Consider the following 288,358-nt stretch of genomic DNA (forward strand, 5'->3'; position numbering starts at 1 on the left):
TCAGGATATGAAGGGTTACTTCCCATGTAAGAAATGTAATGTTTGTCTCTATAATACTAACGGGAGATCTAAGACTTTGGAATTTGGATCCCGCAGTACAGGTCGGCAATGTACGATTAAATCTTTTTGTACATGTGCCACCACGCACATTGTATATCTTATCACCTGCCCCTGCGGAAAGCAATACGTTTGCCGCACTATACGTGCGTTTTCTGTACGGGTAGGTGAGCATGTTAGTAAAATCATTGGAGGTTGTACTAAACATACAGTCCCGAGACACTATAGAGAATGTCATCATCGGAATCCTAAGGGTACACAGTTTTTAATCATTGATAAATTTGTACCACCCTGGAGAGGTGGAGCTAAGACGAGGGGGGTTTCCAGATTGGAAGCATACTGGATTTATGAGTTACGCACATATGTCCCACATGGCCTCAATGTCGAGTGGGACATTAATGCGTTCATTAACCAGTCATAATGTCATTCTTCCTTCCTACCTGGTTGTGGCTCCGTCATGTCCCTCCCTGTTTAATATAAAGTGTATTTTATTTTTCTCTCCTTTTTTTGTCTCTCGGCATTGAGTTTTCTTATAGCTATTTTTATAGCTATTTTTATAGTAATTTTTAGTTTTATGTATAATTTCCCATTTTTTACAACAGGCACTGATTCTACATTGTCCCGTTTTAATTTGGGTTATTTTTTTAACATAGTTGGATTTTTGGGGAATTGACGCTCAATACTCTGAAGTCAATTGACATGTGGATTAACATATATTTATCACCATTATTGTATTCTCCATGCCTTGCCCCTTGTTGTTTTCTTCCAACAAGTAAGGTGTGTTTTTTTGTTGTGAGACGGGCTGGACCTTATTGCTAATGTCCGTTAATGCGTGTTCCTTTTTTGCAGTCCTACCCCTCCTTCTATGGGAGGTTCGCAACACAATTGGCTGCGTCGATTTGTGTGGCGTCCTCTGTATGGCTTTCAGTTATGCGTTGCGCTCCAGCTCTCCTGTTGTGGGAGACGTGGAGCGCACGCCAACGTCACTTTCGGATTTGGACCTATCAGTGTCTGTTATGGTTGGTTCGCAACGCAGTTTGCTGCGTCGATTCGTGGGGCCTCCTCTGTATGGCTCTCAGTTGTGCGTTGCGCTCCAGCTCTCCTGTTGTCGCACGCCGACGTCACTTCCGGATTCGGACCTATCAGTGTTCGCCGAGCCGTGCGTTCCGGCTCTTTCTGTTGGAGCGCACAACAACGTAATTTCCGGTCGGATACATTTCTCTTTGGTCCGGATAGCCTATTGGTCGGTTTTAGGTCGACATTGCGTTTCCTTTAGCCTGGACGTGAGGCTTGGAACGCACGCCGCCGCGGCCATTTTTTTACCAACCAGGATATTGGAAATTACCTTGATCCCACCTGGAGCCACAATTAAGGTAGGGGGGCCATGTCTCTATATATTTGGGTATTTTGGAACAGTGGGTCAGTACCCCAGATGACGATCGTTGGATCGAAACGCATCGGGACCCGCTGACCCCACTGTTCACGTTTTTATATGCTTGTATCGTCTGATGACATGTGAGTGTGACTTTTTACTTCTTCATCTCCATCTCCAGTAAAAAAAATTATACAGTATCACACTATGTCCATTTCCTTTTTTCCTTTCTGGGATATTATGCATTGAACCTCTGGATATTCTATTTTGTGAGCCTATCAGCTCATTTCTGCTGATCAATTGTCCAGCACTGGCCTGTGCTCCTATGGTTTGATCTCACACTGCATCAACTGTAAATCATCCTCCTGTTTTGCTGAAGTCACCCTGAAGCTAGGACATCGCTACCTTTAAGCCTTTGTGACCTATTAGGTATAAGCCTATTTAGGTTCACATCATCTGGTAAGCCTCCGATTCATTTTGGTGGTGGTCCTCCTGTTTATTATCTACTACACCTTCTTCTCAGTACTCAGTCACTTTTTATTGGGACATTACTATTGTATTTAATATTGGACTTTAATCATTTCAATATTATGTTTTATTGTTATCAAGTTTAAGCACCTTGTTTTCTCTGTGGACTTTTATCACCTGTCCTTCATACATGAGGGTCTTATTTGTTCATAATGTTGCACGTATTAGTAGCGCTACACTTTTTTTCTTGTTTTGCTGTTTTTTTTCAGAATTTGATCTAATTCTGTAGTGTTGGCTGCCACTTCTATACTTTTATTGGTAGCGCGGTGATTGATATACTTTTAGTATATTGTATTTTTCCAAAGAAAAATATCTGCCAGCCCCTCTGTTTTATTAATCTATCCTACATTGTGTAAATGTTTTTATAACATGATGCCTGTAGATACCCTCTCATATCTTTTATGGCCGGTCACGTGACCTCCGGCCGCTCTCCTCCTTCAATCTAAGGGCTACAGCAGAAGGGGCAGAGATCCCCCTCTGACGTCAGCCGAGGAGGTCACGTGACCACTGTTCTGGCCTCTCAGCCTCTCGTGCTGTAGCCCTTAGATGAGGGAGGAGAGCCTCGACAAGTTTCGCATACCAATGCTTCATCAGTAGCTTCAGTATGTGAAACTTGTCGAGGCATAGTGACGCGACTGGTTTGCAACTTCCTTCCCATTGATATCTGAACAGCTGAGACTGCACAGAAACACATGCAGAGTGTACAAAAGTTTGCTGGATGTACTTAGTGCCAGTCAGAGGGCACTTTTAAATGTGAGTGGGCATTCTTTTTATGTATTCATACATTTTAACCACTTAAAGACCCGGCCTATTTTTTAGACTCAGGCCCGGATTCAGAAAGATCTGCCTATCTTTAGGCGGGCGTAGCGTATCTCAGATACACTACGCCGCCGTAACTTAGAGCGGCAGGTCCAGTATTCAGAAACAACTTGCGCTCTAAGTTACGGTGGCATAGTGTATCTGACACGGCGTAAGCCTGCCTAATTCAAACTAGACTGGTAGGGGGCGTGTTGTATGTAAATGTTTTGTGACCCCACGTAAATGACGCTCTTATCGAACGGCGCATGCGCGCGCATGCTCAGTATCACGTTGAATTTCCAAAGTAAATTAGGCCGCTCAATGCTTAGTCGGCGTGAACGTAACCTACGCCCAGCCCCATTCACGGACAACTTACGCAAACGACGTAAAATACGACGCTGTTCGTACGTTTCGGACGTCTATACCTAACATGACTTACCCCTGCTTTATGAGGGGTAACTTTACGTCGGTCCGACGCCTTACGTAAACAACGTATCTTGATACGCCGGGCGCACGTACGTTTGTGAATCGGCGTATCTAGCTAATTTGCATATTCTACGGCCAGCGTAAATATGCACCTTAAGATACGACGGCGTAGGAGACTTACGCCGCTCGTATCTAGGCAACTGTGAGGCGTATCTGATTCTATGAATCAGGCGCGGAGATGCGACGCCTCACACTCAGAGTTACGACGGCGTATCTGGAGGTACGCCGTCGTAACTCCTTTGTGAATCCGGGCCAGTGTGTTTACAAATTAAAATCTTTTTTTGCTATAAAATTACTTATAATCCCCAAACATTATTATTATTTTTGTTTTAGAACCCTAGAGAATAAAATGGCGGTCGTTGCAATACTTTCTGTCACACCGTATTTGCGCAGCAGTCCTACAAGCGCACTTTTTTGGGAAAAAATACACGTTTTTAATTACAAAATAAGACAACAGTAAAGTTAGCCCAATTTTTTTTATATTGTGAAAGATAATGTTACGCCGAGTAAATTGATACCCAACATGTCACGCTTCAAAATTGCACCCACCCGTGGAATGGAGACAAACTTTTACCCTTAAAAATCCCCATAGATGACTTTAAAAATGTCTACAGGTTACCAGTTTTGAGTTGCAAAGAAGGTCTAGGGCTAGAATTATTGCTCTCGCTCTAACGATTGCGACAATACCTCACATATGTGGTTTGAACACCGTTTTCAAAAACTTGACATTTTGGCATTAGGTTCACTTTAACATCTGACCCATAAAGTGGACCTCAGACTGACTATCTCAACTAAACTAACCCCTATTCTGCTACATATGCATCATCATGTTACATATGATGGAAACCTCTGCATTATACTGAAATGCCAACACCAGAAAGATCCCAACACCAGAATAACCTGATCTAGTAAAAAAAATAAAAAAGCCAGTTAAATCGTCATTACACTTTTTGCTTGAAAATAACATAACAATAATTAAGATTAAGATGCTGTATTAAAAGGTTATTGTATTTTAAACATTTTTGTTGAAATTTAATCCAACCAAGCTTTTTTTTTTTTTTTAGCTTTGGAGAATTGTTCCAACCACGTCATGTTTTACTGACACTCTAGGCTCTGCTGGAAGCATAAATACTTTTGGGAACCTTTTATTGGAATTCGTGACTCCGTTAAATCATTTTTACTTCCTCTCCCAGTAACAGTAGCAAAAGACATAGAGGGAAAGATTTTAACTAAAGAAAGAAGACACAGACAGTAAAGATGATCGGACAGAGGTTTTAAAGTGATTCTAAAGACTAAACATTTTTTTTTACCTTAATGCATTCCCTGCATTAGGGTAAAAAATGTTTTGGTAGTAATATTTCCCCCTCAACCCCCCATATTTAACCGAGTCCTCACTCGATCCAACACTGTGCCTCTCTGTAGCGGCTCTCTCCTCTTCTCTCCACTCTCACAGGCTTTGTTGAGGAAGCAGAAGCCATTGGCTCCCCATGCTGTCAGTCAAATCCTGTGACAGGAGTGTGTCTATGGACGCAGGCAGTGTGGCTCAGGATCCAGCCCGCAGGTGTGCCCCCCCAAAGTAAGAAGCACTGGCAGGGGACACAAAAAGGCGTGGATTGGGGCCGCTGTGTGCATTTACATTGCAGACAAATCAAGTTAACTCTTCCCAATTTTATTAAAAAAGTATTTTGCTGCAGCACGTGTCCCTACTGAAGTGATGTACTAGCACTTGCTGTTCCTACAGGTGGGCCATTCAGGCTCCAGAAGGGTGGGCCGTTCAGGCTCTAGAAGGGTGGGCCGTTCAGGCTCCAGAAGGGTGGGCCGTTCAAGCTCCAGAAGGGTGGGCTGTTCAAGCTCCAGAAGGGTGGGCTGTTCAAGCTCCAGAAGGGTGAGCAGTTAAGGCTCCAGAAGGGTGGGCCGTTCAGGCTCCAGAAGGGTGGGTCGTTCAGGCTCCAGAAGGGTGGGTCGTTCAGGCTCCAGAAGGGTGGGCCGTTCAGGCTCCAGAAGGGTGGGCCGTTCAGGCCCCAGAAGGAGTCCCACAGTGTTTTTTGCAGGCGTGTGTTGGACCAGCTATGAGGGGAGGTTGGAGGATTATACTTTTTAGGCGTGTGTTGGACTGGCTATAAGGGGAGGTTGGAGGCCAGTTTTTTTTAATCATCTGGTAATGTCGAACCAGCAATAAAACAGTGGCTGGAATAATATGACATTTTTTCACAATAAGTGGAAATGATCTATTCGAGTGCTAGAGATTTTCTAAACCCAACACCAGTATCACTACAAGCAGAAGGTGGGCCATTGAGGCTCCAGAAGAGTGTGCCATTCAGGCTCCAGAAGGGTAAGCCGTTCAGGCCCCAAAAGGGTGGGCCGTTCAGGCCTCAGAAGGGTGGGCCGTTCAGGCCTCAGAAGGGTGGGCCGTTCAGGCCCCAGAAGGGTGGGCCTTTCAAGCTCCAGCAGGGTGGGCCATTCAGGCTCCAGAAGGGTGGGCCGTTCAGGCTCCAGAAGGGTGGGCCTTTCAGGCTCCAGCAGAATGGGCCATTAAGGTTCCAGAAGGGTGGGCCGTTCGGGCTCCAGAAGGGTGGGCCGTTAATGCCCCAGAAGAGTGTGCCGTTCAGGCTTCTGAAGTTGGGCTCCAGAAAGTGGGCCGTTCAGGCCCCAGAAGAGTGGGCCGTTCAGCCTCCAGAAGGGTGGGTGGTTCAGGCTCCAGAAGGGTGGGCGGTTCAGCCTCCAGAAGGGTGGGCCGTTCAGGCCCCAGGAGTGCCACAGTGTTTTTTTGCAGGCGTTTGTTGGATCTGCTATGAGGGGAGGTTGGAGGCTGATACTTTTTAGTTGTGTGTTGGACTGGCTATAAGGGGAGGTTGGCGGCCAGTTTTTTTTTATCATCTGGTACTGTAGAATCAACAATAAAACAGTGGCTGGAATAATATGATTTTTTTCACAATAAGTGGAAATAATGTTTTCGAGTGCTAGAGACTTTCTAAACCTAACACCAGTATCCCTATGAGCACTCGAGACTTAGAGGGTTAAAAGGCATGTACCCTGGAAACATTACATTAGAGGGACACAGAAATCCCAATCATACGAGGTCTCACTGTGACCAGGCACAAGCCATAAGGAAGATCCAATGGGATCCCTGGGAGCTCTATGTAGCTTCACTTATGAATGCAAATATATGCAACAAAAATCTCTGTTTTAACATTTTTGAACCAGTTTAGACACTCAATTTATTTCTTGCTATATATTCCTCAATTTGTAAATTACATTAGAGTTAGGGACTGCACTTTGCAGAGGGGCCTTGACGTGGCAGTGCGGCTTCACATATATTTGCATCCAATGTAAATTGTGGAAACAGTTTAGACTTTTTTCTTTATATTATGCTGGCTAGCTGGTAAGTATGCTGGGAATTTTGTGTTTTGGATTGTTCTGTGAATTGCCATGCTTAGCGCCAAATCACACCTTTGTGTTGTGGTAAATGTGCATTACTACAACATATGTTAATACACGTTACAAGCATCAGTGTGTGTTGCAGTGCCATCCATCGTCAATGGTACCCCAACACATTGACCGAACGCACTTCCAACACACATGCGTTACAACACAACACAGCGCAGATCAACGCACTACCATGCATTGTGGTTCATCATGGCAGAAGAAATTATGTATATACTTTATTGTTATATTGTACAAAACATTTAATACAAATAAATAGTGTGTGTAAGTTTTTTATTTTTTATTTGTTCTAAACACAATGCACCGGAACGCAGGTCTGATTCCAACCTTGTAGTATCTAGTCGGAGCAGGTGCAACACCTATGACTGTTAAGCCAGCCATAGATGGTTAGATTTTCAACTTGTGGTTGCAGGAAAGAAAATAGGTGCATTCCCCCATCAACACTGATGTTGATGGGGGAATCCATCCAGTGGAGCTATCGTGTTCTCCTCATGGGGAGAGCCACAGTGATTATTGCTAGAGGCTATAATCGCTGACAATGATCTCATGAAAAATCCAACAGGCTAGTTGTACCCAAGTTGATCGATCGATCAGCTTGGGTGCAATCAGCCTGCCCATACATGGTTGGAATCTCGGACAGTTCAGCAGGAACCGCTTCACCTTAAACTGAAGACTGAGTCCTCTCCCTTTTTTTTTTAAGGGCCTGATCGGACCCAGAGGTAGGCAGGTGTAAATGGACATAAGTCTGTGTACAGCTGCTTGTCCATAGGGATGAATGGACCTTCTGATCAAGTCTAACGGAAAAACTGATTGGAACGCCCATCTGAAAGGGGGCATATCTTATAAAGATGTTGTATAATGGACTGTTTCCCATCGTCCTTTCATGTGTGTACCACTGCCATATCCTGTGTGCCACCTGATCTATAGGCCGGTGACACGCGGTGCTAGATGTCATCCAAGGCCCGAAAATACAGAGTGTGGGATGCCACCTGTGCACAGGGGCCTGTTGTGCCTGGAATAACAGCACATGGTATCTACAGAATCAAACTAAAACCAGTCATACATGGATTCAAGTTCAGCGGGGATCAGGATCAGGGCAGCTACAACAATGGTCTTCGTATTATTCTTTTTCTGTGAGCGATTCCCTATTTGGAAAAAATGGTCCAAGTGGCTCCACAGCCTCTCGATCACTTTAACAGGTGGTAGAAGGGGGATCTCGAAACCGGAATAATTGCTCTAATCGAAATCATTGTGAAAGAGTTCCTTCCCCTCTTCTGTGACATTACTTTTGGTTTGATTAGAAGCCATTACTGGCTTGTACAGCATCAGCGTCTAATAAGTTAGACACAGGTGGACTCCATTTACTAATTCGGTGACTACTGACGGCAATTGGTTCCATTCGTTTTTAACTAGGGGTATCCGAGAAAAGGGGGCTGAATACAAATGTACCCCACACTTTTCAGATATTTATTTGTAAAATATTTGGAAAACCATTTATCATTTTTCTTTCACTTCACAATTGTGTGCCACTTTGTGTTGGTCTATCACATGGGTCTTCAAACTATGGCCCCCCACTTGTTCAGGAACTACAATTCCCATCATGCCTAGTCATGTCTGTGAATTTCAGAGTTTTACAATGGCTCATGGGATGTGTAGTTCCGCAACAGCTGGAGGGCCGTAGTTTGAAGGTCCCTGGTCTTCCACATTAAAAACCATGAAAATACATTTACGTTTTTGGTTGTAACATGACAAAATTTGGAAAATTTCAAGGTGTATGAATACTTTTATAAGGCACTATATATCTGGCAGTTGCCTTGTGAGCGTCTAAGGATAACATTGAATGTGTTCAGGGGCAGTTGAAAAAGCTGTCCAACTGCCTCTGAACACACGTTTACCAGCATTTACCAGTGTCTCGTGTGCATGGGGCCTAACCTGAGCAATGTAGCTGTTATGGAAATGTAGCCCCATGCATAAGGGCTGATATACAATTAGGTCCATATATACAGGGCCGATCCTAGGGCCACACGCTCCTGGGTGCAGAAATATTTCAGGAGATTGTCAGAGACTGCAGACATAATACAGGCGATGGTCAGAGACTACAAACACAGTACAGGAGATGATCAGAGACTGCAGACATAGTACAGGAGATGGTCAGAGACTGCAAACATAGTACAGGAGATGGTCAGAGACTGCAGACATGGTACAGGAGATGGTCAGAGACTGCAAACATAGTACAGGAGATGGTCAGAGACTGCAGACATAATAAAGGAGATGGTCAGAGACTGCAGACACAGTACAGGAGATGATAAGAGACTGCAGACATAGTAAAGGAGATGGTCAGAGACTACAGACATAGTACAGGAGATGGTCAGAGACACATCAGTTCTGGACGGACATACACCTATGCTCAGAACCCTAGTTCTGGACGGACACAAACAACAAGAGAATCGGCCCTGGGCTGTTTCCTATAGTAAATTAACTTTACTCACTGCATCAAACAGAATTCTCTTGGATGAGTTCTCTCTTGAAGCTCTACCAGCCACCTTATGGTAGAGTCAGTGACCAGACATCCCCGGTTTCCGGGGACAGTCCCCGGATTGAGGACACTGTCCTCTGACCAAGTCTGTCCCCAGTTTTGGCTCCGGATTGGATTTGAAAAGGAGCTGGGGCAATTTCAAAGACAATTCTACACACCCCCACTCTGCCGCTCCTACTAGCTTAGGGGGGTGTATTTTTTCCACCATCTGTGCCTTTTTCTAATGATCATATGCTGATCAGAGTGGAGGAACCATTTCTTCAGTTTCGGGGGCATGCCTATTAAGTACCACTCGCATGTTCTTCTGCCTTGGCTCAAGTCCCAGCCAGCCGTCTGCCTGCTTATCTCCTTGCCTTCCCTGGTGGAGTGATCTTCCTCCGCTCCCCACCCAGTAGTAGCCGGGATCCTGGAGAGCGAGACTTGAGAGGCTATGTAAACAAGGCAGATCATCATTCTGTCAGTAAGGAAGACATTAAGCCTGTGTTCCTGCAAAGCAGGTACAGGGATCTATGCCTTCCCTAAGTAAAAGCACCTCCCCCACAGTAAGAAAACACCTGTTAGGCACACATTTAACCATTTGATTGCCCTAGATGTTATCCCCTTCCCAGCCAGTGTCATTAGTACAGTGACAGCGCATATTTTTAGCACTGATCACTGTATTAGTGTCAATGGTTCCCACAAAGTGTCACTTAGTGTGCGATTTGTCCACCGCAATATCGCAGTCCAGCTATGAGTCTCTGATTGCTGCCATTACTAGTAAAAATTCGAAATGTCCCCGGATTTTATTTGAAAAACCTGGTCACCTTACCTTATGGATCCCGGTCCATGAAGAGTCACCTTTGGTGCTTCTCTAGACCTCCATCCCTCTCAGAATTGTTTGTGGATATTCAGGAGACTTTTTTAGCAGAATCTTGAACACTCGGATAGACCTTGCATCCAGGAGACCACCTGGATAGGCTTCAGGCCTAGTAGCCAGGAGCTGTTTCACACACATCCCACCCAGACCGTAGCCTGGGCGTTGAAGACCTCAGTCACCTGACTCCTTCCAAATAAATACCTTCTCCCAGCATTCATAGCAGCGAATGTGATTGGCTGAGAAAAGTATGTTTATTCATAACCTGAACTCACTGAGCTCATCATATTAACCACTTAGGCCCCTTTCACACGGACGGCTGTTCTGCCGCAGTTAAAAGCATGTTTAAGTTCTCCTGAAATTCAAGACTCCAGGCACAGCGGCCAGCTGCATTTGTACAATGTGATTAGCTGCGGTTGCGTTTAGCCGCGACACGATATTAAATGGGGATCTGACTTGGATCCCTGCCAATACCAAGCACTGTGTCTGGTATGAATCTTGAGGGGGAACTCCACGCCAAATTTCAAATAAAAAACCGGCATGGGTTCCCCCCCTCCTTTAATAAGGGGGCCCCCAGATTCACGCCCCCCCCCCTAGGTGAATGAGTATGGCGTACATCGGTGCACAAGTCTGCTTACCACACCACCAGACCAGTCCAGATTAAAAGGTGATCAAATGGAACCGGAGCAGATCAGGTGACAGGTGGGGCACTGAGGCTGGGGACAGTACATTGATAAATGAGGCTGACAAAGTGGGGCTCAGCCCTGGGGGGAGGGGCAATAAAAAATGTAGCTGACAAGTGGGGGCAATAAAATGAGGCTGACAAGTGGAGGCAATATTTTTTTTTTTACTGTCCCCCATTTGATGGGGCACAGTAGTGGCAATTGATCAGCACACTGGCCAGTAAATGCCAGTAAAAGTAAAAGGTTGCCAGTAAAAAATATGGCAGTGACGACGGGACCATCCGAATGCTCGCTATTGTGATCGGGCAGTTCTGTCGAAGGTGGTGCCTAAGCATGTTGTGTGATGTCATTGTGCAATGGAGCCAAGAAGAGCGGCCAGAGCCTTGCCTGCGATATAGGAGCAAGGCAGGCTGGGACCAGGACCGTCAGTGCTGTTTAGACTGGAGTGGACTGGAGGGACCACGTGGCTTGGCGAGAGACTGTCACTGTGACTCAGGAGGGGATGTGTTGTGTCAGTGAGGACTCATCATCTATGCTGCTGCACACTGCTGTCAGTGTCACTGTGAGAGACAATTTTATGTGTGTGTGTGTCGCCCATTCTAATTTCTTGCCCTCCTGATGCCCTCCTGATGCCGGTCTTACTTATGTAGCACTACCCCCGTAGGAGCTGCTGGTTTAGATTTTGGGTTTGCACGTTACCTGTGTAGCTTTTTTATCAGGGTGGGAAAGTCCATAATAAATGCAATGTCCAGATCGATGTAAAACAGTTAGGTTTTATTTCTTTTTACTGCAAGGTAACTTGAAATAGAGAAAGCAGGGGGGAGGAGAAGAGCAGGGGAAGGTTCAGGCACACACTACAGAATAAATCAGTCTCCACTCTCAGCTATTGATTGGGAATTGCTCACCCGGATAGTCCCCTCTCACTTGGCCTAGCAGCCGGGATGACGCACAAACTAATGTCCAGGCGGTCTCTGCCACAGACCTCTTGGAATTGAGTTGGGTCTCTGCCACAGACATTTGAATAAATTTGGATGCGTCCAGGAATCCTCTGCCACAGGATTTCAAAGTCCCAAACCTCCAGCCGAGCAATAGGAGAGCCTTTAAGCCAGTGATCTGCCGTGCTGGTTCCAGGTATCATGGAAGTTCCAGCGCATTCGCGAACTGATGCGCTGAGATGGTTCCAGCTATCGGGAAAGTTCCTTCAAGCACTGCGCAGGTGCAAACTTGCTGACGGAAATCCCCGAACGGCGGCCGGCATCCAGGGCGACGTGGATGCGCTCGGACGGCTCGCTTCGCTCGCTCGGCCTCCCGGCTCTTTTTTTAACATCCTCCAATCTACGGGGATGTTAAAGAATGAGCCTGGATGCCGGGCGAAGTTCGGAGATTTCCGTCGGGAAGTTTGCACCTGCGCAGTCAGTGAAGGAACTTCCCCCATAGGGGAACATTGAGGACAAGTCACTGGAACCGGCAGACTGCAGGACTTTCAATGTAGTAGATCCCTCCTTGATTGGGTCACCAGGCCTCACCCAAGACACTAGCACTTTGCCGGTCTCCTCCAGGGCAGGTCCTCCCCTGGTTTCCTTCATCAAGATAGCCTCCTCCCTTATGGACTGACAGCTTGGGATCCCCCTTTAGGATTGTAGGCCCCAGCCAGCATAGCCGGGCCCACTTCACGATAGTATCACTCCGGGCCCACATGCGCACCCCTCGCGCCAGGAGGGACGCGAGGCGAGGAAGAACCCTGATCAATTGGGTCTGTCCCTTACGTACCCCTTCCCAGCATGCACAGCGGGGTCACCACTCCCACTGCACCGTTGCCGAGAAGGGACACCCAACACACCATGGTACACCTGCATTCCAACATAAGGCCAGGGTGGCAACACCACCTACTGGCAACAAGGGAAACTACCAAGTAGTACCACAGCGAGAACAGAGGCAAATTTGGGTTAATAAAACAGGTCTGGGCCCAAGTACTGACCCAGACTTCCCCTAAATTTAAAATAGCGTCCCCCAGAATTGGGGTGGGCGCTACACTTACTATATCGAAAATAAAATAAATTAGTTTTTTGCCTTATTATCTACCTTAAATCATATCGCTAATTGCATATTGTATTTGTTTGTAGCCTAAATACTCTAATTTGCACTTAAAACTGTAATTTTGTAATTTTTGAAAATGTCAGTAAAAACTTGGCTGTGCCAGTAAGTTTTGGGTGTTGTGGCAGTAAATTTCAATCTGGTAGGTTGGCAACACTGGATGGGGCACAGTAGCGGCAGTTGATCGGCACACTGGCAGCATTTGATGGGGCACAGTAGTGACAATTGATGGACATACTGGCAGCATCTGATGGGGCACCGTAGCCACAATTGATGGACACACTGGCAGTGACTTAGTTAAAAAAAAAAGTATCAAAAATCATCTTTTTTTTGCGGTGGGTGGGGGTGTGTCCCTGAATGGCAGTTTGAAAATGTGGTCATCCTAGGCTAAAGCCTGCTGTCGGCTGACGTCACAGAGCCCGTCCAGGCTCAGGAAAGATCGAAATGGGCGGATCCACTCACATGCCTGGACTGGTGCCGCCCCCCTCCACAGTCCAGCGCTTCAGTGTGCAAAGGGAGCAGAGAGCCAGTACCTGACAGTCACCAGCTCTCTGCTCAGGGAACTCTGAGAACTGAACGAGCTGTAGTGTTTGATGGGACTGATGCTGCATCCACCTAGATAAGTATGATTCTGCAAAAAAATAAAAAGTTCCCGTATTTCTCCTTTAACATGAATAAATAAAAGCTGACCATTGTAGTAGACCTATCAGTGTTAAATGGTTTGCCTCATCACTGTAAACCTATGCATTTGCAGGACAGCTTATTTTGAAAGACAACAGACTTGCTGGCCAGATCACCAGATGAAAAAGAAGAAAGAAAGCCTAATGCCGCATACACAGGATCGGAAATATCGACAAGAAAACCGTGGATTTTTTTCAGACGGAATGTTGGCTCAAATTTGTGTTGCATACATACGGTCACACAAAATTCCGACTAGGGGTGCAACGGATCAAAAAACTCACGGTTCGGATCGTTCCTCGGATCAGGAGTCACGGATCGGATCATTTTTCTGATCGGCAAATAATTTAAAAAAAATTCTCCCCCACTGTAATAAACACATCTCCCCCCCCACTGTAATATTCACATCTCCCCCCCCCACTGTAATATACACATCTCCCCCCCCCCCACTGTAATATACACATCTCCCCCCCACTGTAATATACACATCTCCCCCCACTGTTCACCTCCCCCCACCAACTATAGTACCCCCTCGGTGCAAACACCCCCCCCTCTCAGTACAAGAGACCCCCCTCCTCTCGGGGCAAGAGACCCCACCCCCTCCTCTCGGGGCAAGAGACCCCCCCCTCCTCTAGGGGCAAGAGACCCCCCCTCCTCTAGGGGCAAGAGACCCCCCTCCTCTAGGGGCAAGAGACCCCCCCCCCGTCCTCTCGGGGGAAGAGACCCCCCTCGGGCAGTACAGACTCTCCCAGCGTGTACTTCTTCCCCACGAGTGCGGGCTCCTCCTCTGTGGGTGTAAACAGAGGAGGGCCGTCGCCGGGTGTACCAAGATGGCTTCGGCCTAGCTCCGGAGCCGCGGCAATCCGCGGATCACAGTGTGTTCCAATCCAAAGGGGGTGACCCGTTCGCATCACGGATCAACTGTGTCAAATTGATTCCGAGCATACTTATTTTTTTGTGCATGTCGGAAATTGCATACAGACGATCGAAACCAGCTCTCAAATTTTTGCTGGCGGAAATTCCAAAAGAAAAAGTCATATGGAGCCTACAACTAGGAATGAGCTCCAACGTGTTCGCACAGTCCACGTGCAGAGCCAGGAAGTCTGCACGGTGCTGCGCTAACCACAGGCAGGGAGACATTTCCCGATCTCTGCAACCAAGCATTGTGAATAAGTCTTTCTACCTGTGATTAGCGCAGCGCCGGGCAGACTTCCTGGCGGCTCTGCAGGTGGACTGTGCAAACATGCCGGAGCTCATCCCTACCTACAACCGACCAAAAGCTCACTTCGGACTTTTCTTGTCGGAATTTCCGATTGTGTGTAAAAAAGAAAATGAATGAAGCCATCGCATCTTAGAATTGGTAAGCTGCAATATAATAAATGTTTTTAATTTGTGTTAAATACTGCTTTAATCTCTAAAAGCTGAATTTATACAATGAAGTGTCTCCATAAATGAGAAGCTTGAGTTAGCTCACATAGGGGATACTCTGCACAGCTCCTCCATGGATTACATTAGCTCATATTCAAAGCAGATCTACAAGCCACAAGGTCATAAGACCAGGAAAATATCCCACTTCTCCTGACAAGGACTTGTGTAACACACTGACAAGCTCTCTGTGCTCGGTGCTTTGCACTGTCACAGAACAGAAAGCTTGTGCTGGAACTATTTTTAGCTTCCTTGTTGCACAGGGGACAGAGAAGAGTGAAGGACTGAGGCTGGGAGATTGTAAACAGGGAAGCAGTATGCAGACTGCTCACAGCATCAATATGGAAGACGTGCTGGGGAGGATGTAAACACTCACAGATCCTCAACCAGGACACAATAAGACATTCCTACAGGGATGGTGAAGGTCCTATTTAATCATGCATGTACAGGTATGTCTGGGGGAAGCTTGCCATGTCATTATTCTAACCTGATCTAATGCATGCTTCTATTGTGTATGTTCTACTTACAAATGCATTGCAATGACATTGAAACATTGTATAATTATTAATAATTTTGCTGTATTGTTTGTTATTGATATGTCAAAAGACTGCATTTTCCCACTATACTATGATATATATATATCTATCTATATCTAGATAGATATATATCATATGTGTGATCATTACCTGTGCAGGTGTAGGTCTATAAATATGGGGGGGGAGGGGATTACAGAGCACATAACATATTTCCTTTGTCTTGTCACTGCAGCGTGTCGTGCAGTCAAGGCCACTTAGGAGTTAACAATCTTTAGATGATCTCATCTCTGGCAAAAAGTGCAGATTCATATGAAAAGGCCTGATGTGAATGGGTGGTTTTTGCTTCCTTTCGTCATATGCCTTGTTACATGGAGACAGCCTTGAATTTTCTGTCTGGTGCGCTGTCTGGCGTCATGTTCGGTTTAATTTACAGGCTGCCAAGTAAGGTATTAAATTGACAGCCTAAATCAAAACTGATACCTTTTTTTTTTTTTTTCTTACATTCATAAGTATTTTTATCGTATTTTTAATTGTATTACTGGTATTTATAAAGAACCGTCAAGTTCCGCAGCGCTTGACATACTGTACATTAGGGATGAGCTCCGGCGTGTTCACACAGTCCACGTGCAGAGCCCGCCAGGAAGTCTGCACGGCGCTGCGCTAACCACAGGCAGGGAGACATTTCCCAATTAAGGATGAGCTCTGGCGTGTTCGCATAGAACACGTGCAGAGCCCGCCAGGAAGTGTGCATGGCGCTGTGCTAATCACAGCCAGGGAGACATTGTCCCGATGCTCGGCTGCAGGGATCGTGAAATGTCTCCCTGGCTGTTATTAGCGCAGCGACGCGCACACTTCCTGGCGGGCTCTGCACGTGTGAACACATGTGAACACGCCAGAGCTCATCCTTATTCCCAATCTCTGCAGCTGAGCTGCGGCTGTGCAGACTTCCTGTCCAGATGCCTGTGATTAGCGCAGCGCCGTGCAGACTTCCTGGCGGGCTCTGCACGTGGACTGTGCGAACACGCCGGAGATCATCCCTAATGTACAGTATGTCAAGCGCTGCGGAACTTGACGGTTCTTTATAAATACCAGTGATAAAAAATACAATAAAAATACTTATGAATGTAAGAAAATAAAAAGTTATCAGTTTTGATTTAGGCTGTCGATTTAATACCTTACTTGGCAGCCTGTAAATTAAACCGTAGACTGTGCGAACACGCCGGAGCTTATCCCTACTTTACATTTACATAAGTCCCTGCCCTCAAGGAGAATACAATCTACAGTCCTCATTAAAAATAAGCTTGGGTGCCCTCTGAACTGGCGCTTTTTGTACTCCAATGACCATAGCTCAGATGAGTTGCAGGGTGGGTAATGACCCATTCCACAGTTTATTGGAGTACAAAAAAGTAGGAGTTCAGGTTGAGGATGAGTTTGAAGGATGGCCAAGGTCCTCTCTAGTCTTTTTGGAAACAGAAAACAAACACTCCTGCGCACGAGTGGATTATTAGACAGTCTACTGTATATTTCATGATGGTATATGTCACTGGCCTTGCTGCCCTTTAAGGATAGGGGTATCCTGGCCATAAACGAGAAAAAGAAAAAAAGGGGGCGCACCAGCCTAGTGCATTATCCTTTGGATAAATATTTATTAAAAAAGATAAATAAAACTACTCACAAGTGTAGCTAAAAGGTTCACAATGTAACAATTTCCCACAAGTGGCGACAATAGATTGAGCCCAAACGCACTCCAGATAATAATATGGGATGTGATGAGGGCCACTGCCAGCTTACGCGTTTCGAAGGACGACCTTCTTCATAAGAGCTCGGCCAATCTAACATGCATGGGGCTCAATTTGGACAAATGCCAATTAACCTACCAGTATGTCATTTTGAGTGTGGGAAGTAACCAGAGTATGTGGAAGACACCCTTGCCAGCAAAGAGAGAACATGCAGATTCCATGATGGTTGTGTTCCGACTGGGATTTGACTTTAGCAAACTAAATACCACTCCGTTTTAGTTCCAAAGTACGATGTAATGAAAAAATTTACTTTTTTTTTGTTTTTTATAAAATACCTTGTTCCTGATGATGACATCAATGGGCTAGGCCTGCTTAATGTACTGTATGTCAGTATGGTCAATTGTAGTCTCAATCTAAGTCACCAGAACAGAGGGTTGTCACTTCATAATTGAAAGTGCTTCCACAAGGAGCTTAAAGCAGACTTTCACCCTCCCCACCCACTTAACATCATTGCTCTCCCCCTTCCCGCACAAACAATTGATTATTTTGTCCTTAAAGCGGAGTCCCACCCAAAAGTGGAAGCTCTGCTTATCTGTCTCCTCCCTACCCTCCGGTGCCACATTTGGTACCTGTCCCCATTTCTGCCAGACCTTGCCGCGGCAAGGTCCATGAGAAATTCCCCCTCTTCCTTACCCACCGCTGGGCCGTTCAGAAAGCACAGCGTGCTTTGCGAATGCGCAGTGGGGAATCAGCTTCACTGCTGGTTTCCCTTACAGGCTATGGCAGCACCTAAGAGCCAATGAAAACATCGGCTGGGGTTCCGACATCAGTGGATTCCAGGACAGGTTAAGTGTCCTAATATTAAAAGTCAGCAGCTAAAGTGTGTGTGTGACTGCTGACTTTAAATGTTTCCGTTGGGGAGGAGGCTGGAGCGCCACTATCTTTTTTTCCCTAAATACCTCCTGGCACTTCTGGGATTTTCACCTAGGTGAGAATGACATCCCATTCACCTGCAGCCTCTTGTGTCATGCATCCCAGGAGGCTTTGGGGTACTCTACAGTGACTGCACAGCTGCACGTCATCAGGGGACCGGCTGGTTCTTGCAGCTGGGTCATAATATTGCACCGCAGCATAAGAGCGTCCTCAGGGAGTCAGGTTCAGGAACCCAGAAGGAACAGCAGCCCCCTGATGTTGTAAAGAATATGGTGATGTGGGACCTGGGTTGCAGCTGTGCATCAATGAACTACAGCAGGACTATGCTGGATTCACTGGACATGTGTGTATGTGCTTTGAGGATAACCCAGGGAATCAAGTAAGGGATTAAATAAATAAATAGGGATATAAAGTTGCTCTATGACGGCAGGATCATCAGGTATTATTTGAACAAATGCAGAAAATTCAAAATAATAAAACTTTTATAAAAACTTCAAAGTGTAGGTAAATCCCAAATCTTTTTGGTTTTTAGGGGAGGTCTCCTTTCACCCTCTGTGGCAAAGATGAAATCTCTTAAAAAGAAAAGTGGCATCCCTCTTACACAAGTGTCACCAGAACATATTCCTCATGTGGAATAGCTCCCCTTGCCGCTTGTTCCAATGATAAGGCAACATTGTGGATTTTACTTTCTGTACTGTTCTGAGACTGATTACCAGAACAAACAGTAAAGACTCGTACACACGTACGGGTTTCCCGGGGGACTTTTTACCGTTGGGAAAGCCCAAAACCTGCTCGGTCAGTCTTTCCCCTACACACGGACAGTTTTCCCATCAGGAAAACTGCCATGAGAGCTTTGGTCGGGAATCCCGTCGTGTGTATGCTCCTCCGCAGGCTTTCCCCATAGGAAAACTGCCAGGTTAAAAACCGCCAGGAAAAAAGGAAACATGTTCTAATTTTTCCTGCCGCGATTCCTGGCAATTTTCCTGTCAGGAAAGCTGCCATGGAGCATACGGCCAGTTTTCCCAGCCAGAAGCTGTCATGGCAGTTTTCCCGACGGGAAAACTGGTCGTGTGTACGAGGCTTAAAGGGGTTGTAAAGGTTCGTTTTTTTTTTTTTCTAAATAGGTTCCTTTAACCTCTTGCCATCCAGCAGCCGACTATTTACGGCCGCAAGGTGGCTCTTATCTGCCGGGAGGCCGTAAATATATGGGCTCTGGCTCTGGCCGCGCGCCTCTGGGGGCCGCGCGCACGCCGCATCACACAGGTGCCGATGCGCGTGCCTGGCGGCCGCAATGTCCGCCAGGCACCCGCGATCGGCAGTCACAGAGACAGGAACGTGGGATCCACGTCCTGTTAGGGAGAGGAGACCAATGGTGTGTTCCTTGTACACAGGGACAACCATCGGTCACCTCCCCCAGTCAGTCCCCTCCCCCACAGTAAGAATCACCTAGCAGGGAACATATTTAACCCCTTGATCGCCCCCTAGTGTTAACCCCTTCCCTGCCAGTCACATTTATACAGTAATCGGTGCATTTTTATAGCACTGTTCGCTGTATAAATGTGAATGGTCCCAAAAATGTGTCAAAAGTGTCCGATGTGTCCGCCATAATATCGCAATCGTGACAAAAATCGCAGATCGCCGCCATTACTAGTAAAAAAATAATAATAATAATAATAAAAGTAATAATTCTATCCCCTATTTTGTAGGCGTTATAACGTTTGCGCAAACTAATCACATACTTTTTTTTTTTTTTTTACCAAAAATGTAGAAGAAATACATATCGGACAAAACTGAAAAAACATTTTTTTTTTAAATGGGATATTTATTATAGCAAAAAGTAAAAAATATTGTGTTTTTCTAAAAATTGTCGCTCTATTTTTGTTTAAAGCGCAAAAAATAAAAACCGCAGAGGTGATCAAATACCACCAAAAGAAACCTCTATTTGTGGGAAAAAAAGTATGTAAATTTTGTTTGGGAGCCACGTCGCACGACTGCGCAATTGTCATTCAAATCGTGACAGTGCCGAAAGCTGAAATTTCGCCTGGGCAGAAGGGGGGTATATGTGCCCAGTTAGCAAGTGGTTAAGCTAGTGCATTGTTGGTTCACTTACCTTTTCCTTCAATTTCCCTTCTAAATGTTTATTTTCTTTGTTTTCTTTATCTGAATTTCTCACTACCTGTTCCTCCTCCAATAAGATATTCAGTAAGCTGTTCTGGCTGACTAACCACCGCTCGGATGATGGTGTGAAGTTTACTGAGGAGAAACAGGGAGTGAGAAATTCAGACAAAGAAAATAAAAATTTAGAATGGAAATCGAAGGAAAGGGTAAGTAACAACGCACTAGCTTAAAAGAACCTATTTAGAAAATAAAAAAATAACCTTTACAGCAGGGCTCGACAAATCCCGGGCGCCAGGTCGCCATGGCGACTAGAAATGGGGCCCTGGCGACTTGGCTTGGAAGGGGGGGCAAAAAAAAAAAAAAAAAAATTTTTTTTTTTTTTTTTTTTTTTTGAGCTGGGGCCATCTGGTGGTGAGCCGTTGGTATTACAAGTTATTACCACCAGATGTGAGCTGGCGCCATCTGGTGGTGGCCGTTGGTATTACAAGTTAAGCATTACAAGTTAAACAGCAATTCTAATGTCATTTTTCACTATTTTCACTGCCATCTTCTTCCCTCTAATTAGAACCCCCAAACATTATATATATTTTTTATCCTAACACCCTACAGAATAAAATGGCAAACGTTGCAATACTTTCTGGCATGCCGTATTTGCGCAGCGGTCTTACAAGCGCACTTTTTTGGTGAAAAAATTACACTTTTTTTAATAAAAAAATAAGACAATAGTAAAGTTATCCCCATTTTTTTTTTTTTATATTATGAAAGATAATGTTACGCCGAGTAAATTCATACCCAACATGTCACGCTTCAAAATTGCGTCCGCTCGTGGAATGCAGACAAACTTTTACCCTTTAAAATCTTCATAGGCGACGTTTAAAAAAAATCTACAGGTTGCATGTTTTGAGTTACAGAGGAGGTCTAGGGCTAGAATTATTGCTCTCGCTCTACCAATCGCGGCGATACCTCACGTGTGTGGTTTGAACACCGTTTACATATGGGGGCGCTGGTCACGTATGTGTTCGCTTTCTGCGCGCAAGCTCGTCGGGACGGGGCGCGTTTTCTGGCTCCTAACTTTTTTACCTGGCTCCTAGATTCCAAGCAAATTTGTCAACCCCTGCTTTACAGCCCCTTTAAAGTGGAGTTCCACCCATAAATATAACATTACATAAGTAGTTTTAAAAAAATGTCATTAGTGCTTTAAGAAATTTTTTTATTTTTTTAGATGCCTTCAAAGTGTTGTTGCTAGGCAGAATAGTTAATCTTCCCTCTTCCTGCACCTAGGTGCTTAAGCTTCCTAACCTACACCGCACAGACTCCTGGGAATGTAGTGGGTGTAACTTTCCAGGAGTCTGTGCACTCCCCAGTCTCGAAGAATCATGTGACTTGGACAGTACAGGTGCTGAAACCTGATCTGAAACCTATTACACTGCTTGTGCAGCACTGAGCATGTGCGGGATCTGCAAGGCTGAAATCCAGGAAGTCATACAGTCTGGCTTCATGATGCCCACACTTAAGATGGCCCCAGTCAATTTCTATTTTATAAAGTGTCTAAATGCTGTAACAACCTAACAAAACGGACCTTAGTTTACAGACTAACTTTACTAGAATACATTAAGCTTGTGTATTTCAGGGGTATTTATATTTAAAAAGTGAAATTGTGGCCGGAACTCCGCTTTAAGGTTGAAAAAGTTTTGGCTATACCAGGAGTCTCCAAACTTTCTAAACAAAGGGGCAGTTTTTTTACCTTCAGACTTTAGGGGGGCCGGACTATGGCCAGTGGTTGTGGAAATTTTCTTGGCATCAGTGGGAGTAAACATCGCCATAATTGGTATTGGGGGAGAAGCAGTACCCTATCATTGGCAGGAATAGTGCCCCATCATTGGTTTAATTGGAAGGAACAGTGCCAATTTATTGGTATCATTGGGAGGGGAGGAATAATACCCCATCATCAGTATCATTTGAAAGCAATAATGCCCCATCATTAGTATCAGTGGGAGGAATAGTGTCCCATTATTGGTATCAGTGGGAGATATTGTGCTTTGTTGCTGGTATCGGTTGGCAGAACCGTGTCTTGTATCTTTGGAAGTAGTGACCCAAGGGCCGGATAAAGGCAGGCAAAGGGCCGCATCTGGCCCCAGGGCCGCAGTTTGGAGACCACTGGGCTATACTGTACACTTTAATATCAATAACAAAATAAGTACTGCAGCACTACCCTCACTAAACTCAGTTCACAGAAAAAAACTTTCAATTATTTTAGTGATCTAAAAATAATAGTGAAAAAAAAATGTAAATATTACTAACAAAACAACACTGTGAAAACAAGGCAAAATCATAATACATTTAGTGTGTTGTGTAAAATACATCTCAAAGTCCACATATGAACTGTTGGATAACTAAAATACTGTGAACAATCCACATATATATGTGTGTGTACAGAAAAAGAATAAAGCCCAATCCAGGTGAGTCCACTAGGTGTGTGTACTCCTTTAACTAGTTGCCGACCAGCCGCCTCAGTTGTACTGCAGCAGGTTGGCACGACTGCGCAAATCGGTGTCGTACGTCAACCTCTTTAAGAAGCTATAGAAGGTGTGCACGCCAGAGCGGACACGCATGATCGCTTCTCAGAGAGCCAGAATGGGGATCTGTCAATGTAAACAGACAGATCCTCCATTCTGACAAGGGACTAGGGAGAGATCTGCTATTCCTAGTGATCAGGAACAGCGATCTCTCTCCTCCCCTAGTCAGTACACTGCCCCCACAGTTAAAAATACCTCCCTAGGGAACACATTTAACCCCTTGATCGCCTCCTAGTGTTAACCCCTTCTCTGCCAGTGACATTTATACAGTAATCGGTAGTTATTTTTAGCTGTGATCGCTGTATAAATGTGAGTGGTCCCAAAAAAGTGTCCGATCTGTCTGCCACAATGTCGCAGTCCCGCTTTAATATCACAGATCGCCGCCATTACTAGTCTATATATATAAAACTCAACGTGTGTATGTATGTTCCAGCATCACGTCCAAACGGCTAAAGATATTAACATGAAACTTGGCACACATGTTACTTATATGTCAGCAACACACATAGGATAGGTGGTTTAACCCTTACCCACCCCCATTTGCCATGGTCGGGGTTTTCCTTTAAAGTCCCATTCAACTCTATGGGAAATACATGTTACTTCATAACTTCCAAACGGCTGTACATATTTCGATAACACTTGGTCACATGTTACTTATATGTCCACTTAAACTATAGGATAGTTAATTTATCCCTTAACTACCCCCATTTGTGAGGGTCGGGGTTTTTGTTTAAAGTCCCATGCAAATCAATGGGAAATGTATGTTCCCACATAACTTCTGTACGCCTGGAGATATTTCAATAATACCTGGTACACATATTACTTATATGCCAAATAAAAATATATGACAGTTAAATTAACCCTTACCTACACCCTTATATAAAAGATGGGTATATTTATATTACTATGATTTTCCTCCCCAAAAGGTTAAGATAGGAAGACCGGACAACGCCGGGTATTCAGCTAGTAAACAATAAAAATGCCATAAATCTATTCCCTATTTTGTAGACTCTATAACTAATCAATATACGCTTATTGCAATTTTTTTATTTTATTTTTTACCAAAAATATGTAGAAGATTTTTATTTTAAATTTGTATATTTATTATAGCAAAAAGTAAAAATTTATTTTTTTTTCAAAATTGTCGCTCTTTTTTTTTGTTGATAGGGCAAAAAATAAAACGCAGAGGTGATCAAATAACACCAAAAGAAAGCTCCATTTGTGGGAAAAAAACAACATAAATTTTGTTACAACGTCGCACGACCGCGCAATTTTCAGCTAAAGCAATGCAGTGCCGTATCGCAAAAAAAATGGCCTGGTCATTAAGGGGGGAAATCCTTCCGGCCCTTAAGTAGTTAAAGGTAAATCCACTTTTCTGCTTGTGTGACTGGCCTACTGATTTTCCCAGAAGTCTGTACTAAGATACAAATCAGAATTTGAGCATCCCCTGCAACCAAAAATGTATTTTTGGTGACATACGCTCAATGTGAAATCATATATAAAGGGATGCAGACCTTGCAGCTTGTATCAGAGCCCTGCAGGTGCAGCAGCTGATTGATAATTATAAAACCACACTTATACAGATTCACTGTACACATGGACACGGACAAACAAACAAACAGCTACTTCAGAAAAACAAAAGGTAGGAATCTGCAACAAAGTTTGTTACAATCCTTGCAATGTACATAGGTTACCAGAGTGTTTTTTTTTCACTACAAAAGTGAAGTTACTCTTTAAATTACACAAAATGAAGTGCAGTCCGATCACCAGTGTCACTCAAACCTGCTCACCTTCATAATATGACCTTTACCAGGGAATTAGGTCTAACGTGTTTGTATTCTCACTGGGATGAAGTATTACTCATCTAGATCACAAGTTGTTTTTAGGTCTTCCAGAACAAATATTTCTCTGCATAATACTCATCTGCACATGTGCATCCGTATGAAAGAGAAAAAACTCTTGTAGTGCTCTCTGAATGTTTTATTCCTCAATAATAAACAGTCACAAGCAGAGCAGTCAATTTCACTTGTTAAACCAATCCATCCAGTATTTTGGTTACCGAACAACAAACAATGTGAACTTTGACATCTGTTTTACACATTAACATGCTTGTAATTTTTTTTTTTTTTTTTATGATTTTTAATTTTTGCTTTGGTTTTCACACAGTGCAATTTTGTTAGTTCTATTCAGGTTTTTTCACTATTCTTCTTTTTATATGACTTGATTAACCACTTGCTTACTAAGCACATATACCCCCTTCTTGCCCAGGCGAAATTTCAGCTTTCGCACTGTCACGCTTTGAATGAAAATTGCGCGGTCGTGCGACGTGGCTCCCAAACAAAATTTGATGTCCTTTTTTTCCCCACAAATAGAGCTTTCTTTCGGTGGTATTTGATCACCTCTGCGTTTTTTATTTTTTGCGCTATTAACAAAAAACAATGTTTGAAAAAAACACTCTGGGGCAGATCCACATACATCTGCCGGGCGCAGCGTATCTAAGATACGCTACGCCGCCGTAACTTATCTTTTTTATTTTGAATCCACAAAGAATCCGCGCTGTAAGTTACGGCGGCGTAGTGTATCTCTCGCAGCGTAAGGGCGCGGAATTCAAATGGCTGTGATGGGGGCGTGTTTTATGTCAATACGTCGTGATCTGACGTAAACAAAGTTTTTTTTTTTTAACTGCGCATGCGCCGTTCCTGAGGGTATCCCAGTGCGCATGCTCGAAATTAAACCGGAACCAGCCAATGCTTACGACGGTGACGTCATTCTACACAAACGACGCAAAAAATGTAAAATTGTACACGGGAAGGACGGCCATACTTAACATTGAGTACGCCTCATAATAGTAGCTTTAACTATACGCCGGAAAAAGCCGAACGGAAACGACGTAAAAAAATGCGCTGACCAGACGTACGTTCGTGGATCGCCGTAAATAGCTAATTTGCATACTCGCCGCGGATTTCGACGGAAACGCCACCTAGCGGCCGCCGAAAAATTGCATCTAAGATCCGACGGCGTACGAAGACGTACGCCTGTCGGATCTAGCCGAGATGCCGTCGTATCTTGTTTTGAGGATTCAAAACAAAGATACGACGCGGGAATTTTGAAATTACGCCGGCGTATCAATAGATACGCCGGCGTAATTTCTTTGTGGATCTGCCCCAATATTTTTAACTTTTTGCTATAATAAATATCCCATTTTTTTATTTATTAAACTTTTTTTTCTCAGTTTAGGCCGATATGTATTCTTCTACATATTTTTGGTAAAAAAATCGCAATAAGCGTATAGTGATCGGTTTGCGCAAAAGTTATTGCGGCTACAAAATAGGGAATAGAATTCTGACATATTTTTTTTACTAGTAATTGCGGTTATCTGCTTTTGACACATTTTTGGGACCATTCACATTTATACAGCGAACAGTGCTATAAATATGCACTGATTACTGTATAAATGTGACTGGCAGGGAAGAGGTTAACACTAGGGGGCGAGGAAGGGGTTAAATGTGTTTCCTGGGAGTGATTCTTACTGTGGGGAGAGGGGACTGACTGGGGGAGGGGACCGATTGGTGTCTCCCTGACAGGACGTGGATCTCTGTGTTTACACACAGAGATCCACGTCCTTGGCTGTGTAACGGGCGATTGCGGGTACCTGGCGGACATTGCGGCCGACAGGCACGCGCATCGGCATCTCAGTGACACGCTGGGCACGCACGCCACAGTCGGCACTCGAGCGCCCCCCAGTGGCCGGAGGAGCCGAGGCCGTAAAAAGATGGCCTCCCAGGCCTGTAGAGCCACCTTGTGGCCGCCGTCTTTTTACAATGGCCCGGGTCTCAAGAAGTTAATGTAAGCTTTTTTTCTGTGAATTGTGGGTAGCGCCACACTACATATTGTGTTACTGGTACACATTGAGGTGGAGAGTTGTCACTTCCAAGTGCTAGCTTGCTCCCTGGTGTGATTGCAATAATTCTTCAGGTTGTTATTTGTTATTTTATTATACGCTTTATATTAAAGATTTATGAGATTTTAGCGATTAAGTTTTCATTTGCTTTACAAATCAATTACAGCTGACCATACTCTGTTTGGAAGAGCTGATTCTGCTTGTTTTAGTGCCACAGCAATATTCAATACATCTGTACAGTAAGGGCTGATATTCCTGCTCTGAAATAGTCTAATGTTACCATTTGTCCCTGTGTCCTCATTTTGAAGGCTCTATCCAACGATTCATTCCCAGGAGCTGGGTAATATAGTTTTTTGCAGTGTACAGGCTCCAACTTGGCTCATACCGTGCAAGCATCAGTTCAAAGTTATGTAGTTAGAGTTGTCACGCAGGCCACTCCACGCCATTTTGGAGTGTGCATTAGTTAATCCTAGCCCCATGCACTATGTATGTTACTTAATCCTGACCACTGAACTTGGTGAGTGTCACATCGGGTATTTTCGGTAGGCGTGACGCGCTTTAGCAGCCTGTCAATCAAATCCGCTTGGTTTAGGAACGCCTATTCCCCGCAGAAATCCCCGCTCGGAGCCGGATAACAAGGGCTAATAAAACGATAAGTACAAAAAAAAAAAAACAGCATACTGCAGATGTCAGCAGTATGCTGGATCTAATGGCAGAAAGTTGATTTTTGGGTGAACCTCCGCTTTAAGTAACGCACAGAGTTCAGTGGCCAGGATTAAGTAACGCACAGAGTTCAGTGGTCAGGAGACCCGGACCAATATACAGGTTAAGGACCTTGCCCCTTTTTGCGATTTGGCACTGCGTCGCTTTAACTGACAATTGCGTGGTCATGCGACGTGGCTCCCAAACAAAATTGGCATCCTTTTTTTTTTTTTTTTCACAAATAAAGCTTTCTTTTGGTGGTATTTGATCACCTCTGCGGTTTTTATTTTTTTGCGCTATAAACAAAAATAGAGCGACAATTTAAAAAAAAAAAATCAATATTTTTTACTATAATATCCCCCAAAAATATCTAAAAAATTATTTTTTTTCCTCAGTTTAGGCCGATACGTATTCTTCTACATATTTTTGGTAAAAAAAATCGCAATAACCTTTTATCGGTTGGTTTGCGCAAAATTTATAGCGTTTACAAAATAGGGGATAGTTTTATTGCATTTTTTTATTAATTATTTTTTTTTTACTACTAATGGCGGCGGTCAGCGATTTTGTTTTTTTTTCCCGTGACTGCGGACACTTCGCACAATTTTGTCACATTTTTGGGACCATTGTAATTTTCACAGCAAAAAATGCATTTAAAATTCATTCTTTATTGTGGAAATGACAGTTGCAGTTTGGGAGTTAACCACAAGGGGGCGCTGAAGGGGTTATGTTTCACCTAGTGTGTGTTTACAACTGTAGGGGGTGTGGCTGTAGGAGTGACGTCATCGATTGTGTCTCCCTATAAAGGGGATGACACGATCGATGCAGCCGCCACAGTGAAGCACGGGGAAGCCGGGGAGCGATCGCGGGACCCCAGCGACGATCGGGCCCGCGGGTCTCGCGGTCCCGGAGCTTCGGACCAGGTCGCGGGCGCGCACCCGTGAGCCACGGCTGGGTAGATGTACAGGACGTGCCGGTACGTCCATCTGCCCAGCCGTGCCATTCTATGGATTTATATCTACAGGCGGCGGTCCTTAAGTGGTTAACTGACAATTGCGCGGTCATGCGACGTGGCTCCTAAACAAAATTGGCATCCTTTTTTTTTCCCCAAATAGAGCTTTCTTTTGGTGGTATTTGATCACCTCTGAGGTTTTTATTTTGTGCGCTATAAACAAAAATAGAACGTCAGTTTTGAAAAAAAAATTAAATGTTTTACTTTTTGCTATAACAAATATCCCCCAAAAAGTTATAAAAAAAAATATTTTTTCCTCAGTTTAGACAGATACGTATTCTTCTACCTATTTTTGGTAAAAAAAAAATGCAATAAGCGTTTATCGATTGGTTTGCGCAAAATTTATAGCGTTTACAAAATAGGGGATAGTTTTATGGCATTTAACTTAATATTTTTTTTTTTTTTTACTACTGATGGAATCGATCAGCGATTTTTTTTTTTTTTTTTTTGTGACTGCGACATTATGGCGGACACATCAGACAATTTTGACACATTTTTGGGACCATTGTCATTTTCACAGCGAAAGTGTTATAAAATGCACTGATTACTGTGAAAATTACAATTGCAGTGAATGGGTTAACCACTAGGGGGTGCTGTAGGGGTTAAGTGTGACCTCATGTGTGTTTCTAACTGTAGGGGGGCGTGGCTGGACGTGTGAAGTCAGTGATCGTCGTTCCCTATATTAGGGAACAGACGATCACTGACATTGCCACAGAGAAGGTTTGTTTACACTCACCTCTCCCCGTTCTTCAGCTCCTGTGTCCCGATCGCGGGACAGCCGCGGCGATCGGGTCCCGCGGACGCTGTCGCGGAGCTTTGGACCGTGGCTGGGCTCTTAAAGGGGACGTATATATACTTCCATGTGCCCAGCCGTGCCATTCTGCCGACGTACTGAACTGTGCGTTACTTAATCCTGGCCACTGAACTCTGTGCGTTACTTACTCCTGGCCACTGAACTTTGTGCGTTACTTAATCCTGACCACTGAACTTTGTGCGTTACTTAATCCTGACCACTGAACTTTGTGCGTTACTTATTCCTGGCCACTGAACTCTGTGCGTTACTTAATCCTGGCCACTGAACTCTGTGCGTTACTTAATCCTGACCACTGAACTCTGTGCGTTACTTAATCCTGGCCACTGAACTCTGTGCGTTACTTAATCCTGGCCACTGAACTCTGTGCGTTACTTAATCCTTACCACTGAACTCTGTGCGTTACTTAATCCTTACCACTGAACTCTGTGCGTTACTTAATCCTTACCACTGAACTCTGTGCCTTACTTAATCCTGACCACTGAACTCTGTGCCTTACTTAATCCTGACCACTGAACTCTGTGCGTTACTTATTCCTGACCACTGAATTTTGTGCCTTACTTAATCCTGGCCACTGAACTCTGTGCGTTATTTAATCATGTGCCCCTGTGAACTCCTGACCTTTTGAAATCTGTGTGCTATCTAAAGAGAAACTTCCCCTTATCAAAAAAATTACAACAAAGGCTTCGTACAGATAATTGCAGGCGATCTTCATTTTTTGCATACCTTATTTTTTATTTCCTCCCCTTGTGGCAAGTCGAGGCCATGCCACTGTTTAACCGCTTTAATACCGGGCACTTTCGCCCCTTCCTGCCCAGGACAATTTTCAGCTTTCAGTGCTGTTGCACTTTGAATGACAATTGCGCGGTCGTGCAACACTGCACCCAAACTAAATTTTTATCATTTTCTTCCCACAAATAGAGTTTTCTTTTGGTGGTATTTTATCACCACTGGGTTTTTTTTTTTTTGCTAAACAAACTAAAAAAGATCAACCATTTTGAAAAACAAAACTTTTTTTTTTTTTTTGTTTTTGGTTATAACATTTTGTTTTCTCCTTCAATGATGGGCACTGATTGGCACTTTTTTTGGCACTGACAGCTGCAGCTGATGGGCACTGATTGGAAGCTGATGGGCACATCTGATGGGGGCTGTGCTGATCATTAATGTGCTAATTATCAGCACAGACCCCCCCCCCTCTGACAGGGAGAGCCGCCGATTGGCTCTCCCTGTCAGCGCGAACCTCGGAATGCCGTTTACCGTTACTTCCTGGTTTACATGATGATCGACTATGATTGGCTGATGTGGTAAGGAGCCTCCGTCAGAGGCTCCATACCATGATTAGAGATGCAGTGTGTGTGATACACAGCACCTCCGATCTGCGTACCCCCCGCTGGTGCACACTGGCATGTTATCCTGCTGGACGTCAGAACCAATGCCCGCCCGTCATTCTGCTATAGGCCGTGCAGGAAGTGGTTAAAATAGCGGTCTGGGACAGATTTTCTTTGAAGCAAGCATACTAATGATGCAACCTTCATGTTAACGCATGTTAGAGTTCAGTGGCCCCACCCTCCCGAGGGAGGTCAGTGTGTGTGAAGGATACCGTGACAGGTGTACGTTGCACCATACTGTCCAGGTCAGCACAGACAATGGCTCTGCTCACAGAACAGACTCCAACCTGCTTGCCTTAATAATATGACCTCTACAAGGAAATTAGGTCTAACATGCTTGTATCCCCACTGGGATGAAGTATTGCTCAGTCATCTAGATCACAAGTTGTTTTTAGATTTTCCAGAACAAATATTCCTGTGAGGATGTAGCAGCTGAGAGCTGCAGGAGAAAGTCAAGCTGACAAAGGTACATCATGTTGTGCACGAGCACTGGGACTGAGGACCAAGGCATGAGGCCTGAGTAGTGAGGCTACAAAAAGAGCCATGCAGCTGAATTTTATGTTTTGTTGCATTGATGGTGAGAACCCCCTGCGTGGGAAACTATTCAAGTGTGAACCCTTTTCTAAAAAAAAAAAAAAAAAAAAAAAAAAGTGGGCAGAAAAAGCCCTGAAACGTACTTCTGGGGTGGCGGAAATGTACTGTCTGGCACTACAAATTCCCCAACATGTTACATCCTTTATTCTCACAGTGACCATTTTTACTAAGGGCAGAGGAATTTATCTCCCTTTACTTCCTGGATCTCTGCCTAGAACTCTAGGCCTGCCTCCTGGAACACGTGACAGGAAGTTCCCAGGATGCAGCTGTGAGGTCAAGGTTACGTCACCAGTGCCTCAAAAAAAGTTGAAAAAACATTGGGCCAGATTCACGTAGAAGTGCGGCGGCGTAAATTATCATAGATACATTACACCGCCGCAAGTTTTCATCGCAAGTGCCTGATTCACAGAGCACTTGAAATGAAAACCTACGCTGGCAGCCTCCGGCGTAAGGCGGGGTAATTTAAATGGGCGTGTGCCATTTAAATTAGGCTCGCTCCCGCGCCGGACCTACTGCGCATGCTCCGTTTCGAAATTCCCGCCGTGCTTTGTGCGCCGTGACGTCATTTTTTCGAACGGCGACGCGCGTAACGTAATTCCGTATTCCTGGACGGCTTACGCAAACGACGTTCATTTTTAAATTTCGACGCGGGAACGACAGCCATACTTTAGACAGCAATACGTTTGCTGACTAAAGTTAGGGCACCAAAAACGATCCGTCAGGAATCGCCGTAACTGCTAATTTGCATACCCGACGCTGGTTTACGACGCAAACTCCCCCCAGCGGCGGCCGCGGTACTGCATCCTAAGATCCGACAGTGTAAAACAATTACACCTGTCGGATCTTATTGATATCTATGCGTAACTGATTCTATGAATCAGTCGCATAGATAGAAACAGAGATACGACGGTGTATCAGCAGATACGCCGTCGTATCTCTTTGGTGAATCTGGCACCATTAATTGTAAGTAGAAGCAAAACATGTTTAATGTAAGTTGATTTAATATAAGCATGCAGAGCTGTATGCTGCTGTAATGTTTAGTGGAAGGGGGCAAAGAACTGCATTAAAGTGGTTGTAAACCCTTTTTTACAACCTTATGCTACAGGTAAGTCTATATTAAGGCTTGTATATGCGCTACGGAATTTAAATACTGGCAGAGACTATGTATAAATAGGGAAACAATATTAAATAAATAAAAAAATGTATAAAACTGCAGCCTCTACTTGTTACTGCCACCATATGTGAAGTAAAATAAATGGAGATAAAGAAATAGTAGGTGTGGCACTGTTCTATGTGCTAACCCTAAATAAATACTTGATAAATGTATAAAAAGCTGAACACAGTGATTAATATGTATAAAATTAAATGTAAATATTCCAAAAGTGCATACGTGCTGGTACAACTAATACAAATGTGCAATATATCAAGGTGTACAATGAATGTTATTGAGTGCACCCGTGCTATATAAACTGTGCCATCAATAAATTAAATTAAATCCTGTGCAATCAATAATAAACAGCTACAGTAGTGCAATCATATTAAAGTGCATATGGAATCCTGCAAATCAAATACCAAACAGCTGTGAAAGAGTCTATTATTGGCAGGTGAAACAACACAAATCCTGGGAACATTTCCCACGTGCTGGATGCTGTTAGATGCGTGCTTGGTGCTTAGTGAATGTGACACTTTGCTTTCGGTGGGTGGTCATTCCAACCCGTGCCCCTGCAAAGCCTGCACTCACCGGATATACACCCTCTCTTGGGGTATGAAACCTTCACAGTGTATACCACTGTGTCGCTCTCTGGCAATCAAACCGACCCTTTTTCTGCTCTGGTTTTGTTCCAACTCACTGTAGCTCATGTACAGGAGAAAAAGCCCAACAGTTTTTTATCGTTTTTAAAATAATTTATTGATAAAACTTTAAAATTGGGTACTCACAATTTAACAGAGTAAAAATCGCATGTAATCCTAGTTAGAAAGTGTTGTGGCGTTCTGCTTCTCGACCTGTTTCGTCTGCTGACGTCATCTGGAGCGCTCCGCACAGATGATCAAATTCCACCAAAAGAAAGCTCTATTTTTTGGGGGGAAAAAGGACGTCAATGTGTTTGGGTACAGCGTCGCACAACCACGCAATTGTCAGTTAAAGGGACGCAGTGCTGTATCGCAAAAATGGCCTGGTCATTGAGCAGACAAATCTTCTGGGGCTGAAGTGCTTAAAATATATCTGAGACAACCTTCTATAATTAAAAATGTCTTTTTTTTTTTTTTTTTTTCTTTTTTTTTTTACAGCAGATGTGAGCATCAGGCATCCTCCAATGCCTCTGATTGTGCTGTTTGTCATAAGACAGATGTTCTAAAAAAAGAACTGGCACCTCTATGCAGCTCTAAGCAGCACACCAAAACACATGCTTTTTTCACCACCCAGCCGTACAAAGGTGTGAACCCTGCTTTATAAAAAGCTGTGGGTGCATTAAAATGTTGTTTGCAATGTACTGCCTCTATGCAAAGCACATAATTCTACAAGATACACTCGCCACTCTTTCATTGCATTAGGTGAAAAAGGTGGGAGTACATCTGAGCAACTTAGAATTCCAGTGCTGGGACTGTATGTACATAGAACAGATGCAGCCAATCAATGGCTCTACCTGTATATTGATTGGCAGAGCTGAGCTGACAGATTTGTGCCAAATTTTGCAGTAAGTGCAACAATACATCTATGTCCAACCCTCTAAAGCTTTTTCTTCCCCCTTCTTCCTCTCTTTCTCTTTCTCTCTCGCGCACTCTCTCTTTCGTGCACACTCTCTCTCTCGTGCGCTCTCTCTTGCGCTCTCTCTCGCGCGCTCTCTCTGTCTTTCTTTCTCTTTCTCACTCTCTCATTTTGTATATTTTATACTGTGTGTGTGTGTGTGTATGTGATTAGGGTGCCCACATGTCCCGGATTGCCCGGGACTGTTCCCGCAATTGACATGTCTGTCCTGCGTCCCGGGCACCTTCATTCTGGGACAATACAATGTCCCCAAATGAAATAGAGGACACAGCCACCCCCTACTAACTAATAACTAAATTTCCGGAACTGGTTGCTAGGGCCAGCACTGCCTGGCATCTTGCAACCAGTGAAAATTTACTCTCAGACAGTGAGACTGGGAGCGAGGCCTGCGCCTAGTGCAGCACTGCTGTCCCCACCCACCTCGACACCTCGCCCTTATCCGGCACCAAGCGGCAAGCAGCAGCGACTGGTGTGATCTTCACTCTCCAGATAGTGACGCCACTCCTTTCCTTCCACGCACGTGACTCATGCAGAGGGAGTGACAGCAGCACTGGATCTGGTGGCAGGCTATGGGTGGCAAGCGGCACTGCATCTGGTGTCTAGTGGCACATTCACCTGACAAATAACCCACCGCCAAATTCCCCATCAACCCCGAGACTACGTTTCCCCCCCGCCCACCCCTCATCTTTTTTTGGGGAAGGTGAGAGAGGGGGGTGTGTCCCTGAATGGCAGTTTGGAAATGTGGTCACCCTATATGTGATATATATTATGGTATATTTTATTTTAATCACACATGTGTTTGAGACACAAATCCTCAGAATAGAATTCTCTGGCAGAGCTGCCTGTGGTCCTTCTAGGTGTAATGTGTATTGTAATGTGTATGGTCTTGTTATTACCTGTCCCACATCTATTAATTACAGTATAACCTTGCCCACTGTCTGCAATTCTTCATGCATCAACAAGCAGCAATGAAGGGTGTCTAAACCCCGCTGGGATGCTGAAGGAAGCCAAACAAAGCATGGCTTCCTGGCAGGTGCTGTCAGACGTAATTGAGCAGAAAGAAGCTAAGATCTATGACTGGAAACATATCATTTCTGGCTGACATTTGTTTTCCAGTTATGATTGTTCGGAAAGCTTTTTATTTATTTCCCATATTGCTAATACACTATTCATGACTCTAAAAAGTCCACTAAACCGTTCACATTGGTCACGTCTCTATAATACAGTTTCGGTCTCATGTGATCAAACGTCATACACTTGTACTGTAAACCACCTGAGGTCAATATAGTCAGAAGCCACTCTAAGCTGAGCCCCAGGCACAAAAATGTTCATTTACAGTGCTTGAAAAAGTATGCATACCCCTTGACATTTTCCACATTTTGTCATGTTACAACCAAAAATGTAAATGTATTTTATTGGGATTTTATGTGATAGACCAGAGGTCTCCAAACTGCGGCCCGAGGGCCCGATGTGGCCCTTTGCAAGCCTTCATCTGGCCCTTGGGGCAGTATTGCTCCCAACGATATGAGGCACTATTCCTCCCAATGACACCAACAATGGGGCACTATTTATTCCACTAATAGCAATGATGGAGCACTATTCCTCCACCTACTGCTCACCAGCACTGGGGCCATGTTTATTCTCAATGATGCTCGGCCCTGGGTAATTTTCTACCCCCAATGGTCAGATTCCGGCCCCCCTTAGGTCTGAAAGACAGTAAACTGGCCCTTAGCTTGAAAAGTATGGAGACCCCTGTGATAGACCAACACAAAGTGGCACACAATGAAGTGGAAGGAAAATGATAAATGTTTTTCAAAATTGTTTACAAATAAATATGTGAAAAGTATAGCGTGCATTTGTATTCAGCCCCCTTTATGCCCGGTACACACGATCCGATTATCGGATGAATGATCGTCCGTTTTTTTTTTTTTTTTTGCTAATCTCATGTTGAATCTGAATTTACTAAAGTCACAAAAATTCTCGTACGACAGAATAAAAATTCGGAAGTGATGTCATGTGTTGTAATAAATTTGTAATTTATTTTCGAACGACCGCTGTACTGCTTAAACAAAAATCGTACAATCTAGCATCGTATGAAAAAAAATTCTGTGCATGTCCGATAGAATAATACCGGTGAACTGTACTGATAGGCTCTCGAAAGCTCTGTACTAACGATTTGATTATCGTACGATCGATTCGAAAGCGGCATTTTCGGATCGTGTGTACGGGGCTTAACTCTGATACCCCTAACTGAAATCTAGTGGAACCAATTGCCTTCAGAAGTCACCTAATTAGTAAATAGAGTCCACCTGTGTGTAATTTAATCTCAGTATAACAGCTGTTATGTGAAGCCCTCAGAGGTTTGTTAGAGAACCATAGTGAACAAACCGCATCATGAAGGCCAAGGAACACAGACAGGTCAGAGATAAAGTTGTGGTTAAGTTTAAAACAGGGTTAGGGTATAAAACAATATCCCAAGTTTTGAACATCTCACAGAGCACTGTTCAATCCACCATCCTAAAATGGAAAGAGTGTGACACCACTGCAAACTTACCAAGACCTGGCCATCCACCTAAACTGACAAGCCAGGCAAGGAGAGCATTAATCAGAGAAGCAGCCAAGAGGCCCATGGTAACTCTGGAGAAGATGCAGAGATCCACAGCTCAGGTAGGAGAATCCGTCCACAGGACAACTATTAGTCGTGCACTCCACAAAGACAAGAAGAAGGCCATTGTTAACAGAAAGCCATAAGAAGTCCCATTTGCAGTTTTCGAGAAGCCATGTGGTGAACACAACAAAAAAACAGAAATAATAGTTGCGCTAAGTGATACCAAAAATAGTGACAAAGAACATTAATATCACATGAGTGAAAAAAATTTGTGTAAATAACAATTAACAGCAGATGGCCTGTACTGCAAAGCGTCTGCTAGTGAAGATGTTACCACTAATCATGTCATGAGACATCTAAGTGCAAGCACACAAAAGATATGGTAATAAAAAGAAAAATATTAGGTATTGTGTAGCATAAAGTGTCCCAAGGTGAACAATAGCAGATGGCATACATGTACAAGGAATGATCAAGAATGCAAATCAATGATTAGTCCAATCAAGGGAGGAAAGATGAAGGCTCCAGGTGAACACTGATAGACGTGTCTGCAGATGTAGAGTGAAAACTGTCATCCACCACCACAGCGATACAATCTTCTCCCGTGCAACACAGAGTAGTAAAGGGGGGACCCTTACCAGAATGTTGGACCTCAGATGTAAGGTCTAAACTTACGTTTGCAGATATAAACCTCTGCAGGGGTTATAACAGATCCTCCAGCCTCCGGACTCCTTGGTATCTCCGCACAGAATCCTCCTCTGAGACAACCCGTGGGGTGGTAGTGATTAGTCCCCAGACCGCCAGTCCATGGATCATAGGGGATCATAGGAAATGGTCAGGGCCACATATACAGTGCAGGATGTGATGGTTTCCCTCCCAGGGTCCTCCACAGATCAGATCTCCCACTAGAAGAATGCAGCAGCAGATCCTCTACTCTGACTTCCAGCTCTCACTGCTGGAAGCTCCAGCAGTGAGAGCTGGAAGTCAGAGTAGAGGATCTGCTGCTGCCTCCGTGCGCCCCCAACTCCCGCACCACGCGATCACGGCGGGCCTGCCGCGGCCTCAATTACCGGCGGGTGCCAGGGCACAATTTCTTGTCGCAATTCCGACCTGGCGCCCGGATATTGTCGACCCCTACGCATGAGCATACAAGGGAGTGACATCAACGCAGCCCAGCCAAGGCATGTGACCGAAGGCACAGAACCCAGAAAGAAGACCGGGTGAAGATGGAATTGCCCGGGACCAGCCAGATTGATCACAGCGCAGCACTGGAGGGCTCAGTCTGACAATTTAAGTGTACCCTAATGTGCTAATATGCTGTGCATATTTGTACACAATAGCATAACCTACCTCAGGGCCTCTAAAAAGTAGTAATGTTAGCAAAGTTTACTACCGCTTTATTATCAAAGGATCCTCTCATGGGTCCCCCTACTGATCCGGTGGCCCTTGGTGCCCTAAGTGCATAGTTGCCAACATTTCAAAAATATTTTCAGGGACACTTTTTTTTTTACAAGTGCTATATTTAGAGTAGCTGAGATTCCCTATGTTCCTCTATACAACACAGTAATAATCAAAAAATTAAATGAGTACTAGTAATGGGGCAGAACAAATATGAGGACTGAGATTTCCTTAAGTTGAACTAACAAAGGTGTGCCCATTCTAGAGCTGGTAACATTGATATTCAGTATAATTTTAAAGAACTGTTTTTGTGGGTAAGAGGCATAGGGGAGGAGTATGGACGTTATAAAACTGGGAAGTATGTGCAGGTTATGGAGAGAAATGTGGAGGGTCTAACAGCAGGCACTATGTACAGGAGAGTGTAGAGGGTATGGCAGAATGCACTATGTACAGGAGAGGCGTTTGAAGGGTATGACAGTGGGCAGTATGCACAGCAGAGGAGTGTGGAGGGTATGACAGAGGGTAGTATGTACCGGAGATGAGTGTGGAGGGTATGAAAGTGGGCAGTATGTACAGGAGAGGAGTTTGGAGGGTATGATGGGGTGGTATGTACAGGAGAGGAATGTGGAGAGAAAGATAGTTGGCAGTATGTACAGGAGAGGAGTGTGAAGGTTGGGTTACAGTATGTACAGGAAAGGAGTGTGGAGGGTAAGGTTGGGTTACAGTATGTACAGGAAAGAAATGTGGAGAGTATGAGAGCGAGCAGTATGTACAGGAGAGGAGTGTGGAGAGGAGTGTGGAGGGTATGACAGCCGCCACTATGTACAATAGAGGAGATTATGAAAGTGGGCAGTATGTACAGGAGAGGAGTGTGGACGGTATGATACTGAGCAGTATATTCATGAGATGAGTGGGGAGGATATGACAATGGGCAGTATGTACAGGAGAGATGTGTTTAGAGGTATGACAGTGGGCACTATGTATAAGAGAGAAGTGTGAAGGGTATGACAGTGAGCAGTATGCACAGGAGAGGAGTGTGGAGAGTATGACGGTGGGCACTATGTATAGGAGAGAAGTGTGGAGGGCATGACAGTGGACACTGGTGAGGAGGATGAAGGAATCTGGGAAGATCTATGTATGAGCTAGCTGGTTTTACACTAGTCAATCTATTATCTGACTGGAGTACAACCATCATGTCAGGTTTTTCCCAAAACCATCAGTGCTGCCAGCTATAGTTAGCAACACTAATCATTGTATTCACTGGCAGAACACAATAACACTGCAGGAGAGATTCCCCCATCCACAAGTTAGCAGGTGAGAGGGTGTATGGGGACAGGCTGGGGAGAGATACTAGTCAGTGGCTGGGTAGACCCTGGCAAGTATCAGAGGCAGATACACACAGGTTACATACGCCACAATCGTTAGAGCGAGAACAATAATTCTAGCACTAGACCTCCTTTGTAACCTGTAAAAAAAATTAAAGCATCTCTTAGTATACAAAAAAAAATTGTGCTAGCTTTAGTGTTTTTGTTTTTATTTATTTATTTATTCATTTTTTTCAATTTGTTTTTATTACGTTTTTTTAAAAAACAGATTTAATTTACATTACATTATCAGTAAGCTTACAAAAAGATTCCACCATTAAAATAAACACTACATAACATACACATAAATCACAATAATCCACAATTACACATAACACAACATTATGGGTCAATCCTGCCTCCTTCTGATCCTTTATTTTACCCTTTCCTCCCATCTCCCCCATCCCTGGGAGAAGGCCGAAAAAAAAAAAAAAACATGTTTGAAAAATTGCTACGCAAATACCGTGTAACATAAAAGTTGCAAAGACCACCATTTTATTCAATAGGGTGTCTGCTAAAACAATATATATAATGTCTGAGGGTTCTGAGTAATTTTCTAGCAAAAAAAAATGATGATTTTTACATGTAGGAGAGAAGTGTCAGAATTGGCCTGGGTGGCAAGGGGTTAATTATCATAAGTAATATACAAATAATTATTATAAGCACTGTGATCTCATCCTCTCAGTCTGCTGCAGAGTGTGTCAGCTTGTATTTAAACTGGCCATTCTGTATGTAGCTTCTGACAGGTTGCGCAAGCAGCCCCATATCTCCGGAACCATAAATGATAGCAGCCCCATATTTTTTATTTTTTTTGCAAAATCTGTATTTATTTGAAAGACAAATACAAAACAAAGAAAACTAAAATACAATTGTACTGTTTGCAACTTTACAGTATAACATGGTAAGAATATTAGTGCCCCTTTAGACCCAAAACAACCAATCTTGACATTACAATCCCTCCAAGATGTCGCCCGCCGGCACCGACGCAAGCGAAGGGGGGCCAAACTAGCCTCCATCAAACCTCCACCGGCGCCCCATCCAGCACGCGACACTTCACGATGCATATTCTGCACTGGGAGTGGGTAAGGATGACCACACGTCTACGCTGGCCCTCCTCACATTCGCTAAATAGTATAATAGGTCCAGTTAGAGCAAATAAAGAATAACAGCATCCTAAACCATGTCGCCACAAGGTTACACACATATGAAGAGAACTCGTAGAGAGAAAAAGATAGGGGGAAGGGATAATAAGAGAGTAGTGATAGATGAAGGAGGGGGAAAAGGGGGGAGATATAGGAGGATACCTGTTAATTAGGTAGAGTCCTGTAGATCTGCACCGAGCGGGCCTGGTCCAGGGTCAAGCCATCCTCGCCTCAGGGCATCAGGGCATCCCCTCCACCCGGGATCTAAGGGTCGGTTCAGCTAATTCTAATATAGCCAGGTCTAGGCTTGAGGATACCTCCCCAGGGTTAGTCATATGTGCCACCCAGGGTGCCCACACCACGTTGAAGCAGTCCAAGGTATCCTTACAGGTCGCTATCCAATGTTCAGCCTCTCTAATATCATTTACCTTGGCCACCCATTCCTCCCTTGTTGGAATCTGCGGGCGTTTCCAGTAGATGGGGATTATGCGTTAAGAAGATGTGGTAATGCACTTTTCTTGTATCTTGAGGGACATGAAGGAAGAGGTGCGCTGGGGTTAGAGGGATGTCGAAGTCCAGAATCTATTTTATTTGGAGTTTAATGTCTTCCCAAAAGGGCTTAATTCGAGGGCAGTCCCACCATATGTGCGGAAGCGTGTCTCTATGACCGCATGCTCGCCAGCACTGGTCCGACATGGAGGGATAAATATGTGCTAAGTCAGCCGGCACCCAATACCAGCGTGCTAAAATTTAATAATTTGTTTTGAGTGAGCCGGTACAGGTGTGTCGCTGAGTTTCGGAAAATTGAAGATGTAAGTCTCTCTCCCAAACCCGTATGTATGTGGGCTTGGGGTCTAGAGTGGCTGAGCCTAACAGGCGGTACATTTCGGAGATCAGGTGAGGAAGCGGGTCATCTTCTACAAAAAGGCGCTCAAATGGTGTAAGGGAGGTGATATCTCTAATAGAGTGTCCATGGATTTCAAAAAAATTGTGAAGTTGTCTATATCTCCAAAAAAGCATGTGCGAGCCAGCATGTCTGGCCTGTAAAGACTCGTAGCTAAGAAGTTTGCCGTTACTCATGAGCTTCCCGCAACTGGCGTTACTATCCTCCACCCAAGGGCCAAAAAATGCCATTTGCTCACCCGGGGGGAACCAGAGAAATCCGCCCAACGGAGCCAATGGGGACACCGGGGGGGAAAGGTTTAGGGTTGTGTTGACCCGGTCCCAGACTGAAAGGGTGTGTACCGTCTGTGGAGAGGTGGTGTCAGACAACCCCCTATACTCCCTGGACAGCCACGGTGCGTACGTTAAGTTTCTCCCAGCTAAACATTTTTCCAGGGAAACCCACAGTTTGGATTGTGCATGGAAATGCCAGTTTAGGACCCTCTGTAGGGCGACCGCTCTATAGTACCTAATAATGTCTGGGACTCCCAGACCTCCAGCTTGCTTGGAGCGCTTCAATATCCATACTGCTATGCGAGGCTTACGCGCACTCCACACAAACCCAGAGAGCATACTAGAAATTCGGGTAAAGAAAACCCTTGGCAAGGGAATCGGCAACATTTGGAGAAAAAAAGAGTATGCGTGGCAGAATAGTCATTTTAATAATATTTATGCGGCCTAGCCAAGTGAAGGTGGCCTTGGTCCACTGGGCCAGATCCCTCTTAATCGCAGCAAGGAGGGGGGGATAGTTGGCTGAATGCAGGGTGTCAAAGCGGTCTGTTAATTGAATGCCTAAATATTTGAAAGATGTGACCCATGTGAAAGCAAAGGCTGTTTGTAGGTTGTCCGTCAGGGATGGGGACAGTTTAACGGGGAGAATCACAGACTTTGAGAAATTAATTTTGAAGTTGGAAAGTGCCCCAAACTGCTGAAGTTCTCCCATCATGTTCAGCAACGAGATCAGAGGCTCTGAGAGGTGAAAGAGCACATCATCAGCATAGGCTGAAAGCTTGTGTTCAGTATTCCCAACCTTCAATCCTTTTATATTTGCATTCGCTCTGACGGTACGTAGCAATGGCTCTAGTACCAAGGCGAAGAGGCGACTAGAAATAGCGTCCTGGCGACTTGGCTTGGAAGGTGGGCAAAAAATAGGACCGGCGCTCCGCCGACTAGGCCGAAGCCGCGGCCTCATCTATAACATCCTGCCCGCAGCTCGCCGCGATCCTGGGGAAAAGGTCGCGAGCGGCATCGCTGCGGGCAGGATCGCTGCAGGCAGGATGTTTTAGGTGAGGCCGCGGCTTTGGCCTAGTCCGCGGAGCGCCTTTTCCCCAGGATCGTGGCGGACTAGGCCCCCACCTCCCCCGCCGCTCGATTGCGGAGGGCCCGTGATGTCCGGTAATTGAGGCCGCGGCTTTGCCGCCTTGTGAAGTCCCCAGCTCTTCGTTGTGTGAGCTGGCGCCATCTGGTGGTGGCCGTTGGTATTACAAGTTAAACAGCAATTCTAATGTCATTTTTCACTATTTTCACTTCCCTCTAATTAGAACCCCCCAAACATTATGGGCTAGATTCAGGTAGGGGCGCGCATAGTTACGGCGGCGCAGCGTATCGTATTTGCGCTACGCCGCCCCAACTTACAGGAGCAAGTGCAGTATTCAAAAAGCACTTGCTCCGTAAGTTGCGGCGGCGTAGCGTAAATGGGGCTGGCGTAAGCACGCGTAATTCAAATGTGGAAGGGGGGCATGTTTTATGTTAATCTATGATGACCTGACGGTATTGATGTTTTGTACGAACGTCGCATGCGCCGTCCGTGTACATATCCCAGTGTGCATTGCTCCCAAGTACGCCGCAACGACGTATTGGTTTCGACGTGAACGTAAATTACGTCCAGCCCTATTCGCGAACGACTTGCGCAAACAACGTAAAAAATTCAAATTTAGAAGCGGGAACGACGTCCATACTTAACATTGGCTGCGCCTCCTGATAGCAGGAGTAACCTTTGGGGAAAAAATTACACTTTTTTTAAATTAAAAAATAAGACAACAGTAAAGTTATCCCCATTTTTTTTTTTTTTTTATATTATGAAAGATAATGTTACGCCGAGTAAATTCATACCCAACATGTCACGCTTCAAAATTGCGTCCGCTCGTGGAATGCCGACAAACTTTTACCCTTTAAAATCTTCATAGGCGACGTTTAAAAAAAATCTACAGGTTGCATGTTTTGAGTTACAGAGGAGGTCTAGGGCTAGAATTATTGCTCTCGCTCTACCAATCGTGGCGATGCCTCACATGTGTGGTTTGAACACCGTTTACATATGCGGGCGCTGCTCATGTATGTGTTCGCTTCTGCGCGCAAGCTCGTCGGGACGGGGTGCGTTTTCTGGCTCCTAACTTTTTTAGCTGGCTCCTAGATTCTAAGCAAATTTGTCAAACCCTGCCCTATGGTCAATACCGACAGACCTTACAGTACAGTAAGGGCTCTTTCACACGTCCGTTCAGTTTTTCAGATCAGTTTTTTGTTCATCAGTTGATCCGTTTTTCCATCAGTTTTTCGTCAGTTTTTCGTCAGTTTTTGCATCAGTTTTTGCATCAGTTTTTGCATCAGTTTTTCCATCCGTTTTTTCATCCGTTTTTTTTTTTTTCTTTTGGGGCTTTTTACATAGAAAAACGGATGTTAGCGGAACGGATGATACACTGATCGTCCGTTAACGTCCGTTTTTCGTCCGTTCCGTTTTTTAGACGGAAGAAAAATAGGGTTTTCTTCCGTCCAAAAAAACGGAACTGAACGCAGACGGATGCTAACGGACGTTAGCGGATGCTCATCCGCTAACGGACGCTAGCCCATAGGGAAGCATTGCGGTCCGTTAACGGACGTCCAAAAAACGGACGAACGGAACGGACGTGTGAAAGAGCCCTAAATGTCTATGGGGAACTGTATCAAATGCCTTTGCAAAATCCACCAATAGGAATGAGTAGAAGACAGAATGGGACAGGCATGCTTCACTACTATCAGGAGGCTCAGGAGCTTTGCCCAGCAAAAGCTATTGCAGGTATGTGCTGGCATCTCTAACTTTATACAGAGTGGTTGCAAAGGTAAAATGTTTTCACATTAATGCATTCTCTGCATTGACCCCAGTGATTAACACTTTTGCTGGCAGCAGTTTTTTTGTATTTTTAAGGCATTGAGTGTGTAACAACAGATCACAGTTGATGGTGGCTTCACATGTGGATTCTCTGACCAGAAGTGCATTCTTTGAACAAAAGTGCCTGAGTTAAAAACCAGGAGTTTAAAACAGGAGTTAAGACAGGAGTCTTCATTATTTTTTTCAATCACTGACCCAGAACAAGCTTGCAGCTAGTAAAGTTGGAACTCTTGATATATAGATTCAGCGGTGCAGCAGACGCTCTCACCTTAGTCTGCTCACCCCAGGGACAGTGAGAGCAGGACGCTCTCAAACGAGTCGGCTCTCCCCAGGGTTAGTGCAGCCAGGCAGGGTCCTCCCAGCTCTCGGCTGCTGCAGACACAGCACAAACAACCAGGACTCCCATAGTTTAACACAGGGGTACATATCCCCCCCCACACCCCCCCCTAGGCAATTGATCCAGGGTTGCACCGATCGCCCGTTGAGGGGTCAGGAAGGAAAAAAATTTCCCCGGTCGCTGCAGATTGGCACAGCACGCCTGGGGTTTTTCGCCTTCCTCTGGACCAATCGGGGAGAGAAGACTCAGCGAGTAACGGCTCACTTGGAAAATCTTCCGCCCATCACCATATAAGACCTCCCCAATCAACATTACTTCCCTGCGTTTTTTTCTGCGACCATGGTTTACCTAAAATACTCTGCAGAAACCATCCGGGAACTAAAACCATTTGCCTCTATACTCCCAGTTGTCACCAAAAAAGCTCTAAGGAATGAGCGACTGTTGAGAATCAATCGACGATCAACAGTCAAAAACTACACGCAGGTACCCCAGCCCAAGCGCATAATATGCGCTTTGGTCAACACAAGATCGGCAGTAAAACACAGACAAGAAATCTATGATTTCATCCTTCAACACGATCTAGACTGCCTCCATCACAGAAAGCTGGCTCACAGCCGACTGCAACACCATTCTAACAGAATTGGTGCCAGCAAATTATCGCATTCAAATGCAAAACAGAGTGGGACAAAGAGGGGGGGGCCTGGCGGTGATCCACAAGACTCACCTCTCGATCACCAAACCAGTCCTTCAAAACTCGCTTCCATTCATGGAAACCCTCACTCTGCAGCTGCAATTAAATCTCCAAGATACGGTCCATATGCTACTTTGCTATAGACCACCAGGCCCAAAAACGCACATTCTCAAGTCGTTGACGGAATTCATCTCCACATATACCCTAAACATCAAACACCTTTTGGTGCTTGGGGATTTCAACCTCTGGGCCAACTCCTCGCTGGACCCCGTAGCCGACGCCTGCATCGACCATCTGGAAGGATTAGGTCTGCAGCAACTAATAAAAGGCCCCACTCATGCCTTAGGCCATACGCTCGATCTCATTTTCAAACAGGATTTGGAAATTGACGTCCTGGGAAATGAGCCGCAACCATGGACCGATCACCATGCCATCAAATTCACAATCGCCAAAAACGCCAGCCCAAAAAAAACGACAAAACCGGTGACAACTCACTGGACTAGATCTCAGAAGAAGCTCCACTCGGAACTCTTCAAAACAACACTAGGGAACAAAATAAAAAACAACCCAACAAAAACAGCCACAGAAACACTTGACGCCATCAACAAGGCGCAACTACGGTCAGCTGACTTGGTAGCACCAAAACGCAAAACTTGCATCCGGAAAAACAACTCCAGCTGGTTTAATGACCAGCTGACATTGCTAAAGCAAGAGCGTAGAAGAGCAGAAGCTGCGTGGAAAAGGTGCCCTTCAGATAAAAACCACACCATTTACAAGATAATAACAAAGAAATATCACAAAGAAATCATCACGGCCAAAAAAAATAATTTCTCCAACATCGTCGCAAATGCCCTTAACCGCCCCCAAGAACTCTTCAAGCTGGTCACTCAGACTATGAATCCTGCTTGTTTAGAGGCCCCCAATTCTGATTCACAAGAATTTTGCAACGAATTATCGGATTATTTCATTAATAAAATTGAAAAAATCCATGAAAGTATTCAGCAAAATGGAACCGTCACCAACTCCCCCCCAAATCACAAACCTAATACCCACATAAATCCGCCGCAATCACCAAACTTCACTCTAAAACCCATTTCCATCGATGCCACTAAAAATATCACCAGGACTCTGCATAATAGCACAGCACCCAATGATATTATCCCCACTAAACCGCTAAAAGAAAGTGCCGATATACTGGCACCAGCTATCACGCAGCTCATAAACCAATCATTCAAGGAGGGCATGGTGCCCACCTTGCTGAAACAAGGTACAATAAAACCAATTCTAAAAAAACTACCCTCGACCCCCAAAGACCCAAACAACCGGAGGCCCATAACAGCTCTAAATGTATTCTCCAAGGTAATGGAGAAAGTAGTTGTACAACAGCTGCAACTGCATTTAGACACCCATACATTACTCGATCCGTTTCAATCAGGCTTCCGTCCGGGTCACGGAACAGAAACGGCGCTGCTCAAAATATGGGATGACGCTCTAGAGGCCGCAGACGAAGGAGAATCTTGTCTCCTGATACTGCTGGACCTAAGCGTGGCTTTTGACACTGTAGACCACGGACTACTACTGGCTAGGCTAGCTGAAGTAGCCGGAGTCGCTGAAGGTGTTTTACCCTGGTTCTCCTCCTTCTTGGAAAACCAATCACAAATAGTGAAACTGGGGTCTTTCACTTCTGAAAAACGTACGGTGTCATGCGGAGTCCCTCAGGGATCTCCCTTATCGCCCGTATTGTTTATTATCTATCTTTGCCCTCTCTTTGAAATCATCAGTAACCAGAAGTTACTTTACCACTCCTATGCAGACGACACACAACTGCATTTCCGCATCTGCAACAAAAAGGATCATTCTCTTGGACTAGAGAAATGCCTCACTCTAATAGATAACTGGATGACAAACAGTTATCTTAAACTCAATGGTTCGAAAACAGAACTTCTCCTGTTTCACGCTAACCGGAAAAATCACCCCGCGTCAACATGGACTCCCCCACCCATTCTGGGTAAAACTATCACCCCTAGCACCAAAGGCAAAAGTCTCGGAGTCATTTTCGATACCTACATGACAATGGATGCACAAATAGGGTCAGTAGTCAGCGGATCCCACCATCTGCTGCGCCTACTACGCAGACTCACGCCCTTTATCCCGAATGAGGACATTGCAGTCGTGGTGGGAACAATCATCAATTCCAGACTCGACTACGAAAATGCCCTCTATCTAGGACTCCCCAAATACCAAATCACTCGTCTGCAATTCGTTCAAAATACGGCCGCTCGACTAGTGACTGGGAAAAAACCATGGGAATCAATCTCGCCTTCACTGAAAGACAGAATCACTTTCAAGGCACTCTGCCTAATACATAAGTGTATTCAAGGCAACGCCCCCCAATATCTATGTGAAAAAATAAAAGCCCATAACCCCAATCGCATTCTGCGATCCACCAATCAAAACCTCCTCCAGATACCCAAAGCCAGATACAAGTCCAAAGGAGATCGAAGATTTGCAGTCCAAGGACCCCGCCTGTGGAACGCTCTACCAACCACCATCCGACTGGAGTCGGACCACTTGGCCTTCAGGAGAAAGATTAAAACCCATCTCTTCTGAGGTCAAGGGGTTCCTTACCCATGAAATGGATACAGCGCCCAGAGGCCCAGTTCGCATGTGTTGCACTTTACAAGTCTCTCACTCACTCACATCTTTTGGGTAAAGTTGCTATCAGAAGTTTGCAAATTTGCTGTAGAACACAAACGTGGCTTAAAGCAGAACAGTGCATCTGAGCACCACAAACCAAAAACTATGTTTAATTAATATTTATTATTCAAAACAAACTCGCCCATCTATGTCTCCATGCCTCCTGAAGACTCCTGCGATGGATGACCTCATTCATTTGCCTAGGCATGGAACCCAGGTAGTAACTCAAGAAATGTAAATAAAAAAGTTTAAGGCTCCATGCACACGAGACGCTGTTAAACGCATGTTCAGTGGCAGTTGGATACTTTTTTTTCAACTGCCCCTGAGCGCATTCAATGTTATCCTATGTGTCCATGCACACAGTCTCGTTTTTTGGTGTTTTTAGGCAGTTGCGTTTAACCTAGTTTTTCCAGAAGCAAAAAAAATGGGTTCAGATTTAAAAGTACCGGCGTTTTGCCGCGTTTTCGTTTATAAGCGTTTTTAAACGCCTTCTAGCTACGGACCACATGCTTGGAGAGATTATAGCAACTATACGATCTGAGGTTACACTGTTGGGGCTCCTGTCATCCAGTGGTTCTACTTGTGGACAGAGACTGCACTGTTCATTGCTGTTTAAACCAGCCATGTGGTGGCGGTCCCTCACAGATGTTTTGAAGCTCACTGCGGTGTTTGTCTTGATTACGGACACCAATGCAATTTAATCAGCACAATTTTGGACACTATTTATTTAGTTAGTTATTTATTTATGTGTTTGATATCCACATTCATTTTTTATTTATATATAGCCTTTGGTTGCTAGTATATATATTTTTTTTTTGGCACAGTTTTTTCTTTATCTATAGTGTGTACTTCTCTATTTAAAGCACTAAGGGCCTGATCCACAAAAGGGATACGCCGGCGTATCTATTGATACGCCGTCGTATCCCTGTTTCTATCTATGGAACTGATCCACAGAATCAGTTTCTCATAGATAGGCAGAAGATCCGACATGTGTAAGGGACTTACACTGTCAGATCTTAGGATGCAGTACCGCAGCCGCCGCTGGGGGCATTTCTCATCGAAATCCAGCGTCGGGTATGCAAATTAGCACTTATGGAGATCCACAAAGCTTTTAGGCTTAGTTTTTTCTCCGTAAGTATTAGTTTGCCGTCGCAAAATTAGGGCTGCTTTTACAAAGTGTAAAGTTAGTACACCATGTAAAAGTAGACCCTTCTTTCCCGCGACGCTGTCAAATTTAAAAAAAAAAAAAAAAATTCCCGCTGCATCTCTTTTTTTTTTTTTCCCAACGCAACTTTTTTTACCCGGCGCGATTCACAAAACTCGGCGTAACGTAATTTCGCGCAATGCACGTGGGGAAAATCGCGTCGGGAGCATGCGCAGTTCGTCCGGCGCGGTAGCTCGCCTAATTTAAATGGGACCCGCCCCATTAGATTAGGAACGCCTTGCGCCGGACGGATTTAAGTTACACCGCTCAAAATTTCTAGGCAAGTGCTTTGTGGATCGGGCACTTGGGTAGAGATTTTGCGGCGGTGTAACTTAAATACCAAAAGTTAAGTTACGGCCGGTTTTTGTGGCCCTTTTCTCTGCTACTTTGTTCTTCTGCTATCAGCATTAATCACTTGTGATTTCTGAAGTTTTCCTGACACCAAGAGAAAAAAGGTGACCGGGTAGGGAGCTCCTGTGTGCTTTGTGGAGGGGGGGGGTGTCCCCTCCCTCCCTCCCTTCCCCTCCAATCAGCTCTCAGAGCTCTCCTCAATGAACTCTGAGTATAATTTTAGCTCTCCACCCCCTTTTTTCTGAACTCTCAGATAAGCTTTAAGATTCAACACTTTGAACAGATACAGAGAAGAGAAGACTGCAGATAGACAGATACAACTTATTTAGGAGAATTTGTTTTTTCTCTGTCTATGACCTTTAGACTAGTCACATCACTGGGTATATGTAATGCCCTGTACACACGATCACTTTTTGTGATGAAATAAAATGACATTTTTAAAAATGTCATTTAAAATGATCGTGTGTGGGCAAAATGTCATTTTATGTCTTCTGAAAAATGACAAAAAAAAAAATCGAACATGCTTCAATTTTTTATGTCATTTTTTAAAATGTCATTTTTTGTGTCATAAAAAATGATCGTGTGTGGGCAAAAATGACGTTTTAAACCCGCACATGCCCAGAAGCAAGTTTTGAGACGGGAGGTAAAACTACCATTCATAATGGAGTAAGCACATTCATCACTCTGTAACAGACAAAAAAGCACGAATCGCCTTTTACTAACAAGTAACCAGCTAAAAGCAGCCTCAAGGCGAATAGAACTTCCCCTTTAGAGTGCCGTCACTTTGTTCATCATTTTTCAAAAACGATGGTGTGTGGGCAACATCATTTTTAATGATGAAGTTGGAAAAATGTTGTCTTATTTTTTAATTAAAAAAAGTGTATTTTTTCCAAAAAAAGCATGCTTGTAAAACCACTGCGCAAATACGGTGTGACACAAAGTATTGCAACGACCGCCATTTTATTCTCTATGGTGTTAGAATTTTTTTTTATAATGTTTGGGGGTGCTAGGTAATTTTCGAGCAAAAAAAATTGTTTTAACTTGTAAACAACAAATCTCAAAAAGAGGCTCGGTCCTTAAAGCGGTGGTTCACCCATAAAAACGACTTCCCCCTATTACACTGCCCCCCCGCATTACAATACGAATATGCCATTCATTTTTTTTTGGCTGCTGTACATACCTGGGTACAGCTATTCACCCGTGTCCTCCGGGTTGCGAGTCCCGCGGGAGTGGGCGTTCCTACCATGGCGGTGATTGACGTTTTGACTAAAAAACGAGCTCCCCCCGTTGCGTAAGCAGCGTCACGATTGGCGGAAGGAGCCGAACGGCGAGTCGGCGCTATACTGCGCCTGCGCATCGCAGTTCGGCTCCTTTCGCCAGTCGTGACGCTGCTTACGCGACGGGGGGGGAGCTCATTTTTTTGTCAAAACGTCAATCACCGCCATGGTAGGAACGCCCACTCCCGCGGGACTCGCAACCCGGAGGACACGGGTGAATAGCTGTACCCAGGTATGTACAGCAGCCAAAAAAAAATGAATGGCATATTCGTATTGTAATGCGGGGGGGGGCAGTGTAATAGGGGGAAGTCGTTTTTATGGGTGAACCACCGCTTTAAGTGGTTAAAATAACAAACATAAATGACAAACAAAAGATAGAAGCTACTTCTGTGAACCTTGCAAATTAAAACATAACATCAAAAATCATCCTTTAAACAAGTCCCATCAATGTGATGAATAATCTTCAAAGAAAAACTAATTTCACTGTGTTTCATAACTCTCTTCATATAATGCTCCACCAAAACGTTTGAAAGAAATGCACACTCACCAACTATCAATCTGAAACGCGCCTGATAATCATAATCCAGCCTTTGTTGTATCCAGCAATTTTCCATGGATATCAATCAGAAATCACCCAGTTCAACTATCCAAGGATCTCTCTCCCATACACTCTGAAAATGGGAACCTAAAAGAAATATACCAGATCATAGTGCAGTATCTTTTTATAATAAGTAAATGGCAGTAAAAAAAGCTATGGCAAGCATGCGGCCTCAATGCATTTTGCAGAAAATCGCGTCATCAAGAAGCTCCTGAAGTTGGTGGTTTTGCACAGAGCAGCCCCGATCCTCTTCTTCTTGGGTCCCCCGCTGACACTCCAGGCTCCTCCTCTTCATCGGGTGCCCCCACAGAAAGCTGCTTTCAATTGGGGCACCCGTGTGGGCTTGCTCCCGGGCCCCACTGCTGCATCCATTGACACAAACAGCGGAACTTGGCCCCACTCTCGTGTCACAGGATTTGATTGACAGCAGTGGAAGCCAATGGCTCCTGCTGCTATCAATCTGTTAAATGGGGAGAGAGACAGTGGCTGAAGCCGCTGCGCTTATGCGCATCGCTGGATCGAATCAGGTAAGAAAAAGGGGGGGGGGCGGGGGGTTCACGGATGTTTTTTCAACTTAAAAGAATTGTAAAGGTACAATTTTTTTTCCTAAATAGCTTCCTTTACCCTAGTGCAGTCCTCATTCACTTACCTCATTCTTCAATTTTTCTTTTAAATGTCCTTATTTCTTTTGAGAAATCCTCACTTTCTGTTCTTCTGTCTGTAACTCCACACAGTAATGCAAAGCTTTCTCCCTGGTGTGGAGTGTCGTGCTCGCCCCCTCCCTTGGACTTCAGGAGAGTCAGGACGCTCTCTACGTTGCAGATAGAGAAAGGAGCTGTGTGTTAGGCTGCATTCACACCTGAGCGTTTTGTCGCCTGAAGTGCGACGCTCAAAAACGCTAGAGGGGAAAAAATACATTCTTCCCTATGGAGATGGTTCACATCTCCACTCCAAAACGCCTGTTGCCGAACGCCTGAAGCTCAAACAAGTTCCTGACCCTTTTTTGTCGCGCGAATGGGGCGGTTTGGGCGTTTTTGAGCGTTTCTATTTCCCATAGAAAGTAATGGAAACGCTCCATTCAAGCGACTAGCGCGACAACGAGCGTTTGCTACGGGCGTTTTGTCGCTTTAATCAATCGAACATTTCACCCAGGCAGAAGATAAGAAAAATCTACCAACATAGCAACAAGTGATGAAAAGATGATAATTTTTCCTATTGGCTAAAATAAAAAACGTCGAAGTACAAAAACGTCAGACGACGCTGTATGCAAACGCGCAAATAAGCATGAATATGCGCGACAAAACGCAAGAAAAAAACGCTGGAAAAAACGACCGAACGACCTACGCTCAGGTGTGAATGCAGCCTTAGTGGGCGTCCTGACTCTCCTGTAGTCCAAGGGAGGGGGCGAGCACGACACTCCACACCAGGGAGAAAGCCTTGCATTACTGTGTGGAGTTACAGACAGAAGAACAGGAAGTGAGGATTTCTCAGAAGAAATAAGGACATTTAAAAGAAAAATTGAAGGATGAGGTAAGGAGGACTGCACTAAGATAAAGGAAGCTATTTAGTAAAAAAAAAGACCCTTACAACCCCTAATGCATAGAATTCACTTTAAACCACTTTAAATTGATATTTATGGGAAAATGTTAGCAATGCAATAGAGAGCAGTAATGTTCCCAAACCTTTCCTACTCCCTCTTACTACTTTTTGGAGCGAGCAGTGCAGGTTAGTTGCGGTCATGTGCACTGCTCACGCACACACTACAAATGCCATATTTTCGGGAGTGAGCAAGAAAGGGTAGCTACAGTCCTGCATACAGTGGGGCCATAGAGAATTACATAGCCACCCTCTAACAGGAAGTCAGATCACAGCAGCAACATACAAATTGGAGATTCGGAGGAGGCTGAGAGCAATAGGAGGTACTTTTTAGCATTACAGTGTCACTAAACACACATCATAAAGAGCTATCAATAAATGGTGAATTACATATTGTTCATACTCAGTCACTATGAGATTCATTTTCTGTATTCTGCAAAAAAAAAAAAAAATGGTTGATCCTGCAGAGCAGTGTTGGCAACTATGCACATGCTCAGTTTTCAGTGAGTTTCTATGCTAAGCATTTCCTCCCTATCACATCTAAGCAGCCCATGTGACACATGTGGAAGTATACACAGTGGTAAATGACAGCCCACTCCCTCCCTTCTCCTTCATGCCCACTAACCAGGTAAACACAATGGGGGCGGGATATTACATCTTTGATGGAGGCTTTACCTCTTTCTTATTCTAAGACACAGGCTGGAGGGGCGTGACACACAGAAATATGTCCACCCCATGTTATTGCCAAAAAATAATAAAGATTTGATTTCAAATACATATGTGTATGACAATTTAAAACAGTTTATTGGTATTCCATTTATTTTTACTCTGTATTCCAAAGACATATTAATTATTTATTTATTTCTTTACTACATCCCGCCTGGCCTATAGCAGAATGACAGTGGAGTGTGAGATCAGTTATCCTGACTGGTCGTATGACCTGCAGCAGGATAAGCCGCAGAGCAGCAATCAGTGATGTGGTGTGTCGCTCTGACGCACCGCATCTCCAATCTTGGTGTAGCGCCTGTGTACTTTCAGTACAGGTGCTATGTCAAATTTAGAGGGGAATGTGAGAGTTATTTTGCTCTCATTCATGATGATTCGTTAAATTAGGTTTCTGTCCGGCTGGACTGTCCTGTGGTTTCATTTTGTGTTCCAAAGATACCGTTCCATCTTTGGATGGCAGGTGGCGCCAGAGGGGTCCAGGGAAAGGCGCCTTCTATCAGCAGCCAATCAGAGGAGTTTCTCCCTCGCGGGGCATGCTGGGAAAGGGTACTTGTAGGGCAGACGCCGTGTTTTAGGGAGTTCTGTTCCTGGTTCCGGCGAGATGGCTTACCAGGCCGGGGCGCACGTGCTACGCGGAGTTCCCAGTTCTGGGCCCTCATGGCCTGGAGCACTTGAAGCTGCAAAGGGGCCCCAGTGACTTACTTGGTCCCTACACTTCATGAGGAAGATCCCAAGCAAGTTGTGCTGTTCGATGGGGAGTCAGTCTGAGGTGAGCCCGAAGGCAGGCAATCCAACAGGGCCTAGACAATCCATCGGGGGTCACGGTGACCGGACACTGACAGTTTGCTCGATGGCAACCTGTTAGTCGGTGACCATATGGAAAGCTACCTGAGGGAGATTCAGGCAACTTGTATTCACTGAGAGGATTCGCTCTATTATCTTCATTCCTGAGCAAAGGGCCTGTGGCAGAGGTTCCACTCCTAATTGCAAATTTCACTAGAGCCAAGTCAGTGGCAGAGACTTGTTCCTTCTCAGAAGTTCTAAGTGATACTCTGGCTGCCAGGTCGGTGTGAGAGGCCTGTCCAGGTACACTTTACCCACTCCGGCTGGAGTGGCGACATGAGTTAAAGTCCCATTGGAGGCAGGACTGCTTCCGTTTATCCATAGGCCTGAATCTGCAAATTCTCCTTCCACCAACCTATCTCTATCTACCTCAAGTTAACTGTTTGCCATGTTGGGCAAGTAAATAAAGCACAGAAAATGACACCCTGCTGTTTGGACATTCCGTTACTCCATCATCATCCCTAGACTCACAGAGGTAACATAATCATGCTGTCCCAATTTAACCAGCGGCTCCTGAGGGGGTAGCGCTACATTGGTAAAGAGCCTGTGACCAATCACAGCTGACCACAGCGGTAACTAGGAAGTGCCGGTAATCGGCTTTTCTCAGTTTGCGCTGACAAGGCGCGGGCGGAGAGAGGATCAGTGACTCTCCTAACAGGGGGGACCAGTGTTTATAATCAGTGCATTGATTATCAGCGCAGCCCCCATCAGTAATGCCTGTAAGTACCCATCACAGATGCCAATCAGTGCCCATCAGTAATGCCTGTCATGCCTCCTCATCAGTGCCATCTGTTAGTGCTGCATATTAGTGCCTCCTCATCAGTGCCGCCTCATTGGTGCCCGTCAGTGAATAAGAAAAAAATACTTATTTACCAAAAATATTAACAGAAACAAAAGGAAAACTATTTTTTTTTTTTCAAAAATATATATATTTTTTTAACTGCTTGCCGACTAGCGCACGACAGCATGGCACGAACAGGCAGAAGGACGCGTGTGTGTGTGTGTGTGTGTGTGTATGTATGTATGTGTATATATATATATATATATATATATATATATATATATATATATATATATATATATATATATACACACACACTTTAAGAGGCTGGCATTGTGGACACACGCGCCCTCCGTGATTCCGACCGCATACCCGCGATCGTGTCACGGTGAGGAAGAAGGGGGAAATGCTTATGTAAACAAGCATTTCTCCAGTCTTCCTAGTGACAGGACAGTGTACACAGCTTCCTGTAATCGGAAGCTGTGATCACTGTCGTGTCACACATAGCCCATCCCCCCCTACAGTTAGAACACATCCCTAGGCACACTTAACCACCACCTAGTGGTTAACCCCTTCACTGCAAGTGTCATTTTCACAGTAATCAGTACATTTTTATAGCACCAATTGCTGTAAAAATGACAATGGTCCCAAAAATTTGTCAAAAGTGTTCGATGTGTCCGCCATAAAGTCGCAGTCACGATAAAAATCGCAGATCACCGCCATTACTAGTAAAAAATAATAATAATAATAAAAATGGCATAATTCTATCCCCTATTTTGTAGATGCTATAACTTTTGCGCAAACCAATCAATATACTCTTATTCAGATTTTTTTTTTTTTTACCAAAAATATGTAGAAAAATACGTATCAGCCTAAACTGAGGAAAAACATTTTTTTTATATATATTTTTGGGGGATATTCATTATAGCAAAAAGTAAAAAATATAGAATTTTATTCAAAATTGTTGCTCTATTTTTGTTTATAGCGCAAAAAATAAAAACCGCAGAGGTGATCAAATACCACCAAAAGAAAGCTCTATTTGTGGGAGAAAAGGACGTCAATTTTGTTTGGGAGCCACGTCGCACGACCACGCAATTGTCAGTTAAAACGACGCAATGCCGAATCGCAAAAAGTGGCCTGGTCTTTAAACAGCAAAATGGTTCGGGCTTAAGTGGTAAATTTTTATAGCAAAAAATAAAAACCCCAGTGGTGATCAAATAACACCAAAATAAAGCTATATTTGTGTGAAAAAATAAAAATTTGGGTGCAGTATAGCATGACCACGCAATTGTCATTCAAATTGAGACAGCGCTGAAAGCTGAACATTTGGTCTGGGCAAGAAGGGGGTAAAAGTGCTCAGTATTGAAGTAGTTAAACATGTGACCAGCGGCAGAGGATGGGAAGCTCCTGCAGACATGCTGGGAAAGAGCTGGGCCATGTGGCAGCTGTGTATCGATTTGGAAAAAGGTACTTTTATTAAAATAATTACAGTGCCATCATTCACATACAGAAAGAGAAGGGATAATGTAAATTAAATAGTGTGGATCAGATTCACATACATTTGCGGCGGAGTAACGTATGTCATTTACGTTACACCGCCGCAAGTTTTCAGCGCAAGTGCTTGATTCACAAAGCACTTGCCTGTAAACTTGCGGCGGCGTAGCGTAAAGCCGTCCGGCGCAAGCCCGCCTAATTCAAATGGGGCGTGTATCATTTAAATTAGACGCGTTCCCGCGCCGAACGTACTTCGCATGCTACGTTTTGAAATTTCCCGCCGTGCTTTGCGCGAAATGACGTCGCACCGACGTAATTTTTTGAACGGCGACATGCGTTACGTCCTTTCCTATTCCCGGACGTCTTACGCAAAAAAAAAAATTTAATTTGACGCGGGAACGACGGCCATACTTTAACATGGCCTGTCTATTTTTACACCACCTAAATAGCAGTCGCAACTTTACGACGGGAAAAGCCAACTAGCGACGAGGTAAGAGAATGCGACGACCGTGCGTACCTTCGTGGATCACCGCAAACAGCTAATTAGCATACCCGACGCGGAAAACTACGCGTACTCCACCCAGCGGGCGCCGAAGTATTGCATCCTAAGATCCGAAGGCGTACGAAGCCGTACGCCTGTCGGATCGAAGCCAGAAGCCGTCGTATCTTGGTTTGAGAATTCAAAATAAAGATACGACGCAGCAAATTTGAAAGTACGCCGGAGTATCAGCAGATACTCCGGCGTACTTTTTCTGTGAATCTGGCCCTGTGTGTTTAGTACCACTTTAGGAATACTGTATATATGTTATTAGATACATTTTTTATCTTTTTCTAAACTCTAGTTTAGTGTCACTAACTTTCTTGGCACGAGCACACGCAAATAAGCGGCCTCTTGGTGGCGGCCGCATATTTGCGTCCGATTGACCTGTGCCCTGCGCACTCCCGACACAGTTACCATCGGCTAACTGAAAGCTTTCCTTCTCATATTGCGATTGGGTGCTTTCTGATCATGTGACGGCCAATCACGACGGTCACATGACAATAAGCCCCACCCCTCCTCCTGCCATTCTAAACCCTTAAAGGGTCGGCTCTAAGGGGTTAAAAGAACGTTCATAAAGATTTACAATATAGTATAGTTAACAATCACAGGTGAATATCACGTAACGCAAACAAGTTTGGTCATCTTCGCTTCGAGGATAAAAATAGGTACAACCGAGCAGTGATTCGATTCCCACCTAAATGTTTGCAACAGGTTTTTTCAGACTCCTATTGTGTGTCCTTCTTTGTTTTGTGTAGTCTGTGTACACATTTGGTGCATACATGTGCAGTATATGTATAAGCAACAAGAACAAAAACTGTGCTTTAGTGACTGGAATGCTATATAACTTCTGCTTCCTTCCTATGAGGTATGGCTGCTTAAACAAACTCTTCATGCATGTGCTCCTTAAACAATGAGCTACTCACGCTAGACTGTCTAGTTCATTCTAGTGTGAGGTGCTTTCATTGTGGCCGCATACACTAATATTGGCTTGACAGTACGTATCTTATAGCATAACGTTTTTTTGTTTTGTTTTAATACTACCTTTTACATGCTCTCACTTGGACCTGGAAGGGCACATTTTTCATTTACATAGAGCCATGAAATTGTCCCTTTGCATGCAATGTTGACATACATACTCCTTTTTGCTGTCCTTATTTTTGTAATATACAAATAGTCCGGGAAACCATTCCTTCCTTTGGAATACATGAGTTGGTAGCATATCCCCTTTGTTCCTAAACAGCTGTGGCTAGATTTGGCCCCATGACCTTCTGATAGTCCTTTTTGTTTTGTGGCAACTCATTAGCAGAGCTGTCCTTTTTTTTTTTTTCTTTGCATTGTATGTGACAATTTCTGTAAACCGTGCGTTTATACATACACATACTAGCTATGAAAGAAAAATACAGAATGAGAAAAAACTGAGAATATTAGCTCCATTTAATTAAATGGATGTATAGTAGCATGCAAAGAGGAAGTAAACCCTCTCTTAACCACTTAAGACCCGGACCTTTAGGCAGGTAAAGGACCCCGCCAGTTTTTTCTTTTCTGCACTGCGTCATTTTAACTGACAATTGCGCGGTCGTGCGAAGTGGCTCCCAAACAAAATTGGCGTCCTTTTTTTCCCACAAATAGAGCTTTCTTTTGGTGGTATTTTATCACCTCTGCGGTTTTTATTTTTTGCGCTATAAACAAAAATAGAGCGACAATTTTGAAATAAATGCAATATTTTTTCCTTTTTGCTATAATAAATATCCCCCAAAAATATATAAAAAAAACTTTTTTTTCCCTCAGTTTAGGCCGATACATATTCTTCTACCTATTTATGGTAAAAAAAAATCGCAATAAGCGTTTATCGATTGGTTTGTGCAAAATGTATAGTGTTTACAAAATAGGGGATAGTTTTATTGCATTTTTATTAATATTTTTTTTTTTTTACTACTAATGGCGGCGATCAGCGATCAGTTTTTTCATGACCGCGACATTATGGCGGACACATCGGACAATTTTGACACATTTTTGGGACAATTGTAATTTTCACAGCAAAAAATGCTATAAAAATGTATTGTTTACTGTGAAAATGACAATTGCAGTTTGGGAGTTAACCACTAGGGAGTGCTGAAGGGGTTAAGTGTGACCTCATATGTGTTTCTAACTGTAGGGGGGCGGGGCTGGACGTGTGACATCATTGATCATGTTTCCCTATAACAGGGAACACACGACAGCAATGACAGCACCACAGTAAAGAACGGGGAAGCTGTGTTTACACACAGCTCTCCTCGTTCTTCAGCTTCGGGGACCGATTGCGGGACTCCAGCAGCGATCGGGTCCGTGGTCCCGCGGCCGTGGTCAAGGAGCTTCGGACCGGGTCGTGTGCACGTGCCGGCGACCCCACGGCTGGCCTTAAAGAGCCACGTCCAGGTACGTGGATGTGCCCAGCCGTGCCATTCTGCCGACTTATATCGGCGTGAAGGGGTCCTTAAGTGGTTAAAAAACAAAAACAAAAAAAAAACTGCAAGACAAAGGCATAATGAACATAGCACACTAGCTCATTATGAATTACTTACCTGTGAACGAAGCCCGAGCAGCAGTCCTCGGACACCTCCTCCGTTGCTGCCATGATACCCAGAGTGACTTCCGGGTATCGCTGCTCCAGCTCTGTGACTGGCCGGAGCAGCGATGACGGCATGATGCCGTTGGTAGCGGCACGCTCAGCAGCACGCTCAGTGCGCCGTAGACATCGGTGCCGCCTTTCTTGAAAATATCTCCTTAAACGTGTAGGTTAAGGAGATATTTCTTGCACCTACATGTAAGGCTTAATCTAGGCTTACCTGTAGGTCTACAACCACTTTAAAAAAATTATTATTTGTTATTTGTTTAAAAGGATAGGCGGGAGTCTATGCCCAGAAGTGGGTGAAAATACCTGTATTATACAGGTATCTGCACCCCCTCCCCCCTTAAAAGGTGCCAAATGTGACACCGGAGGGGGGAGGGTTACGAAAAGTGGAGGTTCACTTTTTGTGTGGACCTCCGCTTTAAGACCCCTTTCACACTGGGGCGTTTTTCAGGTGCTTTGGCGTTTAACCAGTTCCCGACCTCCTCATGTACATTTACGTCGGCAGAATGGCACGGACAGGCACATCCACGTACCTGTACGTCCACTGCTAGACGTGGGTGGGGGGTCCGACCGGGACCCCCCCCGGTACATGCGGAGGTCGGGTCCGCTCGGGGAGCGATCCGGGACGACAAATAGCCGCTCCGTCGCGATCGCTCACCGTAGGTGAAGAACGGGGAGAGCCGTGTGTAAACACGGCTTCCCCGTGCTTCACTGTGGCGGCGCATCGATCGAGTGATCCCTTTTATAGGGAGACTCGATCGATGGTGTCAGTCCTACAGCCACACCCCCCTACACTAGTAAACACACACTAGGTGATCCCTAAATGTTACAGCGCCCCCTGTGTTTAACTCCCAAACTGCAACTGTCATTTTCACAATAAAGAATGCAATTTAAATGCATTTTTTGCTGTGAAAATGACAATGGTCCCAAAAATGTGTCAAAAGTGTCCGCCATAATGTCGCAGTCACGAAAAAAATCGCTGATCGCCGCCATTACTAGTAAAAAAAATAAAAAAAATAAAAATGCAAAAAAACTATCCCCTATTTTGTAAACGCTAAAAATTTTGCGCAAACCAACCGATAAACGATTATTGCGATTTTTTTTTCTTTACCAAAAATAGGTAGAAGAATACGTATCGGCCTAAACTGAGGAAAATTTTTTTTTTATATATATGTTTTTGGGGGATATTTATTACAGCAAAAAGTAAAAAATATTGCATTTTTTTTAAAATTGTCGCTCTATTTTTGTTTATAGCGCAAAAAATAAAAACCGCAGAGGTGATCAAATACCACCAAAAGAAAGCTCTATTTGTGGGGAAAAAAGGACGCCAATTTTGTTTGGGAGCCACGTCGCACGACCGCGCAATTGTCTGTTAAAGCGACGCAGTCCCGAACTGTAAAAACCCCTTGGGTCTTTAGCCAGCATATTGGTCCGGGGCTTAAGTGGTTAAAAAAACAAACACCTGTAAAGCGCCTGACATTGGGACCTCAGGCTTTCACATTGGGATTGCAGATGCAGCTTCTTTCAGGCTCTTTTTTTAATGTGAAAGAGGTCTAAGGCCCCATGTACACTGCTGCTAAACGGACGTTTTAGAGGCAGTTTGACACTTTTTTCAACTGCCCCTGATAATTAATGTTATCCTATGTGACCATGTACACACTCTCGTTTATTGAAGTTTTTAGGCAGTTGCGTTTTTAACCGAGTTTCTTTGAAAGCAAAAAATAAGTTCAGACGCCAAAGATTTCCTCGTTTCAGACACCAACGCGGCTAAATGTGGTAACCCGCGTTTAGCAGCGTTTCGTTTATAGGCGTTTTTCGTTTTTGGCCATTTAAAAAAATATATATATATTTTTTTTTAAACGATTTTAAATGCAAACGCGACTAAACGCGGTATGTAAACGCATGTAAACGTGGGTTACTATATGTCAAGGTAAATGTCCCGTGTACATGAAGCCTAATATGTATGCAGGGAAACTGATAAATCATAATTACGAAAAATGCATTTAACATGCACACTGATCTTCATTTCTTTTCTTTGCTGGTTGTACCTTATGGCCGTAGTATAAAATATTTCAGACCATAGACAATTACCATTGTATATAACTGTAACAAAGTTATTTTTATAATTTTTTTTCAGCAAATGTAAAAACAATTAAAGTGATTATATGACAATTTTTTTTGTTTTGTTTTTAGAGTGTTCGTGTTGACTCTTCACTTTGATCAGCTGATATGCATTCTTCCTAACTGACTGATAATGCATCATTAATGATAAAGTAGGCAAGCAATGGAAGCACTGGAAGTGGATGATATCAGTCCAGCACTAGAGGTCACAGAGGATTTTTTCAACTCTTTTGAAAAACTAGAGCATGGTAACCATCAGTCTGAAGTCTTTGGAATTCATGAAGCTCCAGAACTGTTAGGAAATGACATATCCAGTAAAATCAAGCAGGAGGTTGATGGGCAAAATGCAAACACCTCAAAACGTAGCATTATTTGGGAGAGATGTAAAAGCAGTCTCTTTGATGCCAAAGCAAAGAATGGGATCCATGCCAAAGAACATTTTTCATCAACTAGGAGAACATTTCCTGACATACCTTTGTTGGCAGGACAGGAAAAAGACTCCTCCGCTTATAACTTATTCAGTGCATGTCACCGTAGACGTGACAGACCTCAGTCAGTTAACGACACAGTGGGCATTGCTGAAGATACTTCAAAATTTAGACCAGGTCACAACAGGTCACGGTCTGATGTCAGTCATATAGACTGGACAAATATACGCAAGTCCGCACCTTTGCAACGCTCATCAAGCCAAGGGGTACACTTCGCCAGAGACATTGAAGGAAATACAGGTATGGAGCTCTCTTTCTCGTAATAAATATATACAACTGTAAAAAAAATCTGGTGAATTAAGAATGCTATTTTTAAAAAAGAACAGAAGAAAACAGAAATTCAAATCAATATTTAGTGTGACCACCCTTTGCCTTCAAAACAGCATCAATTTTTCTAGGCTTACTTCCACACAGTTTTTGAAGGAACTCAGCAGGTAGGTTGTTCCAAACATAAGGGATAACTAACCACAGATCTTCTGTGGATGTAGGCTGCCTCAAATCCTTCTGTCTCTTCATGTAATCCCAGACAGACTCCACGATGTTGAGATCAGGGTTCTGTGAGGGCCAAATCATCACTTCCAGTCCTTGTTCTTCTGTATGCTGAAGATAGTTTTTTTTTTAATGACATTTGTTGTATCTTTGGGGTCGTTGTCCTGCAGCAGAACACATTTGGGGCCAATCACATGCCTCCCTGATGGTATGGCATGATGTATAAGTATCTGCCTGTATTTCCCAGCATTAAGGACACCTCTGATCCTGACCAAATCTCCCATTCCATTTGCAGAAATGCATCCCCAAACTTGCAAGGAATCTCCACCATGCTTCACTGTTGCCTGCAGACACTCATCTCCTGCTACAGCCAAATTTAAATTTAAAGTTATTATATTTCTGTACATTGTTGAGTCGCTTAGCCTTTTTCCACATTGGAAGTATGGCTTTTTGGCCACAATTCTTTAATTACAGTGGCGTTAAGGCTCTCCCGCCGAGAGGCTTCATATATGCGTACTGTCATTGTCAACAGGTTAAGAATCATGCAAGGAAAGAAGCTGAATAATATTTTCTGACCACGCCATTTTTTTTTGGAAGTTAAATGGTTACTTTACCTACTCCAGAAAACAAACTCTGCTGCCCCATATGGCTATATCAGCATAATGTACTAAATCTACAATCCAGACAGGAATTCTTTTCAGTTTAAAGAATGTTCCTTTGGGCCCCATATGTGAGCTTATCGGCTGCGGCAGGAGTTGGCACACACTGCTCATGTGTGGTCCAAAAGTACAAGATGGTGCTCCCTCATGAAGCACTAGGGGAGGGTGTCCCAGATATATATCTTGGACAGCAGGTTGCTATACAGTACCAGAATCATGGGTACTCTCACCTTAGCACAAGACCACTGTGTTACCAGATGGTCACATAAGCATGAATGAACCAGGGAACAGGTAATGATTCTAATCATGTAAACAGCCACTGCATATGGTCAGGAACATATAGGGAAAGGAATGACAATCTAAGGCCGGGTACACACGGACAAACATGTATGGTGAAAGCGGTCCGTCGGACCGTTTTCACCATACATGTCTGCCAGAGGGCTTCTGTACGATGGTTGTACACACCATCGTACAGAAGTCCGCGCGTAAACAATACGCGGGGCGTGTCCGCGGTGTCGCCGCGTCGATGACGCGGTGTCGCCGCGACAATGACGCGGCGACGTGGGCGGCCCGCCTTTAAAATGCTTCCACGCATGCGTCGAAGTCATTCGACGCATGCGAGGGACGGCGGGCGCCTGGACATGTACGGTAGGTCTGTACTGACGACCGTACATGTCCGAGCGGGCTGAATTCCAGCGGGCTGTTTTAAAACAAGTCCAGGAATATTTGTCTGCTGGGAAAAGGCCCGGCGGGCAAATGTTTGCTGGAATTCGGCCCGCTCGCGCCCACACACGACCAAACATGTCTGCTGAAACTGGCCTGCGGGCCAGTTTCAGCAGACATGTTTGGTCGTGAGTATGGGGCCTTAGAGCCTCCTCTGGATTAAATTTCTTTAATTCAGTTAAAAAATGTACAGGCTACTCACATTTTAGCCGATTCAAACGAGCATGTAAACAATACTGGACATCTCAGAGTTCTTGGGAAACAACACCGAGCGACGTGTATTGAGCTCCTGACCCCCGGACGCGTTGCGTGAAACCACTTCCTCAGCAGGGCGGAGCTGTACACGTCACAACCTAGGTGTACCTAGGTTGTGACGTGTACAGCTCCGCCCTGCTGAGGAAGTGGTTTCACGCAACGCGTCCGGGGGTCAGGAGCTCAATACACGTCGCTCGGTGTTGTTTCCCAAGAACTCTGAGATGTCCAGTATTGTTTACATGCTCATTTGAATCGGCTAAAATGTGAGTAGCCTGTACATTTTTTAACTGAATTAAAGAAATTGAATCCAGCGGAGGCTCTTAGATTGTCATTCCTTTCCCTATATGTTCCTGACCATATGCTGTGGCTGTTTACATGAGGATTCGAATCATCACCTGTTCCCTGGTTCATTCATGCTTATGTGACTATCTGGTAACACTGTGGTCTTGTGCTAAGGTGAGAGTACCCATCTGCACTGGTGGAGGGACACGTTTTTAAGTTTGGTGTCTAATTTCTCACGTGGTGAAGACTCTTAAAGGACTTGATCGTTGGATCTTTTCTCTATTGTTGACTCGTTTTATGTGTTCACTTTCACATTTATACTGATGGTTTGCGCTGCACTGTTTTCTATTTTCTATACTGTTTTGGATTTTGTGAATGTCCTTTTTGGTGTACAGCTAGCATTCCAGTGAAACTTCAACTGTAAAGTTTTTCACTTCGTATTATTTTATAATTGTTTGATATCTAGATTTTTCTATATATCTCTTATTATTTTTATTACCTTCATTTGGGGTTTTTTGCACTATACTATTTTGATCATATTTACACATTTTTGCGCTGATTGCACTCTTTGTCTAGTACCAGAATCATGACTGCAGTTGGTATAATTTTTTGGGGTCAGTGCTTGGCTGTCATGAAAAAGTTATCAAGCGGTTCTACAAGCCGGCCAAGTACTTTTACAGCGCTGAGGAACCCCACCACCATTCCCGGGCTATCCCGTTCCACGGGTTGGCTGCACAGAGAGGAGATGAAGGAATGTCCGTTCCCTGATCTGATCTGTGATGAATGAAGCCGGAAGTAAAGGGGATTCAAGATTTCATTACTTCCAGTTTCAAAACTGTCTTTCCCTGGCCGTTACAGCCACAGATGTGATCAAACAGATCTGTGTTTGAGTAGATGCTTTGAAGGGAACGGTAGATATCAGGGGTTTAATAGACCTCAGGTGTCTCCATAAAGAGTACCCATCGCTGCCCAATGCTATCGCAAGGGGTCTTGTTGAACCCTTATGATCGCCATATTTAGTCGGCCATGGCTATGCTTCAGACCAATCAGTCCTTATCAATCAGGAGACAGATGTTGGCCTTGGGTTTACTGACCGTATCCATTCCAGTGATTCAGTTGGCATGACTATACTTCCGCCTTCTTCAGAAATGTCATCTAGTATGGAATGGAGTAGTGGCTTCAGAGACCTTGGTGAAAGTACCCACCAAAGTAAAAAGATCACTATGGTTGTTTGGTCCCCCCCAGTGGAAAAAGTTCTAACTAGGAATGCCTGGGACTGTGGAGCCCTCCTGGAAAACAGTATAGCACAAGGCCACTGCTCAAAAGGCCAAGCAACAAATAATCTTTTTTTACAGACCATATAATCATTTTTTTTACAGACCATGTTACTTTGTATTACTTTGTCCTTTTGGGCCAAGGGACTAGTGTCCTTCACATTTTTGTTAATATGTGCATTGTAACAAACTAAAGTGCACATGCATTGAGGTTCGCTGGCAAGGTGTGTTGTGAGGCGATGAATGGTCCTGCAAAGCACCAAACATAGTTTAGTGGGATACAATGTGTGACCACATCATATCTGTGAAATCAGCCTCATGTTTTACAGTGTAAAGCTGGCCATAGATGAATGGATAGATAGATAGATGGATAGATCATATTTCGACCATCTCATATTTCAAACACATTAGAATCTATGGGGAAATAAGTCTTTAAAGAGCCAGGTTTATTAGGAATACATTGAAAACAAACTTACACTTCTTGGACAATAGTCTATTTATTTATTTTATAGGTATCCCTATGATTAAAGTAACCCTGTCATTACAGGTACAGTACAGACCAAAATTTTGGACACACCTTCTCATTCAAAGAGTTTTCTTTATTTTCATGACTATGAAAATTGTAGATTCACACTGAAGGCTTCAAAACTATGAAGTAACACATGTGGAATTATACATAACAAAAAAGTGTGAAACAGCTGAAAATATATTTCATATTCTAGATTCTTCAAAGTAGCCACCTTTTGCTTTGATTACTGCTTGGCACACTCTTGGCATTCTTTTGATGAGCTTCAAGAGGTAGTCACCTGGCGCAGCACCCCATTACTCTCCTCCTTGGTCAAATAGCCTGGAGGTGTGTTTGGGGTCATTGTCCTGTTGAAAAATAAATGATGGTCCAACTAAACGCAAACCGGATGGAATAGCATGCCGCTGCAAGATGCTGTGGTAGCCATGCTGGTTCAGTATGCCTTCAATTTTGAATAAATCCCCAACAGTGTCACCAGCAAAGCACCCCACACCATCACACCTCCTCCTCCATGCTTCACGGTGGGAACCAGGCATGTAGAGTCCATCCGTTCACCTTTTCTGCGTCGCACAAAGACACGGGGGTTGGAACCAAAGATCTCAAGTTTGGACTCATCAGACCAAAGCACAGATTTCCACTGGTCTAATGTCCATCCCTTGTGTTCTTTAGCCCAAACAAGTCTCTTCTGCTTGTTGCCTTTCTTTAGCAGTGGTTTCCTAACAGATATTCTACCATGAAGGCCTGACTCACACAGTCTCCTCTTAACAGTTCTAGAGATGTGTCTGCTGCAAAAGGTGGCTACTTTGAAGAACCAAGGAGGAGAGTAATGGGGTTTTGATGCCTTCAGTGTGAATCTACAATTTTCATAGTCATGAAAATAAAGAAAACTCTTTGAATGAGAAGGTGTGTCCAAACTTTTGGTCTGTACTGTACATAATTGTAAATGACAAAACTTGTAGACATTTGCAGTGTCTTGTGTCTTGAAAAAATGGCAGAATACTGCTCCCTGGTCTCCGCAAATATTCAGCACTTTTGGGTGCATGATGGCGTACTGCTCTCATTGCACACAGGGGTTCCTCTCGCTGGCTTATTCCACTTAGTATGATGGAGGAAACAATTAAGGTGAGCTCCGGCATGTTCGCAAAGTCCACGTGCAGACCCCGCCAGGAAGTTGGCACTGCGCTACGTTAATCACAGACAGTGAGACATTTCCCAATCTCTGCATCCGTGCATCGGGACAATGTCTTACTGCTTATGATTAGCACAGTGCAGTGCCGACTTTCTGACGGGCTCTGCACGTCGGGTGAATGAACACGCCAGGAGCTCATCCTTAGAAACAAGCATTCAACTCATTCAGCCAGTTAAATACCTCCTGATGCCAGGGGGTAGCATCACAGAGGCTTTTTAAGCTATGGCCACCAGAAAGGTATATATTGATTGCCTCCTCATTAAACTTTGCATAAAGCCTAAACTTGTTTTACTGTTTTTCAAAGACTAGGATAGGGAAAAGCCCCTGTCTTTTATGAATCTTCTAAACAGAAACACAGGTTTAATAATTTTACAGAGTCACTAGCCATTATCCACTTCATTCAGGCTTAGTTCACGTATGAGCCGCATGCAGCTCACAGCAGGAGTCCGGTGCGTGCTGGTTCACCTATTTCAGATCCGATTTCGGCTTGAATTTTGGGCTGAATTCAGACCTGAAACGGACCAATATTGCACAGCGTTTTTGTGCAAAATGCACCGGACTGATGCGATGCGGGAACCAGCACAATTACATCGCTGGTTCCTGCAGTGCATCTCTCCCGCAGACAGTTCACTCTGCCTTCTGCGAACCCCTGTGGGTGTCATTACATTGTTAATTGTACACTTTTTTCGCACACATTTTTCTGTGCAAATCTACAACTGTATAGCTGAACTCACACTTCACATACATCACATGTGATCGGGACGGCAGGTGCGGGTGTGAACCACATGCAATGTCTGTGATCGCATTGGTGTGAACCTGGGCTTAGGAAGTTTATTTTACATACACGAATGGACAGTATGGGGGGCTTATGTTCTGTAAAATTGCTTAGCAGTAGAAAGTTGTTCCCTTGTCTGCAGAGAAAAGCAGGATAAACATTTCTGCTCATGTGCTGTATCCATCCAATGGCTATCGTGGAAAGGAGATTTTGACATGTATCTGCAGCTCTCCAGGGCAGATGTCTCACTCCTTTTTTTTCCTTTGAGACATGGTCCCATCTAAAACCTTCCTGTTATCTCAGGATTTCCATTGTCCTGATTCACCCACCAAACTTCCCTCTTCTGCGTGACTCCACGCCAATTACAAAGCTGAATGATTGTGTCATTTTTCCCCCCAATGAATTCTCCATAATGTAAGATAAACAAGTCACTAGAAAGCAGAACTTTTTGTGACAGCTTTCCTATAGCTTTGTAGAGCATGTTGAGACACAAATTGTGGGGAAATCTAAGCAGTGGAAGCGAATTGAGACACAAGAGGCTGATGCCACGTACACACGACTGTTTTTCATGAGAACAATGCCATTTTTTAACTTGGTCATTAATAGCGATCGTGTGTAGGCTCCAGAGTAGGGATGAGCTTCGAGTTCGAGTCGAACTCATGTTCGACTCGAACATTGCCTGTTCGCCTATTCGGCGAACAACGAACAATTAGGGGTGTTCGCGGCAAATTCGAAAAGCCGCGGAACACCCTGTTAAAGTCTAAGGGAGAAATCTAAAGTGTTAATTTTAAAGGCTAATATGCAATTTATTGTCCTAAAAAGTGTTTGGGGACCTGGGTCCTGTCCCAGGAAACAAGTATCAATGCAAAAAAAAGTTTTAAAAACGGACGTTTTTTCAGGAGCAGTGAATTTAATAATGCTAAAAGTGAAACAATAAAAGTGTAATATTACTTTAAATTTCGTACCTGGGGGGGTGTAAAGTCAGCATGTGAAAAAGCGCATGTTTCCCGTACATAGAACTGTCCCTGCACAAAGTGTCATTTCTGAAAGAAAAAAGGCATTTAAAACCGGCTTTGCGGCTCTAATGAATTGTCGGCTCTGGCAATTCAGAGATGAATCATTCATAAAAAATAAAAATAAAAAAGCTGGGGGTCCCCCCAAATTCCATTCCTTTTGTGGATCTGGCCCTTAGAACCTGCTCTATTTTTTCTCGTCGTTTTTCACGTCGTCATTTTTCTCGTCGTGAAAAGCGGTCGTGTGTAGGCTTTAACTACAGGGAAAAAAACACGCATGCTCAGAAGCAAGTTATGAGAAGGAAAATTTGCATAATCAGCCCAAAGGGTGGCGCCATTCGATTGGAACTTCCCCTTTTATAGTGCCGTTGCACATCACCGTGCTTTGCTCGAGCATTTTTTATCACGATCGTGTGTATGCAAGGCAGGCTTGAGAGGAATCGCGTCACGAAAAACATCATTTTTTTTCCATGGCATGAAAAACGGTCGTGTGTACGTGGCATAACACAATATGTAAACCACGCGATACTTGCTTAAAACTTATATATCAATTATAGATGTAGTCGGTGGTAATATATATTCAACATTTTTAAAATGTATATTATATATATTTTTGTCCATGCACAATAAAAAAAAATAGGATATCCGAATTTCTTCCGTTTTTTGGTAACCGCGTCAGCCACACAAAAAGGTTCAGCAAACTAGCTTCATTAGATCTGGAGAAAAGCTGAATCTGTGCAGAAAATCTAATACTTTATAACTGCAGGCAGATAAAAACGAAGTAGACTAAGTGCAGTGTGGCTCCTGTCTTTGGAAAGACAGCTTCTTATTTAGAATGACCTTAAAATACCAATTACATTGGCCTTTTATTCCATTAATGGTGGATAAAATACGACTTCTGTAAATCTTTCACTGCATGATAAAATCAGTGTAATCCCATTATAACGAATGCTAATAACATATAATTTGTTTCTGCAAAGTGCTTTCAAATATCCTCATAAAAGCATTACGTGACTTATTATTATAATTGCAAATCTGTTCATTTTAAATTATCTTTACATGATATAGGGCTGTGTGATATCTTGCTTTTTTTTGCTTTAAAAAAAATAAAAATACAGCAACGTGCAGTAGCCCTTCTTATGTTAAATTTAATTACTGTACTGCTTTGCTGGGGTGAAAGTTAAATAAAATATGAATGCAATAATATGAAGCCTCATGAATTTAACTAGCTTCTAGTTTTGTGGAGACGGTAAGAAAATGAGTTCTAACACCAAAAGCATTTTGGCTGCTTTCTATGTAGTTTGTATTTTTCTGGTCTATAAATTGTGGCACTTTATTTCTGATATTGGAAATGGTAACCATGGACAATAATTACTGTCGAATGACAGTCTGGATGTCTATGGGGGAGCAAATCAGCCAGCTTTAGTTGCCAGCATGCCATTTTAAAGCAACCTTGTAGCTAATAAAAATGTTTCAAAACATAAGACATACGCATGTAGAACTGTGTAAATATTAGAAATGAGCATCTTCACTGGTCTCACGATTCAATTTGATTTATGATTATCCTGTCAACAATTCGATACAATTAGATTCCGCGATGCATTCGTGATTACTGCCCCTTGTTTTCATCAACAAATTCAAGCAGTCAGAATCTTTCAAGGCTGCATCCCCCTCTCTGTTGAAGCGGAGTTCCGCCCAAAAAATGGAACTTGCGCTTATCTGGTTCCTCCCCCCCTCCGGTGTCACATTTGGCACCTTTCAATGGGGGGGGGGGAGCAGATAACTGTCTAATACAGGTATTTGCTTTCACTTCTGGCAATAGATCGCTGCAGAATCCGCGGCAATCTATGCCATGTCCGGCCCTTCCTCTGCCCCCGATGTCTTCTGGGAGACACACAGGTCCTTGAAGATAGCAGAGACCAGTCAAGACGTGCAGAGCGACTCACGCTTGTGCAGTAGGGAACCAGGCTATGAAGCTGAAAATGCCGACGCCTCCACCCGGGAGCTGAGGGACAGATGGGCTGCACTGGGGGGGGACACAGGCTGCACTGGGGGGGGGGCGTAGGCTGCACTGGGGGGGGGGCGTAGGCTGCACTGGGGGGGGGACGTAGGCTGCACTGGGGGGAGACACAGGCTGCACTGGGGGGGAAACACAGGCTGCACTGGAGGGGGGACACAGGCTGCACTGGAGGGGGGACACAGGCTGCACTGGAGGGGGGACACAGCCTGCACTGTTGGGGGGACACAGGCTGCACTGGAGGGGGGACACAGGCTGCACTGGTGGACACGGATAAAGTTGTTGTTAATATTTATTTTTATAACTTAATTCTGCATAAAACATTTACCGTATTTATCAGGGTATTGCGCGCACCCGCGTATAGCGCGCACCCCTAATGTGGCCTTGAAATTCCTGATTTTTTTTTTTTTTTTTTATTACTTACCGTTTTGGTGTCTTGCCCGGCGTCCATCGGCTGCCTTGTCTGGTCCGGCGTTCATCTGCGGCCTTCGTGGTGTCCTCCCCGCTTCTCCCGCGCTGGTCTCTGAGCCGATCGCCGCTGTTCAAACTCAGCGCGGGTATCGGCGTATATCGCGCAACCCACGATTTTGCCCTGGTTTTAAGGGCAAAAAAGTGCCTCACATTCGGGCTTACGACGGCGTACCTGGAGATACGCCGTCGTAAATCCTTTGTGAATCCGGGCCTTTACATCTTTACATCTTTACATCTTTACATCTGTACATCTGTACATTTGAGGAACATTATTCTAAAATTGTTTGACATTTTTTTAGACCTAACTTTTCAGATTGGTGAACCTCTGCCCATCTTTACTTCTTTACTTCTGAGACACTGACTCTCTAAGATGCTCTTTTTATACCCAATTATGTTACTGACCTTTTAACAATTAACCTAATTAGTTGCAAAATGTTCTTCTAGTTCTTTCTTGTTATTATCACGTTGCCAGCTTTTTTTCCCCCCTTTTTTTTAGAAAAAAATCAGGAGAAAAGATATATGGACAGCCGCACACCACTGAGGTCTAGTGCTTAGTCACAACTATGACTAAGGCCCCGTACACACGACCGAACATGTCTGCTGAAACTGGTCCGCAGACCAGTTTCAGCGGACATGTTCGGTCGTCTGTACATCCGACCGGACAATTGTCCGGCGGATCGGACAGGTTTCCAGCGGACAAATGTTTCTTAGCATGCTAAGAAACATGTCCGCTGGAAGCCTGTCCGTCGGACATGTTCGGTCGTCTGTACAGACTCACCGTACATGTCCGCTCGGCCGAAAGCCCTCGCATGCGTCGAAGTGATTCGACGCATGCGTGGAACCATTGACCTTCCAGGGCCGCGCACGTCGCCGTGACGGCGCGGCCACATCGCCGCGTATCGTGTCCGCTCGGATTTCTGTCTGATGGTGTGTACAACCATCAGACAGAAATCTCAGAGCAGACATGTCCGCTGAAAACGGTCAGACGAGGCCTAAGACTATGACTAAGCACTAGACCTCTGTGCGAAATGCGTCAGCTATATATATCCCACTGCTTGCTGTGTTTTGTAGCGCTTTTATCCTTTTGCACCAATAAAGGCTACCTTTTTAGGTTATTTTTGGTGTGCGGCTGTCCATATATCTTTTCTCCAGATTTTTGCCTTGTGCATTGCCAGCACCCACTTCTTCTGAGGAGGACATTGATTGCTTATTGCACTCACCTGGAGCGGCGGTCTTTTTCTCCCAACGTTTTTGAGACATGTAACTGCAATCAATTTCAAAATTGCCTTATTTTTTTCAAATAGTAAATTTTCTAAGTTTAAAGGATAAGTTCACCTTTTGGAACATGTTACACCCATATTCCTGGTATAACATGTCACTGTAGCACTGGCTGTTGAGTGCTCTGGTAGTTCATTGATTCTTCCTGACAGTGGGACACTGCCTGCCCGTACGACCTGCCCACGTCTGTGGGAGTCCTGCATGGCACCCTCGTTCTGCTGATCACATGGCCTTCCAGGCTTTCTTTTTTCTTTTTATTCTTTTTTTTTATGATCTTGTCCTTTTGATATACTGTGAATAAAGTATATGTTTATGACAGTTGGAAATCATTGCATTCAGTTTCTATATATATTTTACACAGCGTCCTAAACCTCCAATTTGATTTGTTATTTATTTACAATGTGTACATTTACTTAAGTAACACTTTACTTTGTTTTAATAAGGGAGCCTATAAAGAGGCCTTAAATGCTATAGTTATAAAATTGCACATTACATGTTTGTTGTCCCATCTGTATTTTTTTACACTGTAAAAGCTCTGCCCAGATGTTAGGTGATTTTCTGTGATTACATTTCTTTTGTTCCCCCCTCTAATTCAATTTCTCTATTTGTGGAACTAAATTAAATGAAAAGGTATTGCCTCTTTCATTAAATCTGGAAGGGACATCGGGCCATGGCTTTTGATTGATCTATTCCATGCCAGCTTACATCCTGACCTTTTAAAAGATTTTAGAATTTTAAAAGAACTGCCCACTTCACAGAAGATTGAGAAGCTTGTTGTCGAAATAGAAACATGAGTGCTTCTTATATTTGTATTGAGAATATCTAATCAAACCCGTCCGTAGGTCAGAAATGCAAGTGGGAATGAGGGTACATTTGGGGATGGAAAAGACATCTACAAGGCTGAAAATGTCATCTGTGCAGAGAACAGAGAACCAAATTGCAGTACAGATTTGCTAACCCTTTTACTGGATTACGAAAAAAAAAAAAAAAATGGTCAAAGATGCATAACCATTATGTGTACTTTAAAGGGATTAGTGTGATTTCAAAGACATGTAATAGCTTTTCTGTTCTTCCTCTTTTTTTTTTTTCTTCTTATCCAGTATACATAATGAATGCTAGAACAAAACCATGAGCCATTAAATGTCTAGATTTACGAAGTGTAGGATTTGTTTCTCTTTCGTCCATGGACGAACCTAGCTCCTTTAGTCTTGACAGGTGGGTTATGTTCCCTCCATTAGGAGAGGACTAGGCAAACATGTTAGATATACAAAATCATGTAATTATACCAAAGCTGAACAGCCCCGCCCAGGGGTCAGCCACGACATACCCCGTTTTCTCCAGGGGTGGCCGGTGAGCTATATGCCAACATATGAACGGACTACTGCTGTCCAGTCACAGTGGGCCGTGGCCGACAGCCACTCCGTACTGCTCGGTGATGGGTCTGCCAGGAATGTGTCCAGCAGGGACGGGTAAGTAAGGTTCCCCCTGTCTTGGCAGGATGGAACAGCTGGGCATTCCTGGGGTGGTCAATTAGGGGGTCTCTAGTCCTCCCTTTCTTCTCTCCCCATCCATCCATCCCTCCTCCCTATGCTTTGCTGGGCCTGCCGTGTACCTGCTGTGTACCTCACCGGGGGGGTCCCTCAGGGGGTCCCCCCGAGTCCTGACTGTGAGCTGCGCGGTGTGTCCAGGTCAGCTCTAGTGTGGATTGCCTGCCTTGTGGGGGGCCTCCGTTTGGAGGCCCAGTGTTTTTGCGGCCTTTTATTTTTAATTTTACCTCAGAAAGACGCGCTGTTCCTAATGCTAATGCAGCTGGCGGCCTTTTTCTTGTAGCCGCACTGTTTCCATAGCTAATACAGCGGTCGGCCATTTTCTTGTAGCCCGCACGCTTTTTCTGAGGTAACCGGCGGCCATCTTTGTGGGGATTTTTACATTGTCTGGACCTCTAGCGCTGGATCCTGACTGAATGCCCCTGTAGCCTCTGTGACCATGTGGAGAGGCACTGCCTGATAGCCCGAAGTTCCAGTACATTGATCGGCAGGCAGGATTCTTCCTGTGACCTTGAGTCGACTGGACCCCCCAACTGGTCAGGCTGGCCCCCGTCGTGATCACAGTCCAGTGAAAGGGAAGAAACGAATTTCCGGACTGAAGGGCCGGAGATGTCAGCCACCAGACCAGCGAAGTGCTGACAACGACACGGCGGTGGCGTATGTCAACCATCAAGGAGGAACAAGGAGCTCGGCTGCAGCATCGGAGGTCACTCAAATCCAGCGTGCCATCTCTATCGGCCGTATACATTCCCGGGCTGAAAAAAATTGGCAGGTGGACTACTAAGTCGCCAGATGCTGGACCAAGGAGAATGGTCACTACAACCAGTCGTGTTTCAACTCCTTTGCCTAAAATGAGGCATGCCAGATGTGGATCTCCTGGCTTCTTGACTCAATCGGAAGGTATTGAGGTTTGTGGTCAGGTCAAAAGGTCCCTGGGCGGATGCAACTGACATGTTGGTGGCCCTGTGGGGGCAGTATCGGCTGATCTATGCTTTTCCCCCTCTGAAATTTTTTCCTTGAGTGGAGACCAAGGGGATTCCAGTAATCCTAATTGCCCCAGATTGGCCTCTGTGTCCCTGGTACGCCAACCTGGTGATGGATGCCCCTTGGCGACTGCCGATGCGGGAGGACCTTCTGTCGCAAGGTCCCATACTTAATCCTGCTTTACAGTCGCTGGCTTTACAGGTATGGTTATTGAAAGCCAAGTACTAAGGGACTGAGGCCTGTCGGATTCAGTAATTCGCTGAGGGCACGGAAGATCTACCATCGCACGTGGAAGGCCTACATCTCTATGTGTGAGGAGATGGAGTGGCGTCCACCGGCATGTTTGGTTTCCAGGATCCTGCTGTTTCTACAGCGTGGAGTGGATCAGAAACTTGCCTTAAGCACCATTAAGGGGCAGATTTCAGCCCTGTTCTTCTTTCAACGACCCCTGGCGGCTCATTCACTGGTGAGTACGTTTGTGCAAGGGGTCCGACAGGTGGCTCCTTCGGTTCGACCACCACTACCTCCATGGGATTTGAATCTGGTGCTCTCGGTACTTCAGAAACCTCCCTTTTGAGAACATCAGAGAGATTCCTCTTTTGACACTCTTTTAGAAAGTATCGTTTCTGGTGGCCATTACATCTGTCAGGAGGGTCTCTGAGTTGGCGGCCTTGTCTTGCAAGTCCCCCTACTTGATCCTCCGCAAGGATAAAGCGGTGCTTCGCCCGCAGCCTTTGTTTCTTCCGAAGGTGGTTTCGGCTTTTCATCTGGATGAGGACATTGTACTTCCATTCTTGTGTCCTCTGCCGTCGCATCCCAAAGAGGTTGTGTTACATTCCTTAGACGTGGTACATGCTCTGCGGGTGTATCTGTCTGCTACGGCTTTGTTTTCGGAGGTCAGACTCGCTGTTTGTGTCAGTGACTGGTCCAAAGAAAGACCTGCCGGTCTCGTCAGCCGCCATTTCTCGGTAGATCAGAAAGATTGTGATTCAGGCTTGTGCCCTAAAAAGGTGGGCCCAGGGCGATTGGTTCCTCCTTTTGCTTTTCGACATCAAGCGTCTGTCCCACAGGTGTGTAAGGCGGCGACCTGGTCATCCGTTCACACCTTCACTAAATTTTACACGGTTGACGTGCATGGATCTGCAGATGCTTGTTTTGGCCGCAAGGTTTTGCAGGCGGCTGTTTAAGGTTGCAACTTCTCCATTGAGGAGCTCTGTTTGTTTGGGGTGAAGTTTGTTTGCTTGCTGTTCCCACCCCTCGTTTTTTTGACACTGCCTGGGGACGTCCCACTTGTCAAGACTAAAGGAGCTGTGTTCGTCCATGGACGAAAGAGAAAATAGGATTTTTATACTCACCGTAAAATCCTTTTCTCTGAAGTCCATGGACGGACACAGCACCCACCCCTCATGTTTGAGTTTGTACTGCTTTTTGACGAACTGAGCTGCTGAGTGCAGGGTGAGGGGTTATGACCAGGGCAGGGCTGTTCAGCTTTGGTATTATTACATGTTTTTGTATATACAACATGCTCTTATCCCCCCAAATCACTGCAAGTATTATTTTTTGCCAACTTGCCCCCTGTCTCTGGGTCTCCTTCTCTTGCAAGTGCCAAGTATGTGTATGTATGTACTGTGTATGTACTGACCTCAGATCAGCATGTCCCGTCCTCCTGAGTGCTGTGTCCATTCTCCTCCCCCTCCTTCCCTCCTGACATCCGAGCCAAGGAGAGGGGGGGGGGGACTTCAGTCCGAGTGTTAGTGTGAGGTGGGCAGGAAGGGGGAGGAAGTGAGAGGGAGAGATGCCTCGCAGGGTGTCAGAAACACCCAAAAGGAAGCAGCAAGCCAGTCAGCGGAGGTGAGAGAACCAGCAGCATGACTCCCCAGCAGCACTAGCGCAGAGGAGGAGGAGGAAGAAGTGAAATCCTCCTCTGCTTTCAATGTAGGCAGTGACGTCACTGGTTGCCAGACGCCAAGCGGCTATAGCAACCAGTGATCAGTAGTAGGTGGAAGAGGTGGAGGCAGAGCCAGAGCTATGGCAGCTCGGTCCACCCCTGTTCCCAGACTGTCACTTTCATTGCGGGACACTGTGTTGTCCTGCAATGAAGGTGTCCTACTGCAGCCTCACTCAAAGCGGCGCCAAGGCAGTCCAGCCCTGCCGCCTGACAGTTTCCTGGCTGTCAGCCTGGTTCACTCCCGATCCTCACTCGCCCTGGAAAAAATTATACTCGCAAAATGCGAGTAAAAGAGTGAATTTTTGAGGGCTGTATATGTGTGTGTGTGTGTGTATGTATGTGTGTGTGATATATATATATATATATATATAATAGCCAAAAAACGGAAAACGCTTGAAATGCCTCTAAACTCAGCGTCTGGACTCATTTTTTTTGTGTACATGTATACATAATACAACATTGAGTTTAGGCGCAATTGAAAAAAGTGTCCAACTGTCTCTGAATGTCCGTTTAGCAGCAGCTAAAGTGGACAATGTGAGCCATATATATTGACATACATCGATGTTTTCATTGTAGAAACATTATAGAGAATTAATTTTAACAGAACATACGCAGGATAAGCTGACAATTGCTGGTCTGTGAACTATCTGACCTCTCAAATTCACAGAGCTTAGTGAACATTCACAGAGCTTAGTGAATGAAGCTGTGCTCAGTAAACTAATCAGTCAAGATTTTTTTTTTTTCTTGTTTGTCTTTTCAATGTTAACACAGGTTCACCTTTATACGAATGTTCATTATGCTGAGTGAACTTGCACTTTGCTAAGTGAACAGCCTCTACTCCTTTAGTACATCAATAGAAGCTCAAGAAATCTTGGTCCGGTTGGTTTAAAGTTTATAAATCAAGACAACACTTATATTTTATATACAATTTAGACTGAGCGTACGTGAAATGTACAATATTTAAGGCAGACTTGTGATACAGTGTGTTCTTATTCCTGTTTATTACCGTTTCTCTGTTAGGACCATATATTTGTCCACCTACAAATCTTATGCCACGTACACACCATCACTTTATGTGATGAAAAAAAACAACGTCACTTTAAATGACCGTGTGTGGGGGAAAACGTTGTTTTATGTCTTGTGAAAAACGACAAAAAAAAAATTGAAGCATGCTTCAATTTTATGTGTCGTTTTTCAAAACGTCGTTTTTTACTTCACAGAAATTGACCGTGTGTAGCAAAAAACGACTTTAAAACGACGTTTTTACACCCGCGCATGCCCAGAAGCTAGTTATGAAGCGAGCTTCAATGGAAAAAAGTGGTGAACGTAACATTGTGAAAAAACGATGGTGTGTAGGCAACTTCGTCTTTGAAAATTGAAGTTTCAAAAGCGTCGTTTTTTACTTCACAGAAAATGTCGTTTTTTTTCATCACATAAAGTGATGGTGTGTATGCGGCATTGGATAGTTTTATGTCATTAAACTTGACTGTTAAGAATACTCTTGTACTCCTATTACTATTGTGCAATTATTGCATAAATACTTCTCTTTTCTTCTGTTTATTGTGTAATATATTTTTGCATTTTACACTGGTTTGTAACACTATGTTACAAATTTTCTGTTATGGTGTTTTTTCTTTGGTTTATTTTGTGATAAAACCAAATAAAAATGTATTGATTAAAAAAAAGGAAAAGGAAGCTCATAGAAAAGCAATTGTGAGACATCGAGTGTCTTCTGATCTTTCTAAAATATTTCAGGATCCTGTCAATTTGCAATCATATAGTGTCATACAGTATAACCTTTCTAATCTCTCTGATATTTCCTAATGCTTTTTTTGTTTTTTTTTGTTCCTAGAACACATGTTGCCAAATATTCTCAAAAAGGGATTCCTGGAGACTCGAAAAACTCAAGAAAGCTTTTGGAAGAATTGTTATGCTGAGATATCTCAGTACAAACTGCACATCTATGGTACTGATAGCAGTGGTAATCACAATGCCATCACTTCTTATCCTCTTGCTAATATAGAAAGCATCACCATTACTGGAAGCCATGAAACCAAACTAGTTGAAGTATTAATGTCAGATAACAGTCAATTGCAACTGAAAGCAGATTCTGCTTGGGAGGCCTTGGACTGGGGGCAGAAGTTATGGGAGGGAGTACGTGCCTTGACTTTAGTTTCAGATTATATGAGCAATCAACATGATGTCATAACAAGGTCTAAAAATGTGGCTGACAACAATTGTGACTATTTAGAAAATCAAAGCTTGTCAAACAAGCTTACAGAGCTTTCAAGAGCCATGAACTTGACCAATGGTCACCACAAAAACACACTGAAAACAGGGACCCTTTATCGATTAACAATCCATAACAACTGGAAGGCCTTCATTTTTGTTCTATCCACTTCACACCTAACGGCGTATCAGTCTAGTTGCCTGGATGAGGATCCATTACTTAGTTATAACGTTAATCTTTGTGCATCTGTCCAGATGGACACTCTTGATGGGTACGATTCTTGTTTTCAAGTAATTTTTCCTCAAGATGTTCTTCGGCTTCGAACTGAAACCCGCCAGAAAGCTCAAGAATGGATGGATGCCATTATATCTGCTGCTAATGCTGCTCAACAACAAGATCAGCATCTGCTTGTGCCTCTTAGGAACACACCCAAAGAACATCCATCACTTAGGGAGCTGCAGAGGAACAAGCGCCAGTCTGTAACCTCAAGTTTCCTTGGTATCTTGACAACATTAGCTTTGGAGAGAGGTCTCACTGCTCAAAGCTTCAAGTGTGCAGGTAAAAAAATATTTAAAGTCTAAGATCACTCAAAGTGAACACACCTTGATACAGGTTCAACAGCTAAGCCAAGCACATGATCTGATAAATAATTGATTTGGATGCTTTCAGTTTTTTTTTCATAGACATCTTTAAGCCATGTCAATCTTCTATTTTTCTACAAGGCAAGTTTTAAGCATAATAAAACATAACTAGACAATACTGATGATAATGTGAGATAACAATGGTTACAAAGGGTTTAGAAGTTTAAATTTGTTAAAGCATATCTAAACCCGAAAAGAAAAACATAGGGCTAGATTCAGGTAGGGGTGCGCAATATAACGGCGGTGCAGCGTATCGTATTTACGCTACGCCGCCGCAACTTACAGGAGCAAGTGCAGTATTCACAAAGCACTTGCTCCGTAAGTTGCGGCGGCGTAGCGTAAATGGGGCCGGCGTAAGCGCGCGTAATTCAAATGTGTAAGGGGGGGCGTGTTTTATGTTAATGTGTGTTGACCTGACGTGATTGCCGTTTTGTACGAATGGCGCATTCGCCGTCCGTGTACATATCCCAGTGTGCATTGCTCTAAATGACGTCGCAAGGACGTCATTGGTTTAGACTTGAACGTAAATTACGTCCAGCCCTATTCGCGAACGACTTACGCAAACGACGTAAAAAATTCAAAAATCGAAGCGGGAACGACGTCCATACTTAACATTGAGTGCGCCGCATAGAAGCAGGCACAACGTTACGCCGAAAAAGCCTTACGCAAACAACGTAAAAAACTAACGCCGGGCGCAAGTACGTTTGTGACTTGGCGTATCGAGGTAATTTGCATACTCTCCGCCGAAAACGACGGGAGCGCCACCTAGCGGCCAGCGTGAGAATTCACCCTAAGATACGACGGCGTAAGAGACTTATGCCAGTCGTATCTTAGGCTAATGTCGGCGTATCTAGCTTTCTGAATACAGAAAGTAGATACGCCGGCGCAGCTTTGAATTTACGCGGCGTATCTATGGATACGCCGGCGTAATTCTTTGCTGAATCTATCCCATAGTATATTACAGCTTACCAGTCCGTAAAAGGTTAGTTTCCCTTTACAGAAAAATTGTGAACCAACACTGGACACCCTCCCCCACCCTTTCGGTTCCTGCTGTACTTACCTTTGGGGGTTGCTGATCTGTCAGCAGCCCTGCAATTGCCCCAGTCGTCCAGATATTTGAAATCTCCACTCTTTTCTATTTCGTCTCTACATTTTTTATAAGTGTAAACTAACACTTTAAAGTGGTTTTAAACCCTTTAGAACCACTTTAACCTACAGGTAAGCCTAGATTAAGGCTTACCTGTAGGTGCTTGAAATATCTCCTAGACCTACACGGTTTAGGAGATCTTTACAAAAATCACAGGGGCCGATGTCTACGGCGCATGCGCCGTAGACAACGGCAAAGGCGCACTTTAGCAAAGACGATCGTGCCGTTCCTAATGGAGGCCGTGCCGTGACTGCCAGCTCCCGCATCATCGCGGCTCCAGCCAATCACAGCGCCGGAGCCGTGATACCCGGAAGTAACACCCGAGAGAGATGGCAGCCGCCCGAGCAGTGAACAAGGGCGGCTGTGGGGGCTTATTACATATTATTAGAACATATTACTGTATAACTAAATACTTTTTAACATATTTAACAGACCAAAGAGACAAAGCAAATAAGAGATGTTCATTCTAAAGGTTTACATACATTTTCATTTAGGATGATTTATGCCCTGAAAACTACATTCGGTCAATAGAGTTACCAGAGATGCCACTTGCAACTTTCAAAAAAATATTTTAAATTTTGAAAGCTAAAGACAATGTCAATAGTGCACACATCAGGGAACAAGAGCTCCATGAAGTTATAGTCTAATCCAGGGTTTGACAAATTTGCTTGGAATCTAGGAGCTAGCTAAAAAAGTTAGGAGCCAGAAAACGCGCCCCGTCCCGACGAGCTCGCACGCAGAAGCGAACGCATATGTAAGTAGCGCCCGCATATGTAAACGGTATTCAAACCACACATGAGGTATCGCCGCGATCGTTAGAGCGAGAGCAATAATTCTAGCTCTAGACCTCCTCTGCAACTCAAAACATGCAACCTGTAGATTTTTTTAAACGTCGCCTATGGAGATTTTAAAGGGTAAAAGTTTGTCGCCATTCCACGAGCGGACGCAATTTTGAAGCGTGACATGTTGGGTATCAATTTACTCGGCGTAACATTATCTTTCACAATAAAAAAAAATTGGGATAACTTTACTGTTGTCTTATTTTTTAATTAAAAAAAAGTATATTTTTCCCCAAAAAAAGTGCGTTTGTAAGAACGCTGCGCAAATACGGCGTGACAGAAAGTATTGCAACGATCACCATTTTATTCTCTAGGCTGTTAGAACAAAAAATATATATAATGTTTCTACTTAGAGGGAAGGAGTTGGCAGTGAAAATAGTGAAAGATTACACATTAGAAAGCGGTTTAACTTGTAATGCCAACGGCCACCACCAGATGGCGCCAGCTCACAGAAGGTCACAGCTCACAGAAGGAAGAGCTTGGGACTTCGCAAAGCCGCGGCCTCAATTACCATCCGTCGTGGGCCCGCCGCGATCGCGCGGCGGGGGCGCACGGAGACACAGGATCCTGTGACTCCGTGCGCACCCACCTCCCCCGCTGCGCCCGGTAATTGAGGCCGCCGATTTGCGGCCTTGTAGGCCGCGGCCTCAATTACCGGCCGCCGCGGGTGCCAGATCACAATTTCTTGTCGCAATTGCGACCTGGCGCCCGGATTTTGTCGACCCCCTGGTCTAATCTTTGTACATGTATCCTGAACACTTTTATATGCGTTTGGTGTCATCCTACCAAACCGACCTTGACTTTTAGGTTGGCAGAACTTTGCATACAAACACGAACGCCCATACAGTATAACTCACTTATCTACAGTAAGTATTCATGCACTTTTAGTCTGCTCTTAAGTCTATGTCTTAAGAATAGCCATATACTGTATGGCTTAATAGTAGTGTGCAGTGTGACCCTTTTGGAGTATTTCTATAGCCGCTAGCTATAATCACTGCAGGAAAGAAATGTGCACAGTCTATGGGCTGCCTACTCTAAAAGCTAGTTACAAATTATTGTTTTGCCATTTTTGTTTAGCATACAATAGCCGACTGGGGAGATTTGTCCATTACAGTGGTTGTAAAGTTAGTGATGACAATTACTTGCAGCCCCTCTGTAATAACTAGCTATACTGTGCAGTGTCTTTGTTTTTTTATTTAAATCATTCAACTAAATGCCCTATTTCACATCACTGTTTTGTGGTCATGTGACATTCTGCTGCTCTCCTTCCCCGATCTGAGGATTACAGCAGGAGGGGCTGAGATTCCCATCTGACGTCAGCTGGGAGGTCACATAACCACACATCGGCGATGTGAAAGAAGATATTTAGCTGTATAATTAAAAAAAAGCACAGATACTACACAGTATAGCTTGTTATTACAGAAGGGCTTCCAGTAATTGTCATCGCTAACTTTGCAAACACATAGAAAAGCAGTGGGAGGGGAAGGGCGGGGAAGAGATGGCTCACAGACTAGGAACTGACAGGCAAGGAGGGAGGGGGAGAGACCCTGAGCACAGCAGGATGATGGAGGCACGTAAACTTGACCACAATATTGTGGATCAGCAGCGATGATTACCATGGTCCGTTCCCATAGGGGGACACAGGAACAGGCAGGATCAACCAGGTATTTCCAGCATAGAAAGGGACAAATAACACTGCATGGCTTCGCCCAGGAAACCAACCAGAGGGCGCATGAGCGCCCCCTGCACAGTGGGTAACCCGATGCGGGTGGCCGGCGAATGCGATCGCTGCCTGCCACGCGCAATCGCGTTTCACCAGTGGGAGCTTGTGGTTTGTGTGTGTAAATGCACAAATCTCTGTGCTGTCTGAGGCGAGGAGGACAGATCGTGTCTTTCTACAAAGTAGAAAACACGATCTGTCATTTCCTGTAGTGAGTTTCCTTCCCCACATAGTTAGAACACACCATAGGGAACACAATTAACCCCTTGATCGCCCCCTAGTGTTAACCCCTTTCCTGCCAGTGACATTTACATAGTAACAGTGCATATTTATAGCACTGATTGCTCTGTAAATGTTAATGGTTCCAAAAATGTGTCAAAAGTATCTGACCTGTCCGCCACAATGTCGCAATACCGAAAAACAATCGCCATTACTAGTAAAAAATTAAAAACGCCATATAAATGCCATAAATCTTTCCCATAGTTTGTAGACACTATGGCCCGGATTCAGAAAGGAGTTACGACGGCATATCTCCAGATACGCCGTCGTAACTCTGAGTGTGAGGCGTTGCATCTCCGCGCCTGATTCATAGAATCGGATACGCCTCACTGTTGCCTAGATACGAGCAGCGTAAGTCTCCTACGCATATTTACGCTGGCCGCTAGGTGGCGCTTCCGTTGATTTCTGCGTAGAATATGTAAATGAGCTAGATTCAGAAACGTACGTGGGCCCGGCGCATTGATTTACGTTGTTTACGTAAGGCTTTTTTCGGCGTAAAGTTACCCCTGCTATATGAGGCGTAGCCAATGTTAAGTATGGACGTCGGGACAGCGTTGAATTACGCGTCGTTTACGTTCACGTCTAAAGCATTGACTATTTGCGGCGTGATTTAGAGCATGCGCACTGGGATACTTTCACGGACGGCGCATGCGCCGTTCGTAAGGAGCGTCAATTATGTGGGGTCACGATTAATTACCATACAACACGCCCCCTACCAGCCTATTTTGAATTTGGCGGGCTTACGCCGGCCCATATACGCTACGCCGCCGTAACTTCGGGCGCAAGTTCTTTCTGAATACGGAACTTGCCTCTCAAAATTACGGCGGCGTAGCGTATATGAGATACGCTACGCCCGCCTAAAGATAGCCATTTCTTTCTGAATCCGGGCCTATAACTTTTGTGCTAACCAACATGTATTGCCGTTTTTTTTTTGTTTGTTTTTTTTAACTGGCCTAGGAAAACTGAGAAAAACCATATATATGAGGAAAACTATTTATTTATTTATTTATTTATTTATTTATTTTTATATATATATAGCCGAAATAGGACTTGGCTCTTCATGGCGCCTCCTAGTCTGTGCGCAGGCGCCGTATAGCGCCGTGAAGAGCCGAGTCCTACTCCTGCTATTTTCGGGAAGCGTGACGCGCCATAGCCGGCCGTCAATCATGTTCCCTCTGCATAGGAACGCCCATTCCCCGCGGGGAGTCTGAAACTTAACTACGTGATTAAACTGTGAGTACAGCCCAAAAAAATAAAATAAAGGCATACTGTAGCTTGCGCTAGTATGCTGAATTTCATGGTAGAAACTTGTTTTTTAGGGTGAACCACCGCTTTAAACTGCTATTAAAGTGTATGTAAACCCTAATTCTAAAAATTAGCGACTACTTTCCTTTGTCGCTCACAACTAATGTTTATGTGCCTCCTATTTAATTTAGAAGGGAAAGGCTTAGTAAATAGTGGCGATCCTGCCAGTCCGCTTCAGAGGGATCCTCTTCCTGTTTGTTCTTGATAATGCCAAGCACAAAATCAGATCCATGCTAGTGCCTAAACATTTTTGTTCGTGATTAGTGACTGGAGTTCAAATCTTTATTTATTTTTTATTGAATTGACATTTAACCCAAAGTATATACACTGTCAGTTCTAAGTCGTAGGAACCCAAGACTTCCATTCTCACCACTCTGTTTAGAAGAAGAAAACTGTTGTTGGGAGAGAAGGGCTTTGCTGCAAATTCTTCAGTTATTTAGTGCAAATTCCAGTAATTGTAGTCATTGTGTCGTAGTTGAATGGTACATAATGCAGACGAAGCCAGTTCTAATTGAGACCTTACAGGAGGTACAAATCCTTTCTTTGTTTAGCTTGACAAATTAGTGCCAGAAAGTGGCAAGGTCCGAGTGGTAATCAAAGACAAGAAACACAAAGATGGAACTTAAAGCTACAGTAATAACCCGCTCTTGTCCTGCCAAAGGGGGCGAACAAGTAAAGACCAATGCTTGTTGAAGTTTCCTTTTTGTTCAGAATTCCCTTGACATGTGAGCGACTCAGGGCTGCCTTATTTATTTAGTTAAAGTGATTAAATTGTAATAGCCTGGGACAGGCCATTGTCTTTCCACCTAATCCCAGCTCCACAGACTCCAGCTGTCTCCATTAATTGATTGACAATGGCCTACTGATAAGGAAACATGTTGGTAGGACCAAATTTTTTCCTCGTGCACTTTAAGTTGAATTAGGCTGTACTTTTTCTATTTGTTCAACCCTGCACTATGACAAAGGCTGAGAAATGCAAACAAATCAGATGAGAATTGAGATTTGTGTGAATAGGCGTAGAGAAGCTGAGTCTTGTAGAAGGTTTTAAAAATGATTTGAAGTGTGTCTGGATCTCTGTATGACAGATTTGTTTGCTTAGTGCTTTCCCTTTCACTCTACATATTGGAGGTTTTATATGAAAATCTTTAAGCGACCACCCATCGATTCTTATTATTTAATGTCAACTGTACATACATTCTACAACCATCCTATTGGCCAGAGAGTCTAAACTTTTTTCATTTTTTCAAGCGATGGCTCAGTAGAAGTTTTGTTGATGTACTAAAGATTGCCTTCTTTTCATATATCTTCTTAAAGCAAAACTTTGGGAAAGATGAAATCTCTACTTCAGGGCTCAACATTTCAAGTCCTGAGCTACTAGCCAGGCCTCAGGAGTTACTCGCCACCAGTTGCCCCACCCAACCCCTACCCTGCCCCTGATTCTGCCCCTAATCACGCCACTGTAAATTATCTCATGAAATTTTAACAACTTCTTTAACAATATTAACAAAAAGCATTGTGATAAATTTAAAAAGGATAAAATATGATTGGCACTATAGGCACTGTTCACATTATTACCGCCTTGTTAAGTAAATATGCTCTACCTATAGAGTGCAGGGTTGTGAGGTGCACTATGTACAGAGTGCAAGGTTGTGAGGAGGGGTCAAGTCCCGGGGAAAAAAGTGTGGGAACTCCCACCCAACATCCATTCCCCTGCCAAAAAAAAATAAAAAATTATACGCTCGTATGCATAATTACTAAACTGCGTGTTTTTTGTTTTTTTTTCGATCCACTGTACCTTAGTAATCCTTCATGTTACTGGCCGCTTCCTGTATATGGATTCATCGGGAAGTGTGCGGGTATTCCGTCAAGAAGCTCTTTCTAAATCCCGCAATAACTAGTGGCAGACCTCCGCAATGTCTCCTGGGAACAATGACAAAAGCTCCCAGGAGACATTGCGGCATCGAGGAAGTGACGGAATACCCGCACACTACATGATGAATCCATATACAGGAAGCGGCCAGTAACATAAAGGATTACTAAGGTTCGCCTGCCCCTGACAGTGACTCGAGCTGGGCATCGCCGCTTGGTGAAGGATTGGCTCGGGCGGCTCGGCTGCTCTAGTCCTGCAAAGGGAACTGAGTTCCTGCTGTGAAAAAGTGCAGAAACTCTGTTCCCACGCGTTCCCGCAGGACTTGAGCCCTGGTTGTGAGGTGCACTATGTACAGAGTGCAGGGTTGCGAGGTGCGTAACGTACAGAGTGCAGGGTTGCGAGGTGCGCTACCTGCCGAATGCAGGGTTGAGGGGTGCACTTTGTACCGAGTGCAGGGTTGAGGGGTGCACTTCGTACTGAGTGCAGGGTTGAGGGATGCGCTACATACAGTGTGCAGGGCTGAGGGATGTGCTGTGTACTCCCAAGTTCTCCCCCAGTACAGAGCAGTACAGAGCTCACCCCTCTTTCCCTCATTTCAGTACAGAGCTCTCTTCCCCACACATCCTCTGAAAGAGAGGGACTGCCGCTGCAAAAGCGGGGGGGGGATCGCCACACTAATATAGCTAAGTATGGTGACCAATCCATTTTTTTTCTTTCAGCCTGCTGGGTTGTGCAGGAATTTTGAGTATAGCCTCATGTAAGTAAGTTAACGATCATTAACGGTGTAGCATCATCCAGGTTAGTATGGGGAAACAAAAAGAATGGGGAAAAGGGGGCAAGGGGCAGTGGCTGATGCCGACACTATAGCATTCCCTCCCCCTAAAATTGATGGACTATCTTGGTACGATAAAATTGACATACATATTATGTTAAAGGAAAATTTATTACATAAAAAAATTATACAAATTGTACATTCCCCCAGGCAATATCTGTAGTGAAAAACATATGGAATGGTCTGGGTTTCGACTAGTTTCGTGGTTTAACCACTTCCTCAGGAGGACTACTCTAAAAAACAAACAATACAGTAAACCAAACAAAATTAAAACGACAAAAGAATTACAGCATAAGAAAAAGGTAATACGAATAATATAGTAACTGGCTTACCCAGTGTTGGGTGGTCACGTGCGGCACCAAACCGCCCAAGCAAATTGCCCCACGCGGTGGACAAGGGGGATGTACGGAGATCTCTAAATAGGGCATAATGTAGGTAAGAATTCTAGTAATGGGTACTGGTGGAGTGAGGGGGGGAAAAATTGTGGAACACCCATAAGGGAGAAAGGGGTGAAATAAGGGTGGGAGCGGGAAGGGGGGGAAGGGGGAAGAGGGTATTGAAGGAAAGGGGAGGGTGCAGGGGGGGGTGGGGGAAACAAGGTGGGGGACAGGGTAAGGAGAGGTGGGGAGGAAGGGAGTAGGGGAGGGGAAAGGGGGAAAATTGGGAGTGTTGGAATGAAGGAGGGGGGGGGGGGAGGAAGGAAAGGAAGTACCCAGAACCTAGGATGAATTAAAAAAATTAGCGATGCAACCAAAGCCTGCTGGGTTGAGTGAAAAACAAGTTTACTTGTGTACCGAGCCTTAGTCTACACTGAAGATATTTAAAGTTCCGCAACTCAACCGTTCTTGCAGAGAACACATGATAAACGATAAACAATTTATTTGCACCCCAAACACATTTGGCATAAAATATTTAGTAAACATGTTTTTGACCATCTGCTGAGTACTGTGACACCTGTTGTGATAGATGACAGTTGTTTTTTGTAGGTGGCAAACATTCTGTGCAATAGAACTCATTCGGAGGCATTACACTGTGGAAAATTGTAAATCATTTAGGGCACTTTCACACTGGGGCGGTGAGAGCGTCGGCGGTAAAGCACTGCTAGTTTTAACAGCGCTTTACTGTTTTAGTGCCACTAGCAGGGCGCTTTTAACCTTCGCTAGCGGCCACAGAAGGGGATAATAGTGCCCGCAAAGCACCCCTGCCAAGGTGGAATAAACAAGTGGGTGACTAAAGCGCTAGCCAACAGTGAAAATTAAAAGTGACCAGTGAAAAACAAAATGCTGCTCAAATCTAAAATGTGCTAACAACAAATAAAGATCTGAATAAAGAATGATGAGCGCAAACTGAAAATCTAAAAGTGAATATAAAGACAGTCCATAGGGGACTGATAACAATCAATAAAGATATGCAGTGAATTCAAAATTAGTGAAATAACCCAAAACTGATAATAAATCCAAAAAAAAAGTCCAAATATATAAATCAAAGTTTGGATAAATCAATCTGGTGTGCCAGTGATAAACAAAACTTCTGCACTTCGGGCATCAATGTGGACAATCTTGAAAGCTCTTTGCTTAGCCTGGGCTCACAGAGCGCTTACCTCCAGACACTAGGTCATGCGTGTCAACGAAATCCTCCCAAAACTGGAACAGAATCCAAACAGTGGGTAACTCGTGTTGCACGGAATCTTCCCAGTGCTGAGATAGAGTCGAGGGGCGTTCTCTGTATCCAATACCAGTATAGGTCCAGGCGCAGCGAAGTCGACTCCACAGGATAGCCACAAGGTGTATCAGGAGCAAATGTAGAAATAAAAAGCTCTCATGGTGAAGTATGCAAGCACTTTAAAATTTAATAAAGGTAAAAATGTGCTTACATTGAAAAAACGAATAAAACGCCAAACAGCGGCATTTCCGGTGGACGGTCAGGGTGTCGCGTCACTTCCGATCACGTCTAACCTTATGCATTACGTCACGACACGTGACTTCATCAGAGGTTACTGAGTGACTAATGGATACTGCCTTATATTGATACAAACAGGAAATGGTCCAGCAGCCAGTGAGTTGGAAATCTTGTGCCGCAAGTAGTGGGAGATTCTACATTGACCATCAATGTAAGGGTGAACCCTACACTGATCACCAATGTAGTGGAGGACCCTACACTGACCACTATTGTAAGGGATATTTACAATGACCACTAATGTAAGGGGAAGTTTACACTGGCTATTAATGTAAGGGGAAATGTATACAGAAAGCAAATTTAATAGGGAAATTACACTGATCACTAATGTAAGGGGGGATTTCTGCACTGACCACCAATTTAAGGGTCATTTCTACACTGTACACCAATGTAAGGGGGCATTTACACTGATCAGTATAATGGATAATGTATACCGACCACCAGTGTCAGGGGGGATTTCTACACTGACCACTAATATGAAGGAGGATATCTACACTGACCACCAATATAAGGGGGGATTTCTACACTGACCACCAATATATGGGTGGGTTTCTACCCTGACCACCAATGTAAGGGAGTATTTACTCTGATCACCAGTATAATGGATAATATACACTGACCACCAGTGTAAGGAGGGGGGGGGTCTACAATGACCACCAATGTAAGAAGACATTTCTACATTGACCACCAATGTAATGGGAAAGTAAACTAACCACCAATTTATGGGAGAATTTCTACACTGACCACCAATGTAAGGGTGGGTTTCTACCCTGACCACCAATGTAAGGGGGGGATTTACTCTAAACCAGTATAATGGATACTGACCACCAGTGTAAGGGGGGATTTCTACACTGATCACCCATGTTATGAGAAATGTACACTGACCAGCAGTGTATGGGGGATTTCTACACTGACCACTAAAGGGGAATGTACACTGACCACTAGTGTTTAGTGGATTTCTGCACTGACCACCAATGTAGGAGGGATTAACACTGACCACCGATGTAATTTGGAATTAACACTGACTGGTTCTTCACAGACCACCAATGTAAGTTTTTTTTTTTTTATAAAGGCCACAAAGGTAGGAGGGGACCACTAATGTAAGGTGGGGTTTACTTTGATCCGCAACTTGCTCCCCCCCCCCCCCCCCGTTTACCTCTGCACTCCCCAACTGATCCTCTGCACCACTCTTCACGTGCAATATCTAGTGGCAGGCTCAACTGGGCAGTAGCAAACAAGACTGCTCCCAATTGTTTACATCCTTCGCTTGGACGCCATTCAGAGGCGGGGGGCGTGATTTGCATATGAATGCCAACCGATTTACATACAAAATCTGATGCGATTTATGTATCAATGTTGGTGCAATGTTGGTTTATATATCAACGCTTTCCACTTGAATGTCATTTCTACGTGAACTGTCTGTACACACTGCACACGGTAGAAGGGCAAAGCTGGGCAGTGGCAGTGACAGACTGTGTTTTAAGCTGTGATCTCCAGACAAAACGGGGACATGGCACACAGCTATGTAAATATAAAATGTGACTGTTCCGGCAAATCCAGGGCAGTTGGCAAGTATAGACCTATCTTTGTCTGAATTTCTCACTTCCTGTTCCTCCTCAGTAAGCTTTCCACCATCATCCGAGACGTTCTGGCTGGAGGTTAGTCAGCGTTCTCACCCCCTCCCTTGGGACGACATCCCTGCAGGGAGACACTGTGCCCCCTTCCTGTCACACTGCACCTCCTTCCTGGCACACTGCACCCCCTCCTCTCACGCTGCCCCTCCTGTCACACTGCACCCCCTCCTGTCACTGTGCACCCCTCCTGTCACACTATGCCCCCCCATCATAATATGCCCCACTCTACTGTCACACCGGGATGCTGATGTAAAGAAGACTATTAATGTAAAGGGAGATATGAAAGAAGACTACTAATGTAAAGGGAGATATGAAAGAGGGACTACTAATGTAAAGGGAGTTACTGATATAAAGGGCCCCTACTGATGTAAGGGAGGACTCTGATATGAAAGGGGGGGGCTCTTGATGTAATGGGAGATTCTGATCTAAGGGGACTATTGATGCGCAGTACAAAGCTCCTAATTTAAAGCGGATCTCCACTCTAAAGTGGAGTCCCGCTGATCGGCACCCTCCCCCCCTCCGGTGTCACATTTGACACCTTTCAGGGGGGAGGGGGGTGCAGATACCTGTCTACAGACAGGTATCTGCACCCACTTCCGGCCCTACGATACAGGCAAAAGACGGGTTTTTTCTCTGCTTCCCGTCCGTCCCCCGTTGTATGCTGGGAACACTCGGCTCCCAGCACACAGCGGGAGCCAATCGGCGGGCGCAGCGCGACTCGCGCATGCGCCGTAGGGAACCGGGCAGTGAAGCCGGAGCGCTTCACTTCCTGGTTCCCTCACCGTGGATGGAGGGGGGAGCAGCAGGGTGACGAGCGATCGCTCGTCATCTGCTGCGATCGGCGCTGGACTCCAGGACAGGTAAGTGTCCTAATATTAAAAGTCAGCAGCTGCAGTATTTGTAGCTGCTGGCTTTTAATATATTTTTTTAGTGGCACATCCGCTTTAAAGGGTAACAGGAGTGCAAAACAATCTTCACTGATGTGATCAACAGGAGAAGTACCTCTAAATAGGCTTTGGCTGTATTTCTCCTTTATTAAATCTATTCACGTGACCTGTCTCTCTGCTCCTGTTTGGCACTACTTGCGACAATCGATAAATGTCCCCATTTATGTTGTAAACTCTCCAGGGCCCAGGCAGGCTCTTCCTTATCCCAGGCTTTAAATCCAGGCTCTTTCTCCCTGAAGCTAGAAGGTCCTTCAGGCACACTCTTTTCTACTCCACAGGGCCTCCACAATCCCTCTCTCATAGTTCAGGGCCTTCAGACACCTGCTTCCCTAGTCCAGGACCTCCAGACACCCCCTCTCCTAATCTGGGACCTCCAGGCACCGCTTCACCTAGTCCAGTATCTCCCTTGTACCCTCCTTATCCAGGAACCTTTTCCACACCAACCACCATTTCCTAGTCAATGGCCTTCTCTGTACCCACCCCCCTAGTCCAGAGCCTTCTCTGCACTCCTCTCCCAGTCCAAGGCCTCCTGCTCTTCGAATCCAGGTCCTTTATCAACCCCACTTTTTAAGTCCTCTACACCTCCCCAGTCAAGTGCCTCTTGTGTACCCCCCCTAGTCCAGGGCCTCCTCTTCACCCCCCCAGTCAAGTGCCTCCTCTGCACCCCCCCCCCCCCAGTCCAGGGCCTCCTCTGCAACCCCCCAGTCCAGGGCCTCCTCTGCACCCCCCCAGTGCAGTACCTCCTCTGCATCCCCCCCAATTTCAGGGTCTCCTCTGTGCCCCCGCAGGTTATGTCCTCCTCTGCACCCCCCCAGCCCAGTATCTTGGGATGTCAGTCATCTCTATAGCTCTGCCTGCAGCACTATGATGCTTCCACATCCCCAACAAACGAAGAAGCTTCTAGATTAGAATATGTGACATTGACAGAAGCCAATGAGTGTCATTTTAAGTCCCCACCCCTATTCTTTTGCACTTATGTGAATGAGGGGAACCTGGCGCAATCAAAACAGAGAAAAAGGAAAATAGAGCATTTTTAGTAATTTTATCAACGATCTTTGTTGCAATGTTGATTTGAAGCTATTTATGAAAGAAGACTTTAAAGATACTTTGAAGCTGAACTCCGAGATCAGCAAATAATGTCTAAATGCAAAAGGAATGTGAACGCTTACATTAATCTTGGTGTGGTTGGTGGTATTCTTCAAAATCTGTGCAATATTCCAGTGTGAAACTTTGCCTCTGTGCAGGAGCTTTCTGGTTCAAGATAAGTCGCTGCTGCTCTCTCTTTCTGTGCAGGGTGACAGGTCTTGCATCAGCCCCCCCTGTAGCTTTCTCCAAGGTTTTCTATGCCCTTCCCACAGCTCTGCTGTCTGGACTGGCTGCATGCAACACAGTGAAGACACCACTGCCTTTTTCAAGGTAATATCTGCAAAGGTATTTGGTGCACACAAAGGGAGGATTTAATAAAACTGATGCAGTCAGAATTAGTGAACTAATCAGGTTCTAACTTTAGCTTCAATAATAAAACCTAGAAGCTGATTGGTTACTATGCACAGCTACACCAGATTCTGTGTGCACCATTTTTAGTAAATCCCCACCCAAAGCGTGTTCATTTATTTTCTTTGATATTTAGGAATATATTTAAATTAAAGTTTATGTGGCCCAGGGTAAAGTGGTTATAAAGGCTGAAGGTTTTTTACCTTCATGCATTCTTATGCCGCCGTCCCCCCCCCCCCCCCCCCAATACTGAGCTTCTTCCAATCCAGTGATGTTCACGATGGTCTCGTCTGTTCCGGAACTCGTTGGTTAAGACAGCAGCGGTAGCCCATTGGCTCCCACTGCTCTCAAGCACAGCCAGTGAGTTAATGAGGAGAGAGCGGGGGTAGCGGGACCGAGCCGCGGCTCTTTGTGTCTTATGGACGCATAGAGCAGTAGCTCAGGAGCCAGCACGCAGTGGTGCCCCTGGGAAAAATGGCTTTTTCCGGGGGCACTGCTTGAGGGAGATAAGCCAGGATCAGAGCTGTGAAAAACCACTGCAAAGAACAGGCAAGTATAAAAAAACAAACAAAAAAAAAACAGAAGCTTTAATACAACTTTAAGCTTTAATTAACAGAACACCAACATATATGGCAGTAGTTCACATAGAACATTAAACCATTTACATTGGTACGGATCCCCTTCACTATGTTTCTATATGAGGAAGATGCTTTGTAGTCTTGGTTGGAACTGAACCCTGAATGCTTTACACAACCTCCATCACTGTGATCTGATTTTATAAAAAAAACTGCAGACATATAAAGTGCTGTCACAATCTTCTTGCTGATGCAGATATAATTCACGATGGACATTAGTAGAACCAATTACTCGAAACTTGGAATAGCCAAGAAGCTCTGTTCATTATTATAATGTTTCCGAAAGTATTCCCTCAGTGTTTCTCATATACAGTAGACAATATAGTTCAAAGGATTTACCGCCAGCTTTTAGACATATTATCCTAGGGGGAGTTGTTTTCTATATTTACAATGAAACAATGAAAATGCACCTGCACATCAAAGGCTTCATATCAGTGGGTGGCAAACTTTACTTGAAAGCCAGGGATGCACTGACATTAGACACAAGTCACTTTTGGCCACTAACCTTTTCCATGTCCTGCATATATTTTAGTCTAGAAAGAAGAAAGAACTCTTTGCATTTAACCAGACCTCTGTGTAGTGTCTCCTGAGGGCCAGAGAAAATGGAGGCACTCGAAAGCAAAACAGCAATAAATAACACTTTATGAATATCCTGCCAGGTTTGTAAAACCTGATAGAATATAGGCAAAGAATTGTGTTGCTTTGGACAAATCTGTTTTAATTTTCTCTTAGTTTTTGTAAATATGATCAATAGCATGGGTGTCCAATCTTTTGACCTTCCTAGGACACAGTAGAAGAGGATTTGTCTTGGGCCACACATAAATTACACTAAAAATGAGAGCCGGTTCACACTGGGGCGACTTGGGATCCGACTTGAAGTCGCCTCAAGTCATCCCAAGTCGCGCTGTCGAGAAAAAAAAATGCAAGTGAATGGGAGCGGTGTTAATGCACAAAACTCGAGTCGCTTCGACTTCAAAAGAAGTTCCTGTACTACTTCAATCCGACTTGTAGGCGATTTGTACCCATTGATTTCAATGGAAGTCGCCTCCAAGTCTGATCCAAGTCGGATCACTGTCTTAACTGAAGCGACTTTCCAGGAAGATAACATACATTTCTCAGGCAAACCTCTCCCTCCCCTCCCTCCCCTAGAGCTGACTGTTGTTTGATTGGCCACTGGAAAGTCTCCTGTCCTGGAGACGACTTCAAGTCATGTTGTAAATCGCCCCAGATCGCCCTGTGGTTCATGCTCACGTCGTGTCGGAGTCGCCTCTGAAAGTCGCGCTGGAAGTCGTGTCGCCCTAGTGTGAACCGACTCTAAGGATAGCTGATGAACAGAAAAAGTCAGCAGATCACTTGTTAAAGCGGAGTTCCACCCTAAAAACAAACTTTTTATGAACAACTTGCCTTTAAAGGGGTTGTAAAGATAAAAAATGTTTTCCCTAAATAGCTTCCTTTACCTTAGTGCAGTCCTCCTTCACTTACCTCATCCTTCCATTTTGCTTTTAAATGTCCTTATTTCCTCTGAGAAATCCTCACTTCCTGTTCTTCTGTCTGTAACTCCACACAGTAATGCAAGGCTTTCTCCCTGGTGTGGAGAAAGCCTCTTGAGGGGGCGAGCAGGAGTGTCAGGATGCCCACTAAGGCCTCGTACACACGATAGGTTAACCAGAGGACAACGGTCTGACAGACTGTTTTCATCGGTCAAAACCGATCGTGTGTGGGCCCCATAGGTTATTTAACCTTCGGTTAAAAAAAAAGCAAACTTGCTTTAAAATGTAACCAATGGATTGCTAACCGATAGGTCAAAACCGATCATTAGTATGCAAAACCATCGTTAAAAACCTGCGCATGCTCAGATCAAGTCGACACATGCTTGGAAGCATTTTTTTAGCACGTCGTTGTGTTTTACGTCACCGCATTCTGACACGATCAGTTATTAAACCTATGGTGTGTAGGCGTGACGGACCATCAGTCAGCTTCATCGGTTAACCTATGACAACGGTCCTTCAGACCGTTGTCCTCTGGTTAACCTATTAGGTGTACGAGGCCTAACACACAGCTCCTTTCTCTATCTGCAAAGTAGAGAGCGTCCTGACCCTCCTGCTCTCCCCCTCCCCCTCAAGAGGCTTCCTCCACACCAGGGAGAAAGCCTTGCATTACTGTGTGTAGTTACAGACAGAAGAACAGGAAGTGAGGATTTCTCAGAAGAAATAAGGACATTTAAAAGCAAAATCGAAGGATGAGGTAAGTGAAGGAGGACTGCACTAAGGTAAAGGAAGCTATTTAGGGAAAAGTTTTTTACCTTTACAACCCCTTTAATGTAAAAATAAATCTTAAAAACGATTTTTTTACTCACTTCTATATGGCTGTTACTAGGCAGATTTCGTAATCTGCCTAGTTCCTAGTCCGCGGTGGTAGAACTTCCTGTCCTAAGATCCCATTGCCTCCTGGGAAATGATGACACTCATTTCCCAGGAGTCTCTGGGTATTACTGTGCCTAAAAATCCCAGCATGTACCTCTCTCGGAAAATCCAGGAAGAAACATGAACTGGGCTTAATAATGCCCACAGCTATGATGGAAACGGCCACAAGATCCCTGAGATGATATCATGTAAGTTTTTGCAACTGTTTATGTACCGATCGTGCTTTATTAATATGTTTTAATGAATATTCATATAATAATGTAATTGAGATTGAAAAATAAAATTAAAAATGTTATGCCCGGAACCCCGCTTTAACGATCACTGATATTGATATTGTACCTAGCTGGGTAATAAAACGTTGTTTTTAAACAAAAATAAAAATTAATATAAAAGTAAAAGCCTGAAACATTAAACTAAAGTGATATTTGACACTGTTTTTGATAAACTTAAGCCGCGTACACACGATCGGTTTGTCCGCTGAAAACAGACCGATGGACTGTTTTCATCAGACAAACCGATTGTGTGTGGGCCCCATCGGTTTTATTTCCATCGGTGTAAAAAAATAGAACAAGTTTTAATTTTTTTCCTATGGATAAAAACCCCATAGAAAAATCCGATCGTCTGTATAGAACTCCATCAGTCAAAATCCATGCATGCTCAGAATCAAGTCGACACATGCTCGGAAGCATTGAACTTCATTTTTTTTCGGCTCGTCATAGTGTTGTACGTCACTGCGTTTTGGCACGATCAGATTTTTGACTGATGAAAGTCGGATATCTGACGAAAAAATCCATCGGATTAGATTCCATCAGATATCCGATCGTGTGTACAGGGCTTAACTCAAGAATGTCTGGTTCAATGGATGTAGTAACAATTCTCAATAAATTCTCAAAGTGTTCATAAGATACTTTGTTTCTTATTTTTCCCTTTTGTGCTGCTCAAAATATAGGTGCTGCCGAAAACAGATGACATAAGGCGTGATTGTGAAGAGGGGAATATTTTCTTGGGCAAGTGTGGCACTGAGTGCGGTACCCCCAGGCATGTTAACTAGTTGCCGACCAGCCGCCCTCATTCTACGGCAGCAGGTCGGCTCTCCTGGGCGAGAGCCCGTAGCTCTACGTCGGCTCTTTTAGTGGCCACCGGGCACCCGCGATGGCTCGTTACAGAGCGGGAACGGGAGCTGTATGTGTAAATGCACAGCTCCCGGTCCTGTCAGGGGGGGGAAAGGCTGATCCTCTGTTCATACAATGTATGAACAGAAGATCAGTGTTTCCCCTAGTGAGGCCACCCTCCCACAGTAAGAACACACCCAGGGAAGACCCCTTCCCCGCCCCCTAGTGTTAACCCCTTCACTGCCAGTGGCATTTTTATAGTAATCCAATGCATTTTTATAGCACTGATCGCTATAAAAATGCCAATGGTCCCAAAAATGTGTCAAAAGTGTCCGCCATAATGTCACAGTACCGAAAAAAAATCGCTGATCTCCACCATTACTAGTAAAAAAAATATATGAATAAAAATGACATAAAAATACCCCCTATTTTGTAAACGCTATAACTTTTGCGCAAACCAATTAATAAACGCTTATTGCAATTTTTTTTTTTACGAAAAATATGTAGAAGAATACGTATTGTCCTAAACTGAGGAAAAACAATGTTTTTTTTATATATTTTTGGGGGATATTTATTACAGCAAAAAGTTAAAAATATTGTTTTTTTTCAAAATTGTCGCTCTATTTTTGTTTATAGCGCAAAAAATAAAAAACGCAGAGGTGATCAAATGCCACCAAAAGAAAGCTCTATTTGTGGGAAAAAAAGGACGCCAATTTTGTTTGGGAGCCACGTCGCACGACGGCGCAATTGTCAGTTAAAGCGGCGCAGTCCCGAATCGCAAAATGTGCTCTGGTCTTTGGACAGCAATATGGTCCGGGGGTTAAGTGGTTAAGAGGCTCCAGGGGGTTTGCTTAATGCAAAGGAAACTGGCTTTTCAGTTTCCTCTCTGTTTCATAAAGTCTGTTTTGGAGCCTAGAGCCTGGAGATTTCTTGGAGATCTAGGTAGGATGAAATGTCCAATCCTGGGTCCAGGTTTTGTGAACAGCCAGCACACTAATAATTGTGAAGGGCTTTTTGTAGAGACCTCATCATGGTTCTGGGCTCGGCAGACAGAGAGTCAGGAAGGCTCCACTTAGTAGAGGGTTGGGAGCCAGAGCAGCAAGGGGCTGCTAAGTGTGTGGTCCAAATATTTGTGAAAGGATGGTCTGTAGGAGACAGACAAGTGCCTGAAGTGTAAGGCCAAAACTGCAGTGCTGAAGGTGTAAGCCAAAAGAGCTGAATGGCATTTGTTTTTTGATAGAAAAGGAATGCTGAATACTTCTTTGAGGAAAACTCAAGTTTTTTTGTGTTTTTCTGGAACTTTCTTTTAATAAAAATGGGCAAGAAGAAAGTCTTTGAAATCTCTACTGTTTGATGCTAGTTCTCACAGAAGAGAAAACATCGGGTCAGTCCACTAAAGAGATGCTGTCGCATTTTTCTTTGGTCACATGTGTTCGCTACGTGTTAATGCATGTGCTGATGTCACGCCACTGTGTCCATGTGTTTGTAGCGGCGACTACCATTGTAAGTGCATTTACGGAAGTTTAATTATGCAATAATGCTTTTATGGATTTTAAAATTCATCAAATACTACACAATATAAGCTTTTTCTGGGCTCCTGGCTGGTGAGCTTTTTTACATTTAGTGTGGTGTTTTGGAAGCAACTGCCCATGCTCTATGGCAGTGGTCTGCAAACTGCGGCCCGGGGGGCGGATGTGGCCCCTTTCTTGCCTTTTATCTGGCCCTTGGAACATTTTTCCTCCCACTGATACAAGACAATATTCTGCCATCTGACACCAAAAATGGGGTACCATTTCTCCCATTGACACCAATAATGGCGCACTATTAATCCCTATGATACCAATGATGGGGTACTACTCCCCCCCCCCAATACCAAATGTGGCAATGTTTGCTTCCACTAATGCTAGGAACATTTTCACTCCCACTGGCCACAATCCGGCCCTCCTTAAAGCGGTGGTTCACCCTAAAATCCACTTTCTGTCACTAGATCCAGCATACTGCTGCTGACATCTGCAGTATGCTGGATTTTTTTTTCTTTTTTTTGTACTTATCGTTTTATCCGTATGTCTGCTCCGGCTCGAGCGGGGAATCCGTCGGGGAATGGGCGTTCCTAAGTAAAGCGCAGTTGATTGACGAGCTTGGATAGCACGTCACACCTTCCGGAAATAGCCGACGTGACTCTCGGCTGCTTACGGCGCTATACGGCGCCTGCGCCTGCCGTGTAGAGCTGACTGCGCAGGCGCCGTAAATTGCCGAGAGTCACGTCCGCTATTTCCGGAAGGTGTGACGCGCTATCCAAGCCCGTCAATCAACTGCGCTTTACTTAGGAACGCCTATACCCGGAAGGATACGCCGCTCGGAGCCGATAAGTACAAAAAAAAAAAAATCCAGCATACTGCAGATGTCAGCAGTATGCTGGATCTAGTGACAGAAAGTGGATTTTAGGGTGAACCACCGCTTTAAGTCTAAAGGACAATAAACCGACCCTTTGCTTAAAAAAATTGGAGACCCCTGCTCTATAGCATTCACTGAAGAGGACTGAACAGTGGCTAATTATTGATGCTTGTACTAATCTTTCATCTGGTGAGTGCATTGTTTGGGTGAAGGCTCACGTGTGGAAATATCCTTATTCACACTTCCCTCTATCACTTCCCTCTGTCAACCTGGGATTCTACAACCATCCACTGGGAGTTGTGATAGTTCCTTTCACAGGACATCTACATGCCGACGGACTGTTAACCTCTCCTCATCTGGATTCAGCAGTGGCACCGTTGTACACATTTTTATACCAGTATCATACTTGGCTACATGTTTTTATGACTGCTTTTAGTACCGTTTGGTATTACTCGCACCAGTTTTACAGTTTATGTAGCTACATCGATTTTATCTCCAGTGCAATATTTATTTTGTTACCTACTTAAAAACTATAAAAGTTTTAATGCTATTCCCATTGAGCGCTGCCTTTGTGTGTTTTTTGTATCCTGCTATCCATTTTCCAGTTGTTGGTAGCTGCACTGGGAATCAGCCTGCAAGGAGATCAGCTAAAAGTAGTTGGATCTGTATGTGCGTTATAATTAATCAAAATTAGACGATTAATCGATTAAAAAAAAAAATCGATTAATCGTACAGAAAAATTTCGATCAGTAACAGCCCTAATATATAGTTATTTTAGATAATAAGCTATGGAAACATGCCCTTTTGCTTTAACAAAACATTGTATTATTGATATCATTGTGTTTTTTAATATGGTTGTTTATATTCAGTCAGGGTTATCTCTATTAATACGCTTGCTAGGAAATCGTATATTGACCTTGGATCATACATGTTAGTTTTCGGTTCCATACTAACATGAAATTGTATATAGAATTTCCATTACTTGGCTCAATATCACTCAATTATTATTAACTGCAGTTCTATGGATCACAAGGGAGGATAAAGCTAAGTGGAAAAGACTGGTTATTTTAACCCAGGGGCCTTCTGGAGTATAGTTCAGTTGATGATGATTCATTGAAGACAAGTGGCTCCCAGATAGATAGGCGGAAGAGCGGTACACTTGTGTAACACTTAATCAGAGCAATAAAAGGCGAATCTCATCTGGAGAAATACACCATTAATACACTAAAAATACTATAGCATATTTCAATTTGCATTTGCATTTTTATTTGGCAGTCGGTATGCAGACTCTCAGATATATGCAGCAAAATAAATCCTTTGTTGCATTGCTTATTTGAATTTCATTGCTCAGAACTTGTATTACCAAAACCCTTTTTTATTTTTTAGCATAGTAAATAAAAAGAACTGTCAAATTTGTATTGCTATCTCTGTCCCCTTGGGAAGATTCACACTCTTCATACAATATGTTCTGTTAAAGTGGAGTTCCACCCTAAAAATGAACTTAACAGCTTGCTGTTAATGTAAAAAAAAAAAAAAAAAAAAAATTAAACAAAAAAATATGTTTTACTCATTTCTATTTGGCTGTTACTAGGCAGATTTTGTAATCTGCCTAGTTCCTGGTCCTAGGTCAGGGATTTCCAAACTACGGCCCTTCAGCTGTTGTGGAACTACGTGTCCCATGAGGCTTTGCAAAACTCTGACATTCACAGACATGACTAGGTATGATGGGAATTGTAGTTCCTAAATAACTGGAGGGCCATAGTTTGGAGACCCCTGTCCTAGGCAGTTCAAATTCCTGTCCTAAGAACCCATTGCCTCCTGGGAAATGATGACACTCATTTCCCAGGAGTCTCTGGGCATTACTGTGCGTAAAAATTGCCCAGCATGCACCTCTCCCTGAAAACCAGGAAGAAAAAGAAACTAGGCTTCACATGCCCACACATATGATAGATACGGCCACAACATGAGCTGGAGGATATAAGACAAGTGTTTGCAATGATTTCTGGAACGACTGGAGAGCTAATAATATGTTTTAGGGACTATTTAATGTGATTCATTTTAGCTTGCAAAAAAAAAAGAAAAATTATGCCCGGAGCCCCGCTTTAACCATTGTTAATGAGACAGATAGTGATGGAAAATGCAGAATTTAAGAGTTGCCACCAGAACAAAAGTGTAAGCAAATCTTTCAATTGGGACACCTGTTACAGCAACCTGTTCCCTCACCTTGTAAAGATTTCTGCTCACTTCTGATTGTAAATTCAGGGCAGGAAGTGAACAACAATCTCCCCAAGGGGACCCAGACACCAAATAAACTAAAATAAGTTCTAGCCATTTTGCAAGGGGTTTAACTCCCTATAAATCTTAGTTGTGGAAAGAAATGGGCAGCGGACAGGCAGCAATCACAATACGAAAGATTTTAAGCTTCTATTGGATTGTCAATAATAACTATGGTTTGTGTTGCTATTACATTGATGATGTTATAAAATGAAAGAGTATGCTGTGACCAAAAAACTCCGTTGAGACATTTAAATAAATCCGTATCGGTAACCACCTAGAAAATAATTTTGTTATTAAAACCATTTGATCTTTTTCCTAGAAGCAACCCCATGTGCATGCAGCGTATATCTATTTTAAATTGAGTGTGGTCAAAATGATATTGTTCCTCTAAGAGTGTATGTATTGATCAGCAGCGTAGAATAAAAAAAAACAAGAACATCAAGGACGAGGCGTCTTCTTCTACCATCAAACGTTATGTATTGAAAGTCTTCTGGGGTGGGATCTTGAAGTTAAAAAAAAAAAAAAAGAGAGAGAGAAATGTTGTATTTCAAAGCCACATTCCCAATCTCCCTCCCAGATAAACATCTTAATTGACATCTGACTCTGTGATGCTAGAATTTGCTTTCCAACCTCTCTTACTTTGAAGCGCTTGACATCAAAGCCAGCCAGCATCTTTCTGAACATGATATGCAGGGACATCATCATTTTGACCCAAGAAGATAATGCAGCAAGCAGATGGAAACAAAAATGGAATTACATTTAAAAGAATCGGAGACGTGTTCCTGTGTGTTTGAATCAACATATATTCTATAAGCATGCACTTAGTTATGTAAGCAAAATCATCAGTCACAGCTTCAGGCATTTGCGCTTATTTAATAAAGGAGTGCAAAGAGCAGTGATGATGTGTGAAGTTCAGTGATGATGTAGGAAGAACAGTGATGATGTGGGAAGAACAGTGATGATGTGGGAAGTACAGTGATGATGTAGGAAGTACAGTGATGATGTGGGAAGTACGGTGATGATGTGGGAAGTACGGTGATGATGTGGGAAGTACGGTGATGATGTAGGAAGTACAGTGATGATGTAGGAAGTACAGTGATGATGTAGGAAGTACAGTGATGATGTAGGAAGTACAGTGATGATGTAGGAAGTACAGTGATGATGTAGGAAGTACAGTGATGATGTGGGAAGTACAGTGATGATGTAGGAAGTACAGTGATGATGTAGGAAGAACAGTGATGATGTGGGAAGTACAGTGATGATGTAGGAAGTATAGTGATGATGTAGGAAGTACAGTGATGATGTGGCAAGAACGGTGATGATGTAGGAAGTATAGTGATGATGTAGGAAGTATAGTGATGATGTAGGAAGTACAGTGATGATGTGGGAAGAACGGTGATGATGTGGGAAGAACGGTGATGATGTGGGAAGAACGGTGATGATGTGGGAAGAACGGTGAAATGTGGGAGTGGGATAAAACAGTGATAATGTGGGAAGTACAGTGATGATGTGGCAAGAAGAGTGATGATGTGGCAAGAAGAGTGATGATGTGGCAAGAAGAGTGATGATGTGGCAAGAAGAGTGATGATGTGGCAAGAAGAGTGATGATGTGGCAAGAAGGGTGATGATGTGGCAAGAAGGGTGATGATGTGGCAAGAACGGTGACGATGTAGGAAGAACGGTGATGATGTAGAAAGTAGAGCTGCACGATTCTGGCCAAAATGAGAATCACAATTTTTTTTCTTAGAATGAAGATCGCGATTCTCTCACGATTCTCACGGCGTGAAATATTTTACATTTATAAAAAAAAAAAAATGGGCTAACTTTACTGGCTAGTTTTTTTCCCCCAAAAAATTGCATCTAAAAAGACTGCTGCGCAAATACAGTGCAACATAAAATATCGCAGCACCCGCCATTTTATTCTCTAGGGTCTCTACTTAAAAATTATAATGTTTGGGGGTTCTAAGTAATTTTGTAGCAAAAAAAATAATGATTTTAACTTAAAAAGAGCAGTCAGAAAAAGGTTTGGGGGCAGATCCACGTACCTTTGCGCCGGGCGCAGCGCATCTAAGATACACTACGCTGCCATAACTTTATTCTTTTTTTTCTAATCCTCAAAGAATTTGCGCCGTAAGTTATGGCGGCGTAGTGTATCTTTGGTGGCGTAATGGCGCGGAATTCAAATGGATGTAATGGGGGCGTGTTTTATGTCAATACGTATGTGCCGTCCGTGGGGGTATCCCAGTGCGCATGCTCAAAATTAACCCGGAACAAGCCAATGCTCACGACGGTGACGTCATTCTACGCAAATCCCTATTCGCGAGCGACTTACGCGAACAACGTAAAAAATTCAAAATTGTACGCGGGAACGCCGGCCATACTTAACATTGAGTTACGCCTCATAACAGCAGCTTTAACTATACGCCGGAAAAAGCCGAACGCAAACTACGTAAACAAAATGCGCCGGCCGGTCGTACGTTCGTGGATCGCCGTAAATAGCTAATTTGCATACTCGACGCGGAATTCGACGGAAACGCCACCTAGCGGCGGCCGAAAAATTGCAGCTTGGATCCGACGGCGTACGAAGACGTACGCCTGTCGGATCTAGCCGAGATGCCGTCGTATCTTGTTTTGAGGATACAAAACAAAGATACAACGCACAAATTTCAAGAGATACGCCGGCGTAATATCTTTGTGGATCTGCCCCTTGGTGTTTAAGTGGTTAAACATTCCTAATTTACATACAGAAGTTTATTCCTTTGATGTGATACAATGTTTAGACTTAACTTTCCACTGATAAAGAATGTTTTCAAAACTTGGCAGATTGCCCAGACTTTGACTTTTGGCTGAGAGCAGACAGGAAATTCTTTGCATACCAAAGTGCAGAGAGAAAATGATTTTCATGTCAAAGATCATGAAACCCTGTGTCAATAATTGCAACGGGAAAAAGATCGAGATAACGATTCTTGACGATTAATTGTGCAGCTCTAGTAGGAAGAACGGTGATGATGTGGGAAGTACAGTGATGATGTAGAAAGAACGGTGATGATGTGTGAAGGACAGTGGTCTCCAAACTGCAGCCCAGAGGCCAGATGTGGCCCTTTGTATGCCCTTACATGACCCTTGGGGCACTATTTCATTCACTGACACCAGTGGCATAATTCCCCCTAATGAAATTAACGATGGAACCCAATGACACCAATGATGGTGTTCAATTTCTACCAATGATGGGGGCAGTATTACTACCACTGACACCAACAATTGGGTCCAATGACACCAATTGGACACTGCTTACGGTTTACTGTTTACAACTGATGCTGGTACATTTTCTTCTGCTGGCCACGGGCCCACCTAAAGTCTGGAGGACAGTAAACTTGTTTAGAAAGTTTGGAGACCCCTGATGTAGGAGGTGCAGTGATGCAGGCAGACAATTTTTATATATTTTTTTGGACCCTTTTTTCCTGGTAGACACAACTGGTAGAATTGGTGTGTGCGGATTTTAACATACTTCATATGGCAAAGTAATCTTGCTCTCTTAGTCCAGCGGTAGGCAACCTCAGTCCTCCAGCTGTGGTGAAACTACAAGTCCCATGAGAAACTGCAAGACCCTGACAATCACAAGCATGACCCCTAGGATTTGTAGATTCACCACAGCTGGAGTGCCAAGGTTGCCTACCCTTGTCTTAGTCATTACTTGTATTTTTTTTAAATGTATGCCTGTGACAAAATACTTATGTCCCTTATGGACCAACTCCAACCAAACTCTGAATATAAAATAAAGGCGCTAGAGCTGTCATGTTTTAAAAATTTGCCACCAATTGCCCACCAAATGGATCACCATTCTTCAATGGACTGTTCGAGTCTCATTAATATTCACTACATCTTTGAGCTCTACAAATGGAGATTTTAGTCTAAACTCATCATTTTAATTTTCCAGAATATTCCTGCACATTCCTGTAAGTAGCAGGGCTAATGCCATTTAATGAGGACCGATTCAGGCACTGCAATATACTTGGATTCTTTCTGTTTTTATATCCAATTATGAGATCTTGTATAATTTAAATTCCTCAGTGTTGCTGTTCCTTTTTAGCATGAGAATCTTTTGATTAACCATTTAAACTCACATATTCACTAAAGATGGTAAGTTTGAACTAATCTTGTCTAGAGGTCGACCGATATGGGTTTTTCTCTGGCTGATGCCGATATTTGGAAATCGGGGCGGCCGATGGCCGATATGTGTTGCCGATTTTTGCGGCCGATATTTTAGGCCGATTTTTTTTTTCCCCTCATCTCAAAAAACCTAGGGTGGAGAGGTGGGGAGGAGATAATTGTTTAGGGTGGAGAGGTGGGGTGCAGCCTGTCAGTGCCACATTAGTGCCCACCAGTGCAGCCCATCGTGCCACCTCATTAGTGCCCACCAGTGCAGCCTATCAGTGTCCATCAGTGCCACCTCATTGGTGTCTATCAGTGCCCACCAGTGCCATTTCATCAGTGCAGCCCATCAGTGCCACCTCATCAATGCACCAGTGCATCCCATCATTGCCCACCAGCGCATATCACCAGTGCATCACATTAGTGCCAACCAGTGCGTCACATTAGTGCCAACCAGTGCGTCACATTAGTGCCAACCAGTGCGTCACATTAGTGCCAACCAGTGCGTCACCTCAGTGCCAACCAGTGCATCACCTCAGTGCCAACCAGTGCGTCACCTCAGTGCCAACCAGTGTGTCACCTCAGTGTCAACCAGTGCGTCACCTCAGTGCCAACCAGTTCATCACCTCAGTGCCAACCAGTCATCACCTCATCAGTGCCCACCAGTACAGCCTAATGTCATTCACTCATCAATGCCCACCAGCCTAGAACAAGACTTTATTCGTCCCTGGCCCTGACGTGCCGCTGCCCCGCCACTGCCTACAATCCCCAGAATGCAGAGCGGGCCAGTAGCAGCCAATCGGCGCTGCCGACATCATCCACTGTAAAAAAAAAGTCCCCTGACTGCTTGCGCGCCCTGCCTCTGCCTACAAACCCCAGAATGCAGCGCGGGCCGGCATTTACCAGCCCGCGCTGCATTCTGGGGCTTGTAGGCAGAGGCAGGGCGCGCAGCAGTCAGTACGTTTTTTTTCCAGAGTGGAGGATGTCGGTAGCGGCGGCCGCCGATTGGCGGTTACAGGCCCGCTGCCGACTTCCTAAAACTAAAAAAGAAAAAAAAAGTCAGCAGATAGCAGCGAGCGGGCCCCTCCTCCTCTGGGTGTAAACAGAGGGGAGGGCCGCCGCTCTGGGTGTACCAAGATGGCCGCGGCTCCGGAGCTAGGCCGAAGCCGTGGCCTTTCCTGATGCTGTGACCGCGGCGGCAATCCGCAGATTGCCGCCGCGATCACAGCATCAGGAAAGGCCGCCGCTTCGGCCTAGCTCCGGAGCTGAGGCACCGCCAACGGCCATGTTAAATATCGGCCTAATTTGGATGAAAATCGGCCGATGCCGATTTCTCCAAAACGGACAAATATCAGCCGATATATCGGTCGACCTCTAATCTTGTCAAAGCTAGCAATACGTCTGCCTGTTTTTGACAGGTCAGTCCAACCAAGTGCTCCTGCATTTTATGTCCTCCTTGTAAACACACACTGGAAAACACCTAGTCCTTGGTCATACTGTTTGTGGGAGACACAGCAGCTACCACTGGTCAATAGTCTGTGGGCACTGGATAATATAGAAATCATTTGGTGATTGAATAATTTGGTTTACGACTTTGGAGTTCTCTGCTAAAATATGTAAGGATGGCAGTAATAATAAATTTCAATATGAATTGTATACATGTATTTGCAGAACTCCAGCTATAATTAGTAAGATTTATTAATAGGTGATGGCTCCAGGGGATTTTAATACCAGTGTCTTGTTAAGAAAGATTTATTTTTTGATATATATCTAGAGGACATAATGGTAGTTGTCTCACTAGAGTTTTAATTAGCCGCCTTCTGGGTTATCTGTATATTACACAGTAACAGTGGTATTGGAAAAGGTTGAACTTTGATTTGCTTTGACTCTGTGTGTATTCCTTAAATCTGTCACAGTGAACGATATAGGGTACATTCAAGTCATTGTATATTTTTTAAATTGGACTGCAACCTTCTCACAAAACTCACACTAGACTAAATCCATAACCGGACATACAGTAGGTTTCATTTTTTGCTATATGGTTTCTGTGATACGTTTTTTAAAGCATAGCTTCCATAGTAACAGAAGAGAACACCATATAAGCATCTTGAAGAAAAAACAAGATCTCGCTCATCCACAAGGGTAAACATCCCACTTGCTTTGACAAATATATTTTACCGTGGATGATCAAGTGTATCTACCAAGGCCCAGATTCACAGAGAGCACGGCTCACATTACGTAGAGTAACCCATGTACGCTATGCCGACGCAGTGCAGAGAGGCAAGCATGGAATTCAGCCAGTGCTCCCAACGCTGCGCCAGCGTTGCGTGGGTATAAAAGGCGTAGGCCGGCGTAGGTGGAAGTGGGCGGGACCCATGCAAATGATGGGCCGAGCGCCAGACAAGTACTTATAACGAACTGCGCATGCGCCGTAACGTGGACCCATCCCCCTGCGCCTGCTCACAACCACGTCGGAACAACTGTCTAAGATACGCCGGATCACTGTGTGTATGCCGTGAACATAACCTACGCCCAGCCAGACACACGTCCAACGTAAAATGTGCCGGCTTGTGTTCCTTTGTGCAGACCTTTGCATGTCTGCTGCTGGGTTGCACCTCCTTTATGGGGCATAACTTTACGCTGGACGTACAACTTACGCGCACCTGTCGTAGCCTGCGTCAGGCGCACGCAGGTTTGTGAATCGCCGTATTTCCCTCATTTGCATGTTTGAATAGCTAATCAATGGGAGCACTTTGCGCCCAGCCTAAATGTGCGCCCACTCTACGCCGGCGTAAGCAAGTTACGTCGGCAGAGTGAAGCCTATTTTTAGGCGCATCTGTTTGTGGGTCTTGCGCACAGATACGACGGCGCACATTTGCACTTACGTCGGCGTAACTTGATATACGTCGGCGTAAGTGCTTTGTGAATCTGGGCCCAAATGTTTAAAATATCCAGAAAAGGTCTTTTGCAGTGATGGTGTATCTCGCTCCATAGCTCAGACATGCAGGACCCTCCTAACCCTCTTGTCTTGTGCTCTAAAGCCTCGTACACACGGATGGTTTTCCAGATGGGAAAACTGCAAGGAGAGGTTTTGGCCGGGAATCCCGGTCGTGTGAATGCTCCTCACAGTTTTTCCGACGGGAAAACTGCCCAAAAACCACCGGACAAAAAAAAGAGAACCAGCTCTCTTTTTTTTCCCACTGGGAAAACTGGCGGACTTTTGCCCAGTGATTTTTGGCAGTTTTCCTATGGGAAAAACTATGATGGAGCATACACACGGCCGGGATTCCCGACCAAAGCTCCATCGCAGTTTTCCTGTCTGGAAAAACTCTTGTGTGTAGGGGGAAAGACTCACCGATCAGGTTTTCGGCTTTCCCCTCGGGATTTCCGATGGGAACTTTTCCCGTCGGAAATGCCACACGTTTGTACGGCGCATAACTGTGTCGTCTTCCTATATTTTAAATCCTGAGTAATAATAATCACATGCAGTGTTTTCTTTATATACATATAATCTACCATCTCTGAGGTGTCAAATGGGTTAGAACCCTTGGCCTGTAAACATTTATTAAATGTAGTGATAAGTTTGGTGTAACCAGAGTTGCACATCAAATGTTCCAGCGGGGGTGCCAATAATTCCACAGTTAAAAGCACCAATTTTAGCTCCAATTACATGCCTTAACAAGAACTGCTTGAAAAAAATTGTTGTCAATGTGGCATTTCACCCCAAAGTGTTACTAAACCTAAAAACATTTTTTACCTTAATGCATTGCTTCCATTAAGGTAAAAAATGTTTTAGTTTTTTGTGCTCCCCCTTCCCTGTGTGGAGGGGAAGAGAGGGGAGAAGAGATCAGCGCTGTGCACTTCTGCATTTTTTTCTCCCCTTCCTTTTACACTGTATTCGAGCAGCAGCAGGAGCCATTGGCTCTTGCTGCTGTCAAACAGAGGAAGTGGGCGGTGGACCTAAGTCCCGCTGTGTAAGTCTATGGAGCGTGGCTCTGTAGACACACAGCCTCGGGAGCACAGGGACTACCTCTCCCCATAGTCAGAGGCTGGCTACGATAGTCCCGCAGAAAAAAAGGTGGAGCCGAGATCACCCCCAGAGACCCCAGAAGAGGAGGATCGGGCCACAGAGCAGGTAAGTATGACATTTTTGTTATTTAATTAAAGGACAGTAAAATGCCATTGTCAAAAAGCTGAGCTCTATAAGTAATACCATTTATTGAACCTCAAAGTCTAGTCGGGGTGGCCACATAGCTCTTTATATCTGTTGTGGTACAACAGGGAAGTCCAATGTGTACCTAATTGGATGGGAGAGAACACATTCTCTGTTGTGAGCCAGGTCAAGAGACAGAGGTCCACTGGAGAACATTTGGGCAGCACAGTGGTGTAGTGGTTAGCAAGCACTTTCACCTAGAAGCAAAAAGGGTCGCTGGTTAGAATCCCTACCATGACACCATCTGCCTGGACTTTGCATGTTCTCCCTGTGCCTGTGTAGGTTTCCTCAGGGTACTCCGGTTTCCTCACACACTCTAAAGACCTGCTGGTAGGTTAATCGGATCCTGTCTAAATTGGCCCTAGTATGTATGAATGTGTGTTAGGGACCTTAGGTTGTAAGCTTCTTGAGGGCAGGGCCTGATATGAATGTACAATGTGTATGTAAAGTGTTGTGTAAATTGACAGCGCTATATAGGTACCTGAAATAAATAAATAATTTCTTGCATTGTAAGACAGTATGTCTGTGAATATGATCCTTGAGACCTAAAGGAGGTTCCCAAAAGGCTGACATAAGTATAATAGATGGGTTGGGGAGGTTGAATGCAATTAAATCATAACTATAAGATGGGAAGCTATAAAATGCATAAATAGGTTAGGGCATGCCAGTCCACCTGTAGTTTAAATCACCTGTAAGGGGGCAATAGCAATTTTTGAATGCATGTTTTTTCAAATAAAAGATGAGATAATGCATTTTATGCATTGAAACTATTTTTTGGGATGGAATGCTGGAGATGCCTTATGCCCTGTACACACGATCGGGCTTTTGCCCGAACAAACTCGCATCGGAATTCTGACGGAATTCCATCGGAGGAAAAGAGAACATGTTCTCTATGTAAACTCCCATGGAATTCCTTGGAATATCCGATGGAAAAACTCAGATGGGCAAACACACGGTCGAATTTACGATGGAAAAAGCCAGTCTGACTTTTTCCATCGGAAATTCCAATCATGTGTACGAGGCATTAGGAGAGGCGTTAAGAACATATACAAATTTTGGGAAGAAGATTATCTTGTTTGGTTTATAATAAAGATAGGGGGAGGGCGGTGGGCACATTCATAATTTAGATTCCACTTGTGTCACAATAAGGGTGATATTAAGGGATTCAGATTTGTTAACATCTAGATGGATTTGAATCTCAAAATTTTTAAATTTTGTGAATAATTGTAATTTGGGCTGCTGTAGAGAAGCAAAGGGTTATATTGGACCGATCAGAAAAACAATAGACTTATCCCAGCCCACTTTTAGGCCGGAGATGTCCCCAAAGCCCTCTACCACCTGCATCAAAGTACAAAAGGAAGTTTCCGACCCATCAAGATAAATTGCAGAATTTGCATACAACAACATCTTCTCCTCCAGGAGACCCCAGAACTTGCCCCCCCACACCAGGGATCTGTCTATCACGCATTGTTAATGGTGCCATAGCTACAGAAATTTGAGCTGTAAGTGTGGACAGACCTGCTGGGTACCCCTCTGGAGTGAGAAGGCCCCTGTTAGTCTGAACACTTACTGGTTTGGAGTATAAGAGCTGAACCCACTCAATAAACTGAGATCTAAAGCCCATTTGTGCCATAGTTTCCCACATAAAAGACAACCTAACGGTGTTGAATGCTTTTTGACACCACCAGAACAATCAACCAACCCCTTTTGTGACCTAATGGCACTATGACTATGTAGCTATAGAGGTCTAATATTAGATTATAAGAAAAGCCCAGTATGTATCGGAACAAGAAGGCTTTTGCATACTCATAATTTCGAGCAAAGGCTTACTGCAAGATATGTATTAGCATTTACATGCAATCATATTAGTGTGCATGCTAAGCAACATGTCTGCACACACGTGCCCTGTCCCTCCACTCTTTCAGGTAGGCCAACCAGTCTCAGATTATTTTTTACGTTACGTTCTATGTTATGCTTTCACTGCTGTATAATTATTTTCTGGAAGTTCTTATATTTTCCCAGGATATGGGCTTTGCCATTTAATCAGACACCACTTTATCAACAACAGAACTACTTAATTTGTATTTGTAGGGATATATCAGACAAATATAAGATGTCATTTTTACATACACTATAATGCCATAAGTATTGGGATGCCTGATTTTACACGCATATGAACTTTTAATGGCATCCCAGTCTTAGTCCGTAGGGTTCAATATTGAGTTGGCCCTCCCTTTGCAGCTATAACAGATTCAACTCCTCTGAGAAGGCTGTCCACAAGGTTTAAGAGTGTGTCTATAGGAACATTTGACCATTCTTCCAGAAGCGCATTTGTGAGATCAGGCACTGATTTGGATGATCAGGCCTGGCTCACAGTCTCTGCTTTAATTCATCCCAAAGGTGTTCTATCGGTTTGTGCAGGCCACTCAAGTTCCTCCACCCCAAACTCTTGCTCATTCGTGTCTTTATGGACCTTGCTTTGTGCACTGGTTCACAGTCATGGTTGAACAGGAAAGGGGCCATCCCCAAACTACTTCCACAAAGTTGGGAGCATGAAATTGTCCATAATGTTTTGGTATGCTGATGCCTTTGAGGCCCCGTACACACGACCGAACATGTCTGCTGAAACTGGTCCGCGGACCAGTTTCAGCAGACATGTTCGGTCGTGTGTAGGCCCGAGCGGACAGGATTCCAGCATACATTTGCCCGCCGGGCCTTTTTCCAGCGGGCAAATATTTCTGGACTTGTTTTAAAACAGCCCGCTGAAATCCTGCCCGCTCGGACATGTTCGGTCGTCTGTACAGACCTACCGTACATGTCCAAGCACCCGCCATCCCTCGCATGCGTCGAATGACTTTGACGCATGCGTGGAAGCATTGAACTGGCAGGGCCGCCCACGTCGCCGCGTCATCTTCGCGGCGACGGCGCGGACACGCCCCGCGTATTGTTTACGCGCGGATTTCTGTATGATGGTGAGTACAGCCACCATACAGAAATCCCCGGGCAGACATGTACGGTGAAAACGGTCCGACGGACCGGTTTTATCGTACATGTTTGCTCGTCTGTACCCGGCCTAAGAGTTCATTTTACTGGAACTAAGGGGCACCAGTGCACAAAGCATATAACGAAGGGGCATATAGAAAAATAAAATAAAACTGAATATAACCAAACATTCACCGGCGGTGAATCATTTCCTGAATATTTTAATGCATGCACCAGGGAAGATTCACCTGCAAAGAATGTTTGATGAATGATGACTGTCACAGTTACTGCTTTTCAGTATGCCTCTGAGGGCCCGTTCACACCAGGTGCATTGTGACTGTGCTGGGCAGCCTTGTCCAGTACAGTACTACGGTGGTGTGCACTTAAAACAGTACAGCATGCAGTAATTATTATTATTATTATTTTTTTCAATGCACTAAGATGCAGTCCATTGCATTGCAGCAATCTGTTGCCAGTAGAACTTTCTGACCACATTGTCAATTTGTGACATTTATTAGGTATGCACAAAACAATGAATTCATGAAATTGTGAGATATTCCTCCCAGCACCCATGAATTTAGTGGGACTGCTGGTGTGAACAAGCCCTAAGTGCTTGCTTCTTAAAAGATGTATACATTATTTATAAGGGTGTCTAGTAAATGTGCATTGAGTGGCTTTGTTATTAAATGACTGTATTCAGGTGTACTTCTCTATGAGTAAAGTTCCCATTTACCTGATTTATTGACATATTTATTGGCTTTGTGCTGCCGAAGTGTGTTTTTTTTTTTTTTTTTTGTGAACTGCAAGGAAAGAAAAGTGAGCAGAGGAAATAAGCAGTTATATAGTTATTCGTTGTTATATCCCTGAAGACAAATTACTGCACTTCACATTTTGATTCATACCATCTTTAACATGTACTTTTTATTTTAACCACCAGAGGTCCTTCTAGCAGTGTATCTATACTTATTTTATGTAGTGGAAGAAGTGTGTGTGCGTGTGTAGATAGATAGATAGATAGATAGATAGGTAGATAGGTAGATAGGTAGATAGATAGATAGATAGATAGATAGATAGATAGATAGATAGATAGATAGATAGATAGATAGATAGATAGATAGATAGATAGATAGATAGATAGATAGATAGATAGATAGATAGATAGATAGATAGATAGATAGATAGATAGATAGATAGATAGATAGATAGATAGATAGATAGATAGATAGATAGATAGATAGATAGATCTCCAAATGTGTATATATATAGAGAGAGAGACAAGAATAACTCTATTGATTCATTGAAAATTATCAAAAATTTTAGATATGTAGATTCATTATAGTTTATTGTAATAAAATTGCAGCAAACTCCCTTATTTTAGTTATTATTGATAAAAATACAAATGTGGAATCCATTGAGCGTTTTTACTATTGAGCATAGGGACAAATTGGGCTCCCTTTAAACTTCACATATTGGGAACACGTGTTCCCGCTCGCAATTTGCTTTTTGTTGCATGATTTACATGCATTTCTGAACATTGTGCCTAGGGCAGCCTGTTCACATTTCACATAGAAGGAACACGCATTCCTGCTCGCAATATTTTTTTTTGCGATTCACATGCATTTCTGTGTATCGCGCCTCGGGGCAGCCCATTCACACAATTCCAAATCCCTATTTTGAACGAGGTTGCCCTATGAATGTTCATCCAGCCAAAGAAGCTCATGTACTTATTTTTGGCACTTAGCCAGGTGCATTTGGCGCCCTACATTTTACCATGATTTTTGCACATTTTGTTGCTCTGCAATCGTGGCAAAATCACACTACATTTGAGGTGCCATTAAAGTGATTGTAAAGTTTTTTTTTTTTCTACTTAAATAACAACATGTTTTACTTGCCTGCTCTGTTGCAGTTGGTTTTGCACAGAGCAGCCTTGACCCTCCTCTTCTCGGGTCCCTCTTTGCTGCTTCTGGCTCCTCCCTGCTGTCAAGTGCCCCTACAGCAAGCAGCTTGCTGTGGGGACACCCGAGCTAAGCTGCAGCTCCTTTTGTCCATTCAGACACGGAGCTGCCATTCGGCCCCACCCCTCTCTCTCCTGATTGGCTAACTGACGTTGATTTACAGCCGTAGGAGCCAATGGTGCTGCTGCTGTGTCTCAGCCAATCAGGGGAAGAGGCCTGGACTGCTGAGGCATTCATGGACATCGCTGGACAGAGCTGGGGCTCAGGTAAGTATTAGGGGGTGCTGGGGCTGCTACACACAGAAGGCTTTTTATCTTGGTGCATAGAATGCATTAAGATAAAAAAAACTTCTGCCTCTAAAAACTCCTTTAACCACTTTAGCCCTGGAAGATTTGGCTGCTGAATAACCAGGCCATTTTTTGCGATAAGGCACTGCGTCATTTTAACTGACAATTGCACGGTCGTGCGACGCTGTACCCAAAACAAAATTGATGTCCCTTTTTCCCACAAATAGAGCTTTCTTTTGGTGGTATTTGATCACCTCTGTGGTTTTAATTTTTTTTTAGCTACAAACAAAAGAACAGCGACAATTTTGAAAAAGAGACAATGGGGGTTATTTACAAAGGCAAATCCACTTTACACTGCAAGTGCACTTGAAAGTGCAGTCACTGTAGATATGAGGGGGACATGCAAGGAAAATAAAAAAACAGCATTTCAGCTTGCACATGATTGGATGATAAAATCAGCAGAGCTTTCCCTAATTTCAGATCTTTCCCTCAGATCTACAGCGACTGCACTTCCAAGTGCACTTGTAGTGCAAAGTGGATTTGCCTTTCGTAAATGACCCCCAATGTCTTTTACATTTTGCTATAATAAATATCCCAATTTTTTTCCCCCAAAATGTTTTTTCCTCGGTTTAGACCGATTTATGTATTCTTCTACGTATTATTTGTAAAAAAAAAAAACGCAATAGGCGTATATTAATTGGTTTGCAAAAAGTCATAGCGTCTACAAAATAGGGGATATAATTATGGCATTTTTATTATTATTTATTGTTTTACTAGTAATGGCAGCAATCTGCGATTTTTATCGGGACTGCGACATGGCGGACAGATCGAACACTTTTGACACATTTTTGGGACCATTGACAATTTTACAGCGATCAGTGCTATAAAAATGCACTGATTACTGTAAAAATGTCACTGGCAGGGAAGGGGGTTAACACTAGGGGAAGATCAAGGGGTTAACTGTGTTCCCTCTCTGTGTTCTAACTGAAGGGGGGATGGGACTGACTAGGGGAAATGACAGATCTCTGTTCATACTTTGTATGAACAGATGATCAGTTATTTCTCCCCTAAGAGAACCAGGATCTGTGTGTTTACACACACAGATTCTGGTTCTTGCTGTGTCACAAGCGATCGCGGGTGCCCGGCAGTCATCGCGCCTGCCGGGCACTCGCATCGACTCCGGGGGCGAGTAGCTCGCACCCCTAGTGGCCACAGGGCAAAGCGACATTACATAATGTTTCGCCCAGCCGAGACATGCTGCCACAGTAAAACTGCGGCGGGTGGTAGGAAAGTGGTTAATAAACAATGGCACTGCAAGCACTTCGGACGTTTTGGCACAATTCTTGAAACACAGGCACAATCGCACGATTTTACCTCTGATTCTGAAACGCTTCGGTGGGAACAAGGCCTTAAAGTAGAACTGAACTTTTTTTTTTTTACGTTTCGGATACAGTGGAGAGATATTAGAACACCTGTCAGGTTTTTATTGCGGTCTGTGCCCTTGTTTGAGAGATTCACCCTCTCTATTTGTCCTGTTTTCCCATATCATTGAAAGTAAAAGAAAATCCAAAATGGGGTTGTCCCCAGAAAAGTAATAGAGGAAAAATCTTCCAATGGAGACAATAGTTCTAGTGACCTGGGGGGTCCTAATGTATTCCCTTAGTTCGCAGGGATTTCCTCTCACTTTCTGTTTTGGCTATGGGACAGGAAGTGAAATCTCCCCAATGGGACACAGATTGCAAGAAAAAAAAATCCAAAATAAGAAAAAAAAAATGTTTTGCCTCTGCTTCAAACAATTAGAGATCTGTCAATGCTAGTTAACCACTTAAGGACTGCCTAACGCCGATATACGGCACGCTCGCGACCCGGGCCTGAGCTCCGTGACCACGGCCGTGGGACCCGCGGACCCGATCGCGGCCGGTGTCCCGCGATCGGGTCACAGAGCTAAAGAATGGGGAGAGGTAAGTGTAAACAAACCTTTCCCCATTCTTCCTAGTGAGAGTGTCACTGATCTTCTGTTCCCTGTCATAGGGAATGACGGATCAGTGACGTCACACACCAAGCCACGCCCCCACACAGTAAGAATCTCTCCCTTTGGTCACACTTAACCCCTTCAGCGCCCCCTACGGGTTAACCCTTTCACTGCCAGTGTCATTTTCACAGTAATCAGTGCATTTTTATAGCACTGCTCGCTGTAAAAATGACAATGGTCTCAAAAAGGTGTCAAAAGTGTCCGATGTGTCCACCATAATGTCGCAGTCATGATAAAAATCGCTGATCGCCGCCAATACTAGTAAAAAATGTATTATTAAAGTGGAGTTCCACCCATAAATATAACATTACATCAGTAGTTTTTAAAAAATGTCTTTAGTCCTTTATGAATTTTTTTTTTTTTTTTAGATGCCTTCAAAGTGTTGTTGCTAGGCAGAATAGTTAATCTTCCCACTTCCTGCACCTAGGTGCTTAATGCTTCCTAACCTACACCGCACAGACTCCTGGGAATGTAGTGGGTGTAACTTTCCAGGAGTCTGTGCACTCCCTAGTCTCAAAGAATCATGTGACTTGGACAGCACAGGTGCTGAAACCTGATCTGACACTGCTTGTGCAGCACTGAGCATGTGCGAGAATTGCAAGGCTGAAATCCAGGAAGTCATACAGTCTGGCTTCATGATGCCCACACTTAAGATGGCCCCAGTCAATTTCTATTTTATAAAGTGTCTAAATGCTGTAACAACCTAACAAAACGGACCTTAGTTTACAGACTAACTTTACTAGAATACATTAAGCTTGTGTATTACAGGGGTATTTATATTTAAAAAGTGAAATTGTGGCCGGAACTCCGCTTTAATAAAAATGCCATAAAACTACCCCCTATTTTGTAGACCCTTTAACTTTTGCGCAAACCAATCGATAAACGCTAATTGCAATTTTTTTTACCAAAAATATGTAGAATACGTATCTGCCTAAACTGAGGGGAAAAAAATGTTTTTTTACATTTTTGGGGGGGATATTTTTTTATAGCAAAAAGTTAAAAATATTGAATTGTTTTCAAAATTGTCGCTCTTTTTAGCGCAAAAAGTTAAAACCGCAGAGGTGATCAAATACCACCAAAAAGAAAGCTCTATTTGTGGGGGGAAAAAAGGACGTCAATTTTGTTTCGGTGCCACATCGCTCGACCGCGCAACTGTCAGTCAAAGTGACGCAGTGCCGAATCGCAAATAGGGGCCTGGTCCTTTAGCAACAAAATGGTCCGGGGCTTAAAGCGGGGGTTCACCCGCACATAACACTTTTTCCCCTTAGCTTCATGCTCGTTTTGTCTAGGGGAATCGGCTAGTTGTTTTAAAATATGAGCTGTACTTACCGTTTTACGAGATGCATCTTCTCCGCCGCGTCCGGGTATGGGCTGCGGGACTGGGCGTTTCTATTTTGATTGACCGTCTTCCGAGAGGCTTCCGACGGTCGCATCCATCGCGTCACGATTTTCCGAAAGAAGCCGAACGTCGGTGCGCAGGCGCAGTGTAGAGCCGCACCGACGTTCGGCTTCTTTCGGCTACTAGTGACGCGATGGATGCGACCGTCGGAAGCCTCTCGGAAGACTGTCAATCAAGAAGGAACGCCCGCTCCCGAAGACCCATACCCGGAAGCGACGGAAGAAGATGCATCTCGAAAACGGTAAGTACGGCTCATATTTTAAAACAACTAGCCGATTCCCCTAGACAAAACGAGCATCCATCTAAGGGGGAAAGAGAAAAAAATAAATCATTGGGTGAACTCCCGCTTTAAGTGAGGGTTAAACTTACAGAGCATCCAAACTACATAGGTCTTTTCTGTGCTCTCTATACATTTATAAATGTGTATACATTTTAAATAGGAAGCATAATTAATACTTATCTAGAGCTAGGCTCAAATATTGCACAATGCTTGTTTTTTTTAATTGAAGGTGGGTATATGTACAAGCATGTTCATGTTAGATTAGCAAACTTTCCTGTACACTGAGCTAACACCCCTAGTGCAAGCCTTATCCTTAGGGAACAATAGCTATCAGCCTGGAAAATCCAGCCTGTCAATTGCAGTCAGCTGATATGTCTGCAGAATTCTTAATGTATATCTGAAGCCAAAACTCTTTTTTCGTTTTTGATAGAGTGAAGAAGGTTTAAATCGTCTTTTCAATTTCTTCTTATGCAGTCTGACAACTTCCAATGTGTTTTTTTTTTCTCACTTATAGTCCTGTGTAAATGCTCACAAGGATAAAGAGAGAGGCAAGAGGTACAAAGAAATGGCTTCAGGTACACTTAAAAACTCCATACATATACAGTGCATTGAAAAAGTATTCATACCCCCTTGAAATGGTCCACATTTTGTCATGTTACAACCAAAAACGTAAATGTATTTTGTTGGGAATGTATGTGATAGACCAACACAAAGTGGCACATAATTGTGAAGTGGAAGAAAAATGATAAATGGTTTTCAAAGTTTTTTTACAAATAAATATCTGAAATGTGTGGCGTGTGTGTGTATTCCGCCCCCTTTACTCTGATACTCCTAACTAAACTAAAATCTAGTGGAACCATTTGCCTTCAAAAGTTACCTAATTAGTAAATAGAGTCCACCTGTGTATAATTTAATCTCGGTATAAATGCAGCCTTTCTATGAAGCTCTCATAGGTTTTTTAGAAAAACGAATGCCCCGTACACACGATCGGATTTTCAGTTGGAAAAAACCTTGGATGGTTTTTCCGACGGTATTCCGCTCAAGCTTGGCTTGTATACACACGGTCACACAAAAGTTCTCTGAGCTTTTGACCGTCAAGAACGTGGTGATGTACAACACTACAACAAGCCGAGAAAATGGAGTTGCTTCCGAGCATGCGTCGGAATTTTGCGCGTTGGAATTGCTTCAGACGATCGGATTTTCCGATAGAAAAATTGAGAATCAGCTCTCATTCTTTTGCTGGCGGAAATTCCGACAGCAAAAGTCAGATGGCACATACACATATTCGGAATTTCCGTTCAAAATCTCACATCAGACTTTTGCTGTCGGAATTTCCAATCATATGTACGGGGCATTAGTGAACAAAAGAACTGTGGGGAAGTTTAAAGGGTAAGTTCACCTTTACAGAAAAATCTGTAAGGTGAACTTACACAGGACCCTCATCTCGCAACCCCCCCAGTCCCACTGACTTGAATGAAGGCGATAGGCCATTCTGAGCCCTGGTATAGCCGCCTCACAGCTCCAGGTCTTAGAAATCTCCAGAGCCTAATCTCCTAAACGTACCCTGTCAGGAGGTACGTTTAGGAGCATTCTAAATGATCGGTGCTGAAACATGAGTGACGTGGACCAATCAGGAGCCACGTAGTCCATCCTCTCAGTGGGGAGGAAGAAGAAGAGAGAGCTGAGAGTGTTTCTAAGCACCAGAGCCGTGAGGTGGCTATACCAGGGCTCAGAACGGGCGATTGCTGCCATTCAGGTCAGCTGGATGGGTGGCAAGGTGGGATCCTGTGTAAGTTTACCTTGCACATATTTCTGTAAAGGTGAACTTACACTTTAAAGCAGGGGTAGGTTATTAAATAAAATATCCCATGCTTTTAACATCTCACAGAGCACTGTTCAATCCATCATCTGAAAATGGAAAGAGTAATGCACAACTGAAAACCTACCAAGACATGGTGGTCTACCTAAACTGACAGGCCGGGCAAGAAGAGCAATGATCAGAGAAGAAGCCAAAAGGCTCATGGTAACTCTGGAGGAGCTGCAGAGATCCACAGCTCAGGTGGGAGAATCTGTCCACAGGACAACTATTAGTTGTGCACTCCACAAATCTGATCTTTATGGAAGAGTGGCAAGAAGAAAGCCATTGTTGAAAGAAAGCCATAAGAAGTCTCCTTTGCAGTTTGTGAGAAGCAATGTGGGGGACACAGCAAACATGTGGAAGAAGGTGCTCTGGCCAGATGAGACCAAAATGGAACTTTTTGGCCTAAAAGCAAAACACTATGGGCTGGATTCACGTAGATCGGCGCATTTTTACGGCGGCGTAGCGTATTGTATTTACGCTACGCCACCTTAATTCAGAGAGGCAAGTGCTGTATTCACAAAGCACTTGCCTCCTAACTTACGGCGGCGTAGCATAAATGGGGCCGGCGTAAGCGCGCCTAATTCAAATTAGGATGGGGGGGGGGCGTGTTTTATGTAAATGATTGGTGACCCGACGTGATTGATGTTTTTTACGCATGCGCAAACCGTGTACATATCCCAGTGTGCATTGCTCCAAAGTACGCCGCAAGGACGTATTGGTTTCGACGTGAACGTAAATTACGTCCAGCCCCATTCACGGACGACTTTCGCAAACAACGAAAATTTTTCACATTTCGACGCGGGAACGACGGCCATACTTAACATTGGCTATGCCACCTAGGGGGCAGCTTTATCTTTACGCGGCGTATCTCTTACGGAAACGGCGTATCTTTACTGCGACGGGCAAGCGTACGTTCGTGATTCGGCGTATCTAGTCATTTACATATTCTACGCCGAAATCAATGGAAGCGCCACCTAGCGGCCAGCGGAAAAATTGCACCCTAAGATACGACGGCGCAAGCCATCGTATCTTAGCTAGGTTTAAGTGTATCTCAGTTTGAACATACACTTAAACTTACGACGGGCTTAGATTCTAAGTTACGTTGGCGTATCTACTGATACGCCGGCGTAACTCTTTGTGAATCCAGCCCTATGTGTGGTGGAAAACTAGCACTGCACATCACCCTGAACACACCATCCCCACTGTAAAAAATGGTGGTGGCAGCATTATGTTTTGGGGATGCTTTTCTTAAGCAGGGACAGGGAAGCTGGTGAGCGTTGATGGGAAGATGGATGAAGCCGAATTTAAGGCAATCTTAGAAGAAAACTTGTTAGATTCTGCAAAAGACTTTCCAGCAGGACAACGACCCTAACCATACAGCCAGAGATACAATAGCATGGTTTAAATTAAAGTGGTAGTAAAGCCGCTGGTGTTTTTTTTTTTTTCATATAAAAGCCCAATAAAATACATTTTATGTTTTGGTTGTAACATGATAAAATGTGGAAAATTTCAAGGGGTATGAATACTTTTTCAAGGCACTGTAGTTCCAGTCTGAAAAGTTGGAAAAGCTATGCAGAGAACAGCCCCACTTTTCTCTATGGGGCTGTCAGATGGAAAAAAGACTGTCATCCGATCTGATCCACTAGTTTTGGCAGGCTGGATCGGATGTCTGCTGAAATCCACCGCTCCATAGAGAGCTATGGCTTGTCCAATCAGGTTCGCCTGAAAAACTGCCAGGCAGACCTGATCAGACAGCTCGTGTGAAACCAGGCGTAGGGCTGGATTGCAATCATTTAAAGCTGAACTCCAAGTGCAAACATTTTCATTCAGATACATACCTTTATAGCCATAACTGATATACCCTATTTGTGTGCACTAAATGCATTTATAAAATCAGATTTTATCTTGCAAAAGTATGAAGTGATATAATTACTGTGCTCCACATACTGTAGCTTGTGCATAGAGCAGAGCTGTGAGAGGGACCCAGCAGGCCTTTTCTTTGCAGGCTGCTATGAGACCAGAGGGAGCAGCAGTGACCAGTCTTCATTACAGGAAACTCCTGCACAGAAGCAAAGGTCAGGTTTTTCATTGCTTCACTTTTGGTTTGCTGCACAGATCTAGAAAAGAAAAAAAAAACACAAAGGACAACAAGATTCAAACATTTAATACCAATGGCTTTTGTATTTGATAAATACTTGTATGATTTGAAAAATATCCTTTTGCCCTGGTTCACATTGGTACGATTTGACATGCGATTTGCCTGCAATGGCACCGTCCTAATCAGTGCAACGCTGCATCTGCAGCACTGTACCGATTTTAAAAATGTGTTTTTGGGGAAAGGTATAAAGGGGTATTCTCTCCTCAGTATCTGCTCTGGTTTTAGTGTTGCGTACATGTGGTGGAATTGTGTGAGGGGGATGAAATATTAGTATTGATGGGCCGGGACTTCAGAATGGTGAAGGAGAAATTGGGCTGGGGTGTATTCCAGAGAAAATGTTGAGTTCCAGTTCATGTACTTTTGTCCAGAATGGTTGAATTAGTGGCCACGACCAAAAGATATGGAGCATTGTACCTGGTTCTTTTCTGCATCTTCAGCATGTGTTTGGGATGGAAGTGTTGTATTTGTGCAGGACTGTTGGGGTGGGGTACCAGCGGGTCAGGGTTTTGTAATTGTTTTCTTGGATGGAAACGTTAAGAGGGCAATTGTGAATATAAATTCCCACTGATCATCTGTCAATCAGTCAAGTTGTAGTTTCCCTTCCCACGAAGACCAGGACTTACCAGAGTTGGGAAGTAGATTGGGTGCATAGGAGTTCAAAGAATGTAATTGGTTGCAAGACTGAATAGTTGAAAAATATTTCTTAAGGTCTGGGAGGCCAATGCCACCTTTCGTTTTGTGTTTCATTAATTGGTCATATGATACTCTTGGGCGGCTCTGTTTCCAAAGAAATTATAAACATAATTGTTTGTAGGCCTCAAAGAAAGAAGAGGAAACCTTAATGAGGAGTGTTTGCAACAGGTATAAGATTCGGGGAAGGATGTTCATCTTTAAGATGGCTGCACGGCCGAACCAGGAAAATTGGAGTTTGTTCCAATTACCTAGAACTTCAGTGACAGCCTCGAAAATGGGCATTTTATTCTGTGCAAAGATGTCTGAAAGGTTTGTCGTTGAATGAATGTACCAAGGTATTTTATAGCATTTTGTTTCCAAAGGAAAGGGACGTTATTCTGGCATTGTGGTACCGTGGCTTGTGGGAGGGTGATATTGAGAGCGTGAGATTTATTGAAATTAATTTTAAAGTTGGACATGCGTTGGAAAAGTTTGAAATCATTTAACAGATTTGGGATCGATTAATATTGGTTCCTCTAGAAATAATAGGATATCATCTGCGAATGCTGCTAGTTTATATGTGCGATCTGCGATTGGTATGCCTTTGATATCTGTATTAATTCTAAGGCAACACAGCAGGGGTTCCAGGGTTAAGACACAAATAATTGGTGAAAGTGGGCAACCTTGTCTAGTCCCATTGCTGATTGAGAAGGTGTTCGACAGCTGGCCATTGACTCGAACTTTGGCAGTTGGCGTCATGTATAGAGACATAATCAAATTAAACATCCGGTTTCGAATACCAATGTGCCACTGCTCCCAGAAAGTCCCAGGCCAGCCTGTCGAACACCTTCTCTGCATCCAATGATAGGAAGAATACTTTGAGTTTAAAGGTAGTCAACCAGTGATGGATGTTTAAGGCTTTAATGCTGTTATTCCTTGCCTCTCGCCCTGGAATAAAACCAACTTATTCTTTCATTATTAAGGAAGGCAAAAGCGGGAGCATACATTCAATAGGGAAACCGGCCTGTAATTACTAACGGATGTAACATCCTTACTAGGGTTGTCCCGATACCACTTTTTTAGGACCGAGTACAAGTACCGATACTTTTTTTCATGTAGTCGCCGATACCGAATACCGATACTTTTTTTAAATGTCATGTGACAGTTTTCAAACCACAATACAGACTAAGGATATTTTCTTTAGAATTATGAAGAACTCTAACTCAAGACATTATAAAAGAATAAAAATGAGTAAAAATGAATAAAAAAATTTTATTTGCTTGTCACGCAGTAGTAAAAAACTCAAAGAATTTTCATAGAACATGTTGATAAATACAAAAAAAGTATTCTATTTAGGTATCGGGAGCATTTGCGCGAGTACGAGTACTCCCGCAAATACTCGGTATCGGTCCCGATACCGATACTAGTATCGGTATCTGGACAACCCTAATCCTTACCTTCCTTCGGTATGACCGTGATGTGTGCTAGTAGTGAGTGAAGGGAAGGTTAGATGAGGAAAGAGAGTTAAAGGCTTTAAGAAAAGAGGTAGTAAGCGTCTATGCAAAAGTTTTAAAGGATGTTCCCATAAACCCAACCGGGCCAGGAATTTTGCCAGCTTTGAGTTGTTTGATCCCTCTTTTAAGTTCATCTTGTGAGTGTCATCTCCATCAGTTGGTTTGGGGCAATATTTCTTAAGGAAGTTTTTAATGAGACAAGTCTGCATGTAACACACGGGATCACAGCGCCTATGCATGGACCTCTGTTACCTGCTGGTCTCTTTCCTTGGCTGCTCCAACTCTGATATGATCAGACACTGTCTTACTTACTGACAGATCCAATTGTCTGTCGGTAGTTGTTGAGGTGGTTACCCCCTCTCTACTGTTTGGCCAATTGGCAATCTGCTATTTGGAGTCCATTTCAGTCCAAGGTCTGCCAGTGGGATCCCGGTTCATACACACTGTTTACCAACAGTTTGTGCTATATTTTTACCTCCGTACCTTTAGACACAACGAGTACCTACCACATGCCCGGGAGGCTGGTTAGGTCCAAAACGTTGTACATTCCTTGCCACACAATCAGTGGTTGGATCGACTCTTTGAGATTCGATTGACCCACCTTTATGCTCCTGATGAAGCGTCCTGTACGGGAAACATGTCGAGAGTAAAAGCAAGATCTACTATTATGCATATTGGATTCAGCTTCAAACACTAAGGCCTCGTACACACCACCCAACAAGTCAGATGAAAACGGTCCGCGGACCGTTTTCATCGGACATGTCCGCTGGGATGTTACACACCATCAGACCAAAATCCCCGCGGACAGAGAACGCGGTGACGTATACGACACCAACGTTCTCTGACGCGGGATTTCGGGCCGCTGGTTATACGTCATAACCAGCGGACATGTCCGATGAGTCATACTGACCATCGAACAGCTTTCCATCGGACAAGTTTCTTAGCATGCTAAGAAACTTTTGTCTGCTGGAAACCTGTCCGGTCGGGCGGAAAAATGTCCGCTAGGCCCTACACACGGTCGGACATGTCCGCGGAAACTGGTCCGTGGACCAGTTTTAGCAGACATGTTCGGTCGTGTGTACGAGGCCTCAGAGTTCTTCACCTTTTTGACGTTGTGTGCTTTTATGCCATGAATGTACCTGTATAAGTATAAATCTATCTCTCATTTTGTGTTAGATGTACCGATACCATATGCTGATACTGTTTCATGAAATTATGTACACAAGTTTCTATTTATGCATTTTTTACAAAATAAATATTTATAGATCTTTTACATTAATTACCTGTACCGCCAAAAGTCCAATTTATTAGTCCATTAATTTCCATTGTCACTGTCTCGGAACGTTGGTACACTAAAATTAGTGCATTCACAGTGATTAGTCGCCCTGTGATTTTATGCTAGTCTGGCAAGACCTATTTAAATATTTAGGGAGATTGTACAAGCCTGTGTAGTATCTTTCAAATTGGGACGCTATATCTAGTGAAGTGACATGAGATTTTCCCTGGGAGTGTGTATGTTTGTGTTTACTCTTTTTGTTTGAATAGCTCTAGCTAGGAATCTCCCGCATTTGTTGCCAAATCTCGTAAAAGAGTTTTTGGTGAAGTATGAATTTGCACCGAGTTTTACGATCTAGTTCATCACACCAGAGTTCCCTAGTCTGTGTGAGGTCATGGTAGGCCTGTTCTGCTTAAAGCGGTGGTTCACCCTTAGAGGGCACTTTTTCCCCTTAGATTCCTGCTCGTTTTTACTAGGGGAATCGGCTATTTGTTTTAAAATATGAGCATTACTTACCCGTTTACGAGATGCATCCTCTCCGTCGCTTCCGGGTATGGGCTGCGGGAATGGGCGTTCCTTCTTGATTGACAGTCTTCCGAGAGGCTTCCGACGGTCGCATCCATCACGTCTCGATTTTCCGAAAGAAGCCGAACGTCGGTGCGCAGGCGCAGTATAGAGCCGCACCGACGTTCGGCTTCTTTCGGCTACGAGTGACGCGATGGATGCGACCGTCGGAAGCCTCTCGGAAGACTGTCAATCAAGAAGGAACGCCCGCTCCCGAAGACCCATACCCGGAAGCGACGGAAGAAGATGCATCTCGAAAACGGGTAAGTACTGCTCATATTTTAATACAAATAGTTGATTCCCCTAGACCGAACGAGCAGGAATCTAAGGGGAAAAGGGGAAAAAATTTATAAATGGGTGAACTCCTCTTTAAGATTGCTTATGGACACGTTCCAGAATTAGAATTTTGTTAAGTAGGTCTGTGACTGTGGCTTGTTGGGCTTTTTTCCTAGCTGCTTTTAGCGCAAGGAATTTTCCCCGTATGACACACTTGTGGGCCTCCCACTGAGTCAAGGGAACTGTTTCAGGTACGTCATTCTTGTATGCTGTTTCAGATATTATCAATGTCATTTTCTGAGGTCAGTAAAGAGGAATCCAAGTGCCAAATTTTTATGAAAGTGAGATTGACTGGAAAAGTTAAGGTCATGGTAATTGGGTGGTGGTTTAAGAGAGTCATTGGTTCAATGGTTGCTGAGGGTAGGAAGGGTAGGTCTTTCTGTGAAAGGAAAAGATTGTCTATTCTGGAGTATTTGCGGTGCGGGGCAAAAAAGAAAGTCAAATCTTTATTATTGTGGTGTAGGATACGCCACGTGTCGTGTAAAAGTAAATCCTGTATTTTTATTTTTATTTGGAGAATGGCCCTGTATGGTAAAGACGCTGTGCCAGATGAAGTGTCTATAGTGCAACATTAAAGTCCCCCCTTAAATGGTAACTCCTGAGTGGAACCCTGTGAGGAGTTGAGAAATTGTCCCAAAAAAACTGACTTGAGCAGAGTTGGGGCTATAAATATGAAAGTTATTGGTCGCCCCTGGATCTGACCTTTCAGGAAGATGCATCTACCCTCTGAGTCTATCATCGAGTCAGAGAGTTGACAAGAAAGGTTTTTCTAGATTAGGGAGGAGACGCCTTTTGTTTTCGCCTAGGGGTTTGTGGCGTGATAACACGTGTGAAATGCCTGGTTCATAAGTTTAGGGATTTTATCTGTTCGAAAGTGGGTCTATTGCAGAAAAACGATGCTGGCTTTCAGCCTATGCATTAAAACGGGGATCTGATTGCGCTTTTTTGGGATGTTGAGACTCTTTATGTTTAGTGAGACCACTTTAAGCATGGAAGATACGATGGTGGAGCGTATGTGCGACATAATATCTAGGGATTCGGGCGCTGATTATTAAAAAAAGTGTCAGGAGTGATTCAATAATCCATCATTAATGGGAGAGTTTGGAGGAAGGAGGGATTTTGGGGAGTTATTCTGGTACTTGTGGCGAAAAAGTAGCTGATACTGAGGAGGTGGCAGGCAACAAAAAGAAAAAAAGGGGTGGTGGAAGGGGGGTAAGAAGAGAAGGGTAGTAGGGAGACGGGAAAGAAAGTGTGGAAGGGGAGTAGGGAAGAAGAAATCCGGAAGTAGGAAAGGAACCAGTGACCTTTCCTAAAAGTATGTATTTCATCCGGTATAGGTCACAGGGAATACAATGGAACCTCGGATTGCGAGTAACGTGGTTAACGAGTGTTTCGAAATATGAGCAATTATTTTTTATAAATCCTGACTCAGTTTGCAAGTGTTGTCTCGCAATACAAGCAGTATTCAAGCCTCTGCGGTGTACAGTACCACATTGGTCAGAGGTGCGGGGGCGCTGTAGCCGTTCGGAAATACTCTGAAACACTCGGACATACTCAGTTGCTGAGTGTTTCCGAATGCAGCCAAACGGTCTCCGAGTATTTGAGTCTCTCTGGCGCCCTCCACCTCTGGCCACATGCGGTATTGCAAGCCATATAAGTCAATGTGGAACTAATTATTTTCGTTTCCATTGACTTCTATGGGGAAACTCACTTTGATATGTGAGTGCTTTGGATTACAAGCATTCTCCTGGAACGGATTATGCTCTCTGGGTATTGAGCATTTCAGATAAAAAGAAAAAAGGTAGCCGTCAAATTTAGGCATGGGATTGTGGGACTATGGTTTAACAGTTGGGGGACCCAGAAGATCAACTGTGTCTGAGATATTCCAGCAGAAAAAAGATGTAAGATATATTTATGAAACGGTTAAAAATGTAGAATAACAATTAAACCAAATATAGAAAAACATCCTTAAAACAAAATATTGATCGCATGGGTGTGGGATGGTCCCCTCCCCTATTAAAGGAGAAGTGAGCCCCAGGCCCAAGTAGAAGTCTTAAGTGAACTGGGTATTTAGTAATGTAAATAGATATACCGATATATTACAGTTAGAGGAGTCTTCAAGGGAATGCCTCCCGTGTGTGAGCTCGAGATAACCCACCCCAAGGGTTGAGTCTCTGAAATAAGGGGTTGAGGCACCATTATTCAGCAAGCTTTGTGTGCGCTGTATTAAACAAGGCAGGGGCGCATTAGATCAGGTGTGGGTTGGACCCAGGTCGAGCAGTCACATGAGCAGGACATCTCAATCAGAGCAGTTGAGTGTACCACACCAATTTAAATTTCAATATTCAGATTTATAGTGAAGGTTCTGACTAAACCAGAGACATTGTGATTACAACAGAACATTCGGCATCAAGGTCCACCATCAGATATAAAGGAAGGGGTGTGATCCCACATGGAGAGGGTGACTAGAAAAATGTAAGGTGTCTTGGAGGAGCTATAGTTGTGACATACTTTGTATCTCTGATCAGTTGTCTGGCATCATAGCAGTTGTGGGAGGGGGGAAAGTATACAAGGGAGAAGCATGTCCACCTGTATAGGGGGTGTGTAGTTTTGTATAAGCTAATGATGTTAGCTCTGATCTCCGTGTGGAATCGCCCCTTGAGAGGATGGCCATATGCATGCACCTTGGTATCCTGATCATTATGGTCCTGTCAAAAGAAAATAGTATTGTCGCATAAAATCCAAGTGTGAGGAACACCTAAGGGGGTGACTGGGAGAGTTGGGGAATACGAGAGTAGGGTAGGGACTTTTTTTCTATGTTTTACATAGACTATAGCTACAAAAGGGGACCAGCCTGAAGTGATCTAGCAGGACTTAATTTTCTGACTAAAGTTCCACTTAAAATTTTTCTCAGTACCTTTATAGTTCAGACAGCAGGCTCTGTGAATTGTGTGACACAGCGATGCATGTTCCCAGGGTATAATGGATTAGTGTCACAGCATTCAGGGAAATAAATGTGTGGGATTAAAAAAAAAAAAATGTCAAGCTTCAGGATAGTTCAGATTAAGAGGAGTGGACTGAAAATCATTAAAATTCATTGTGGAAATGGCGATCTGATTTATAATTTTGACCACAGATACATTTTAATCCTAGATTGTTGGTGGGTAGCAATCAAATGTTATAGTTACCATGTCTCTTTTACTGTATTATATCACCTAACTGTAAATTCAAGTCTTGATATATAATATATATTGCTTTTTGTTTGTTTTTGATTGTTACAGGTTGTCAAAGACCCATAGGTCTTTCCAATGGGAAAGCAAAAGTATGCAGTTATAGCGGCTGGTATTACTGTAGTACCTGCCATGTGGACGATGGCTTCATTATACCTGCCCGTCTTGTTCACAATTGGGACACTTCCAAGCACAAGGTATGGTAAATTGACATTTGCAGTTTGAACAATGCATTTATTTTTTTTGGACGTGTGTATGCTTTTATGGGGCTCTGCTACTGTATAAAAACTGGGTCCTGTAAGCTCACTGCCCAAGTGTGAACGCCGGCTTTCACACTTGGGCTGCAAAAGAGGCAGTTTACAGGCGCTTTTCAGGCACAAAAGTGCATCTAAAACGCCTTAATGTGAAAGTAGCCTGAATGAGAAAATTACAAGTTCCATCTGCCACTGCAGCAGATGGACTCATAATTTGTATGGGCTGTAAGCATGCAGATCAGCACGCTCTTAAGCCTCGTACACACAGTCGGACTTCAAACAAACTTTTTAGTGGATTTTTGTCCGAAGGGAGTTGGCCAGACACACCCATAGCATACACACTGCAGGACTTTTCTGCAAACTTTCCCAACATCACGTGTTTTTTCTGCTCTTTACCACCACCCTTTGGTCAACTTCTGCTATTGTTGGTTGATTTTAACATTGGTTCTGGGCATGTGTGTTTGTACTTTGGACAAAAGTCTGATGGATTTCTGTACACACGGTCAGACTTTGCACCATCAGACTTTTGTTGCCTAAAAGTTTGTCCGTTTGCAGAGCGAACTTTTGTCCGATGAAAACCTAAAAAGTTTGTGCGATGGAGCGTACACACGGTCGGATTTTTTGGAAAACTTGCTCATTTTGAGCTTTGTTGGCAAAAAGTCCGACCGTGTGTACGAGGCTTAAGTCCATTTAAACTCCCTCAAGCCTAAAACCTGACAATGCATACAAAGGTATGGGCTAAAGACTTGAGAATAAAGTGTGCAGGCGCTTAAATTTATTATATTATTTAAATTACCATATTTATCGGCGTATAACGCACACTTTTTCCCCTTAAAATCAGGGGGAAATCGTGTTATCTGCTGATCCCTGCTAGAAGAAGAGCGAGCACCGCGAGCCGCAATCTCCTGTTTACCTGGCGCTCCATCATGCACAGCCACGCCTCCTGGTTCCGCATTGGGCCACTGTTCTGTCTATCATATGAGCAGGGCCAGGAGGCGTGGCTGTGAGTGATGGAGCGCCGGGTACACAGGAGATCGCGGCTCTGTAATTCAGCGGCGCTCGCTCCTCCTCTTCCCTCGGAGACAGCAGGGATAATCAGTGTTTCCAAGATATGACCACCATTGCTATAATTTTACTATTCCATGGATAGAGCAGACACCAGCTATTTAAAAATCCAAGCATAATCTTCAATTTCTCTGTCCTGCTCCCATTGTATTGAAGGCTCTTTTCAGCTTTGGTGATATGGTGAAAGAGAGCCAGGGAAGAGATTTTTAAAGTTTCTCCACTTCTAGAAGATAGAAACAATTCAGGGTGTTTGCAAAGGCTGATATACAGAAATGCACTGCACACTCATCTGATCCATTGTTGCCCTCGCCCTTCCTATAATTAGCATAGGATAATATGGGGGGGAAAAAAATCCTTAAACTTCCCTCCTAAAATTGGGGTGTGTGTTATACACCGATAAATACGGTATACAGGATTTATATAGCACCAACAGTTTGCACAGCTCTTTATAACGTTGGGGCAAACAGTACAGTTACGATACAATTCAATACAGGTGACATCAGAGGGCCCGGCTCATTAGAGCTTACAATCTAGAAGGGAGGCTCAAGTGATACAAAAGGTAAATTGCACCCTGCTGATTGCGGGTGCAATACTTTGCAGGCTCCTGTTTGAAAATCATAATACATTTAATACATTCACATTTTCTAACTTGCAAAAATATGTGCATTTACATTTTTTTTTTGTAAAAGGTGAACTTAGCCTTTAATCACCACTTAGCCTTTAAGCCTTTTGGAAAGTAGATAATATTTAGTAAGGAGAGTGTTTAAGTTTTTTCAAGTTCTAATTCTTTCTCACATTTTTTTTTGAAAAATTAAGAAATTAAATAAAATGTGGTTGTTTGTTTTTTTCACAAAGTTGTAATTTTAACAAGTTATTTTTTCACACACAGCATAGGCATACTTTGAATTACACCCCAAGAATCCAATGAGCATCTTTGGGCTTTCAAGGAGCATATATTATGCATGTCATTTTCTGACTACCCATCACATTTTTGGGGGCTCTGGAGCACCGGGAAAGTAGAAACACTCACCAAATTACCGGTATCCCATATTAGAAAGCAAACCATTTAATGTATTTTTTAAAGGCATAGTGTCTTTTGAAAATGTTATTTTTTGCCACAGTTTTTTGGAAAATGCAGGAAAGAAAATTGAAATGTTTTTTTTTTTACTCAAAATTGTCAGTCAATAAAATATTTGCAACACACATCATAGGCATACTTAGGCTTCATGTATACTAGAGGCACCTAAACTTGAGCCTGTGTGTCAATGTACACATAGGATTTTAGAGTTTAGGAGCTGCTGTGGTTAGGTGAGCTTCAACCTCCCTTACACTTTGAAACACATTTTGCTACTTCTCCTGAGTGTGGTCATTTTTCACAGCCCTGCCAAATAGAGGGGCCAAAAAATCCAAGCAAGCACCTCCAGGCATTCTAGGGGCATACATTATGCATCTAATTTCCTGACTATCTATGATATTTTTGGAGGCCGTGAAGCACCAGGACAGTGGAAACACTTACACAATGACAACATTTTGGAGAGTAAACGTCTCAAGGTATTAAGAGACATGGTGAGTCTTTTAAAGACTTCATTTTTTTGCCACATGTTTTTGGAAAAAGTGGAAGGAAAATAAAAATGTATTTTTTTTATACACAGTTGCCAATTTAATAAGCTATTTCTCACATACAGCATAGGCTTACTTAGAATTACACCCCAAAAGCATTCAGCTACTCTTCCTATTTAATGATACCACATATGTACTTTTTCACTGCCTGGGCTAATTATATTCCAGACATTGTATCTTGTTTGCTGCTATCTGTAACAGTCTTCAAAGGTTTTATTTAGGAATACTTTTTGTCATTCTGTAATTGGGCAGAGCTATCATATGGTACAGGGCCTCTGTGATTGCTGTGACCAATCACTGGAATCGCACAACACTAAGGCATCATCTTACTAACCACTGTGGCTGTGATTGGTCACATCGATCACATAGTGCCAGGGCCGCTCACTGCTTCCCGGTACTGTGATTGGTTATTGGCTGTGTCTGGTGGAGATAGTGGTAAAGGATCACCCCACTGCACGCCCCAGGGGCATGGGCACAACCTCCCAGAACAACAGAGCACCTGCCCTGTGATTTATGTAGATTGGCCGTGCGAGAATCAGTTAATGACCCTACAGACAAAAAGTTTGAGTTCCTCTTTAAGTCATTCTTTTCCCTACAAGTGCAGTCATGCAACCCAAAGTGTTGCGCTTCTGAGTGGATGGGTTGGGAAATTCTCTTTGACAAGAGGGGATATTATCGAAATACCAGTATACAAATTTTTAAATGGTGACTCTAGCATTGGGAAGAAACAGTTCAATATTAGAAGAAACCAAGCAGCCATACAATGAGGTTGAACCTAGAAGCAGTAGAGTCTTAAACTGCGTATGAGTTTTTTTACGGTTCGAGTAGTGAGGGTGTGGAATTCCTTTCCACAATTATTGGTATTAATGGGGAATTAAATAACTAAATTAAAAAATGTTGATGTATTTCTTAGTGAACACAATATAAAGGGATGTCGAAAATGGTAGTGACATGAACACACACAGGTAAAACTGGATGGACCAGTGTCTTTATTCAACCTTACCAACTATGTAACTACAGTATGTAACTCTTATTTGGTTCACATGAGGCTAAAATTCTGGTCTGTAGAGCTCCCTTGCCAGAAGCATTCTTGAATATATTCCTTTCGAGGATGAATGCCTCTTTCACAGTTCCTTGGATACGTGTATCCAAAAGATTACAGCAGCCTGGAACAAAGCTATTTTCGTCATGGACCATGATGATGAATGCAAATGTTCCTCCTGTATTTTTTGATAACATACTGAATTCATCTTGTCAACAATTTTGACCAAATTTCCTGTGCCTTTGTAGCTCACACATCCCCAAAACATCAGTGATCCACCTCTGTACCTTTCATCATAGGCCTTGTTGCCTCTTCTCCAAATGCAGCGTTTATGGTTGTGCCCAAAAAGCAAAATTTTGGTCTTGTCACTCCAAATGACTTTGTGCCAGAAGATTTTAAGCTTGTCTCTGTGCTGTTTGTCATATTGTAAGTGGGATACTTTGTGGCATTTGCGTAGTAATGGCTTTCTTCTGGCGACTCGACCATGCAGCCTATCTTTCTTTAAGTGTCTCCTTATTGTGTCTCAAACAGCCACACCACATGTTTTCAGAGAATCCTGTATTTCACCTGGGTTTTTCCTAGCAGTTGTGGCTGACATTTTAGTTGGTCTACCTGACCGTGGGTTGGTTTCAACAGAAACCCTCATTGGCATTTTCAATTCCTTGGATATCTTTTTGTATATGTTTTATACAGTTCAACCACCTTTTCTCGCAGATCCTTCAACAATTCTTTTGCTTTCCCCATGACTCAGAATCCAGAAGCATCAGTGCAGCACTGGATGAAAGATGCAAGGGTCTGTCAGAAGTCCAGAAATTTGACCTTTTAGGCCCCTTCCACAGTTTTTTATAGGCAGACCTGAGCAGACGCTCCGTGCAGGTCTATGGAGCCATGGATGTCAGCGGTGACATGCCCGCTGACATCTGACCTGCTCCGATCCACTAAAGTGTGACGGATGCAAACCCTATTTTCCACCCGTCTGGTGGATCGGATAGGATGAAAACGGACTCTACGGTCCGTCTTCATCCGGTCCCCCATAGGGGAGAGCGATGCTGTCATCTGCCTGAGAAAAGCAGAGCCCATACACGGACACGTCCGTGTGAAAGGGCCCTTAGACACATACACTAATTATAAGCAAACAGATCACAGGTGAGGATGGTTACCTTTTAATAGCCATTCAAACGCCTTTGTGGGTTATTTACTAAAGGCAAATCCACTTTTTACTACAAGTGCGAACTACGCTTGCAAACTGCACTTGAAATTTAACTGAAAGTGCACTTGGAAGTGAAGTCGCCATAAATCTGAGGGGTAGCTCTGAAATGAGGGGAAGCTCTGCTGATTTTATTATCCAATCATGTGCAAGCTAAAATGCTGTTTTTTTTTTATTTTCCTTGCATGTCCCCCTTGGATCTACAGCGACTGCACTTCCAAGTGAACTTTCAGTGCAATTTCAAGTGCACTTTGCACTTGTAGGGCCAGATTCAGGTACAATAGCGCCCGTGTAACGTAAGCCGTTTACATTACACCGCCGCAAGTTTTCAGTTTTAGTGCCGGATCCACAAAGCACTTACCTGGAAACTTGTGGCGGTGTATCGTAAATACGTCCGGCGCAAGGCGGTCCAAATCGAATGGGCAGGTAACATTTAAATTAGGCGTGCTCCTGCGACGGACCTACTGCGCATGCTCCGTTTCGTAACACTAACCATGAGTGAAAGAAAAGTTGTTGTGTTATCATTCATATTCTCTGAAAAATGGATAAGAAATCATAAATTTGGCCAGGGTAAAAATGTGTGTGTGTGTGTGTGTGTGTGTGTGTGTGTGTGTGTGTGTGTGTATATGTATGTATGTATGTATGTATGTATATGTATGTATATGATATATATATATATACACAGTTGCAATAAAAAGTATGTTGAACCCTTTTGGAATGATATGTATTTCTGCACAAATTGGTCACAAAATGTGATCTGGTCTGATCTTCATCGAAGTCCTTCATCTAAACTATGTATATGTATGTGTATCTATATATATACTGTAGGTGACCGCGATATTGTGTTAATCTCGCTCCCTTTCTCAGCGAGATTGACCACCTACTAGCCCTGTTGCAGGAGCCAGCTTGCTGCGATGGGAAAAAGCCGTCATAGAAGCGACAGGGATCCGACTTGGATTCCCTGCCAATTCTAGCCGCAGCGTTTGGTATAAATCATGAGGGGGAACTCCACGCCAAATTTTAAATAAAAAACGACATGGGTTCCCCCCCAGGGGCATGCCCTTAGGTCTGGTATGGATTGTAAGGAGAACCCCTATGACGAAAAACGGCGTGGGGGTTTCCCCACAATCCATGCCAGACCCGTATCCAAGCACACCGTGGGTCCCGGAGCATGCTGGGACTGTGACATCATAAGAGGCCTATATAAATCGCCGCGCCTCGCACACCCGGCATTACAGCGGGAGGAAGCGTTGAGTCAACATAATAAGAAGGCAGAAGGCCGCAAAGAAGCTGGCCCGCCGCTAGTAAGAGAGCTTTAAAGAAGATAGCGGCGGCCACCCCCGAAGAAGGCACAGAGAGCGAGAGAGAAGAACCGGGGAGCGCCGAGACGAGAGCGGAGAAGACGGAAGAAGATCCCCCGGGGGGGACGAGAAGACCACCGGAGCTGACTAATTATTTTAAAACCCTGTGTTGTGTGTTTATTTTATTGACACTTTTCCTCCAGGTGAATGGGTATGGGTCCCCACTCCTTTCCTGACCGGCCGGGCGGCGTGCTTTGATACGGTTCTGGTAAGGATTGTGGGGGAACCCCCACGCCGTTTTTTCGGTGTAGGGGTTCTCCTTACAATCCATACCAGACCTAAGGGCCTGGTATGCCCCTGGGGGGGAACCCATGCCGGTTTTATATTTAAAATTTGGCTTGGAGTTCCCCCTCATGATTCATACCAAACGCTGCTGCTAGAATTGGCGGGAATCCAAGTCGGATCCCCGTCGCTTCTATGACGCGCTCGCTGGAATGTGCTTTTCCTATTCCAGCGAGTGCAAGATGTCGGCACCATGTAGCCGAGAATCAGCGCGATGCCGTTGTGCTGGAAACACATTCTCGGGGACAGGTACTGTGTGTGTGTGTGTGTATATATATATATATATATATATATATATATATATATATATATATATATATATATATATATATATATATATATATATATATATATATATATATATATAGGGAGAGAAGAGAGTGTTGTGCAGTATAGAACATGCAACTCATTGTACAGGGAGGAGTGTGGTGTACACTATAATGTACAGAATGAAGTGTTGTGGGCTATACATTATATTGTACAGCACAGTGTACAGAGTGGATACAATATATAAAGATTAGTGTAGAATGTACAGCACAGTGTACAGAGTGGATAAAATATATAAAGATTAGTGTAGAATGTACAGCACAGTGTACAGAGTGGATACCATATATAGTACAATGTATAAAGATTAGTGTAGAATGTACAGAACAGTGAAGAGAAAGGAGAAGTGTACCATACTCGATATAGAATACGCAGGTTATTTCCTCTCATCGAATAAGCTTTTCATCAATATGCTGCACCATTTTGTAATTATATTTACTTTTATTCTATAAATACCTTCTGGTAAAACCAAACTATAATGCAGTCTTAAGAAAAAAAATGGCAGTACAAATACCTTTTTAATTTTTAATTTCAGAAAAAATGTATATTTATTTTCTGTTCCAAGTTTTTTCTTTTTTCTAAAATGCACTTTGCAGCCTTGGTTAAGGGTTATTTCTGATTACGCTGAACTTACATTGGTACAATATGTCTGCAGAAGATGACATTTAAAATCTAAAAAAAATCCTTTCTGCCACAATTTTCCTTCCTGAAATGGCACAATTTAGCTCTGTCTCAGTGTAAACATGGACTTAAGGGCCTGGAAGCCTAATGGCATTGCTCAATATATCATTTCCCATCATTCTAGTCTCAAGTGTCATGAACAAAATTTCCTCCTGCTTAAGAATGGAATACATTAGCAGGCGCTATTTCATCTTTTTTTCCTACTCCATTTGAGTGAATACATAATGGCAAAGAAAAAAAGGTTCAGTGAATTCTGGTAATTAATTTAACATAGTTAGCCTGTCTGGTGTATATTGTATATCTTCCTTTTAATATATAATACATTTTGGATCTGATGAATACAATTGTCTTTCATAAAAGCATGTGTTACTTCATGTCATAAGGGGTCTGCTTCACGAGAGAAGGGAAGCATTACTTTATTTTATTTATTCATAGGGGTCAGAGACTTTATAGAGCCAGGTGGCCAGCCATTCATTTTACTTTTTCTACTGTTTTAATGATAAATTAATGCATAGGTGACAGTCACTGCAACCAGTAGTGTATAAATCTGCAACTAATCTGATCAGTATGAATGGGAAGTTATCATCGTACTGTATAGCATACAGTCTGTTCTTTGTCAGATGTCCCATTATTATTATTATTATTACCGTATATACTCGGTATATACGGTAAACACACACAACCACGTCCTGTCAGGGAGACGAGAACGATGGTGTGTCCCTTGTACATAGGGACACCGATCGGTCATCTCCCCCGGTCAGTCCCCTCCCCCCACAGTAAGAATCACTCCCTAGGTAACACATTAACCCCTTGATCGACCCCTAGTGTTAACCCCTTCCCTGTCAGTCATATTTATACAGCAATCAATGCATTTTTATAGCACGGATCGCTGTATAAATGTGAATGGTCCCAAAAATGTGTCAAAAGTGTCCGATGTGTCCGCCGCAATATCGCAGTCACAATAAAAATTGCAGATCGCCACCATTACTAATAAAAAATAAATAAATAATAAAAATGCTATAAATCTATCCCATATTTTGTAGACGCTTTAACTTTTGTGCAAACCAATCAATATACGCTTATTGCGATTTTATTTTTTTACCAAAAAATATGTAGAAGAATACATATCAGCTTAATCTTAGGAAAAAATTATTTAAAAAAAAAATGGATATTTATTATAGCAAAAATTAAAAAAAAATTGTGTTTTTTTTCAATCTTGTCCCTCTTCTTTTGTTTATAGCACAATAAATAAAAAATGCAGAGGTAATCTAATACCACCAAAAGAAAGCTCTATTTGTGGGGAAAAAATTATAAAAATATCATTTGGGTACAGTGTTGCATGACCGCGCAATTGTCATTCAAAGTGTGACAGCACTGAAAGCTGAAAAATGGCTTGGGCAGGAAGGGGGTGAAAGTGCCCTGTATTGAAGTGGTTAAACTACTCTGAAAAGTGCAAAGGTAACAATATTGATAATGTTTAGTCACAGGGAGGTTGATTTACTAAAGGCAAAATCAACCCAATTGCGTTACTCACAAGTACCCTTGTTTGTCTTCAGCTGGGTACCTGTAGCCCTTTGGAACCTTGATCTGGATTGTATACTGGCCTTTGACTTCTTTATAATCTGGGCTCTAGCCCCAAAATTCTATTTTCAGATGCCTTCAGTTCTATAAGTCAGGTGCACTGGTTAACAACATATAATTCCCAGCTGTGAGACTAAGAAGGGTATTTATTCAATATAACATTTACAAAAGAAACATAGGCAGACATCAGGTTTCAAGAAAACCTGTGCAGACTAAGATGCAAATTCTCGTCTTACATCTTTTTCCAGGTATCCAAGCAAGCAAAAGAGTTCTTGGAATATGTCTATGAAGAGCCATTGATTGACGTGCAGCAGGAGAACCCACTACTCTACAGGCATGTTGATGCATTGGCTCAAGTTGTGCGTTTGAGACAGCAGTTGAAGTCACTCCGGGCTTATCTTTTTAGTTGCCGAGCAGTGGTGGCCGAAGACCTACGTAGAAGGTGGGTTTCAACAATGACCTGTCACCAAAACTGGTGAAACTTATTCTTACCACTTAATTTAAAATAAGAGGAGTGCATTGCTGTAAGTAACAGTCGGCATGCAAGGAACAAACAAAATGCTGTTTTTTTACATTACAGGACACATTTGAACAAGCAGCAGGACCAATACATTATAAGGGTTAAAACAAACATGCTGTTTGTCTATTAATGGCAAAGCAACTGATTTTCTTTATTCTTCTCTGATCCAGAGTAGCATAGACAGTATTTACCTTTCCTCTATTCCACTACTCTTTGGAGTCGAAGGAAGTACTCATTGCATAAAGGTGTGGAGGAGCGTGTGAGTCATCTGTGTGAAAGCAATGGACCCATTGGCAGTGTCGTATAGCGAGTCCATAGCTTTGTATGAGCTGAAACTCATAGCATACACAGGACTCATCTTTCGTTCCCAGTGGCTGAACAGAATAGCAAGAGAGTATTTGCATATGCTGTTTTGCTATGCATGAAAAAAAGCACAAATTATTTTTAAATGATCTATAAAGTGATTGTAAAGGTTGTTTCTTTTTTTTATAGCTACCTGCTCTGTGCAGTGTTTTTTGACAGAGTAGCCCCAAACTCCCTATAATGGAGTCTTCCGCTGGCACTCTCGGTTCCTCCTCCCTTCCAAGTGCCCCCATAGCAAGCTGCTCGGCCCCACCCCCTGCTCCATTCTCACAGGATGTAATTGACACCAGCAGGAGTCAATGGCTTTTGCTGCTGCCTCTGAGTCCGGTAAGGAGAGAGCAGTGCAGCGCAGGCACAGCGCTGGATCTAGATTAGGCTCAGGTAAGTATTTAGGGGGGAGATGGTTGGAGGGGGGGTGCTCTGGGGAAACTGAATATGAAAGTTTTTTTTTTCTTCCTTAGCCTTTACAACCACTTTAACACCCTTATAATACATGCCAGCTGAATGATGTTCACAGTTTTTAAGAAAGAAAGCCAAAAGATGTGTTCCACCTAGACAGCCTTGTTGAGTGCATCTAAATCAGTAGGAAGCATTAAAGGGAAAGTATAATATAAGAAGAGGCGTTCAAGTCAAACCAGGACTTTTGAGTTTATATAATAAAAGAACACATTTCAAGGAGTGTAAACTGCATTTATTTTTCAACATACTCTCCTGCTGTATTTACATGTATACACTTATCCCAGCGTTTGCCTGGAAAGCTTTGGCATAGAATGATTTGTTACTATGCACTATGCCTGAGACATCCTAGAACAGCCTGCTTCAATTCATCATCAGTGCTAAAATGCTGACCTCTGAGGAACTCTTTTAGGGTACCCAGCGTGTGCTAACTTTTCGAAAATACAAATGTTCTTGAATAATTGTGTTCACCGTTCCCACAGAAAGATTTGTCTCTTGTGCAACTTCACGACAGGCTATGCATTGATTATCCAGGATTAGACGTCTGTTGTGGACTGGGAACCACCACGGCCTGGATCGTCACCGACGGACCTACGGCCATCTTTGAAATGTTTGCACCATTCAAATGTCTTACTGTGACTGAGCGTCTCATTACCGTACTGTGCTTGAAGTCTTATGTAGATATTTTGTTTACAAGAAACTTCATAATACTACACTGATCCATGCACGCATTAACATTGATGTCTGCCATCTCGATTAACAGTCTCTGTACTGGCCTGTGACATGTGCCTACCAGTAGTAGGACACGCTTGCCCCTTACTACTGCATGTAGTACCACCACACTAGCATTCCTTTTTAAAACTGTAAAATTAAAAGTCCCCGTTTTGACTTAAATGCCCCTCATATTTTTAGTGAGCATATATTTTAGATTTTTATTGTTTACCTTTATTTTATCAATTTTCTCGTATGTTTTCCTAGTTTTCACACACATGCTCTCCCATACTCTGGAAGAACTATAACTATACTATCAGGAACCATGAATCAGACTGAGACAGAAGTGCAGTAAAAATCACACTTTTTATTAAAATGGTATAAACAGAGCAAACGTAGTCAAAACATAGCCAGAGTTCGGTAACCAGGACGGGTAGTCAGAACAAGCCAGAGAAACAGGAGTCCAGAGATCAGTGAAGTCTGGTGCCGCAAACAGGATTAGCAACTAGAAGGGAAGCCAGCCAAGCAAAAGTCTTTCACACGAAAACACAGCAGAGAGTGCATATATGTTGACCAAGGTGAAGGCACAGAAAATCTGATCCATTCAGTGTAAGGGCCCATTCACACGGGGCGGATCATTAATGATCTGCCTCCGTGTGTCTGTAAGCTCAGCGGGGATCGCTCCGTATATCCCCGCTGAGCCGGCGGCTGACAGGGCGGTCCCCGCACACTGTGCAGGGACCGCCCTGTCTTTTCTCCGCTCTCCCCAATGGGGGATCGGATGAACACGGACCGTGTGTCCGTGTTCATCCGATCCGCAGATGGAAGAAAAAATAGGGTTTTCTTCCGTCCGCAAAATAGGATCTTTGCAGAGGCGGGTGATTACGGGTGTCAGCGGATGTTTCAGCGAATGTTTATCCGCTGACATTCGCAATCACATAGGGACCAATATATGTCCCTTTTTCATCCGCAAACGGATGGATGAAAAAGCGGACATACTTTCCGCACATGTGAAAGGGGCCTAAATAGCTAGCAGAGCTAGATGATGAGCAGGAAGTGAAGACCAGGTGAGTCAATGTGGAATGAAGTGTGCTGCCAATTACCCGACACCTGAGCACAGAGCTCTGAGAAGGAAGGGCTGAGCCCAGCCCTGACATATACTTGATTATTGTGTCTCTGAAAATACCACTGTCACCAAAAAATATCTAATATATTATTAAAGCCCACGTTCCCATTTAGTGTCCACTTAATTTATCAGATTGTGCCCTACTTATACAACAAGAAATAAGGCAATCTAGAATAAAAAGTTGACAGAGATTCCAGCCATTTCCCTTTCTATTCAAAACTAAAGTTTTAACTGCAGCTTTACTCGTCCGGTGATCGCTCTGCTGATCCACGCTGAACAGTCAGATGATAGGTCCTTCTCCGCTCACTGTGCACAGACGGACCTGTCAGAGCCTCGATCTCCTCTATGGGGAGATCGGATGAAAACGGATCACCTATCTGTTTTCATGCGATCCTATCCAAACCGCCACATGGATGGAAAATAGGGTCACCATCTGTCTGGACTTGGCGGACAGGATCGGATAGCAGCAGGTGTCAGCGAACATGTCACCGCTGACATCTGCCGATCCATAGGGAAAAACTGACAGGCAGACCTGATCAGACCGCCTGTGTGAAAGACCCCTTACTGTGTTAGTGACCCTCATTTGCATTGAAAAATGCCCTTCCTGTTACACTGGTATGTGTGACGTTACTGAGGGCTGTCAGTGCCTGACCATTTACTCTTCTGCACTGCAAGGTAATGACAATAAATACAGATCTTTTATATTTAAAAAATGTATAGTAAAAATGAGTGCTGCGCTAAGTTAGAACAAAATCAAAACAGCTGCAACATACCATGTGATATAGGTACAAAAATAAAATAAAAATGTTGCACTAATAAAGTTCTGTCATTTAAAAAGAATAACCACCTAACACATGATCACATAAAGAAATAAAGAAAAAAAAGCCCACATTGATCTAAGTGATCCAATCCAGATGCGTGTGAAGCGAAAGATCATAAGTGCAACATAAATTTCATCAATCAAATACAAGGCTTACCAGACAAAATTGACCATCCACTACAGATCAATTTATGTATGTAAGATAACAACCTCCTCTGATTCTCAATGGTAGTGGACCATCCTGGGCAATAACACTGTATTCCCTGGTAACTGTTCTTCCACAAACAGTATGTTAGAGATAAAGAGAGAGACCCCTCATAGTGTATCTCTGTGCAAATCAATTTATTAAGTAAAAACATTACACTCAAATGATCTCCAGATTAAAAGCACTTCCCGTATGCTTCAGATATTGATGTGGTGATGTCACAGCTCGCTCCTCCCTACATGTTTCATCATACCTGACATCATCTTGGGGCACGGAGACCACGCTGGACCATTACTCACATATAGGAAGCAGGCGGACCCAAGTCTTGGTTTTAATCCTCCCAATAGACAAGTCTAGAACAAAAAAATGCAGTGAAACAAGAACCACGTCTCCTATATATAAAAAAATATATATAAATAAATCCTGAATAGCTTTATTTCATTGTAACATTACGTTAAGTACATAATAAATTAACACATTCATAAAGAAGCATAAATTCTTTATAAAAAGGGCGGATAGCGAGTGTGAATCAATCATAAACGAATTTCCACCAAAAAATACTTTGAGGAATCTTTTATATTTGCCTACACTTACATTTAGAGCCCATTCACACAGGGGCAACACGACTTCTAGCACAACTTTGGGAGGCAACTTGGACACAACTTGAGTATGAATCATCAGGCAACTTCAAGTTGCCTCCAGGACAGGAGGCTTTCCAGTGGTCAATCAAACAACAATCAGCTCTGTGGGAGGGAGGGGGAGGGAGGGGTTTGCCTGAGAAATGTATGTTATCTTCCTGTATTGTTGCTTCAGTTAAGAGTTAAGTGATCCGACTTCTGAGGCAACTTCCATTGAAATCAATGGGTACAAGTTGCCTACAAGTCGGATTGAAGTAGTACAGGAACCTTCTCTGAAGTCGGAGCGACTTCAGTAGTGTACATTAAGACGGCTCTCATTCACTTCCATTCATTTTCTCGACCGCACGACTTGGGGCGACTTAAAGTCGGATCCCAGGTCGCCCCAGTGTGAACCGGCTCTTAAGCTGACAAATGCAGCAACATACAAAACAACATCTTACTCTACAGTACTTGTTTGATTTTCTATTACCTATGACTAAGCTAAGATTTATTTTCCCATGTGATGTGATGCCAGCTTCAAATCTGAATCTTAAGGTGAAACTAAATTTAGTTTTTACCATCCTTCAGTAGAGGGAAAAAAAATAAAGCTACACACTGTGTGTCTGAATGACATTTAATAAAGAGCCAGCAAGCATGGCCAATGGAAGTCCTCTGACAGTCTTATAAACAAAGACCAACCTTCTGTTAATACTTCTGTCTGGGAGCTAAAAGGCAAATTGATTAATGATATTGGGACACTCCTGCATTTACTATTGTTCTTTTTCTGCTCTCATCCTTATTAGGAAAATTCTATGCAGCTTTAGAAGGCGCCTATATTTGTAAAAGACACTATTAACATTTTCCCTACTTTCATTTGAATGTGTTTGGGGTAAAGGATTTGTGTGGATGGATACTGCATAAATGCATATGAAGTGCATTTGATAATAAAAAAAAATGCTTAAAGTAATATACAGTAAAACCTTGGTTTAAGAGTAACTTGCTTTGATATACAAGTGCTTTGGATTACAAGGTTTTACTGTAGTTGCTACTGTATATAGGATTTGGATATCATTATATTCTGAACCTCCATACAGGATTTCCTGCCTGTGCAATAAATATTGCTAGCTACTGGTCAGCTTGGTATACACTATTCTGGGCAGATTTGAGCATCTATTCTATTCTATTATGAGTACTGCTTGGACCTTGAAGAAGGGAGTACACCTGGAAAGCTTGTCCTGAAATTTTTTATGTCAGTGAAAATAAAAAAAAGTATCAATTCTAACATTCACATGGAGTTTGGGAACCAACACGATTTAGAAGAAGCTTTCTAGCGTTTAGAATTTTTTTGTTTTTAATGTTGATTTTTGTGCTTTACTTATTGCAAAAGTCACTCATGTTTTTGCTTAGCATGCTCAACTCAACACTTTGTGAATCAAAAGCAGCATTCACAGCCTAAAGACTACATAGTCATTTCATAGCCTCATATAGAGTTCATGGCTGTCCCTCATTCAATAAGATTTTTTTTTTTTATTGCTCCAAGATAGACTACAGTATCCCTAAAATAATTACACAAATGATACAATAAGGGCTATACAAGCCATTTTGTACGTTAAAGTTATGTTTTTGTTTTGGCCTGCAACCTGCCATGGTTTTCTGTTAATGTCCACAAAAATGCAATTCCTTGTCTGTTATAACAGAATCTTCCTGTAATTGGGTCATTGCCTTCCCTGTACAGAGCTTAACGACATATTATAGATTGATGGCTGCATTTAAATTAGGCATTTTAGTGTTAGGTTTATTGCACTTAGAGTTTCAGGACTGGTGAGAGACCTATTTTGTCGCATTTACTTGGCACTCATTTTGAAAGGTATTCGCTAGTGCACCAGAATTATCTATTCCAATAAAATAAAAATAAAAAAACTTGTAAAAAGTGATCTGGAGGAGATATTGTCCTCCACAAAACTGGATATTTACAATCATGGTAAAGTGAACATACAGCTGCAGTTACCATGTAACTGTGTTTGCCTATGTGTCACCATGCAGTGAACTAAATTTTCTTGATCTCTGTAGTGGCTTTATGTTTTATAAGATATATTACACCATTTAAACCAGAGGTAATAAATTGAAATTCACGGAGGTCCAGTAACATCAAGATCATCCCTATACATTACAGTCCTCATCCCCCCCTCACAGCAGTGTCATCAACCCCCTTCACATCACTCCCCCATTAATATCAGTTCCCCTTCACATTCCTGTCTTCTACCCCCTTTATATAAGCCTCCTACTCCTTTACATTACTGTCCACACCCCCCCTTCAAATTACCACTTTCACATTCCTGTTGTAACCTCCCCCTTCCCTATGTATCACCCCCTTCTCCTTCAGATTCCTGTTCTCTGCCCCCCTTTATATCATCCTCCATTCCTGTTCTCCCCCCCCCCTCATCACATTCCTGTCTTCACTGCCCTCCCCCCCCCCCCCCCCACTTCACGTTCCTGTCCTCACCCCCCTTCACGTTCCTGTCCTCACTTCCCCTCCCTTAACATTCCTGTGCTTGCACCCATCCCTTTACATTCCTGGTCTTACCCCCTCCCCTTCACATTCCTGTTCCTTACACCCCCTGTCCAGCTCCTCCCCTTTATATCACCCACTTTCTCTTCCAGATTTGTCATCGGCCCCCCTTCACATAATCCTCGGTTCCCCCCACATCCTTCACAGCAGTGACATACTGTAGCTCTCTTCCATCTCCTACCTACAAAGGGCAGCAGGTGGGAGGCACATCGGTGTACAGCTGACACCGGAGGTAGAACATCTCTGGATAGATGGCGAGAGGCGCATCAGTCTACAACAGACATTGAAGGCAGGACAGCTCCGGATGGAGGGCAAGAGACACATCAGTCTACAGCTGACATCGGAGGCAGGACAGCTCTAGATGGAGGTTGGGAGCTGCACAACTTCTGCTGATTTACTTGAAAAGTTAACTTGACAGCTCCGGCTCTCACTCCGGAGCTGTCCTGCCTCCAATGCCCTCTTTAGACTGATGTGCCTCCCGCTGTGCATCTGGTGCTGACCTGCCTCCAATATCAGCTTGATGAGGATGACAGCAGTGCTTACGGCTGAATGGAGCAGCCAGCTGCTTAATGGCAGGACTGCAGCCAGTCTGGATAGGACAGTGAATCGGTCCGGACCACGGTCCGCCATTTAGTGATGTCTGATTTAGACATTACAGGAGTTCACTGGTTGCTGATCACTGTGCAGCTCAAAAAATGTAAGTAAATTTGTACAAGAACACATATATTAAATTGAATGTAAAAGGTACTAGTAGCATAAAATAATCCTAATCTAATACTGATTCACCATCAGCTTTGTGCCCCCTACTTTTGTCAACACCTGAGCACAACCACAGAAGCTGGTAAAATGGGTACTGTCAAACACAGGGTCAGTGCTCATGCAGAGCAGCTGCTTGGCTGTCTGCCAAAATTTCTCACTTTAACAGCACCTACTGTATCTGATCCAGCACTCAACCCCATGGCTGTGCTTTGATGTCAGTAACTGAATTGGGCCCAGAGCTGAAGGTAGAATAGATTATCTATCAGAATAGTTGATAGGAAAATTGGCTAGGAGTGACTGTAAAATACAGTATATATGTTTATACTAGGTTTTAGGTCCATATCAGTTAATCCATGCCTGCATAATGAGTCTTTTTATTGAGCTTGCAGTGAAATCGTTTATTGCCTTTAATTAACTTTATCTCTATTGTTACATATACACATGGCTTCTGTAAATAAATCATGTTGAAACAAGCTTGTCTAGGCATCCAGAATGGTTGCAGCTTAGAAATATCTGAGTTATTAATGTGTAAGGAACAATATCGTCTGATTGCAATGTAGCTCACCAGGGCCGCTGATAGGGCAGTAAGCCTGCCCTATTGTACCAGGCCTGCCCCCATCAGCTACACAGCAGGGCCCGGGTATCATTACAATTTGTTACTGCATTTAATAAAGTGTTTTTAAAAATCCTTCCCTGCTCCTACTTTAATGTAAATGTAATTTATTGTAATGTAATTTATTTGTAATATAATACAATTTAAAAGAAATGTAAACTGCCCCCGCTCTTTCGTGCCTATTAATTGCAAATGCATGCGTTGGCTCCGCTTGCTTATGTAAAAGGCACCAAACCTGCATTTCGTTTCAAGGGCGGAGCCAGGGGTGGGATCAAGGGCGTGTTTGAATCGGGCACCGCCAGGTAGGCTGTACGAGGCCCCATGATTTCTAACAGCGGCCCTGTAGCTCACATAAAAATCCACCCACAGTAATGGCAGGGCCCTGTTGTCATTGGCCTAGGGAAGGTTAGAAAATCAATAACTGATTGTTGCAAACTTGCAATGAGGGGAACCTCAACTTTTTCTTGCGTACCATGTTACTACTATATAAAAAATATATTTTAAACTAACAATCCCAAATACTTTTAAATATACCACAAATGAATTGTATGTCCAAAATACAGACTGAAAAAATAAGCATTGCACTATTATACATAAATCGTAAGGATATTTTAAAAGTTCAGACACATAAGACTCCAGACAAATACTGTTGACATCTGGCAAATTGATGGGACTTAATACATTTGTTCCTCTGTATCTTTTTGATGGCAGCGCCACTGCTTATATATAGCTCTGACTATGCTGGCAAAGGTGATACCTCCGCCACAGAATGGTGCTATTAACCATTCCACTTAAGGCACGTTGAAGTAAACTTAGCAACAACTATTTTAGGCATGTTATTCAACTGGGACTTAGTGAATTCTCAAAAGTCTAAAAGCTTTACTGTCTTCAGTAGTTCTCACTCTGAAACATTCCAGATGGCCTAGGATCTCTTAGTTAAAAACCCAGGAATCTATATAATGGAACACGTATTTACAATATCTTCTTAGATAGGTATATTGGGGAAATGTGCTGTAAACGGTTTAAATCACTGGTATTTCAACAAGTAAACTCTGGGCACTACAGTTTATTAGGCAGGGCAGACTAGCTCCCAAAGCACTGGCTCCTCTTGGGATAATGTGTTAAGGTTATTGCTTAAAAGGTGTTGTCCCTGAAGAAAACTAAATGTAATCTATGACAGCTTAACGTGGTTGACTGATACGTGTTTCTTAAAGGTTATCAAATATTTACCACTATGTTTTAATCAACAGGATGGATATTTGTCAGTGTTTATAATGTTTTTATAATGGTCTCTTTGTTTATAATCATGTTCACATTTTTTAGGGTTCATGTGCAACTTCGGACATTAGATCTGTATATTATTTGACACAGGTTCCTCAATAATTAATGGCAACCATACTGACAGGATGCAATGCTATGATTATCTTTTACACCGTATAAGTAAAAAATCCCAAATGTATGTTTTCTTGTTCATATCTTCATATTCATGTGTTGTGAATATAGGTTTGTTGAGCAATGTGTCCCCTTTGTTTCTAGGCTTTCTTTTGAAATGGCCACTAAAGCTGGCCATAGATGGTTTATTTGATTTTTTTTTGTTCAGCCAGCGGGCTGAATGAAAGAAAACAAACAGATTCCTCCATCCACAAGTGAGGTTGATAAAGGAATCCCCTCCGCTGGCACATTGTATTCAGACAGTGGGACTTTCGGACTCCGGTTGCAGCTAGCTGGTCAAGAACAATTCCCCAGTAAGCTCTTTCAACAATAGTTGATCTAACGGTCAACTACAGTCGAACAGGCATGGCCACACATGGATCGAAATTTGGCCTGCTGAACCATCTAAATTTCAATTAATCTATGGTTAGCTTAATTCTGCTTTTTTTTCACTTGAAGTCACTTTTCACTTGAAGTCACTCGAATACCATAGGAAGGATAAACAGTACTTAAACTGAGAAGAGATTGTGTGTCAGCGCAAGGTTGGTCAATCTGTTGCAATGTGCAATTTTTTTTTTTTTTGTATACTTTTAATCTTTTGTTAAAAATAAATGCTACAATATAAGCCTTTTCTTCTCTGGCATTGGTGATTTACTGTTTGGATGGATGTGAGTGAGAAGGATCCCTTTTGTGAAGAAGACCAGTAATGATCGAATTTTGCAGCTCTATATGTTAGACAGCAATTGGTTCTGGTGAGTTTGCCCTCTGTATGTCTGGTGGAGGCAAGAACACCAAGGTGGAGGTTCCCACACAGTCGATTTATATTTGTTTTCATATGAACTTTACTATTTGTTTATGCTTTAAAGGACAATTTTTTTGGCACCATGTATGCAGTGTAATACCTTGTCACTTCAGTTTTGATTGTCAATATTCACTTTAATTCAACGCTTTTTTGAGGTATATGATATTTCATTATGTATTTCCTGACATTTCTCCTCAGTTCCCTATCCTTAGTGTCAACAAGATAATAGCTAATTCTCTGTCTGTACCATTGACACTTCCATTGTGCATGCTCCAGCAGTGGTTTTCATTCACTTCCCGTATTCCTCTAAACACCTCTCCATCTGACAATCTGCATCAGACTTATGCCTCGTACACACGTACGGGATTTCCGATGGGAAAAGTTCCTGTTGAAAATCCAGAGGGGAAAGCCGAGAACCTGCTCGGTTCAGTCTTTCCCCTACACACGGCCAGTTTTCCCGACAGGAAAACTGCAATGGAGCTTTGGCCGGGAATCCCGGCCAAAAGCTCTCCTCACAGTTTTCCCGTCGGGTGTGTACGAGGCTTTAGGGGCAGCTTGAGCATGCAGATACACAGGTCCAACCATGTCATCTTGCGGGGCAAATCCTCTTCTTCCTGCTAACTGTCCTACCTGAGATGCATTTGGCTTGGGTTTATATATTGTACAGCAGCTCCTAAATCACATAATTTTTTTAACACATGAGTGTAACATCAACAATATGCACTAGCAGTGGGAAAGTCTTTCTATTTCCTAATGTGATGTTTCTGGTTACAAGGTTATCTCCTCCTTCAGATCTGACTTGAGAGCAGGGTGGATAAAAATCAAGGATTAAAAAAAAAAAAAAAAAAAAGTTTTTTTTTTTTTATTTAGATCAATTTTTTTTTTTTTTTTTAATAAAATGCTTTTGGAGTTAAAAATTATCTAAAGATAGTTTTTTATTTTACCACTTAAAGATTTGCCCCCTTCCTGACCAGGCCGTTTTTTGCGATACGGCACTGCATCGCTTTTACTGACAATTGCACGATCTTGTACCCAAACAAAATGTATGTCCTTTTTTTCACCATAAATAGAGCTTTTTTTTGGTGGTATTTGATCACCTCTACAGTTTAATTTTGTTGCGCTATAAACAAAAAAAGAGCGTAAATTAAAAAAACACAATATTTTGTACTTTTTTAAATATAATAAATATTTTAAATATAATAAATATAAAAAAAAACTTAAAAAAAAAGCCTTTATCAGTTTAGGCCGATATGTAGAAGAATACATATTTTTGGTAAAAAAAAATCGCAATAAGCATATATTGATTGGTTTGCACAAAAGTTATAGCGTCTACAAAATAGGGGATAGAACAATTTTTTACTAGTAATGATTGTGATCTGCGATTTTTGTCGGGACTGCAACATTGCGTCGGACACTTTTGACACTTTTTTGGGACCAGTGACATTTATACAGCGATCAGAGCTAAATATAGCCACTGATTACTGTATAAATGTCACTGGCAGGAAATAGGGTTAAGACTAGGGGGCAATCAAAAGGTTAACTGTGTTTCACTATGTGTGTTTCGAACTGTGGGGGAATGTGGCTGACTAAAGGAGGAGACAGATCATTGTTCCTACTTAGTAGGAACACACAATCTGTCTCCTCTCCCCTGACAGGACCAGGTTTACACACACAGATCCCGGGTTCTCGCTCTGTCATGAGCGATTGCGGGTGCCCGCCGGTCATGGCGCCCACCTGGCACACGCATCAGCCCCAGGGGTTGCTAACTACCAGCAAGAATGAGTCCTTACAGTTAAAGAGCACCTGTCATTACAGATCCATCATGGCAGCAGCTGACTGGTGAGGAATGTGAAGTGGGGGGGGGGGCTGGAGGAGACCCTATCTCCTGATTTCTGTAGAGGTGTCACTGCTACGAGACACCACAAAGTCGGAGACATAGTGAGGAACACTACCTGTGATTATAGTTCCCATTAAAAGTCATAACTACTGTTTTCAGATCAGCAAATGACCTTGATCAAGAGCACCTATGTTGGCTGATCAGAACTCTCCCACCAGCACTGCCACTCATCCCAACTCCTCCCACCAGCACTGCCACTCATCCCAACTCTCCCACCAGCACTGCCACTCATCCCAACTCTCCCACCAGCACTGCCACTCATCCCAGTTCCCCACCCCCAAGGAGTAAGGGAAGTAATAAAAATAGAGAATACGTGGAAAGTAAAAGAAAAGAGGGGGAATAACAAATAAAAAAGGGAGAGAAAGATTAAGAGCAAGAAAGACGGCTAGATTGAGGGATGGGGATGGGGATGGGGGTGGGGGGAGAAATTAGGATAGAGATATAAAAGGGAAAGAAAGGAGAACAAAGAGTGGTACATACTAAAATGTACCATAAGGGTTCACAAATATAAGAGTTAGGGACGCAAATTACTTGTTTTGCCTTGGGTGCCGACAACCCACGCTACGAAAATTCTCGGGTGCCGACAACCCACGCTACGAAAATTAATAATACTTCACAAATGTAAGAGTTAGGGACGCAAATTACTTGTTTTGCCTTGGGTGCCGACAACCCACGCTACGAAAATTCTTACTGTTAGGGGTCCCCAGAACTTGGGAAATTTTATCAAGGGGTCACGGCACTAGATAGGTTGAGAACCACTGCCCTAGACTAAACAAGCATTAGATCCTTAATGCGAAGGAGAGGACTGTTCACCCAAATGTGATATTTTGGAAGCTGGCTAGAAGTCTGCTTAAATTTGTAAAGTGACAGATTGTGCCTCCAGGCACAATTCTGTCATTAATAAATGTATCTTGTTAACCATTCTGCTTCTAGACTGTCCGGCTTCTACCCTTGTTCCCAAGTCCTAAATATCTTAAACGTAATTGTGAAGTAAAAATGTATATTTAAAAAAAAAATAACAAACATGTTATACTTACCTGCTCTGTTCAGGGTTACCTCCTAACTTTTTAGGTTTTGAATAATAATAATAATATTCCACATTTACGGACAAAAAGTTGAATGCAAAAAAATAGCTGTCAAGAATTTGAATGAGAAGCTCAAAGCAAATAGCTGGTGCACAAAATCAGATCATACTTAGCAAAAGTATAGTTAAATCAAGTCACTGATACCCAGATGTAGCATGGTCTGGTTTAAATTGAGCTGTTTTCAAATACTGCCTCCTCTAAATGAATCTTCTGGGCTTGGACTAATGATATATTTTCAGTAATGATGAGATATTGATCTAGCAGCTTGCAAGACCAACAAGTAATGCTTTTTACACGTTCTGCTTAACCACTTAGCCAAAATGTAATAAAGCTAAAGAGCCATATGGAAATAATGGAACTGTAACTGAACTTTAGGACATTAATTATCTCTCTGTGAAATGTGGACATCTAAACCTGCCTTTTATTTTAGGATATGAACAGGTTTGCAGTGCTTCATCAAATAGAGATTATGGGGTATATTTATAAAGCAGTGGTTATGGTTTTCACCAAATATTCACTGGTGGTGAATCAATCAATGTTGCAGCGTGCTCCGAAAGTGCACCAATGTAGTCTACCGCTGACCTGGTACAGGGGAGCACAGAGATGAGGATCTTAGAAAGTACAGAATACAGGACTCACAGGAATAGCAGAAGTATAGTGCACCACTGGGGTGCTGATCTTACAGGCAAGCAGGGCACAGAATACTAGTAAGAAACACTTGCAGCACTGGGGTCCAGTCCTCGCAGGGGAACAGGAGTACAAAAGTGACTAAAGCAGTGAGATGCTAAGCTTACAGTAATACTGGCATAACAATAGGTATGAGTAATATGTAGATGCACAGGGGTCCCAGGGAATGCTGGTACAGTTGAGGTATACAAGGAGTCTAGGACAGGAAGAATACCTATTAGTACTATTTTGGGAGAGCATAGTGTGTTCACACATCCAGCAAAGGTGAGTGGCAGAGTCTAAGGAACCACCTAGTCTTCTCCAGAACTTCTGAAGGGGTAAATGGGTTGCACTGCAGATGATTCCAGGTTCCAGCTCTCATACTCACCCAAGTTGGCAGCGTGGGGACTAAGGGCTGACAATACTGAGGAGCAAGGGTCACGGGACAGTAGGGAGAATAGCCAAAGTTGGCATGTGTGCATGGACACACACAGAAACTGGGAACAGGCACCCTCACAGACACACAGGGCAACTAAAAGTGAGTAGCAATGCAAAGAGACAAACGGGGATCTCTAGATAAAGATCTCATCTCATCTCTCTCCTGCCGCGAGATGATAAGCGGCATGGGGGGGTGGTGCTAACGAACAAAACAAAGTCAAGTCTTCTCGTCTTTCTCTTGCCGCGAGTTGCTAAAGTCGGATGAAAAAAATACAAAAAAAAAGTGGTGGGGGGGGGTCAAACGAAAAATGAAGAGACCATCTGGCCCCTTACAGGTGTAATGCCTGTACCCCCCTGATGGTGGCCCTGCAAGGAATACTGGATGTACATAGATCACACTGAATGACACTTGGAGGTGCTTGCAAACAGACACTAGGAGCAAGGGCGATCCAAGTATAGGGTCACTAGGAATCTCTGAGAAAGTCAGGGACACAAAGTCTTGGGATCACTCTAGGAATCTTCTCATGAGGGCCAGGAACACGAAAAAGTACTGGAGGTAGTCTTCTCAAGAAGCCATGGACATTAAAAAGCACTGGGAGTACTCTAGGAAATCCCCGTTGAAGTCACGTGAGAGTGATGTAACGCGTAGGACGCAGGCATACGGACACCGGAAGTGACGCAACAAGGTCCCGAGCTCGCTGAAATGAAGACCGACACCGTTCTAGTTTTATCCAGCTTTATTTACTCCGTGCAATGTAGAACACGCAAGTGAAAGATATAACACCAATATTCAAAATTTTCAAAACAGAATCACAGAGATCATCCCCTTGTGTCAATATTTTGAATTATTTGGCCTCAACAACAATTTTAGTCTCATCTGACCATAGCACCTTTTCCATGTGGCCTAAGAATCTTCAAGGTGCATTTTGGTAATGATCAGTCGTGACTGCATGTGGTCTTTCTTGAGGAGTGTCTTTTTTTTATTGCAGCTTTCCTATACAAGCCACATTTGTGGAGAATTTGTGATATTGTTGTCACATGCACACAATAACCAATCTTTGTCATAAATTCCTGCAACTGCTTCAGACTTGCCGTAGGCCACTTGGCAGCCTCTCTGACCAGTTTTTTCCTGGTTCTTTAATTCAGTTTGGAGGTACGTCCTGATCCTGTTATACCAAATTTCTTCCACTTCTTCTTAATAATGTACTTCACTGTGCTTCTAGGCATTGATAAAGCCTTTGAAACATTTTTTGTATACATCTCATGACTTGTGCCTGTCTACAACTTTATCCCAGAGATCTTTTGACAGTGCCTTGCCACCCATAGTTTATTGTTTGCTTCAGTTGCACTACCAGGGACTGCAATGCTCCGGGAAAGCTCTTTTCATGCTGAGCTAATCAAAATGACCACAGCTGATCGCAGTTGAAAGTTAAATGACTTTGTGTGCCATTGAGAAAGTGATTAGCTACACCTGATTGCGTTTCAAGTTATTTTTAGGAGCAGGGTGATCCTTTTTCTAACTCGGTAATTCTGCTTTTTGATTTTTTTTAAAACAATTTTCTGACATGTTGGTTTTGTATACTTCACTTGGATGTTATAAGTTGCACTGTGTCGGTCTTCATTTCTGGCTGCAAAACAACAAAATGTGATTCAGTTAAAGTGGGGATGATTATTTTCTATACCCACTGTAGCCTCAGTGTTCTGGCACTGGGATGGGAACTTCCCTCCCCACTCCCAGAAAACAAAATTGAGTAGGGCTGTGTGCTGCTCAGCCATTTATAGGCAGTTTTGTGTTCTCTGAATTAATACAAATTTTCCTCTAATTAAAGTCATTACTTCATCCACCAGCCTCTCCACCTCAGCTAATCAGAGGAAGCTTTGTATGGGAAAGAAAGTCCCCATTTCACTGCCGGTACACAGTGTTAAAGCGGAGGTCCACCCAAAAAAAAATTACATAAAAATGCTCCAAAAAAAATGTAAATTGGAAAAAAAAAATGTTTTTACTTACCAGAAATGGCGGTTGCTAGGCACACCTTCCTAATCTGCCTCTTCCTAGTCCGCGGCTGGTCTTCCTCCTCTCGTTGTCTTCTGGGGAATGGGGCGCCCTATCTTCTGGGAACTGTGTGTATCCAGAGAACAGCCACCCATGCGCAGTAGGAAACGAGCAGTGAAGCCGCTGCCTTGTACCCTTAGTGAGGATGGCGGCACCGGGACCTGCCACGATCAAGGGATCAGCCAAGGGGGGTCGATATCGCGGGCGCCTAGGACAGGTAAGTGTCCTTATTAAAATTCAGCAGCTACAGTTTTTGTAGATGCTGACTTTAAAAAAAAATTGCGTCTGGAACACCGCCTTAAGCTAAGTGTAGCTAAGGCTACATACAGTTTATACAGTGTACCCAAGACATCCACCTGTTAGAAAATATTTTGTTTGGGCCAGCTTATCCCAAACAAACTAGTTAAAGCAGAAGTAGACCCATCGATGTAACAGTTTTTAAAAATGGTTACATGCCCAGAACATGTAGGGAATGTAACTGTCACATTGGTTGCGCTCTCAATGTCCCTAGTGTCTGTTTGCAAACACCTCCAAGTGTCATTCAGTGTGATCTATGTACATCCAGTATTCCTTGCAGGGCCACCATCAGGGGGGTACAGGCATTACACCTGTAAGGGGCCAGATGGTCTCTTCATTTTTCGTTTGACCCCCCCCACCACTTTTTTTTTGTATTTTTTTCATCCGACTTTAGCAACTCGCGGCAAGAGAAAGACGAGAAGACTTGACTTTGTTTTGTTCGTTAGCACCACCCCCCCATGCCGCTTATCATCTCGCGGCCGGAGAGAGATGAGATGAGATCTTTATCTAGAGATCCCCGTTTGTCTCTTTGCATTGCTACTCACTTTTAGTTGCCCTGTGTGTCTGTGAGGGTGCCTGTTCCCAGTTTCTGTGTGTGTCCATGCACACATGCCAACTTTGGCTATTCTCCCTACTGTCCCGTGACCCTTGCTCCTCAGTATTGTCAGCCCTTAGTCCCCACGCTGCCAACTTGGGTGAGTATGAGAGCTGGAACCTGGAATCATCTGCAGTGCAACCCATTTACCCCTTCAGAAGCAAGAATAAATAAAGATTTAATAAAAACTAAACATCAAAATAAATCTGAGAAGTAAACGGATACCTGATCTTCTGGTTCCATCACGGAGCCACTACTTCGCAAAAGTCTTTAGAGAGTTGAACATGCATCTTTTAAGGTAAAAGAAAGGAGTGACTATATTGCTGGCATAGTGTCAGGAAGATCCTGCCAGTAACAGGCGTTTCAGGCTCCATGGCGCACAATGGCGGATGCCATTGCGAATGCTCGCACGGGAATGCGTACACAGGAACATGCGCCCCCATTAGCGGCAGGCTATTTAAGTCTGCCTGACACATGTGAACTCTGATGTCTTCTCTACAGCGTTCCATTTGCCTTAACCCTATCTGAGACCTGTACGTTTGATTATCCGGCTTACCTGTGACCATCCCTGCTAGCCGTCTGCACCTGACCTCTGGCCTGTTTCGGACAAACTTTTTCGGTTTTCATCTGACAAAAGTTCGTTCCGCACACACACTTTTTGGCAACAAAAGTCTGATGGTGCAAAGTCCGACCGTGTGTACAGAAATCCATCGGACTTTTGTCTGAAGTACAAACACGCATACCCAGAACCAATGTTAAAATCAACCAACAATAGCAGAAGTTGACCAAAGGGTGGTGGTAAAGAGCAGAAAAACCATGTGATGGGAAAGTTTTGGGAAAGTTTGCAGAAAAAGTCCTGCCGTGTGTATGCTATGGGTGTGCCCGTCCAACTCCCTTCAAACAAAAATCCACGGAAAAGTTTGGTTGAAGTCCGATTGTGTGTATGAGGCTTTAGTGAACCTCTAAGTGCAACAACAATCTGTAGCTATTATGACAAGGCTTAGCCATCCTGCATCTGTGATATTGCTTTTATTGAACATGCTGTATCATATTATTATTAGTCTTCTGAGAGACAGAAACATTTTATGCATTTAAATTTGCATTTCGGGAACAAACTTCAGTTTGTCTTTTACTGCCTTCGCTGTCTTCTGAAGTAATTTGTAATTAATGTGTTAGCTTTTAAGTGCATTTTTATTTATTTTTCAAACTGTCTGCTCCAGTGTATCTCCTAAACGTATCTGCAATTGTAGCGTTGTATATCCTCATTTGTCATTTGCACTGTATCTTTTGATTCTGTTGGTGCTTTATAAAGCATAATAAAGGTAACATGACAGAGATGGTCAATGGTCTTCTTAAATTAGTTTTTATCTCCGCTCTGAACTGAATCTCATGATCATTTTTTCACTAGTGTTATTTTAATCACCAATTTTCCCTGTTTGACACATTAAAACTAATTGACCACCAGAAGCCCTGTTGTTTTAAAGCCCATATTAGGGCAAAATAGTAAATTCTGGAACTCAGTTTAGGATACATTTCAGCCAAATATATATATATATATATATATATATATATATATATATATATATATATATATATATATATATATATATATATATATATATATATATATATATATTTTATATATATATATATATATATATATATATATATATATATATATATATATATATATATATATATATATATATATAAAGAATTTTATTTTACAGTTCACAAATTAACTTGTTTTGTAAAAACACTGTATAAATAAAGAATGGAAAGACTCTTCTACATAAAAGGTAAATAAAGATTCAGCAGAACAGCAGGTATAGTTTTCAGGTTTACAGGTAAGGTTTAGGCAAACTGTAGAAGGGTGGATTTTCAAAGATTTTGTTATTTCTACTTGGGGGGGGTCACCAATTCAGTGCACTAACTTGATTTTCTTCTACCACTTCTGTGTATTGAACTTTTTTAATACTTTTGTCATTTCAGAATTTTTCCCCGGGAATATCTTTTTCAACAGATTCACCTATATTCTCTAGCAGACCTACAACAGGTATTATTTTATTTTAAATGCAAAGTGTTACTTGATATTACCTGTACCTAAATAAAGATTGCACAGTACTATGTTACTGGTGCCATTTTGTATTACTGGAAAACAAGGGAAATAACTCCTTATGGAATTTTTTAAACAAAGAGCATTTTATATAGCATTGAAATAGACCGGTAGAAGTGAGGTAAAAACAGAGGGGCAGATTCACGTACAAATCTGTTATGCTGCGGCGGCGGCGTAACGTATCCCATTTACGTTACACCGCCGCAGGTTTACAGCGTAAGTGCCTGATTCACAAAGCACTTACCTGTAAACTTGCGGCGGCGTACCGTAAATCCGCTCGGCGCAAGCCCGCCTAATTCAAATGGGGTGGGCACCATTTAAATTAGGCGCGTTCCCGCGCCGAACGTACTGCGCATGCTCCGTCCCTAAAATTTCCCGACGTGCATTGCGCTAAATGACGTCGCAAGGACGTCATTGGTTTCGACATTAACGTAAATGGCGTCCAGCGCCATTCACGGACGACTTACGCAAACAACGTGAAATTTAAAAATTTGACGCGGGAACGACGGCCATACTTAACATTGCTTAGACCATCTAGAGGGCATGCTTAGTTTTACGCGACGCATCTCTACGGAAACAACGTAAATTTAGGTCGACGGGCAAAGCGGACGTTCGTGAATCGGCGTAACTAGTCATTTGCATATTCTACGCCGACCGCAATGGAATCGCCACCTAGCGGCCGGCCTAGAATTGCAGCCAGTTACACCTGTCGGATCTTAGGGCTATCTATGCGTAACTGATTCTATGAATCAGCCGCATAGATACGACAATCGTATCTCAGAGATACAACGGCGTATCAGGAGATACGCCGTTGTATCTCTTTTGTGAATCTGGCCCAGAATATTTTGAAGCAGATTAACCACTTGACCTCTGGAAGATTTCATGACCAGGCCATTTTTTTTGCGATACAGCACTGCGTTACCTTAACTGACAATTGCGCAGTCATACAACACTGTACCAAAATAAAATGTATGTCATTTTTTTCCCCACAAATAGCGCTTTCTTTTGGGAGTATTTGTTCACCACTGCGTTTTTTATGTATTTCTTGTGCTATAGACAGACAAAAAACTATTTTGACAAAATATATAATTTTTACTTCAAAACATATCCAATAAAATAAAATAAAATATCCAATAAAATAAAAAAAATGTCCCCAATAAGCGTATATTGATTTTTGCACAAAAGTTATAGCATCTACAAACTATGGTGTGTGTATGTTTATGTGTGTGTGTGTGTATATATATATATATATATATATATATATATATATATATACGAAAAATATATGTATTTATATATATATATATATACGAAAAATATATGTATTTATTTTATACTAGAAATAGTGGTGATCAGCGACCTAAAGCAGGACCTTCATATTGCCGTGGACAATCGGACACTTTTGACACTTTATGGGAACCAGTGACATGAATACAGTGATCAGTGATAAAAATATGCACTCTTAATATACTAATGACACTGGCTGGGAAGGGGTTAAACATCTAGGGAGATCAAAGGGTTAAATGTGTGCCTAGCCAGTGTTTTTGTGTACTTTGTGAGGTGCTTTTACTAAGGCATTTGATGGATTTTCTTTTGCCTGCTGGCACCCACTGATCGGCTTTTTCTGTGATACAGCAGAAGCGCCCCACGCACCCTAGGCAGAAGTACAGAATCATGTATAATGCACAGAACAGCCGCTCTGTAGCAGATTTAATGCTATAGGGCAGTCGTTAAATGGTTAAGACATACAACCAATGCACATGGGTGTAATAATTCTCTGAGGTTTATATTCAGGATCTTTTTGACAGAAATGTAAAAAGTAAAACGTTCTGTAAAGGAGCGTAAACATGTATGCAGAAAATGAGTCTTGCACACATAGGTGCGTAATTTACTGCATTCAAACGTACCTGTCACCACCTATTACTGTCACAAGGGAATGGATGTTTACATTCCTTGTGTCAGCAATAAAAGTGATCAAAATGTTTTTTTTTATAGAGACAATGTAAAAAAAAAACAGATAAAATAAATGATTTTTATTTTTAAAGCGCCCCCCGTCCCCGCGAGCTCACTCAGCAAAGAAAATGCATATGTAAGTTGTGCCTGCATATGTAAACGGTGTTCAAATCACACATGTGAGGTATCGCTGTGATCGTCACAGCGAGAGCAATAATTCTAGCACCAGACCTCCTCTGTAACTCGAACTTCGTAACCGTTAATTCATGAAAGTGTATTTTTTCCCCAAAAATTGTGTTGAAAATTGCAACGATCGCCATTTTATTCTCAATGGGCTCTGCTAAAAAAAAAAAAAAATAATATATATATATATATATATCTCTAAGCAATTCAGTTTGTAGCAAGCAGTACAGACAAAGAGGGGTAGGTGCTGTGTCCATCCATGAACTCAGAGAAAGAGATTTTACGGTAAGCATAAAATACTATTTTCTCTTTCGTTTATGGATGGACACAGCCTTAATCTTGACATAGTGGGACGTCCCAAAGAAGTGTCAAAATGAGGAGTGGGAACAGCATAAAAATAAACTTCACCCCAAAACAGAGCTCCTCAACTGAGGAGTTGTAACTCTAAACAGCCGCCTGCAAAACTTTGCGGCTGAAGAAGCATCCGAAGATGCACTCACATCAACTTGTAAAGTTTAGTGAAAGTGTGACCGGGCCTGGCTGTGTGTATGATGGCTCGTTTAGTGTGTTGGGGTTCAATTTCTAATAGTTTAGGAAATGTGAGGGATTTGTGGGCAATGCTAAAGTTTACATTACAAAATTGAGAGGAATGCCAAATTGACACCAAGAATAATGCTACATTGATTCAAAACATATTGAAACCACAAGATCATCTATGTTTTTTTTTTTTATTGAGCCCTGGTTGTCTTCATGTACAGTAGGTCTGAGTTATTGCAGGCAATAGATATGTCCAAGGGAATACTTTTCATTGCTAGCACAGACTTTGTAGATGTTGTCAAAGATGCATATTGTTTTACAAAACTAAAAACGTGATACTAAATGTTTTTTGTAGAGCACAATGGATATAATTTTTTTAGCGGATTTCAGATATTATTCAGTATATTATTCTTGGCATCAGATATGGCAAGGAACATTTTTCTTGAAGGTTGACATAGCCTACCTCCGTAGTCTAGCTTTGATTTTGTTCAGTAAATCATATTTGATACCAGATATTTCCAGGTAAAATATACTTTACATACAACTTTACGCCATTTTTAAAGATACTGTATGTACTACCAAGGGGACTGTCTACTGTTATCACCACAAGCTTCTCTACTTCCTAAATAAAAGATTTTAACCTAAAGTAGTACAATATACCTAATAAATCAAGGGCTGACTCACGTGAAATAATTCATGTGATTAGTGACAAAGCGCGTCGGAGCTTGTGAGGTCATTGCGCACTACAAGGAAGAAGATTGCCAGCCACTGGGGATTACAGAGCCGCGGATCTGCAGATGTCTAAGTGACCTGAAGGGGGACTGAACATCCCAATTGTACTCAGCGAGCTACCTGTGTGTCAGGAACCATGAATCAGACAGAGACAGAAAATGCTGTAAAAATCACCGTTTTTAAAGTGGTTGTATAGTCATATTTTTAACTTTTACCTACAGGTGAGCCTATAATAAAGCTTACCTGTAGGTAAAAAAAAATTCTCTTAAACCTGTATGGTTTAGGAGATATTCCCCCTCGCAATGAGCCACTGACTGCAGCGGCGCATGCGCACAGGGGATTCTCGGCTGAAAGCCCGGCAGACGCCGGATCTTGCCGGAAAGAAATCTCCCATGCGCATGTGGGTATCGCTACTCACATTGCTGGAGCCGTGATACCCGGAAGACACGCCAAGGCAATATGTCATATCCCTCAGCGTGGACCAGGTGAGTTACCGATGCCTCGTTCTAAGGTAAGTATTTCATACTAGCTCATTATGCCTTTTGCCTTACAGGTGACTAAAAAAAAAAAGTTTGGACTATACAACCGCTTTAATATAATGGTACAGAAAGTAAATCTAGTCAAAACATAGCCAGGGATCAGTAGCCAAAGCGGATTGTAATAAAAAAGCCAGTAAACCAGGAAGTCTAAAGGTGTTGGATGCGTGTAGGATGTGCTAAGGAAGGCTCTGCCAAAGAGACCCTCTGGGGGTAAAAAGAGCCATGCTTTTGGATTCATCCAAGACGCCAAATAATTACGCTAAAACTGGATAGGATCCGTGCCTCATGCACGAGGCGTCGCCTGTAATGTCTCTCTTCGGAGAGCTATTTTCAAGTTAAAATCATTTATTTTTTTTGCTAGAAAATTACTTAGAACCCCCAAACATTATATATTTTTTTTAGTAGAGACCCTAGAGAATAAAATGGCGGTTGTTGCAATATTTTATGTTGCACTGTATTTGCGCAGCAGTCTTTTTAAATGCAATTTTTTTGGAAAAAATTACTTTAATGAATTAAAAAAAAAACTAGCCAGTAAAGTTAGCCCATTTTTTTTGATATAAGAGAATTGTGAGAGAATCATGATCTTCATTCTAAGCAAAAAAATTGTGATTCTCATTTTCACCAGAATCGTGCAGCTCTAGTTGCAATTAAAAGTCCCCACTACAGTTCTTAGATCAACAGATGACCTTGATCAAGAGCACCTAAGTTGGCTGGTCAGAACTCCCCCCAGCATTGCCACTCATCCCAACTCCCTGCCAGTATTGCGCTGAATGTCTGTGGGTTAGGGGTGCAAATTACTTGTCTTGCCTTGGGTGCTGACAACCCACGCTATGAAAATTATTTTACTGTTAGGGGTCCCCACAACTTGGAAATTTTATCAAGGGGTCACAGCACTAGGAAGGTTGAGAACCACTGCCCTAGACCTAATGAGAGCAGTAAAGGTGTATCTGCAGGCAACCGCTAAGAGATATGTAAAACAGATGTTTTGTTTATTTTGCCAGATGGTCCCAAGAAGGGACAAGCGACATCAAAATCCACTATCTCCAGGTGGATTCGCCAGACAATTATTTAAGCCTATGGTTTAAAGAACAGAACTCCTCCTTTTTCTGTTAGGGCGCACTCTACCAGGGCCATAAATGCTTCATGAGCAGTGCACCACCAGGCTTCGTTGGCTTAAGATCTGCAAAGCTGCAACTTGGTCTTCAGTTCACGCATTTTCCAAATTCTATCAAATCGATGTGAAAGGACATGAGGATGCCGCATTCGGGCGAAGTGCGCTGCAGGCAGCAGTATAGGGCTTCTTGTCCGTAGCGGCCTGCTTGATCTGTGTCTCCCACCCTTCATATGGAGCATTGCTCTGGGACGTCCCATTATGTAACAAATGGCTCTGTGTCCCGTGGTGTACTCCAAGAAAACAGCTTACCTGTAAAATCCTTTTCTTGGAGTACACCACGGAACACAGAGGTCCCCCCTTCTTATGGGAACCTTATTGCTTGCTACAAAACAAAAGGTGCTTCCCTGATGGGAGGGGTTATGTGGAGGGGAACTGTCTTCAATTGGTTGTGCCAGTGTCCAATCACCGCTGGTGACCCTTAACCCATTATGTAATGAATGGCCCTGTGTTCCGTGGTGTACTCCAAGAAAAGGATTTTACAGGTAAACTGTTTTAAAAATCCTGTTTTTTTTTTCTATGAAAGAAGCACACGATCTTCACTGAAGTTTGTTATTGGTTCTATAATTACCGCACAGAGTGTATGGACATGTGCACTAATTAAGTGGATTGGATGTTATGATGATCACTTCACAAAGATTATTGATATTATACATGAAGGATAGTTGCTATAATTATTTTCACTGAATATTGGTTTTAAGTATATGCTTATGCTTCACTAATTTGATTGTCATTGTAAAAGGAGTTATGTTTGTATCTTCACTTTCTGACTCTGTAGGGGTCACCACCATTATTGCCACTTATTTTTGGTGCTGAAATCTATATATTATGCCGCGTACACACGACCGTTTTTAATGTCATGGAAAAAACTATGTTTTTCGCTACGTGATTCTTGTCAAGCCTGCCTTGCATACACACGATCGTGAAAAATTCTTGAGCAAAGCGAGGTGACGTACAACACGCACAACGGCACTATTATGGGGAAGTTCCATTCGAATGGTGCCACCCTTTGGGCTGATTATGCAAGTTTCCCTTCTCATAACTTGCTTCTGAGCATGCAAGTTTTTTTTCCGCTTCGTTAAAGCCTACACACTTCCATTTTTCAAGACGAGAAAAAACAACGACGTGAAAAACGTCGAGAAAAAATAGAGCAGGTTCTAAATTTTTAATTACCATTTTTCTCGAGAAAAATGCTCTGGAGCCTTCACATGATCGTTTTTAATGACCAATTTATAAAATGGCATTTTTCTCGTCATGAAAAACGGTCATGTGTACGTGGCATTACAGGTATCAGTACCACTTGTTAGCACTGTAATTTGATTATTTGTTTTATATTTTGGGCTATTTTTGAGTTGTGAGGCTTATTTGGAGAGGTAGCGCTTCACTCTTTTTATATTATTTCCATGTGGGAAACCATTTGGTGTTAAGCAACAACCTCAAGTAAGTCTGTACAATTGATAACCTAACACACTTATAAAATTATACATAGTAGCGCAGACGTTCCATTATATTTTTATTCTGAATATATGCAGTATGAAATAAATGGGCCTATAATAATAAGCTGCATTTGTACTTTGAATCAGCTATTTGCATGGCTCCGCCCACTATGCTACAACAAGGAATAAACGTCCTATTTTATTTGATCTGTAATGATGAACGTGGCTATACTGTGGTTCTAGCTTAACCACTTGAGCCCAAAAGATTTCACCCCCTTCCTGACCAGAGCATTTTCTGCAATTTAGTACTGCGCTACTTTAACTGACAATTGTGCGGTCGTGCAACGCTGTACCCAAACAAAATGTATGTCCTTTTTTCCACAAATAGAGCTTTCTTTTAGTGGTATTTGATCACCTCCTGCGGTTTTTATTTGTTGCGCTATAAACAATAAATGACTGACAATTTAGAAAAAAAATAATAATATTTTTTACCTTCTTTTATAAAACACATCCAATTAAAAAAACATTAAAAATCTAATTTCTTCATCGATGTGGGCCAATATGTATTCTGCTACATATTTTTGTAAAAAAACATCCCAATAAACTTATATTGATTGGTTTGCACAAAAGTTATCACGTCTACAGTCTATGGGATATTTTTATGCCATTTTTATTTTTACCAGTAATTGCAGTAGTCAGTGCTAAAAAAAAATGCAGTCACTGTACTAATGGCACTGGCAGGGAAGTGGGTTAACATCAGGAGCGATCAAAGGGTAAAATGTGCTCTTAGGGAGTGCTTGCTAACTCTGTGGGGGATGGTTTGACTGGGGGAAGAGAGAGCAGTTCCTGCTCAGCAAGCTCACACAAGATCTCCATCTTTCCCTCTGACAGAACTGTGATCTGCCTTGTTTACATTTAGTTTCCCTTTAAGCCACATTAGATAGATAACTAATGTATGGTCAGGGTCATATGAGGTAGGGAAGGCTTGTGTCTATGTTTACATTAGACACATGCTAAAGCAATAAGTTTTAGCATGCGGCGAAGTGTTCGGTTTGTGCCGACGGTGGGGAGCAGTGCCTTGCGTTTTTATTAATGCAAGTCACTGTTTACCTTTTTTCTTTTTTTAAATGTATTGTAAGTGTACAATGTGTACAAAGTGCCCTGTTCAGGTCTCTGCACAGCATCTACATTACCATCCTGTGCATGTCTGCATTTGTTCAGCACCGCACATCACAACAGCATTGTGGTGTGATCAAGACACATGGAAAACAATTGTTTTCAATGTGACCTGTGTTGATCTTTTGCAGAAACACAGATCACCACAGTATGTTTAACCGATTGCCGACCGCCGCACGCAGATATAGGTCTGCAGCATGGCACGGACAGGCAAAAGGACGTATATATACGTCCCCTTTAACCTCCCTGGCGGTATGATTCTGTCTGGAATTACGTACCAAAATCGGTACAATTATTTTGCAAGGAAATTTGGCGTTTTATACTGTAGGCCTGCAATTTTTAGGAATAACTCACTTAAATCTGACCAAACAAGAGTCTAGTAGGCATCCCGGGTATGATTTTTTTTTAAAAAACAAAATTATAAATTATAATATAATAAATAATTATAAATAATTATAACAAATAATAATATAATTATAATAAAAATTATTCAATAATGTAATCAACTCAAAATCACTGAAATTTGCTCAGTTGCAGAATTGTCGTGGTCATTACTTTTATTTTTTTATGACGAATTTCCCCACAAATCGCTATCGCACAATTCTGCAAGTGATTATAATTTATTATCGCTGTTTTCTAGCTGCTCTAAAACCATTTTTGACATAAAGGGACACTTTTGGTTGCTATGGACAATCTACAGTTTGCAGGCAGAAATAACAGTTTTAATTATCTAAAAGTACATGTAGGACACTGGGCAGACCACTAGGGACAAGGGGGTGTGTATTTTTTATGTATAGTACTGTAATCCAGGGGTTGACAAATTTGCTTGGAATCTAGGAGCCAGCTAAAAAAGTTAGGAGCCAGAAAACGCGCCCCGTCCCGACGAGCTTGCGCGCAGAAGCGAACACATACGTGAGCAGCGACCGCATATGTAAACTGTGTTCAAACCACACATGTGATTGGTAGAGCGAGAGCAATAATTCTAGCCCTAGACCTCCTCTGTAACTCAAAACATGCAACCTGTAGAGTTTTTTAAATGTCGCCTATGGAGATTTTAAAGGGTAAAAGTTTGACGCCATTCCACGAGCGGACGTAATTTTGAAGCGTGACATGTTGGGTATCAATTTACTCGGCGTAACATTATCTTTATAAAAAATGAGTGCAAAAAAACTGCTCAAAGGGAACCTACGTAGTGCACTTCCCGGCGCTAAGGACAAGCTGTCAACTCAAATGTACAGGATAAGATCGAGTATAAAATTAAAATTGTATATATATAAAAAAATTTAACAGAAATAACATCTCTGTTAAAAACCAGAAGTGATATATATATTGCAGCAGCTATTTAAAATAGATAAAACATCTAAAAATATGAACAAAGTATCAATCAAATAAAACCAATGTATATAGGTTTAAAAATGATAAAACAGCGCTATGCATAAACATGTAGATAAAAGGTGTTGGAAAGAAAGTCCATAAATCAGTGAATCAAAAATAAAGTTCAAGGTGCTGATTGAAATGTTTTTTCAAGGAATGGTAGTAAACCCTCCACCGATTTCCAATTTCCACCAAACGTGAGACACACTTCCCCTCTGGGGTTTAAACTCACCAGAAGATCAATATAAAATAGCCTTGACACAAATCATCATAATTGGACCTCCAACCTCATTCCAGAAGCGGCAAAGGATTTTAAAACAACTCCAAGCAGGGGTTCATGGAAGAAAACAGATGGCACCAAAATAGTGTAATATCGCTTTAATAAAGTAAAATCCCGTATGATAACACACCCCGCTTCCTATCTACGTACAATGAATATACTTGTAAATGAGCATAAGAATCAAGAGTCAACTTCACCGCTCTCCTCCACACACAGGGGGTCGCGCTTGTGCTGGATGCACGCTGCTGAGAACGCCTGGTCTGATAGGGAAGGTACAGCGGTGGAACGCACTCTTCACAACTTCCTGGATACGCCGTTGTAGCCACGCCCTGACGCGTTTCGTCACATCCGAACTTCAACAGAGGGCGCCCTCTGTTGAAGTTCGGATGTGACGAAACGCGTCAGGGCGTGGCTACGACGGCGTATCCAGGAAGTTGTGAAGAGTGCGTTCCACCGCTGTACCTTCCCTATCAGACCAGGCGTTCTCAGCAGCGTGCATCCAGCACAAGCGCGACCCCCTGTGTGTGGAGGAGAGCGGTGAAGTTGACTCTTGATTCTTATGCTCATTTACAAGTATATTCATTGTACGTAGATAGGAAGCGGGGTGTGTTATCATACGGGATTTTACTTTATTAAAGCGATATTACACTATTTTGGTGCCATCTGTTTTCTTCCATGAACCCCTGCTTGGAGTTGTTTTAAAATCCTTTGCCGCTTCTGGAATGAGGTTGGAGGTCCAATTATGATGATTTGTGTCAAGGCTATTTTATATTGATCTTCTGGTGAGTTTAAACCCCAGAGGGGAAGTGTGTCTCACGTTTGGTGGAAATTGGAAATCGGTGGAGGGTTTACTACCATTCCTTGAAAAAACATTTCAATCAGCACCTTGAACTTTATTTTTGATTCACTGATTTATGGACTTTCTTTCCAACACCTTTTATCTACATGTTTATGCATAGCGCTGTTTTATCATTTTTAAACCTATATACATTGGTTTTATTTGATTGATACTTTGTTCGTAACATTATCTTTCATAATATTAAAGAAAATGGGGATAACTTTACTGTTGTCTTATTTTTTAATAAAAAAAAGTGTAATTCTTTCCCCAAAAAAGAGCGCTTGCAAGACCGCTGCGCAAATACGGCATGACAGAAAGTATTGCAACAATCGCCATTTTATTCTCTAGGGTGTTAGAATAAAAAATATATATAATGTTTGGGGGTTCTAATTAGAGGGAAGAAGATGGCAGTAAAAATAGTGAAAAATTACATTAGAATTGCTGTTTAACTTGTAATGCTTAACTTGTAATACCAACGGCCACCACCAGATGGCGCCAGCTTACACATCTGGTGGTAATAAGTTGTAATACCAACAGCTCACCACCAGGTGGTGCCAGCTCACAAAAAAAAAATGTTTTATTTTTTTTTGCACCCCCCCTTATGCCAAGTCGCCAGGACCCTATTTCTAGTCGCCATGGCGACCTGGCGCCCGGGATTTGTCGAGCCCTGCTGTAATCTATAAGATTACAGTATACTGTATGTAATGTGTTTGTTTACTTTTTGAATTTGGCGCCGTTCTCCGCCCCCGTGCATCGTAACGTCACAGGGAACGGAGATCGGCGGCACACTGGGACTGTGTGAATCGAGCGAGGACGACGCTCGCTCACACAGCGGGGATGCATCGCAGAATCCAGGGACAAGGTAAGTAACTTTGCCTGTGGATGCTGCGAGAAGGTAAGCTCGCCGCTGCACGCTCTTCACATCTACCCTGAGCGTGACTCGGGGATACCGATCCTAGCATGGAAAAACCACCCCGAGTCACGCTCGGGGATACCGCTAAGGAGGTTAAGAAGCGGCATTGTGGACGCTCTGTGACTCTGACTGCGAGTCCCGCGGACTCGATGTCTGCGGGCATACCAGCGATCGTGTCACGGTGAGGAGTAACGGGGAAATGCTGATGTAAACAAGCATTTTTCTCCAGTCTTCCTAGTGACAGAACAGTGATCATAGCTTCCTGTAATCAGAAGCGGTGATCACTTTCGTATCACACACAGCCCATCCTCCCTACAGTTAGAAGCACTCCCTAGGGGACACTTAACCCCTTCAGTGCAACCTAGTGGTTAACCGCTTCACTGCCAGTGTAATTTTCACAGTAAGTGATCGCTGTAAAAATGACAGTGGTCCGAAAAATGTGTCAAAAGTGTCCGATGTGTCCGCCATAAAGTCGCAGTCACAATAAAAATCGCAGAGCGCCGCCATTACTAGTAAAAAAAAAATAATAAAAATGCCATAATTCTACCTATTTTGTAGACGCTATAACTTTTGCGCAAACCAATCAATATACGCTTATTGCGATTTTTTTTTTTTTTTTTACCAAAAATATGTAGAAGAATGCGTATCGGCCTAAACTGAGGATATAATATATTTTTGGGGTTATTTATTATAGCAAAAAGTAAAAAAATGTAATATTTGTTTTCAAAATTGTCGCTCTATTTTTGTTTATAGCGCAAAGAATAAAAAATCGCAGAGGTGATTAAATGCAACCAAAAGAAAGCTCTAATTGTGGGTAAGAAAGGACGTCAATTTTGTTTGGGAGTCATGTCGCACGTGTCAATTAAAGCGACGCAGTGCCGAATCGCCAAAAGTGGTCTGGTCTTTGGCCAGCAAAATGGTCCGGGGCTTCAGTGGTTTAAGGAGCCCTTCATTTCAGAGGCAGAGGCAACTTTTCCTTGTATGATTATAAACCACAATGTTTTCTCCCCATTATCAGTAGAACTACAAGGTGAGGACCAATGAAATTGTTGATCTTAACAGAGGCGTGTTGTTTTGAGCCCCAAAAGTTATGTGCCTACATGCCACAAATATTCTTATAGCTGCATTGCACAAAACAAACACAATTATTTGAGATACATGCTGATCAGAACTTTTTTTTGTATATAATATATTAGAAAAGTGAATGGAACTCTAGTTTATTTTATTTATATATTTTTTTCCCTTTTCTTCCTTTCTTTAATCTGAATTCACTATCATTCTGTGGTGGAAATTAAAATTAATTACTCAATCTGCTCCAGTAAATGGTTTAAATTGGATTTAGCTTTCAGGAACCACAGCCTTCACATTATTGTTCATATGCACCTGTGTGCGTGGCATGAGGTTTTCATGCCCTTGCCAAGTCAAATAAATAAAAACCACTGAATGGATGGTGTTTGCTTTATAGATTTTTTTTTTTTAATATCTATTGCATAGCTAAACAATATTATTTATTTTGTTATATCTACACTGCAGGATGCTATGTACAGTATCTGACAAAAGTGAGTACACCCCTCACATTTTTGTAAATATTTTATTATTTCTTTTTATGTGACAACACTGAAGAAATTACACTTTGTTACAATGTGAAGCAGTGAGTGTACAGCTTGTATAACAGTATAAATGTGCTGCCCCCTCAAAATAACTCAACACACAGCCATTTATGTCTAAACCGCTGGCAACAAAAGTGAGTACACCCCTAAGTGAAAATGTCCAAATTGGGCCCAAAGTTTCAATATTTTGTGTGGCCACCATTATGTTCCATCACTGCCTTCTTGGGCATGGAGTTCACCAGAGCTTCATAGGTTGCCACTGGAGTCGTCTTCCACTCCTCCATAATGACATCACAGAGCTGGTGGAAGTTAGAGACCTTGCGCTCCTCCACCTTCTGTTTGAGGATGCTCCACAGATGCTCAATAGGGTAAGAGACATGCTTGGCAAGGCCATCACCTTTACCCTCAGCTTCTTTAGCAAGGCAGTGGTCATCTTGGTGGTGTGTTTGGTCAGTCTCCGAAGGAATGGGGATCATGCTCTGCTTCAGTATGTCACAGTACTCATTGACATTCATGGTTCCCTCATTAAACTGTAGCTCCCCAATGCCAGCAGCACTCATGCAGCCACAGACCGCAACACTCCATGCTTGACTGTAGGCAAGACACACTTGTATTTGTTCTCCTCACCTGGTTGCCGACACTACACGCTTGACACCATCTGAACCAAAAGAGTTTATCTTGGGCTCATCAGATCACAGGACACGGTTCCAGTAGTCCATGTCCTCAGTCTGCTTGTCTTCAGCAAACAGTTTGCGGGCTTTCTTGTGCATCATCTTTAGAAGAGGCTTCCTTCTGGGACAATAGCCATGCAGTCCAATGCAGCCGCTTGCTTTCCTGACCTGCCGGCTGCATGCTCAGCTAAGGGTCTGGTATAGATTTGGGGTGAGGGACCCCACGCCATTTTTTATTTATTTTTTTAGCCTTGGGTTGCCACGCCATTTTTTTCCCTGTTTTTTTTTTTATATTGCCGGCAATTCTTTATTTACATTCAGCTGTCAACTGAATTTTACAGCCACAATGCCTATACAATGACTTTTGGTGGGATGAAAAAAAAAGGGATCGTGTAGGTTTTTTCATTCATTTTTCAATTGATCTGCCTTAATGCAACACACATTAACAAATGCCATAGAGCATATTGGTGCCTGTGCACTAACAAAATGGAATGTTTAAAGCCGTTGTAAAGGCTTGTGTTTTTTCCACAAAATAATAAACATGTTATACTTATCTGCTCTGTGCAATGGTATTGCACAGAGACACCTGGAAACACTACTGGGGTCCCCCACTTCTTGTAGGCTCTTCCTCTTCTTCTCTGTGCACCACCAAAGAAAGCTGCTTCCTATTGGGGCGCACCTGTAGGCTTGCCCCTGAGCCAGGCTGTGTGCGTGTGATGTGTGGACACATAAAGCTGCATGCCAAGACAAAAGAGCCTAAATAAATCTAACTAGTTTTAACTCTTTTAACTCCTTGTTATCCCTTTACCTTTTTTTTTTTTCATTCAACCTGAGTTTATTGAAAATTAGTTCAAAACGGAGGACACAGAATGTAGAAAAAGGTGAAGTAGTTACAAAAGGCACATTTCAAATACAAAATACTTTAGCTTTGAGAACATAGGTTATGTGTAAGACAAGGATACTGGGAATAAAAACCACAGAAAGAAAGGAAGAGATAGTTTACGGTGAAAAGGGTGGTGTATGGATGTAGGGAAAGGGTGGATGGTTAGGGGTTGAACATCAGTGGCATAGGATTATGGTACAAATTTTCAGGATAATATACACCTAAATGAATTTTAGTAAAAACAATACAATACCCAACTTTTGAAAAGATATAAAAGATTAAATTGTGTTGCGCAAATATATGCCAATCTTTGCAAGATTTAAAATTGTGCACGCCTGTGAAATAGCAATAATCTATGGTACCTGGATTTTTATTTATTTTTTATTAAAATGTTTTGCTACCACATAAACTAAAGTAGATACCTTATGATAGCTTTGGGTAGTGACAGGAGCTACAGCAGGGGGAAAAAATATTTCCTGATCCCCCGAGAGGCAATCAGATTATCCCCAGATCAACTTTACCTATAAATGTTGGTACCCAGTTATAATATGTACATTTAGGAAAGAATCCAGGCCCTTCCTAAAGCAATCTACTGAGCTGGCCAGAACCACCTCTGAAGGGAGTCTATTCCACATTTTCACAGCTCTTACTGTGAAGAAACCTTTCCGTATTTGTAAATGAAATCTCTTTTCCTCTAGACGTAAAGAGTGCCCCCTCCTTTGTGTTGACCTTGAAGTGAATAACTCAATATATTATATATATTTGATAGTTAAATGTATTGCATTTTTATATGTATTTTTCTATAAAAGCACTGATTGTACAATGAGAGCAATTTTCTAAATAAAAAAGAAAGTTAAAGGGGGAAAAAAAAAATATATATACTGCCATATATATACTGCCATAGCCCATAAGGGAAACCAGTAGTGAAGCCTAGCGGCTTCACAGCCGGTTCCCTACTGCGCTTTCTGAATGGCCCAGCGGCGGGGGAACGAGGGGGGGGAGAACTTCCTGGGGAGCGTTCCGCCACCAGGTCTCCCCAAAATAAGGACGGGTACCTGTCAATACCAGGTACCCATATTACACACATATATTACATATATATTATACATACACTTGCTGTCTTGGATGTTTATACTGCGTACGTACGCTGGATGGCAAGTGGTTAAAGGCCACTTCAACTTTTGCACTCAACTTTTTGTGTGAGCATTCACACAGCATGCCCAAACATAATTACTGTAACCAGTTCCCGCCCGGTAAATAACCCCCATTGAGAGAAAGTGCATTACCATACAAAATACAGTACTTCCCAAAGCTTAGAGCCCCTGTCCAGTTTTACTTATATTCAAGGCTTTATTAGACAGTTTTTCCTTCATATCCCATTTTGGGGACAAGGTTTTACTAGACATGAAATGCAGGAACCTCTACAACAGGAAACCAGACAACAATACCAAGCTGGCAGAAGTTCTAGCAGCCCCCTACTTAATTAAAAAAAAATCATTAAAAAAATATATACTTTTGTCTGTGTTGCTACTGGAGAGTTTCCTTCACTTCCTGTCTGGTGAAAAGGTTGTTCCTGGGACAGGAAGTGAACCTTGGACAGTAGTAAAACCTGATAGCAGTTCTTATCTTTCCCCACACTATTTAAAATGAAGATGTTTCATTATTGCATAAAAACAAGGTAACTGCAGTAGGTGTGGGTTGTGGACAGGCCTGCCTTGCATTGAGATGTTGGCACTCACAAAGCATAAGTGGTCTAATTGCATTAACAATCTGCAAATTCCTTCTTTAAAAAGGCCAACGTGTTCGCCAAGCTGCCGAGAGATAAACAATAAAACTGCTTTGAACCGTTGGCATTGTTCAGCAGAAGCTTTATACAACAGAACTGCAGATGTGAACACAGTTTAGCACAATTGCCCTTTAACCAGAGAAGCTGTTTATCAACAGGTGATGCTGATTCGTTGTCTTGTACGTTGCTTGCTGATTGGAAGCTCTCAGCAGGACATAAGTTTCCCAGCGAGGCGGTTTGGCCCATGAAAAACGGAAACCGCAGTGCTATGCTTACACACGCTGCATCAGTGACTTGACCCAGGTTCAGATAGGAGGCCAAGCCAAACATGCTTTGGCAGTCTACCCTACCAGCCCCCATTCCTACCTCCCATTCCTTTTTCCCCATTGTTCCTAGCCCGTGCAGGCATGATAACTAATTAGACGTTTTCAGACTTAAGAAGGAGAAAGACAAAGTGTGACAGTTCCTATATACTGCCCCACTATTGATGATTGTATTCTTCACACCAAGCCATTTCTGGCTTTACAGTCCTGTGTGGGTAATGGGCTGTGAGGCAAGATTGAGCAAAACATTTAAACAGTGCCGAAAAACAGTTAGCAGCTTGATCTTGGCAAAATAATTACTTGAACAATAGCAGATTAAATTGTTGTTGAATACACACTAGCAGCTGTTAGTAAAATATTATTATCGCTAATATTTATTTTGCCAACATCTGAAAAGATGGCCAAAGGAGTAATAAAGTAAATATACCTTAACAGCACTTACAGCTGGCTCTTGGCCTACCGTGAGAGTAGCGGCAGGCACATAGAAATCATTAAAGGGAGGACTGTCAAAGTACTGCTGTCATCAGGTGATAAAACTAGATTACCGGTGTGTGATCTGATCACATGGCTAAAGAGCACAGATAATATTTCCAGTGCTGGAATTGTGGTACAGGCTTTTACAAAACCTTAAATGTGAGAGTTATAAAATATCCTCTTTTTTTCATATACTTTCCACCAAGGTGGAATGTGAAAGCTCCCCACCTAAAGTGGAACTATCCCCCTAAAACTCAGGAGGTCAGGTGTCCCCTTCCCACCCCCACCCACCCCCCCCCCTATGAAAAAATTAAGTCAGCAGCTACAAATACTGACTTTTATTATTGGGACATTTACCTGTCCTGGAATCCAGCGATATCGGCACCCCAGCTGATGTTTCCATCGGCTCTCAGTTGCTGCCACTGCCATAGCCCATAAGGGAAACCAGTAGTGAAGCCTAGCGGCTTCACAGCCGGTTCCCTACTGCGCTTTCTGAATGGCCCAGCGGCGGGGGAACGAGGGGGGGGGAGAACTTCCTGGGGAGCGTTCCGCCACCAGGTCTCCCCAAAATAAGGACGGGTACCTGTCAATACCAGGTACCCATTTTATTCCCCTTTCCCCCAAAGTGGCACCAGAAGGAGGAAGAAGGAGTAGAAATTTTCCTATAACAACATGATAAAAAAAATGTTTAGCAAGGAACATACATTCCCCATTAATAATTATGATACCAAAATTAATGTGTGCTGTAAATTGCTTCTGCTTCTTCTTGCTGCCATTTTGCTTAACCACTTCAAACAGGGCATTTACACCCCCTTCCTGCCCGGGCCAATTTTCAGCATTCAACACTGTCACACTTTGAATGACAATTGTGCGGTCATGCCACGTTGTACCCAAATTAGATTTTGATAATTCTTTTCTCCCACAAATATAGCTTTCTTTTGTTGGTATTTGATCATCTCTGCGTTTTTTATTTTTTGCGCTATAAACAAAAAAAGACTGACACTTTTGAAAAAAAAACGAAATATTTATTACATTTTGCTATAATAAATATCCCATTTTTTTTTCTTTAGTTTAGGCCGATATGTATTCTTCTACGTATTTTTGGTAAAAAAAAATCACAATAAGCATATATTGATTGGATTGTGCAAAAGTTATAGCATCTACAAAATATGGGGATAGAATTATGGCATTTTTATTATTATTTTATTTTTTTACTAGTATTGGCGGTGATCAGCGATTTTTATCGGGAGTGCCACATTGCGGCGGACAGATCGGACACTTTTGACACTATTTTGGGACCATTGGCATTTATACAGCGATCAGTGCTATAAAAATGCACTGATTACTGTAAAAATTTCACTGGCAGGGAAGGGGTTAACACTAGGGGCAATTAAGGGGTTAAATATGTTACCTAGGGAGTGATTCTAACTGTAGGGGGAGGGGACTCACAAGGGGAGGATGCCGATTGGTGTTTCTCTATACTAGGAAAACACGGATCGGTCCCCTCTCACCTGACAGGATGTGGATCTGTGTGATTCACATCCCTGCTCTGTGATGAGCAATCGTGGGTGACCGGCAGACATTGCGGCTGCCGGGCACGCGCATCGGATCCTCAGTAATGTGGCGAGAGCGCCCGCGCTCTCCACAATGCAGGGAATCGCAGGACGTCATATGACAGCCGCCCACAGGGACGAAGGGTTCCTGCGGCCGTCATATTACCATAGTGTGGTAGGGATGTGGTTAAGCCAGAGGCCCTGAACAGCAGTAAATGGTAAAACATGTCCTTTTTCTATAGTCTTCCACCGACATGTGTAAAATTAGTACAAGGAAAGAGGGGAGTGGAGGCGCCAACTGTAAAGTTCCTAATGTATCTAGATATTGTAAGTATAATGTAGAGGTCGACCGATATGGGTTTTTCTCTGGCCGATGCTGATATTTGGAAATCAGGACGGCCGATGGGCGATATATGATGCCGATTTTTGCGGCCGATATTTTAGGCCGATTTTTCTTCTTTTTTTCCCCTTCATCTCATAAAATCTAACGGTTAAAAAATAAAAGCGTGATGCCAGACATCGCATGCGATTCGCACCACATTGGAGTGCACATCACATGCAATGTCTGTGCGATGCAATTTCAGCCATACAAACTGTATGGCTGAAATCGCATTGCATTCGCACCAAAATGGTGCAGGACCCTTTATTTGGTCCGCACTGGAATCGGATCAGATGGGTGTTCACACCCATCCAATCCGATTCCTGCACCATGTCATCATTTGCACTGCGATCTGGAAACTGATCTGGGGGTATTAGCTTTACATTGACACCTGCAGTGGTTTTCAGATCACAGTGTGAACCACTGTGCGATTCAGGTGCGATGTGGGACCCGCACTGAATTTGCACAGTTCTTGCATCGCACTAGTGTGAACCGGGCCTAAATCTGACTGCCCATAGAGTAGAGTGGGGCTGTGTCTGTGTTCGCTCAGCAGAAACGTAGCAGACATGGGCTGGTCATCTGCCCGCACTCAGCAGACAGATACCCCACTGAGTAAAGCCCACCCTGTGTCTTCTGTTTTGTCCCCATCAGCTTTGCTCTGTCCCCTTCTGCCCCCCTCCTTTTTCACTTGCTCTTTGTCCCCCAACTATTCCTCATGAGTTTACCTCTCTAGTCTAAAGAGTCCCCATGGTGTACATGCAGCAGCTGCAGGCTGCATAATCAGAACAGACAGCCACATAGAATGAAGCATCTAATCCATGTCCTACCTTCCACTGAGGATTCTCATATGTGCCATGCTATTCCAGAACCTGTAACTGCTGGCCCTGCCCCCTGGTATCACTCTGCCCCTCCCTCTGGTTTTACTCTTCCCGGGCTCTCCCTCATCTCACTCGCCCGCCCGATAGTCTGTGCAGGACTGAAGGTGGGATAGGATTGGTCATAGAGTGGGCAGGAGGGAGAGAAAAGGAGGGGTTCAAAAACGAGTGGCCATCATCTATCTTGCAGCTTACTGGGAGAGAGGAGGGAAAAGGGGGGCTGGGGGAGCAAAAATAAGTTTGTGAGAGGCAGCGTCTGAAATTCACAGTGCCCAGGGCTGTGCTGCTTCTCACTGTGCGTGCCGCGTCAGCTGTGCTGAGCGAGGTACATATGATAGCCACGCGCGCCGCTATGCTAATCGGCCTAATTAACATAATAATCGGCCGATGCCGATTTCCTAAAAAAGCCCAAATATCGGCCGATATATTGGTCTACCTCTAGTATAATGTATATACTCACTGGTTCACTTGGGAATGTAGTCCATCGAGGATGGGGGTGTCTTTAGGTCTGTAAATGCCGGTCTGCAGGATCTGGTTGTGTTTCCCTGGCTTCTCAGCAGAATAACATACAGGAAGCTCCACGCTGTCCAGTGCCCCGAGCGCGTAGCCTGTTACACTCCCCACCTCTTGTTTGTCTGCCAACCCAGCCATGCCGCGTGACGTCACTGCCGCATCTGCGTTCCACACTGGACAGCAAATATATTTTGTTATGTTTTTGACAGAGTGAAGAAAGGTTAGAATCTCTCTTCTGATACTGTCTGACACCTGTCAAACTTGGCACAAAATACTGGAAAATCCACTCCATGGGGGCATAAACAGCAAAAATAAATTGACAGAGGTTTTAAGGCTGGGCTTACTGTATATTATGCAATTTTCTTTCCTTCAACCACATTCAGTGTTAATGGGGGAATCCTACCCACTGCGCTATTGTATTCTGACAGCGGGAGGTTTTTCCACCATAAGATTACAATGATCACTGATGCTGGCTTTAGCCAGCAGCAGCGATCGTATGAAAAAAATCACAGGCTGGTTGTACTGAAGTTGCTCAATTGCTCAACCATAGATGGTTTGAAATTTGTTTGGATCCTGCTGAACTGGCCTAATTTTGATCTGATCATCTAAGGCAAATTAAATCTTATCCACTCTACTGGAAAATGTGTTTTTTGAATTGCTGTCTGATGCCTATTATATAGACAGAAATCTCCCAAATGGGGACCTAGCAGTAAAAATCGTCCTCAGAAAAGAGAATGTCAGTGATAGGCTGAACACAGTGTCTACCTGTAAACCGAGTCTGAGGATGAGAACACGTCCATGATAGGCTGCTGGAAAACGCCCATCACGGAACTGGACCAGGAGGAGACCGCGACTTTTAAACAATGAATAGACGCCAGCAGCCTGTAAAAATTTCAAGTACACTGACTCGGGCACAGTGTGGTGGCAATGGGCACAGTGTGGTGGCAATGGGCACAGTGTGGTGGCAATGGACACAGTGAGACTGCAATGGGCACAGTGAGGCGTGCAAATGGACATTGTTGACCCTCTTTTCCGCTTACAGTGGCTGCTGCATTCTCACCCTAGGCTTATACTCGAGTCAATACGTTTTCCCATTTTTTGGGGGTAAAATTTGGTACCTCGGCTTATACGCGGTCCGGCTTATTCTCGAGTATATATGGTGTGTGTGTGTGTATATGTATATGTATGTATATGTATATATATATATTGTAAGGGGTTAGCCCGGTAGCGGGGGTGTGTGACGACCTGAGTGGGTTCACTACACACTGAATTATACAGAGAGGCAGCCATGGGTGGTTGAAAAACCAAGGGTTATGGTTTATTCTTCCATATTGCTGGAAACAAGTGCAAGTATCCAAACAGCATAAACAAAACAAAACATAAAATAAACCCTGGCCACTTGGGCCGTCTACCTTCACAACACAGGAACCTACCTATGGAGTCTGGCACAGCCTACTGCTGGGCAGACACTGCTGGTCTTCAAGCAGAAAACAATAGTCTTTTTTGATTTTCTTATCACACAGCAAAAATTTCAACAACCACTTCACCTTCAGAAGTCTTCCTCAGCTCACTGCTCTCCTTAACTCCACAAGCCTCAGGATGCAGCATTCAGTAGTAATCCTCTGGATAACTTATAGAGACCTTAATTTTCTCATTCTGAACAGCTGAAGCTATCCAACGTCCTTAAACCTTTCTGGCTACTGCTGCAGCCGACACCTGATAGTAATTGGTGAATTTTCTAAACAAGGCAGAAATGTATCTCCCGTCTGTGACAACACCCCCAGCTTTACCTGACTTCCTGCCACAATATATATATATATATATATATATATATATATATATATATATATATATATATATATATATATAATATAGTTTTTATTGCTGATTGTGTCCCCATTAGAGAAAATTTCCATTCCCTGTTCTGTTTGGCACTACTGAAATAGAAAAAAACAGGAACGAAAACCAGGCCGACTACTTCTGCCCCACTCCACTAGATATTTGCTGCCAGGGTGCTGTGGACGAGAATAGTCAGGCTGTTGTATATCGTCCATAAGCAAATTGCTCATTTTTGGTTGTCTCCGCATGCTCCAACTAAAAAACACTGGATTGGGCAGATTAATTTTATTCGGAAATGCCTTCCGTAAATTCTCTTCAATTTGGCAGGCATGGCTGGTCACCCCTGGGCTTGCCCCTCCTCAACTGGTCATGCATAGGCTGCTACATGTGTGAAGGCTCCTATGACCCTAGGCCTATTCTATATGAACGGTCACTAATTACACTTGGGGTTCCTAAATGAATAGGTAAAGATGAGAATAGATGACTCAGACTAAAACTTCCTATTCTCTCACATGAAGGTTGTTTGTGTTTTCACCCCGTTGGATAGCAAAATGGTATACTGAGTACGGCCTTCTGGTCTTCGTTTTCATTGTTGCTCTTCTTTTGTATTTTGTTTTATTAACAAAATAAATCAAAAAATGATGCCCTTTTTCATGCATATTTAGAGCAATCTACTCATCACTTTAGATATGGTATTGTAACTAGGTAAAACTGCTTGATTTTTCTGAATTGAGCCTACAGACTCCTATGCAGTGTTTCTTTTGTACTGTACTCTTTGTATTTCCTGCAATATATTTATATTTGTTTCTTTGGCACAATAAACATTTTCCTGTATAAAAAAAGTATTTTTTCTTTGCTTTCAGGCTATGGCTAAAACCATTAAATAAATTATAAGCTCTCACATACAGGACCGTCTTAAAGCGGAGTTCCACCCAAAAGTGGAACTTCTGCTTTTTCGAAACCCTCCCCCCCTCCGGTGTCACATTTGACACCTTTCAGGGGGGAGGGGGTGCAGATACCTGTATAAAACAGGTATTTGCACCACTTCTGGGTATTGACTCCCGCGGGAGTCGCGCCCCTTCACGTCACCCCACGCTGTCTTCTGGGAAACACTGTGTTCCCAGGAGAGAGCGGGGGCCAGTGATGGCGCACCGTGCATGTGCATTAGGAAACCGGGCAGTGAAGCTGCAAGGCTTCAATTCCTGATTCCCTCACCGAGCATGGCAGCGGCAGCATCCGAGGGCCGACTTTGCGGGCTCGCTGGACAGGCAAGTGTTCATTTTTTAAAAATCAACAGCTGCAGTATTTGTAGCTGCTGGCTTTTAAAAAAAAAAAAAATTTGGGGGGTCCTCCGCTTTAACTCGTCTTGAATTCTGTTGTAACGATACTGTCTCCCTTTTAACGTAAAGCACTGTGCAAATTGTTGGTGCTATATATAACTTGTATTCTAATAATAGGAAGCAAGTTGAAATCTCTGAAACGGAAAAGCACCAAACAATATAAAGTTGATAGGGGTTTTAAATTCTTCCCTACTTTATCTAGAAGTAAAAATAAAACAAAAAGCATTTTTGTTGGTTTAAAGGCTTTAAACATTTAAACCAAGTAACAGTGTTGTTTGTTTCAACATATTAGTATTTTTTTTGTGCCGTAGAATTCGTTCCAGTCCAGTTAGTCTTTAAGCTCCACAATTAGATATTTCTCCTTGTGAGTCCAGAAAGAGTTCTGGCATTAAGGTATGTTTTCAAAGTTTCTCTGCGTGGTATAGTAGAGACTAAAACCACATTGTTTATTGCTGTTGTTGGCTCCATACCCCACATTTTAGAAATCTCTGCACTTTCCACACTTCTGGGTTTACCATAACTACCATGCTTGTGAATTACAGCTTAGCCTTTGCTTGGCATTGTCTCTGGTTTATTTTAAGGGGTTCTAACTTAATCATCTATTTCCAGTAGTAGAGTTTGTTAAAGAGAATTTTTGTCTTGGATTGGAATTCCTACCCTAAGGTAAAACAATAGCATAATATCTCAGCAAGCAATGACGTACTGCTAGAGAACGTTGTTATAACCCATGTATAAGGGGTCTATTGCAGATCTGCTAATACTCTAATTACAGAAAAAAAATATCAATAGGACTAGACTAATTTTACATCCAATGGCATAAAAAAAGTGCATAGTACTCTGCATTTATTTGATCTAAGGAAATCTGTTAACCTGTGTAGAAATACTGATTTAAATCTGTAAACATCCCCGTAATAGGAATATGGCATGACAGATCCTCTTTATAGTGAGATATGGGGTCAATAAGATCCCACATTTCACCTCTAGGCTGGGAAGCCTGAAAAAAAAAACAATCCTGGCTTCGATCGTAGCGTTGAGTCGGTAGAAGCTGGAGGGGGGGCGTATTGCGGGGTATTGCAGAGTATTGCAGGGTATTGCGGGGTATTGCAGGGTATTGCGGGCTATTGCAGAGTATTGCGGGCTATTGCAGAGTATTGCGGGGATTGCACAGTATGGGGAAGAGTATTGCAGGGTATTGTGAGTATTGGGCAGGGATGGCTTAGCATGGATGGATGGCTGGCTGGATCTGTGACTGCAATTGTCACAGATCCAGCCCATAGCACTGCTGCTGCCTCCGCTGGCATAAAAAAGTGCATAGTACTCTGCATTTATTTGATCTAGGGAAATCTGTTAACCTGTGTAGAAATACTGATTTAAATCTGTAAACATCCCTTGTAATAGGAATATGGCATGACAGGTCCTCTTTACAGTGAGATATGGGTTTAATAAGACCCCACATCTCATCTGTAGGCTGGGAAGCCTGAAAAAAAACAATCCTGGCTTTGATCGTAGCGTTGAGTCGGTAGAAGCTGGAGGGGGGGTCGTATGGCGGGGTATTGCAGAGTATTGCGGGGTATTGCAGAGTATTGTGGGGCATTGCAGGGTATTGCAGAGTATTGCAGGGATTGCACAGTATGGGGCATAGAATTGCAGGGTATTGTGAGTATTGGGCAGGGATGGCTGAGCAGGGATGGATGGATGGCTGGCTGGATCTGTGACTGCAATTGTCACAGATCCAGCCCACAGCACTGCTGCTGCCTCCGCTCTCTCCCCTCTCTCACACTGTACCGTTGGGTACAGAGAGGGGAGGGAGGAACCGTCATCACATGACGCCGGTTTGTTTACAAGTGATCGCTCCGTCATTGGATGGAGCGATCACGTGGTAAACCGCTGCTATCAGCGGCAATTTATCGTGATCCGTGATGCCCCGGCGGTCACGGACACTCCCGTGTGCGCGCCCCCATGGATGTCCTCCCAGAGTTAAGGAACCGTCTTGTAGCCGTATTTCGGCTATGAGGCGGTGATTAGGTGGTTAATGTCCCATATTGGGGTGTTGTGATAACAAATCCTTAAAGTGTTGTTGGGGGGTTAAGCAGTTAGTATATCCTGTTATTCAACCAAGGCAGTGCAGCTGTATAGCTAGACTTTCGTACATTTTGTGATGTTCATTGCCACTTTTGTTGGTCTCCCATTATTGTAAACCTTGGGAACCAGAGTAAAGCTGGCACCTGAATCACCACACAAAAGATGAAAGAGAGCGACATTATTAGCATGTGTCTATACAGTCTATTGATCTTCTCATCTGATGTAACTGTTTTTCAGAGCAATTAATAGATCTTTACATGAATGGGAAACATTTTACACACATCGTCACACTGAATAACTGGTTACCCAGCTTTTTCTCAGATGTGCGTGAAGTGGGTTTTGACACAAGACTAGAACTCTTCAGCTAATTTATGTATGGGTGTTGCCTGTTCACAATAAAATTGCTTTATTGATGCAACAATGTATCTCTCCAGCAAAAGCTATGTATGAACTTGCAGAAATTTAAAGTATGTTTTGGCTTGCTGGGATTCTCTGGTCTGCGGATTCTTATGTGTGTGTATGTATGTATACAGCTCTCAGCATAAATGAGTACACCCACAACAGATTTGTCAGAAAATGTTACTTTCCTTTCAGAATCAACGTTTTCTATGGGACACTATACTACAAAATGCTCCCAGAAATGCAGGCCATTGATTGCAACCAAGAGTTGTCAATTTGCACACACAAAAAAGGATTTTTCCTAACAAATACATTCAAGGCCATGTTGTAAAAATTAATACACCCTAATGTCTTGGGAGCAAAGCTACATTTTAGACAACAGAATCCTAATTAGAGTGGATGTAAACCAAATTCATGGAATTTAAGCTCATATATCTGCAGTTTTGTTATCTCTTTTCAAAGCACTGTGTCCCGTAGCTGTCTCCTGCTCCGTTCTTCTGTTATTTGTCACATATGATAAAAGCAGCCTGAGATTTGTGTTAGTGAGGATGCTAAAAATAGATTAGCAGAGCCCTGAACTATTCAACAATCAGCTCTGAAAGTCTCTACCTATGAGGAGAGGGGGTGTGTGCCTTTCCTCCAATCAGCTGTGTTGGCTGTATGCCCAGGCTTCACTGTAGTGCTGAACAGGAAGAGAAAATCGCCTAACAACGATCTGAACTTTCTAAACAGTATATAAAGCTGAAGACAGCAGATATACATGTAAAACTTATGTAGGGAGATTTGTTTCATGTCTGTGTATCATCTGAGGCTGTTCACTTACTGGGTATATGTGAGGGTTTTCATCCACTTTAATTATTCATTAAACAGTTGTCCAGCAGACAGTTGATTATTAAGGGGCATTACTTCCCCTTCCCATTTCATGCTGTTAACAATGGCACTGCATGGAAGAGAAATGTCAAAAGTTCTTTACACAAGAAAAGGTGAAGGCTAAGCTTTACTCATCAGTCAGAATACTGTAGCAAAAGTGATACAAATATTTATTGATGATGGAACTGCAACCATCTTACAGAGACATTCTACGAAAGTTAACGCCTTGACAGGAACGTCTTCTGATGGAGAAGGATCGAAGAAAATCGCCATGCAACTTCACTGCAGTTAGCTAAAGAAGTACAAAGGCCAAACTTGGGTGATTATTTCCTGTGACACAATACAGCGTACACTGCAGAGGAATGGCATGCATGGGTTTCGTCCACGAAGGAAGCCTCTCCTAAAGCCCATGCACAAAAAAGCCAGCCTAGAATTTGCCAGGGCCCATTCTGAAAAAGAAGACTACTAGGACTCTGTACTCTGGAGTGATGAGACCAAGGTAAATGTTTTTGGAACTGATGGCTTCAAAACTGTATGGCGTCGCAAAGGTGAGGAGTACAAAGAAAAATGCATGGTGCCTACAGTGAAACATGGTAGTGGCAGTGTCCTTCTGTGGGGCTGCATGAGTGCTGCTGGTGTCGGGGAGTTGCATTTAATTTATGGAATCATAAATTCACAGATGTACTGCTCTATATTAAAAGTGAAGATGCTACCCTCACTCCATGCCTTGGGTCGTTGTTCACTTTTCCAACATAACAATGATCCGAAACACACATCTAAGGCCACTGTTGCATTTATGAAAAAGAACAGAGTGAAAGTGATTCAGTGGCCAAGTATGTCTTCTGATCTGAACCCAATCAAACACCTATGGGGAATTGAATGAATGAATGAATGAAAAACTTATATAGCGCAGCACATGCGAACCAAATCGCCTCTGGGCGCTTGTTGTTCCTGTCTCCTTTGATATCAAAAGAGATGAGTTTTGATCTTTCTCCTGAACGCTTGGTGATTTTCCTCCAACCGAATGCTGGTTGATAAAGCATTCCATAGTCTGGGACCCTGAACCGCAAATCTTCTTTCTCCCTTGGACTTGTATCTGGCTTTGGGTATTTGGAGCAGATTTTGGTTGGTGGATCGCAGAACGCGATTGGAGTTGTGAGCTTTTATTTTTTCGGATAGATAAAGGGGGGCCTTCCCATGGATACATCTATGCGTTAGACAGAGTGCTTTAAAAACAATTCTGTCTTTAACTGGCAACCAATGAAGGGCTCTCAGCGAAGGTGAGATTGATTCCCAGGGTTTTTTCCCAGTCACTAGAATTCTGAAGACAAGTTGAGCATCACTCTCCATCCAGCATCCAGGCTCTAAAAGAGGTCATTCTTGAAGAATAGAAAAAGATAGATGTTGCAATATGTCGCCCCCTTGTTCATTCCATGCCTAGAAGACTTGGTGCTGTCCTTACAAATCATAGAGGTCATAGAATATTCTAGACGTAGTAGTTTTTGTTGTCGGGTGTATTAATTTTCGCATCTAATTTGAGTAAAACTGAAGATTTTGTAATCCAAGTTATATTACTGTATTACCTTATTTTCATGTAATGAGCTAAACAATTGTTCTATAAAACTCAGTTTTGTCCAAATTTTGGAAATTGTTATTGGGTTCATTGAGATATTTATTAAAATCCTACTTTTCAAAAGGGATGTACTCATCTATGCTGAGCACTGTGTATGTGAGTATATGTGTATATATATATATATATATATATATATATATATATATGTATATATATATATATATATATATATATATATATATATAGATATATTGTGGTATGGGGGTGTTTAGCTCCGTGGTCCACGTTTATTAAATGAAAAAACAAAACAAAAAAAAAGTCCATTCAGGAATCCCATGCAGGGGTTTAAAAGATGTTCAGAGATAACTGAACTACGCTTCGACAGCACTGCTGCCATAGGTACTGGTCCCTTAAACCACCAGCTCCTCCAGGCCCCCAATCTTGGATGCATACTGTCTTAGGGGTCCTTAAACTCACACAGCTTGAAGCCCCTCAATGCACACAGCTTCTGGCTTCTTGGACGCACACAGCTTGAAGCCCTTCAACGCACACAGCTTTGAGCTTCTTAATGCACACAGCATCTATCTTCACACAGAGGCACTCACTAGCAGCCACTGCTCCAACTTCACCTTCCTCTCACTTCTGCTCTCCCCAGCCCTTCATTATATGAGCTGTGTGCACCTGGGCACACACCCTGCCGGCTGTCTTTAAAACCTGGACACAGGGTTGGAGATCCCGTCCCACCCAAGACTCTAAAGGATCTCCAAGCACAGAGCCCCATGCAGAAATAGAAAAATCTGAGAAAACTGCCAGTGCAGTTTTCTCTGTTTTTAAATTTACGCTCTGCAGCTCTGCACTCAGCCGATACTCAGCCTCTGTGTCCACTTTAATCCCATTTTCATAAAGGGGGACAAGCTTTAATGCTAAGTTCACTTTCTGCAGCTTGTTACATATTCCAGCTTCTGCTGCTTGTTTTCCCGATCCCTCCCTCGTGTGTCCCTCCCTCCTGCACCCACTGTCACAATTGAAAAACAGTACATTCTCAGTTTTCTGCAAATAAATGAACTAAAAGTACCATCATCCACTGTGTCTGATGGTTTGTAGCTCTGAATGAACTGCAAGGGCACTGATAAGCGCTCTCATATTTCATTCACAAGCCCTGCAGCTTTCAACAGACAGACCATATGAATATACAGGTGTAAAGCTGCAGGGCTTGTCTGCAGAAGCCCGACATTGCACCCCTGATCCACTGATAAGGGGTGTAATGCTTTCCAGGCTTCTGCCAGAAAATTTAGTAAATGCACATTTTCTTCTTCAGGAAAGGTGAACTTTATTTTTTAACTGATATAGGCAGTGGCAAACAATAAAACAGGGACGCCCATGAACAGTCCAAGCAGGCAACATACACAATTTCAATGCAGGAGAGCTTTTGTACAGCAAGTCCGTAGCATAAAACAAGAAAACATCTGTACATCTAAGGCCCCGTACACACGACCGAACATGTCTGCTGAAACTGGTCCGACGGACCAGTTTCAGCAGACATGTTCGGTCGTGTGTACGGCCGACCGGACAATTGTCCGGCGGATCGGACAGTTTCCAGCGGACAAATGTTTCTTAGCATGCTAAGAAACATGTCCGCTGGAAACCTGTCCGTCGGACATGTTCGGTCGTCTGTACAGACTCACCGGACATGTCCGCTCGGCCCAAAGCCCTCGCATGCGTCGAAGTGATTTGATGCATGCGTGGAAGCATTGACCTTCCAGGGCCGTGCACGTCGCCGCGTCATCGGCGCGGCACGTCACCGCGTATCCTGTCCGAGGGGATTTCTGTTTGATGGTGTGTACAACCATCAGACAGAAATCTCCGAGTGGACATGTCCGCTGAAAACGGTCCGGCTACCAGACAACATGTGTAACCATAAAAAAAGTTGGGGTAAGTAACATGTTGGTGTTCATGCATATAGCAAAATCACTACCACCTAGGGGTGAATTTTTATAAACAGTGAGTTGGATACAGTGCATGCATGTCAGTAGAACTATATCATTACTTTGCATTCATCAGAGTATATGGCACTCACATTTTGCACTTTGCGTTGTTTTGTCTACCCTTGCATTAGATGATATACAGTGATGAAAATAAGTATTTGAACACCCTGCTATTTTGCAAGTTCTCCCACTTGGAAATCATGGAGGGGTCTGAAATTGTTATCGTAGGTGCATGTCCACTGTGAGAGACATAATCAAAAAAAAAAATTCAGAAATCACAATGTATGATTTTTTTAACTATGTATTTGTATGATACAGCTGCAAATAAGTATTTGAACACCTGAGAAAATCAATGTTAATATTTGGTACAGTAGCCTTTGTTTGCAATTACAGAGGTCAAACGTTTCTTGTAGTTTTTCACCAGGTTTGCACACACTGGAGGAGGGATTTTGGCCCACTCCTCCACACAGATCTTCTCTAGATCAGTCAGGTTTCTGGGCTGTCGCTGAGAAACACGGAGTTTGAGCTCCCTCCAAAGATTCTCTATTGGGTTTAGGTCTGGAGACTGGCTAGGCCACGCCAGAACCTTGATATGCTTCTTACAGAGAGCCACTCCTTGGTTATCCTGGCTGTGTGCTTCGGGTCATTGTCATGTTGGAAGACCCAGCCTCGACCCATCTTCAAAGCTCTAACTGAGGGAAGGAGGTTGTTGCCCAAAATCTCGCAATACATGGCCCCGGTCATCCTCTCCTTAATACAGTGCAGTCGTCCTGTCCCATGTGCAGAAAAACACCCCCAAAGCATGATGCTACCACCCCCATGCTTCACAGTAGGGATGGTGTTCTTGGGATGGTACTCATCATTCTTCTTCCTCCAAACACGGTTAGTGGAATTTGACCAAAAAGTTCTATTTTGGTCTCATCTGACCACATGACTTTCTCCCATGACTCCTCTGGATCATCCAAATGGTCATTGGCAAACTTAAGACGGGCCTTGACATGTGCTGGTTTAAGCAGGGGAACCTTCCGTGCCATGCATGATTTCAAACCATGACGTCTTAGTGTATTACCAACAGTAACCTTGGAAACGGTGGTCCCAGCTCTTTTCAGGTCATTGACCAGCTCCTCCCATGTAGTCCTGGGCTGATTTCTCACCTTTCTTAGGATCATTAAGACCCCACGAGGTGAGATTTTGCATGGAGCCCCAGTCCGAGGGAGATTGACAGTCATGTTTAGCTTCTTCCATTTTCTAATGATTGCTCCAACAGTGGACCTTTTTTCACCAAGCTGCTTGGCAATTTCCCTGTAGCCCTTTCCAGCCTTGTGGATGGAGGTGTACAATTTTGTCTCTAGTGTCTTTGGACAGCTCTTTGGTCTTGGCCATGTTAGTAGTTCGATTCTTACTGATTGTATGGGGTGGACAGGTGTCTTTATGCAGCTAATGACCTCAAACAGGTGCATCTAATTTAGGATAATAAATGGAGTGGAGGTGGACATTTTAAAGGCAGACTAACAGGTCTTTGAGGGTCAGAATTCTAGCTGATAGACAGGTCAAATACTTATTTGCAGCTGTATCATACAAATAAATAGTTAAAAAATCATAAATTGTGATTTCTGGATTTTTTTTTTTTTGATTATGTCTCTCACAGTGGACATGCACCTACGATGACAATTTCAGACCCCTCCATGATTTCCAAGTGGGAGAACTTGCAAAATAGCAGGGTGTTCAAATACTTATTTTCCTCACTGTAAGACAGGAGTGTGAACCCAGCCTTAATAGGTTGTACATTTTGTCTTGATTGTATCCATCCTACTCATTTTACTCTGAGATACAAAAAGATCAACAAACCTTGCATTAGCTGGAAAGATATAAAGCATATACTGTATATGTGTTTGGCTTGCTAGTTGGAGAGTTATAAAGTTTGGCTTACATATAATTTGGGGGTAGGAATTATTGTTGTGCCTCCATTTTATTGTTGAACATCACAACTGCATCATTCATTATACAGTCACAGTTTAGGGTTAGTTTGGGCTATGCATACAATTAAATTATTAATAAATGACCAAATATATATTTTATAAAAGAAGTAAAGTTAAGAAATTCAGCATCACCAGATATGCAATAAAATATCTTTGCAGGTAGAGAATATGTAAATCCTAACTAAATAATAATTTCCTAAAGCATTGTGTTTAATAAATAATTTACCTTTTTTAAATAAAATGCTTTTTTTTATTTTATTTTCATCCTTTGTTGGATCTCAGTGCCACTTATCCTTTTTTGGCCCCTTTGCAACCACTTTATGTTTACATGCATGCACTCCAGCAATGACTGCATAGCATTTCTCTGGGCAGTATGAAGGACTGATTGCTTGCAAAAGCATAATTGGAACGAAGGGATATAGGATTGTTACCTTTATAACAGAAAGTAACTGAACATCGACCTTCATAGTAAAATCACCAGGCATAATTTTAATGAAAGCTGCTGATTTATGAAAATTAGATAATTAAATATATATGATATTTTTTTAGTGATTTCTTTTACATATGGTTCAAGGACAACATGCCAACAAATAATATCTGCTATGTTTGTATGATCATTACACTACTGTGAAAAGGCCCATGTAAATAAAATAAGATTAACAGCTAAATGAATGCATGAACTACAACAACTTCCACAGAAGCTTTTTATCCCAGTTGACCTGTGCTGACTTGAACCATGACCTTTGGGTCATAGTCTATTTCATCCTATGAGCCACTGATTTAGCTCCTGCTGGGATTACTTTCTCAACGTAATGGTAAAAGATTTGTGTGTGCACAACATCTAAAGAAAGTGGAGCAAGAATCCCAGAAACACTAGTTAATTGTTATCAAATTAGAATCAATAGAACTGTTTAACAGTGAGTGCTATGGGAATTTTGCCTACTTCCACTCAATTAAGTCAGCTGTGCATTTCTTTATGCTTTTCAGCTGGTGTGTCTTTATTTCTCAAACACGGTTGGCTCTTAATACTTACACAGCCGTTGGCCTGTTTACATTTTGCACCTGTGGTGGCCAGGAGAGTTGTTGCATCTTGAATTAAAATATAGCCCAATTTCTGTTCCTACGTGGCTGAATGCATGTTGGGGTCCAGAAAAAAAACCTCCTATTTGTCTTTTCTTTTTCACTCAAAGTGCCTACTAGAACTTGTATGCCTCCAAGTCATATATACTACATTTGAATTGATTATAAATTACCCCACAATTATTAACGTAGAAACAAGACTAACCAAGAATAGTTGTCAAAAGTCTTTAAAACGTCAGAAATATGAATACAGAACCAAGGCTTAAACTTGTTTGGTTTTCTATACCAGGAGCCAGTTTGTAATAGTAAAAGGTTGAGAGCATAAAAACATCTGAAGAAAGTGGATCAAGAATCCCAGAAACACCAGTAAATTTAACTGTTTAACAGTGAGTACTATGGGATTTTTGCCTACTTTCACTCAGTTAAAGTAGAACCATTTTTTATTATTATTTTGTATAGAGCTTTTTGTATATAATACTTTTCTGAGGACAACTGAAAATTACTTTCACTTTCAATGATAAAGGTAAAGAGTACATAGAGAGAGAGTCTCTTTAATGGGCACACAGAAAAAAGGTTTGCCTTTAGTTATACCTTAAGCCAGCCGAGCATTTCTTTATGCTTTTTAGCCGTTGTGTCTTTATTTCTCAAACACGATTGACTCCTAAAGTAGTTGTAACCCTGAAATGAAAATTAATAAAACATATCCTCATATCCAGTCTGCGATCTACATGAGTAATTTCTAAAATTTTTCTTGACACCAAGCAATCCTTGGAGATGCCCAAGCCAAGGTTTAAACAGGCCCATTTGGTTTCCTATACCAGGAGTCAGTTGCATAATTAAAAAAACAGGGCAGAATTTGAAAGCAAGTCATAGTCAGGGAAACAACAATACTCTTTAGTAAGGCCAGGGCAAAGATTGCAGCAGAAGAAAACTTCAGTGCACACAAGAGCAAATCAAAAATACCCAAGCTCAACTACAAATTCAGATTCTAGTGGCTGAGGACCGATGTTCTGGCTGTAGTGCTCCTGCACTAAGATGATCGGATACATAGTAACCTCAAGCTGGTGTAGTTCATAAAATCCAGGGGGCAGATTCACAAAGCAAGTACGCCGGCATATCCACTGATACGCCGGTGTACTTACAAATTTGCCACATCTTATCTTTAGTTTGAATCCTCAAACCAACATACGACGGCTTTTCGCTTCGATCCGACAGGCGTACGGCTTCGTACGCCTTTGGATCGTAGGTGCAATACTTCGGCGCCCGCTGGGTGGAGTTTGCGTCCTTTTCCGCGTCGGGTATGCTAATTAGCTTTTTCCGTCGATCCACGAACGTACGCGCGGCTGTCGCATTCTCTTACGTCGTCGCTAGTCGGCTTTTCCCGGTATATAGTTAAAGCTGCTATTTTGTGGCGTATAGATAGACTTGCCATGTTAAAGTATGGCCGTCGTTCCCGCGTCGGATTTAAATTTTTTATTTTTTTTTTTCGTAAGTCATACGTGAATAGGAAAGGACGTAACTCACGTTGAAGTTCAAAAAATGACGCCCAACAACCACCCATTTTAGTACTCCTTGGATGCATGCATGAACAAGCCCCTCGAGAACTACTTCAGTTCACAACCATCTGGTAAGAGGCTTGATTACGGTGGAGGGCATGTGTGTATGGTGGAATTCTCTAACAATTCACAGGGTTTACAACCCGGTGGGATATATCATTATCTAGAGAAGAATTAGATTCACCTTCATTCCACAATATGCTTTCATTGCTATTGGCACATGTAATTATTTCCATATTGAACTTTATGGACTACTCCAGGGCTCAAAATTTCAAGCCCTGAGCTACTAGCCAGGCCTCAAGAGTTACTCGCCACCAGTTGCCCCACCTAATTCATACACTGCTCCACGCCTAATTGCGCCCCTAAACACCCCCTTGTAGATTATCTCATGGAATGACACTGTTAAATGTTTTATGCAGAATCAAGTTACACAATTAAATATTACCAAAAACAACTTTAACAAAATGGCACAGGGCACTGGGGGCAGACCAGAGGGACAGGGCACTAGAACTGGATCTCTTCCCCATTCTCTTGCCGTCTCCTCTGCAACTCCCATCCATCCATCCTCTCTCTCCCTCTCCTATTCATCTCATCATCAGGAGCCTGCGTGTGCGGCTCCACATTTGCATGTCCCCACTTCCCCCTTTTATTCAGGCTGGCAGTGAGGAGAGGAGCTGCAGCACAGCGGGAGGGAGTACAATCCAGCGCCGAGATCCACACAACTGCACAGCCGTTGACACCATAGCACAGCGCACATTGAGACCAGTCTGCTCACAGTGCTCAGGCTGAACTGCTGGACACCTACATAGAGCACAAGGAGAAGAAAACTGCACAAACTGGAAGGCTGTCACTCTCATGTCGGGGCAACTTTCAGTGAGCGCTGCACTGCCTACCTGGGACACCCCGGAGTGGTAATTTTCGCAATCCTCCACCTGACTCATTACTTCCTGCTCCCTGCTCGCTGCTCTCCAGCTACATTGGTCGGGGGGAGGGGGGCAGGCTCAGGGAGGTCATACTGTTAGGTCCCATGGCTTAATGAGAATTGTAAGGAGAGCACCTGTGTATTGCTCTGCCTGTGCGCGGCTCACCAGACTACTTTTCCCGAGCATGCACCTTTCCTCTTTGGCCGCCAATCACATCAGGGCTCTAAGTGTAGGCACAGATTGAAGGGACATTGGTCATGCAGCCCTGTCATCACTCGCCACCAGCTTAAATCCACTCGCCAAATGCTAGCAGGCGAGTGGAAATTTTGAGGGCTGGACTACTCAATTCACTGTTTGATTGTATATTGATACATTTTCAATATTTCATTTCTTGCATAGTAACCAAAAGCGAATATGATTAGAAACTTGTGTTATACTGCTGTCTGTATCCATTACTCCTTCTTCTGTCTAGATCAGTGGTTCTCAACCTGGGGTCGGGACCCCCTCTGGGGTCAAATGATGATTTGCCAGGGGTCACCAAATCCTGGGCTGTTCCTAAACCCTGCACCACTCTCCCAGCCTTCTTGCATCTGCCCAGTAGGGCTGTCTCTGGAGCCGGTGGCCACCCAGCTGGGCTGTTGTGGAGCCCACAGCCGCCCACTCAGCCTCTTCGCAGCCGCCTATTCAGTTTACGGCATGGCTGGGGGGCAGAGACTAGAGGTCAGCTGACTGGTGAGGATTGTGAGGTGGGAGGGGCTGGAGGAGACCCTATCTCCTGATTTCAGCATAGGTGTCACTTCTACGAGACACCACAAAGTCAGAGGCTCACTGGGTAACACTACCTGTGATTATAGTTGCCATTAAAAGTCCTGACTACAGTTCTCAGATCAGCAGATGACCTTAAACAAGAGCACCTAAGTTGGCTGATCAGAACTCATCCCATTCCCCCTCCACCAAGGAGTAAGAGAAGGAGGAATACAAATAGAGAATTCATGGAAGGGAGAGGAAATAAGGGGGAGGAAGAAAAAAAGGTAGAGAAAGAATAAGGCTGCATTCACACCTGAGCGTTTTACATTGGTGATCCTAGACCTGTACAAAATCGCGGTAAAAAATGATGCGTTTTGTCGCTGCAAATCGCGATAAAAAAAGCAGCAAAAACGCTATGCTCAGGTGTGAATGTAGCCTAAGGCCCCGTACACACGAGAGGATCTATCCGCTGGAATTGATCTGCGGATCAGTTCCAGCGGATAGATCCGCTGGTGTGTACATCCCAGCGGATCTTTTTCCGCGGATTTTTTTCGGCCCGACCGATTTCCAGCAGATAAAAATTTCTTAGCATGCTAAGAAATCTATCCGCTGGAATCGGCTTCAGCGGATCGATCCGGTGGTCTGTACAGACTCACCGGATCGATCCGTCCGATTCCCTCCCTCGCATGCGTCGTAATAATTCGACGCATGCGTGGGTATCCTTATATGACAGCGTCGCACACGTCGCCGCGTCATCATCGCGGCGACACGTCATCGCGAAGGGATTTCGGCACGGATTTCGATCCGATGGTGAGTACACTTCATCGGATCCAAATCCGGGGAAATCCTCGAGAGGATTTATCCGCAGATACGGTCCGGCGGACCGTATCCGCGGATCAATCCTCTCGTCTGTACCCGGCATGAGAGAAAAAAACAAGAAAGACGGCTAGAGAGAGGGATGGGGGGAAAAAACAAGAAATTCGGATAGCGAGAGATAAAGGGGAAAGAAAGGAGAACAAAGAGAAAGAGTGATGGATCCTAAAATCTACCATATGAGGTTTTAATACTGTACGAGTGGAGAGGACTCACACAGCGTTACATTTACATGGGTTAGGGGCGCAAATTACTTGTCTTGCCTGGGGTGTCCACATAAACTATAACAACTCCCTGCTCCGGCCAACTCTACTGAAAATGCTTGGTTGGAGTCTAGTAACATTAAGCCGGAAACTTGGTGTAGTCCATACATAGTTACATAGTTACATAGTCCATCCAGTTCAACCACAAAAAATAAAAAACACAGTAAAATCCTATACACCCAAATCCATACCCACAGTTGATCCAGAGGAAGGCAAAAAACCCCAGCAGAGCATGATCCAATTTGCTACAGCAGGGGAAAAAATTCCAAATCCAAATCTTTATTGGCTACATACTAAAACACACTGGTAGCAAGCTTGTTACTAGTATGTATGTGTTTTAGTATGTAGCCAATAAAGATTTGGGGCTAGATTCACATAGAATTGCCCTGGCGCAGCGTATCAGAGATACGCTATGCTGCCGTATCTTACCTGGCTCTAAGTCGAATCCAGGAAGATTTTGCGCCGTAAGTTACGGCGGCATAGTGTATTTCTCGGCGCGTATTTCAAATTGGGCGGGTAGGGGGCGCGATTCATTTAAATGAAGCACGTCCCCGCGCCAATTAAAATGCGCATGCTCCGTTTTGAAATTTCCCGCCGTGCTTTGCGCGAAATGACGTCAGTAATGATCCGCCCTGTGAACCTCCGCTTGCTCAGCGGGGATCGCTCCGTTGATCCCCGCTGAGCCGGCGGATGACAGGGCGGTCCCTGCACACTGTGCAGGGACCACCCTGTCTTTTCTCCGCTCTCCCCTATGGGGGGATCAGATGAACACGGACCGTCTGTCCGTGTTCATCCGATCCGATCCCCCAGATGGATGGAAAAGTAGGTTTTTCCTCCGTCACACTTTGGCGGATCGGAGCAGGTAGGATGTCAGCGGGCATTGTCACCGCTCACATCCGTGGCTCCATAGAGGAGCACGGAGCGCCCGATCAGGTCCGCCTAAAAAACTGAGAGAGGATGGAAGTAGGAATGGCGCTAGCTTTTAAAGTGCAGTGCTGATGTGGTAAATTGTGTTACAGGCGCCTGTACTTAATAGTGAAAAACGCAGTGACATATAATCAAATACAGGTAAATTGGTGCATTTTAATAAAACCTAATTTTGAAATCCTAGTACGGAAAGTAAAGGAAAATGCTGGTGATATCCAAAATGTGTGTGTAAACAGCAATGCGATTAAGTGAAAATAGATGAATTAAATTGCTTGAGCAGCTGCGATAAAAACGCAGTTCCAAGTGATCAAAAAAATATATAATAAAATAGTGCACCTTAATAAAATCCAAAATTAGGTTTTATTAAAATGCACAAATTTACCTGTATTTGATTATATGTCACTGCGTTTTTCACTATTAAAGTGGAGGTTCCACCTGAAAAAAAAATTTCCACCAGAAATAAAAAAATAATAATTTTACTTACCCTAAATAGCTGTTGCTATGCGGAAGTGCCGAATCTGCCTCTTCATCCTCCGCGGCGGATTCTCTTCCTCCTCCTACACTCGGTGTCTTCTTGTGAATGGGGAGCGCTGCATTCTGGGAACTGTGTGTGTCCCAGAAAGCAGCCGGCCCATTCACAAAGCGCCGCGCTGCTCGCGCATGTGCAGTAGGAAACGGGCAGTGAAGCCATACGGCTTCACTGCCTGTTTCCCTTACTGTGGATGGCGGCGCTTGGAGCTGCCAGGATCAAGGATCGGCCTCGGCGGGGGCCGACATCCCTGGCGGCTAGGACAGGTAAGTGTCCTTATTAAAATTCAGCAGCTACAGTGTTAGTACTGTATTGACTTTTATTTTTTTTTTATTTATTTTTTTTGTAATGGAACCTCCGCTTTAAGTACAGGCGCCTGTAACACTATTTACCACATCAGCACTGCACTTTAAAAGCTAGCGCCATTCCTCCTTCCATCCTCTCTCAAATCATTATCTCACCTAGGTGAAATAAGTCAGGTAGGGGCAGCTGCTTAAATTAATTAATTAAGGGCATAAAAACTCTATACTCGCTCACAGGCAATATTTGGTCCTATTGCGCGGATTCATTTTTCACTTTCGCCTAAAAAACTGGCAGGCGGACCTGAACGGTCCACCCGTGTGAAAGAGCCCTTACTTACATTGTGTCCAAAATATGTAAATAATTTATATTCTGTAGCATTGCCACAGGTACACTTTAAGGTGGTGAAACAGGCTTCGTCTGGTTTTATGAAATGTGTCCCTAATCTGTATATGTGCATGCTGCTGGTAAAACCATAACAAACTCGGATAAATCCGATTTTTAGTAGTTTTAAGGAAGTTCATAGTTTATATTTTGTTTACACAGGTTGTTGAAGGCAAGTTGGCGCCCTTTCTCATGAAGGTGATCAAGTTTGCCACATCCCATGTGTACAGCTGCAGCCTCTGTAGTCAGAAAGGCTTCATCTGTGAAATATGCAACAATGGAGAGATCTTGTATCCCTTTGAGGAGAATTCTACAAGCAGGTAAGTTTTCATGCTTCATACAGGATAGTGCAATATGTTAAATAAGTAGTCTCTTTATCACCATCTATGTTTGGTAGTCATTGGCAAGCTATAGAGTTTGTTCTTACTCAACTGAAAAAAGCCAGTGCATATCAGTTGCTTACTAACAAGATGTTGAGCCAAATGCTTCATGCTAAACACAACTACGGGGCAAGTAGATTTCGACACTTTCCACCGAAATTGGAAAAGCTCTTAAGATTTGCAAGTCTAAAATGCTAATAAAGACCCCCTTTCACACTGAGAAGATTTCAGGTGTTTTAGCGCTAAAAATAGTGCCTGTAAAGTGCCTGAAATCTGCATCTCCAGCCACCCCAGTGTGAAAGCTCGAGTAATTTCACACTGGGGCAGTGCGCTTGCAGGATGGGAAAAAAAAGTCCAGCAAGCAGCATCTTTGGGGAGGTGTGGAATGAATGGGCACTGCTTCAGAAGCCCCTGAAAAGCGATTTTGAAGTGCCGCATCACGGTCACTTTTAACCCCTTTTATAACCCATTATTGGGGTTAAAAGCACCACGCTACCGCCCCAGTGTGAAATAATGTTTTATTTTTTTTAAATTAAAATACTCCACTTACAAAATGAATAAGATTTTTGTTTCATCTGCATGGTTGGCTTGTTATGTGTTGTTATACTATGTATGACATGTTTTTAACCATTTCATTTACACTGTATACTTAACACTTTGAAGGTGCAAAATATTTTTTACGAGGTAGCATAGATTAATCAAACAAAAAAGCAGACAGTTCCCGGTTGCACAAGTATGCACCCTCTCAGCTTTGCACATCTGAATCCTGCAGTGTTGCCCGTTTATCTTGTCAAATTGTTCTGCTTCTCTCAGAGAAATGTTAACATTTTGTCACATATTCCCAATTGGATTGAGGTCTAGGTTTGACTAGGTCAGCCTTATTCAGGTTCTTGATTTTAAACCAGTTTAGTGCTTTTAGTGTAGGGTCATTGCTGTGCTGGTTGGTGAACCTCAGCCCTAACCAGTTTCCTACTTCTTGTTGATGAAAAGCCCCCCGACTTAACAAATGATTTGAATACAGCAATAATTCACAATGGTAATAGGGTTTCCATAATGGTGAGCAACACATAGGATCTTCTTTAAATTATTAATTCAAAAGTCATAAAAATTCATTCATTAAATTCAGGGAGCAGTATGAAGTCTGTGGTTCTGCTACAGTGCTATCATAATGCTAAGGAAAACACTCTATAGTGAAAGGATAGCTTGGTCATGTTGCTTTGACAGGTCATGTGACATGTAATTCTACATTAATGCGTTTGTCTTTTCTATCTGTCTAGAGTTCAGCTTTAATAAATAATTTTTTTATTTTTTTCAGTTTTTTTATTTGTAAATACATATATATGGACAAATGTTTTGTATTACCCATCGCACCTATATGAGCTTGGTGGACTTCCCTTTCCAAAGCAATGGGCATTAACCGCACGGCCGCGCAATTGTCAGTTAAATCGACGCAGTGCCAAATCACAAAAAGTGCTCTGGTCTTTGGCCAGCGAAATGGCCTGGGGCTTAAGTGGTTAATAGGAAGGCTTTCTACAAAAAAAATGACAGTGTGTATGTAAGAATATGTACCCATTCCGCCAAAAGAGCATTAGTGAGATCAGGTACCAATGTTGAACAAGAAGACCTGGCTCGCAATCAGTGTTCCGATAGATCCCAAAGGTATACAACCCATTTACTGACAATATTTATGTACTTGGTGTTATGCACTTGGTGCAGTGGGTGCAGTTACAGCACCTGAATGCAATCATTTAGCTGCTTTCCTCCCGCCCACAGTAGTTGTACTTCAGGCCGCCTTTCTTTCGGGTTTGGAGCGTGCATAGGCACACCCCCTGCCGACCTGTGCTGTGATTGGTAACGGCACAGATTGGCAACTCATTTCAACCAATGGTTATGGCTGAAGTCAGTTGATCGTCTGTGAACAATCATAGACAGTGTTCAGTGTTTACAAATATACAGAACTCTGTGTACTGTGAACAGCGATCTGGCTGTTTCTTCTCCCTGAAAAACAGCAAGATAGTAAAGTAAAAGCAACACACATTACACATTGTTAGGCACACAGTTAACCCCTTGATTGCCCCTAGATATTAACCCCTTCCCAGCCAGTGTACAGTATTATCACTGATCACTGTATTAGTGTCACTAGTGATGTCAGTGACCCTCCCAGATATTGTCTGTTGGCTACAGATTTTCCGACACCCTATAATAGTCACACTATAAGTCGCTGATCACTGCCTCTACAATATATCATCTATAGCTGTGTAAATTCTAGTATATATACTATAGTTTGTAGACGCCATAACTTTCGCACAAACCAATTAATATGCACATGTAGCATAATACATTTTGGCCTAGATTTATGAAGAAATGTGTTTGTTTTTTTGCTATTGAGTAGTTGTTTTTCAGTCAATTTTCATTTATATTGCAAAAAATAAAAACAGGGGTGATCAAATACGACCAAAAGAAAGCTCTATTTGTGTGATAACAATTTAATTTGCATACAGTGTTGCATGACTGCACAATGCCGAATGTAAAAATATGGTCTGGTAATGAAGAGGGTAAAATCTTCCGGAGGTCACGGGATTAAAGGGGTGACCTGATACTTTTTTGACCATATAGTATAATTTGTAAAATCAGGTAGATTTTGTTCACTTACAGAACAGTAAGATAAAATCCCATTTAAAGCCATTTAAATTCTTGGATCACAAACCATTGTGAATTCTTAGAAAAAGAGGCTTGTTATTAACAAATAAGACACCAGGAAGTGCGGACTCCTGGTACTACGTTGGTTCCAGGATCTGCAATAGGAAGGCTTTGTTAAATACAGGTGCCCTGTCACTTGTCACTTGTGAAAGCCAACACGTTTTTAGCGCTGTTACTAGCAACATAAAGCGTAGAAGAATATTGTATCATTTAACAATGATAGATTAATTCCTTCTTTGTTAAGCCAGTCTTATTTCAAATTGCGGGATTTAAAGCAGACCGTCTCCTGGATCCTGAAAAAAAAAAAATAAGGACACCTTTCAACATTTTTTAGAAAGACAATACAAATGAAATATTTATTGTTCACAGCAAGCTTGATTGTCCTTGAATTCATTCATAATTTTTTGGATCCAGCACTCTTCTCTCTGAAAATATTGTTAGTATGGGAAGAGAATTCTCTCTCTCCCTGTACTTCCTGGAATTGTCTTCTGCACTCCCCTCTGCCCCCAGAGGTGCTCTCTGTAATCCTATGTTCCTGTGTGGGTTCTTTATGCAACCCCCAGCGCATAACCGTGTACAGCCAGATCTTCTACTTCATCTTAACGCGGGGCTGTAAACGGCAGGTAATGGGATAGTGATTATGCAGGCTCTGCATGCTGTACGACCCCTGTACAGTCATGTACATGTACTGAGGTTTTTCAGGCATCCTTTTTTTTTTTTTTTTTTTACTTTTTGCTGCTTTTTACAAGCGTTTTACAGCTTTTGGCATTTTTTCTTAGCCAGTGGAAAGCACAAGTGGGAGGAGAGGGAAAGGAAATTATGGGTGGAGAGCTGTTGTTTGAGCAGAAAATGAGAGACAAAAATGAACGACAAAACTCTCAAATCAGGGCTTTCTTTTGAAGTCTATGGGGCCTAAACAGGGGCCATTGAAATTAAACGGGATTTGGTTTGTTGAGCGTTTTCGAGCTTCAAGCAGAAAATCGCTCAAGTGTGAACGGGGCCCTACTGATATATCAACTGACTTGAGGATGTTTGGGGAATAGGCTTCCCAAGTGCATACAACAGGTTTAGTGTTGGAGGGAAAGGTCCACTTTAAGCATCTGTATTTTCTATACCAAGAAACATTTCCCCAGGGTAGACGAAAAGACTTTACACTGGTTTAAAATAAGCCTATCATCAGTTCTAGCTTATGATTACAAATGTCAGACTGTAATGTAAACATGATATGTAGCTGAACCATATAAAGAATGATTGAAAAGTTGCACATGTGCAACTGAGTATCTGTTATTGTTTCAGGCACACATAATCACTGTACATGGAATATTACTATAGTTCTACCTCTTACTTTATACAAACACTTCACTCTGTACGCTGCAAGTTAGATCAGCCTTCAAACAGTGTTTGGAGCATTGTGAATGTTAGAATGAGACATATCTGCTACTTAGGTTTAACACTTGTGGAAAAAATAGCTTTAGCTCAAATTAAAATGTTTTGAGGTTCTCAGAGTGTAGGAAAAAATATTAAATATAGTATATTAAAGCCCTGCTCTAGCTAAAACTATCTTATTTTTGTTTTGAAGAGTGGGGGAAAGGTTAGAAGCTCTGTGAGGTTTTAAATAACCCTTTGCAGCCTTTTCCTTTCACCTGGACAGGAAGTGAGGGAAATCACCCAATGGAGAGACACCTGGACAGGAAGTGAGGGAAATCACCCAATGGGGAAACAAACAGTGAAAAAAAAAATTAAAGGGGTTACTAACGTTTATAAAATAACTACTTTTGTTTTGCTGTCTGCTTCCTCTTTGGGATATTTTCCTTCACCTTCTGTTCTGTCTGACATCCATCCAATAGTTAGGAGGTAAAGGAAAAAGTTCACAACGGGTACATAGACACTCAAAGGCTATAACCAAGGAGTCTTAAATTGGTGGTCCTCCTGCTTTTTCGAAACTACAAGTCCCATCATGCATCAGCATGATTGAAACAGCTGGAGGCTTGCCTCTTTAAGACCCTTGCTCTAACCCTTCCACACTTATTCGACCATTTATATAATGTTAAATAGTGAGGTTGTCTTGATGAAATGTTTACAAGGAGAACCTGCAAAATCATGCAGAGAGTGAGCTTGAGGCCCCGTACACACGACCAAGTTTCTCGGCAGAATTCAGCCAGAAACTCGATCGGAGCCGCATTCTGCCGAGAAACCCGGTCGTGTGTACACTTTTGGCCGAGGAAGCCGACGAGGAACTTGTCAAGCCGAATAGAGAACATGTTCTCTATTTCCTCGTTAGTCAATGGGGAAACTTGGCTCGCCGAGATCCTCGGCAGCTTCACAAGGAACTCGACGAGCAAAACGATGTGTTTTGCCCGTCAAGTTCCTTGGACATGTGTACGGGGCCTTAGAAGTACTGGGGACAGAGGTGAGAAAAGAGACAGTTGACTGCAATGGCTCTTGGGTTTTGTCAGTTTTGCAGAAAGGTGTATATATAGCACATCAAGATCAGGAAATAATAATACCTTCTCTCAACAGCCGTGTAAGGAGTGTCTCATGGTATGCACTATATGACGTTTTCGGGGGTCATTCCGTTTCATCAACCAACAGAGAAGGACAAATACCCCCTAAAACAATGTGATTCCTGTAGCATTCTTGCTGAATAAATGAACTGAATGAAAACTGGATGGCTTTTGTGTCCATCTATTCTCAGGCCATCCATAAATATTTAAAACACAGAGTCACTGCAACTTGAGAGGGAAAAACATAAAGGAATGCTATCTTGTGAGAATTCTCATTTAAAAAAACAATTAGTGAAACATAGGAATTCTATAACAGGTAAACATTGAAGTTCATTCAACTTATGAAGCTATTTGTGCAGTGATAAATTATTGTAAGCTGCCAGTAGAGAAGCTACATTTCCTTAAGTTCCTTCAAGTATGGGTATACAAAAAATGTGTTTGAATATGAAAGCCATTGCCCAAAGTCCATTTTTCTTAATTAACATCACATTTATTTGTCTGCCTTTAGCTTTGCCCTAATTAAAACAATTATGTTATGCCAACACATTGGCAGATTTTTTGTGTAAATGCTGAAAAGCAAATTAAAGCGACTTTTAATTACAGTGACTGGGTGACTTTAAACATGTAACTGCTCACTGGCATAAAAGCTGCTACCAAGTATAAAGGCCTAACAGTGTGTACACACATAGCTTTCATTGTCCCATTTACACCCGAATGTTGGCTGTTTTGATCAGGCAGAACTCCAGTACTTTCTCGTAGTGATGGAACTTGCCCATCCCTTTCTGTCTTCCAAGGATTTCTAGTGGACATTGATGGACTAGTAGAAATTTATGGGGTGGGGGGGGGGAGTGGTCTGAGGAAGATGGAGTAGAGACACACGCTCACAGAGCTCCGTCCGTCCCTCCGGTTGTCTGACTGTTGGCGTGCTATCAAAGGCTATACATGCAGACATGAGACTGAGTAAAGTCAGCTTTTTGAGCCTGGACTCTCACCTTGGAATGAGGAGGAGAGAGAATAAACCCCAACGGACGTTGGCACAGCCTGAGATTCTACAGTACTTCCCGGGAACGCGTGTGGCAGTATCCCGAAGCCAAGCGGCTGAGACACATGGGGCTGCGGGAGGTGCTGAATTTAAAAAGACAGCGTCCAAAGTGGGAGACGAAGAACGTGAAATCCCCGCTCCAACGGCGCTTAACTGTCCGGCCCTTCTAGATACACTGGAAGGAGAGAAAGGGATACTGAGCATTATGGATGAGCAATTACCGGGCCCCCGGGAGCAACGAGATATCCGAGTCCCAGGACTTGGCGATATGGACTTGAGAGCACTACTCAACAGACCTAAATAGACCCCGAGATGTGATATGCTCTTTCCATCGTAATACACATAAAGAGACATTTATGGGGTAGGAGTGGCATTTTTAGGGTGGGTTCACACCTGTACGATCACACAGTCATCGCATGTGATTCGCATCGCATTGCTGTGCATATAACATGTGGTTTCTGTGCGATGCAAATTCAGCCATACTAACTGTATGGCTGAAATCTCATTGCATTTGCACCAAAATGGTGCAGGATCTTTTTTTGGGAATCGGGTCGCATGGGTGTTCCTGCACCATTTCACACATCACAGGGGTGTCATTAACTTTAAATTGACACCCCCCAGAATTTTGCAGATGTTAGTGTGAACGAGTGTGCGATTCAGGTGCGATGTGGGAACCGACACTGAATCGCAGGGTTTCCCGCATTGCACAAGTTTTAACTGGGACTTGAGGTTCAGGTAAGTAAGCTGCAAGGAAATGTGTGATAAAAAACTAGCTGACAAGAAGCGATACCAGTGTGAGTAGAGAGATGACCTTGTCCGTCTGCTGCTGCTCATTCGCTGTTCAATCACAGACAGGGGGCAGGGAGACTACACCACTGTTTTTTCTAACTGTAACAAATAAGGGTGCATTGTCCATCTGAATGTGCTGTGTAGATCTCAGGACTGGATGAACATAAATACAAATCGATTTGGCAGGTAAAACATTGTAACTGTTTATTAGTTTTTTCTGGAGTTTTTTTTCTGGAGCTTTAACTATTAGACTTTAGGTAGGATAAGTTCACCTTTAAAATAAAAAATATTTTTTTTTTGCAGGTTAATAAATATACATTTACTATTATTTTTCTTAGGAGCCTGTAAAGCATTGTACCCACAATCAGCAGATCACAGATGCAGTGTCAGGCTCCTGCAGACTGTCAGGCCCCTTTCACACTATTGCGCTAAAAATAGCGCCTGCAAACCGACCCTAAACAGCGGCTGCTGTTTCTCCAGTGTGAACACTGGAGTGGTGCGCTAGGAGGACTGCTCCAAAAGTTCTGCTAGCAGCATCTGAGGAGCGGTGTGTTTACCTCCACTGCTCCTTCCCATTGAAGGAGCGGTGGATGCAGGTTTCCCTGCATCCAATTTACATGACAGGCGAGTGTAACCGGCCCTCAATAGATCCGGAAATGGGATCTCGCGCCAATATAAATAAAATAAATTAAATTAACAATATGTAGATAGCCAAGCTGCTCTTTGTGAAATTGCATAAATGCAATTGTAGACAGTGGAGTGAAGTTTAGAGGCGCTAGCTGATAGTGTGTGTACACTAAATAAATAATAAAAATTGTATGCATCAATGATTAAATATAAATGAGTGAATGAATCAATAACATGTGAATAAATAGTGACCATGTATAATAAGTAGAAACCACAATAATATTTGGAATTCAAAATGTGGTAGTGCACAAAAATTAAAAGAGAACAATTGTGCCAAAACTAAAAATAAAGTCCATATATATAAGTGATGAATCTTCAAAACCATAGACAGAAAATCTTCCACCTTCACCAAGATAAAGAAAGACCACCAAAAGTGCTCATGGATGGCACCTTACCGCAAAAAATGGACCACTTTAATTAAAAAGAGGTCAATCAGGCAGATAAAGATAATATTCCAGACCCAGATCTCTCAGTCTCAATAGTCTTGATAGAGCAATACTCCACGCCACATGGGATAATTAAAGCAAAAGAGAGAAAATCGCCATAGAATAATATTGTTTTTATTGGGTAAAACAGAGAAAACAAACGCCAAATGGCCTCTTACTTGATGGGGTGCCTAGCCCCGGCACTGAGGTTGAGAGCGTGGATGTTAATGGGAGAATAGATGGAGTCCCGTGGCCGGCATAGGAACCGTGCAGAGCCGCACTGAACGCTGTTGGCGTGCGTTCCACCCTCCGAGATGAGAGAGCCAGCGGGACCAGGAAGTGGGTGGGTCGAGCGTGACCTGTAAGCCTCGACGTACGTTTCGTGATGATGTCACGTCGTCAGGAAGCATCAATTTTTATTATTTATTTAGTGTACACACACTATCAGCTAGCGCCTCTAAACTTCACTCCACCCTCAATAGATCCGGTTCATACATTTCTGAGGCTGCCGCGGAGCGCACAGCAGAAGGGTTCTGTGCATCTTTGGCTCCATTTCAGGTCCGAATTCAGGCAAAGATTCAAACCTAAAATGGTGACGCACTGGACCCCCTGCTGTGAGCCATTCAGCACATAGTGTGAACCAAAGCCTCAACTGTGACAGCGGGTGCGGGGGGAAGATCCCCAGCCCACTGGCACAGATCAGGGGAAAGCTGCAGGTAAACTTATCCTTTAAATCGTTCCTATTATCAGTGTGTCCATTCAGAAGTGTGTTCTTGTATACAAAGCATTATGGATTTTTACAAAATGTGATATGTTGCAATATGACTGTTTAAAATGCAGCAAGGATCATATAAACGGATGTTAAGAGTCGAGCAGCAATGAAAACTTACTAGTGGTGAACTTCTGACCTGCTTGTATCCTTGGAAACCATAAAAACGCAGCACAACACGGCTAAAAAAAAAAACGCTTTAAGTTGTTTAAAGAGCATTAGAAAGAACATGAAGGAAATACATAAAATATATGCTAGGTGTGAACATTCCCACTACATGAAACACCGTAGGTGATGGATCATTATATTTTAGTGACCCATAGGTGTTCCTACTGATTTTCTTGTGTACACGGATTATATCAGCATTCTCATACAGAAATGTTCTAAAGTAAACATACAGACCCATTTCATTAATCACATTTCTGCTTTGTCTCAGCTGCCCGGCTGAATGACACAAGAATAATACAAAGAGTGACATTTTTCCTCAAAAGCTCCACCAGGGCTGAAGAAAAGAATTGGGAGCCTAGCCAAGAATCTAATATTTGATCTGCGATGACAGAAATTGTAGTCCGGAAATGCATTACAAGTTTCTAACACATTTAGAAAGGTGTACACCACCGGCACACTATAGATGACCGCATGCTGAGCACACTGCCAGATGTACTGGTGTGTGTCTAGCTGAGATGTATATGGAAGTATATGCAGTAGATCTTTGGCATTCATGCACATTAGCCCAAGGTTTTTTTGTTTTTTTAAAGTGTATTTTTGTGCGTGTACTCGAGAGAGGAGCCGGACTGCAGGAGTTGGGAGTAGGCAGGCCTCCCCCAGAGGCAATCTGCCACCTTTCTCCATGCCCTGGGTGGCAATGGTGGGTGTGTGAGGGGGTCCTCCCACACAGCCCGCCCTACCTGCTCCACTTTGAAGCCCAACGGGGCAGAGGGACTCCCTATAAGGGAGTGAGAGGATTTGCCCGCTCAACCAGCCCCGTTAGTCCTTCACCTCTCTTTTTTTAGAGACCGTGTGGTCAAAGTGCGTGCATGTTAACCCAATTTTGAGTGCGTGTAAGTGTGGTGGTTTTTGTGGGAGGGGGGTGGGCGTACTAAGCGCAGGCTTACCTCGCATAGCACACCCACCAGGAGTCGGGCTGAGACCACCAAACTCAATTCACATGTAGCCGAGACCGGGATCTGAACCCCTAGCTGCAGAGGTGAATGGCTTATCAGCGCAGTGCCAATCGCGTTGAGCCACCGCAGCTCCCTTTTTTTTTGTTTTTTTAAGTCAAAGTCTAAAGGGACACTAAAGGTTCCTTTTTCATTTATTTTTAAATAACAAACATGTCATACTTACCTTCACTGTGCAGCTCAACCTCTTCTGGGGTCCCTCAGCGGCTCTCGCTGTGTCTCCCCACATTAGATAACCCCCTTGGAGAAGAGCTCTTTCCTTTTATTTGATTGACAGCAGCGGCAGCCAATGGCTGCACTGCTATCAATCTATCCAATCAACACCAGGGACGCACCAAGCAGGTGAACTGGCTCAGGTGAGTAAAACGGTGGGGCCAGTGATTGCTAGGTGTTTTTTCACCTTAATGCATAGGCTGCATTAAGATGAAAAATACGAACCTTTACAACCCTTTTAAGGCTGGGTTCACACTAGTTCAGAGCGAATTGCAGCTCCGGTTTCCTTTCGAAGATAAAAAGGATCCATTCAGCGGTTCCTCTCCGTTGTAGCTGCGGATCAGCTAATCAGGGAGAAGGGGGAAGGTGTAGGAGGAGGGAGAAGAGAATTCCTGTTCACAATGGAACACATCAGTGAATCAAATGCGTTGCCATTGAAGATGATCTGCCTGCAATTCGCATCACACTGCCTTGAAAACGCACACTTTTTTTGTGCAATGCGGAGTCAGGGTACAGCGCACATATGTGAACCAGACCCATTGAAAAGAACATATTTTCAAATCTTCTACGAATTGGATGCTGTGTAATCCGCATCCAATTTGCATATGTGTCAACCGAGCCTCAAGTGATTGTAAAGGAAGAAAGACGTTTTTTTATCTTAATGCATAGCGCATTAAGATAAAAAAAAAAAATTGTGTGTAGCGGCAAACCCTAATTACTTACCTGACCCCATCTCTCTCCAGCGATGTCCAGGAATGTCGAAGTCGTCTGGGACACTCTTCCAGATTGGCTGAGACACAGGGGAGAGAGGGGGTGTGGCCAGGTCGGGGCTCCATGTCTGAATGGACACACGGAGCTGTGACTCGGCTCCTGTGCCCCCATAGGAAGCTGCTGACTGTTGGGGCACTCTATAGGAAGGGGGGGCCAGGAGCAGCGAAAATGGACCCGAGAAGAGGAGGATCCAGGCTGCTCTGTGCAAAACATACTGCACAGAGGAGGACTTTACAATCACTTTAATTGAACAAGCTGGAGTGAGAAACTGATTGGCTATCATGCACAGCTGCATCAGATAATGCACTCTCCAGTTTTAGTAAATCAACCCCATTGTCTCTGCTGTACTGAAATCCCAATGTTGTGTTTTTGATGCATTTTTTAATCATATAAAAACACACCAATAGCAAGGTAAATTGTGAGTGTTTTTGGCAGCCATTAACGCTGAAAGCCCTATTTTGTCAGATTTCTCCTGTATTGAATTGAATTGTAACTCTACGGTCTGCCCTCATGTTATAAAGCACTGCGCAAACTGTTGGTGCTATATAAATCATGTATAATAATATCAATGAACTGTGTTAAATTGGAATACAAACATATATTTGAAATCAAATCTTTATAATTTTTTGAGAATAACATAGAGTGGGCGGATTTCTGCCAGTCATAGGCTGTGTCATGCCGCTCCAGCCTGTGTCTTAGAAAAAGAGGGAGGTGAAGCCTCATAGTTACATAGTATGTGAGGTTGAAAAAAAGACACAAGTCCATCAAGTACAACCTGTATTGTATACCCCTGTATGTTGTGGGCGTTTAGGTGCCTATCTAATAGTTTTTTTAAATTATCATTGCTACCTGCTGAAACCACTGCTTGTGGAAGAGAATTCCAAATTCTTACCATAAAGAACCCTCTACGCCAGGGGTCTCAAACTCAAATTACCTGAGGGCCACAAGACGAGTTTTCATATCCCATGGGGGGCCGCATGCAAACTTTTTGAACTTCAAAAACAACAGTACTGGTGTCAGTGAACGCATTATTAACCCCCCAGCACTGGTGTCAGCGGACGCATTATTACCACCAGCACTGGTGTCAGCGGACACATTATTACTCCCAGCACTGGTGTGGATGCATTATTAACCCTGACCACTACACTGCACACCGACCACTACACTGCACACTGACCACTACACACCGACCACTACACTGACCACTACACTTTACACTATACACTGACCACTGAACACTACACACTGACCACTGAACACTACACACTGAACACTGAACACTACACACTGCTCTTACTGTGAAGAAACCTTTCCGTATTTGGAGATGAAATCTCTTTTCCTCTAGACGTAGAGAGTGCCCGCTTGTCCTCAGTGTTGACCGTAAAGTTAATAACTCAACACCAAGTTCACTATATGGACCCCTTATATATTTGTACATGTTGATCATATCCCCCCTTATTCTCCTCTTCTCAAGAGTGAATAAATTCAGTTCCTCTAATCTTTCCTCATAGCTGAGCTCCTCCATGCCTCTTATCAGTTTGGTGTGTTTACCACTCCTCCACTGCTCATTCCCAGAGGCGCATTGTGGGCGGTATTAACCCTTTTTTGGCTGATAGCGGGGGTTAAAACCGCACTACTAGCAGCCGAATACCGCCGCAATTCCAACGGTATAGCGGCGCTATACCGCCACCGCACCTCCCGCCCCAGTGTGAAAGGGGCCTAAAAGTACATTTATAAATCGAGGCGGGTGGAAAAATATTTGCTGAACAGTGACAAACCTATCAGATGCAATCAGTGTTTGGTTATTTGGCCACTGCAGGTGTCAGTTGCTTGAATACAATTGCTGGCTGTGGATGAGGGGAATCAAAGGATTTTCTCTTGTTCACCTGCAGGCTGAAAGAGAGAAATCTAGTCATGTATGACTAGCTTTAGTAAAGTTAAATAATGGATAAATTATTGTACGTTACAGTAGGCCTTCATCCTATAATATATTATATACATTGTCCCGCCCCTTACTATTTAACATATACATATTGTTTTTAATTGATGTAATTTTATGTCCACATACATTTCTCACCTAGGTGTGTGTTGCCCAGAGCTTTGGGTCCACAGTGAGCCTCGCGGCACAACTGCACTTGTTTACGCACGCATACACTAAGACAGCTATTAGGGAAGTTCCAAACCTTTGTACAACCTTGGCGCATGCATGAGAAATCATTAATATCGTGCAGCAGCTATTGCAGGTAGGCTTGAATTTCCTCTTTTAGGTCTCGGTATGCATATTGTTCCATGAAATGACAGGTTTCCTTTAAGAATATCAAGATTCCTTTGTATTTGTGTAAATTATCTTCCCATTCATCTAACATTCTTTGAGGTGGCCTTAAAAATGATGACTGTATGTTCAAGATAATTAACCTTGTACTCAATACAAGCCCAAATGTGTACACATCTATGAGACATCACTGATAATGAGCTTGGCATACACACATGTACACAAAAGAACAGGATGAAGCCCGCACCCAGGAAGAAGTCTACCTAGGTTTCTAGTTAAAGGTAATATTCATTATTTAAAGTCCAACATTCTAGTTGTAATCAGCTTAAATAGTGCAGAAATGAGTAATTCCTACCTCCCCGTTACCCAATACCCAGAGAAAGCCCAGGTGATTGGAGTGCCAGTTGTGCAAACATCATATTTCTCCATGGACACCTCTTCCTGTCAACAGCTGAAAAGCTTTCAGGCTTATCTGTTTGCAGTTGTTCTTCGAACTGTGAGAGATGGTCCAGGCTCAGACAGCTCATTTTTCATTTCTTTTCTTTTTGATTGGATGGGTGATGGAAGATGAGCTGTAAACACATTACATTATAGTCTCTGTGAATAGAAGAGTGTATTACCCAGGCACTTGTTTGCAGTGCATTTATTTGTGTCAGCCCTTAAGCAAACAGAATAGCTAGCTCATGCACACACGACATACCCCTGTGCTCACTTAATCAGTATGACACATTCCTTTGTTACTAAATTGTTCCAAACCAAACAGAATCAGCACAGCTAATTAGCAGCTTTTAGAAACCTCTGCTTCGTTATCCTGTCACATCCTGCCCAGCTATAAAACAAGAACATGAGCTTGCTCTTCTAAGCTATAAATGCCAGTCAGATACCTGTAAAAATTACTTCATCTCATCATAGGAGGAGCAAGTACTTGAAATAAGGCCAAGGAATTATGAAATAGGAGAACAGGGTCATACACACACACAATTCTTTTCACACCAAAGTTTTTTGTCCATTCCTAATTTATAAAAAATAAAAAGTATAACCAAACAGAATATGGTAGGGTGAGCCTAATGCCTCGTACACATGGTCGGACTTTTGACCGTGCAAAAGTCAGACGGAAGTCCGACGGAAAGAAAGAGAACAGGTTCTCTATCTAAGGTCCGTCGGAATTCCAACAAAAAAAGTCAGATGGAGGCTACACATGACTGGACTTTCCGAGGGGAAAAAAAGCCAAAACAGTAGGAGTTCACAGAATCAGTTTACAAAGGGCCAAAAGCAGAATTAGTACAGTGCCTACTAATAGGCTTACAATATTAGACCTTGGATTGGTAAAATTGTAAGAAAGCTGATGTAACGGCAGTGAATGCTCTAGGACCCAGAATGACCCCTCTTTAAAAAAAAAATCAATCTCTTCTTTGGCCCAATTCCAAGGGCTATATTATAAATGAACGTCCTCCCAGACATGTCTTGTTTTCAATGTAGCTCCTTGCTCTGGAGTTCTCCGTCATCTTTATGAGTGGGCTGCACCATTCTGTCAGAGAATGCTAAGTTATTGCCAGTCACTTATCACAATGGTTAACCAATTCTGGTGATTCCAGGTAAAGTAGCTCTGCATTGCATCTTTTTCCCTTTGACAGCAGCTTCAGCTATCTTGAGAGAACAAGCTCTGTGTGATAGGTGGTAACAGTGAAAAAATATTTTAAAAAATTAGGTTAAAAAAATTTACCAAAATAAGAAATTAATGCATAAGATTATACTCGGTTATTTAATTACTGGATAACATTTTGATTGAGGCACATCTCATTAAAGCTTAAAGAGGAGCTCCAGCCCCCCCCCCTCCCAAAAAATTTAAAGTCAGCAGCTACAAATACTCTAGCTGCTGACTTTGAATATAAATACACTTACCTGTCTAGGGATCTAGCGATGTCTTTCCCCCGAGCCGATTCTTTAATCAGCTTTGTTTGCAGGCACCGGTATTGTAAATAAGGTAAACCGGCAGTGAAGCGTGTGGCTTCACAGCCGGTCTCCTACTGCACATGCGCAAGTGGCCCTGTGCTTTGTGAATAGTCCCGTCGTTTTCTGGGATCTGTGATGTGTCCTAGAAGGCTGCGAGGAAGGAGGGAGGGACCGCCGCTGTGCATCTGGCCGCAATGGGTACCTATCGAAATCTGGTTTCTGCTCCCCCTTCCTCCTCAAAAAGTGCCAAATGTGGCAGTGGAGGGGGGAGGATGCAGACAAGTGGAACTTCCCCTTTTGGGTAAAGTTCCACTTTAATTCTGAGGATGAAAAACATTAGTACTTTTAGTGGACCCCACTCCCCCCTACAACGGTTAACTGATTTTTTAGGAGATGGTGAAAAAGGTGATATACTTGCCTTTAGCCTCCCTCTTCTGCTGTCCAGTGCTTCAGAATGTGGATGGGCTTTCCAGGTCCCCCCAATGCAGGACGAGCAGTAATGCATTGTTCAGGATGATGACCAGTCATGCAGTGAAGAGAAGACAATGTGGGGACCAGTTCCATGAAGGGGTGGAAGTTTATAGGAGTCAGGAATAAGGTAAGTATATCACCCTGTTCATTATCCTCAAGGTAAAACAAGCAGTTAATCCTGGCACTGGGGAGGGGATCCCACTGCACGATTTAGAGTTTTTTTTTCATTAAGTTCAGCTTTAAATGAGTTGTAAAGTCCCATGGTTTTTCACCTTAAGGCATTCTATGCCCTAAGGTGAAAAACCTTCTGTGCTGCAGCAGCCCCCCAGAGCCCTCCTTTATCTTACCTGGACCCGATCGTTCCAGCGAAGAGAACGAGCCCAGCAGCTCCAGCCGTTGTCTTGGGTCCTCATTGGACAGATTGATAGCAGCAGTGATACAGGGATGGGGCCGAGTCCTGCTCTCTGTGTCAATGAAAGCAGCAGCAGGATTGAGGAGCACGCCCGCACAAGTGCCCCCATGGAAAGCGGCTATCCGTGGAGGCACTCGATGAAGGGGAGGAGCCAGGGACGCTCTGTACAGGTGCGCGGTCATGCGACGTGGCTCCCAAACAAAATTAACGTCCTTTTTTTCCCACATAGAGAGCTTTATTTTGGTGGTATTTAATCACCTCTGCGGTTTTTATTTTTTGCGCTACAAAAAAAAATAGAGCGACAATTTTGAAAAAAAATCAATATTTTTTACTTTTTGCTATAATAAATATCCCCCAAAAATATATAAAAAAGCATTTTGTTTCCTCAGTTTAGGACGATGCGTATTCTTATACATATTTCTGATTAAAAAAATCGCAATAAGCGTCTATTGGTTTGCGCAAAAGTTATAGCATCTACAAATAGAGGGTAGTTTTATGGCATTTTTATTACAATTTTTTTTTACTAGCTATAAAAATGCACTGATTACTGTAAAAATTACACTGGCAGTGAAGGGGTTAACCACTCGGTGGCGCTGAAGGGTTTAAGACTGTACTATGGAGTTCCCGGGACCCGCGAACACGCGCGCGCTGGGCGCCAAACTTAAAGGGACTTACAGGTACGCCCATTGCCTGCCCGTGCCATTGTGTCGACGTACATCTGCGTGCGGCGGTCGGCAAGTGCTTAATATACTGACTAAATTAATAAACAAAAACCTTATACTTATCTCTCTCTTACCCTAGGGCAGTGATGGCGAACCTTGGCACCCCAGATGTTTTGGAACTACATTTACCATGATGCTGAACTACACTGCAACGTGCATGAGCATCATGGGAAATGTAGTTCCAAATCATCTGGGGTGCCAAGGTTCGCCATCACTGCCCTTGGGTCACACCAAATATGCTGGATGTTCTGGGTGACATTTGCATTTACTGCATGCCAAAAATGAACATAAGTAAGGCCCCTTTCACAGCTGTGGATCATATGTCCGTTTTTCATCCATCCGTTTTCGGATGAAAAACGGACATACATGTATCCCTATGGGCTTGCGGATGTCAGCGGATGATCCGCTGACATCCAATCTCATCGGTCTCCGCTATGGTCCGTGTCTGCAGACGGAGGAAAATACTATTTTTCCATCCGTCTGCGGATTGGATGGACATGGACAAACGGTCCGTGTTAATCCGATCCTGCCATAGAGAAGAGCGGAGATCTGACAGGGCGGTCCCTGTACAGTGTGCAGGGACAGCCCTGTCATCTGCCGGCTCAGCGGGGATCAACGGAGCGATCCATGCTGAGCAAGCGGAAGGATAAGGAACGGATCCTTACGGGATCCTTACGTGTGAAAGGGGCCTTATTGAATGCAGCACGGCATGTGCATTGTGGTACACTGCAGTGTGATTACATTGCCTGCTACTGTAACAGTGAGTTGGACTGTCCTTTCAAACAAATGGCATGGCGGTGCACAGGTTATTTTGCGATGCAGTAAAGCATGCTATTAAAATTTGTTTCAACGCAGCACAAATTTCTATAAACAATATTTTTGTGAGATGCACTGGACGTGTGGAGGGCCACACTTGAGCCCCTCTTTTTCACTAGATTGACCAGCACCGGTATAGCGTATATCCAAGAATTGTGACTGTCCTCTTTTTCCATCAGCCTCAGCATCTTTATTATTATAAAATAGCCTCCTTTTATGTTAAGACCTTCAGAATGTGAACACTGTGAGCTATTCATTGCACTTAGTTTTAATGCATGGCTATTTTCTTTTATTGTAAAAAAAATAAGTATTATTACATTTGAAGCTGTCTATAATTTTCTCCATTTCATTTAACACATACAGCCTTTTTATGTTTGTTTCAATTTGAGTTCTGTAGCTGCTACCAGTACTTTTCATAATACTGGAAATCTAATAATGTTAATGGCATGTGTAATTGGCAGAATGATTATGCTGAAATGATGCTGGTATTATAAGGCTTTAAGGCTTTAGTAGGAATGTGCTGGAAACCAAGTGAAAATCCCATGAATTTACCACATTGTTCTATAAAGAAGAAACCTTGAAATACTGCAGATTAACCAGTGAACTATACAGAGATATACTTGAGGAATAAGAATGAATATATCCTGTTACTTATCTCAAATATATATATATATATGGGTACAGTCATTTACACGTACCTTTTAATATTTTCCTAATACTGTACAAATATTTTTAGAAAATATATGCAGCCAACTGATAAGGCCCGGAGGGCTATATATCGGTTTTCATCGCCTGACAAATGAGGATTTATGTTTAAACAACCCCGCCTGTAGAAGTATCAATTATTTATTACACATTTCATTTCCTTTACATTCCCCCAGCCCACCTAAAACAGGCATGCCAAACTGGTGATTTTTTTTTTGTACAAGTGAAAGGATTTAAACAAAACGTGGGCCCAGGCTAATCTCTAATTGATAAACTTCCCTACGCCATTTTGCAGCTAAATAATTTAGAAAATGTATTTTTCCCTCTTCTCAGAATGAAAATATTGTAATACAAGTTTACACCTCTAATGTTAATTCCCACATGCTATCATATTGTTCTGGAATTAATAAGATCTAACCCTCAGTACATTAATTGGAAGATTTATTCCACTCAGTTTAACTCATTGTTTGTACAGAGAGGTCAGACTCATTAGAGCGCCTGTCCTAACTTCCTAAACTAAGCCAAAAACAAACCCTTGAAGAAGGACTTAAATAGAAACAAAGGACGTGTAGTACTTTGCCCCATATAGCTACTTTAGGCGCTTCCTAAATCTAGTTATGAGGTCCAATCTGCCTCCTCCCCTCTGCGGCAAATCTTATAAAAACTTAGGAGACAGATCCATCATTACATCGGTTTATCTCGGCTCAGAGCACTTTCCCCAGCACCTAGCTACTAGGCAGTGCCGGGACAAGGTCATCTAGAGCCCAGGGCGAACATTGCCAAACTGCTACCCCGCTCAAAATGTCAGCAAAAATTTCCCCCCCCCCCCCAAAAAAATTGAGCACTAATCCAGCATGCTTGCTCCCTAAGCATAAATTCCCCTGGTACAAATCTGCCCCCTGCTGAAATACCCCCTCCCAGCACAAATCTTTGGCACCCATCGCCTAAATCCCCATAACATTAATGTCGCTCTCCAAAAAAGTCACCTCACCTAGCACAAATCCTCTACCATTTAAATTTCCCTTCCGAGTAAACATCCTCGACTCCAAATCCTCCCCTTCTAGCACAAATACACCCCCTTAAATATCCCCCAGCACTAATCCCCCCCCCCTTAAATACAATTTCCCCTCCCAGCACAATTCCCCCACCCCCCCTCAGCATGTCACCTCTTCTAGCACAAACCCCCTCCAAATCCTCCCCTCCTAGCACAAATCCTCTTCCCCATCCCCCCTCATCTCCAAATCCTCCCCTGCTATCACAAATACACCCCCTAAATTTCCCCCAGCACTAATCCCCCCCCCCAAATAAAATTCCCCTCCCAGCACAATCCCCCCCCCCCTTCAGCATATCACCTCTTCTAGCACAAATCCTCCCCTCCCAACACAAATCCCCCTAATTCACCACTCCTAGTAACTCTTACCCCCTGCCATCCCCAAAAAATGCCCCTCCCAACACAAATCCTCTCCCCCTCAATCTCCTTGAAGCGCCCCCCACCTCACATGAAAACACAGTGCCTAGAGAAACCGTCCCTCTTGCGCACCGCTTTTTCCAGCCCTGCTACTAGGGACAGTGTACTACAGTGACTTTGTCCCAGGGTGGCTGCAGTACTATTGTGTAAAGGTGTGTTGTAAAGTGGTTCTGCACGTTCTGTTGGAGCCAGTGGGAACTAAATACTAAACATTCACGGGAATATTTCACCTCTTGACCAAAAGAAAACAGAAGAAGCCAGCTTACTCAAACTTTTTAAATATACTTGTACTTTCTCCCCAAAATTGCCATACCAACTATCCTGTAATCACATAGTAAACTTGTATACTGTCCTGTTTTTTTTTTTTTTGTGTGTGTGTTTTTTTATTGGTGTAGTTACTATGTAACTTATATTGTATACAAGGTTTGCTTTTACTGTTCTCCCTTGTCTGACCTGACTTGATCTGTAATCTGTTTAGCCTTCATAGTACATTTCCACCCACCTGATAAAACTCAGTCATCAGCCTATATGCTTATTGTTGAGACATGCGTCGTCCTGTGTTCCCAAGCCTTGCCAATGGCGGGACATCAGCTAGAGTTGCATAATCATGTCATTAGTCCACATCAATTTAAATAAGGCAGTTTATAAGCTTGTGACTGTGTCATAAACTTGTCAAACATTAATGAAGAGTATGTCAAGAGTTAGCAAAATCATATTCGACCTGACAAGATTTCACCAGTTTATGTTTGCATGTCCTGTATAGTATGATTTACTGCTGTAAAAACAACACCATCTGTGTGAGTAAAAACAGGTATTAGAGTACGAAAGGGTTGTATTCTCGTAATTTGTGTAACTTAAAGGGTTGTAAAGGTAAAAAAAAATGTTTCCCTAAATAGCTTCCTTTACCTTAGTGCAGTCCTTCATCCTTCATTTACCTCATCCTTCGATTTTGCTTTTAAATGTCCTTATTTCTTCTGAGAAATCCTCACTTCCTGTTCTTCTGTCTGTAACTAAACAAAGTAATGCAAGGCTTTCTCCCTGGTGTGGAAAAAGCCTCTTGAGGGGGAGGGGCGAGCAGGCAAGTCAGGACACTCTCTACTTTGCAGATAGAGAAAGGAGCTGTGTGTTAGTGGGCGTCCTGACACTCCTGCTGGCCCCCTCAAGAGACTTTCTCCGCACCACGGAGAAAGCCTTGCATTACTGTGTGTAGTTACAGACAGAAGAACAAGAAGTGAGAAGAAATAAGGACATTTAAAAGCAAAATGGAAGGATGAGGTAAGTGAAGGAGGACTGCACTAAGGTAAAGGAAGCTTTTTAGGGATTTTTTTTTTTTCCTTTACAAACCTTTGTTTTGGTAAAGTTGCTTTTACTAATATTTGGATGGTATTAATAAAATATATAAAAATTTAAGTATTCCACTTTTATTTTGGACAAACCTTCTCCAGCTTCCTTCCTGATTGGCTTTGTGACAAAGGAGACATTTTAAGTTAGGGGAACCTTTTTTTTATTACATTGCAAAACACCCAGAAAAAAATCATCTGTTTGTGTAAATTGCTAATATACAGTATCTGACAAAAGTGAGGACACCCCTCACATTTTTGTAAATATTTTATTATCTCTTTTCATGTGACAACACTGAAGAAATGACACTTTGCTACAATGTAAAGTAGTAAGTGTACAGCTTGTATAACAATGTAAAGTTGCCTCAAAATAACTCAACACACAGCCATTAATGTCTAAACCGCTGGCAACAAAAGTGAGTACACCCCTAAGTGAAAATGTCCAAATTGGGCCCAATTAGCCATTTTCCCTCCCTGGTGTCATTTTATCGTGTGTATGAGCCTTTAACCTTGATACACACTGTACAATTTTCTTTAGGTTTTCTACTTTGGATTTACCAAAACCATATAATATGAGGTCAAACCTAAACACTTTCAATGTGTATGCAATTAGGCAGGCCCTTGCACGACATGGTTGAAGGTAAATCTAGAGTAAAACGAACAACCAAAGTTTTATAGTGTGTATCCAGCTTTAGACACTGATGGGCCACATGTTTTGCACCATAGCAAAACACTGAAGCTACCAGTAAACGCAGAAAATAAACGTATGCGTGTATAAATACATTTTTGTCATCGGTCCACATTTCCTAAAAATAGACCTAGTTTTCATCTCTAAAAGACAACTGCACAATTGTCTTCTGATAAATTTCCTCCACCACCCTGAATCCCTCTCAGCATATGGGACAAATGAGAAATATCTTCATCCCTGTTTCAACAATATGCACTCTGCAGTCACGCTCCTATGGAAAAGCTGTATTAATGGAAGGTTCCAACAATCCTTAGCATGCATGCTCAGTACAAAGCAGCTGTGGATCAGGGCTGAAGCTAAATATTTGTCCTAGCAAGAGATCATTTATTAAAGTGGAGGTCCGCCTAAGAAAAAATATTAAAAGCCAGCAGCTACAAATACTGCAGCTGCTGACTTTTAATAAATGGACATTTACCTGTCCAGGGTGCCCGCGATGTCGACAGCCGAGGCCGATCAATCGCTCAGTTTTTGGCTGCCCCCCCGGCCACCATCCTCGGTGAGGGAATCAGGAAATGAAGCCTTGCAGCTTCACTTCCTGGTTCCCTACTGTGCATGCGTGAGTTGCGCTGCGCCTCCTCACTGTGTTCTGGGACCTGTGTGTTTCCCAGAATACAGCGGGGGGAGGACAGTATAGGCGCCGGACATGACATAGGTCACCGTGATCACTGTGGTGATCTATGTCAGGTAGTGGGAGCAAATACCTGTATTACACAGGTATCTGCTCCCCCCTCCCCCTGAAAGGTGCCAAATGTGACACCGGAGTCGGGCAGGTATCCAAAAAGTGGCAGTTCCATTTTTGGGTGGAACTCAACTTTAAGGGGTAATTCTACGTACAGTTATCCTTGGAGTCTGTAAGTGAATGGTTTGGGGAAGGTTTGTATTTTAGTTATTTTCTGGTTGGCTGTTTGCTGTTTTAGCTATGCTGGCTGCCAGTCCGCTGATGAACTTGTAGGCTAACAGTATAGTAGCATTCTGGGTTCTGTGTTTGCATGTTATGTGGTCTTGCACTGCCAAAAAAAAGGGTACATATGTTCACTAGTTATATTTAAAGCCTGCTTTACAACTATGTTTTGTTTTAGAGTGCAGTTCTTCATTAACCAGTTAAGGACCGCCCTATAGCAGTTATATAATTCTGCACTTCTGCCTGGGGGGCGTGTGCGCGCCACTGACAGGCCGCTTCTGTTGTGATTACTCACAGCAGAAGCCCATCTGCGAGTCCCAGGAACTGGATATCTGCCAGCACCCGCAGATCGTCTGGCAAAGACACAAAACAGAGCTCTGCCCATGTAAACAAGGCAGATCGCCATTTTGACAGAGAGGAAGGGATGATTTTGTGTCTCTGCAGGAAATAAAATCCATCACTTGTCTGAGTGAAAGCAGCACACATAGTACATTGAAGGGGTGTAAGTCTTTGGAAGGTCAAGTGTTCAATAAAAATTGCTAGTAAAAAGCATGATCTGCTTATATAAAATTGACATAATATGTGTGTGTAATGTTTATTGTTATGCTTTTAAAAAAAAAAAAAAAATTCTAGAACCAGATCTCTGATGCCCATAGACATAAGATGACAATCTGAAGATCCACCCACAAAATATCACTATGATCACAGTCAGTGCAGAAACCAATATGCTAGTATTAGGTCAAACATACATGTTTATGTACTGTGTAGGCACACCTATCACCTGATTCTTAAGAGGAACAGTAGGTATTGGTCATGAAAAACTGAACCTTCTCTCCAAGTCTGGTCAGGGAGTACGCGGTATTGTCACATAGGGCCCTTAAAATGATAATCTTACAGCCTGGCTGAAAATGTCTGGATTGTGCAACATTCATCTTTTGTCTGATGTCATCATTAGTTTACATAATGGGGTGGATCTACTAAAGGCAAATCGACTGTGCTTTCTGCAAGTGCAGTGGCCCTCATATTTTCCCCGGAGCTTCGTAAATGTGGTAAAGCTGGTAAAAAAAAAAATGTTTTTCCTTGCACCTGATTGGGTACTCTTTACAAAGTGAAGCTTTACCACATTTACCTTTACTAAGTGTAGCACTACCCCCGTAGGAGCTGCTGAGTTATTTTTGGGTCCCACCGTTACCCCACAGTTCACCGTGTCCCGAACGTAGAGTCTATGATCAGCAATTGTCAGAACAAATGTGCGCATCAATCTCTTTCTAATGCTTTTTTTATTAAACAAATTGCCGAAGTAGAGGGATGGTTCAGATATCTTGTGCAGATAACTGAGGAACTTGCGATCCCGGAGACCAGTACACTCGCTGTCAATGGATCTTGCTCACCCGGATAGGCCTCTCTCACCGGCCTAGCAGCCAGAATGATGCACAGACAAAAGTCTCTGCCACAGACTCAATGATAGTACTAAACAGTTGAACAATCTTCTGCCACGGGATATGGTGATCAGTATATGACAAGTGTAACACAGCAGCACAGGACCAAAGACCTTTAAGCCACCCAGTAGTACTGTGAGGTAGATTGGTTGGGGTGTATCCTCCAATTGAGTCACCAGGCCCTTCTTGAGATACCAGCCTTCCGCCTGGTCCTCTACAGGAAAGGTCCTCCCCTGGAACTTCCAATTGCTCAGCTTCTTCCCGCAGGCAAGACAGCACAGGACCACCACTGAACCAGTAGGCCCCAGACAGACTTCTGGGCCTACCTGCAGTAACATGGCCTCAGGCCAGCAGGCCCGAGGCAAAAGAAGAGTTGTCACATACCTTAGGCCAGGCGGGCCATGAGGTCAGAGAGCGAAAGAAATGGCGTCTGGCCCTTAAGTATCCTCTCCCAGAATACCCAGTGGTAAAACACTCCCACTGGGCTGTTTCTGGGGAAGGGACACCCAATACACCTTAGCCTGTTGTACTTCCAACACCGGCCTGTGGTGACAACGACACCTACTGACGACAGTGTGGAACTGCACACAACGCTGGAGCAGAAGCTAATTTAGCCATAACAATAAATCTGAACTATGTACAGTTCAGATAACCCACTAAATTTACATGAGAGCATCTGGTCAACAGGAGCAGGGCGCTACATATGGAAAATGAGTGCAACTGCACTTGCAACTGCACTTGCAAAATGCACAGTCTATTTGGTTTTTGTAAATTCAACCAGGTGTGTAAAAATAGCATGGCTGGCTGTATTTGAACTTGATTTAAATTCTTTTTGGTTGTTAAAGTAAATCTAGGTATTGAGACGTCAAACTTAGTAGTAGATTGAGGTCATTAGCAAAGCTGGAAAATGGAAGAAGGCTGAACTACATCATTCTTAGTTTGGCTTATTAATCCTTAGGACAGGTTAACTTTGAAAGTATTGTATATCTTTGTTTTGATTGGTAAGCTTATGCAGAGGCTTGGACTAACAGAATTAGTAAGGGCTTTAAGCCGTCCTCTGAGTCACTGAGCGTTTAATAAACTCCTCTCATTGTATAGAGCAGCCAGGGAATTCACTCTAATCGCTCTTAGCATCAGTTAGTATAGTGGAAGCATTAACGTTAAAATTTGGATTTGATATTTCTGCACTTGTATTCAAAGCAGGAGGATCATTTTCACATTACTCCTAGGCCTGCCTTAGTCCAAGTTAATAAATACCAAAGACCATGACTTGTGTTCTTTGTCTGGGTGTTTTTATTTTGCAATTGTTCACCTTTATCTTTATTTCCTTTCCTGCACACAGACCTTTGGATAGAAGCAGCAGGTGCATCTAGACAGCCAAAGTATTTTATAGGAGCCAGTTGTACTAAAGTGTGTTGATAAGAGTCATAGGTAACTACAGGTATCAGCCAAGAGGGAAGGTGTGTCGAAAAAGAACACAGACCTGATTCTACTATCATTGCAATTAGTCATTTTTCCTTAACATATTCTTACACGGCTGCATTCAGGTCACAACAAATTACTAGTGTGGTAGATAAGATTTGATAAATAAAGATTTAATCCTGTGCTTTACCTGTTCACACCTACACATTAATAAACCTACTTACCTATCCCTTTGTATAAGATTCCGGACACAGATCTCAGGATAGACGAAAATATCCAGGAGCTCCCTAAATTATTCTTTGGTTGATTTACAATGTGTTTGTGTTCCTGAAGAAAAAATACCAGGCTTTAAATATAGTAGTAACTAGTAGTTAGTGGGTGCCCAATATAAGATTACAGCAAATATCCAGCCAATATTAATAAAATGGAATATCCCAATAAACAATAAAATAGCTGCAATATTCAGTTTGTTGACACCCCCTGCAGTATTTTGCAGTATGCTTAATATCACTAGATGTCTGATGGCTAGCATCTTTCAACCTTCCTTGGAGCCCAGGTTATCCTGAACCCACCCCAGCCTGTGACTGGATAGTAAAAGGAAAAGCAGCACAGCGATTAGATTGTCTCTCTGCTTTCTCTTCCTAGCAGCATGCTTCTTGGTGGGGGACGAGCCCGATGTTCGAGTCGAGCGTAAGTACGACTCAAACAGCGGTGTTCGCCAAATAGCGAACAATTTGGGATGTTAGCGGCAAATTCGAAAGCCGCGGAACACCTTTTAAAAGTCTATGGGAGAAATCAAAAGTGCTAATTTTATAGGTTAATATGCAAGTTATTGTCATAAAAAGTGTTTGGGGACCTGGGTCCTGCCCCAGGGGATATGTATCAATGCAAAAAAATCGTTTTAAAAACTGCTGTTTTTCGAGAGCAGTGATTTTAATAATGCTTAAAGTGAAACAATAAAAGTAAAATATTCTTTTAAAATGTGTACCTGGAGGGTGTGTATAGTATGCCTGTAAAGTGGCGCATTTCACCCGTGTTTAGAACAGTCCCTGCACAAAATGAAATTTAATTTAAAACTACTGGTGGCTATAATGAATTGTCAGGTCCCGGCAATACAGATAAAAGTAATTGAAAAAACGCCATTACCAGGCCATTTGGGTTTGGTATGATTATTAAGGGAAACCCCCAACCAAAATGTAAAAAAAAATTGCGTGGAGGTCAGGTCTGGTATGGATATTAAGGTGAACAATGTGCCAATTTTTTTTTTAAATGGCGTAGGGGTCCCCCTCAAAATCCATACCAGACCCTTCAGGTCTGGTATGGATTTTAAGGGGAACCCCGCGCCAAAATAAAAAAAATGCAATGGGTGTCCCCCCAAAATCCATACCAGACCCTTATCCGAGCACGCAACCAGGCAGGCCTGCAGGAAAAGAGGGGGATCAGAGAGCGCCCCCCTCCTGAACCGTACCAGGCCATATGCCCTTAACATGGGGAGGATGTCCCTATGTTGATGGGGACAAGGGCCTCATCCCCACAACCCTTGCCCGGTGGTTGTGGGGGTCTACGGGCGGGGGGCTTATCGGAATCTGGAAGACCCCTTTAACAAAGGGGACCCCCCAGATCCTGGTCCCCCCTCTATGTGAATTGGTAACGGGGTACATTGTACCCCTACCATTGCACAAAAAAAGTGTAAGAAATTGTAAAAAACACAGACACAGCTTGGGACAAGGCCTTTATTTAAAAAGAAAAAAATTCCAGCGACCTGGCATATGGAAAAACACACCGCCACGATCTGATCTGCCTCCATGGGAGACGCTCGCGGAATGATGCCAGACACGCCAAAACAGCTCTTAAATAGCTGAGGGCGGGGCACCCATCACATATGGGGGGTGACCCCGCCCACCTCTGACACAACAGGGAAATGCTGCAGGGTTACCCAGTGACATGTATGGGTGACCCCGTTCCCCTTAATATCCATACCAGACCTGAAGGGCCTGGTATGGAATTTGGGGGGACCCCCACACTTTTTTTTTTTGGTTCGGGGTTCCCCTTACTGTATTGCCGGTGTTCTGCCGATATGTGTCCCCCTGGAGGATAATGCCCGCCCTGGACTGCGCAAGCGAATCGCTCTAGCTCCGAAAATTGCGAACATGAAGAGCTGTGCATGAGCTGTAGACTTTGCCTGCGCAATGAACAGGGCATTGTGACAATTGTTGCCACACACGCCCGATGCTCGCTCCACTCTGCAAGGGGGCGGGTGTATTACAATTATATCGTGTTAGGAGCGGATGCCACAAACTCCCCCATCAACAGTGCAAAATTTGCCCTTCTTTTCATACACCGCCCCCTTGCAGACGATATAATAGTAATACACATGCCACAGGGCTCCAAAGTCGACAAACAAGCGTGCATTTCTCTTTTTCGATTTGATTTTAGTCAATGCTAAACAGGTGTGCGAATGTAGCCTTAAAACAGGGTTTGGGAGCTACTACTATAAAAAACAAGTTACCAGTGCAGTATCTGTCTTTGAGTAATGCTTTATAACTGTTTTTTTTAGTAGTTACAAAGCCAGTTACTAAGCTTTACTCGCCAGTTATAAAGGAGGTTTGCTTAATAACTGGCTTATTGTAGTGCATTTTAAAGCCTGTTAAATGTTTCATCCACAGTCAACTTTCCTGTGTATAATGGTCTCCCCTTCAGCTTAAGCCAGGCACATGTCTGTTGAGGAAGAAAAGTGCCTAAAGATAGCAGATGCAAAAAAGAGCATAATTACCATATGCAAATGGTGAACTCTCTAGCCTGGAGCATCAGATCCAACCCCTTCAGTGGGAAATGAAGTGGGTGGGAAGAGAGGTGGGCATAAACTAGCCACAATGCTTTCCCTATAAGTGGCCACAGCACCTTGCTGGCTCATCCCGCACAGGAAAGCCAGCAAGGAGCTGCAGCTGCATATACAGAAGATGGTGGTGTAGAAGGCCACAGCTTCTCTGTCTTTCCTCCTCTTCTGCCGTCCTGGTTGCCAGGCCACCAGCGGTAGCCTAGGTTGCCATGGAACGGCTCGGTGGCTCTTTTCACTCCTCCCACCACCATTAGGTATATGTGGTATATCCAACTGTGGCCGGGCCCTGCATGCCACAGCCAGCTTTCTTAAGACATGTGCCTGGCGGCTTCGACAGCTCCCAGGCTCCCTGCGGCACACCCGCAAATGTGCCCCAGCACACAGTTTGAGAAACACTGTATTAAATAATGTATTAAAAAAAAGGGACACTGAAAGATTTGATACTTGTAGTAGATGGCAATAAATCATATTTTTTCGATACTCTGGTAGTCTTTTCCCTAGGGTTCCTGCAGAAGTTGCTAGGGACTCCTTGAGCAATGAGCAGTTTCTGCCTCTCGGATAAGCAACCACTGATCTAATGCTCTTCTTACTCTCTGTAAAGATAAACTTCCCACTGACAACAAGGTTCAGGATCCCTTATCCCACCAATCATCATGCTAATGTACCATGAGCCATAAATATAAAAATTATTAGCAGGGGTTCCCTGAGACCAGAAAGGTATGTCAAGAAGCTTGAGAAAAGCTGCTCTAAGATGTGAGACATGTGTCTTCAATGTAAATACTGCAATTTACCACTTCTGGGGATACCTGGATCTAAAGGTTATTTGTTGTAAGGCACTGTCTTTTTGTATGACAGAGGGGACACATTGGCAACTGCTGCCTTTATGTAGCAATAACCTCTGTCTTACTTTTTTCACTACGTTATTAAAATATTAGATGTTTTTGTGCCTACATTATCCTACGGTGCATACATAGCTAATGGATTTCCATTATTTATTATTCATCAAAATTGGAGATGTAACAATTTACTTTATCTGAATGTTTTAAATATATATAATCATGTGGGTAAAAAAAAAAAAAATTGAAGGCTTTAATAAAAACATGTATGTGTTACACTAGGGTGAAACATAAGGATAATAGTGGCATGCTTTGATAGTGAAAAGCCTACAAACGACTAAATTATAGTAATTTTATCCTCTAAACAGCTGTAATTTCAAATCTGTAGGCAAGCAATGGCTATGCTGACAATACATGGATCCCATAAGGGCAACTGTGTACAATACACACCCAACAATCAGTCAACTGTTACAATACATATATGTATCAAACGCACAAAAACGGGCAACACGTGGGCAATTGTGACCATATGGGGCCAACAAACAGGCACTCATAACTATACAGAGACAAAAAAAAAAAACTGTCAATTGTGACAGTATATGAGCAAACGTGCCAATTTGCAGTAAAAAATGGTCAATTGTGACTGTATAGGAGCTACAGACTGGCAATTGTGGCAATATGTGAACAAATAAGCAATTGTGACAATATGCGAGCTGTCATGACAATATGAAAACAACAAATGGGTAATTGTGACACTTTACTCTATTCTTTTTTTTTTTTTTTTTTTTATTAAAGGTTTTTCACATGAAAAGTTACAAACGTAGAAACGTGTTGCACATTCAGCACTACGATTCAACAGCACCAGTGTACAATGCATCTCCCTGACCGGAAAAAAAGTAGCAATCTTCCCAGACGAAAAATTATAGTAAGGAGAGAGAAGGGTAAATACCATATACAGTATATTTTCTGTAAACCGTACAATATTCCCCCGCCGTACTAAGAGAGGTTGTATTTGGCTTACACAAAACCTCACTGCTCACCAAAAATGAAACCCTCATCCAGGAGGGAAATTAATCCGAGGCTGTAGAGCTATTTTCTGTCCAACCACTCCATACCTTTTTAAACTCATCAGGTACCCCTCTATTAAGATATGTGGCTTCATACATCAGTATAACCTTATTTATCAATGCCTTCCAGGCCACGATGGTGTGGGCCATCGTTTTTTTCCATGATAAGATATTCACTTTGCTTACATAATACAGGAGCAGAGTGGGCAAAATACGAATCACATTTTTGAGTGCCAAAGTGTCCACCAGGCCCAACAGACCTAACACAGTCCATCACCTCTACCCAGAACTAACAGACATGCGGGCAATGCCAGAAGATGTGCAAAAAACTTGTTCCAGGTGCATCACAGTTTAAAGGGGGCTTAGGAAAAATCCTCGCCAGTTTAGCAGGAGTGTAGTGTATTCTGTGGAGGAACTTGAACTGTATCAAGTGATCACGCGCTGATGCCAATCTAGCAAACGTAGTGCTCCATACATCATCCCAATCATTGTTGTCAAGCTACGGGAAATCCGACAACTATGCAGCACGACAGGAGGCCAAAACCTTTGTAGTGTCTATGAATAATACCATGTAGCTAGTAGACAAGGCTTTAGATAGGTCTTTACGCCTGAGCAGTGATTCCAGGTCACCAACCCACACATCCAGATTAGAAGACCTAAATTTGGCAAAAAAAGCATGCCTGAACTGAAGAAAATGAAACAAGTGCGAGTTGGGGAACTAGTTCTTACATTTAAGCTCAGCAAATGTTAACAATACCCCATTTGCAACTACTGTGCCCACTGTTTTAATCCCACATCTACATTTTACGCGTATTAATATATTGCAGATTATCAGATTTTTTCAAGCTTTTCTTTATTTTCACCTAGGGATCCTGCCAGTAACACACTTCCTGTCCTAGAAAGACCACTGTCACTCACCTCGCTGTATCTATGGAGGAGAAGCACTGTCACACAGATTAACATATTTTTTCTGCACTTGTACTTGGCCTGAAAAAAGAAAACAGATTCAGCCACTATGTCTAAGGACTAGTTACCGTAGCTTCAATATGATACATTTTTAACCACTTCCATACTGGGCCTTTTCTGGAACTTTTTGTTTACAAATATAAATTTGTATTTTTTGCTAGAAAATTATTCAGAACCCCCAAGCACTATTTATATATATTTTTTTTCCCTTTTCATAAAAATTGAGAAAAAAAATGAATGTTTACTTATCTTGTTCATTCTCTGATGCTGTCCTTGGTTTTCTCCTCTGTCTGGCACTGACAGTCCTCTTTGGGGCACAGTGACAGTCATGTCATTCTGCCCATTTCCCGTGAGCCTAATGGCCCGTACACATGATGCGAATATCGTACGATAAATGAAGCCTGAGGAAGAATCGTACGATAATCGGATCGTTGGTACAGGGCTTCCGTGAGCCGATCATGACAGTTCATCCGATATTATTTTATTTTATCGGACATGCACGAAAATTTTCCTCGTACGATACCAGATCATACGATTTTCATTTAGTCACTACAGTTGTCCTCCAAAAATACAACACAAATACATTACAACACATGACATCACTTCAGATTTTTTTTTTCTGTCGTACGAGAATTTTCGGGACTTTAGTAACCTTTTCAGTTTCTGCTTGCGACTAGTAAACGAAAAAAGTCGGACTATCTGTCATCTGATTTTCGGATCGTGTGTACGTGGCATTACCTTATAGGGCAATGGTCATCAACCCTGTCCTAAGGACCCACTAACAGGCCAGGTTTGCAAGATAACTAAAATACATCACAGGTGATATCATTTGCTGCTCAGTGATTGCAGTATTCTAGTCTTCATCTCTCCAAGGTAATACATAAAATCTGGCCTGTTAGTGGGCACTGAGGATAGGGTTGATGACCACTGTTCTAGGAGATACATCATTATAACACATACTGGGCTCACAGTACTTCGGGACTAAGCAGGGCTCACAGGTCATTTCATGAGTACTGATCAGTCCTGGAAAAATGCCTGCCCCCGCTGTCAGAGGAAGAGGATGAAGCTGCTGTGGTCATTGGACACATAAAAGGACTGCAGTAAAAAGGTTTTGATACAGTATATGTTTTTTTTTTGTTTAATAAAAAAAATACAGGAAGTGAGGCAGTCCTGGAGTTCCGCTTTAATATGTGTAGTGTTTACCTTCAGTGAAACAGATATATACAAGAGCACTGAGGATGATCAGTTCATTTAGCAAAAATTGCCAAGGACACATAACATTCAATGCACTTTACTTTTGTCATTCACAGGGGTGCTGTAAAATTACACCTTGATTGTGGTAAAATTACCCTCAATTATATGAAACCATCACTTATCTTTGAACTCGAGAGCTTGAATGTTTACATGTTTTGACTGCTGTCTTGCAGTGTCTCAATTCCAAAGAACTGTTATCTATTTCTAGTTTGTTAGATATAATAGACCAAGCTGAAGCCTGTGTACTATTAAATGCAGTGGAGCAAATTGACGGCTATTTGGTTTCCATTAGACCCCTGTCCTGACAAGCCATCGTCTATTTACGTTACATTATACAAAGTAGAGCCAATTAGCAGCTATTTACTGTCCATCAGGCCTTGTAGAACAATTTCAGGTATATTTGCACTGCTTTATACAGCAGTCAACATTGCATTAGCTCTGGCAGTATTTAGGTCAGTTATTGGGTTCCTGTGATGTGAAAAGGGCTAATCTTGTTTTGCTCAAAAAGCCATTGTGTGTGTTTTGAACATTTAATGTAATAGGAGAAAATCAACACTGCACATACGGTAGCAGTGACCTGGTTCACAGCCAAATAGTGGAAGGCTGTAATGATTGAGATTGTTTTACGTACTTTGTGTTATTTATTTAGGATCTGCAATGCACTAAGCATTTGTGTCAGTAAATTGTTTTTATATTATTGTTATTATTACTATTCTTTATTTTTATGTCTTTTTTTATCTTTCTATTAACCTTTATTTTAACCTTGCCGGTATTTTAGAAAAAAACTGCACTGAGAGAAATAAGTAGGCGGCCAATGCTGACTTTCTTAAAATGCTACTTGCTTTGGCTGCCATGCTCATGCAATGGATATAAGAGAGGCCTGTGATTTATTTGTTCTGGTTGTGAAGATAATATTTGGACCTTGCTTATTTTAAGTGAAATTAGAAATATATTAATATATTTTTTGAAAATTTATGTTGGTTATTAAATTGTTTGGATCTTGAATTCTGAAGGGTTGTCTTTACACTATATTCACAAAAGTATTGGCACATCTGTCTTTACACGCACGTGAACTGTAATGGCATCCCAGCCTTAGTCCGTAGGGTTCAATATTGAGTTGGCCCACCCTTTGCAGCTATAACAGCTTCAACTCTTCTGGGAAGGCTGTCCACAAGGTTTAGGAGCGTGTCTATGGGAATGTTTGACCATTCTTCCAGAAGCGCATTTGTGCGGTTAGGCACTAATGTTGTTGTAGAGAAGACCTGGCTCGCAGTCTCCACTCTAATTCATGCCAAAGGTGTTCTATGGGGTTGAGGTCAGGACTCTGTGAAGGCCAGTCAAGTTCCTCCACTTCAAGCTCGCTCATCTGGGTGTTTATGGACCTTGCTTTTTGCACTGGTCCAAATCATTTGGTGGAGGAGTGATTATGGTGTGGGGTCGTCTTTCAGGGCTTGGGCTTGGCCCCTTAGTTCCAGTGAAGGAAACTCTTAAGGCGTCAGCATAATAAGACATTTTGGACAATTTCATGCTCCCAACTTTGTGGGAACAGTTTGGGGTTGGCCCTTCCTGTTCCAATATGACTGTGCACCAGTGTACAAAGCAAGGTCCATAAAGACATGGATAAGCAAGTTTGGAGTGGAGGAACTTGATTGGCCTACACAGGATCCCGACCTCAATCCGATTTTTCCAGTAGGACAGGCCATAAAGGGAAAACTTCCCAATGTGGAAACCGTTATGAAAACTTAGTGATTGTAAAAGAAAAAGGTAAATTAAATAAATAAAAAAAAACTAACATCTCCATACTTACCTGTTCTGTGCAATAGAATTGTGTAAGTATACGATTCTGATTTCGGATGAGCTTATCCCCTGTACGGCAGTGATCAGACTGGGATTGGGAGTGTCAGGGCTAGGAGACAATTAGGTTCTGGTGTATGAAAATGTGCTGACAAGGAACATGCTGACAGAAAGAGAAAACAGAGGGCTGAAGTGCTTCTCCTGCTTTTTCACTATCCAGTCACAGGATGGGGGCACGGAGGTGACCTTGCTTTATTGCTTACCTGTGGCAGAGAGGAGTCGTTTCACAAACTAGGCTGTGAGGTCTAGCAGGACTTTATAAATCTCAGGAAAAAGCATATGCTTTGGCAGACAAGGGAATTCCCATATATGTATGCAGGGCCGCCATCAGGGGGGTGCAGGCATTACACCTGTAAGGGGCCCGATGGTCCCCAGGGGCCTAGTTGGCCCCCCTCCCATATTTTTTATTTTTTTTTGCATTACACCAGTAAGGGCCCCGATGGTCCCCAGGCCCCCCCAGAAGAAGAGATTACACTTGTTTTTTTTTTTCGTCAGAACCCCCCCCCCCTCTGGTTCTCTGCCTCAGGGGGGCCCTGCCTAAAGCTGTGTAAGGGGCCCCAAAATTTGTGATGGCTGCCCTGTATGTATGTCAACTGTGTATTTAAATGTTTCCCTGCGGTCCGCTTTAAATAGTGCTATAGTTTGAATTTCATTCATTTCCTCCTATTTCAGGTGTGAAAATTGTGGCGCTGTCTTCCACACTGAGTGCAAAGTGAAAACTGTCCCCTGCCAAAGATGTGTGCGCAAGGAGCTGCAGAAGAAACAGAAGTCGTTCTGGAAAAGGCTGAATGTGGATGACAGCTTGGAAGAGTCCTGCAGTATGTTTGAGCTGTCTTATCAGAGCACGTGACCAGTGCAGTCCTAAGTCATTGCAGTTGATTTGCCTTTCCTGCTGCTAGTCAAGCCAGTTTCTTGAGTAGAAATCATTTAGGAAGTAATAGTTGATACCTGGTAACATGTTGCAAAGGAAGCACTCAGCTAGCTATTAGTTTACTTATTACTCTTCCCTTTACTCAATGTTCTAAGCACTATAATGACAACTTTACCTTACCCCAACACTAAAATAGGAACATGTACCGTAATAGAAGATATCCCTATTTCCTTGCATGTGTCTATTATTTATTCAGGTTCTATCTAATGCAATTTGAGTCATTTAAAATGGGAAGGTGCAATGTTATTCATTTTATAATGCATGCACATATGGGAAACTCTGTCCCCATGTGTAACCTTGTTCACTGCCACTCTCAGTTCTTATGTTATGATCTTTGCAAAGATCCCTGGGTGGGGGGGTGTGAGGGGAGGGACTTACTAAAACCGAAGCGGCCATTCGTAATAACCAATCAGCTTCTACCTTCAGCCTTTTTTAGGTAAACTTTGAAAATGAAAGCTAGAAGCTGATTGGCTGCTCCAGTCTTATTTCTTCTCTTTGTACCTGACATGAAAAATCTCAACTGTTGCTTTTTTGTGCTTATCATTATTCACTGTTTAAAAGGAGCCTGTATTAAGGAAATTATGGGGGCTACCATTGCTGACCTTTTTTTTTTTTACAAAAAAAAATGAAGTGTCTGGCTGTTGCTGGATTCAATGTTTTCTGAGACATAGTAAAAGTATAAAGTCTGAGTAAAATCTAAAATCCTTATTATTAAAGTGTATCTGCAACCAAATAATATTTTTTAAGATAAAGTGGCAAAGGCCTAGAAGATTTAATGCCTCGTACACACGATCTGACTTTTGCCCAACCAAACTCGCATCGGAAATCCGACAGAATTCCATCGGAGGAAAAGATGTAAACTTTTGCCCAACTACACTCCATGTAAACTCCGATGGAATTCCTCTGAATCTCCGATGGAAAAATTCTGATGGGCTCACACATGGTCGGAATTTATGATGGAAAAAGTCAGTCTGACGTTTTTCATCGGAAATTTCGATCGTGTGTACGAGTTTTGCTGCTGCCTGAAATCTCCAATGATCATTTTTCCCCCAATTCTAGTCTGGGTGATAGGAGTGAGGGAAACCCCCAAAAGGGACACAGACAAATATCAATATAGATAGAGCTATGGCTTCCTGTTAAAAACACATCTTTTAATTATACGTATATATGCACATAGTTTTTGCTTAGTACCACTGTAAAGTTCCACAAATATCTGTCGATCCTGCCAGTGAAGTCCACCTATTGCAGTATACTGTGATAGTAAAATTCCTTCCTGATCCCCTGAGAGGCAATCAGATGTTCTCTGGATCAACTTTACCTATAAATGTTAGTATCCGGTTAGATTATGTACTTTTAGGAAAGAATTTAGTTCTTTTTTAAAACAATCTACTGAGCTGGCCAGAACCAGCTCTTGAGGGAGTCTATTCCACATTTTCACAACTCTTGCTGTGAAGAAACTTTTCCGTATTTGGAGATTAACCACTTAAAGACCGGGTCACACACTTATACGTCGTCAGAATGGCACGGACAGGCAAAATGACGTAAATATACGTCACTGTAAATTTTCTGCCGTGTGGGCGTGCGCACGCCCCTGCCGCAAGCTCAGTAATCGTGCCCGTGGGACTCGCCGACTCGATGTCCGCCGGTTTCCCGCGATCGTGTGTCACGGAGCTGCAGAACGAGGGATGCCTGTGTAAACAAGCATCTAACCGTTCTGCCTAGTGACAGGACACTGATCATCTGCTCCCTCTCATCGGGAGCAGCGATCAGTGTCGTGTCACAGTAAGCCACGTCCCTTAACAGTTAGAACCACTCCCTAGGACGCACTTAACCCCTTCCCAGCCCCCTAGTGGTTAACCTCTTCACTGCCAGTTACATTTGCACTGATCACTGTATAAATATGAATGGTCCCAAAATTACGCCAAAAGTGTCCAATGTGTCTGCCATAATGTCGAAGTCACATTAAAAAATCGCTGATCGCCGCCATTATTAGTAAAAAAAAATAAAAAAATGCCATAAAGCTATCCCCTATTTTGTAGACATTATAACTTTTGCGCAAACCAATCAATAAACGCTTATTGCAATATGTAGAAGCATACGTATTGGCCTAAACTAAGGAAAAATGTGTTTTTCATATATTTTTTGGGGGTATTTATTATAGCAAAGGTAAAAAATATTGCTTTTTTTTTCAAAATTGTCGCTCTATTTTTGTTTATAGCGCAAAACAATTAAACCGCAGAAGTGAGCAAATACGACCAAAGGAAAGCTCTATTTGTGGGGAAAAAAAGGACGTAAATTTTGTTTGGGAGACACGTCACACGATCGCGCAATTGTCAGTTGAAGCAACGCAGTGCCAAATCGCAAAAAGTGCTCTGGTCAAATGTTTTTTTCTTCCAGACGTAAACAGTGCCCCCTTGTCCTCTGTGAAGATCTTAAAGTGAATAACTCAACACCAAGTTCACTATATGGACAACTTATAAATTTATACATGTTGATCATATCCCCCCTTAATCTCCTCTTCTCAAGAGAAAATAAATTCAGTTCCTCCAATCTTTCCTTATAGCCGAGTTCCGTCATGACTCTTATAAGTTTGGTTGCTCTTCTCTGCACTTTCTTAAGTTCCCTGATATCCTTTTTGTGAGCTGGTATATATGCACATAGTTTTTGCTTAGTACCACTGTAAAGTTCTACAAATATCTGTCGATCCTGCCAGTGAAGTCCACCTATTGCAGTATACTGTGATAGTAAAATTCCTTCCTGATCCCCTGAGAGGCAATCAGATGTTCTCTGGATCAACTTTACCTATAAATGTTAGTATCCGGTTAGATTATGTACTTTTAGGAAAGAATTTAGTTCTTTTTTAAAACAATCTACTGAGCTGGCCAGAACCAGCTCTTGAGGGAGTCTATTCCACATTTTCACAACTCTTGCTGTGAAGAAACTTTTCCGTATTTGGAGATTAACCACTTAAAGACCGGGTCACACACTTATACGTCGTCAGAATGGCACGGACAGGCAAAATGACGTAAATATACGTCACTGTAAATTTTCTGCCGTGTGGGCGTGCGCACGCCCCTGCCGCAAGCTCAGTAATCGTGCCCGTGGGACTCGCCGACTCGATGTCCGCCGGTTTCCCGCGATCGTGTGTCACGGAGCTGCAGAACGAGGGATGCCTGTGTAAACAAGCATCTAACCGTTCTGCCTAGTGACAGGACACTGATCATCTGCTCCCTCTCATCGGGAGCAGCGATCAGTGTCGTGTCACAGTAAGCCACGTCCCTTAACAGTTAGAACCACTCCCTAGGACGCACTTAACCCCTTCCCAGCCCCCTAGTGGTTAACCTCTTCACTGCCAGTTACATTTGCACTGATCACTGTATAAATATGAATGGTCCCAAAATTACGCCAAAAGTGTCCAATGTGTCTGCCATAATGTCGAAGTCACATTAAAAAATCGCTGATCGCCGCCATTATTAGTAAAAAAAAATAAAAAAATGCCATAAAGCTATCCCCTATTTTGTAGACATTATAACTTTTGCGCAAACCAATCAATAAACGCTTATTGCAATATGTAGAAGCATACGTATTGGCCTAAACTAAGGAAAAATTTGTTTTTCATATATTTTTTGGGGGTATTTATTATAGCAAAGGTAAAAAATATTGCTTTTTTTTTCAAAATTGTCGCTCTATTTTTGTTTATAGCGCAAAACAATTAAACCGCAGAAGTGAGCAAATACGACCAAAGGAAAGCTCTATTTGTGGGGAAAAAAAGGACGTAAATTTTGTTTGGGAGACACGTCACACGATCGCGCAATTGTCAGTTGAAGCAACGCAGTGCCAAATCGCAAAAAGTGCTCTGGTCAAATGTTTTTTTCTTCCAGACGTAAACAGTGCCCCCTTGTCCTCTGTGAAGATCTTAAAGTGAATAACTCAACACCAAGTTCACTATATGGACAACTTATAAATTTATACATGTTGATCATATCCCCCCTTAATCTCCTCTTCTCAAGAGAAAATAAATTCAGTTCCTCCAATCTTTCCTTATAGCCGAGTTCCGTCATGACTCTTATAAGTTTGGTTGCTCTTCTCTGCACTTTCTTAAGTTCCCTGATATCCTTTTTGTGAGCTGGTGCCCAAAACTGAACTGCATATTCCATATGAGGTCAAATGGTGATGGCGTGGCAACAATGCCTCACTTCTCCAAAATTTAAAGCGGAATTGCCACTCATGTAGTCTGTGCCTGTGTGCACTACAGTGAGATAAAAAAATGTTGCAGGAGGCGTGGCTATCAACAGGCTACTGATTCACAAGCCTGTAACTTGTCTATCAGTGGCGATTGTAACACCTACTCCTGGACACTGCATATTTTACTAACGGCACTGTCTCTCTTGCTGAATCCTCCCACTGTGGAGCCTGCGGTGTCTGTAAGACTGAAGACACAAATAACAGAGGATTTGGTTCACTTATGGAAGGCAAAGTTTACTTTATAAGGTTTGTGCATCACATGCATGTCACCAGGGCTGGAAGCCAGGGAACAAGGATTGGGGCCTCAGGCAATAATAACAATGGACAGAGGTTCTGACCATTTCGCAGCGTATTCAGAAGTAAAAAAAAAAAGAAAAAGTGTTGGCTGGAATCACTGGTAAAAAATAAAAGGAACACAATGACAGGCAAGCCAGGCAGATAACACTTTTTAAGAGGGGAGATTATCGGGGTTCAAAAGAGTTCCTTGGTGAAAAGAAGGAAGCCATGAAAAAAAATGTACAGAGAGAAAGACAACAGTTTGGGTTGTTTTGCTGTTATCTCTATTGAATTATAGCATGCCAACTAAATTAGACACTTCTACTAAAACATAATGGTAACCTTCATAATGCTTAAAACTGAACTCCAAGCTAAACAAAGATTACCTAAATACAAGAGCCATGTGTATTCTTGCATTTAGGTGTTATCTGTGTATTTCTTTAAGATCATTAATTCAGCATGAAACACTCCTTGCACTTTGCCTCTGAGCAGAGGTTTCCTGTAATAAAGACCAGTCCTTGCTGCTCTCTGTCCTTGTGCAAGTTGACTGGTCTTGTATCCGCCCCTTTTGGTTTTCTGAAGGCCGTCTGTAGTGGGTGAGCTTGCTGGGTCCTTTCCGTAGCTTTGTCAAGGCTGTGTAGCCCAGTGATTAAATAAAAAAAATAGTAAAGTAAAAATAAAAAAATAGCAGTGTTTTACCGCTGACGCTATGGGCGGCTCAGTGTGAAAGGGGTCTTGAGGAATATTTTTCCAAGGAGATTTTTTGTGCCTGGAATTCTGCTTTAACTTTTTTTTTTTTACCAAGATCGGTAAACTTGTAGAGAAAGAGATATTCTAGAATAAATCTATAGAGCTGGGAAGTAGTATTCCCATTATTTCCTAAAGAATACCATAACCTCTAAAAGGAGCCTTCATAATTGTATAAGATAGTTATTGTTAGGGTTCAGGTTACAGTGTTAGATGAGAAGGATTGCAGGTGTTCCACACACAGTCACTTAGGTTTTCTTTTCTTTGCACACCATCAAGGAGACGGTATTTATGGACACAAACAATACACTGCTCTTTTCTGTTTTTTTTTTCCTTTGTAAAGAAACAAATCAAGGGCAAGCTTTGTACAATGGATTAATCAGGACAATTTATAATGAAACGTGTTTGATGTTTTGTTTACAAATACAGAGCATTTCAGAATGACGCACATACTGCATGGTACAAAAATTGGAACTCTGGGGTGGCAAAAACTACAGCAGATGACTCGGAACTGGTGTTTTGTTCAATGATGGGGTTTTGAAAAGCCCACATGCAAGGCAGAGCGATTTGTTTTATGTCATGTGTTTAAAAAAATAATGGTGCCTTTTATCTTACAGGTGGAGAAATCAAATCTCGTAATAATTATACTGTAATTATTCTACTATTCTTACATTGTCCCATTTTTGTGTACTCATGAAACTTAAGAGGAGGCCTTGAGTTCATATTGTCACTCTTAAATATGAGAGGGTGTGTGTGTTTTGTCCAGTAAAATTTTATTATCTCTAATCATAAGCTTTTCTTAATCTGAATTGTACAGAATATATAAATTGTCCTAAAACAGAAACCGTTTATCTAGCAGAACTGTAAATATAATTTTCCTGGATTTTTTTTTGTTTTTGATTAATTGTATTGTTCTTGGTACATGGAGTTCCATAATGTCGTAGACCTCTTAATCACTATACACACTGACCCCTTTGTTGGCCATGGGCAGTGGTTCGCAACCTCAGTCCTCAAGTACCCCCAACGGGCCATGTTTTGGGAACTTCCCTTTGATAAAATAGCTCTTATCAATACCATATCATTGATGTTGATTTAAAACAGCTGTGCAAAGTAAAGGAAATTTTGAAAACATGGCCCGTTCGGGGTACTTGAGAACTGAGGTTGAGAACCACTGGCTTAGGGTACTCATGCAATGTGAGAGTTACCTGTCAAATTTCTTCCACATCAATAAAAAAAAACCTAAATGGGAGAGATAGTTACATACTGTATTTATTGGCGTATAACACTCACTTTTTTACCCTGAAAATAGAGGGTAAACTGTGCCTTTGTGTTATACGCAGGGGGCTGTGGAAAGTTTTTTTCCTGAAACTTCCCTCTTAGGCCGCGTACACACGGTCGGACAAAACCGATGAGAATGGACCGAGGTTCAGTTTCATCGGTCCAAACCGACCGTGTGTATAGCCCATCGGTCTGTTGTCCTTAGGTCCAAAATTTTAAAACATGCTTTAAAATCGAACCGGTGGCCCGCTGCCCGATCGGTCCAAACCGATGGTTAGTACAGAAAGCATTGGTTCAAAACCCGCGCATGCTCAGAATCAAGTCGACGCATGCTTGGAAGCATTGAACTTTGTTTTATTCAGCACGTCGTGTGTTTGACGTCACCGCGTTCTGACCCGTTCGTTTTTTGGAACGATGGTGTGTACGCACATCAGGCCACTTCAGCGGTGAACCGATGGAAATGGCCCGTCGGACCATTCTCATCGGTTTGGAACGACCGTGTGTACGCGGCCTTAAAGTTAGGGTGCATGTTTTACGCCTGTGCGTGTTATACGCCAATAAATACGGTAGTTAGTCAGGTTGAAAAAATACCATCCACTTCAACCATAAAAAAAATAAAAAAGTTCAACTTTTAAAATGCATATTTTTATTATTAAGCTAAAAGAAACCTATTCCACGGTCGGGAGGTACAACTTAATTTAGCCAATGAATTTACTGGTTGCATTTGTCAATGTAGAATGTCAGTTATGTAACCAATGAACAATGAAGGGGTCCATACACCGTACTACTTGCCCAGAGGGCTTTATTTATCTATTTATTTTCATTTTTACCTTTCATGTGAATAATGCACTAGAACAAATAAAAAGGTTTCATTGCATAGCATTGTTTGCAGAAATACCATGCAGCACTTTTCCATTAAGAACTCATGAAATAAAGTATGAAATAATGAATAGAACTTTGTACTGAGATCTTGCTGTATTGCCACACATTATCTGGTGTATGCTACTTAAGGCCTGTACTATACATTGATTGGCAATCATTCTATAGGTGTGTGCTATCTACAGTTTACTCCATTGTGTTACCTATAATACCTCATCTGTGTTCTTCTCAGGCTTCATCAAATCAGACATGACATCTGTTATTAACTGTTTCCATACAAGAGATCTAATATAGGCTTGAAGGGGTATAAAGAGGATTATGATGAAAAATGGGATTTTACTTAGGCAGCACTGAATGCTCACATTCACATTAAGACCGCTCTATTTCTGAACATTAATACTGCCTTAGTAATACAGAATCTGTCAGATTAAACTTCTTATTCAATGAATGGATCTCAACCAACTGAGGATTTAACTATTCTAAAATACATTCTTGGTGTTTCAATAAAAGCATGGAATATCTGAATGGTGTTTACGTGCCTTCATTTCTGCAAATTTGAACAAAGCATTTTCCAACTGGATGCTTTGTTTTCGATGGGGTAGAGGATCAGCACTGTGTCTTCAAAGATACGTTTACTGAAAAGCAGGATAAAAACTACAAACAATACTATAAACTGACAATCAGATTGTTGATTCAGAGATAACAGGCTGAGGTTTGGATTAAACATTCAGATTTGGATCCCAATCCGCTTCTGCAGTTAGTGGGGATTTCACATATTCCAAAGGTAAGAGGTAAAGGGATACTTATCTTTGATGTATTATTTCATGGGTCAGCAGAACAATGTTAATCAGTTTTATCTACTCTAAAAAAGAGAAAGCTAACACTGCTTTATTTTTATTTTTTATTAGTTCTCACTACCACGTTGAGTACTGTTCATTTTTATTCTTAGCTTTAAACCTAATCCAGCCATCTTCACTGTGCAGTCCTGCTCCAAGCTTCTCATGCCACATACACACGATCGGTTCGTCTGATGGACCGTTTTCATCAGACGAACCGATCGTGTGTGGGCCCACTCAGTTTTTTTCCCATCGGTGAAACAACGTAGAACCTGTTTTAAAATTATCTGATGGTTAAAAAACCGATAGAAAAAAATGATAGTCTGTACAGGGCATTAGTCTTTCATTCTTTCAGTTTTCATTAATTTTAACAGGTAAATACAATAACAATGTAAACATTGTACGTTGTGCAACGACGTAGATGTAGTACTAAAGAACATAAGCAACATATTTCTATCTAACAGATTGTTGATGCTTAGTCTAATGTGCAATTTCAATCTGTTAGATAGAAATATGTTGCTTATGTTCTTTAGTACTACATCTACGTCGTTGCACAACGTACAATGTTTACATTGTTATTGTATTTACCTGTTAAAATGAATGAAAACTGATTGAAGAGAAAAAGACAAAGAAAAAAAACATTTAGAAGGAAAATCGAAGGAAAAGGTAAGTGAACCAACAATGCACTAGCTTAAAGGAACCTATTTAGAAAATAAAAAAACAACCTTTACTACCCCTTTAACCACAATTAAAAAGGCCCTATCTGATCAATGGCCAGTAAGTGAATTTATCACAAAATCTGCCAGCATTGGGGTTGTATAAATTTACTGGTGGATCGCTCAAACAGTAAAAGCACCACAGAGCACACATCCCAAATCAACTGTAAAATGAGGCTTCCGTTGACACCAGTAATGTGTCTGTGAGCTCCTAACTTCTGCAGTAGCTTCACTCTGCATAGCCTGTCCATTGTGGCTTTAGGAAGACTGACTCTCCATCCACATCTAAGCAGCTGATCTGCTTTCCATGTCTTGTTATGCTCTGCCTCCTATGACATTTGTGACTGTGTTTTTGATACTTAAAGAGGAAGTGCAGTCTGCTCACCTAATTTGTAATAAAAACATATTTGTCATTTTGAAGCTTCCCTCCAACCACTTTGCATATTATTTTATTAATACTGTGATTCTGTACTTGCCATATATGCTGCAGAAATCTCCCTCCACTGAGTCTGGCTGCAACCATTTTAACTGTGGGCAGCTGAAGCTGCTGCCTGTTCACTTCCTGGATTTACACAGAGGCATACCTCCAGCTCTGCAGCTCCTATTGGCCCTCTTATGACTCATCCTCCCTCCCTTCCTGGCAAACTCTCACGAGAGAGAGCTGTGCATGATATCATAAGCCTAGGCTTTTTTCCAGACAAGAAACAGGAAGTGGGCTGTATAAGGTATTTACTGCAGAAAAAACAAGTTTTACTGCCCAAAGTTAAAACAACAAGGGCAGAAGATTTAATAAATGGAAAGTTGAAAAAAATTACTGAAGGTCCACTTTAAATATACTTCACTATAGCCTGTGTGCTGGTTTCTTCACTGGTGGAGCGCTCAACTTTTAAGTGAAGATGGTTGTAATCCACAAAGGCAAGGATATTTTTGCTACGTTTCCCAATAATAGACAGTGATAGAATGGTATGTTTGCCTCAGCAGCAGTATTGTCCCAGCAAGTGTAAGCAAGGTTCAACACACAGGACAGTAACCTCACAGATGCGTTTTTTCTTCTGAAGGTGGTACCTGGAGGCAGGTGAGGAGTAGGCCAAACTGTTTTCGGCCGCAGTGGTCTCTTTTAGATACAGATGGTGGGGTCACTGTGTAGTACCTCCAGCTCTCGATCCATTGTGAGTAGATAAAGGTGGCTTAAATCCCCTATCTGACTCCCTTCTCTCTGGTGGCTAGTGCATTTTTCTTTTTTAGGGCAGAACAGGAGGCAGGCCTCAATGCCTGGCCTTCTGTGGACATCTTCCCTCCTTATAGATTTCAGTCACCTTTTTTGGTGGTTTGAGGTACTTCTTCCCCGCTGGCAGACTGCCTGTTACTTTCTTGGCTAAAACCTCTCTGCCCACACCTCTGTGTCTTGTCCCCTCACTCTCATTGCTCAAACAGCTTCTCCTTTCTTTTATTTATTACAGATTTTTATATAATGTAGATCTGCCAATTTTATGCAGCGCTTTACGTATGTATTGCACATTTGCATCAATCTCTGCCCTCAAGGAGCTTACAATCTAAGGTCCCTAATTCACATTCATACATACACATACTAGGGGCAATTTAGACAGGATTAACCTACCAGCATGTCTTTGGATGGAGTGTGGGAGGAAACCAGAGTACCTGGAGGAAGCCTACGCAGGCACAGGGAGAACGTGCAAATTTCAGGCAGGTAGTGCCGTGGCTGGGATTCAAGCTTTTATGTGCCAGGGAGCCAGGCTTAATTTCTGTGTTGCCAATGCAGCCAATTGGGTTCCTCTTCTCACCTCTCCAAACTGAGCTGTTAATCAAATGACTTAAGAAGAGAGGCAGGCTGTGGTGTTGATGTTGATGCCCGGGGTGCAGGGCTCCAGGACATTAAGTAATACTAAAAATACTCTTCTTGGCTTGAACAAATGGACAGGTAGAGATGGGCCTAGGCGTAAAAACATGGTTCTGGCCATGGGGCTCAGAAGGGTAGAGTAAAAGGGGGGTCAAAAGGGTATGGTACTGGGGGCTCAGGAGGGCAGAGTATGGTGGGTACAGGGGGGTCAGGAGGGCACGGTACTGGGGAGTCAGGAAGGCACAAAATGTCTTTCCTTATGCAGAGTGGCACAGCAAAACTGCCACGCAAAGCTGAATGTTTTGGTGCTGGTGGAATGACTCAGTACTCAGTTTCAGAGATAAAAGTGACACTATGAGGGTCGGCAACATGGTGACCTGTTTGTGATCTACCTGTCACTTGCTCGCAGTCAACAGGTAGATTGTGATCGACAGGTTGCTGACCCTCCGATGTAGATGTTCTCTAACCTATGGAAGAAAATGCATCAGTGAATTCCCCTTGACCCATGGCAGTAATAAGGACTAATGAATCCTCTGACTATTTCAGGCTTTCAAGGGGCACAAATGGACCTCAATTTCTGGCTGCCCTATGCTTATCTTAACCCTTATGACAGACCGATAATCTGTCACAATGTGAAGATGCAGAAAGTCCCTGTTTTAGGAGGGAAAGGGCCCCTGAATAGATGTAAAACTGAATGGAGGCAGATGGGTGTCGTCCTGAAAAAAGTATTCTGACTCTGGTCAGTCATTGCTCTTTTGTGCTACAAGGGCAGTTTGAAGCCTGCCATATGGAATGGTTTGTCCAGACCTGTCTGGCCTACACAGACAGGTCACCAAGCCAGACTGACATCTGAGATTGCAAGATTGTGAAGGGACAGAGGCAGTCCATGTCCAAACAGACTAGTGTGTCTGAGCAAACCAAGTAGTAGTCTGTATGTGAGCAGACAACAGGCACAGTCTGGTGACTGAAGGATCCCATTAAGGCAGGCCATAGATGATGCAATTTTCTTTCCTGCAACCACAGGTACACAGTCCGGGTTAATGGGGGCAAACCCTCCCGCAGAGCTATTGTGTTCTCCCGGTGGCGGGGGGCATAGAGAACCGTCCCTGCCGGGAGAACCCAGTGGTTATTGCTAAAAGCTATAGCCGCTGGCAATAATCACATGTAAAGATCCAACATGCTGGTTGTATCCAAGTTGATCGATGGATTGGCTTTGGTACTAGATGGTTTGAATCTTGGACAGTCCCTGCTGATCCGGCCAAGATTCGAATTGAAGCAAAGAGGCTGAGACTGGGGCAGCTATATCCTAAGGAGATCTATATGGAGCTGTACAACAAAACAGCCAAGAGCCTAATATCCATTTGTGTTCATTATAATGCTAAACAATCCTTGTGTGGATGAGTAAAATTGGGCAAAAATCCCTAAATCACATTCTGCTGAGTCCTTGGAAAACTCTATTTAGCCGCTTGCTGACCGTCGCCTGCAGATATACGTCAGCAGAATGGCACGGCTGCGCAAAGCAACCTGCCGCGAGCTCCGTGACCGTGCCCGCGGGACTTCTGGACTTGATGTCCGCCAGTGTCCTGCGATCGTGTCACGGTGTTGCAGAACAGGGAGATGCCTATGTAAACAAGGCATTTCCATGTTCTGCCTAGTGACAGGACAGTGATCTACTGCTCCCTGTCATCGGGAGCAGTGATCACTGTCATGTCACTCGTAGCAAAGCCCCCCTACAGTTAGAATCACTCCCTAGGACACACTTAACCCCTTCTTTGCCCCTAGTGGTTAACCCCTTCCCTGCCAGTGTCATTTACACAGTAATTGGTGCATTTTTATATCACTGATCGCTGTATAAATGACAATGGTCCCAAAATAGCGTCAAAAGTGTCCAATGTGTCCGCCATAATGTCACAGTCCTGATAAAAATCACAGATCGCCGCCATTACTAGTAAAAAAAAAATATTAATAAAAATGCCATAAATCTATCCCCTATTTTGTAGACACTATAAAGTTTGTGGAAACCAATCAATAAACGCTTATTGCGATTTTTTTTACCAAAAATAGAAGAATTAATATTGACCTAAACTGTGAGAGAATTAGTTTTTATATATTCTTTGGGGATATTTATTATAGCAAAAAAAATAAAAATGCAGGGGTGATCAAATACCACCAAAATAAAGCTCTATTTGTGGGGAAAAAATCGACGTCAACTCTGGATACAATGTCTCACGACCGCGCAATTGTCAGTTAAAGTGACGCAGTGCCGAATCGCAAAAAATGGCCCGGTCATTGGGCAGCCAAATCTTCCGGGGCTGAGGTGGTTAAAGATAAATCTCATATCCTTTGATTGCTACAACATATTACATGCGTTACTGGCCACCTAGGTACAGCCAGTACAGCCTTGAGGTACTATCTATATGTAATGCAACCTTGGCAGTCAAAGAGTTAGAATTAGGAAGGGGAGGGAATATCCGTCTGCCTCAGGGGATCATGGAGGAAGTTTTACCTTGTTGGAGATCATGCTTTATAGGGTGTTTTGCCTACCTCTGGACCAACTGTGGGTTAGTATTCTGTATATGCAGGATTTCAGTCATTTTTTAAATTGCATCCTGGCAGATCACCAATCACACACACTATAGGCTCACTAGTGCCTGGCACCTTTACAGACTACATGTACACTGTCACCTACTCTATTAAATGACGGTAACAGCGTAGCACATACAGAAAAATAACATAAACGTTTCCAAATCAAAGGTTTTCCTTCGCTAAAGTACGATGCACTTATTCTTAACATAACGTTTTGTTCACATAACAAGAAGAAAAAAAATACAGACATTTTTTTACTACAGTTTACACATAATTATATGTGACATGCCAACTCGCGTTTCTGCAGGAAAACCAATGACCGTTATACATTCTTTCCCTATATTTTGTGGGCAGAAGGGACTAAAATAAGGAATGCACAGCAAAAATAACTGCTAAAATTATGTGGGCTTTGTGATTTCACCATAAAATATGTTTTATAGCCTCAGTTTCATGACTCAGCACTCCTACCAACCTAATGAATGGGTAGGACATTTTGGGCATAGTGCTTTGGCAGAAAGATTAATCAAGCTCATTCTAAACAATAGAGATAGCTTCAAGATCATGGTTTCTATTTAAAGGGGGGAGAACACATTTAACTTTAAAATGCATTTGTTTTCTAGTCTAATGAAGGTATCTTAAAAAACTGTCTAAGATTCCTACTTTAGTTAGTGGTGGTTATCAACCTGAAAGACTAATTTTATAAAGAAAGACTGTAACCTTACTATTAGTGATGAGCATATAAAACAAAATATGCTTCTTAAGGAAATAACAAAGTGAAGTACAACCCGTACGACGGCACTATAAAGGGGAAGTTCCATTCGAATGGCGCCACCCTTTGGGCTTATAATGCAAATTTTCCTTCTCATAGCTTGCTTCTGAGCATGCACGTTTTTTTCCCTGTCGTTAACGCGTACACACAACCGTTTTTCACGCCGAGAAAAACGACGAGAAAAAATAGAGCAGGTACTAGAAAAAATAGAGCAGGTTCTAGAAAAATGCCCTGGAGCCTACACACGACCGTTTTTAACGACCAATTTAAAAAATTGCCTTTTTCTCGTAATGAAAAAACTTTGTGTGTATGCGGCATAACAATGACCTTGCTGGTGTGTTTTTCATTAATCATTGAATGCATCTTATTATAATCTTATCTGATCCATAAGTCCAAAAAGTTCCCGCTGATTCCACCTGAAATCCAGTAAGTGAGTATAATTTAAAAAAAACAAGCAGACTCGATGGATCACTTGCTCTTTTTTTACAAAGAAATATCTAAATATAAAAACGCGGCCGCATGTAACCGCACGTAATCGCAATGTACAAATGCAGCTAATCGCAGTGCCCGGAGCCTTGAATTTACATGCTTTTAACTGCGGCAAAACTGCCGTCAGTGTGAAAGGGGCCTTAGTCATTCACTCCACAAATCTGATCTTTATGGAAGAGTGGCAAGAAGAAAGCCATTGTTGAAAGAAAGCCATGTGGAGGACACAGCAAATTTGGAAGAAGGTGCTCTGTCAGATGAGATCAAAATGTAACTTTTTGGCCTAAAAGCAAAATGCTGAGTGTGATGGAAAACTAACACTGCACATCACCCTGAACACATCATCCCCACCATGAAAAATGGTGGTGGCAGCATGTGTCAGGACCTGTGCATTACTTGGGTCACCTGCTGTAGGCACTGTTGTTTTCGGAGCCAAAGGGTATAGTTCTGGTGGCCACCAGCAGGTGTCTCCCAGCAGATGGACTATACAGTGAATTAGACACCACTTGATGTGGACTGCTGGGGATATATAAGTCCGTCCTTCACTAGGTTCAGAGCTTCAGTATTTTCCCTGCAATCCATATACAGTACGTGCCTGAATCTGATCCGTTCCTGATCCTTGTACCTTGAACCTAAGACCTGTTCCCTGTAACCTGCCTTCTGTTCCCAGTACCTGGCGTCCTGCTCCCCTTGTCTCCTGTCCCTGTTCTGTTTTGCTCATGTGTGCTTCCTTCATTAGTATATAGTTAGGTTATTGTTTAGGGTTTTGCATTGTTACGTTAACTTTTCACTTACTTGCTTATGCTTACTGGTGTTGGTATTGGAAGTGTGTTATTGTCATAATAAACATACTTTCACTTATTCATCTGAGTCCTGATTCCTTAAGGTGCAGCCAACTGATCTGATCAACCCTGTTGGATGCCTGCATGTGGTATCCCTAACAGACAGGGAAGCTGGTCAGAGTTGATTGCAACTCGCTTGCTGGACGAGGAAGAAATATGAAGTCACATCTGGCAGCGACCCCAAACCCCCCGCTTCTGAACTTGAAGACTCGAAAGCTTGAATGTAGCTCCCCCCCCCCCCCCCCCCCGCTGCTCAACTTGAATGTCGTCGTCCCCGCTTCTTAAATTGAAAAAACTCAGCTCCACCCCCCCCCCCTAGCTTCTCAACTAGAAAACAAATGTTGTTGTTCATCTTGCTTGGGGCCCCAAATTCCTTCAAATGGCCCTGAGCAAGACAATGACCCTAAACATACAGCCAGAGCTACAATGGAATGGTTTAGATCACAGGTGTCAAACACAAGGCCTGCGGGCCGAATCCGGCCCTACAGGCCATTTCATGTGGCCCTCGCACCTCTCCTGCAGCTGCAGACAATTACTTTTTGTTTTCAAGGGGGGGGGGGGTTATACTGCAATGTAAGGGAGAGTGAAGGACTCAACTTCTGATGGTGGGGTGGCTCTTGATATTTAATGTAAAGGGGAGGGGATGCGCTGGACATCAAATCTTACAGATACAACCGGCCCTTTTGAGGGCAATCATAATGCTGATGCGGCCCGCAATGAAATTGAGTTTGACACCTGCGACCTCCTGCTCTGGGATGGCGGGTCAGCAAGCATTTCACAGCATCAGTGTTGTGCATAAAGCCACAGTAGAGGAAGCAAGCGGCTGCAGAGTAGAGCCGAATAAGTCGATGCTTCCTGTAAAAAAAAGTAAAGGTAAAAGTGCCCGGTATTGAAGTGGTTAAACTGGGGGTGGGGGGTTGTAGGGAGCCTTCCTGACTGACTGCCCCATGCATTGCTTGCATTTTTGTAACTGCAAATGTACATATTTCAGTTATGGGACATCAATAACTATTTATTTTTTTCTGCTGTGGCCAGTTTTAAGCTGTAACTGTAAGCAATGTTGGGTTAAAAAAAATGTTTTTAATTGCTTACATTTGCCATTCATTTTAAATACTATCCCAACACCCATCCTCAGCACAGCAGTTTTACGGTGGGCTGCTGTGCACCAACACAATGTGCAAAAAAATGCAGGATGGCCTATTTCTTATGTGTTGAGGTGCCTTACGGGCTATTTATTTTGAAGGAGATACCTAATACAATATGCCACAACGACCCCCACGGCAAAACAAGTATTTGAAATGTTCTATGTCATTGTAGCATTTGAAATGTTCTATGTCATTGTTTAAAAAAAAATCACAGATTTTTTAAAGGGGAGGGGCATCAAAACAACTGCAGGTCCAAAAGGTGACAACAATGCTACTTAGCACTTCTTCCTGGTTACTAAGTAACTCTTGTACTCAGTAAGAGCTCACAGTCATTATTGATTCTCAATTCTTGCAAGGGTAAGCCAGTCCAACATTTTTTTTTATTACCCTTATTTTTGTTTCTCAACCAATAGTAAAACGGTAAGAAGCTTAATTTTCTCAGTAAGGTTTCCACTGACATGATATATTTGCTTACACAAGAAATCTCAGAGGTGTTTCGGGCAAATTATAGCCTCATATTTGAATAAGGCTAATTTGCATTCAAGTCAAATAAAGTCAAAGTACAATTTCATTGATCTCTGAAGAGATACCAGAGTCTTAGGGTGGAGGCCCATTTCTGCGAGTATTGCAGAGGTAATATGTAATCCAGAGATGACTAGTGGTAACATTTGAAGTCTTTCAAAATAAAGTAAGCATAATGCCGCGTACACACGGTCGTTTTTCGGCATGAAAAAAAATGAAATTTTCAGCATGTCTAAAAAACAGAGTTTTTCCAACTTCATCATTAAAAACGATGTTGCCCACACACCATCGTTTTAGAAAAATGATGAACAAAGCGCGGTGACGTACAACACGTACGACGGCACTCTGAAGGGGAATTTCTATTCGCCTTTGGGCTGCTTTTAGCTGATTCCTTGTTAGTAAAATACGATTTGCGCGGGTTTAAAACGTCGTTTTAGCCCACACACGATCATTTTTTACAACCCGAAAAATTACATTTTAAAAAACGACATTAAAAAATGCAGCATGTTCGAGTTTTTTTTTGGCGTTTTTCAGAAGCCGAAAAACGATGTGAAGCCCACAAGTCTGAGTTACTTGAGTCGCTCCTATTAGAACGGTTCCATAGTACAGAGCGGAGCGACTCTAAGTCGCCTGACGAGTCGTCCCTGTGTGAACCGGCTCTAACTCAAATGGATTAAGGATACTTTAAAAAAAATGTGTAACATTTTAGTTTATGGGCCAGATCCACAGAACAATTACGCCGGCGTATCTATTGATACGCCGCGTAATTTCAAATTTTGCGCGTCGTATCTTTGTTTTGTATCTACAAAACAAGATACGACGGCATCTCGAATGGATCCGACAGGCGTACGTCTTAGTACGGCGTCGGATCTTAAGGTGCAATTTTTCGGCGGCCGCTAGGTGGCGTTTCGGTCGAATTCCGTGTCGAGTATGCAAATTAGCTAGTTACGGGGATCCACGAACATACGTCTGGCCGGCGCATTTTTTTACGCCGTTTGCGTTCGGCTTTTTCCGGTGTATAGTTAAACCTGCTATTATGGGGCATACTCAATGTTAAGTATGAGAATGCACAGTGGTGGGATCTTGCCTTTTTGCAGAAATATTTGGATTTAGGTATTACGCCACGGGGGCTTCGCATTAAGAAACAATGCAGTTTTCTTGATGAGGACCTCTCGAAAGAATGGCGCCTCCTATCAGAGTTCTGCACCACCAAGTGGATAAGGATATTGGTCCAGCAACGAGAAAGAAAATTAAAACTTGCTGAACTACAGGTTGCTGAAAGGGCTCAGACAGTAGAACTTTTTAGCTCCTCCTGTCTTTTTCAAAAATGGCTCTCGATACAGGATTCTAATATAAAAAAAGATGAAGATGAGCTTATAAAGAAAAAGACCAATAAACTTGAGAGAGATGTTTCTGATTACAAGACTGGAAATGTCTTTGAATGGAAACGCCCAGTTTTAGAAACCAAACAGCCCAACACACAATCAAGTTTGGGAAGTAACCCACAGACTACCCGTTCCAATTATTTTAATGACGATAAAGAACCACGACAGAACAAGAATAGGAATAAATATAGAGGCAATAGAAGGACAAGGAATGTGAGAGACAATCCTAACAATACTAGAATTAAACAAGGTAGATCCCAAATGTCATCTTGTCCCCATGGCTATGTTTCTGAATCCATGTTGCCTATCTCAGAGGGGCCAACTGGTCAACTTAAGGACGTTCCTGTTCTTGTGCCTAATCCCCCCAATATATTGGTGGATCTTAATCCTAGCCCACCAGCAGTGGATGCCACTGCCAATTCTGAGTGTAACATGTCATATTCACAGCTACCGATATGTTTTTCAGTTAGTACCTCTAATAAATACAGCCCCCTATCTAAAGATCTAGATGTTTACATCAAAGAAGGGGCTCGCCCTAGGGTCAATGGGCTGCCCCTTTCTGCAAATAGTATTGATGAAGGTTTTTTAGACCTACCTCCAAGGGGAACTTCACTACAAAAAGAAAAAAGAAAACTCGAAGAGGTAGAAGAGGAGGATCTAGATCCAAGATTGAACAAGAAAGAAAAAATAGATTTGAACTAAAAGAGAGTACTATCAAAATTTTTAATCTTTCTAGTCATACGTTATCTCCGGTTGAACTTATCCTTCTACGCAAAGGGTTAAGTTTTTGCCCTTCCACTGGACCCAATAAATTTGGACTTTTTAAAGATCTCAACAAATTTGTCCGACTCCTCACCCTCAAAAGATTTTTCGCCAAACGTGACACTACCAACACCGATATGGTTGTGGATTCTGATAGTGCCACAACGGGTAAAAGTGAGGATCTAGTCAAGGAACACGACCCCGATGGTTTATTACAAATCCTAGAGGAGTTGTGGATTGAGGGTAACGTTGAGAGTCAAACTTTCTGTCCTTACCTAGACCCTGACATAGTCCACACAAATTTTAGGCCACAGTCCGTTTTCAACCCTACTCAATCCAAAGGGCCCTACATCGAGACTTTTTACCAAGCGGTGTACAAGGACTTTTCTAAATTATGTGACAACCCCTCCAAGTCAAGGACCCCCAATTTAAGTCACGACGAACGCCAGGCACTAAAAAATCTTAAGGCCAACAAAAATATTGTAGTCAAACAAGCTGACAAGGGGGGCAGCCTTGTCGTGCAGGACAGGACTGAGTACCTGAGAGAAGCATATCGCTTGCTATCAGATGGTGACACCTACCAAAAACTGATTGCAGATCCTTTTTCCGACTACCAAGCAGAACTAGTCACTCTTGTTGATGCGGCTTTTAGCAAGGGCGTCATCAATAAGAGAGAGAAGGCATTTTTGTTGCCCAAAATTTCCAGCACCCCACACTTTTACCATCTCCCGAAGGTCCACAAATCTTTGGTGAATCCACCGGGTCGCCCTATCGTTGCAAGTACCAATAGCCTTACTAGTGGTTTATCTACTTATATAGACCATGCCTTACAGCCCATTGTTTGCGAATTACCCTCATATATTAAAGACTCTAGTGAGATCATTAAGACCCTAGAGAATTACTCTTGGGAAGATAGCTATGCGTGGGCATCACTTGACGTGGCCTCTCTATACACGTCGATACCACATAATATTGGATTAGCGGCAGTACAATACTTCCTAAGTAAGAACAACGATATCAACTCTTTCCAGTCTGAGTTTATTAGTAGAGGTATAGAATTCTGTCTTACCCACAACTATTTTTCTTTTTGTGATCAGTTCTTTTTACAAAGGAAGGGGACCGCAATGGGGGCAAATTTCGCACCGGTGTATGCTAATCTGACTATGGGTTATTGGGAAACCTTGCAGATTTGGAACAATAATCCATTTTTGGAACACATCGTTTTTTATGGTCGTTATATAGACGATGTAGTCCTTATTTGGAGTGGTGGTGCTGACTTGTTCTCCTCATTTGTAAGCCATTGTAATGACAATGCGCTAGGCTTAACGTTTACACATGTCTATGACGAGGACAATTTAATTTTTTTGGACCTGGTTTTGTCACATGATCAGAAAGTAATTACCACCAGCAATCATATTAAACCTACTAGTGGTAATTCATATCTACACTTTAACAGTTGTCACCACTCGTCTTGGAAATCCAACATCCCATATGGCCAATTCAATAGGTTGCGCAGAAACTGTTCCAAAACTGAGGACTACATGACCCAGGGTCTTATTATGAAGACTAAATTTAGAGAGAAGGGGTACCCTCCAGAATTATTAGAAGATGCTTTTAATGCTAGTATCACCATCAATAAAATTAATAAGGTCAGTAAGGATAAAGTTGAGAATAATGTAAGGTTCATTTCGACATTTAACACTAAACATAAAAATATAATAAATATTATCAATAAACACTTCAATATTCTTCATCTTGACCAATATTTGTCTCCCATTCTTCCATCTAAACCTGAGATTACCTTTAGAAGGTCCCGGACCATCCGGAACATCATTGCACCCAGTAAAGTATCCAAGATCAACCCCACCCGCCCATTAGATATTCGGGCTTATTTTAACAATAAAACCGGCATTTTTAGATGCGGCAAAAGGGGTTGCCTTACTTGTCAGTCCATTCCAAAAGGTGGTCCTGATACTATTAAAACCAAAGATTGTGTGTTCCCGATCAGCCAATTCCTTACTTGCTCTACGGAATATATCGTTTACATACTACGCTGTCCATGCAATTTATTATACGTTGGACGTACGATCCGTACCCTACGCATACGTATCGGAGAACACAGACGCCTGATCAAAAAGGGCTGTGATAAGCATAGTGTCCCTAGACATTTTTTGCATGTCCACAATAAAGATTTTAAGTGTTTGGAGGTTTTTGCTATTGAGTCCATCCCGTTGGGTTCTTTGACTGAGAACGAAAGATTTTCCCTCCTATGCAAGAGGGAAACTTTCTGGATCTTTCGGCTGGGCACTTTGTCGCCCGGTGGCCTTAACGAGGAGTTGGATATTCTCAGCATCACTAATTAACCTAGTACACTGGGTACACACACTATTTTTTCTTTTTATTATTATTATTTTTTCTTTTTTTCTTTTTTTCTTTTTCTTTTTCTTTTTATTATTATTATTTTTATTTTTATTTTATTTTTACTTAATATATTTTTATTTATTTTTTTATTTTTTTTATTATTATTTATATTTATATTTATTTTTATTTTTATTTTATTTATTTTACTTGATTTATTTTATTTTATTTTATTTTATTTTATTTATTTATTTATTATTTTTTGATTTTTGTGGTATAGGCGGTATATATGGAGCGAATGTATGTATGTATAGTGTTTTATTTTAGTTTTATTCACCGTCATCATTATTATCATTCTTTTTCTTTTCATTTTCTTTTCCAGTTTTTTCATTCATTTTCATTTATTTTCCCTTTATTATTAATTATTATTATTTTTGTATTGAAGGTATGTCAGACTATCTTCTATGTATGTACATATGTTCTTCCATGAGAGAGATTATTATATACATATATGTCATGTTATACATATTATATATACTCTATTATATGTTTTTAAACGTTTTCATTAAAGTGGTGGTGATGGTAGGGTTAAGACTATGAATCCTCCCCCTCCCCCTCCCCGTGCTATTGTCCAATGGGATTATTCCTTCCCCTTTATTAACTAGATGGTGGAGCCTGTCCGTGACTTTGATAAAGCGTCCTGGCACGCGAAACATGTCAGTCACGGCTCACCAGTACAATCTTTGATGCCCCTATATGTTTGCAGCAAGCACACTGCAGCTGATGTGTAGTGCCGACACTCGGGAAATCCTCTCAGTGACACTAGCGCCAGCATCTCTACTGCTCGTTTTCTGCCCACACTGATTGGTGCTTTGAGTCACCTGACGCTGGATCGAAGGTGTCCGGACACCTCCTGCTTTCTGTGTGACTCCATCAGGCTACCATCCCCCTTTCCTCGCTCCCGTGTGACGCGGCTGCGTCACTGAACCGGCTTGGTGGCTCCCCTCCAGGACTTCCCCTGCCGCTGGAGATCTCTGTTTGCGAGGAAGGTTTCCTTTCCATCAGCCCCTGAGCTAGTGGTCTTCAAACGGCAGTATCCATCTCTGCATGGATATAACTTCTACATCTGCTCCCAGTGTGGCTGTCATCATCCCACCAACGGATTCCATCTCCCTGCATTGAGACGTAGAAGCGGCTGCTTTTGTTGAGGTATTGCATTACCTCTGCATACAAGTGTATGCACACTACTTGGATTCACTCCTAAACATCTCCCCCGAAGTGTATGTGTTTTCACTCTACCATCTCCACGTGAACTGCTGCTTATGTTATGCGGACTATTGTTATTAGTATTTTTAAAAAATTTTAATGTGCTTTTTTCCTGTGTGCTATTAGTGGCTACTTCCATTTTTTAAAAAAAATTTCAATTTTTTTTTCAACTTTTCAATTTTTCATGCATATATGTTTTTCCACACATTACAGACTATAAAGTGACATTCACTTAACCCTTGTGCGCTGTATGTTTTTGTTCTTTTGCTTTTTGCCCATGTCTCCTTAGTGGTTGACAGCTGCACGGATTGTGTTTTAGTGAAACTTCTTTAACCACTGACCACACTGTGGTTTACCGTCCTTATGGTGTAGCGCTTCATGCGGGTGTTTCTTTGTATTCAATGTTAAGTATGGCCGTCGTTCCCGCCTCGCATTTTAAATTTTAGACAGTTTTCTATCCATTTACAAACTGAAAACTGGCTAAAAGACAGAATTCAGAGAGTCTAGTTAATGATTCTTACTCTGAATGGTCTAAGGTTATCAGTGGTGTACCCCAAGGTTCAGTACTGGCTTCAGTGTAGGAATCCTGCCTGCAGCAGTTCACCAAGGCTGCCATCTATCCCACACTCCAGACCCTGGATCCTACACATCTTCTCTACAGTGCCTTTGTTCACACAGTGCTTGTGAGTGTATTTTTAACTGTTTATTTCGCAATAAAAATAACTACTACACTATACTGCTGCCTGGCTCCCCTATCTTTCCCCTCTCTCTTTTGCAGGCACTGGGTTTCCAGCCTGGACAAGGAGGCAACCTTTAGAATTAGCCAGTAGTTAGCTAATGATATTTTAATTACAGTCTGCCCATACCTCTGGGTGCATTGATATCACTCTTTCTTGTGTTCATTTCAAACTCTCAGCTGCTGTACTTGGACTATCTAAAGTGAAACTTTAAACAATACAGATATACAGTATTTCATATATGTACTACTACTAAGGCCTCGTACACACGATAGGTTAACCAGAGGACAACGGTCTGAAGGACCGTTTTTATCAATCAAAACCGATCGCGTGTGGGCCCCATAGGTTATTTAACCATAGGTTAAAAAAAAGCCATTTTGCTTTAAAATTAACCTATGGATTCCTAACCGATAGGTCAAAACCGATCGTTAGTAGGCACAACCATCGGTTAAAAATCCATGCATGTTCAGAATCAAGTCGACGCATGCTTGGAAGCATTGAACTTCGTTTTTTTCAGCACGTCGTTGTGTTTTACGTCACCGCGTTCTGACCCGATCGGTGTGTAGGCGTGACGGACCATCAGTCAGCTTCATCGGTTAACCTATGACAACGGTCCTTCAGACAGTTGTCCTCTGGTTCACCTATCGTGTGTACGAGGCTTAAAGGCTGCGAAATAGGGAGGTGACCAAGGACATGTACATGTCATTTTTTTTTGTTTTTTATTTTTAATAAATTTGCAAAGATTTTAAACAAACCTCTTTCACGTTGTCATTATGGGGTATTGATTGTAGAATTTTGAGGAAAATAATGAATTTAATCAGTTTTGGAATGAGGCTGTAACAGAACAAAATGTGGAAAAAGTAAAGCGATGTGAATAGATTCCGGAAGCACTGTATGTAATAGTGAAATACAGAGTGAACATACAGAGACCCCTACTTCTCCTGACCCCCTCTTATGTATTTGGAGATCGAGGGTTCTTTAACGTTCTGGGTTTATATACACTTCAATGCCAACCTAATTCATGATATTATCAACACTATGGTACTATGAGTAGCGCATTTCACAGCACTCATATCTAGTTGCAGTAGTTATCAGTGTGGTGGTGGTAACACCCTATACCACTGAGTTAAAATAACACAGGATATCAGTTATGAGTTAGGGGTTAAAAGAAACTGAAACAGCCAAGTCAAGACTGGCTAAATAAATATCACACCCTCGCTGTAGAATAATCCTATTTTAATCCCTTTCCTGTGCTGATGTATGAGCACTTCTTGTAAGCGCCATGAATGGAACCTTTCCTGCAGATATTCAAATTGTAATAAAAACAATTAGCAGGATTCAGACATTAGTACAAATGTTAAGTAAGCACAAATGGAAAAGTAAACACACAAGGTATTGTGTGCTGTATATACATCCACCGTATAAGCTGCATTACCATTGTTAGAAATCACATTTGTATAGTACTGAATTGTGTGCCATGCAGAGATTTGTGAATATGAGGCCCATTTTGAAACAGGACAATAACTTTCAAACAATATGTTCATCATTCCAGGACATATGAAGCTGGTTATGTTTAAGTGGTTGTAAATGATCACCTTGTAAAGCAATCTATTCACTTTAAAATACAAATGAAAGGCAAAACGTCTCTGTATAGATATAACAAAAAAAAATATAATTACTGTTTTTTTTTTTTATAGGTGATGACATTCCCTCTGTTCTCAGCTGCATAAGAGCTAGGGGAGGAGAAGCAGCAGTACACTGAGCTTCCCATTGAAAAGGCTGTGCAGGGGGGGTGTTGGGATAAGTCTTATCATTGGAAGAGACCTGGTTGAGTTCCCATTACAGCTAGAGAACTGACCATGGTGTGCTCTCCTGCTTGGTTTGGTCAGTTTAGGTTTAGGTTTAATAGGAAACCAAAGGGACTTGCAATAACCAGCGATTTCACTTAACCTCCCTGGCGGTATGATTCTGTCTGGAATTACGTACCAAAAGCGGTACAATTATTTTGCAAGGAAATTTGGCGTTTTATACTGTTGGCCTGTAATTTTTAGAAATAACTCACTTAAATCTGACCAAGCAAGAGTCTTGTAGGCATCCCGGGTATGATTTTTTTTTTAAAACAAAATTATAAATTATAATATAATAAATAATTATAAATAATTATAACAAATAATAATATAATTATAATAAAAATTATTCAATAATGTAATCAACTCAAAATCACTGAAATGTGCTCAGTTGCAGAATTGTCGCTGTCATTATTTTTTTTTTTTTTATGACGAATTTCCCCACAAATCGCTATCGCACAATTCTGCAAGTGATTATAATTTATTATCGCTGTTTTCTAGCTGATCTAAAACCATTTTTGACATAAAGGGACACTTTTGGACAATCTACAGTTTTTAGGCAGAAATGACATTTTTTATTTTTATAAAAGTACATGTAGGGCACTGGGCAGACCACTAGGGACAAGGGGGGTGTGTATTTTTTACATACAGTACTGTAATCTATAAGATTACAGTATACTGTATGTAAAGTGTTTGTTTACTTTTTTGAATTTGGTGCCGTTCTCCGCTCCCGTGCGTCGTAACGTCGCAGGGAACGGAGATCGGCGGCACACGGGGAGACTGTGAATCGAGCGAGGAGGTCCCGCTCGCTCACACAGCGGGTGGCATCGCTGGATCCAGGGACAAGGTGAGTAACTTGCCTGTGGATCCAGCGAGAAGGTAAGCCGTGCCGCTGCACACTCTGCACGTCCACCCCGAGCGTGACTCGGGGTTACCGATCCTAACATGAAAAACCAACCCCGAGTCACGCTCGGGTTTACCGCCAGGGAGGTTAAAGGAAGCAACACAGGAGTACAGGATACTTTTTCAAACAAGTACAGTACACGGTACATCAACCATATATCAGGAATTTGAAATGTTAAGGGTAACAAACACTTTAAGGTTTATTGCCTCAATGCATTCTCTGCATTAAGATAAAAGAAAAACCTTCCATGGTCAGCACTACCCTAGCCCCCCCCCCCCAAAATACTTACCTGAGCCCAATCTCGATTCAGTGATGTGCCACAGCTGATCTCTCTCTCCGCACAGGACTCAGATGCAGCAGTGGGAGTCATTGGCTCCTGCTGCTGTCAATTAAATCCTGTGAAGAGGGAATAGGAGGCAGGGCCGAGACGCAGTGTGTGTCAATAGACATACAAAACCCAGCTTGGGATCAAGCTCACACAAGTGCTCCTATAGCAAGTGGCTTGCTATGGGAGCACTTAGAAGGGAGGAGGAGCTGAGAATTCTAGTGGGCAACCATAGAAAAGGAAGTTATGGGCAACTTTATGCAAAACAATTGCACAGAGCAGGCAAGTATTACCTGCTCTATGCAATGTAAGTATTACCTGCTCTGTGCTCTGAATCTTTATTATTAAAAACAAAATTTACCTTTAGACCCCTTTCACACGTATACCGCATACACACGATCAGGCTTTTGCCTGGCCAAAAGCACATCGGAATTCCGACGGAATTCAATCGGAGTAAAATAGAACATGTTCTATATTTAAACTCTGATGAAATTCATCAGAATTTCGGATGGGGCTACACACGGTCGGAATTTCCGATGGAAAAAGTCAGTCGGACTTTTTCCATTGGAAATTCCTATCGTGTGTACGGGGCTTTCGTTTTTTGGGGGGTATTTTAGCTCTAGAAATAGCAACTAAAAACCACCCCTCATTAATTTCAAGTGTGACTTTTCACACTGGAGTGGTGCACTTGCAGGACGTTTGGGGCGGTTTGGGAGCTCTATAAACAGCACTCCCAAAACGCCCTGCCCATTGAAATGAATGGGCAGCACTTCCAAAGCACCTGAAGAGCTATTCGGATTGATCAGGTGCTGCTTTAAATTTAGTGGGGGTCTGAGCTGTTATTTGGCTTAGACTAATGTAATTTAGGGCAATTTAGCCTCTGTTGCAGCCATGGCTGTGCTGGGAGTCCCACCATTGTTCGCCTGGGGGTGTCATTACCACTCCAGGCCAAGGGTGGCAGCAGCAAGGTCAAGGTGCATTGGGTGTCCCCCTCAGCAGCGAATCAGTGGGAGTGGTCGTCCTGTTGTGCATGCTGGGGTGGGGTACCTAAGGGACAGACGCCATTGGTGCGGGGTCCGTTGTTCGCGCCTTGTGGCCCACCTGGCCTGAGGTGCGTGTCCTGAATCCTGACTCCGGGACCACGTTGGTCCGAGGTTGCGGCTTCGCACGGTAGGCCCAGTAGTCAGACTGGGGCCTGCTTTCTGAAGAGGTGATCCTGTGCTGTCTGTCCTGCGGGAGGAAGCCACTTGATGAAGGAAGCTAGGGGAGGACCTATCCTGGAGAGGACCATGCAAGAGGCTGGTACCTTAGGAGAAGGCCTGGAAACTTCATTAAAGGATGCACCATACACTGAGAGGCTTGACAGTGAGAGCCTGTCGGATTTAAATACTACAAAAGTTAAGCTGGAGAGATCCGGGTGCTGAATCCTGTGGCAGGGGATTCCGGACCAAAAGTGTCTGCTCATAAAGGAAGGTCTGTGGCAGAGACTGTACTTTATTCTGTGCGCCATCCCGGCTGCTAGGCCAGTGAGAGGGACCTATCCGGGTGAGCAGTACCCACTCTGGCTAGAGTGGTGACGAGAACTGTTTGTTGGAAACAGGAGTGGTTCCTATTTGTGATTATGCACCTAAACCTACCTACCCTTCCACCCCTTTACTTTTTTTCTACTAAAGTTCTGCAAATAAATCCTGGAAAAAGAAGTGCATTGTGTGGACATTGAAATTCATCAGACTCTCTTTTCACCCTGAACAGCGGGAAGATAGAGGTAACGTGCCGCCCAAAAATACTCAGCAGCTCCTTCGGGGGTAGTGCTATATATATATAGATATATATATACTGTATATAGGTTAGGTTACATATATGTAAGTTAGGTGGGTATAACTTAGGTTCAAATAGGTAGATTCAGGTACAATGAATTAACTTTAGGGTGGCGTAGCCTAGCCTGTTTAGGCTACACTGCCGTAAATCAGCTAGGCTAGTAGTGATTCTCAATCTACTTACCTGCTATTATACAGCGGCGTAGCCTAAAGCGGGCGGGCGTAAGGGCGCCTAATTCAAATTGGTTGGAGGGGGGCGTGTTGTATGGAAATGAGGCTTGACCTCACGTTTTTTGACGTTATAAACAACTGCGAATGCGCCGGGCGCCTACACTTCCCAGTGCGCATTGCGGCTAAGTACGCCGTACGGGCCTATTGATTTCGATGTGGACGTAAACGACGTAACTCCCGATTCGTCGTTTACGGCGGCGGGAACGGCGGCCATACTTTAACATTGTTATTCCACCTCATAGGTGGAATAACTTTAGGCCGCCTAAGGCCTTACGGAAACAACGTAATTCGACTGCGGTGGCCGCGCGTACGTTCGTGAATCGGCGTACAAGCTCATTTACATAATCTACGCCGGCCGCAATGGGAGCGCCACCTAGCGGCCATCGGAAACATTGCAATCTAAGATAGGACAGCGCAAGTCGTCGTATCTTAGATATGTTTAAGCGTATCTCTGTTAGAGAATACACTTAAACATAGGTCGGTGCAGATTCAGAGTTAGGTCGGCTTATCTGTAGATAAGCCGGCCTAACTCTTTCTGAATCTACCTAAAAGTCACTAGGTGCATAAATGCTGTTTCAGAAAACAACAGTTCACTGCTAGGAACTACTACAACTGCTACAGGCCATTAAATATCTAAACGCACAGTAATGGCATTATTCTAACTTCAAAGCTTTGGAGGTTTAAAGCCAAGTACAGATGAATCTTTATATATAAAGGAGAGGCACAGTACCAGCTAGCTCCTGGTTTTTGTTTGTGTTCCTTTCCCATGAGCATATAAGTGGTACCCTCAGCCATACTCCAGCTCTTCACTTGGAGAAAGGTTGGCACATCTAAAAAGGCCCTGTTCTGTATCCATTCATCCACAACATTCTGCTATATTCATTAGAATGCCATACTAAGCAATCAGTTTTTAAACTGATTTCTTAACAGTTATGCAAGCGTCTCAGAGCATACCAATTTATGATGATGCCTGTTTGTCATTCTCATTTCTCCTATCCCATTTAAGAGTTTTGCCTATTTAAAAGCTAAAGTCTCCCTCCTCTTCTTTCCTCTTGCAAGTTTCCTTCACAAACTCCCAATTGTCACTGCCAATTAGTGCATTGTTAGCATACACAATGGCGTTACTGTAGCTAGTAGATGGTCTGCTTTTGTGCTTCTCCAGTCGGCCGTGGGGGCAGTCAAGTTTCATTTAGGGCTGAGCATAACATGGACAGAAAATGCCATCAGAAAACCCAAAGAAAGAAAGAGAAAAGAAGGAGGAGGTAGATGGGTGTTTGAGGAGGACCAGGGCAAGAGCATGAATGCTATTCAAGTGTTAGCCGAGCCTGGTGAAAGGGCCAATGTGCAGGCCTTACATTGAAAACTCCTCTTGCAAACACAAAGGCAAGCTAGGCCTTAGCAGTAATTAGTGCTCTAAACTGTGTTATGTCGCTGTGCCTGTAATACCAATTGTCCCTATGTTTACACTCCCTCCCGCCAATCAAGCAAGGAGTATGGGGCCACTCTTCTCTGTCCTCAGCAGTGTGCAGCCTTTCATTCAGATACTTTATGTTTGCTTCGCTATTCTGGATATTAACCCCTTGTTGCATTTGTTAATGCTTTAAAATTTATGTGACTTATGTTCAAAAACTTTTCGATGAGCACATGAACATTGCAGTCAACTCTTCACAATTTCATAGACCATTTGCATTACAAACATGCACTTATCCTTTAATCAGAGGGGCTACAGGATAGCAAAAGCTAAGTGACAGCATCTGCTTTGTTATTGTTTTATGGAATCTGTCAGCGCTCACTTCTTGCTTGCAACATTTTTAACTTATGTATAGGTTGCCCATTTTATCTAAGTACTAAAATTACAGCTCTTCACGCCCTCCAGTGCCCAGAGGGACCGCACTTGATGGAATAGCAGTGAATTGGAACATAACCATGCACTGGACCTTCCAAATCTGTACCACAATGTGGGCTGCTGGTGAGTGCAAGAGCATTCAGCTTCCTTGTAAACCTTCTAGAGCAGTGGTTCTCAACCTGGGGGTCGGGACCCCCTCAGGGGTCAAATGATGATTTGCCAGGGGTCACCAAACCCTGGGCTGTTCCTGAAGCCCGCACCACTCTCCCAGCCTTTTTGCGGCTGCTCAGCAGGGCTGTCTCTGGAGCCTGTGGCCACCCAGCTGGGCTGTTCCTGTAGCACATGGCGGCCCACTGAGCCTCTTCGCAGCCGCCCATTCAGTTCACGGCATGGGTTGGGGGGCAGAGACTAGAGGTCAGCTAACTGGTGAGGAATGTGAAGTGGGAGGGACTGGAGAAGACCTTCGATTTTGGCATAGATGTCACTGCTGCGAGACACCACAAAGTCGGAGACACAGTGAGTAACACTACCTGTGATTATAGTTGCAATTAAAAGTCCCCACTACAGTTCTCAGATCAGCAGATGACCTTAATGAAGAGAACCTAAGTTGGCTGATCAGAACTCCCCCCAGCACTGCCACTTATCCCATCTCCCGATGGAGTAAGAGAAGGAATTAAAATAGACAATACATGGAAGGGAGAGGAAAAGAGGGGGAGGAAGAAAGAAAAAGGGAAGAGAGAAAAAAAAAGAGACGGCTAGAGAGGGATGGGGGGAAAAAAACAAGAAATTAGGATAGCGAGAGATAAAAGGGAAAAAGAGGAAAACAAAGAGAGAGTAGTACATCCTAAAATGTACCATATGAGGTTTTAATATTGTACGAGTGGAGGGGGACTCAGGGAGCGTTAAATTTACGTGGGTTAGGGGCACAAACTACTTGTCTTGTCTTGGGTGCTGACAACCCACGCTATGAAAATTATTTTACTGTTAGGGGTCCCCACAACTTGGGAAATTTTAACAAGGGGTCACGGCACTAAAAGGTTGAGAACCACTGTTCTAGAGCCTGCCTGGGGATCCCTGTGACCCGCTACCTAAACTAACCGTAATTGTTGGCCCCATAGAGAGATGTTACAACCCTACTTTCAGTGAACCACAAGTAACTGTAATGCTGCGTACACAAGGTCGGAATTTCCGTCAACAAATGTTCGATGGGAACTTGCTGTCGAAAAATGTGACCGTGTGTATGCTTCATCGGACATTTGCTGTCGGAATTTCCGAGAGCTGGTTCTCAATTTTTCCGACAACAAAAGTTCTTGTCGGAAATTCCGGTCGTCTGTATGCAATTCCGACGCACAAAAATCCTACACATGCTTGGAATCAATTTGACGCATGCTCAGAATCATGGCCTCCCTGTGGAGGTGGTGCTGTGTTGGCCACCGCTATGCAGAGAGGATGGAGGAAAGGAGGAGCTCTTATTCGTCTAAGATCTCCATAGGTGATATCAGGAGAGTAGCAGTCTGATTGGACGCTGCTGCCCTGGATGACCTGGGCAGCTTTCTTTAGTGTGGACAGTGCTAAATAATAGCATTGTCCCAATGCCTTTGGCTAACACGCATAGAGAAAAGTTCTAGTGGAGGAGAGACAGAGTAGGGAATGTAGGCTTATGTCATCAGCCAGGAGCTCTACCCATCTTCAAGCACCTTGTTGCCTGCCTATTTGAAGTATCTTCTGTAAAACTCAGATTGTGTTGCAAGATCTTCTGTGAAATACTGCTGTGCCAAGATTAGCCATGTTACACAGATCCTGTTACAACCCTGTCGCTACATTTGTGTTAATACACTTTGCTGCATTCGTTGGTCTCTGTGTCCATTCTCTCCACTTTGGGTACCAAACACCTGGCCCCGCCTACACACCTCCCACATCAAAACATGTTTTTTTTTATGTGTGTAATGTTTTGTATTATGTTTGATGGTATGATTATGCCATCTATGTATGAACTTGTGTTTGTATAATAACTTTCAATAAATTTAGATTGAAGCGTATAGGATGTATTTTTGTTTATTTTTACTTATTTTACTTCTTCATCTTGATACCCCAGTCTGCTTTGAAATCTTTGCTTAGGAGAGACTTTGCTGATGAAGTATAACTATCTTGTGTCTTGTTGATGATGTGCTTAGTCTTGCCATGGTGTATGACCTGTGACATATAACTGTCTTCCACATCCTCACCTTAGTAGCAGAGTTTGGCTGTCCCTCGCCCAGTTTTAAGCCTCTTACACAGCTGTTTCTGTTTCAGTTAATGACTGTGTTTCAATGTTTTTTTTTTAATCCAACAAAAAGGTATTTATTGATGAAAAGGTGGTATACAGCTTATGACATCCATACAATGTACAGCATAACCAGACAAACAGCCATCATAAACAAAATACAGCATTGAAATTACTTGAACAATGTCGCCTCTTCCACAATTCACGACTTCACATACTATGGTACTCATCCCGCATTCAATCCCAACAATCTGCCCATGACCAGGTCAACCCGGGAAAGCCCCGGCATATCCAGCCACGGAGCCCATAGGTCCTCATATTTTCGATTACTCCCTCTGTGTTGATAAATAAGCTTCTCCATACGTAACATATCTCCTATCTTAACAGTCCATTCCCTCGACGTCGAAGGATTCTCAGATTTCCAGTAAAACATAATTAACTTCCTAGCCTGGAATAACACCCTATGCACCGCCTCCCTTGTGAACACCTCCTCCACATACTCCTCCAATACGCCCAATAGACAGACCATGGGGTCCACAGGTATAGACACCCCAAACACAGAATTAACAGTACTCACTACCTCAGCCCAGTATTTATGCAGTTTGGGGCATCTCCACAGGAGATGGATAAGATCACCATGGTCACGTTTACATCTCGTGCATGGATCATCAGTTTGCATCCCCATCAGCTGCAGTCTATGCGGCGTATACTATACCCGTAAAATGATATATAGCTGTGTGAGCCGCTGGGCCACATTCAATGAACAGGTGCTCACCCCTTGGAATATCTCCTCCCACTGCTCTCCATCCAGTTGGCCCACGTCCCTCTCCCATTTTTCCCTCACCATGATTGGATGCTGCCCCAAGAAATTCTGTAATAGGATGGCGTAGCATTGAGAAATAAATCCCTTCGAAGACACAGCATCCCCAAGGAGACTGAACACTGGGGTTGGTGACAAATGCCACTCAGAAGACCTACTCTGAGCCCTTACTGCGTGTTGAAGCTGCAGATACTGGAAAAGCATTGAGGATGGAAGCCCATATTCTGCCCGCAGGTCTGCAAACGGCTTAAGTCTTCCATGTCTAAATACGTGTTTAATATGTGTAATACCATATATTTTCCACCTAGGCCCTATCTGTAATTTATCCAGTTCCGTGTAAGTATCATTGAGCCATAGAGGGCTATATTCAGTATATCCATCAGCTTGTTGAATATATTTGCATTTATTCCACACTTTTTGTATGAGATTATACGTAGGGTATTTCTTATTTGATTTGGCGAAAGCCAAGGCTTCCAGTGCCATGGGCCCATCCCCGACCGTGTGAAGCATCAGTGCCCCGGAGGAGCCAGCTGGCTCACTCCCGAAGCACCCCACCAGGTGTTGCAACTGCGCCGCCAGGTAATACAACCACGCGTTGGGCAGTGCCAGCCCGCTGTTGTCTTTGGGCCTCTGAAGATGCTCCAATTTGATCCTGGGCGGCTTATTCTTCCATATCAGAGACCTGAAGATGGAGTTCACTATTCAAAAAACTTTCAGAGGGACTACCACTGGGGCATTGTGAAGACAGTAAAGCAATTGCGGCATTAGAATCATCTTCACTAGATTCACCTTGCCCGCTACCGAGATGCGTAGATTGTTCCACGCCTTGACCCGTTCTCTAAACCTCTGGAGCAGGGGGGAAATGTTCAAATGGCTAAAATCTCTCGGGTTGGCCGTTACATGAATCCCCAAGTATTTAAAGGAGGTCGTGACTGGTATGGGGCAGGATGAAGTCACTGTTTGTGTGGCCTCCCCGTCCAACAGCAACAGAGCAGACTTCGACCAGTTGATCTGTAGGCCGGAGTACACCACGAACCTCACAATAGTTGCCATGGCCTCCCGCAAGGAAGCGTCAATATCCCCCAGCATGAGCAAGGTATCATCCGCGTAAAGCATCACCTTCTCCTGCAGGGGGCCATAGCAAAATCCCACAATGCTTGGATTAGCCCTAATCTCTATATCGAGGGGTTCAATTGCCAACGCGAAGAGGAGAGGGGACAGCGGGCAGCCTTGCCTCGTCCCCCTCCCCAACGCTTAGTCATGGGACAGAAACCCAAAGGCCCTGATAGCAGCCTCCGGCCGACTGTAAAGTAGGCGTACCAATGCTATATACGTGTCACCGAACCCGAATCGTGCCAGCACTGCCCACAAGTCTTCCAGTCAATACTGTGTTTCAATGTTGATGATCATACACCTGACTCAAAATCCCTGACTTTGTGCAAACGTACAGAATTGATGTTGGTTTGATGCGCTAAAGGATAGCCACACCACATGTTGATTTGATTTAGATTTTTCTTCTTTTCACTCACTTTGTACTTTATTCATTGACAAAAGTAAACAATTGAAAGATACATTTTTGAAAGCATTCATATTTTACATCATTTCTTTACACCTGCCTTAAACATTTGCACAGTACTGTATCCCACCCACTTACAGATGCCATCTTTAGTAGGTCCTGAGTCGACCACGGTAGACAATACATGTCACAAGAGGTGCAGTTTTGGGGATGCTAGGACCATAGGGCCTGAATACTGTCAACCAGAAACATCTAAAAAATGTAAAATTTTGGGAGATGCTCTGACCCTGTCAAATGTGGACCTTCGTTGCTCAAATTCTTACGCTTGCACGATTTTTCTGGTTTCAACTCATTAACCTCAAGGGACTACAGTTTGGCTTGTTGCCTAATATATTCCACCCACTACTGGTGACATGTAGGTCCTGACCACTGCAGACCAGAACAATTGAAGTTTGGTTGATGATTTAACCCTGTCAACAAATGTGGCCTTTTGTCACTCAAATCCTTACCATTTCCCATTTTTTGTGGTTCCAATACATCAACTCAAGGGACAAAGGTTTTTGGCAATTTACTTGCTGCCTAATATATCCTACCCACTTTCAGATGCCAATGTAACAAGAAACACAATGTTATTTTTTTTTCTAAATTATATTTATTTTAGAATAAATTATAATAATTACAAATGTTATTGTTTGATACCTTAAACATGTATGTAAACCTTAAGCTATTTGGAGATTTTGGAAGTTAACTTTTGTCATTGTTTATACATTGAAGAAAAAAAAGAAAATGCTGAATACCATGTATCGCTCAATGAAAGCCCAATTAGTCCAGATAAAAAAAGGAATAATGTTTTTCGATGATATGTACACTTTTACAAATACATGTACAGGTGGCAAAAATATGTTCAGGTGCCTGCATTTGTTTTTCCCTATTTCAGAACAGTTAAGAAAATAATTTAAAAGAATCACAATTTACCTCAGTGTGATGATTAACCTTTCAACAGAAGGTAAATGTCCATTCGCTCCAAATGACTATTGAGTAAACCCAGCAACAAAAAAAAAAAATTGAGGGAATTAGTGGACACAATAAGAAAACCACACTAAAAAAAGCAAAAAAAAAAAACAAGACAAAAGACTACCAGAACTCAAACTAACCTTTTATTGACATCCTCATGTACTCAAAAATGTGTCGTACAACACGTACGACGGCACTATAAAGGGGAAGTTCCATTCGGATGGTGCCACCCTTGGGGCTGCTTTTGCTGATTTTGTGTTAGTAAAAGACGATTCACGCTTTTCAGTCTGTTACAGCGTGATGAATGTGCTTACTTCATTACGAACGCTAGTTTTACCAGAACGAGCGCTCCCGTCTCATAACTTGCTTCTGAACATGCGTGTTTTTTTCACGTCGTTAAAGCCCACACACGACCATTTTTTACAATGTTAAAAACGACGACGTTAAAAACGGCAACGTTAAAAATTAGAGCATGTTCGAAATTTTTAATGCCCATTTTTTACATCGTGAAAAATGCTCTGGAGCCCATACGCGATTGTTTTTAATGACATTAACAATCGTTTTTTACAACCCGAAAAACGGTTGTGTGTACGCGGCATAAGTGCAGCCAAAATAAAAATAAAACAGAAAAATCAGCACAAGGGACATAACTTACAGTGAGTGTCTCTTGTTCCTCTTCTGTTAGTTGAAATCCTCCTCTGTCCATGTTCCCCCTACCCCCAACACTCTGTCCTTCTGGTGCTGCAGGGGTTAATAGAACTAAGAAGTTGTCACTGGCTCTCATCAAGACAACCAAATTATGCTTGCTCTTTCTGCCCAGCTGCTGCATTCATAAAAGCAATTCTATGAATGAAACAGGATCTATGAATGGAGGAGAGGCAGATAATTGAAAGATCCCCCAAAGTGAAACCTGGTGCAGTGTCACTTTGCAAAGAATAAAATCACATGCAAAGAAAATAAAAAGAAACAGCATTTTTTGCTTGCATGCAGTTGGAACATGGAAGTCAACAAAGCTTCACCTCATTTACTAAACTCTTGGGAAAATGTCTTTGCAAAGTTCAACTTTCCTTGTAAAATTACCTATTTCCCTTTAGTAAATCAACCCCAGTGTCTAGATGTTCCTATTACACTAAACAAAAGCTCTGGGTACTTTGAGCTCTGATTAGCGATAGATCACAGGTTCCTTCTTAAACTCAGGGGAGATTAACAGTGGTTAATAAAGCAGTATTAAACTATTGAACTATATTTGATGTTTATATCTTTCCCACATTGAGAACGTTTATGGAGATGGAATGGGAATGATGGAAAAGAGATCCTTTATGAAATTATAGGGTATTCCTATTCAAGTGTTCAAGATAATGGTGAAATTGTGCATATGACCTTTATAATTTGAGGTCAATTCCATCTCGGGAGCAAGCTTTTCTAAAGGTGGTAGCTGATAGCACATTTGAATAACATTTATTGTAGATTTTAGAACACGAGCTGAATAATATTTTACCTGGTTAGAGGTGGAGAATCCATTTCCAAGTACATTGTTTTTTGTAGATTTATTTAATCACAGCAGTTTTCAGGTAATACATTTTTTTTAAAAGTGTTGATTTTTTTAATAGAATTGTTGTTGGGTATATTATCTTATCACTCCATGCTTGTAGAAGAAAATGTTCAATTGCAGCCTCTGTTCTTTCCCGGCCTAGATTCCATTTGCTGCTAAGTCAAGACCATGGGATGTGGTTCCTCAAAACTTCCTTGTGGTTTATTTCATGCCTAAAGAATTATATGACCAGCAGGAAATCATGTGGTAGGCCTCTAGGGGGGTTTAATATCTACAGATCCAGAGATTTCTGTAAATACCCCCTTCTGAGATATGCCATTATAACACAGTTCAATTCCCCTCAGGTGGAACTGATTCTCAGTACACTTGAATCTGGAAGGGATCTGGGTCAATAAACATATATAACCTTTTACATACTTTAGAGCAGGGGTGCCCAACCAGTGGCCCTCTAATGTGGCCCCGCGACCTTCTGCTCTAGGATGGTGGTTTGGCAAGCTCAGATCGCAGATTGCCGACCCGCCATTCCAGAGCATCAGTGTTGTAAATGAAGCCGGCGGTAGAGAAAGCAAGCAGCTGCAGAGCAGCATAAGCTGATGCTTCCCATACAGCGCCAGCTCCTGTCACAATCAATACCAAATGATCTCTACCTAGGACAGCAACAGCCGGGGAAAACTGGATGGAAGACTGTTATTAAAGTGGTTGTAAACCCTTACAGACCACTTTAACCTACAGGTAAGCCTAGATTAAGGTTTTACCTGTAGGTTCAAGAAATATCTCCTTAACCTACACGGTTAAGGAGATATTTTCCATTCATTACTGAGAAAGCTGCGGTCTATTGTTTAATTATTTCTTGATTGATTGGATTTATCTGTGGCACTGTTAAAACTGTTTTGTAAAGTCCTGTATCTCACCTGAAGTTATTTGTGGGTTTTTCTTTGCAGCCCGAACTATTTTCCTGGCAGTTGTGGCTAAAATTTTAGTTGGTCTACCAGACCGTGGTTTGGTTTCAACAGAACCCCTTATTTTCCACTTCTTGATTAGAGTTTGAACACTGCTGATTGGCATTCTCAATTCCTTGGATATCTTTTTATATCCCTTTCCTGTTTTATACAGTTCAACTACCTTTTCCCGCAGATCCTTTGACAATTCTTTTGCTTTCCCCATGACTCAGAATCCAGAAACATCAGTGCAGCACTGGATGAAAGATGCAAGGGGCTGTCAGGAGTCCAGAAACTCATTACTACACAAGCAAACAGATCACAGGTGAGGATGGTTACCTTTTAATAGCCATTCAAACCCCTTTGTGGCAACTTATGTGCATGTTATCAGGCCAAAATCACCAGAGTATGTAAACTTTTGATCAGGGTCATTTGGGTAGTTTCTGTTGTGATTATGATTTAAAAAGAGTAAAAACAGTTGATTGATAATAAATGGATTCAGTCATAAACTAACCATGAGTGAAAGAAAAGTTTTTGTGTTATCATTCATATTCTTTGAAAAATGGCAAAGAAATCATAAATTCTGCCAGGGTATGTAAACTTATGAGCACAACTGTATGTAGTATGAGTTTTTCTACCTGAGAACCCAAGCTGCATTTATTATTATAGAACTGCATCTATACTCTCTGGGTCATTCTTACTGCTTGAAAATCTTTGAGTAGACACCTTTAAAAAAAAAAAAAAAAATGCCCATGACTTAACCCTCCTCTTGTGTTAGGGTCAGAACCGACCCGTTTTCAGGTTTTGAATTTCTATAAGTATCACATAAATTTGTTTATTGCATTAAGATTGTTTTACTTTGTCAGGAACCTCTATTTAAACAATGTAATAGAAAAATAATCCTTTTCACTAAATTTTAAAATACTGTGGTAAAAATTAAGACGTTTATGGTGTTAGGGTCAATTCTGACCCAGTTATAATGTAGGATTATAGGACACTAATAAGTGCCAAAACTGAAATCATAAACACCCTCTCTGCTTAGTAACACTGACAGCCAATCACCTCTCAACCCTGTGAGCTGTAGTTAGGGAGGGGCCTATCTCTTTGCCTGCTTGTCTGCTTCTCTAAATAAAGTAAAGAAACATAGGACCAATACATTTCTATTCTATTGAGGTTCATTTTACCATTTTTTAAATTTGAAAATGAGAGGTATGCTATCAAAAGAAAGGTCTAAGGGGTCACACCAAAAATATGAAAACCAATCTTTTCAAGGATAAAGAAGCCTAACAAGGTACCCAAGAGGTAAGAAACAAATTGGATGATAAATAATTGTTCAGAGGGTATTTTATGGCTGATTTAAGGCACGGGTCAAAACCGACCCATTAACATCATGGATAGTAACAGAAAGCTAACATAAGAGGAGGGTTAAGTTAGCACTAGACAAAACAGATGTTAATTTCAAAGATGCCTAACAACTTCTACAGGTTGACACTCAAGGCTGGAATTATACTTCTTGTCCCCTAGCCCATACCTCCCAACTTTTTGAGATGGGAATGAGGGACACCTATCAGCAAAAATATGCAGGCATAGGACACACACCCTGTCACGCCCCCTTAAAGGAGAATTGTACAAAAAAAAACAACATTGGTTAAACCCACAAGTGCTTTTTTTTACCACTACTATTCATTTATATTGGCTTTTAGAATTTACAAATGCAGCGATTTAGAAATCAGATGAAATGTTTAGCACTGGGAAACATTTTTTGATAGATAAAAAAAGCATTTTATATAAAGCTATACAGATCAGACCAAAATGAGGGACAAATGAGGAGGAAAGAGGGACAGAGGGACATTGTTCCAAATCAGGGATAGTCCCTCGAAATCAGGGACAATTGGGAGCTATGCCCTAGCCAAGTGTCCTGTTTCTTGCCCGAGTCGACAATTAGCCCTACTATCACGCTAACAAGGTCTGATGTCACAAAGCATACAAAGTAGGTGGTAAGAGAGGCTAGAGAAGCTTTGCCCACTTGGTGACAATACATCTATAACTGACAACTAGAAGAGCAAGAGCAAACTGTCACCAGACAGGTGACCATCTGTAGGTATATGGAACCAGAGTGAGGGGACAGTAAATAAACATTACACCAGTGCACCAACAAAACATCTGGGCCATGCAGTATTAACAACAATAAGGTTGGATTGGTGTGGTAGATAGGGTGGAAGACTGGAAGCTTTTATTATAAACACAAATGTGTAGCTAGCAGCCAGCAATATGATGTGTCGGTTCGTGTGCGCCTCATCTGGCATTTCTACCACTCTACACCATAACCTATGTTGGCTATTCAGAAATTCATCCCCGTTGACAACCTCAAACAGTTTAATGAGTTTTCTTCACTGTAAGGGTAAGCAAATGTAACTTCATTAAATATCCTCCTTTTCTCAATAGGAGAAATGTAAAAGGCAAACACTGCTTAGCACTACCCAGGAAGTACACAAGCAGGTGGCTGTATTTAGATACGGACGACATGACTCAAATTCTGACAGCAAATCTGCAATGTGCGTCATAATCAGACACCGGAGACCAGTAGCTATAGCTCTTGGTTACCTGTACTTTGGACTTCCACTAGAAAACACTTTTCAGTCTAGTACTTTAAATCACCTTACGGCAAAAGAGTGACTTACTGTATTAAACACCTTATCACTTTTTTCAGGTCAACAGTCTTTTAAAAAAGAAAAACACATCTATATATATTGTGTATATATACTGTATATACAAGTTAGGAGATAAGCAGATCTGCCTGGATTTGAATCCTGCTCAAAATTCTGCAAATCTGAAAATAACAGATAATACTAGGGTTGTCCCGATACTAGTATCGGTATCGGAACCGATACTGAGCATTTGCGCAAATGCTCCCGATGCTTCCCCCGATAATTCCCCCCCCCCCCGCCGAGAGCGGGTGGAGAGGGGGCGGAGCAGAGCAGTCCTCAGGTATGGAGGAGAGGAGACCTGCTGCCGCTGCCGCCTAGTCCCCAAAGTGAAAGCCAAGCCCCCCCGCCGCTGCCGACATCTAGTTGATCAGCGCGGAGAACATAACACTTAATTTAGGGACATGGCTGCATTTGGGGACACAAGGCTGCATTTACGGACATGGCTGCATTTGGGAACACAAGGCTGCATTTAGGAACATGGCTGCATTTGGGGACCCAAGGCTGCATTTAAAAAAAAAAGTATCGGTAATCGGTATCGGCGAGTACATGAAAAAAAGTATCGGTACTTGTACTCGGTCCTAAAAAAGTGGTAACGGGACAACCCTAGATAATACCTCCTGAAACAACTCACTTTTGAAGGTAAGCCTTGCTGCAAAAAAAAAAGAAAGCATGGTAGTTCTTATGGTTACCTGACAGTGACAACTGTGGATCATACCTGTCTAATGTGTTTTGAAACAACCACTTATTGCCTACATCGGAAGTCTGTGTGACAAAGATGACAACACAGGTGAAAGACTGGAAGACAAGCAAAGAGTGTTGTCACTCTATAACAGGAAGGGTCTGAACAAGGACCTTCATGGAAAGATCAGCAGGTATTATTATAAATAAATAATATAAATAAAAACAGGAGATGTATACAGATTGGATTTACACTGACTATAAATTGTAAACTGAAAAATTTGATAATATAAGGCACAATAGTGAACTCATTAAATTACACATCCTAATACGCAGGGTTTATTAAATGACTTGATTCCTTTTTTAAACTGAATGATCTGAATCACTGTAGCAATGGTGTTGCTAGCTGTGATTGCTCATAGTGGTCACATGGTACAGACATGGCCATTGGCCAATCACAGCCCATCTGTACAATGTGATTAGCTGTTGCCAATCACAGCTAATTATAACAATACACACTGAATGCATTCAGTAAAAATGGTTGCTTATACCAGTGAAATTCACTGGCATAAGCAATCATAATGTGTAAAAAAAAAAAACTTGATTACTTCCCCGGAGTAGCAGAATAGTACAGTGTTACTATGGTAACAATGTATTGCTCTTGTCACAGTATTTTTTTTTTTGTTCTTTAAATCATAAAAAACAATTAATAAAAAAATAAGGCTTGTAGTACAAACAAAGTTTGCTACTGACAGGTCAGCAACTAAAATGTGCCACTGGCCCAGAGTCAATCACAAAATACAATTCAAAGACAGAAAGGCCTTAAAAATACCAACAAATAAAACAGCAAAAAGGGTTGATTGCCCAAAGAACTAGCAATCAGACTTAAAGAACAGTTTCCCAATTAACCCCAATCTCTCCCTATGCAGATGTTCACTGGTATAAGCAATCATAATGGGCCATATTCTGAGTAAAGTTACGATGGAGTAACTCAGGATACTCCATCGTAACTCCCTTTTTTGACCCGTGTATCTATGCTCCTGATTCTCAGAATCATTTTTGCATAGATACACTTAAGATCCGCCATCTGTAATGCCGCGTACACACCATCACTTTATGTGATGAAAAAAAATGACGTTTTGAAAAACGTCACTTTAATTGACTGTGTGTGGGGGAAAACGTCGTTTTATGTCTTGTAAAAAACGACCAAAAAAAATTGAAGCATGCTTCAATTTTATGTGTCGTTTTTCAAAAGTGCACTTTTTACTTCACAGAAATTGACCGTGTGTAGCAAAAAACGTCGTTTTCTAAGACGTTTTTTCATCCACGCATGCCCAGAAGCTAGCTTCAATGGTAAAACGTGGTGGAACGTAACCTCACTTTGCAAGAACATTGTGAGAAAAACGATGGTGTGTAGGCAACTTCGTCTTTGAAAATTGAAGTTTCAAAAACGTCATTTTTTACTTCACAGAAAATGTCGTTTTTTTTCATCACATAAAGTGATGGTGTGTACGCGGCATAAGTCACTTACACTGGCGGATCTTAAATGCAATGACGCCGGCCGCCACTAGATGGCATTTACATGAAGGAGTCATTTGCATATGCAAATGATCCTTCTACGCCGATTCACGAACGAGTTCGCGTCGCGTAACCGTCGCTAACGTCGTTTGCGTAAGCGGAAACTTACCCCTGCTATATGAGGGGTAAGTTTCCGCAAGTCTCGCGTAGGCCATGTTACGGATGGCGTCGGGTCCCCGTCGTGTTTTTTCGTCGGATACGTCGTTTACGTAAGTCGTTCTTGAATACGACTTTACGTCAATGACGCACACGTCGGCGTCATTGACGTTTTCCGCCGAGAACTGGAGCATGCGCACTGGGCTTTTTGCAGCCCGGCGCATGCCCAGTTCTTTTGCATCGGGGGCGCGCTTCATTTGAATAGAAGCCGCCCCCTTGGAGATCCGCCAGGCTACGCCGGGACACTTACACTCCGCTGTCCCAACTTATGGAGCAAGTGGTTGGGGAATACAACACCTGCTCCAGTAAGTTGGGACAGCGGAGTGTAAGTGCCCTAAGCGAAGCAGGCGGATATTTAGAGAGAATATGGCCCAATGTGTAGAAAAAAATATAAAATCCAGATCACTTCCCCAGAGTAGCAGAGCAGTACAGTGTTACTGTGGTAACATTGTACTGCTCTGGTCACAGTGTTTAAAAAATAAATAAAAAGATTGAATATATATATATATATATATATATATATATATATATATATATATATATATATATATATATATATATAAATATATATATATAGTCACCAGTCAGTGTCCCTGATCACACATCAGGCCACATCAATTATATGATGCTGCTGTACTGCACTGGTGATATGTTAAAAAAAATGCTACATTTTCCAAAAAGTTGTGACAATACGTTTTGGGCTAAATTTATGTAGAAAGAGTTTTTATTTGCAAAATGTTATAATAGAAATTAAGGGCCAGATTCACAGAGTGAATTTGCCGCGTCATATCTTTAGTTTGAATCCTCAAACCAAGATACGACGGCTTCTGGCTTCGATCCGACAGGCGTACAGCTTCGTACGTCTTCGGATCGTAGGTGCAATACTTCGGCGCCCGCTGGGTGGAGTTCGCGTAGTTTTCCGCGTCGGGTATGCTAATTAGCTTTTTCCGTCGATCCACAAAGGTACGCGCGGCCGTCGCATTATGTCGTCGCTAGTCGAATAGTTAAAGCTGCTATTTTGCGGCGTATAGATAGACTTGCCATGTTAAAGTATGGCCGTCGTCCTGCGTCGAACTTCGAATTATTATTTTTTTGCGTAAAGTCGTCCGTGAATAGGGATGGATGTAAGTCACGTCTAAGTTCAAAAAATGACGTTGTTGCGACGTCATTTTGCGGAAAGCGCGGCGGGAATTTTCAAAACGGAGCATGCGCAGTTCAATCGGCGTGGGGACGCGCTTCATTTAAATGAATCACGCCCCCTACCAGCCGATTTGAATTACGCGCCCAGAGATACACTACGCCGCCGTAACTTACGGCGCAAAATCTTTCTGTATTCGACTTAGAGCCAGGTAAGATACGGCGGCGTAGCGTATCTCTGATACGCTGTGCCTGGGCATTTCTATGTGAATCTGGCCCTGAGATTTTTTTTTTTTGTTTTGTTTATATAGCAAAAAATAAAAAACCCAGTGGTGATTAAATACCATCAAAAGAAAGCTATAGTTGTGTGAATTTTTTTTTTAAAAATTTAATATGGGTACAGTGCTTCATGACCACACAATTGTCATTAAAAATGCCACAGAGCTGAAAGGTGAAAATTGGGGGAAAGTGCCCGGTATTGAAGTCGTCATTGGACGGATCAATCACGTGGTAAAGGGCCACTGGGATTGGCCCTTTACCCCGATTCGTGACACTGAGAACTGAGCACTGACACTCCCATCTGCATCCCACAGTGCGATTCTGGGAAGACGTCATTGTACGCCCACCCAGAATTATCCGACCCGCTGTAGCTGTCATTCGGCTATGGCCCAGCTGGCAAGTGGTTAAAAATTCTGCAAGTACAGAAACATATTTGTCTAAGCCCAGGTTCACACTGGGTACGATTTGCTTTGATTTGAGATGCGATTTCACATGTGAAATCGCATGTGAAATCGGCGGCATTTGCCGGGAATTGTCGGCAATGACACCGTCCTAATCGGTGCGACGCCGCATCTGCGGCGCTGCACCGATTTCAAAAAGTAGTTCCTGTACTACTTTTTGCGATTTCGGCCCGCGATTTACATTGACATCTGTGCAGAAAGCTGCACAGATGTCTCTTAAATCACGGCCGAAATCGGGACAGCCAGCAAGAGTGAAATCGTGCGAGTTCAGCTAAACTCGCACGGCTTCACTCCCGCAGCCCAGTGTGAACCAGGGCTAATACCTGGAAATTCAGTGAGTTCCTAATTTCCTTCTGCACTAAAATCCCAAGCAGCACTAAAATCTTAAGCAGCATTGTCAGTCCTGCCTGAGTTTTCTTCTGCTCAACTACAGAACAGCTCTCTCTTATGGCAGGGAGATAAGGAGAGAGGGAAGTGTTCTGTTGTCCAACAGAAGAGAACTGGTCAGGGTTGATAATAGTTCAATACTTAATTTAAAGCAGAAGAATAATACAACAATACCTAATTTAAAGCAGAATAATAATACAATAATACAATAAAGTGCTGAATCCAGTGCAGTGATATGCGTGATAAAACACAATAAATAACTATACAAATAAATAAATAAGTAAATAAATTGCAATATCCAGCTGTCACAAGCGTGTACTATTGCGTAGTGCTAAGTGCAACTACTGTGCCACCAAACAAGATTTAAATAAGTAAATAAATAACAGTAAAAAATCTCACAAGCATGTGACTAAATAAATATCAAAATTTCATTCTGTTAAACATATGAGATATATGCGTGATACTGTGTGCAACTAGTTTACCAACAAACATATCTGAATAATATAAATATATATATATATAAATATGGATATAAAGTGCAAAGTCATAACATATGTGCAAAAAGCTTTTTAAAGTTCATGTGCCTGTATAACACAACTCCAAGATTGCCTGGAAAACCAGCAACTTGTCAGTTTGGAATCCAGTAAAGGGAAAAAGTTTTGTGGTAATTTGTCCTGGAGTTATATCTCATACATCTATGGTGCAGCTATCTCTTCCACACGACGGAAACAAGTGCTACCACCACCAACTGCTGAAATACACACTCACCAGACCCCAGCTGGTAATAAGCCCAAAGCCTTATTCCGTTATGATCGATCGTGTCCTCTTTTCCTCTCTCACAAGATTTTCCTTTGTGCCTCAAAAAACAGGGGGCTCATCATAGTATAGTATGTTTTAAAAAGGTTTATTTCTTTAAAAATATTTAAAATCAAACTACTCACAAAGGAGGTGCTTTAACCAGCACCTGGTGTATTTGGCAGTATCGGGTTTGGACAGCCGCTCACCAGCTTGTCTTTGGGTTGCGCGCCCGGCTCCTGCTACACTTGTGGTTCCGCTGGTCAGATGTACCACAAGTGTAGGAGGAGCAATTTATTTACTTATTTATTTATATAGTTATTTATTGTGTTTTATCACGCATATCACTGCACTGGATTCAGCACTTTATTGTATTAGATTTAATTTACCATTTTGTGTCATCGCGTATTTAGACCAGCGCAGTAACCACATTCTTCTGCTTTCACTCATAAACCTTTTTGGAGGTTTACACAGTACCGCAGCAGGTCAATATAATATAACCTGTTTTTGGGCCGGTGACAATCACATATAATACTTCATTTAAAGTTGAACTTATTGGCCTAGATTCTCGTAGAATCGCCTATCTTTAGGCAGGTGTAGCGCATCTGAGATACACTACGCCGCCGTAACTTAGAGCGGCATGTCCCGTATTCTCAAAGAACTTGCGCTTTAAGTTACGCCGGCGTAGTGTAACTGGGCCGGCGTAAGCCCGCCTAATTCAAATGTGGAAGTGGTGAGCGTGTTTTATGGAAATTAATCGTGACCCCACGTAATTGACACTTTTTTCGAACGGCGCATGTGCGCGCATGCTCAGTATCGCGTTGAATTTTCAAATTAAATTGCGCCCGCTCAATGCCTAGTCGACGTGAACATAACTTACGTCCAGCCCCATTCACGGATGACTTACGATGTAAAACTTGAAAAATGTTACGCTGTTCCGACGTCCATACCTACGCCTCATAGAGCAGGGGTAACTTTACGCCCAAAAAAAACTAACGTAGACGACAAAAAAAAAAACCCCGGCCGCACGTACGTTTTGAGAATCGGCGTATCTAGCTCATTACCTTATTCGACGCGTAAATCGACGGAAGCGCCACCTAGCGGCCAGCGTAAATATGCAACTTAGATACGACGGCATAAGAGACTTACGCCGGTCGGATCTAAGACAAATCTATGCGTAACTGATTCTAATGCCGCGTACACACCATCACTTTATGTGATGAAAAAAAAACGATACTTTCTGTGAAGTAAAAAATGACGTTTTTGAAACTTCAATTTTCAAAGACGAAGTTGCCTACACACCATCGTTTTCTCACAATGATCTTGCAAAGTGAGGTTACGTTCCACCACGTTTTACCATTGAAGCTCGCTTCATAAGTAGCTTCTGGGCATGCGTGGATGAAAAAACGTCTTAGAAAACGAAGTTTTTTGCTACACACGGTAAATTTCTGTGAAGTAAAAAGTGCACTTTTGAAAAACGACACATAAAATTGAAGCATGCTTCAATTTTTTTTGGTCGTTTTTTACAAGACATAAAACAACGTTTTCCCCCACACACAGTCAATTAAAGTGACGTTTTTAAAAACGTCATTTTTTTTCATCACATAAAGTGATGGTGTGTACGCGGCATAAGAATCAGGCGCATAGATACGACGCCTCAAACTCAGAGTTACAACGGCGTATCTGGAGCTACGCTGGCGTAACTCCTACGAGAATCTGGGCCATTGTGTGCAAAGAAAGGTAAAAAATTTGCATTTATAAAAAAAAAAAAAATGAAGGAGCCTGCAGAGCATTGCACCCTCGATCAGCAGGTGCAATGGCAGGGTTGCAATGCCAGGTTTTGCAGACTCTCAGTATGGCTGTCTGCCTGTACCTCTCATACGGGAGACAGTTACGGAACTGCAGGAAGATTAATGAACTACAAGAGTGCTCATTAGAGCATTATGCCGCGTACACACCATCACTTTATGTGATGAAAAAAAATGACGTTTTTAAAAACGTCACTTTAATTGACCGTGTGTGGGGGAAAACGTCGTTTTATGTCTTCTAAAAAACGACCAAAAAAAATTGAAGCATGCTTCAATTTTATGTGTCGTTTTTCAAAACGTCAACTTTTACTTCACAGAAATTGACCGTGTGTAGCAAAAACGTCGTTTAAAACGACGTTTTTTCATCCGCGCATGCCCAGAAGCTACTTATAAAGGGAGCTTCAATGGAAAAACGTGGTGGAACGTAACCTCGCTTTGCAAGATCATTGTGAGAAAAACGATGGTGTGTAGGCAACTTCGTCTTTGAAAATTGAAGTTTCAAAAACGTTGTTTTTTACTTCACAGAAAATGTCGTTTTTTTTCATCACATAAAGTGATGGTGTGTACGCGGCATTAGAACTACAAGCCACCCACTGCAATGGCAGACAGTAGTTGTAGTTGATTCATTAACAGAGCTCTGTGAATGAATGATGTGGCTCTAAGGGCGGAGCCCCACATGACCTCACTGTTTTCAAATTGTGACAGTGGGTGTGGGGAGAGGATCCACTGTCATGGGGGGGGGGGGTGCTGAATATGTTACATATTACACCCTAAATAAGGATGTAACATGTTCAGAAAGGTGAACTTAGATATAAATCTACTTTTTGTGCACCAATGATCAAACCGCCTGCTGAAAGGATTTAAAAAGCGAACGATTTAATATTGCCTTACATTTCATGATTTCGTCATATAGAGATGTGCATGTAAAACACTGCTCAATGATTTTGCTGGCCTGGCTTCCTTAACGCTCATTGTTTTGAAAATTCCAGGTTCACCAACCTATTGACAGGCAAATCTAAAGAATCTGCCATGTGAGCAGCTCCTCGGAACTGTCATTGGGATACACTTTTCCCCTTGAATGAATAGAACAAAGTGACATGTGCAGAGGGCACTTACTAACACATGGCAATCTATTTTATTGTTTTAACTGCTAGAAACTGAAATCGAATTGCGTTATGTTGCTGCAGTTTGTATGACATCATTAATTCTAAAAATGCACAATTTGACTGTTAAAGTGTATAAAAAAACAGTCAAACATTTATTCAAGTTGT

At 42.7% G+C, this 288,358-nt stretch overlaps 1 protein-coding gene and 1 long non-coding RNA gene across 2 annotated transcripts; one reads left to right on the forward strand and one right to left on the reverse strand.

The window, feature by feature from the left end:
* Positions 1-15,056: 15,056 nt before the first annotated feature.
* Positions 15,057-238,943, forward strand: PLEKHM3 (pleckstrin homology domain containing M3). The gene is made up of 8 exons (XM_040357361.1): positions 15,057-15,403; positions 62,562-63,217; positions 80,260-81,195; positions 133,105-133,250; positions 142,719-142,912; positions 162,486-162,549; positions 202,620-202,777; positions 238,076-238,943. Exons 2-8 carry the CDS (start codon positions 62,653-62,655, stop codon positions 238,251-238,253), a joined length of 2,241 nt encoding a protein of 746 aa, XP_040213295.1. The 5' UTR covers positions 15,057-15,403; positions 62,562-62,652; the 3' UTR covers positions 238,254-238,943.
* LOC120943816 lies at positions 205,317-223,456 on the reverse strand. The gene is made up of 3 exons (XR_005750322.1): positions 223,240-223,456; positions 216,546-216,762; positions 205,317-205,830 (listed from the first exon to the last, which is right to left on the reverse strand). It is a non-coding gene; the product is annotated as an uncharacterized LOC120943816 (long non-coding RNA).
* Positions 238,944-288,358: the final 49,415 nt, after the last annotated feature.

This window comes from Rana temporaria, chromosome 6 (genome assembly GCF_905171775.1).
Source record: "Rana temporaria chromosome 6, aRanTem1.1, whole genome shotgun sequence".
NCBI lineage: Eukaryota > Metazoa > Chordata > Amphibia > Anura > Ranidae > Rana > Rana temporaria.

Coding starts and splice junctions, on each gene's coding strand:
- PLEKHM3 (XM_040357361.1), top strand. CDS start 62,653: ATGGAAGCACTGGAAGTGGATGATATCAGTCCAGCACTAGAGGTCACA. Junction 133,251..142,718: donor GGGACACTTCCAAGCACAAG/GTATGGTAAATT, acceptor ATCTTTTTCCAG/GTATCCAAGCAAGCAAAAGA. Junction 142,913..162,485: donor GCCGAAGACCTACGTAGAAG/GTGGGTTTCAAC, acceptor TTGTCATTTCAG/AATTTTTCCCCGGGAATATC.